We start from the raw sequence: 284,097 nt of genomic DNA, 5'->3' as shown, positions 1-284,097 counted from the left end.
CACAGGGCATGGGTAGGAGTTAATAAATACTGGATTAATGACTTTATGAAGTTATACTAATCATATGAAAGTGAGTTTATTGCAAAGATGAATTTTCAGTCCAATGGCTTTATCACTTTCTCTCTCAGAACTACTCTTAAGGTCTTACTCCTTGAGGACTTCTACCCAGGTTGTCCACTCCACAACAACCACAATCCTCTCTTTGGCAATATGTTAACTGAAGTGCACAAAGTTAAATGGAAAGGAGGAAAAATTAAATAAAGAACACATGAACATTTCTTAAATTATCTTCCTCACATGTGCTTCTCTTCCAGTCTTAGTCTGTGTCACTTGAAATGGCATTACAGTGGGGAAATGGGGCAGGAATAGAATGCATTTTCATTGAGCACTAACCATGGATCCATCACTTTACATCAAAGACAGGATAAGGGTTAAGAGCATGGTCACTAGAATCAGTCTTGGGCTCCAGTCCCAAATCTACTGCTAATTAGCAGAGTGACATTGGGCAAGTTATCTTTTTTTTTTTTTAAATATACACCTATTATGTACCCAAAGAGCAGCTTATCTAGGCTTTGTGTGCCTACATCCTCTTCTAGAAACCAGTGATAATAATAGTATTTATTTCAAAGGATTGTCCTGATGGTTAATTGAAATAGTACATGTGAAGTGGCTGAACACTGTGCCTGGTGTTCCTGGAAGACATTGCAGGGTCTGGTCTGCCAAACAGTGAACTGTCTCCCACAGACCTGTGTGGAGTTGAGATTGGGAGCTGAGTGGGAGTGTCCACTGGTGCTGCTGGTCATGTGATGAGTGTGTGGGGCAGTGATTGTGCACCATGAGTCTTATTTCTCTGACCCCCAGCTATCACTCCAGGGACTCATTATAAGGCCGTGCCCCAGCCTGTCACCCTGAGGACAGCCCTCTTCACGTCCTTGTTCCGGAGGCTGTAGATGATGGGGTTGAGGAAGGCAGAGATGACATTGTAGAACAGAGCCAGCTTCTTGTCCTCTTCTGGGGAGGACTTAGAGCCAGGCTTCATGTACATGACCATGGCTGGCACAGAGAACATGGTGACCACAGTGATATGGGAGGCACAGGTGGAGAACGCCTTTAGCTGCCCCTGTGCTGAACGTATCTTTAAGATGGCAATGAAAATGTTGAAATAAATTACAAGAATGAGGGAAAGTGGGATCAGGATGACACTGAAACCAAGAATGAAATCTACTCGGTCATTGACTGAGGTATCTGCACAAGCTAGCTTTAAGACTGCAGGGACTTCACAGAAGAAGTGGTTGATTCTGTTGGGGCCACAGTATGGCAGGTGCATGGCAAAGACTGTGTAGACAAGGGCAGAGGTGACACCCCAGAGTCCACAAAAAATGACCATTACCCCACAGAGCCAAGGGCTCATGATGACTTTGTACCTGAGTGGGTGGCAAATGGCCACATACCTGTCTATAGACATGATGGCAAAGAGCCAGGACTCAGTGATGCCTAGCACCAGGAAAATGTACATTTGGGCCACACAGCTCGTGAAAGGGATTGTCTTCTTCTCACTGGCCAGATGTGCCAACATCTGGGGCACAGTTGTAGTAGTGTAGCCCAGGTCCAACATGGACAGGATGCCAATAAAGAAGTACATGGGAGTATGAAGGTGTGAATCCAGGCAAATGAGGATGGCAATCAAGCCATTGCCCAGAATAATCAACAGGAAGATCATCAGAAAGATCAGAAGATCAGCCGAGAAGAGCAGAGGAGTGGTCCTGGGGCTGAGGGAGAAGCCCAGAAGGATGAATTCAGTCACAAAGGACTGGTTGGGCTCCTGCATTATGTTCCACCTCTCAGTGAAAAAGAAAGGCACCAATTCAGACAGGGAACTAGCTAAGGTTTTTACTCAAGCTGGGGTCACTGGTGGGGTTGGGTAATGGTCAATGCCCAGTTCAGCTGAAACATGATAATCCCCAACAATACCGCCAATTTTACCTGCTCTTGTCCACTGTCACCACTCCCAGGAGATTTATGAAGAGGAGTCACATCTAGCACTGGCTGTACCTCCAAACCACCAACACTTACCCGTCTCAGCCTCAGTTTCTCCAGCTGTGAAATGAAAGCATTGAACTAGCCGGTCTCTAATTCCCCTTAGCATCCTCCTCTCCTTAGTGAGGCACTTGGATTTTCTTCATGCCACCAGGCGTTTTGAGATAAATATTGGTGTATTGACTCTATGCAAGTTGGAAAATTTCAGAGGCCTGTAACAATGAGAATACCCACATTATCCTTTGAAGATATCTATTTTTTTATCACTTTAATTTTACCCTCAGTCTGTCTACAAGCCAAGACAGCTCTCTGACTACCCACCCACCTGATCTCAGACCACAGTGTAGTAGAAAGAACACTGACTTCTAAATCCGGCCGGTATAATTTGCTGAGAGAATGACCTTGAACAAGCCATTTACCCTTCCCCCAACCTCTTTGAGGTTGCTTCCAGAAGTGCAAAATGAGAATAATTGTCTCTCTATTCCAGGTTTGCTGTGAAGATTGAATAATATTTTGGCATGGAAATTATCACACAAGAAGGCCTAACACGTGATATGTGTTCAATAAATCTTTTTTTTTTTTTTTACTGTCAATAATTATTTATTATTATTATACTTTAAGTTGTAGGGTACATGTGCATAACGTGCAGGTTTGTTACATATGTATACTTGTGCCATGTTGGTGTGCTGCACCCATCAACTCATCATTTACATCAGGTATAACTCCCAATGCAATCCCTCCCCGCTCCCCCCTCCCGTGTTCAATAAATCTTAACTGCATTTCTGCATGGCTCTACAGACTGGTATATACAAGACTGGTATTCAGGTCCAAGCTGTGCAAGCAGATGTCTTGAAAAGTCACTCCATCATCCTTGATGCCCAGCATAAATTTTCACTGCCCCAGGTGTCTACCCGCCATTCCTTCTCCCCACAAAAGTCAACATTCTGTTAACACTTTTGTCTTCTTGCTGACCCCTAGCTCTGTCTCTCTGAGCCTCAGTTTCTCCATGGGAACAGGGAAAGGGCACCCTCTCTGAAGAGATGTCATATGCATCATCAGCCCTTAGGAAATGGAGCTATCTTGATGTCCTCAGTGTTTCTCCTTCTCCTGGCACTGATTTGTCTGATCTCAACCTACGTGTTCCCCAGTTTGCTTGCTCTCCTTCGGAGCACCATGAACGAGTCTTCACAGGAACCTGTGCCTACACTCAACCCATTAGATGGTTTATTAATTTTGGTCAAAAGGACTGCACAGTTTGACTCTCCTCTGTGCTAGGCATCTTTCCAGGACCTTCATTGATGTTAATCTGATAGACGTCACGTAGCTGGCAGACAACCATTTTTATTAAAATCTACCTTTCACCAAAGAGCTTTTGCAGGTCACGTTGTCTCCCTAGGTTGGCTTCAGTTTCTTCCTCTGAACAAAAGATAATGGTGCTGGGGCCAGACGGTCCTGAAGGGAGAAAAACCACATGACAGGGTGGAATGGGCATGGGGTTTAGAGACAGCTGGTTCTGCTTGGATTCTGGCTCTGACTTGACTTGCTGTGTGACCTGGGCTCTTAGTTCACTTTTCTAGGCCTCTATTTCCTCAGCTATAAAATAGTATTCAAAATACCTACTTTGAAAGCCACATTCTTCTTGTGGAGAAGCAGCCCAAAGAGGTTGGACTATTCCACCTTGGGCGTTGTGTGGGGAAATGTGCTGCCATTTCTCACTATTTATTATTTACATGAAGCCAATGAATGGGATTTTTTTTTTTAGGCTCTGGTGTTAAAGAGTGTTTAACCTGGTCAAACTGTGAAGGCAAGCTGTGTTCAGTTGGGACAAGCTGTCTATAAACCAGTGAAGTATGCCTGCAGATGCCATTCTACAACCAGGACCTTGGTTTCCTGAACCCCAGAGCTCCCATCACTTCTCCCTAACTCTCCTGAGGGTGTACAATAGTCTCTACAAAGCATTTGGGAAAAAACTGCCTGACTCTCAGACACTGTAAGCAGAAAGCACATGTGAGGGAGACCCAGGAGCGACATCATCCACCATGATGAGCCCAGCCTCTGTGCCTCCATTTGGGCCAAAAATATAGAATTCAGCTTTTGAGCTGTGCCTTGCAAAATGCTTTGACATTCATTCTCACTTTGAGCCTCCTGATGACTCTGTGAGAAGTATAGGGGAGGGATTATTATCATCATCTCACAGGTGGAGAAACTGAGGCTCAGAGAGGGAATATATTGAAGAAACTGAATCTCATTCATTCTTCAGCAGCTGTAGGGTTTCCCATGTGCAGCAAAACCAGAGCTAGCCAGAGCTCAACTAATCTGAGTCATCAACTTACTGAAACTTTTTGTCCTTGATTCTTAGGATAAAAAAGCCAAATCTTAGGGGAAAAGAGTCTTGTGTTGGCTTTGGTTTGATTATATTTATATATGTGTATATATATATACACACACACACACGTATATATATATACATACACACACGTGTATATAACCATGCACGCACACACCGTGTGCATATGCACACCCACACATGCACATACACATGCACACACAGTAATCAATGTCATTTGTCAGATCAGTCCAGTCAGACAGGTCAGAAACTTGGCAAATCCTTCAGCTCCTGTCTCTACATCCTATCTGTCCCCTGGTTCCATTGCTGCCACCTTCAAAATGCCTCTCCCACCCATCTTGTCTCTCTCCAATCCCGCTGGAATGATCAGCTCAGACACTCAGCATCTGTCTCTCACCTGGTCTCATCTCAGTCCTCCCACTGGACCCTTTCTCAACCCATTCTCTGCCCTCCTTCAGAGTGTTCTTCCTAAAACAAAAATCCAATTGGGCCACTTCTTCCTGGCTTCCTTGTCTGCAGGGAAAAGTCTAACAAATTTAGGCCAATTCCCCGGCTTCACTCCTTAAAGCCAGACTTAGTTTTGGTCCTCAGACTCCAAGGAAGGTTGAGGGGCTTGACACTTTACAGAGATCATCTGCTGCTCTAGAGCTGACATAGAAAGCATCCCAGCAGCCCTGGAGGTCATCTCCAGAGAGGAGATGTGGAGATGGATTTACTGTAGGAAGGAGCTGTTTTCTAGGTCGCAATGGGAATTTGTGTCAGAGTTGAGACTCGGATCCAGAACTCATGACTCCCAGCTGGTCAGCTCCTCAGGCTCAGTCTTAGCTCAAGGCAAGCCTAAGCTAACTGGGAAATTTTGCAGGTCATAGCTGGGCATGGTGGCTCACCCCTGTAATCCCAACACTTTGGGAGGCCAAGGTGGGAGGATCACTTGAGCCCAGGATGTCAAGACCAGCCTGGGCAATATAGTAAAACCTCATCTCCATAGAAAATAAAAACATAATAGCCGGGCAAGGTGGCGCATGCCTGTAGTCCTAGCTACTTGGGAGGGCAAGGCAAGAGGATCGTTTGAGCCCTGGAGGTCAAGGTTGCAATGAGGTATCATTGTGTCACTGCACTCCAGCCTGGGCAACAAAGTGAAACCCTGTTGAAAGAAAGAGAAGAGGAGAGGAGGGAAGAGGAGGGGAGGGGAAGGAGGGGGAGGGGAGGGAAGAAGGGGGAGGGGAGGGGGAGGAAAGAAAGCAAGAAAGAAAGAGGGAAAGAAAAGGAAGAAAGAAAGAAAGAAGGAAGGAAGGAAGGTAGGAAGGAAGGAGAGAGAGAAAGAAAGCAAGAAAGAAAGAAAGAAAGAAAGCAAGAAAGCAAGAAAGAAAGAAAGAAAGAAAGAAGAAAGGAAGGAAGGAAGGAAGAGAGAGAGAGAAATAAAGGAAGAAAGAAAAGAGAAAGAAAAGAAAGGGAGAAAGAAAAGTCTGCAGGTCAGACACATCCTCACCAAGCAGCACAGCTCCACTTTATGCATGGCTTTATTGCTGCCCTCTGTAACCTTCTTACTTAGTACATAGCCTGGTGCATCATAAGACCCAATAAATGTTTGCTGAGTGATCTGCATACTGGGAGACCCTGGGAAGCCAGAACAAAGGAGAAAGGAATTATTACCTTCTCTCTCTCCCTACACTTTTCTCTCCTTTCCCTGGAGGTCAGGAAAGAATCACCTGTGTCTGAGAAGCCCCTCAGGAGAAACCAGGACCCAAGTCAATGGTGGATGGGGCGTTGGGAGAACTGGTGCTGAGTGCTGTGAATTTTTCTACTCTGTCCCTGTCCCAGCTAACATTAATAACTCTAGTGATAGCAGTTTATTATGTGCCAGGCACAGTAACATGTGCTTTACATTGATTATTTTATTTTATCCCCATAACTGGGTGATAGCTGAAAGATTTACTAATGAATACATGCACCATCCAATCAGAGCAGACACCAGCTACAGGAAGCAGGGAAAGCTGTAGCAGCCTGCCTGTGAGCTGAACAGGACACCCATGCATGCCACCCTGTACAGTGAGTAGCATTACTATACCCATTTTACAGATAAGGAAAGAGGTGACACCCCTTGCCGAGGGCCGCAGCTGCGCAGAGCCTGTACTCATGATCACAGGCACCATCACCTCCCTGAGCATCTATAGCAAGAATGGCTGGGCTGACATGCTAGAAAACAGGTCCTCATCCCCCCACAGCGCTACTCGTTCACTTGCCTGCTCATTCCCTGCCTCCTCCCAGGTAGGAGCTGAATGGAAGGAGTCAGAAGGAACAGAAAGCATAACCCAAAAGCAGGATGAGTGAAGCCAGGGCAGACAGTTGATCAAGCCAAGTAGATGCAGGGAGGAGACAATACCAGGCTTGTTGCTGGTGCTGCTTCTGCACACAGGGGAATGGCCATATGCTGGTTCTATCCGAATCTGTGTGTCCACCTCTGGCCCCCAGCCCTTCATACCATGATCTTCTTCATAATGGGCTGCATGTGGTAGCAATGGGCATCCCGACGAAAGGTCGGAGGCCAGGAGGGCAATGCTAGAGCTAGCCCTTCCCGCATGTCCTCCTCCTGCCATGTCCAGGCAGCCCCAGGAATCCTCAGAGCTGTCTGGGAAGAGGATAGAGGGCTGGTTCGGGGGCATAAGGGTAAATGGGGAGTACCCTTCTCCAAGGGACTGGGGTCTGCTGTACCAGGTGATAGGGGTGAGTTATAGCAGCCCAGCACTATCCTAGGAGACCAAAGATAGAGCAATGTGGAGAGGGCTAAGGTGGCAGCTCCCCACCCAAGGGCAGCAAGAATGGACCAGGGTACAAGCCAGAGGCACAGGCTGGGCAGAACGGAGACATGGAGGCAGAGTTGGAAAGAATCGACGTACACTATGGGCAGACAGGAGACACAGAGGCAGGAAAGAGACTCAGTAGACTGGAAAGAGTTGAAAACAGAGAGAATCAGAAGGTCAGAGAGGAGCCTGGAGCCTGGCCCCAGGGAGCAAGTGTTGGCCCCAGGGTCCCCTGTCGACTGGGCTGGAGCAGCTGCCACATTCTCATGCCCCTCCTGCAGGAGCATACCTTGCAAAGCTGCCTGAAACCTGTAGCCTCCCTGAACATCACAAGCGAACGCTGCCTTCAGAGTAAGATGCTGTCCCAGCCCATGGACCCCCAGCCCTGGTCTTCCCCTCCCAGATGAGGAGGGCAGCCACAGTCCTCCATAGAGCCTCGGTGTTTGGGAAGGCTCTTCATTCAGGGTGACCAGACCTGGCAGGGGTCCTGAGCCAGCAGGTTCTGAATCTTGCTGACATCTGCTCTGGGTTGCAAGTCCCTCGCTGACACCTCAGCAACACCCACAAATCTGCTCTGGATAACCTCAGGAATTCAGCAAACCTTGGGGCTGGAGGCAGTCTTGAAAAATCCAGCCCATACTCAAGCCCATAACTTCTCCGCAGCCTCCCTGGCAAGCGTGCTGCAGCTGCTGTTCACATCCTTCCAGGGACAGGAGGTTCCCTCTCTCAAGGCTCAAGGCCGCTTAGGTGGCCGTGACTCTGCCTTTCATAAAATCCTTTATTGTACTGAACTAAAAGTAAGTACTGGTCCCTTCTGACTTCAATGATAAGTTCTCTAAGGCACCCCACGCCCCCATACTCTGCTCCACCCTCTCACCTCTAACAACACTCTCCCTTCTACCCCAGAATGCCCGGTCTGTGTTACAATGCAGTGACGTCTACATACTCCTGCCTTTCCTTAGGAGGGATGTGGGGTTCCTGGGTCACCTCTGTCCTCTTAATAAGCCCTTCTTGTTCTGATCCCACCCATAATTCCCAAGCTGGATCCTTGCCTCCACGTAATGTCTCTAGTGTCAGGCAGCAGCCCCAGCAGACACTTCCCACTGACAGCCACAGGGATCCTCACACCCTCTGCTCAGCAGCTAAGGGCTCTGAAAATCAACCTCTGGGGAAGTGATTGGTGTGGCATAAGACCAGGGGATTTGTAGTCAGACTTGGCCACTGTGACCTGGACAAGTCATGTAGCTTCCCAGAGCCCCTGTTTCCTCTATAAAATGGACCCATGTTCCCTATGTCACAATCATACCTGCGATTCATTTTTGTTTTTGTTTTTAAAGTTGTCATTACAGACCAGACATTGAATATGTACTACATCCTTGTGGCACTGTTTTAATTTTACAGATACAGAGCTGGAAACTTGGAGCATCAAGTAGCCTGTGTGGAGCTGGGATTATGCACACAGTTTTGTCTGACCACACAGGCTGTGCCCCTAATCAATACTTAATCCAGTGTCATGATCCACTACAAGCCAGGCCAGAGACAGGAGCCACCAGGGCTCCTGGATGGGAAGGACAGAGTCACATGTGGAAATGTCCAGGAGTAGGAGGTGGTTGACTAAACAAACTCTAGACCTAAGAGCAGAAATCTGTGAGGGCAGGAGTTTCTTCTAGGGCTTTTGCTAAATACATACCCTCCTGGGAATCTGGAAGGAAAAGATAAATGGGACCAATATTTATTGAACACTTTTAGTGTGCCAGGCACTTCACAAGCACCATTTTATTCAGTTCTCCAACAACTCTGTGCTCTGTGAGAGAAACACATTATTTCCACTTAATAAGTGAGGACATTGAAGATCAGAGAGGTGAAATGGCTTACTCCAAGTCAAAGCTGTTACTCCAGCTGTTCAAGGTAGCTGAGATCTCGTCTAGGTCTGACCGATTTTGTAAAGTACCTTGACTGCACTCTGCTTGCGAGGTGGGGAGAATAACAAACTGGGACCACCTGAGTCTCTAGCCTAGAGACAGGGCCTGCCCTCAGCTCTTCTGATGACTGGGTCACCTGCAGAATGACTCCCCAAAGTTGAACCCCAGCCTCTCCAGGAACCCTGAGTTGTTCCTGAGGTCCCTACCTGAGCTTCAAGGTGATGGAGACTGAGAAGGAAAGAGAAAATCTCGATTCTCAGTCCAGGGGATGTCCACTGTACATTCATTTACACCCGTACTAGATTCTTGTCTGCTACTGAGTTACAAAAGTAATCCATATTCATCAAGAAAATTAGCAAACACTGAAAAGTAGAAAGAAGAAAAAAAATCATGCTTTAGTTCCATACGGTAAAGAACATTTTCATTTTGACTTCTTGATGTTTCTCTCTAATTTTTTTCTATGCCAAAATGATAGTGTTTGTTTTTCTCTTGCCTGGTTGGTATCACACTTTAGATTCAACTTTACTGTGACAGATTCTAGTTGATTGGTCCCCTTCTTTGCAAATAGAACCGTATTCTTGCTGACATTTGTTTGGGACAGTCAATCCACCATAAAAAATCTAAGCTGAAGGGCGATATTGAACCTGATCCCATCCAGTGAGACCTAAGAGCTCCTTTAAGGAGTTTTTGTGAATATAATTTGTTTTCCTGACATAAGAGATAGGGTGACTGTGATACAGTCCCATTCCTCAGACCGTCTTTCTCCCACTGTGAATACAGATGTAATGTCTGGAGTTAGACAACTCTCTTGACATCATGAGAAAAAGGCTGAGACTCACAGTGGTCTCCCACTAACATTATTCAACTGTGAACAAATGCAACTAGTCATTTATCTCAAGACTTCTTGTTACGTGAAAAAAAAAAATTCCTGTATATATGAACCAGTATTAGTTGGGTTTTGTGTTCTTCTTTGCAGGCCAATTCTAAAGGATTAATTATTCTGCCTTTTTAAAGACTTAATATTACATAATAAGCAATTTACCATCCACTGACATATCCTTTATAACTATTATTTTCAAGGAATTGTTAGCCTATTGTTGGACATGTAGTTTTGATCCCATTTTTTTTTCTATTAAATATGGTACCTAATTGGATAGCACTACAATGTAGCAAGCTTTCCTGGTATTAAAAATATTGAGTTGAGTTAGAGTTATAAAATATAGAAGTAGCAGTTTCAGACTTTGTTACCAACCAGGATGAAGTAACAGGCATCAGAATTAACCACCCCCCCACATACACATCTGTAATAACTACAGATCTTTAAAACTATGTGAAACAATATTATTTGAGACACTGGACATCAAGCAGCAAGAGACAGCGATCTATGAGACTTGAGAAACCAGTGAGTTCAACACTACCATTTCCCCAAGTTACTGCTTAGAAAGAATGACCAGGCTATGCCATGGGTACTGAGGACATGAAGGAGGCCAGTGGTCTCCATGGGTTGAGGAGATAGAGTTGAGAGTTCAGGGAGACCAAAGTGGCTCTCTGAAGAGTTCACAGAGCAGGGCACTGGGGAAATGAGAGCTGTCTATTAATTTACATAATAAAACTTAAAAGCAAAACTCAAAAGGGTAAAATGTTTACAAGTAACTTAATTGCATTCCAGAAAAATGCTCAAGAGTATTTATTAGGAATCAAAAATAAAATATCCAACACAGTTGGATCAACAAAGTAAGATTCAAATGTCTGACACCCAACAAAAATGACCAGGAATGCCATAAAACAAAATGATACAACCTATAATGAGGAGAAAAATAATTTGGTTAAAACTGACTCAGAAATACACAGATCAATAAGAATAAGTAGATAAGGACATTAAACGGTTATTATATCTATATTCCACATGTTTAAGAAGCTACAGGAAAGATCAAGCACAATAACAAGAAACATGAAAAATATAAGTCTAAGACTGAAATATAATAAAAATAAAACTATATAGAGATGAAAACTATGTGTTAGATGAAAAATGCACTGGGTAAGATTAACAGTATATTAGACATTGCTGAAGAAAATATTAACAAACATAACAAAACCAACCAAAGCAGAACACACAGAAAAAAGGCTTTTGAAAAGTGAATAGAGCATCAGTGAGATGTGAGACAACTTCAAATGGCCTAAAATGTTTAATAAACGTTATCAAAATAAAAAACCAGAAAGATATTTGAAAAAATAATGGCTAAAAATTGTCCAAATATAATTAAAACTATAAGCCCATACATCCAAGAAAATCTCAATGAAAACTAAACATGAAAAAAATTCTAACAAGACCTGTCATAAGAAAATTGCTTTTAAGTGCTAGTCTTAAAAGAAGCCAGAAAAAGATATTACATATAGAGAATCAAAGATCAGAATAACAGCCAACTTCTCGTGAATGGCGAGGGAAGCAAAATAACCCTGGAACAATGTCTTTAAGGTTCTGAAAGAAAGAAAACAAAACTGTCAAACAAGAAGATTTTACCCAGAAAAAATATCTTTCAAATATCAAGGTGAAAGAAAGAATTTTTCAGACATTGAAAACTGAAAAACAATGACAGAAATATATCTAGCAAATCTCCAAATATTGGAAACTAAAGCACACGTCTAAAAACTTGTGAGGCAAAGGAAAGCAGTACTTAGAAATTTATAGCACTAAATGTTTATATTAAAAAAAGAAGCACTTTGGGAGGCTGAGGCAGGTGAATCACGAGGTCAGGAGATCAAGACTATCCTGGCTAATACAGTGAAACCCTGTCTCTACTAAAAATACAAAAAATTAGCCGGGTGTGGTGGCGGGTGCCTGTAGTACCAGCTACTCAGGAGGCTGAGGCAGGAGAATGGCGTGAACCCAGGAGGTGGAGCTTGTGGTGAGCCGAGATCACGCCACTGTACTCCAGCCTGGGCAAAAGTGTGAGACTCTGCCAAAAAAAAAAAAAGAAAAAAGATCTCATAGCAATTACCTCTGCTTCCACCTTAAGACTAGATAAAGAAAGCCCAATTAAACTCAAAGTAAGAAGAAAAAAGAAATAGCAGATATTACAAAATCAATGAAGTGGAACATAGAAAAACAATATAGAAAACCAACGAAACGAAAGGCTAATATTTTTGGAATTTTTTTAGATGGTAAATAATATTGACAATGCTATAGCCCAACTGATCAGGGACTGGGAAGTGGTGAAGTCAGCATTCAACTCCCAATCTGTCTGACTTTTTTTCTCTGTGTCTCATAATAAAGAATGGCTCTGTGTCTTCTGGAGTTTAAGAAGCTAAGTCTAGGGAAGGGCATGATGTATGGAGCAGATAAATAGTTAAGAGAGAAAACATTAAAGCACAAACTACATTGTGCAATGTCTACTGTGTGTGCCCATGGATAGGCCCATCCATGTCAGGTAGCTGCCAGCTCATGGAGACCGTATAATAAAGAGCATGTAGGAGACCATATAATGTCCAAATTCAGACACATTTTGAGAGTGAAGGGGAATGTTTAAAATAATCACAGGTGTTAATTGACCTATAGCAGGACTGGATCATAAAAACTAAAATAAGAGATGACCCTACCCAAATCCCATTCTTGACTTCATATTCTAGAGACACAGGACCTGCTGTCTTTCCACAGCTGGGACCAGGCACAAAAATCTGTGTTGCCTGGATATAAGTGTTACATCTCTGGGGACCTAAGTACTAAGCAGTCGCTGAGATAGCATCCAGTCCCGCTAGGCTATGGGCCTGTCCAACTTTGTGCTCGTATTATATTCACAGGTCTGCCTTGGCCTTTGCCTTGCAGACGTCCTTCAAGATGATTTGCTCTTGCCAGGACCCATACCAGTTACCAGGACCCATCCAATTCTGCCCCTCAGTTTCCCTCCAGTGGCCCAGGTCCCACTCCTGCAGACAGACCCCTTTGACACAGATTCCTCACCACTAGACCAAGATAAAAGTACTTCTCATTGGCTTTAAGGCCCCAGTACCCAAATTGGATTTCACCTTGCCCTGAACTTCACTTTCATCACCACATTCTTCAGAATTTAAATCCTATGGTTATTATCAAAAAGAAGAAAGATAAGAGGTATTGGCAAGGATGTGGAGAAGGGAACCCTGGTGCATGGTTGCTGAGAATGTAAATTAGTACAGCCATTATGGAAAACTGCATGAAAGTTCCTCAGAAACTAAAAATAGAGCTACAGTATAATCCAGCCATCCCACTACTGGGAATACATCCAGAGAAAATAACATCAGTCTGTTGAAGAGATATCTGCATTCCTATCTTCATTGCAGCATTATTCACATTAGTTAAGACATGGAATCAACCTTAGCGACCTTCACTGAATGAATGGATAAAGAAAGTGTGGATTTTGTATATACACACCATGGAGTACTAGTTAGCCTTAAAAAGGAAGTAGATCCTGTTATTTGCAACAACACAGATGAACCTGGAGGATGTTATGTTAAGTAAGCCATACACAGAAAAACAAATTCCACATGATCTCACTTATATGTGAAATCCAAAAAGGTTGAACTCATAGAAGTAGAGAGCAGAATAGTGATTGCCAGGGCTGGTTGGGTAAGGGATGAGGAGGGCAGAATGGGGGAGATGCTGGTCAAAGGATACAAAGTTTTAGTTAGACGGGAAGAGTAAGTTTACGAGATCAATTGCATGCTATGGTGAGGATATGTTAATAACAATGTATTGTATATTTGAAAATTGCTAAGAGAGTACTTTTTAGTGTTCTCACCACAAAAAAAGTGAGTTAATACATATGTTAATCAGTTCAATTTAACCATTCAACAATGTATACATACTTCAAAACATCATGTTGTACACTCTAAAACAAATAATTTTTATTTGTGAATTAAAAATTAATTAATTTTTAAAAATAAATTTTAAAAATAATAATTTGAATTTTACCTTGCTGCGGGAGGCCGCCTGTCACAGTTGATCAATGCCTCCCATCCATGAGGCAGGTTCTTTTCCAGTAAGCCCTGTCTTGCAGCAGTTAATGAGATCAAGCCAGTCTCTTGCCTTTCTCTCTTGGAATTCTAGAAAGACTCAAGAGAGCACTCAGTTGGGGAGAGTGTCCTCCAAGTGGATCAAGGAAGGCTGCACAGCTGCCCTGGCCTTTTGACCATCTGGCTCCTACACTCAGTCATATAATTCTACAGCCTGACTACATGCACCCTCTGAACCAGTATTGCACCTCAGTCATAGAAATGCTGCAGTAAAGGCTGGGTGGGGTGGCTCACGCCTGTAATCCCAGTGCTTTGGGAGGCCAAGAAGGGGAGATCACGAGGTCAAGAGATCGAGACCATCCTGGCCAACATGGTGAAACCCCATCTCCACTAAAAATACAAAAATTAGCTGGGCATGGTGGCACATGCCTGTAGTCCCAGCTACTTGGGAGGCTGAGGCAAAATAATCACTTGAACCTGGGAGGCAGAGGTTGCAATGAGCCAAGATTATGCCACTGCACTCCAGTCTGGTGACAGAACAGGACTGTCTCAAAAAAAGAAAAGAAAAGAAAAGAAAGAAAGAAGTGCTGCAGTAGAATGATATGGAATCTAACAGATCTAAGTTCAAATTTTGGATATACAATTTATCTGCTGCGTGGTGTGAGCAACATCAATTAAGTGTGAACCACTTAATTCTCTTAACCTTTCTGAGTCTTCTGTTCTATCAAATGACATATTGACTGTGTTGTGAGAATAACATTGTGTGCAGTACCCAGTGGGTCATCTGATAAGAGAGGCTGTTCAATAATAAGTAGCCATTGTTATAGTAATAGATTTGGTAGCATTTATACCACAGTGAGCTGTGTGGACTTGAGTAGACATCTAAGGAAAACAGTCTTCAATAAATGGTAGTTACAGAACACTAGTAAACATGAGTAGCATTTCTATAACAATAGTTCCCCCTTATCAGTGGTTTTAGTAACCTGCAGTCAACCATGGCCCAAAAATATTAATTGGAAAATTCCAGAAATAAACAATTCATAAGTTTTAAATTGCATGCCATTCTGACATTTCATTTCAGCAGGAAATCTCATGCTGTCCTATTCCATCCCACCCAGGACACAAATCATCCTTTGCCCAACGTATCTGCACTGTCTACACTACCTGGCTGTTAGTCACTCAGTAGGCATCTTGGCTACAGATTGACTGTGGTGGTATTGCTGTGCTCATATTCAAGGTCAGTAGCAGCCTAAAGCTATGCTCTAATGTCTACATCACCCACCTCATTTCCTCTCATCATGTAGGCATTTTGTCATCTCACATGGTCACAAGAAGATGAGTACAGTGTAGTAAGATATTTAGGAGGAGACCACGTTCACTACAGTATATTGTTATAATTATTCTATTTTATTATCATTAGTTGCTGTTAATCTCTTACTGTGCCTAATTTAGAAATTAAACTTCATCATAGGTATGTGTGTATAGGAAAATCGTGGTGTAGAGTTTTTTACTGTCTGTGGTTTCAGGCATCCACTGGGGGTCTCGGAACGGATCCCCCATGCATAAGGGGGCCCTACTGTATCTGTATCCAAGCCTTAGTTTTCTCTCTATTGGGTGTGTGGACTTGGATAAGATGCCTGAGGATGTAAAAGGCACAAAAAACTGTTTGGGAGGAAACAAAGCACGTTTTATTATGATAGTGTTATCACCGTGTCACACAGGGATGTGGCCACTCAACCACAGGACCTGTCCCTCCTCTAAGTCTCAGTGGGAAAAAATTTCAGTCCCCAGTGGGAACTTCAGAAAGATACCCAGCTCACCAGCTCCAAGCCCGAAATGCCCTGGGAGCATTAAACTTTCTGGCTGTTTATTGCATCCAGCTAAGGTGTTCTGTGCTGCATTTACCACACGGACAGGGAATCCCCAGGGCTTTTCAGGGGCTAGAAATCTACTCTTCAACCCCATTCTGATGCAAATAGGACCCCTGGATCTGCCAGCTGCTGCAAACTAATACTAGGGAGAGGTATGAAAGAGGCACGGCCTCTGCCTTCAGCCAGGCGGGGAAGACAATATGCACATAAAATAAACAAGGCTGGACCGGTCAGGTAAGGAGGAAGCCAAGCTGAACCTGGAAGGGTGGGAGCTGAGGCAGCAGAAAGGATTAGAGAAGACATTCCCAACAGAAGAACAGCTAGAGCAGAAGGTGGTGGCATGCATGGCAAGCACTGAGGAAGCCAGCTAGCATGGAGGATCTGTGGCTCCAAGATGGGGGATCTCAGCTGCCCAGCTAGCATGGAGGATTTGTGGATCAGAGATGGGGGATCCCAGCTGCCCAGACCAGGATCCCTTTGGTGGTCTTGTGTTAGGATCATGGCTCAGAAGTCTTACGGAGATAAATGGAGAGTTGCACCGACTTGAAAAGTGGTTAGAACCAGATTGGGAAAGGCCTGGAGTTCCAGTCTAAGGAGATGTGAGACGAGGAATGATAGCTGAGACAGTATCTGCTGGTGGAGGTGATGAAGGGAGGCCCACAGAAGGCCTCTGCATGAGTCCAGGTCTGGGGTGTGGATTGGGGGAAAGGACGATGTGGGCGCCTCCTAATTCTCAGCCCTCATCATCCTGGTGCCAGGGTTTGCAATCCTCACTGCTGACCAGTCCTTATCTCTTGAAAAGTTATCCCTCCCAATGTCCAAGACCCTGAGCTGCCCTTGGTCTCCTCTAACCTTCACAAACATTCCTTATCTGGGACATTTTTATCTTTCATCCAATTATTGGTGTTCCTTAAAGCACAGAACACGCATCTGACACTGTCTTCTTTTGCCCAGTCAGCCTCAGTCAATTTTTCCAGCTTCCTCACCTTCACTGTCAGTCATGGCTGTCAGCCCTAAGGATAATGTTTGCAGCCCTGTTGTTTGGAAGCTCAGACGCTTGAGAATGCACCTGTACCTACTCTTTCCTCTCTCCACTCCTCCTTCCACCTAAGCTTCCTAGGATCTAAATTGCTTCCACTTATTAAACACTTTCTATAAACCAGGTATATTTCATGGAATCTTCACTATGGAGGAGATACTACTCCCATTTTACACATGAAGGACCTAGGAGGCTAAATGACTTGGGAGTAGGTGAAGAGGCTTAAGTGAGAGGCTGTGTGACTTGGGAATAGGAGAAGAGACCACTAGACTCCAGAGTGCTGATGCCTGAGACTATGCTCTAGGTATTCTCCAACGCTCTGGACATATCTCTAGCTCCCATGGGAAGTCTCCTGCCAACACAACCCTGTTGAGCTCAGCCCACCTCTTGGTGCTCAGGCACTGATGCGATCATGGGTCTCTAGCCTGGTGTTCCTGGTATCAAAGAACATCAGAGCTGGAAGGACCCTCTGGAATCCAACAGCTTCATTTTTTTTAAATGGGACTCCAAAGCTCAGAGAAGGATATGGAGTTACCCAAGATCCCACAGAAAATCAGAGGCAGAGGCAAGATTAGTCCTGAGTTCTTCTGATTTCCAGACTCATCCCACTTATACTAAGCCCTTTTGTTTGCCAAGTGATTTATATTTTGCAAAATGTCTTGACATACAGTGTCTCATAGGTTCCTTGCCATAATCCTGTGCCTAGATGTTCCATCTCTATTTAACAGATGGGGAGACTGAGGCCAATGGAGGTGAAGGGACTTGCCGAAGGTCAAGCAGCTGGGTGAGTGACAACCATGGACACTCAGGAACAGTTGAGTTAAAAATGTGGTCACGAAGTGGCAGTTGTAAGGATTCAACATAAAATTTCACTTAGATCCAAGTACAAGAAATGAAGCCCAGACAGGCCTCAGGGAAAGTGGGAATAGCAAGCCAGGAACCAGGGCCCGTGTCTCAGGTTCTCAGGGTGGTGAGATCTCTCCCCTCTGCTGCTCAGCATGTCTTTTATCATCTCTGGAAGACCTACATTTTCTTCTCCTCCATCACCTCAGTCGCCCTGTGACCTTGGGTTGCCACCACATTACCTCTGGTTGACAGTACCCTAAGCCCCCACAGGTCATAATTAGATTTTCAGCAGAGGCATCTACTCACTCCTGGCTTCCTTGTCCTTTTCATCCAACTCAACAAAGGTTTGATTTAATCTGTGCGAGTTACTGTGCACCGTGTGTAGCTCAGTTTCTGTCAATCCCAGCCTTCCTTTCCCAAGGAAGGGACAGAACAGGGAAGTCCTTGTCTCTCCTTAATAGGCAGATCACCATGCAGAGCCTTGGCAAGAAAAACCACAGCTCTGTGTCTGAGTTCATCCTCCTTGGCTTCCCCAGTGAGGCACAGGTCAGAATGGCCCTGTTTGCCTTCTTCCTCCTCCTCTACCTCATCACCCTTCTGGGCAACGGACTCATCGTCATGCTGATCTACCTGGACTCACACCTCCATATGCCCATGTACTTTTTTCTCAGTGTCCTTTCTTTGGTGGACATGAGCTATGTCACTACCACTGTGCCCCAGATTTTGGTTAATATGGTGTGTCCAAGGAGGACCATCTCCTGGGGAGCTTGTGCAGCCCAGATGTTCATCTTCTTGGTCCTGGGCATTGCTGAGTGTGTCCTCTATGCCATTATGGCCTATGACAGGTATGTTGCCATTTGCTTCCCCCTTCACTATACCCTACTCATGAGCCATTCCATTTGTATCAAGATGGTCATTGTCTGTTGGTCCATTGGCATCACTGGGGGGCTGATCTACACTGTCTTCACCATGCATCTGCCTTATTGTGGCCCCTACAAGATAAACCACTTCTTCTGTGAGGTCCCTGCTGTCCTGAAGTTGGCCTGTGCAGACACATCTTTTAATGACAGGCTGGACTTCATCTTGGGTTTCATCCTGCTTTTGGTCCCACTCTCCCTCATCCTGGCCTCTTATGTCCGCATCTTCACCTCCATCTTCAAAATCCGCTCAGCACAGGGGAGGCTCAAGTCCTTCTCCACATGTGCTTCCCACGTCACCGTGGTCATCATGTTCTATGGGCCAGCCATCATCATGTACATGAGACTGAGTTCCTGGTATGACCCGGAGCGGGACAAGAAACTAGCGCTGTTCTACAATGTTGTCTCTGCCTTCCTCAATCCCATCATCTACAGCCTCAGGAACAAGGATGTAAAGGAGGCCTTTCTGAAAATACTTAGAGTCAGAAGGACAGCTTAATGACTCAGGATGTTTCAGAGTTGTCCATAGTCATGGGCAGACTGGATGGGCTCATTTGATATCATACAGGTACCTCAGTTCTGACCAACCTGAGTCTTCCTGCGGCTGTAAGCAGCCAGAAGAAGGTGTGGCCACCCTAACTGGGAAGTCCTCTATCATTGGCTGAAAAATTTTCAGCTCCCACCACCCAAAGACTCAGTTGAGTATTGAAGGCAAAGTATTTCTTTACAGAGACTATGTCCTTGCGGTTCATGGCCATTGCTTTTCCTGGGTTCTCTCCTTACCTCTGGAAGTTTATGTCAGTTCAGCATAATGGCACTCACATGTTTAACATGCACATGTGCTCTTTCCCAGTGTGAAAACCACATAAAGAGTCATTTGGGGTGAAAAATTACATAAAAAGCAGGCAGATTATGCAGGGACATAGTCTTGCATTACTGTCCGACAAACACAAGTAATATTTAGCATTGCTTTTTGTACTAGGTGCCTATAAAATAAGAGCTAGAGTTGTTTTAGACATATATGTATAACAATATGGCTAATAACTAGTCTAGTCTGCTCTGGGCTCAGTTTGTAGTACTGACTTTTACATGATCAGTTTAAAATTTACACTTTAAATCTCATTTTTGGGGGCAAAACATTTGAATAGACATTTCTCGAAAGGAGGCATACAGATGACAAACAGGCATATGAAAAGGTGCTCAACATCACTGATCATCAGAGAAATGCAAGTCAAAACTACAGTGAGATATCATCTCACCCCAGTTAAAATGGCTTTATCCAAAAGTCAGGGACTAACAAATGCTGGTGAGGATGTGGAGAAAAGGAAATCCTCAAACACTGTTGGTGGGAATGTAAATTACTACAACCACTATGGAGAACAGTTTGGAGGTTTCTCAAAAAATTAAAAATAGAGCTACCATATGGTGCAGCAAGCAACCCCACTGCTGGGTCTACACCCCAAAGACAGGAAATCAGTATATTGAAGAGATACCTGCACTTCCATGTTTGTTGCAGCACTGTTCACAATGGCCAAGATTTGGAAGCAACCTAAATGTCCACCAGCAGATGACTGGATAAAGAAAATGTGGTACGTATACACAATGAAGTAATATTCAGCCGTAAAAAATAATGAGGTTCTGTCACTTGCAACAATGTGGATGGAACTGGAGCTTATTATGTTAAGGGAAATAAGGCAGGCACAGAAAGACAAACTTTACATGTTCTCACTTATTTATGGGATCTAAAAAAATCTAAACAATTGAACTCATGGAAGTAGAGAATAGAAGGATGGGTCTAGCAGAGGAGGTGGGGATGGTTAGTGATTACAAAAAAATAGAAAGAATAAATAAGACACAGTGTTTGACAGCACAAAAGGGAGACTATTATTAGTAATAATTTAATTATACATTTAAATATAACTAAAAGAGTGGAATTGGATTGTTTGCAAAACAAAGGATAAATGCTTGAGAGGATAGATACCCCATTTTCCATGATGTGATTATTATGGATTGCTTGCCTGTACCAAAATCTCTCATGTACCCCATAAATATATCCCCCTACTATGTACCCATAAAAACTAAAAATTAAAAAATCTAAAAAGTAAGTAAATAAATGTCATTTTTATTTGAGAAAACAGATATAGGTTGATTATCCTTTATCAGATATACTTGGAACCAGAAGCATTTCAGATTTGGACTTTTTTTAGATTTTGGAATATTTGTATTACACTTACTGGTTCAGCATCCCTAATCCGAAAATCCGAAATCTGAATACTCCAAAGAGCATTCCTTAGAGCATCAAGTCAGCACTCAAAAGATTTCAGATTTTGGAGGATTTCAGAGTTTGGATGCTTGAATTAGGGATACTCAACCTGTATATACATTTCATAAAAGAAAAATATATGTGTGCATTATGCACATCTATATGCATATATCACTAGATAGATACAGAGATAAATAACAGATACAGAAATAGAGATGACAGAAAATTATATGACAAAGATTTCATTTTCCCCTACCTAAAAGAAATATTTGTTAATATTTTGCCATGTTTAGTCTGTCTTTTTTTCTTTATTTTTAAAAAATAATTAAATAATAATAGGTAAAGTTGAAGTGCCCTTTGAACATCTCGAACTCCCCCAATCAACCACAATTGCATCCATGAGCAATGCATAGGCTTGTTCCCGTGTGTGTTTACATTTTTTAAGTGGTAGCATGATGTCAGTATATTTCAGAATTTTTTTTTCTTTCTTTCCTTTTTTTTTTTTTTTTTTTTGAGACGGAGGCTTGCTCTGTCTCCCACGCTGGAGTGCAGTGGTGAGATCTCAACTCACTGCAAGCTCCGCCTCCTGGGTTCATGCCATTCTCCTGCCTCAGCCTCCCGAGTAGCTGGGACTACAGGCACCAGCCACCACGCCCAGCTAATTTTTTGTATTTTTGGTAGAGACGGGGTTTCACCGTGTTGGTCTGGATCTCCTGACGTCGTGATCCGCCCATCTCGGCCTCCCAAAGTGCTGGGATTATAGGTGTGAGCCACTGCGCCCTGCCTCAGAAAAAAATTTTAACTCGCTCTGACATCTACTCATTTGATAATTATAGGGGTAGCTCATTCTCTTTAATAAGCATTTGAGCTTATTTCATTTATCCAATTTACCATTGTTGAATATTTGTTTATTTCCAATTTTTCACTATTTAAATAATTCTACAACAAGTGTCTTTGGGCATTTCTCCATATGTACATATATTTTTAAATCATAGAAGTAGACTTTGCAGATTGCAGAATCAAAGAAATTTCCAGTTTATTAGATACTCCCAAATGATGTTTCCATGTAGTTATACCAACGACAACTCTCATCCTCACCAATGCTCGACATTGTTTATCTATCTCAAACATTCTAATGTGTCTACCCATCTCATAGATGAAACTTGGCACCATTATTTATTGTTTCATTTGCAATTCTCTGGTTGCTAGAGAGTTTAACATCTTTTCATGAATTTGTTGTTAGTATTGTGTAGTGCAGCAGGCTCTGGAGTCAGACTGCAGGGTTTCAATTAGAGTACCATTCTTTATCAACTTAGTGACGATGGGCAAGTAGCCTAACTTCTCTGAGTCTCAGCTTCCTCATCTGTAAATGGAAAGAAAATAGCATATACATGAGATGGTTGTTAGAAGGAGTAAATGATATAATACATGTAAAGCGCTTTCTATATTGAATAACAAATACTAAGTGCTCAATGAATGAGATATTGTCTTTTCTTAATTTGTAGTTTGTTATACATTTTGGACATTAATTTTTTGTCTATTACATTCATTGAAAATACCTTCTATAAGTTTATTACCGCTTTTCTTTATGCAAAAGTAATACATGTTTTAAAACACGTTTATGTTTTAAAATTTTGTAAAACAGAAATGAACAAAAAGAAGAAAATAAAAATCATCCATTATCTTAGACCTAGTGATAACTACTAACATTCCAGTGTTGGCCAGGTGCGGTGGCTCACACCGTAATCCCAACACTTTGGGAGACTGAGGCTGGCAGGTTGCTTGAGCCCAGGAGTTTGAAACCAGCCTGGGCCACATGATGAAATCCCATCTCTACAAAAAATGAAAAATTAGCTGGACATAGTGACATGCTCCCAACTACTAGGAGGGCTGAGGTGGGAGGATCATCTGAACCTGGGGAGGTTGAGGCTACAGTGAGCTGTGATCACGCCACTGCATTCCAGCCTCGGGATCAGAGTGAAACCCTGTCTCCAAAAAACCAAAAAAAATCCCACATATTTCAGTGTCTGTTCTAGGGTTTCAGTTTTTAAATTGCTTTTATTGATGTTTTTGAAGAAATGTACATAACGTTCTTAAACAATTTATTTGTTTTCATGAATTTTGAACTGAATTATACAGTATGTATTATTTTGTAACTTGCCATAGTCGCCCAACAATGTTATTTTAAAACATTTTTTTATGTTTATTTATTTTCACTGCTGAAGGGTATTCTTTACACTTACTTATGGTGAACAGAATATAATAGGATAGACTAGACAAGAATAGAATAGAATAGAATAGAATAGAATAGAATGGAATAGAATGGAATAGAATAATGACTTTTGATGAGTAGAATTCTTAATTTAACACAGATGAACTTGTGAATCTTTTCCTTTATCATTATTAAGTGAACAAATCCAAAGATTTTACTGAGCTCATTAACTCAGGAAGGAGCCAACAAGGTGTTAGGACTGGTTTCAAGCAAGAATCTGAAGTATAGAGATTTATATTCTCTGTTGAACAAACTTCATTTGCATTGTGATCAGTAGGAATAATTTGCATTGCTACTGGCATATTCCATTGCATTGCATATGCTATTATAGAGCTCCATAGCTATTCTATAACTTAACAGCTATACTTACAGAGTTGTAAAATGCCTTAGTCCTTAGGCAGTCAATCAAAGGCACTCACTTTCGCTGCCTATAAGATAATCCTCAGAGAATCTGCTAGACAACACCCAGCACTACACTGAGAGGGCACTAAGTAATTAATCTCTTTTGTTCTTTTGCAAGTCTTAGATGCTCTTTTTCTGACAATATTCCCTCTTGTGATCTTAATCTTCAAAGATTATTTTTGATCACAGAAAGACTGGTCTCATTATGTTTGGCCTTATTGTTTATATAGGTGTAACAAGAATGTCAACCATATAGGCTTTTATGAGTTTGCTTTGCAAATATAGAGATATGCAGTACTGAGCAACTTCTAAAGCCAAAGAATTAACCTCTGGTCTGAAAGTTTTCATGAAGAATCTCAAATTGGACTCTGAAAATCCACTGTTATTTGCTATATCCCCAAATCCACTAAAGTTCTCACTGGCCAAGAAATGATTCTCTTTTTTCTTTTCTTTTCCTTTCTTTCTTTCTTTTCTTTTCTTTTTTTTCTTTTTTCTTTTTTTTTTTTTTTTTGACGCGGAGTCTTGCTCTGTGCCCCAGGCTGGAGTGCAGTGGCGCGATCTCGGCTCACTGCAAGCTTCGCTCCCCCGGGTTCACGCCATTCTCCTGCCTCAGCCTCCCGAGTAGCTGGGACTACAGGCGCCCGCCACCTCGCCCGGCTAATTTTTCTTGTATTTTTAGTAGAGACGGGGTTTCACCGTGTTAGCCAGGATGGTCTCGATCTCCTGACCTCATGATCCGCCCGTCTCGGCCTCCCAAAGTGCTGGGATTACAGGCTTGAGCCACCGCGCCCGGCCTCTTTTCTTTTTTTTCTTTTCTTTTTTTTTTTTTTTTTTACCTTGAAGCTCTAGCTCAAAGGAAGGAAGTGGTTTTCTTTCCATCTCTAAGGTCAGGCTCTTGCAAGCCAAATAAAAGGCCAGTTTTCCTGGGAAGGCTTTGTAGAGATTGGCCTGCAAGTACACTTAACCCTGATTGAAATATGTTAATTCTCAAATAATTCTCAAAAAAATTCTTGGCCATATAATTCATTTGACCAATATATCTGGGGTAAAAAGAAAGTTTCTATTGAACATGTGCTAATAACTATGTTGCTATAAAAAGTATGGAGACTAACAAGCTTCTGAATGCTGATGGGTTCATAAGAATCAGATATAAGTTTAAAATGTTTCATTTTAGTTTATAAAAATAGGATCTACTTAATTAGTGTTAGAGCTAGCTTGAGAGAAGAAAGGGGTTTTTCGTATATCCACAAAAAATAGAACATTAAAAATAATAGCAACGACAATCTAAACAAAAAACTTCATTGTTTTGTTCAACTCCACATCATTTACTCTGGTTCTGCTAAGTCTGGGTCAGCAGTCAGTATCATGGAATCTGCATGATATTAGGCCAAAAAAGAGTCACGGGAATCCTGACTCAGCCCACTCGGCACATCTGGAAATTTGCCTAAGAGATACCAGCTTGGGATGTTCAGAGTACTTTGTAAGTCCTTTCTATGAGGCTCTGAGACTATCGTTCTTTGTTGAAGACACAAATTCTGGCTTATACCCAAGCCTCTAGGTCAGCATCAGAGAGAACAGATGGTATCTGTAAATGACAAAAACTGAATGGATGTCGTTAATTTATTACAGCAGCCAATTATATCAGAATGGAGGGGAGTGAAGTTCTCTTTTGAGGTACAGTGCATAATTATTTCATAAAGGTTTGATCAATGTTTCCTTCATGGCTAAAAACAGTATTATGGGCAGTGAGGGTACAGACAAATCCCAGGGGCCTCTCATGCAGCATACAATTTCTGGAATATTTACATTAATTACGCTTTATTTGTACAAACTTACTGTAGGGAAAGCTGGAAGTTTCTTCTGATTGGACGATCATTATAGTTCTTATAATAGTGTTGAACTAAATAAGAAATATGGAACACATCAATCAGACCTAATTATTTCTGCCATCCCTATTTTTATAATGTGAAAGAATAAATCTTTATGATTTTCCAGGGACACTCTGGTAGTTTTTGGTAAAAGGATACCCTGAGATTATTTCATTTTTCTAAGTTTAAGATCTGATCTTGGGAAGGTAAAAATCAACATTTTATCATGTGCATATGATAGGCTCAAAGGTACCTGAGAATTAGTACTTGGTGACCTATTCTAATCAAAGTGTCAATAAAATGTTTCAAAATGGGCATAGAAGAAAGCAACATGATTATAAATTACCTTAGCTCTTTAACAGTGAATCTTTGTTCCATGTTGGTTTGTTTTTAATGTTCAAAGACATGAGCAAGACAACATACCACACAGAAAATTATTCTGGTAAGATACAGAAGCACTGCTCTCTGGGCAGCTTAGATGGAAAGTAACTGTAACCTTTGCTATCCTTGTTAGAATGGCAATCATTAGAAAGTCAGGAAACAACAGACGCCTGAAAATGTGGCATATATATACCATGGAGTACTACACAGCCATAAAAAAGGATGAGTTCATGTCCTTTGCAGGGACATAGATGAAGCTGGAAACCATAATTCTCAGCAAACTAACACAGGAACAGAAAACCAAATACCTCATGTTCTCACTCATAAGTGGAAGTTGAACGATGAGAACACATGGACACAGGGAAGGGAACATCACACACCGGGGCCTGTCAGGGGGTGGGGGCTAAGGGAGGGATAGCATTAGGAGAAACACCTCATGTAGATGACGGGTTGATGGGTGCAGCAAACCTCCATGGTGCATGTATACCTATGTAAAAAACCTGCACGTTCTGCACATGTATCCCAGAACTTAACATATAATTTTTTAAAAGTCATAACGAAAGCAAAAAAAAAAAACACAAAAAACAAAAATTAGCTGGGTGTGCTGGCGCACATCTGTAATCCCAGCTCCTTGGGAGGCTGAGGCAAGAGAATTTCACGTACCCAGGAGGGGGAGGTTGCAGTGAGCCAAGATCACGTCATTGCACTCCAGCCTGGCCAACAGAGCAAGACTCCATCTCAAAAAAAAAAAAAAAAAAAAAAAAAAAAAAAAAGGTACATGAAGGAGAAATGTGGATGTTTATCTTCAAGGCTCAATTTAATATTGAAATTGCCTTAAAACTCTATTTTACATATCAATCTCACCATTAATTAAATAATGTTAATTGTTAATGCAAAAAAAATTAAAACAAACAACAAAAAACCCACCTTTCCTGGATTTTCCAGGGCAGCACTGATTTGGGTAATTGTATTCTTTTACATAAAAGTAAGGTATTTTGTTACATGTACGTTAGAGTGAATTTAATTTTTATGCTTTCGTAAACTCATATTTTTATTTGTTCTTTCATGCTCTGCCTTCTTCCAGAAATGAGTCGAAGCAGCTGTTTTTCCATATGAATGAATTTGCTGATCAGAAAAAAGTCCTCCATCAAATCATTTATGTGGTCTATAGCTAGGGAGTTATGTTTGCCACCTTTATGGGATTTGGAAGAGTGTGATCCTTAGGGAGCAAATTGCAAGGCTGGGAATGGGCTGTGGACATGAGCCAGTAGCCAGTCTACCATGGGGCCACCACACAGCTGGAGGGAGCTTTCAGGGACTGGAGATTTCAGCTGAGAGTCCCTGACCTAGCCAAGCCTAGAATTCCCTACCTGTTCTTGAATCCTATCCTCTCTGGGATGCTATGCCCCAGGTATAACTTCTCTCAAGCTCTGTTCACATTGGACTTGCTTCACATCCTTCAAATGCACCATTTGTTCATTTATTCCCTCAATATTGATTGATGCTTTCCCTGTGCTGCACACTATAAACATGACATAAATGACACTATCACTGTCCTCATACAGCATGAAGGGGGAAATTCAGGGCCATCTTCTTTCCTTCCTCTGCTTCTTTGCATACCCTGTTCCCTGTACAAGGATTGCCTTTCTCTGTCTTCATCTATCAAACTTCTATTCATCTTTCAAAACCCAGCTCAAATAATCCCTCTTCCCAGAACTCTCAGCGAAGAAGCATCAGTGGGACTGTTCTCTGTGTCACTGCAGAATCTTGTGTATGCCCCTATCCAGTCCTGTAGGACACTTGCACCCGTCTTCATTCCCCCAATCAGTCCTCAAGCTCATCATGGGCAGAGCCAGGGACCAAGTCTTATTCAACTTTTGTCTCCAGTGACCAGAAATGTCTGATACACCACTGGCAGCTATGAGTGTTTACAGAGCAATTTATCGGTTGGTGAAACCATGGCACAAACAGAGGGGAACGGGACGAGCAATTGTAGGGGGTTGTCATGAAGGAAAAGCTGGTAGGTCAGCATGGAGTGCCAGGGAGGAGTTGTGCAGGGCATGAGAGCAGCTGACTGCAGAGGACGGCATAACCAGGTTATCGAGGGAAGGCTTCACAGATTAGGGAACATTGAGGTGCTGCGATCAGGATTAGGTGAGGGTTCTGAGGCACACATAAATGTTTTCCAGGCTGCATGCTGTGCAGGGCGTCCTGGGCTGAGGAAGCAGCATGAGGCAGAGCATCTAAAAGTGGTTCTGGCTTCATGGAGTCAAAGAACTGTAGGAAGGGAGGCTGGAGAGCGGGGCACAAGTCAGCTCAGGGAGGGCGTGGGTGTGCCCTTCCCCAGTCCTGTAGGTCACTTGCATCAGTCTTCAACCCCCCAACCAGGCCTCAAGCTCATCCACACCGAATATAATTAACATATCACAAACTACTTAACCAGGAGAGTTTGAGCTGTAGTTGACTAATAAAATATTATAGTTAATAGTCATTTAAACATTTACTAATTTTTATTTTGCAGAGGTCCTATTTTTGAGCCTATCATCTTTTTCAGGTCTCCAACATGTCTGTAGACTATGGAAGCTCAAGGACTCTGGACACTTTGTCTTCAGTGCCTAATGGATCGAACAGCCCCGGGGATGCCACCTGGCGGGGGTAGAGGACAATTTCTTGAGGTTCATCACTCAAGACCTGCCAGGAAGTCTCATTTTTTTCCCCTGGGAAAGGAGGAGCGGCTGAGGAAAGATCTGCCCTGGGGCCCTCTCTGAGCCTCTGCCCCAGCTGAGCCTCACGCTCCCCAACCTGACCTGGGCTCTGGGGGAGGGCATGGCCTGAGTGTCCCTGGGGAGTGAGCCGAGGCTGCTGCAGGAACAGTCCTGGCAAGGGCCCTGGGGCCAACTGCCACTTGGGAGTGCCCTCTGAGTCTGAGGGCACTCAGACCCACCCCCTTCCCTGAAAGGTTATAAGCTCAGGACAGCAGTGTCCCTTGGCATTCTGGGAAGTAAGTAAGCCTACTGGTGCCCCCACGCCCCCAACATTGCCAGTGGGAGCTCTGAGAAGCAGCCCAGCCTGGTCTGCTGTTCCCACTCACCAGCAGCCGCCTGCCTCTCTGCCTCCATCTCTTTCCCACAGCCATGTGAGTGTGTGCCTGGCTGCCTGTGTCTACTTCTCTTCCCTTCTCTGTGTCCTCCTATTTCTTTATCTTTCTCTGGGCCTATTATTATTTGTCTGTCTCTCTTTCCTTTGCTTTCCATCTCTCCATCTGTCTCTTTCTGCCTCTGTTTCTATCAGCTGTCTCTGTGTGTCTCTGTCTCCAAAGTCTTGTCCCATCTCTCCCTCCTCTTCCTGTGTGTCCGGCTCTGAGGTTCTTCCGCTAGGTCTTCAGCTCATTCCTTTTGCCTTTCTTTCTTCCTCGACCTCTCTGTATTTTGCTGTCTCTCAATCTCTGGATTTGCCATCAGCGCTGTCTCTCTCTAGCCATCCCTGATCTCTCCTCTTCCCCTTATCCTCTCTTGTCCACAAGGCTTTTCCCCTTGTAGCGTTGCTCTGGGTCTCCTGCTGGAGCCTCCCCCACTGTCATGTCTTGGTTTCCCCCTCTCTGCCCAGCTCCCACCAGTCCAGCCTGCCATCTGCCTGCTCTGCCTGCTCTTGGGCTCCTCTTCCAGCTCTCCCTCCTTGGGAGACTGGACTGGCCCTGCCTCTCCCCACTGCCCCACGTCTGATCACTCCGGCCTCTCTCCGCTGGGCTCTTTGCTGGTCCACCAGCCTTTTTTTTTTTTTTTTTTTTGAGACAGAGTCTCATTCTGTCACCAGGCTGCAGTGAAGTGGCATGATCTTGGATCATTGCAACCCCCACCTCCCGGGTTCAAGCGATTCTCCTGCCTTAGCCTCCCAAGTAGCTGGGACTACAGGCACACACCACCACGCCCAGCTAATTTTTTTGTATTTTAGTAGAGACGGAGTTTCACCATGTTGGCCAGGATAGTCTCTATCTCTTGACTTTGTGATCCACCCACCTCGGCCTCCCAAAGTGCTGAGATTACAGGTGTGAACCACCACGCCCAGCCCTGCCTGCCCTTTTTGCAGCTCCGCCTTGCTCCTGTGTCCCTCTCATAGGCCTCACACCTGCATCTCAGCATCACAGACATGCTTCCCTGCCTCCTGGCTCCTGGCTCCTGGCCTCCTCTCCTCTTGCTTCCTTGTCTGGTTTGGTTCCCCTGACAGCCTCCCAGGAGGTCTCAGTGTCTCTATGCCTGCTTCCTTGGTCTTTTCCCCTCTTCTAGGATTCTTAAAATGAACATTCTCCCACCGCCTGCCCATCCTGGGCTCCCAGGTACTTCTCTTCCTGTTCCTCAGTTGTGTTTTCAGCATCTCCTTCTCTCTCTCCTGTCTGCGCCCTCGGGGTCTGGTTCTCTGTGCCTCTCTCTGACTCATGTGTCTCTTCCTGCAGAGAACTCTCCGTCTTTTTTTCATCAATCATATCAGTCATTCTCTGCCTTTTGTTTTTTCTTTCTGGTTTTACTTGTTTGTTCTCTGGCCACTCTTGACCTTGCAGGTCGCTGCTGATACTGGGGGCATGGTGTGTGTGTGTGTTGTGGAGGGTGGAGGGGGTGGGGGAAAAGGGCTGTCAAACGGGGAAGGGAAGAGAAAACATATATCTTCAGAACCTGACAGAATCAGATATTATTGCAAACAGTCTCCTCTTTTTGCAGATAAGGAATGACTAACTTGCTCAGAGTCATGGCCAGTAAATAGCAAAAATGAGAATTCAAAAGCAGCTGCCTTTAGTCTTTTATCTCCTAGTCAGTGCTGCTGGAGAAGAGATATGACAGGGGGAGAGAAATATAAGGATCCAAAGTAAGAAAAAAAAAGCCATTTTTCTCTGATTTCCATTACACCCTAGTAATGGACCAAGGCTGGCAACCCCAACCCATGCCAGCCCTGGCCAACCAGGAGCTAGAGGCTTACCCACTACCAGGACCTTGCATACACAATCTGTTTCTGTTTTCTCATCGCCACATGTCATCATCAAACCTAGCTGAGACAGAGTCAGAACCGGAAGCTCAGAGAGACCAAGCAACTGGCCCTAAGACACACAGCAAGGAAAGTGAGAGTAGAAACCCGTTTCTAGGCTTTGCTCTGGAGGACGGTGCAAACCCACCAAAGGGCAAGGAGTCCTGGGGGCCAGAGACCTGTCACCCACATCTTCTCTGCTTCCTCTGCCCTCAGTCTGCAGGCACAAGCTGGAGGTAAGAACTGGGTGGCCTCTCATTATCCTTGCTTAAGGACCTCACAACTCAGGAGCTGATGTGATTTGCAGCATCGGACTCCTCTGTCCCTAGCTCCATGTCCAGGCTCTTGGCTCCTCTGGGAGCAGCACTTGGCACTGCAGACCCTGGGCTGGAGGTCAGTCTCCCTGCTCAGACACTCTCAGGCTGGGTAACCTTAAGCCAATTGCTTCCCCTCTCTGGGCTCTGGTAAAAAGAAAGGATTGCATTAATGGTTATCAAATTAAGTCTCTAACTCATAAGAGGAGTTCCAGGGAACCATGTTTTTCTGGGTGAGGGTGAGTGGGTGGGTTTTTCTGCTCCTGCAGAAGTTTGCCTTTGACAAAAAAGTTCCAGGGCTTTAAAAAGGTTGAAAATATGTGACTCTGAAATTGTTAAGACCCCAGGCCCTGCTCCCCAATGCCCACCCGTCCCACTGTGCATTTTCAGGTCTGTTCTCAGGGAGTGGCGAGTCTAGAGGACCGGGTCCCCTCAGCCAGGCACGCCTCCTGGCTGTTCTTTATTCTTTATTACAAGTAACTCATGCTTATTGTGGAAAAATTTAGAAAGTCTTGTGAATTTTAACAAACAAATATCATCTATAAACCTAATCCTCCAGAAATGACCATTGTTAAAATTTTGATATATTCCTTTCCAATTTTTTTTCTATGCATGTAAATCTTTATAGTATTAGGATTGGGTTATATATGATTTCCTATCCTGCTTTTTAAACTTAATAATCTATTAGAGCATTTCCTCACAGCAGGGATTTTTAGAGCAAAGTGACCAGAAGGAACCCTTAGAAATATCGCAGAAAACACTGGACTTCTTAGAGCAGATCAGTCGAGGGCCTATATTACTTCAAATTTGCATATTATAGAGACAAGAGTTATCACCATGAGACTGAAAGGCTAGGAAATCTTTGGTTATGCTTGAGAGGTCTGTGAATCACCGTAAAATAAACATTCACCTACAGTTTCTCCTCTGTTGTTTGATAGGTATTTTTTTTTAACTCTTTAACATATTTAGAATTTGTCTTGATACACTATGTGAAATCATAACCCAAATCATTAATTAATTGTCTGAGCAACATTTGTTGAATAACTCTTCCTTGCCCCTCTGACTTACAATAGCATCTTCATCCTAGGGTAAGGTCTACTTCTGAGTTCTCTATTCTGTCCCGTTGATCTACCTGTCTAGTTCTTGCTTCATACTACATTTTTATTTTGTGGTTTTATTTATATGTTTAAACCTTTGGAAGGCTGTCTGCATTTAGAGTTATCAGATAAAATGCAGATGCCCAGTTAAATTTTAATTCATTTCCTTGGCTATCGTCACCCCATTATTCTCTCATAAGCTTTCGAATTGCATTATCAAGTTCTCACAAGTTGAGAGGAAACTGTGAAGCCAGAGTCCAAAGAGGATGCATGTCAGAAATGCGTAAGGAGGTAGCTAAGATATTCCACCCCAGTGGAGTGCATGTGCTTAGTCATGCATTGCCAACTCTTCCCAATCAATTGCCCTTTCACAGAACTCTAGACTTTGGGGATTTACTTTTGCATAGTTTCCCATCATGCCTAGAATTTTGAATATATTAGGAGCAAAACATAAATTTTTCTGAGCCATAAAACCAGAAAAACAATGAATATTGAAAGGTAAACCCAGACATGGGGAAAATTTTAAATTCTCAATACGTTCATTGTCTCCAACAAAGCAAAACCAGTTTATTGGCACCACATAAACAGTGTGAAGGAGAGAGTCTTTGAAGTATTTCTAATTAAGAATGCATGACAAGTGAACATTAATTGCACAATTTATGCATTTTTAATTTAAGATTTTGTCCTCCTTGTATGGTATACTGGGATTATTATTTTTATTTTGGTAATTCTGAACATTGTTTACAGGACTATCCTCAATGTATCCAAGATCTTTCTTTAACTACAAAATATCCTGCCCCCTATATTTTAGAAAAACAACCTTCTCATTTGAGGACATAATGTTATAATGATCATTTTAGTTAAAATTCTTGAATGAATGGCATAATTAACGAACAACATTTAAGTTCACTCACCAAAAAAGCTAAATCTTAAATATCAACTGTAATATTTTGCCTGCATAGCATTGACTGTAATGCCCAAGATTATCCTTAGCCCTAATGCTAACACTGATAGCAAATGATGAATATAGTAGCCCCAACTCTTATTCTAATCTTAATTCACAGAAGGCTTAGGAACCTCTGAAGTCCCAAAAGAACAGAATATGGGGTGAGTACAGTACAGAGAGAACAAGGCTGTGTCAGGAAAGAAAAAACAGATGCCTACAGGCCATAATAGAACACTGCCTCTATGCTGCCCTGACCTGGCTCTCACCCCTTTAATCAGTATGACCCTCCACCAAATCCTGAACCAAATCCCAACATCACTCAAACTCCAATTGGAACAGAGCTCTTGGCACCTCCACCTGCCAATCCAAAGCTTCCTGATACTGTTAAGAAATGTAAATGAAACAATGAATATGAAAATTCCTTACACACCCGTGGCACAGACACTCAATCAAAGATATAGCCTAAAAACTCTTTAAACAGGCAGATCACGATGCAGGAGCTCAACCAGTCCACCGTGACAGAATTCATTCTAGTGGGCTTCACCTCCAATCCCAGGACCAGTCCTCTGCTCTTCACCTTCTTCTTTGTCTTTTACCTGCTGATTCTCATGAGCAACAGCCTCCTTATCACCCTCATTTACCAGGACTTACACCTGCACACACCCATGTACTTTTTCATCAGTGTCCTCTCCCTGCTGGACGTGTGCTATACCACCACCACCGTGCCCCAGATGCTGGTGCACATTCTCAGCAAGAAGAGGGCCATCTCTTTTGCTAGATGTGTGGCCCAGATGTACATCTTCCTCCTCTTTGGGGTCATTGAGTCATGGCTTTTCTCCATCATGTCCGTGGACAGGTACTTGGCCATCTGCCACCCTCTCAGGTACAAGGTCATCATGAGCCGCTGGGTGTGTCTCCTCATGGTGGGTATCTGTGCAGCCTATGGTGTGCTGGGTAGCATGTGCTATACTTTCTTTGCTATGTGCCTGCCCTATTGTGGGCCTAATGAGATTGACCACTACTTTTGCGAGGTTCCTGCAGTTCTGAAGCTGGCCTGTGCAGACACATCCCTCAATGACCTGGTGGACTTCATTATAGGCTTCAATGTCATTGTGGTCCCGCTCTCCCTGGTTGTCATAGTCTATGCCAACATCTTTGCCACCATCATGAAGATCCGCTCAGCCCAGGGGCGAATCAAAGCCTTTTCCACCTGTGCTTCCCACATCACTGTGGTCACTATGTTTGCCATTCCATGTATCATCATGTATATGGGCCCTGGCTCTGGCTCCTTATCAAACAGCGGAAAGAAAATGGCCCTTTTCTATAACATTGCTACATCCTTCCTCAATCCTGTCATCTACAGTCTAAGGAACAAAGATGTGAAAAAAGCTTTTTTCAAATGGATGGGATGGAGCAGGGCCCCAGAGTAAGACTTTAAAGCTAAAGATCTTAGAAGCTAAACAAAGCAGGACTTGCAGTCACCAATTCCCCAGGGACTCTCCCATGAGACCTAGTAGAGCTGGACTCTTCACCCTTGCCCAAGCGAGAGATGAGCAAGGTGTTTGGACGTTTGCAATAACTATGATGATGTTCGAGACAGAGATATCTGTGAAAATAAAGTGTAGTGGTTAAGAGCCTGGACTTTTGTGCCAGACAGACTAGGATGACAGACTCAGTTTCACCAATTAATAGGTAACATGAATTTCCGCAAATCATTTAACTATTCTGAGGTCTGTAATTCATTTCTATAGGGAAGTTGTAATGAATTCATGAAATAATATGTAAAATGTGCTTACTACAGAGCCTGGCATGTAGTAACCTTTCAACAAATGTTAGTTTTAATTTTTAAAATTTACTACTTAGGAATGAATAATCAACCAGTCATCAACCATGATCCTCCGGGGTTGTGGAAGTGAGTGGAGCCCTAGACAGTAAAGGAAAAAGAGGGAAAAATGGGAGAAAGAGAAACTCAAAAACTGAAAAGCAGATAATCTTAGGGTGAGAAGGAGACTTGAGAAGGAGGAAAGGAACCTTTATCTACCCACTTACAAACTATGCCTGTTACAGCATCTGAGGTTGACTGAAATCACCTTGGGCTAAGGGATGTTTGTAACAGTGTTTTACTTCTGTGCTTTTGGAAAACAATTCATCCCTCTTGATTTTCCTTTTTCTCTTATTTTTAATAAAGTATCTTCTGGAAAACTAGAGCCTTTTTTGGGTGATATCAAGGAAAAGGAATCCTGTCCATGTAAGGATGAGGAAAATTAGAGGCAGGAGAGTGGGCATAGTGTTACCACCAGATGCAAAGTCTGGAGAGAGGTAAAAACTCAATAGGAAGTTTTAGCTCCATTCTCCCTAGCTTGGAAGGCCCTTCCCTCCAAACTCTGCTTATTCCTCATAGAATCTTTACAAACCCCATGAGAAGCCAGGGTCCATGCCAAGGGTGCAGGTTTCTAGTGTTCTTAAAAGTATTACCCTGGCTGGGCGCGGTGGTTCATGCCTGTAATCTCAGCACTTTGGGGAGGCTGAGGCGGGCGGATCACGAGGTCAGGAGATCGAGACCATCCTGCCTAACATGGTGAAACGCCATCTCCACTAAAAATACAAAAAAAATTAGCCAGCCATGGTGGTGGGCACCTGTAGTCCCAGCTACTTGAGAGGCTGAGGCAGGAGAATGGCTTGAACCTGGGAGACAGAGCTTGCAGTGAGCCGAGATTGTACCACTGCACTCCAGCCTGGGCAACAGAGCAAGACTCTGTCTCAAAAAAAAGAAGTATTACCCTACCTGCATGCCTAGGAGCCTCAGTGTTGCCTATATAATAAAGCAAAACTAAAATGCAGGTGACAAAACAGGGCATAAAATTGCAACATACTTAACGGTCATATGGTTAACATCATCAACATAAAAAGGGCTCTTCCAAGTTGGTAAGAAAAATACAAGCACCTCAGAAAATCGACAATAGATGTGAACAGTTTGTTTTAAAAAATCCAAATCATTAATAGGCATATGGGGAAATCCCACCAAAGCAGTCATCAGGAAATGCAAATTAAAATATCAACATCATCTTTTTACCTTTGAAACTGTCAGAGTTTTTAAACAGAGGTGTCCAGAATACAATGAAATATGAACTTTATAGATTGTTGGTGGGAGTATAAATCATCTTTTTGTAAGACAATTTGTCTTTATATATTAAGAACCTTAAATATTTTAATGCCCTTCAACCCAATAATTCCACTTTTAGGATATTTTTGGAAATAGATATCAGAAGCTCAGGAAAAGTAACACATTATTATTATTGCTATTATTTATTTATTTATTTATTTTGAGACAGAGTGTTACTCTTGTTGCCCAGGTTGGAGTGCAATGGCAAATCTTGGCTCACCACAACCTCCGCCTCCCGGGTTCAGGCAATTCTCCTGCCTCACCTTCCCAAGTAGCTGGGATTGCAGGCATGCACCACCACGCCTGGCTAATTTTGTATTTTTGGTAGAGATGGGGTTTCTCCATGTTGCTCAGGCTGGTCTCAAACTCCTGACCTCAGGTGATCCACTCCCCTCAGCCTCCCAGAGTGCTGGGATTACAGGCATGAGCCACCACGCCCGGCCCAATACAATGATTTTTATTGTTATTTTTGATAAGGAAAACTTGGAACCAATTGAAAACACTTCTATAATAGTGACTCATTTAAATATGTTATGGTATGATCACATAATAGTATACTATGTAGCCATTAAAAATATATTTTATAAACATCTTTAATAATGTAAATGCTCACAACATGTTGCTGAGTGAATAAAAGCGGAAACAGCCAGTGAACAGCAGATTGTGATCACACTATTAACAGTTGCAAATGCCTTTTCACCCTTGGAATCAGACATCGAAATTTTTAACTGGGAGAGAGGACCACTAAGTCAACACATCTCTGCCCGCACCACGCGCACACACACACACACACACACACACACACACACACACACACACTCTACTCAAACTATGAAACTTAGTTAATAATAATGTATTAATATTTTTTTATCAATTATAACAAACTTACCACACTAAAGCAATATATTAACAATAGGGGAAACTATGTGTGAGATGGTGGGGCCTGAGGAGGAGGAATATTTGGGAAGTCTGTACTTTACATGCAATTTTTCTGTAAACCTAACACTACGGTAAAAAAAATAATTAATTAATTTAAAAGAGTTCAGACAAAAATACTATAAATAAAATCCATGGTATTAGAAGTGAAAAATATCCAGAATTTACAAGGAACCTAAATAAATTTACAAGAAAAAAAGTGTCTGAGAACAGACACTTCTCAGAAGAAGACATTTACCTGGCCAGCAAACATGAAAAAATGCTAACATCACTGATCATTAGAGAAATGCAAATCAAAACCACAATGAGATACCATCTCATGCCAGTCAGAGTGGTGATTATTAAGAAGTCAAGAAACAACAGATGCTGGTGAGGCTGTGGAGAAATAGGAACGCTTTTACATTGTTGGTGGGAATGTAAATTAATTCAACCATTGTGGAAGACATTATGGTGATTCCTCAAGGATCTAGAACCAGAAATACCATTCGACCCAACAATCCTATTACTGGGTATATACCCAAAGGAATATAAATCATTCTACTATAAAGACACATGCACACATATGTTTATTGCAACACTATTTACAATAGCAACATCATGTAACCAACCCAAATGCCCATCAATGATGGACTGGATTTAAAAAGTGTGGTATATATACACCATGGAATACTATACAGCCATAAAAAGGAATGAGGTCATGTCCTTTGCAGGGACATGAGTGAAGCTAGAAGCCACCATCAGGGGGCGTGCCCAAGATGGCCAAATAGGAACAGCTCCAGGCTCCAGCTCCCAGAGTGAGCAACATAGAAGATGGGTGATTTCTGCATTTTCAACTGAGGTACCGGCTTCATCTCACTGGGGTGTATCGGACAGTTGGCACTAGTCTGTGGGTGCAGCCCGACTAGCAAGAGCTGAAGCAGGGCGAGGCATCACCTCACTGGGAAGCACAAGGGGGAAGGGAATTCCTTTTCCTAGCCAAAGGAAATTGAGACACACAACACCTGGAAAATCAGGTAACTCCCACCCTAATACTGTGCTTTACCGAGGGTCTTAGCAAACGGCACAGCAGGAGATTATATCCCACACCTGGCCCGGGGGTCCCATGACCATGGAGCCTCCCTCATTGCTAGCTAGCACAGCAGTCTGAGATCTAATTGCAAGGCAGCAGCAAGGCTAGGGGAGGGGCGCCTGCCATTTGCTGAGGCTTAAGTATGTAAACAAAGCCACCTGGGTAGCTCAAAGGAGGCTGGCCTGCCTCTGTAGACACCTCCTCTGGGGACAGGGCATAGCTAAACAAAAAGCAGCAGAAACTTCGGCAGAAGTAAATGCCCCTGTCTGACAGCTTTGAAGAGAGCAGTGGATCTCCCAGCACGGAGGTTGAGATCTGAGAACAGACAGACTGCCTGCTCAAGTGGGTCCCTGACCCCTGAGTAGCCTAACTGGGAGATATCCCCCACTAGGTGCAGACCGACCCCTCACACCTCACACAGCAGGGTACACCCCTGAGACGAAGCTTCCAGAGCAAGAATCAGACAGCAACACTCACTGTTCAGCAATATTCTATCTTCTGCAGCCTCCGCTGCTGATACCCAGGCAAACAGGGTCTGGAGTGGACCTCAAGCAAACTCCAACAGACCTAAAGCTGAGGGTCCTGACTGTTAGAAGGAAAACTAACAAACAGAAAGGACACCCACACCAAAACCCCATCAGTACATCACCATCATCAAAGACCAAAGGCAGATAAAACCACAAAGATGGGCAAAAAGCAGTGCAGAAAAGCTGGAAATTCAAAAAATCAGAGTGCATCTCCCCATCCAAAGGAATGCAGCTCATTACCAGCAAAGGAACAAAGCTGGACGGAGAATGACTTTGATGAGTTGAGAGAAGAAGGCTTCAGTCAATCAAACTTCTCAGAGCTAAAGGAGGAACTACGTAACCAGCACAAAGAAATTAAAAACCTTCAAAAAAGGAACGGATGAATGGATAACTAGAATAATCAATGCAGAGAAGACCTCAAAAGAACTGATAGAGATGAAAACCATAACACGAGAACTACGTGACAAATGCACAAGCTTCAGTAACCGACTCGATCAACTGGAAGAAAGAGTATCAGCGATTGAAGATCAAATGAATGAAATGAAGTGAGAAGAGAAGTATAGAGAAAAAAGAGTAAGAAGAAACTAACAAAGCCTCCAAGAAATATGGGATTATGTGAAAAGACCAAATCTATGTCTGATTGGTGTGCCTGAAAGTGACGGGGAAAATGGAACCAAGTTGGAAAACACTCTGCAGGATATCATCCAGGAGAACTTCCCTAACCTAGTAAGGCAGACCAACATTCAAATTCGGGAAATACAGAGAATGCCACAAAGATACTCCTCGAGAAGAGCAACTCCAAGACACGTAATTGTCAGATTCACCATAGTTGAAATGAAGGAAAAAATGTTAAGGGCAGCCAGACAGAAAGGTTGGGTTACACACAAAGGGAAGCCCATCAGACTAACAGCAGATCTCTCTGTAGAAACTCTCCAAGCCAGAAGAGAGTGGGGGCCAATATTCAACATTCTTAAAGAAAAGAATTTTCAACCCAGAATTTCATATCCAGCCAAACTAATTTTCATAAGTGAAGGAGAAATAAAATCCTTTAGAGACAAGTAAATACTTAGAGATTTTGTCACCACCAGGTCTGCCCTACAAGAGATCCTGAAGGAAGCGCTAAACATGGAAAGGAACAACAGGTACCAGCCATTGCAAAAACATGTCAAAATGTAAAGTCCATCAATGCTAGGAAGAAACTGCATCAACTAGTGAGCAAAATAACCAGCTAATATCATAACGACAGGATCAAGTTCACACATAACAATATTAGCCTTAAATGTAAATGGACTAAATGGTCCAATTAAAAGACATAGACTGGCAAATTGGAATAAAGAGTCAAGACCCATCAGTTCGCTATATTCAGGAGACCCATCTCACATGCAGAGACACATATAGGCTCGAAAAAAAGGTATGGAGGAAGATCTATGAAGAAAATGGAAAACAAAACAAAACAAAAAAGCAGGGGTTGCAATCCTAGTCTCTGATAAAACAGACTTTAAACCATCAAAGATCAAAAGAGACAAAGAAGGCCATTTCATAATGGTAAAGGGATCAACTCATCAGGAAGAGCTAACTATCCTAAATATATATGCACTCAATACAGGAGCACCCAGATTCATAAAGCAAGTCCTTAGAGACTTACAAAGAGTCTTAGACTCTCATACAATAATAATGGGAGACTTTAATACCCCACTGTCAACATTAGACAGATCAACGAGACAGAAAGTTAACAAGGATATCCAGGGATTGAACTCAACCCTGCACCAAGCGGACCTAATAGACATCTACAGAACTCTCCACCCCAAATCAACAGAATATACATTCTTCTCAGCACCACATAGCACTTATTCCAAAATTGACCACGTAGTTGGAAGTAAAGCACTCCTCAGCAAATGTAAAAGAACAGAAATTATAACAAACTGTCTCTCAGACCACAGTGCGATCAAACTAGAACTCAGGACTAAGAAACTCAATCAAAACCACTCAACTACATGGAAACTGAACAACCTGCTCCTGAATGACTACTGGTTACATAACGGAGTTAAGACAGAAATAAACCAATGAGAACAAAGATACAGCATACCAGAAGCTCTGGGACACATTTAAAGCAGTGTGTAGAGGGAAATTTATAGCACTAAATGCCCACAAGAGAAAGCAGGAAAGATCTAAAATTGACACCCTAACATCACAGTTAAAAGAACTACAGAATCAAGAGCAAACACATTCAACAGCTAGCAGAAGGCAAGAAATAACTAAGATCAGAGCAGAACTGAAGGAGATAGAGACACAAAAAACCCTCCAAAAAATCAATGAATCCAGGAGCTGGTTTTTTGAAAAGATCAACAAAATTGGTAGACCACTAGCAAGATTAATAAAGAAGAAAAGAGAGAAGAATCAAATAGATGCAATAAAAAATGATAAAGGGAATATCACCACTGACCCCACAGAAATACAAACTACCATCAGAGAATACTATAAACACCTCTATGCAAATAAACTAGAAAACCTAGAAGAAATGGATAATTTCCTGGACACTTACACTCTCCCAAGACTAAACCAGGAAGAAGCTGAATCCCTGAATAGACCAATAGCAGGCTCTGAAATTGAGGCAATAATTAATAGCCTACCAACCAAAAAAAGTCCAGGACCAGACAGATTCACAGCCGAATTCTACCAGAGGTACAAGGAGGAGTTGGTACCATTCCTTCTGAAACTATTCCAGTCAATAGAAAAAGAGGGAATCCTCCCTCCTCCCTAACTCATTTTACGAGGCCAGCATCATCCTGATATCGAAGCCTGACAGAGATACAACAAAAAAAGAGAATTTTAGACCAATATCCTTGATGAACATCGATGCAAAAATCCTCAATAAAATACTGGCAAACCGAATCCAGCAGCACATCGAAAAGCTTATCCACCATGATCAAGTGGGCTTCATCCCTGGGATGCAAGGCTGGTTCAACATACGCAAATCAATAAATGTAATCCAGCATATAAACAGAAGCAAAGACAAAAACCACATGATTATCTCAATAGATGCAGAAAAGGCCTTTGACAAAATTCAACAGCCCTTTGTGCTAAAAACTCTCAATAAATTCAGTATTGATGGAAAGTATCTCAAAATAATAAGAGCTATTTATGACAAACCCACAGCCAATATCATACTGAATGGGCAAAAACTGGAAGCATTCCCTTTGAAAACTGGCACAAGACAGGGATGCCCTCTCTCACCACTCCTATTAAACATAGTGTTGGAAGTTCTGGCTATGGCAATCAGGCAAGAGAAAGTAATAAAGGGTATTCAGTTAGGAAAAGAAGAGGTCAAATTGTCCCTGTTTGCAGATGACATGATTGTATATTTAGAAAACCCCATGGTCTTGGCCCAAAATCTCCTTAAGCTGATAAGCAACTTCAGCAAAGCCTCAGAATACAAAATCAATGTGCAAAACTCACAAGCATTCTTATACACCAGTAACAGACAGAGAGCCAAATCATGAATGAACTCTCATTCACAATAGCTTCAAAGAGAATAAAATACCTAGGAATCCAACTTACAAGGGATGTAAAGGACCTCTTCAAGGAGAACTACAAACCACTGCTCAGTGAAATAAAAGAGGACATAAACAAATGGAAGAACATACCATGCTCACGGATAGGAAGAATCAATATCGTGAAAATGGCCATACTGCCCAAGGTAATTTATAGATTCGATGCCATCCCCATTAAGCTACCAATGACTTTCTTCACAGAATTGGAAAAAACTGCTTTAAAGTTTATATGGAACCAAAAAAGACCCCACATTGCCAAGACAATCCTAAGCCAAAAGAACAAAGCTGGAGGCATCACGCTACCTGACTTCAAGCTATACTACAAGGCTACAGTAACCAAAACAGCATGGTACTGGAACCAAAACAGAGATATAGACCAATGGAACAGAACAGAGCACTCAGAAATAATACCACACATCTACAGCCATCTGATCTCTGACAAACCTGACAAAAACAAGCAATGGGGAAAGGATTCCCTATTTAATAAATGGTGCTGGAAAAATTGGCTAGCCATAAGTAGAAAACTGAAACTGGATCCTTTCCTTACTCCTTATACGAAAATTAATTCAATATGGATTTGAGACTTAAATGTTAGACCTAAAACCATAAAAACCCTAGAAGAAAACCTAGGTAATACCATTCAGGACATAGGCATGGGCAAGGACTTCATGTCTAAAACACCAAAAGCAATGGCAACAAAAGCCAAAATTGACAAATGGGATCTAATTAAACTAAAGAGCTTCTGCACAGCAAAAGAAACTACCATCAGAGTGAACAGGCAACCTACAGAATGGGAGAAAATTTTTGCAATCTACTCATCTGACAAAGGGCTAATATCCAGAACCTATAAAGAACTCAATCAAATTTACAAGAAAAAAAAACCCCATCAAAAAGTGGGCAAAGGATATGAACAGACACTTCTCAAAAGAAGACATTCATGTGGCCAACGAACATATGAAAAAAGCTTATCATCACTGGTCATTACAGAAACGCAAATCAAAACCACAATGAGATACCATCTCACACCAGTTAGAATGACGATCATTAAAAAGTCAGGAAACAACAGGTGCTGGAGAGGCTGTGGAGAAATAGGAACACTTTTACACTGCTGGTGGGACTGTAAACTAGTTCAACCATTGTGGAAGACAGTGTGGCGATTCCTCAAGGATCTAGAACTAGAAATACCATTTGACCCAGCCATCCCATTACTGGGGACATACCCAAAGGATTATAAATCATTCTATTGTTAAGACACATGCACACATATGTTTATTGCAGCACTATTCACAATAGCAAAGACTTGGAATCAACCCAAATGTCCATCAGTGACAGACTGGATTAAGAAAATGTGGCACATATACACCATGGAATATTATGCAGCCATAAAAAGGATGAGCTCATGTCCTTTGCAGGGACACGGATGAAACTGGAAACCATTATTCTCAGCAAACTAACATAGGAACAGAAAACCAAACACCGCATGTTCTCATTCATTCATAAGTGGGAGTTGAACAATGAGACCACATGGACACAGGAAGAGGAGCATCACACACCAGGGCCTGTCGGGGGATTGGGGGCTAGGGGAGGGATAGCATTAGGAGAAATACCTAATGCAGAGTACGGGTTGATGGGTGCAGCAAACCACCATGGCATGTGTATACCTATGAAACAAACCTGCACGTTCTGCACGTGTGTCCCAGAACTTAAAGTATAATAATAATAAAAAAGTTAAACATAGGTTTCTGTGTGCCCCAACAATTCCACTGCTAGGTATGTAGTAGTAATATATAATAACTACAAATACTAACAAGTAAAAAGTCTTATACCTGAAAGACAGATTATCCGTATATAAGAGTGTGGATTGAGATAAATTCCTTTCAGCACATTGATGATATTACTTTATTCTCTTCTGGATTCTACCATTGGTGCTGTGAAGATAGCAGTTAGTTCTATTTGCCATTCCTTTATAGGTAAAATACCCTTTTTCTCTGGCTGCTTACAAGATCTTCTGTTTTTCTTTGTTGATCTGAAATTACATTATATCTAGGTATGGATTTTATTTTCATCTTGCTTAGTATTTATTGAAATATCTGGGAGTTTATCACAATCCCAAAATACACAATCCCAAACACCATTATCCTGAATGCTGAAACCCACAAAGATCAAAATCCTCAAGCCTAAAACCCTGAGAATCACAATCCTGAAAGATCAAAATCTTGAAAATATAATACTGGGAAAGTAATTTTAAAAGTTCTTTAAAAGATGCAATAACATTTTTTAAAGGGGATTTATTTGCAAAACATAAAAACACGACAACACTTCATAGACCACTTTACACAATAAAATAGGCAACAATATAACCTACATATTTTTGTAAGCATAAACACTCAGGTATACCAACGATGGTCACACAGTATAAAAGTTATGAGCAAAGAACCGTATTTATAAAGAAATAGGTCAAAAGGAAAAATGTATAAATGCGTATCACTATATTTGGTAATTGTGTGTGCCCAGCTTTACAACTGCAGTCCTCTGAAACACCTTGATGAACAACCTAAGCTGTTTTGTTTAGAGATGGAGTCTTACTTGGTTGCCCCAGGCTGGAGTGCAGTGGCATAATAGCTCACTGTAGCCTCGAACTCCTGGGCTCAAGTGATTCTCTCACCTCAGCCTCCTGAGTAACTGGGACTATGGCACACACCACCATCCCCAACTATTTTTCCCCATATTTTTAGAAATGAATCTAGCTACAACAGCGTAAGTTTATTTTTATGAGATCAATCAAAACCACCACCATGGGTCACCATCACATATTCTGTTGTCCAAAGAGCCAAGATCTTGAGAAATTTTATCTTTCAAAAATGCAGATGCCCAAAAAGGACATATCTTCATTTATTAAGTTTCAATGTTTTTACACTTGTGCACAATGCTTAGACACAGTCAACCTTGTGATGATGCACTTTTGTGGAATCAAATTTACAAAGAAGCCAGGTGTGATGGCTCACATCTGCAATCCCAGCATTTTGGGAAGCCAAGGCAGGTGGATTGCTTGAGCTCAGGAGTTCAAGACCAGCCTGGGCAACATGATGAAACTTAGTCTTTACAAAAAATATGAAAATTAGCAGGGCGTGGTGGTGCGCACCTATAGTCCCAGCTACTCAGAAGGCTGAGGTGGGAGGATCATATGAGGCTGCGACATCAAGGCTGCAGTGAGCCAAGATTGCACCACTGAGGCAACAGAGTGAGACCCTGCATTGAAAAAAAAAAAAAAGTAAAAAGAGAAAAAAATTTGCAAAGAATGCATAAAACAAATTAGCTCTCTCTGTCTCTATACAATTTATGCCTTCAGTATTGGAAATAATGCAAAGAAAATTCTACAAATGAAAAAAGCGTATTATGGGAATAGATTGTGCAACTGTACAGAGATAGTTCACTGGAGCTGGCTACTTTTCACAATCATTAACTATATTTCAAAGTCTTGCATCATGATGAATAGATGGGTTTTTAAAATTCTTTTAGAACATGGCTTGCCTCAGACAGTAAGTTCACATTTTCTACATGGTGCTATTTTTTGAAATTCTTGTATGATTTGATATATACTGACATGAGCATTTCCTATAAAATTTTCCAATCTTCTGTTTAGGAATTTTGCTCTTCTAAGATTTCAGCATTTCAACCTTTGTGATTGTGTCTTTCAGGATTATGATCCAAATCTGAAATGCTATTCCTAAATAATAATATCATCAATATGACCAGACTATTCTGAGCCATATATCTTCAAATATTGCCCCTTTTCCATTCCATTTATTCTTATCTTCTGGATCTCCAATTAGCTATGTGTTAGATCTTCTCAAATCTTTTCTATTTTCTACCTCTTTGTTCTTCTACATAATTTGAAATTCATTAAATATATCTTCAAGTTTATCAGTCTTTATTCAACCTCATCTAATTGTTGCTTAATCTATCTATTTAGTTTATTTTGATTATTTTCTACCTGGTTCTTTAAAAAATCTTCTTGATCACTTATTATAGGGTCTCATTCCTTATGTATATTTTAAAGCTTCTATTTCCTATTCTGTATTAAATATTTTCGGTATCTAAAATCTGTAATATGTTTCAACTATCTCATGTTTCTGGTTTTTCTTCACATATGGTGTGTTGTTTCTTACATGTTTCTTTTTTTTTCTTTTTCTTTTTTTTTTTTTTACTCTGAGCTGCTCATTTTTACTTGACCTTGAACTATGAAAATTCTTTGAGGTCAGAATTGAAAGCTGAATTTCTCCAGAGAGAGTTTGCATTTGTTTCAACCAGTTGCCTGGAAAGGGAGGTACTACCAATCTGTTACCACTTTATTTTATTGAGACTGTTTTAATTCATGCAGGTGGTAAAATTTTGGACTTCAAACTCTCTTAAGGCTGAGCTTTTTGTAACAAACATCTCAGGGAGATATGTTTGTCTTCCTAGTGGGGTTCCAAATGGGCAAAGTTTTCTGTTGTCTCCTATATAGAAGAGTTTGTTACTTGTTCACTCTTAAAATGTAAGTGTAGTTCTTCAGGGTTGAAGTTCTGCATACAGATCTTCGGTTGCATTCCCCGTCTTTAACAAGCCCTGATTTTGTCTCCTGTCCTCCACACTCCATGCAGTTACAGAAGCAGCATTTTAAGGTCTCCTGGGTTTTGCAGGCACCCTGTGATGAAAGCCAGCTTTGGCATTTTGTTGTCTCCCAGGGATCCTTCTTACATACTATGTACAGTTCCTCTCTAGGTACTTGGATATGAAAATAAATGACATTGTTTCTGCACTGGCGAGCTCACAGTCTAAAGGGAGAGGTGGCCGTATAAGCAAAAAATTAAACTAATTGATTAGTGGAGGCTGGCACAGGGTACTGTAGAAAGGCAGAGGGAGGAATTGTACCTGAGAAAGGTCAGGAAGGGTTTCCTGGAAGAAGAGACATTCAGTTGGGCCTTGAAGGATAAATAGGAGTTGTCTACATGAAGAAAGGAAGAGAGAATATCTCATTAGCAGGAGCAGCATCTGCAGAACTGAGGTAGCCTATCTTGATCACAAACCACTTGCCCACCTGCCCAGTGTTGTGTGGTGTTTATGACTATTGTCCAGTCCCCTCCTAACTTGTTCCCCACCTACCTTGCCCAAATCCCATCCTCATCCAACCTCCGGGTCTTGCCTGTGTGGTTTCTATCTGTGTTTAGCTCTCCTCTGAACTCCATGTGTGTGCTCTGGACCTCTCTGGTGCTGGAACGGTGGTCTTTCCCTATGACGTACAATTTGGTTTGGTCCTCAGGTGCCTGGCAACTGGGTTGCCGAGGGAAAGAAAGTCTACACTAGATGCTTTAGCAATCCCTCAACCAAGCCAACCCTGATCATACTAAGACATGAAAGAAAACAGAATGTTCTGAGGAGAATTATTACCCCAGGATATTCTAAAAGTCGCATGCAAGGTGGGTAAGAGGCATGTCTGAAGAAGGCTTCCAATCACATTCAGGGCCTTGCTAACTAACCAAGGAGATAGACCATGCAGTATAGAGTTAAGCGACCTGTGATTAGACTTAGGAAAGCTGAGTGAAGTCTTGGCTCCAACACTGGGCTTTCATCACTCACAGGATAAGGTCCGAACTCCTTAGCCTGATATTGCAGCTTTTTGTCATTTGATAATAATATATCTATCCTATTTTTTTCTTCTGATACTTCAACCCACACACTTTTGCTCCAGTTGCTTTGGACAACTTGACCATGTGCAGATATATTTTCTTCTCTCACATTTCTGAGTCTTGGAAACTTTCTCTGCATGTGTCCCCAGGATTTCCTCCTCCTAGCCTTTTAAGTCCAATTTTAATGCCCACTAAAAGATCACCTTGCTAGTGAAGACTTTTTGAATTCCTCTGCTTTTTTCCCCTCAACAAGGTGAGCTGCCCCCTGTTAACCATTTCCATGGTAATTTATATATCTTTTGTCTTACCCATGAAGCTGTGAATTCTTCAAAAATGGGAGACATAGGTTTTTCATTTTAATATTCAGCTCCTAGTGCTATGCTTATACATAGAGGACTCTCAATAAATGTTCATTGAATACTGTGCAAGCTGTCCTATATGTGCATATAATATAAAAACATTTTCAGATGTTGTGGGGACACAGATAATTCACTTCCCATATAAATCCTCTGGGTAAAAAAATACTAGAAGGAAAAATATAGTCGACCAAAACTGAATGCAAGAGGAGACCATTCACCAAAAATTGACCATGCATTAAGCCATAATAAAATCATTTTTAATTTTTCTCCCAAAAAGACACAAGTAGGCTGCATTCATTGAATACAATGCAATAAAATTAGACATTAACAACTAAGATGTGATCAAAGTATATGCTTGGAAATTTAAAAGCAATATTCAAAATTACTTGGGTTAAATAGACAATCAAAATGGAAATTACAACCTGTGTATCAATGAATAACAAAAAATGACCATTTCATATAAAGACAGGTAGATTGAAGCTAAAGACACACTCAGGGAAAATTTTTTTTTTTTTTTTTTTTTTTTGAGACGGAGTCTCGCTCTGTCGCCCAGGCTGGAGTGCAGTGGCCGGATCTCAGCTCACTGCAAGCTCCGCCTCCCGGGTTTACGCCATTCTCCTGCCTCAGCCTCCCAAGTAGCTGGGACTACAGGCGCCCGCCACCTCGCCCGGCTAGTTTTTTGTATTTTTTTTAGTAGAGACGAGGTTTCACCGTGTTAACCAGGATGGTCTCGATCTTCTGACCTCGTGATCCGCCCGTCTCGGCCTCCCAAAGTGCTGGGATTACAGGCTTGAGCCACCGCGCCCGGCCTCAGGGAAAATTTTATAGACTTCAATGCACCTACCAGAAAAAAATACTTTTTTAAAAAATTAAAAATAAATGCAGTATGCTTAAATGTAATAACAACTATTTAAAAACAATTAAATACTGACAAAATAAAATAGAATAAAAGTAAATGCATACATTAATGAAATGGAAAGAAGAGGCCAGGTGCAGTGGCTCATGCCTGCAATCGCAGCACTTTGGGAGTCCAAGGTGGGCGGATTATTTGAGGTCGGAAGTTTAACACTAGCCTGGCCAACATGGTGAAACCCCATCTCTACTAACAATACAAAAATTCGCCAGGAGTGGTAGCAGCACCTGTAATCCTAGCTACTCGGGAGGCCGAGGCACGAGAATCGCTTGAACCTGGGAGGCAGAGGTTGCAGTGAGCCCAGACTGTGCCACTGCACTCCAGTCTAGACAACAGAGCAAGACTCTGTCTCAAAAAATAAAAAATTAACAAAGACCTGGAGTCAATAGAAAGGAAGGTCTGGGTTACGATGATAAGGAGCTGTGGAGACAAAAATTATTTTTTGTCATGCAGATGAAGCTTCCAGGTAACAGACTTCAGACAGAATAGATTGTAAATATTTCTCATCAACTTAAAGAGCCTGTTCTATTAGTAATTCCAAAGGGAGGAGTATATAATAAGGCATGGCTGACACCCGTCCTCCCTCACAGCCTGAACCAGTCTCTCAGGTTAGCCTTGGAATGCCCTTGCCGACCGGAGGGGTCCATTCAGATGGTCAGGTGAAGAGCTTAGATTTTTATTTTTGGTTTACAATACATGATACACAAAGGAGATTTATATACACTCATGTACACTTTATGTATTGTATATATGTTAATATATACAATATACATACATGCATATATACAATATACACATATATGTGTAAATATATACTATATATACCGTATAAAGGATATTTTCAGAACATATAAATAATTTAAAAAAACAAAACTGATAGAAAAAGTGGACAAGTGATGTGAATAGGTAATTCACAAAAAATAGAAAATTATAATGACCAATATACATTTGAAAAAATGCCCAACTTCATTAGTAATCAGTGAAATTCAAATTAAAGATGTTAATTCACCCATTAGATTGACCAAAAAATTTTTAAACGATTGCAGTGATATGAGAAAATGAATATTTTCATAGTTTTTTAAGTTCTCGGGTACATGTGCACAACGTGCAGGTTTGTTACATAGGTACACATGTGACATGTTGGTTTGCTGCACCCATCAACTCGTCATTTACATTAAGTATTTCTCCTAATGCTAACCCACCCCCCAATAGACCCCAGTGTGTGATGTTCCCTGCCCTTTGTCCATATGTTCTCATTGTTCACCTCCCACTTATGAATGACAACATGAAGCATTTGGTTTTCTCTTCTTGTGTTACTTTGCTGAGAATGATGGTTTCTAGTTTCATCCATGTCCCTGCAAAGGACATGAACTCATCCTTTTTTATGGCTACATAGTATTCCATGGTGTATATGTGCCACATTTTCTTTATCCAGTCTGTCGCTAATGGACATTTGTGTTGTTTCCAAGTCTTTGCTATTGTAAATAGTGTTGCAGTAAACATACGTGTGCATGTGTCTTTATAGCAGCATGATTTATAATCCTTTGGGTATATACCCAGCAATGGGATTGCTGGGTCAAATGATATTTCTAGTTCTAGATCCTTGAGGAATTGCCACACTGTCTTCTACAATGGTTGAACTAATTTACACTCCCACCAACAGTGTAAAGGCGTTCCTATTTCTCCACATCCTCTCCAGCATCTGTCGTTTCCTGACTTTTTAATGATTGCCATTCTAACGGGCATGAGATGGTATCTCACTGTGGTTTTGATTTGCATTTCTGTAATGACCAAATAACCATTGTTTCTTTCTTTCTTTTTTTTTTTTTTTTTTTTTTGAGACGGAGTGTCGCTCTGTTGCCCAGGCTGGAGTGCAGTGGCTCAATCTTGGCTCACTGCAAGCTCCACCTCCCGGGTTCTCGTCATTCTCCTGCCTCAGCCTCCAGAGTAGCTGGGACTACAGGTGCCCTCCACAATGCCCGGCTAATTTTTTGTGTTTTTAGTAGAGATGGGGTTTCGCTGTTTTAGCCAGGCTGGTCTCACTCTCCTGACTTTGTGATCCTCCTGCCTCAGTCTCCCAAAGTGCTGGGATTACAGGCGTGAACCACCGCCCAGCCTCTAATGACCATTCTTGATGAGACTTTAAATTGAATATTGCCCTTTTGGAAGCATCCATTAAAAGTTAGTGTGTGAGTAAATATATATATGTTTGACCTAGCAATAAAAATAGTTGATAATTTGTATTATTGTTATGTTATGTTATGATGTCATTATATCCTTTACCTTAGAAAAAAGAAACAGAAAAAATCATATTTCTTTATATTCACACACGTAATATTAAAGCATATTTTTTTAAAGTGTGGAAGCAGACTTAACCTCTGGTGTGAGGGCTAGTGTTGAAGAGAGGATCAAAGAGAACCTTTACTTGTTTGTATCTGAATGTTTATAATGAGCACATTAATGGCTACTCGTGTAATTAGAAAAAAAATAGAAGAAACTACAAACAACAGCAATGAAACTTGAGAGGCTTCTGATGTAGCCAGGTTGTACTAGCCCTTGCACTGTCACTTAAAAACTGGCAGAGTCAACCTTGAAGGCTTCTAATAGCACTGATCTTCAGTGACTGGTTTGCATGTCAAGGATAGCTGAAGGTGGATAAAAACTTCTCAGGCAGACACATAATTACCTGAATTCAGGGACCTGCGTTAGAATTATGTATGTCACTTTGCAAGCATAATCACAGGCCCCAGGCTTTGAGCTGCTGAGAATCTCCCACAAGCTCTGCATTAGGCTGACACTCCCCAGGAGGATATAAGAACTGCCAATTATACAGAGAGCTACGTTCTGTAGTATCTTGACAGTCTCCACTCTTTCTCTTTCCTCCTCCTGCTATGAGGCTCCAGGTTTATTCCCCAGTAATTGGGGGCCACTCCTGGGTCCCTCTGCCTCAGGAGTCTTCTCTCCTGGCTGTGGCCCAATTAAGCCACAGTTGAGCTGCTCAGAAGTGAGAATTCCTGGGAGGCTTGTTAAGTTCAGTGCTTCCGAAAATGGAAGGAACATCATTAAGAACTTCAGCTTAATAGGCAGCTGGGCCAACACCAGCTGCAAAGCAGAAAAAGTGTAAGTGACTCAGTATCCCTCAGAGGCATCCGAAAAAACTTGTCTTAACTTTTACCTAATTCTATCCCAAGTGTGTACACTAGCTACGAAGCACATACCCAAGACACCTCCATTTTCACCACCACTATCACTCTGTTATTTTCATCATACATCATTACAACCTCATCACCCATCAGTATTCTCATCATCGCTTTGCTTCACCGTCATCCCAGAACTATTGTCCTTTTCCTATTACATTATCATTCTCAGTATTATCACCAACTCATCATTTAACCATTATTATCACCATCATCAATATTATCATCACCCCATTATCATTGCAAACACCATCATTCAGCTGCACCATTTTACCACTCCCATGGCCACAACCATAATATACATCTGTAGTTCATGAGAACAGAAAAATGTCCTGAAGATTCTAAGAAAAAGCTCTTATTTGAAAGGCAGACAATAAAAGTATTTTTAAATAGGTTTTCTCTTATTTCAATCAGGTGCAAGAGTAAGAAGGTAATAGACTGAGATAAGAAATTAAATGAAGAAATACAATGAAATAAAATTTGACACAATGGTCAAAATATAACCTAAACTGGAGAGAATAAACAGAAAAATGGACCTTGCATAAACATTAAAATCTTCTCAGAATGGAAGGGAAAAGAAGGAAAATTCTGATAATTACAGAATGGAGGATGAGTTACATATATCCAACCTGTAAGCATTAAAGAACGTCTAAAGAAGAAAACAGTAAATGGATCACAGAGTCAGAATAAGTATATCCAAAGGTATAATAGATAGGAAAACACTTTCTGAATTTCCAAAGAAATACTCTGAAGATTGAAACGTCCCGCTATATTCCAGGCAAAATTAGTAAAAAGATCTACACCTGCATGCATTCTCTTCTGATAATCTCTTCTCCACACTTCAGCTAGAATGATCCATTCAAATCACAAGTCTTAGAACATCATCCCCAGGTTCAAATGCTTTAATCCCTTTCCAGAGCTGTTCAGATAAAGGACTAAATTCCTATGTGGCCCACAAGGCCCATGGTTGGCCTTGCACTTCTGCACCTGCTCTCCCTTGCTTTCTGCCCGACTGGACCTTCTTTCTGTTCCTTGCACAGGCAAGCTCCTTCTAGTAACAGGAACTTGGCATATGTTGTTGCCTTCCCCCCAGGAATGCTCTCATCCTCCCCCACAAATTTCCTCTGGCCAACTCTTATTTTAGGATCTCATACAACACTTCCACAAGGAAACCCTCCCAGACCTTCCTAATGAGGCTAAGCGTACCTACTATATGCTCATGTAGCACCATGCACCTATTTAATACTTCCAACAAGTAGGTTTATGTTTTTTATAGGACTCTTTGACTACTATCTGCCTCCCACTCAGAGTATAACCTCCACAAGCGTAGGGACCAAGGAGCCAAGTTAAGTTTCCAAGCAGGATGCACACTGCCAAATCCCATATTGAACACACACATCCTTGCAACACCAAATCAGGAAGTCCCACTGTTGGCTGTCCCTCAGTTGTCCTTTCTCCTCTTTCTTCTTTCATGAGCCTCTCCAGTCAGCCTTTGCCTTTAGAATTCTCCAGGTGTGCAGGAGACATCAGACTCATTTATCTCCAAAATTCCAAGGGACACACCAAAACGTCCCAAGTCCTCCTGGTGCACCTGTCCAATGTCATCATGGGGCAAAAGTGGGGAGGAGACCTACAGGACAGCCCATGAGGGAAAAAGCCACATTACTCTCCCCTACAATAAAGACTACATTTTCCTGTTTAATGAACTTCTCTTTCACATTTCATCTTTTCTTGTAGTCTATAGGTATGTGATAATGGAGTGATGGTCACAGGATTGGTTTGTGTCTAGCAACTTGCTGAGACTTTTTTAAAAAGTAAAGATGTAAAGATCTCAAGATCTTTTGAGATAACAGGAAAAGTCCCAGTCAACATCCTGTTGTGATAATATTCTTGAAAGACTGGAAGATAGGGAATATGAAAAGGGGATCAACCATGATTCCACTTCCCCAAAACCAACGGCTTTTTCTTTTCAATGTATTTTCTTCCACTATTTTATACATATTTTTTGTATATATAAACTTGCACTTGTTGTATACTAGTCATTTGGTAGACTGCTTTTCTCCACTTCATATTATATCACATGCATTGCTCCAAGTTACTGCACATTGAATACATCTATCTTAAATGGATGCATAATATGATGCATGGTTTCACAAAACTTTATTTTGTAATCAATACTGAAATGAACTTCTTTGTAGATGTAGGATTCTCCATTTTTGTACTAATTCCTAAGGGATGATTTCTAAAATTGATGTTATAGACTATGTTGGGCAACTGATTTTGCTAGCCAACATCCATTCTCACTGCTTCTAGTAACAGGACTCTGAAGATTTCCTCCGCTGAAGCTTAGAAAAGCCCAGAAATTTCAACACATTATTTTGTGTGGTTAAAATAAAAGGATGATCAAAGTATGAAGCACATAGTTTATTGCCATACAAAAAGTTTCCTTTGATCATAATGCTTAAAGACGGGGAGAATAATTAGAGCAAATTTCACAGGGAATACACTTGACAGATGAAGTACATTAACCACATAGTGAATGAGTTCCAATTTTGTTACAGGCTAATTATTAAAGTCTAGTTGGTCAATTAGGATGACAATGGGCTTCTATGGAAAGAAAAGTCTAATTGAAGTTTAGGGAGTACCTTTATATGGCTTGAACAACACAGTAGAAATCTGTGACAACATTTATATTCCCTAGACATGAGAGGGCAGTGCCAGTGTTGACTGGTGAGGCTTCAGAGATTAACTCAAAGGCTAACATGGTTCAGCCCTGTTGCAGCCTGAGCTGTAGGTCTTTGGAGAAGCAGCCGACAGAGTGTAGCCCTGCCAAGGCCTAAATTCTCAAAGTGTCTGTCAAACTCTTAGGTTTATATGTACTTTAAAATACAGTAGTTGAAGTCTGTAACTCACCTATGAGGTCTCATAGGTGTGATGTGTGATGTAACATTCTCAGGGGGAAGGGAAGTACACTTCAAGTTCTTACCACAGTAAAACATGTATCACTCATGTAGCAAACTACGTAAGTGTTTGAAATCATTTCAAAGCTATGTAACACACATTGAATAGTTGTGTCAAATGTCCACATAGACAATCGTGTCATCAAATAATAGACTCCTTTTTTCCCCAACAGTTGCCTCTTCTTTCTTTTTCTTGCCTTATTACACTGGCTAGATTCTCCAGCACAACATTTAATAAAAATGGTGAATGCAGATGTTCTTGTCTTGTTCTTGATCTTAGGACACAATCATTCATGCCTTTCACCATTAAATGTAATTTTAGCTGTAGAGTTTTCATAGATACTCTTCATCAGATTCAATAGAAGTTCCTTCTATTCCCTATTAGCTGAGAGATTTATCAGGAATGGTTGCTGGATTTTGTCAATGCTCCTCCTTCATCTATTGAGATGGATTGCATGGTTTTTAGTTTGTTAATATGGTCAAATACAGTAACTGATTTGGGGATGTCAAATGAACTTTGTGTTCCTGCAATAAACCCTACTTGGTCATGATGTTTTATTTTAAAAACATATTGTTAGATTTGATTTGCTAATTTTTAAAGAATTTGTGCATATATGTTCATAAGGGACATTGATCTATAATTTTCTCTTCTTGTAATATCTGATTGGTTTTGCTATCAGGGTAATTCTAGCCTCATAGAATGAGTAGAGAAGTATTCTCTCCAATATTCTGGAACAGTCTGTGTAGAACTGAAGTTGTTTTCTCATTAAATGTTTGGTAGAATTCACCAGTGAAGCTATCTGGGCTGGGGTTTTCTTTGTGAGAAGGTCTCTTCAAAAATTTAATTTATTTAATAAATAAAGAACTATTCAAGTTGACTCTTCTTGAGTGAATGTTGGTTCTTTGAGAACTATTCATTGATTTTTCTTCCTTGTTTACTGTTTACTGCTTTATTGATTTGCACTCTAATTTTTATTATTTCATTTCTTCTGCTTATTTTTAGTTTCATCTGCTCTTCTTTTTCCAGTTTCTTAAAGTGGTTAAGAACGTTGCTTAAGTACTGCTTGAACAACATTCCACAAATTTTGATATGTTATGTTTTCAATTTTCATTCAGCTCAAAATACTTTCTAATTTTCTACTTTTTAGAAGTCTGTTATTTAATTTCCAAATATTTGGAGATTTCTGTTAGTCTTTGTTACTATTCCCAATTTAATTTGCAGTCACAGAACATACTCTTCTGAAAGGAATATAAAATCTTGGCACCTCAAATTAACTATGCCAAAAGGGAAAAATTAACCTTGGAAGCTAAGTCATGAAATAAAGCAAAACGCTTGCTTTTTCTTTTGTTCCTAAACTGATAGCTACAGCTAGAAGGCCACATGTGGGGGCCTCCCTCACCCTGACAATACAAATTAACAGCTTATGTTCACAGGTAAGGGACAAAAAGAAATCATCTCCCACCCATCCCAGGAATGCATGTTTGACTGCTTCCTCTACTCTATGTTTATTTTATGTGAAGTGCAGATTTACTGAACAGAAGACAAATACGTAATTGACTGTTCCCTCTACCCTTCCTTTTGTTGTGCAACATTTGGATTCAGTGAGCCTAATCAAAGCCTTGGAAGAATGTGACCATACCCTCCCTCTTTTTTTTCTTTTTCCCCTTTCCCCTCCTGCCCACTTTTCCCCATTTAAACATTGAATCCTTCAAAATCCTATTTGGAAAAAAGTACAGGTCACAGATCCTACAGTCTTACTGTGGCTTGTGTCTCTTTTTCCCAGGCACATCCTCAGCCTTGGAAAAATAAACCTTTAAATTGATTGAGACTTGCCTCAGTGATTTGCTTTGGTGTACACTCTGTATCACTTGAATACTTTTCATTTGAAGACATGCTTTATAATCCAGAGTATGGACTATTTTGGCCCAATGTTTTCTATGTACTGGAAAGAAATGTTTATTCTGCTGTTGCTGAATGGCATGTTCTATAAATCTCAATTCCATCAAGTTGGTTGATAGTGTTGACATCTTCTATATCTCTGTGGATTTTCCATTTGTTCTAGTGATTATTGAGAGGTATTGATGTATCTGCCTATAATTCTGGATTTATCTGTTTCTCTTTGGAGATTTCTCCGTTTTTGCTTTATGTATTTTGAAACCCCTACTCACCAGCATGGCCTTCCTGAGCCCCTCCAAGAGTGATCTCACCACCAGCCCATCCACCCCTACCCCAAGGTCAATAACAGTGTCAGTAGTTGGCCTACGGGTGACCCCATTGTGTGCATGTGATTGGGGAAACTCCGGGACCACCTGTCTAACTCCTTGCACATTTCCAACCACCCTTACTCCGTGTCTCCCAGGCAACGAGACTGGGGCAAGTGTTGGGAAGATGGAGATACAGGTATGATCAGGGTGGGAAAGAGACTCCTCCCCCTACTCTAACAGGCACTGCTTCCAGCCCAGACTGGTGAGTGTGGTTGTACGGCAGGAGGGGATGTAGGGCCAGACCTGAATCCATCTATGAGGAAAAGTGAGCCTGTAGGCTCAGGTCTCCACTCCACCCTGAAGTTTGGCAGGGTAAGACAGATGGAACTCCTCTAGCTCCTCCAAATACTGGGAGCTGCCTCATTTCTGAAAGAGAGGTAGGACTTGTGAGTCAGTGCTTCAGGTGTCCCCATGTCACTACCAGACTGCTCATGGCCACCAGATTCTTCCAGCAGCCTTGGGCTGGGACAGGAGGCAGTCAAGGTGACTGTTGAAGGCATTAAGTGTTGGAGGGCTGTGCAGCTCCCTGCCCCTCTACCCACTCTCTTCTCTTTGGCTTTCCAAAAGAAAACTTCATTGTATCTCACCTTTTCTTACCTTCTGGTGAGGTAAGGTGAGGGAGAGTGGCCTCACGTTTCTTCTCACTGCCTCTCACAAGTTATCCAAGCCCAGAAGTGTTACCAGAAAGGGGACTGGATCCAGACCACAAGAGAGGGTTCTTGGATCTCATGCAAAAACAGAATTCAGGGCGAGTCCATAGAGTAAAGTGAAAGCAAGTCTATTATGAAAGTGAAGGCTGGATATTATCCAGGCCTGCCCGCAGTCATCAGGAGGTCTAAACCCCTCCCTGTGGCGCTGTGCTTCAGTGGTCACGCTCCTTGTCCACTTTCATGTTCCTCTCATATTCCTGCTTCCTCTTTGAATTTCTTAGGAGATAGCGGTAGAAGAAATAGTGAAAGTCTTAAAGTCTTTGATCTTTCTTATAAGTGCACAGAAGAAAACGCTGACATATACTGCCTTCCCTCCCTGCTTCAGCGACCTAAAAGCGAAGGGCCCCCTGTCCCATGACACGTGACCTTATCAATCACCTGGATGACTCACCCTCCTTACCCTGCCCCCTCGTCTTGTATGCAATAAATATCAGTGCGCCCAGCTATTCGGGGCCACTACCGGTCACCACGTCTTGGTGGTAGTGGTCCCCTGGGTCCAGCTGTTTTCTCTTTATCTGTTTGCCTTGTGTCTTTATTTCTTACAATCTCTTATCTCCGCACATGGGGAGAACACTGCAAAGCCCCATAGGGCCGGACCCTACACCATAGATTAGTTTTGCTTAGCTTTAAATGTTTTATAAATGGAATTACACAGGATGCATTATTGTGTCTGCATTCCTTTAACACTATGTATGCCAGATTTACCCATATTATTGTATATAGCTCTATTGTTCATACATTTGTATTCCTGTATAATATTCCAGTGTATGAATATGCCATAATTTATTTATCCATTACATTGTCATTGAGTTGTTTTGAGTTTGGATTTATTACAACTAATGCTGCCATGAACCTCTTTCATATCTTTAATTATACCTGTGTAACCATTTCTTTAATACATATAGATAGGCATGAAGTTACTGGATTATACAATACATGCATACTCTTCTTTAGTACATAATGTCAAACATTTTCCAAAGTGGTTCTACCAATTTAAATACCCAGCATCAGGGTATAAGAGCTCCAGTTGGTCCATAATCTTGCTAGTATTTGGTATTGACCATCTTTTTTATTTTAGCCATTCTGATGGGTCTGTAGTGTTAACTCATTGTGGTTTTAATGTGTATTTTCCTGAACATCTATGAGGCTGAGCTCCTTTTTGAATATTATTGGTCATTTTGCTCTCCTCTTTTGTGAAGTACCTTTTCAAGTCTCTTACTATTTTTCTACTGGAGTGTGTATTTTTTTATTTATTTATAGGAGTTCTTTTATATATTACTGAAAAGATCCCTTTTTTATATTTGTGGATTTTCTTTTTACATTGTATGGTGTAGCTCTACCATAATTTACCTATTTTTATTTATAATTATTTAGATTGCTTTCAATTTTTTTATTCCAACAACTTCTACTAATTGAGTATTGTGGGTATTGTTTAGGATAGAGTACTTCAATCTCTTAGGTTTTATGAAATATTTTCTCAACAGCATTCAGCACCACAGGAAAGGCAAATGGCTGGGATCAGCCAGGTTGAGTTTTTCTCTCCAGAAAAGTGAGATAAAAAATAATAATACTGCAAGATAATTGATAATATTGATTTTTAAAAAGTCATTGAAATTATAAAATCATAGACTCTGAAGTATATAAGGAGGGAAGTAAAGACAGCATGGGAATTAGAGTTACTAGATATAGAAAAAGAAAGGATGGTGGGCTGGAGGCCAAGTGAACTGGGAGGAATAGAGTGATTACACTGTAAGGACAGGAAGTCATAGTCAGAGAACAGGATATCTGAATATGTGGTTTCAGAAGTGCGACAATTCTTCAGTAACGAGAAGGGCCAGATATGTCCATAAGTGGCTGAAGTAGAAGGCAAGTGGTGAATTTTGGTGAAGATTTGCAAACCATGCATCTGACAGGGGATTATATCCAAAATATACAAGGAAATCAAACAACTCAATAGCAACAAAACAAAACAAACACCAAATAATTTATTTTAAAAGTGGGCAAAAGACCAAAATAGACATTTCTCAAAAGAACATATATATATGGCCAACAGGTATATGAAAAAAATGCTCAACATCACTAATCATCAGGGAAATGCGAATCAAAACTACAGTGTGATATCACATCACCCTAAATAGAATGAGTACTATCCAAAAGGCAAAAATGACAAATGCTCGTGTGGATATGGAGAAAACAGAACCCTTACACACTGTTCTGGTGGGAGTGTAAACTATTACAACCATTATGAAAGACAGTATAGAGTTTCCACAAATAAATTAAAAGTAGAAGTATCATGTGATTCAGAAATCTCACTACTGGGTATTGATCCAAAGAAAATGAATATCTCAAAGGGAAATCTGCACTCCCATGTTTCCTGGAGCATTATTCACAATAAGCAAGCTATGAAATTATCCTAAATGTCCATCAATGCATGACTGAATAAAGAAAAGGTAGTACATATGCACAATAGAATAAAATTTAGTCATAAAAAAGCATGACACCTTGTTATTTGCAGCAATGTGGATGAACCTATAGGACATTATGTTAAGTGAACCTAGAGGACATTATATTAAGTGAAAAAGCCAGGCACAGAAAGACAAATACCACATGATCTCACTCATTTGTGGGCTCTAAAAAAAGTCAATCTCATAAAAGTACAGAACAGAATAGTGTTTGCTAGAGGAGAAATGGGGAGAGATTGGTGAAACAGAACAAAATTACAGATAGGAGAAATAAGTTCTGGTGTTCTATTTCATGTTAGAGGGACTACTGTTATTTCAACACATATAAAAGAGTCTTTTCGATATTTGCGCCAAGAAGAAATAAGTGAGGTGATGTATTTGTTACATACACTGATTTGATAATTACATAATGTACACAAGTATCAAAACATCACACCACAAATATGTGCAATTCTTATGTGTCAAAAATCAAACTTTTACAAAATACAGAATGTGTTATAAGTAAAACACACACACACACAGACACACACACACACACACACACACACAGAGAATTGAATCAGGCCATCTAAATGGATACTGAAGTCACTCAGTGTGATGAACTCAAGAATAAGACTTTGAGACAACTGTAACAATGTTAATAGGAAAAGAGAGAAAGAGAGTGTCCAGGAGATGTTAGGGGATGATGCAGGGAAATGGTGATGTATAGCACAAACTTTAAGAAGCAAGAAGTTTTCTTTTTTTTTTTTTAAACATCCCTCCACTGGGAGTCCAGACCCACTGCCCATCTCCCCAGCACCTGCTGCTCTGTGTTCCCCCACAGGCCCCTCAGGTCACTCAGCATCCTCAGCGTTGGGCAGGTCACTGCTTGGCTCAGCAGGGACACGGGGAAGGGTCCTGAGCTTTATGACCCTTGGGCACTGTAGTGGGGAAGCGGCCATGGGATGGGGCACTATTACTGGTTTTCAGTGTTCATGCTGAATTTATCAAAGTTTAACAACATACTTTATACCAGCAATTCAAGTCTATTTATATGTAAATATGCATATTATATTTATTAATCATATATAGTTGCATAGTTTATACAAATATCAATACAACTGACATCTAAAATATTATATATTTAATATATAAAGTCTATATTACGAATACATGTAACATATACACATAATATTGTGTGTATTTCTTTTTTTAACTTTTAGGCTCTGGAGTGCATGTGCAGGTTTATATAGGTAAACTGCATGTCACGGGAGTTTAGTGTACTGATTATTTGCCACCCAGCTAATAAGTATAGTACACCATAGGTAGCTTTTCAGTCCTCTGTCTCCTCTCACGACCCTCAAGTACACACGTAGGAGCAAGAGCTTTATAGTAGGAAGAGAGGAATAATGGTTTGAAAGTAATCAAAAGGAGCAAAGAGAACCTATACGCCACATTCCCACCCTGAAGTACTTAGAGTTTCAGAGAATAAGTAGTCTCTACCTGAAATACACAGGACGCAATGTCCTCAAGGGAAATCCAAGCTACATTTAAAGCTGGGAGAAGCAAGGAACTGTCCATACAGAAGCAGTCTAAGGAAATAGGGAAGTTTGCTAATCGTGCAGCTGAACCCATAGAGTACCACTGAAAGTAAGGGAGGAAAAGGGTGTTGGGTCAAGAAAAAACAATCAGAATATTATGGTGATAAAAATACCAGAGAGAATAGGTGAGCAAATGGACTTATGATTTGGATGGTGATCAAAGAAAGGTGGAATGGTTAGCAGAAGGGATTGCTTCATCAGACTAAAGAAAGGGGGAGGGTGTACTCTCCTTAATTATCTGACATGGAGACAGGCATCTCAGGTAGTGAGCAATGAAGTCCAGATCTAGTCGTCAGGCACTCAGGAGTGGGAAGTCATCCTACCGGTTTCAGCCCTATGTTTATGGTTCCAGTAAAGAGTAAGTTATCAAACCAAGGGAACACAGGAACCAAGATGGTACGCTCCAAAAAGTTCAGTTCTGCTCTGAAGCGCCCCCTACAGGATCCTGTTCAGAGACGCAGGAGGAGGCAAAGCTGCTGGTCTGCGCTTTGCACCATTCTGTGCTCCCTCATTCCTGCCCCCTTCTTTTGGCCCAAGTTCTAGTCCCATCTACTTTGTCACCCCTTTGCCACCTATGGGACTTCCTTCTCTGGTCTTCACCATCCTCATGGTAAAATGGACACGACATCTCTAATCACACATATCCATCCAGTGATGTAAATGCAGTGAAAAGGGCTTTGAACAGTGTTGTCAGGGAAGGATACTGAGGCACTGATGTCTTCCCATTTTCCCGATTCCTGCTTCAGCACTGCTCTCCTAGGCTCCAGCCCTCTAAATCTATCCTAGCCCTTTGGTCAGTCTTTGCCTACTGAGGGCAAAACTACATAGTATCCCAAGAACAAGGATTATTACTACAGCCCCATTTCTTCTCTTTGCCATTTCCCGTGACAACTCTTAAACCTAGAAACTAGTACCATTTCCCTGATTGGTGGGACCTGCTCACTAGACCAAAAGAGATGTGTATGTACATTTCATAATGGGCATTCAGTTATGGGATGATGTGAGGGCTGTGTGTGAGATAAATCCTGGAGTAGGTCTGGCCACATCCCAATGACTCATTTGGATTCATTTGGACAAGTAACGAGAGCTCCCATTTGAAAGAATGACAAGCAAGCTACCTCAAATTTCTCTTTCTCAACCCACGATTTCACCTTTTCTGTTCGTTAATGCTCTCATTATCCAGCCCTCCTTTCTGCCATTTTTCCTCAGTGTTCAAGCCTGCACCCTAGTCTCCTGTGCCATCCCACATTTTCAGAGTTCTGCCCTATCTGAATAACGGGGTTCTGCCCTATCTGAATATCTGAATAACCCCTCTCTGAATAACGTCAGCCCTGCCCACTACCCTACTGTAAGGATCTGCCCAACTCTTCCTCTGTTGGTTTTAAACCATGCATCTGCTGCTGCCACGTTCATCAGGGTCCCAATTTCCATTACTCCCCTGCCTTTCCCTCTGCTCCTCCTCCTAGCCCTTGTTTCTAATCCCCTGTACTCTAGCTCCCACTCCCTATCGAGCCACCTCCAACCAGCCATGACAATTCACAGCTCTCATCCTGGAGAGATGGTTTCCCTCCTGCTGGAGCAGTTCTGAGGCGGTTCAGAATGGCCAGGACTGTGGATTCCCAGCAGCTTGGCCTGGTGGACACACAGAATGCAAGGCAACAGCAAACCCACCTTCAGCCTTGGTAAGTGACAGGACCCCTTTTCCATGACCAGATCATGGTTACTTTGCTACTATCTCTATTTTGTCTACATTCCCATCTGGGCAGTCCTCTTCAGATGCCAGAGATTTCCTTTTTTTCAACAGTTCCCTCCTTTCCTCTCATGCCTGGTCAGCCAGCCTGCATGAGGCTCTCTGCGTTTGAGACTGGCTTCTCCATGGAACTTGGTCTGTGGCCACAGAGCAAATTGCGGGGCCAGTGACAGAGAATGAAGAGGAGAGTGAGGAGTGGAACACATCTAATGTGTTCTCTGGAGGGTAAGTCCTGTCGATCTGCCCTGCATTCAAGTGAGTGCAACCCCTGAGAATCACACAGGGCACAAGGTCCCGGCTATAGATAGATGGATACTCAGGTTTGTTTCTGTTTCCTTTGGTCTGGTTCCTCCCAGACTCCATTTTCTTCATCCTAGGATTCCAGGACCATTCCAAGGACTTTCTGCCCTTGAGAAATGTCTCCTGCAAAAAGGGGAGGGTCCCTCCATTGTGCTCTCATCAAAGCTCTGAGGGTTGAGCCTCTTGCTCAGTCAGCGCTGCTACTTCAGAATGGGAAAGGTAGCAGTCTAGAAGGCAAGAATGTGTCCAGATCCTGAGCAGATGATAGCATCAGATGAACACATGACATTAAGAAGTGCTCTCCTCAGGCTGGGCGCGGTGGCTCAAGCCTGTAATCCCAGCACTTTGGGAGGCCGAGACAGGCGGATCACGAGGTCAGGAGATCGAGACCATCCTGACTAACACGGTGAAACCCCGTCTCTACTAAAAAATACAAAAACTAGCCGGGCGAGGTGGCGGGTGCCTGTAGTCCCAGCTACTCGGGAGGCTGAGGCAGGAGAATGGCGTAAACCCGGGAGGCAGAGCTTGCAGTGAGCTGAGATCTGGCCACTGCACTCCATCCAGCCTGGGCGACAGAGCGAGACTCCATCTCAAAAAAAAAAAAAATAGTGCTCTCCTCAAACTGAGGTCTGGATTCAATATAATCTCAATAAAAATTCCAAAGGATATTTTTAGGGAACTTGACAAGCTCGTTATAATTTATATGGACATACAAAGGGCCAAGAAGAGGCAAGACTCTCTTGAGAAGACATCCTTCCCTACCAGATGTTAGAATTTGTTACACAAATTATGATAATTAAGATAGTGCAGTGCGATTGCTTAGACAAATAGACCAATGGCACAGAATAGAGTCCAGAAATGGACTTGCACATATGGGGACACTTTCTTTATGGCCGCAGTAGCACAGCAGACCAGTGAGGAAGGACTGTCTCTTCAATAAGTTGGTGGTGGGTCAACTGGATACTTGTTTGGAAAGAAAAAATGAAGCTGGATTCCTACCTCACACTGCACTCGAAAACCAGTTTCAGGTGGAATACAGATCTCACTGAGAAAGGGTAAAACAACAAATCCTCTTAAATATTAATAGCTCTGCCCACAAATGGCCACGGAGCTCTTGAGATGTACTATGAAGTATAAAATCTGCACTGGATTTTAAGCATTAGTAGGACAAAACAATGTAAAATATCTCAATAATTTTTATTTTCAAACATTGAATCATTGACAAATTGGATATACTGAGTTAAATATCACATTATTAAAATTAGTTTTATCTAATTCTTGCCCTCTTAATGCAGATACTAGAATGTTTTAAATTACATGAGTGGCTCAGCTCATACTTTCATTGAACAGCACTGCTCTGAAAAGTAAAATAAAAATAACCTCAGGTCATCAAATTAGAAAAAGATGTCTTAAATGAAAATCAAGAAGCAATAATCATAAAGGAAAAGACTAATATATTTGACTACGTCTAACTTTTGGTGTCCAAAAGACACCATTAAGAGACTAAAATGGCAAGCCACACAGAGGGAAAGTAAATTTGCAGCATGTACAGCCCTGAAAATAATACATTAAGAACTCCAACAAATTGATAAAGATAAATGATCCAATTAAAAATTGTGTTCGACACTGTGTCCCAGACTAAACCCATTCGGCAAATCACATTGTGTTCTGAGTGAATGAATGAATGGATGAATGAATGAAGTACTGAGTGGGGAAGAGCACAGTCTTCAGTCAGTATTTAGGTGCTTACTAAAACTAGGGGTGGCTTCTTTCTTTTTGCTAGACCTACTTTTGATTCTTTTTTAAAAAAATCTTTTTAGACGGAGTCTCTGTCACCCAGGCTGGAATGCAATGGCGTGGTCTCAACTCACTGCAACCTCCACCTCCCAGGTTCAAGCGATTCTCCTGCCTCAGCCTCTCGAGTAGCTGGGATTACAGGCATGTGCCATCACGCCTGGCTAATTTTGTATTTTTAGTCGAGATAGGGTTTCACCATGTTGGTCAGGCTGGTCTCGAACTCCTGACCTCAGGTGCTCCACCTGCCTCGGCCTCCCAAAGTGCTGGGATTACAGGCGTGAGCCACTGTGCCCAGCGATTCTTTTAAAATAAACTACATTATTTAAGGTAGCTGGCAGACTCAAATTCATAGAAACAAAAAGTGAAATGACAGGGGCTGGAGAGAAGGGAAAACGGAAACGTTGTTTAATGGGTGTGAAAAAGTTCTGGAGATTGGTTTCACATAGTTTGAATATACTTAATACTACTGTACTGTAATACTTAAAAATGGCTAAGATGGTAAAATTATAGTATGTGCATTTTAAACACAAACATTAAAAATAAACTATAAAGTCAGCAAGTTCCTTAATTAGGAAAGGTTTACTCTGTCAATATTATCACGTTGGTAATCTTGGCCACACTGGCCAGAACGTTTTCTCAGAGAAGAAACCTCCGATTTTTTTGTGAGGTTTTGATTCTGGGCATCTGCTTTAACGTGGAAGAGATTTCTGACTCCTTCCAAAAGCTTTTTTAGGAAATGATTGGCCAACGTGAGGTCCAATCATCTGTCCCTTACCTCCTGGGTCTGCCCCATTGCCGGGAAGCCCTTTCCTGGCGGTATCCAGGGGACCTTATAGTAACCAGCCGGGGCCTGAGAAGCTGGGGCAGGTGAGTGCGGCGCCAGAAAAGGGCGGGGCGCGAAATAAGATCCCGACAGGCGGGCGCGGGGCGGAGCGATGCAGGCAGGGGAATGGGTTGGCCGAGTGAGACCCGCCCCGACCGGGCAGCACTACCAGAGCGCTGTTGCCTGGAGACCGCGGGACGCCGTTGCCTGGAGACAGCGGGGACGCGCTGCCTGGAAACTGTGGAAGGCCCAGGCAAGAGGGCACGGGGCAGCCCAAGGCCATGGCGGGACACCCAAGAGAGAAGGTGATTCCAGATGAGGTCCATCAGAACCAGATCTTGCGGGAACTGTACCACAAGGAGCTACGAACCCAGAAACTCTACACGCAGTATCACGTGAATCCCCTCCGCAAGAGTGAGAGGCACTGTGGGGCGGGGGAGAGGCGACAGCGGGAAGGCGTCGGGGAAGGAGCCCTCCTGGCTGCGGGATGGGAACGCGGTCCCAGCAAAAACGCTTTCCCCAGCATCCACCCCCTTTCCTAGATTTCAGGAACCATGACTTTGGAGAGGCCACATCATATCAGATGTATTCGCTGTATTAAAGTTCATGCGCAACACGATTAAACCTTTTCGTTGTAGAAGAAAAAAAAGGTTGTATAGCTTTTTATGATTTTATTTTTGAAATAATTATATTTTGCGGGCTGTTTGTGTTTAGTTTTTGTTTGTATTTTCGGTTTTTAACAAGTGAAAGGTTTTCCTTCAGGCTTCTTATATTGTCCTTCGGAAAGTTCCGGGGTGCCCCCTGATAAAACAGCCCTACCCTCCACTCTTGTCTCTGTGCACCCTCCTTGGGCAGTTTGATCTGTCCTGTCACACCAGTTTCCCCTGAATGCCACTGGGTCTCAAATGGAGCTTCAGATGCACACGCCCAACCACCTCCCAGCTCCCCTCCCTGGACCACCCACAGGCACCTCACACCCAGCAGGAGGAAAGCCAGGCTCATCCCCACCTTTCCCACTCTCTGCTGCTCCAGAATACCCTGTCACTGCAAAAGGATCCCCGGATGATTCACTCTCATGATCAGGATCATTCACTCTCATCATCTAATGATCTCGTGATCATTAGAAGCCTCGGAGTCCTCCTCAAGGTCTCTCTCCCTCCCTCCACACACTTAAAAAAGGCACAAGTCCTGTTTGTTAACATTCCTCTCCCCTCACCTACCTGTTCCTGCTTCAGTGAAAGACACTATCATGCATATGGATTCCTCTCTGCCTCTGCTCAGGTACTTTCATGCTCTAAGTAGCACCTCAAACGGCCTCTGCCTGCATCCTCATTCCTGAAGCCTCTGCAGGGCCCTAGTCCTTACCGCCTGGATTGGTCTGATGGGCTCCCAATTCCTTATTCTCTTTCCCTCCAAGCTGGCCCCTCCGACCAAACGCCTACACCCTTGATAGCTTAGTGCTATGCTAGGAGGACAATTAGATCACATCAATCCCACCTAAAATCCTTCTCATAGCTTCTGAGGTAAAGCTTAAATCAATCCGGACATAAGGCGCATTGGAACTGGCTCTGGTTCCTGCCAGCTTCATCCCATACTCCTCTCCCCGACTTTGCCCTGCTCCTTTAAGAAATGCTTTGGTGGCTACTCTGCACCAGCCATTGCTGATGAATCCCACACACACTCCTTTCCCCCTGCTGTTTCTAAATAAATGGATTTCCCAAATGCATCATGTCATTTCCCACTTTACCTGCATAAACATTGTTGCTTCTTCCTGAATGCCTTTCCCAACTCTGTGCCTAATAAGTAAAGTACACTTTGTTGCCCAGCTCTATAGAGAAAATGTACTGTCTTCACTTTCCTTCTAACTAACTTGGTTTTCTTCTGGAGCCCCCAACCACTAGTTTCAGGAAAGCAAATTAGCGTAGAAAGCCGTTCAAACTGGGTCCATTCCAACAATGGAAATAACCTCTTCAGGCAACCTTCATGCTTTCTAGGGAAAACGCTGTCTCCCAGCTCATGTCCCTCGAGCATGTGAGCCATTGGAATAAAGTGAGAAAATATTACAACTTGTATTGATTACTTTTATTTATAAAGATAGAAATTTTCATCGCTAATATACTGATAATAGTACATAAAAACTATATAATTATACATATTTTAAGGGCGCATGCTCTAAAGTCCTTTTACTGATAGGAGTTTGAGACAAGCAGCTTGGAGACCACTGGTTTCTACTGGTGTCTGCTCATTTCCCACTACTCTCCATCTGGCTCACTCCACTGGAGCCACTCTGGCTTTCTTGACGTTTCTCAAACTCCCCAGGCTCACGCTTACACGCTTCCCACATACACAGCACATTCCCTCATTTCATTCAAAGCTCTGCTAATATGTATCTCCCTAGAGATACATCACCAACACCCCAGCCCCAATGCCAACTCTCCATCCACATAACCTGCTTTACTGTTCTCCATCACACTTACATTTGCCCACTTACATATAGATAGATAGATAGATAGATAGATAGATAGATAGATAGATAGATAGATAGATAGATGTTTATTGCCTGTCACCACAAATAGAGTAAAAGCTCAGAGGGCACAAGAGCCAGCTCTGTCTTGTTTACAGCCTGTTCTTCAGTGCACAGTAATTATGAGCTGAGTGGATGAATGTGGGTGCTGCTCCTCTGTTACCATGCGCCCTCCTGGGCATAGATCACTGCCTGGCAAACCTTTTTGGCCTTCCCCATAGGCCAGCACTGTTCAAGAGAATTCATCAGTGATGAAAATGTTCTCCGTCTTGGCTGTAGTCAAAACTGTAGCCATTAACCACATGTGGCTATTGAGCACTTGAAGTGTGACTAACGTGACTAAGGAACTGAACATCGTATTTAATTTTAGTTATTCAAATTCAAGGAGCCACACGTGGCTGATGACCACCATTCTGGGCAGTGCCACTCTAGACTGTCAGGTTCTTGAGGGCCTTATCCAATCGCGTATTATCCTAGCACCCAGGATAATGCCTGGCATGTACCAGTGCCAGATGGGTGCCCTGTTTAAGGTGGGTCTTAGAGAGGGCAGGGAATTCATGTTTTAATCTGAACCTGTGATGCCATTTCTTTTTTCTTTTTTTCTAGTTCACACAATCACCAGGAAGCCCATGTCTTGGCATGATAACCTGGAGGAACCTGCAGATGGTAAGTCCTGGGGTTTGAAATGCCGTTGAGATACAGCCCAGAGAGGCAGACCGGCTGGAGAGACCTCTCAGGGTACTGATACCCTGGAGCACGCATCAGAGTCCTCTGCTTTGATCCTGAAAATGGGACTCATGCTAACCAAGCTCAGAAAAGATGGCTACTCAGACAGTCTGTGGCAGATAGAATAAAAAATAATTTTTTAAAAAAATTTAGTATAATTTTTAAAAGATGGACATATGCAACTATAACTGTCAAGTCAACTAGTGTTCCTACTGGCTTAACATTGCCTTCATTCATTCATCAGATATGTAAATGTTACAAGCACAAGTTCTGAAGCTGTACTCACTCAGTTCAAATCCTGGTTCTGCTACTCATTAACTGTAATATTGGGCAGGTTTTTCACCTCTCTTAGCCTATTTCTCAGGATTGATGTGAGGATTAGACAAAAGAATGCCAGTGCATAGAATAGTAGCTGGTACATGGTCCTCAGGAAATATTAGTCCCATTGTTATTTTCATTATTAGGTAATCTCTATGCTGGGTCTGGGTTGGGGAGATCTCATAGCATAATGAAGAAGAAGAGAAATAAGTAGACAAGTAAAGAGGGACTATGGCTGGTGTGAGAACAGCATAGGAAACAGGTGCCTCCGTCAGGCAGTGGAGTTCTGGGAAGACCTCTTGGAGGAGGTGACCACAGGGTGAGGTGGAGAAGATTGTGGAAGGACATTCCAAGTTCTATGGAAAATTACAGAAAGAGAAACATGACTACAAGTAGTTTGGCATGGCCACAACATACAGGTGGAGAAAGGGCCCTATTTGGGAGTGAGGAAGGAGAGATATTTGGTGGAAAACCGCATCCCTCTTGGAAAGCTTTCCTTCTTCCCCTCTACCTTCTATGAGCAAACTTTGGTGAAGGACAGATGACCGTGGCTGGGATGGGAAGTAGGGGAGCAGAGGATCTCAGAGCATTATGAAGGAGGCAGACAAGTCAATAGACTAATAGAGAGGGCATCATCACAGGCAGTAAGGTGTTATCCATAGTGTTCTCCCCTGACTAGGGCAAAGGTTGCAATCTGAGAACCTGTAGCAGTAAGGAATACAACAGGAAATGAGGGTCCTGAAAGTCAGGCAGGAGTTAGCTGCCCTCTCCCTTACATTAAGGATGTGCCAGCCCAGTGTCAGTCCCTTGAATCACCTTCCTTCATTTCATTCCCAGCCATCTTGCTGAGATAGACATTTTCCTCCCATTTAACAGATGAGTGAAGTGTTGCCCAGAGAAGTGATGCCACCCAACAAGCCGGTACTAGCACTGACTCCAAAGCCCAGGTTCATTCCATTGTCCGCCTGCCTCTCTCTGGCGGAGACTTGATAGGGCAGAAGAACTATGGAGCTGCAAATCCATCTGGTGTCGGCAGCCATACTTATTTCAATACACAAAGATTTGACCTCACTTCTTACAAGCTGGCTCCTCACTCTCTGCTGTGCTACACTGGCCAAACTTGCTCATGCCTCGGGGCCTTTGCTCTTGCTGCCTGCGGTGTGCTCTTCCTCTGCCTCTTCCAGGGCTGGCTCCTGCTTGTCAACCAGAGAGGCCTTCTCTCGCTGCCCCCTCTACAGCAGCTGCCCTTGCCTGCACATGACCCTTCACCTATTCCTTTCTTCACAGCGCATATCCCCGTCTGCCACCATCACGTCATTTTGTAAACCTGCATACTGTGTCCTCTGCCCCGTCTAGACCATGAGCTCTAGGAAAGCAGGGACCACGCTGTCACTCAGCACTCTATGCCCAGCGCCCAGAACCATGCCTGGCATAGAGTTTGAGCTCACTACCATCTTTGTTGAAAAATGAGTGGAGAGACCAGACACCCTGGTCTCAAGGCTGAGGCAAACCTCCGAGGCCCAGATGCTCTGCCTGAAAGGAACAACGTGGACACAGGAAAGGGCACAGGACCAACCTCTGGTCCCAAAGCCTGACTCCTTCATAACTCATACCTCATCTCCCAGCCAGGTTTCTGAATCTCATTCACCATACTGCCCAGGGACCAAAGAAGAAGTACCCAGAGACACAGACTGAAAACCAGGAAGTTGGATGGGACTTAGAGCCCTTGGTAAGCGTGGCTCCTTCCTCAGGAAACACGAGGAAACACAGCGGCAATGTAGGTGGTGACTGTAGAATAGAGCAGGGGGCCAGACATGCCTGGGCTTGAACCTGGCTACCTCTTACCAGCTGGGTAAGTTACTAAGCTCTCTTATGATTCAGTTTAATTGTTGTAAAATGGAGCTAATACAGCTAATACCTATCTCAAAAGCTTGTTATGAGGATGAAACTAGGTGATATTTGTGCAGTTCCTGGAACAGGGCCTGGCACATGGTAAACACTGTGTGTTTAAATAAACGTACTGATGACAGATACCTAAGTCAGCTCCATCAGCTATCAGCAAGGTGGTCTTGGGTGTGCCACTCAATATCTCTGAGTTCTGCTTCCTTATCCATAAAAAATGGACATGTGACTGGGCGTAGTGACTCACGCCTGTAATCTCAGCACTTTGGGAAGCCAAGGCAGGCGGATCACCTGAGGTCAGGAGTTCGAGACCAGCCTGGCCAACATGGCGAAACCCCATCTCTACTAAAAATACAAAAATTGGCTGGGCGTGTTGTCGCATGCTTGTAGTCTCATCTACTGGGGAGGCTGAAGCAGGCGAATCACTTGAACCCAGGAGGTGGAGGCTGCAGTGAGCCAAGATCATGCCACTGTACTCCAGCCTGGGTGACAGAGTGAGACTCTTTCTAAAAATATATATATATATATATAAATTTTAAAAATATATAAATAAATAACATTTTTAAAAATTAAAAAATCTCAAAAATTAAAACAAAAATACATAGAAAATGGAACTGTGAGTAAGGATCCTCTCCTTGTTTGATAGGAAAGGCACAATTAGCCACTTTGGCACACAATCACCCTAAGGAATACAGTGCTTCTGTTTTTAAGGGAGAAATGTGCAATATGGAATAGACAAGTCAAAGAAATTTCTGCCACACAAGTCTTTAAATCTGCTTATATCTTTGATCATGCAGAAGGTTTTCATTTTTAAGTCATCAAATACACAACCAATTTTCATTATGGTTTCTGGGTTTTGTGCCTTGCTTAGGAAAACCTTCAACACCTACATTATCAAGCAACTATTCTGTATTTTTCCCTAACTTTTTTTTATTCTTCTTCTCTCTGTTTTTTTTTTTTGTGTGTGTGTGTATATATATATACACACACACACAAAATATGTACATATATATGTACATATACACACATATGTATACATATATACACACCTACAAGGAGGGACTTGGTACAAAAGGATAGATATGGTTAGAGAGCTGGAGAAGATAAACACTCCAAGAGAAAGAGGAGGTGGGGAGGTCTAACATCATGAATAAGAGAAAAGTGTTAAAATATGTATTCAGTGACAGTTATTGAATATAAATATGAATAATAGGCCAATATTCAATGACTGTTAAAAACCAGAAGGAATGGTACTGGAAGTGCTAGTGGAAAAAAATAAATTTTAAATTTAAAAACCAGAAAGAAGACTTTTCAAGTGGGGAAACTACTGTGAAAGGCGTAGGCACCTCTATGGGGTTTTGCGGTGAGGGAGGGAGAGAGACTGGCCTCAACTCTGATTATAGCATGGGCAAGTGCGACTGTGTAGCCAAGGAACAAGGCGGGGGTCAGTGATGGAAAAATACTAGGAGGAAACATCAGGGGTAGGGGTAGATTCTGGCTAACTTCCACCTAACAGGGAGCTTGCTGAAGGCAGGCTAGCAGGATCAGACATCCCCTGGAGAGTGGTGGAGGATGAGGAACCCAATCGGATATCAAGGGTGATCAGATATGAAAGGTGGGGGGGTTCTGGTTAAATCACCTTAGCAGGATTTTTGCTAGAATTGGACAATGCAGAGGAAATGGAAATCCCAACCTCAGACCTGGTTGAAAAGTAGTTCAGGGAGCCTGAATAGTTTGCTCAAGGAAAAAATCTTTGCTAGGGAGAAGAAAGGTTGTGAAGGAAGGAGTGTTGGCATGAAGATAGAAATCAGCCAAGATAGATCACAAAGCAACTTAGAAAAATAGTACAACGCACAAGTAAATTAATTCACCACTCTTCACTTTGTTAAAGAGTAAAGACAGGCCAGGCGCAGTGGCTCACACCTGTAATCCCAGCACTTTGGGAGGTCGAGACAGGCAGATCACAAGGTCAGGAGATCAAGACCATCCTGGCTAATACGGTGAAACCCCGTCTCTACTAAAAATACAAAAAATTAGCCAGGTGCAGTGGTGGGCGCCTGTAGTCCCAGCTACTGAGGAGGCTGAGGCAGGCGAATGACGTGAACCCGGGAGGTGGAGCTTGCAGTGAGCTGAGATAATGCCACTGCAGTCCTGCCTGGGATAAAGAGCAAGACTCTGTCTAAAAAAAAAAAAAAAAAAAAAAGAGTAAAGACCTGGCTCACACAAGTACAAAGTATGCATGTGGAGATGTTGCATCTTTGACCCTCCAGGACATCTCATGCAGGCTTACGATGACAGGAAGGACAAGTGTGGCCTGCCCTGCTCAGACCTTCGTAGGCTCTGCAGATCACAGATGGCATGTGTCTCCAGATCAGTGAGCACTCTGGAGTTGCAAAGGGTCTGCAAATATTCCATGCTGTTCATCATCATAAACCTGAGGACAATGCCATCAGAGGCCACTGTTAGCATAGTAAGAAAGTGTACCTTAAAAACCATTAGATGCAGGTGCTGTGCAACCAGAAGAGGTAACTAAGTTGGAGCTTCAGAGTGAAGTAGTTGGGGCTTGATCAGCAGCAACTGGAAGCTCCCTGCCCCCTGGCAGGGCCTCACCTTGGATAGACAAGATACCTCCACCCTCAGTATTGGGACACTGGCAAAGCCAGACTCAAGGACCATCACTCGGCCTCTCATCTCCTGGTAATATTTTCTGGAAATACATTTTTAAAATTATTTGCACGGTGTAACTTCTATAAGATCGATGTGTCGGAGTGCTGACTATTACTCAGGTTCTATGTGACTCTTTCAACAAATTCATTCTTTCAGCAAATATGCATTGAATACCTAGTGTGCACTGGGTCTTGCTCTAGGTGCTGAGGATACTGTGGCATCCAAGTCAGGCAGTGGGACAGGGAAGACCACAACCATGCATAGGTTATTCTCCTCCGATCTCACAACCTTTTTGATGTGCATGTGGTCATCTCCATTCCACAATGCAGCCACAGGTCAGGAGGGTGAAGCCTGATATAAGCCAAGTCCATTGACTCCAAACCCAGGTCCTCCTGCATCCTCACAGACTTCTTCCTGATTCTGCATCCTCCTTTCTAGGTCAACCCAGAACGCCATGACCGCAGGCTGAATCACTTCAGGGTCTGCAGTGACATCACTCTGTACAAGGCTAAAACATGGGGCTTAGGAGATGATCGCCACAAGTAGCATCCCAGCAGAGAAGCCCATCTGTGGATCTAATGCCCTAAGTGTGCACAGCCCAGAGAAATAAAATATAACTTTAAAGTCAAGTCTCACTTTTCTCATTTCTGGCTGAGTCCACTGGTTGAAATCCTTGTGTGGTAAAGTAAAGTGAGAAATCAGATAAAGATGGTGGGCTAATTGCACACAATCATCTGCTCTGCCTTCCTAATACTAATAAAGGATCACAAAGGGATACAAAACCCACCACTGAGAGAATGGAAGGAAAAGGTTACCAACAGAAAAAAACTGGAAGTGTGTTCAGGAGATAGAAAACTGATGGAGGAGGATGGCAGGAACCACAAAATGCAAGCTGATGGAACGCCTCTGAGCACAGGCCTTCCAGAACTCTAGACAGAGGTTCAGGACTCTGAGACAGAGTGGGATGTGAAGCAGAGAACTGAAATTGGATGTGGGTAGGGGTAATCCCACCCCCACACACACCAGGAATCAGGTTTATAACATCTCCCCCGCGCTGGAGGCTGGGGGGTTATTCTTGGGGGAAGAGGAGAAGCCCAGGGCTCAGGGATACTAAAACACAAGGCATGAGTCAGGCATGGAGCTGAAAACAATCTGTGAAAATCTACAAAAAGAAGGCTGAACCCTAGCCCAGGTGCCCACCCACACATATACTACATTTTTACCCTAGGTTTGAAGATGGAGTGTTCCCCTCTGGAAAAATAATGAAACTTCTCTAGAGACCCCCACAAAGTACCATTTGAGAGACCTTTAAGGAAAGAAGCAGGGAAGTCAGTTTCCTTTTCCCCTTCCTGCTACGAACCGTTCCTCCTGGACCTCATCCTGTTGAGCTACCACATGCATCAGAGTTGCAGCCACCTCAGCTTCTGCTCAGCCTCTGCAGCCAGTGTGCCACCTCTGCAGGGCCATGTGGGCCACAGATCTTTCCAGAGTGACCAAATGACTGGGTGGGGCTGTGTTAGCAGAAATCTGGTCTCCTGCATCCCCAACTGCTGCACGTCCCTGAGGAAAGTGTGGAGGGCCCAAGGGATCCAATACCATCTCTTCCTCAAGGAGGCTTAGCTTCTTAAAGAGGATGCCAAGGAGAGGAGGGGGCAGAAGGAAGTCCAAGGAATCTTTACAGAAGGGCCAGCAGGTAAGGAAAGTAATCTAGGAACTGATCATAAAGATGTCATTGAGCCAGGCACTGAGGTTCAAAAAAAAAAAAAAGAGCTGGGGTGGAAATGAAATCAAAGAGGCAACTCACGAGATAATGGAGCAGGCCAATGAAAAGAAGTGTGCTGCCACTGAAGCCTCAACTGATGAGTTCCAGAAAGTTAGACTTGTTCCCAGCTGCCATCAGGCTAGATCCTTTGTTGGCCATTACGCCAAGGGAGTTGTCTTTGTAAAACCGCAGAAGCCAATGTTGCCATCCTAAGTTGCTATTTAAACCATAGAAAACCGGAACATGAACATTTTGGCATTTTTTTTAAAACTAGGAAGTATAAAAACTTAGAGAAAATAAAATTAATATCTAAATTTTAATATATAGTGATCACTTTGGCTTTTTCTTTGGCCTAAGCGGATAAAGAAGAAACCGTTAAAGATCTCTTATTCCTGAGTGAGGGGGAATGCATCTAATGACAAGAAATCATTGCTCATTATTTAAAAAGAGTTAGGTATGTTTTGTCTTAGGATCTCGATTTTTATTTTAATTCTTTGTTTTGAGAAGAAGGCCATGGACCCTGCAATATGTAATAGGGTTTGGTTAAGGAAGGAAACCCTGAGGGCAAGTCTCAGCAGATTTGCCCCATTTTATATCACAGAAGCCCATATTAAATTCAGAGTACATTGATGGGGAGCAGTGGAATCCTGCACTGTGATTCAAGGTAAGATACTTGTAAATGCTGCACATAATCTTGGTTCTGTTTTTTAAAATGCAAATGAAATACTGTGCATTGTTTTTATATCAGAATAGAATAGGTTCATTTTCCTTTACATGTCTGTTTGAAATTGCTTTTCCATGAGCACATGCATAATTCTTATGTATCCACTCTGCTTGTTTTCAATGTTCTTTTAAAATTTTTGTTGGGCTAAAAAGAGCCTTTTCTTTGGTATCATCATAGCTACCATCATCTATAGCAAAACTGCATATCTAGTACTGGAAGTAGTCCAACCAGCAATGTAGTAGGTAATATACAGGATAATGATCAGATATAATTTCTGATTGCCCAGAAGAGTTAGTTTACATGTATGCAGTTGAGGTCCAATGACTTCCAATTAAAGATCATAGGCCTGGCGTGGTGCGGTGGCTTACACCTGTAATCCCAGAATTTTGGGAGGCCGAGGCGGGCAGATCACCTGAGGTCAGGAGTTCAAGACCAGCCTGGCCACCATGGTGAAACCCCATCTCTACTAAAACTACAAAAATTAGCTGGGCTTGGTGGTGGGTGCCTGTAATCCCAGCTACTTGGGAGGCTGAGACAGGAGAATCACTTGAACCCAGAAGGCAGAGGTCGCAGTGAGCCAAGATCATGCCATTACACTCCAGCCTGGGTGACAGAGCGAAACTCTGTCTCAAAAAATAAAAAACAAACAAACAACAACAAAAAAATCTTGTACCAAAAGGTTCTGGAACATTATTTGACATCTAGTCTTCAATGTGAAAAAGGTACCTCTTATAATTACACTTGAATTCATCTTCATGAATATTTAAATTTTCAGAACAGCATAAAAAGTGGATTCGTTGATATGCAGAAAGGTGAGTCTAGTTTTATGATCCAGTGTAAATTATAAAATAGATTAAATGCCTGAATGTTTTCATCACAAGGCTGTGCTCTGAAAGCAATCAATATGCTTCTGTAGCTCTGTTCCTGCAAAGAGAGCAACCACATTTTCTGCTTTCATCTCCTTCCCAACTCTGCCCAAAAAACAGAAAGCTGTTACTTTGTATACTCATCTAAAAAAGCATATATAGTCAGTCTTCACTTTGCACAATAGTGCAGGACTACAAAAATGTCCTGCTTGCTGAAACTATGCAAAGCGATCTTAATCATCATTGGGGGAAAATTACAATTGTTCTGTGACCTTTAAAGAAAAATTGTCCAAAAGTCCTTTTAAAAAGTATGAATCTGGCCGGGTGCAGTGGCTCATGCCTGCAATCCTAGCACTTTGAGAGACCAAGGCGGGCAGATCACAAGGTCAGGAGATCGAGACCATCTTGGCTAACACGGTGAAACCCTGTCTCTACTAAAAATACAAAAAATTAGCCAGGCGTGGTGGCAGGAGCCTGTAGTCCCAGCTACTCAGGAGGCTGAGGCAGGAGAATGGCGAGAACCCAGGAGGCGGAGCTTGCAGTGAGCCGAGATCGCACCACTGCATTCCAGCCTGGGCGACAGAGCGAGACTCTGTCTCAAAAAAAAAAAAAAAAAAGAAAAAGAAAAAGAAAAAGAAAAGAAAAAGTATGAATCTTTAAGCCTTAGAAACGAAAACTAAACAATGAAAAAAAATTGTGTGAAAGTATTAAAAACTCTGTTCAATGCGTAACAAAATTAAAATAGTAATATTTAGTAGACTAAAACAATAGAAACATTGAGAATCAAGTGTTTTATTTCTGTATGAAAAACCATGCTTGTCTACTTTTTTCCCTTCTATAACTTACAATATAGAACAAGCATCTTTTCCATGCCTTGGCAAATTGTCTTTACTCCTTTCTAAGTTTGGATTTAGTTCCAACATTTTATCACTTGATCTTCCAGTGTCATTACATATCTCCAAGAGTCACTTTAATGTGAAGTTTTTCACTAGTGTCACTCCCTGGAGACATCTTCATCCTTTTCATCTCTTTCCTCATTTGTTAAGTTTGCCTTCACAAGGTTTCTCTGGCTGTATATCTAGTCTCTAGAACGGCAACAGCATTCACAGACCAGTATCAGCTATTTCATCTACAATTCCATTTGCGTTGCACTCAAATTTTACTTCCAGTCTCACCATTAAAAAAAAAAAAAAAAATTTTTTTTTTTTTTTAGTTTTTTGAGACAGGTTCTCACTCTATCACCCAAACTGGAGTGCAGTGGCACAAACATGGCTCACTGCAGCCTCAAACTCCCAAGCACAAGATATTCTCCCACTTCAGCCTCCTCAGTAGCTGGGACAAGTGCACACCACCAATGCCTGGCCAATTAAAAAAAAAATGTTTTTTTTTTTTGAGATGGAGTCTCACTCTGTCGCCCAGGCTGGAGTGCAGTGATGCCATCTCAGCTCACTGCAAGCTCCGCCTCCTGGGTTCACGCCATTCTCCTGCCTCAGCCTCCTGAATAGCTGGGACTACAGGTACCCGCCACCACGCCGAGCTAATTTTTTGTATTTTTAGTAGAGACGGGGTTTCACTGTGTTAGCCTGAATGGTCTCGATCTCCTGACCTCGTGATCTGCCCGCCTCGGCCTCCCAAAGTGCTGGGATTACAGGCATGAGCCACCGCGCCCGGCCAAAAATTTTTTGTAGAGAGGTCTCACTGTGTTGCCCAGGCTGGTCTCAAACTCCTGGGCTCAGATGGCCTCCCAAAGTGCTGGGATTACAGGCATGAGTCACTGTGCCCTATCATTTTTTGTTTCTTTGGTGTACATTAATCCTTGGTGGTCAATTCCCTTTCAACTCTATAAAATGCATGAGTTTATTGCTAAAGACAGAGGCAACACAACTACACACTTTGCTGTGTGTGTGTGTGAAATGAATAACAGATGCAGTGGCTGATTTTGGACAGACTTTGAAAGAAGTGATGGTCATTAGTTTTCATGCATCTGTCATGTATGCAGTGATTTGTGGACTAAAGAGCTAGCGGCGACTATTTCTACTTTATGCAATTACTCAGTTATTACTTCGGTAACTGAAATGTGAACATTGTTGGTGAGAAACTTATTTAATTACATCCTGATAACTGAATTCATGCATATTAGAATCTGTACTGGGGACTCCTAAGTTCCTACTTATTTTTCAATGAATGGGATTGTATTTATTTTAAAGCAATATGAAGGAGGCTGAGTGCAGTGGCTCATACCTGTATTCCCAGCACTTTGTGACGCCGAGGCAGGATTGCCTAAGCCCAGGAGTTTGAGACCAGCCTAGGCAGTAGAGCAAGACCCTGTCCCTACAAAAAATTAAAAAGAAAAAAAAAAAACCTAGCCAGGCATAGTGGCATGCACCTGTAGACCCAGCTAGTTGGGAGGCTGAGGCAGGAGGATTGATTGAACCCACGAGTTTGAGGCTACAGTGAGCTATGATCATATCACTGTAATCCAGCATGGGCAACAGAGTGAGACCTTGTTTTTACAAAAGAAAAAGAAGACATAATGCTACCTGCACCTTGAACATCCTTTATTTTGAAGGTCAGAATGGTAGAAGTGATGTAAATAAGTTCTACAAAGGATATTTCTAAAATTAAGGAAAGTGATTCCATATGTAAATCTTTGCTCTATAATAAAAAAGAAAAACACCAAGGAAGTAAAAGGGGGGGGGCATAGTTTTCAAAGCCTGTAAAAGTATGTTGCATTAGTAACTCACTTTTGGCTTTGGCTTTATCAATGTGAAATGTTGTTAACCTGTGTTCTCCTTTTGTGAAACTCTGTGTTACTTGCATAATTCAGTCTCTAACTGCTTCTGGGCCTGTTATACATTATCCCCATGCAATAATATGGCATGAATTATGAAAGAGGACAGAGTAAATATTTTTGTCTTCTTGACATGTGACCTGTGTGACCAGTTTTGTTAGTTGAAATTAGTTTATAAAAACTAAATTATCTTTGTTCTACATTACAATCTTAGTATTATATGAATCCAGAAATATCCTTTTCATGTGCCAATAATGCTACAAGAAAATGTGAAAATAAGTTATTCTTTCTGCCAAAGATACTATATAGCTCTCAGGCATTTCTAACTTCCTTAAAAATAAAATATGGTTTCTAAACTGGAATGGAGAGAGAAGGGGCAGGTAAAATGGCTTACCACTCTATCAACACAGAGTAAAGCCCAACAATTAATGTGGCCTGCCTACTCAACGTACCACCTACACAGAGCTTCCGCCTATGCTAGTACTTCTCAAATATGAACAACCAAGGCTTGCCAGATATTAAGGAAAGAAACCCCAGCAAAATAATCCTAATCAAAGGGGATTATCAGATTATCGTGTTATATTAGGATAATGTTTTAATTATATGGCAGGCAATGTTCTAAGTGTTTTACGTTGATTAACCCAATGCTGACGGGAACCCAATGAGGTAGATACATCTATATTATGCCAGAGATGACACAGGAAATACAAATTAAATTCGCTATGGTCAAACAGCAACTAAGCAACAGAGCCAGGCCCCAGAGTCCACGCTTCTTAGCTTCTACAATACTCTACTGCTCAAACATGGGAAAGGGGAGATCAAAATGCACGGACTGCAGAAACAGAATGAAGGGAACAGAAGGAAACTTTATCAAAAAATTAGAATTATAATCATATCCTGAGAGATATAAGATACTGCATCTAGAGAATAAAATGATATGAAAAATGACCAATTTGAGAATAAGGAACTCTTGGGGGATAAATGAAATGAAAGCTAAAATACATATTCAATAAAATGATTTTAGATCGGGCACAGTGGCTCACACCTGTAATCCCAGCACTTTGGGAGGCAGAGGCAGGTGGTTCACCTGAGGTCAGGAGTTCAAGACCAGCCTGACCAACATGGTGAAACCCTGTCTCTACTAAAAATACAAAAATTAGCTGGGTGTGGTGGCGCATGCCCGTAATCCAAGCTACTTAGGAAGCTGAGGCAGAATCGCTGGAACCCGGGAAGTGGAGGTTGCAGTGAGCCGAGATTGTGTCACTGCACTCCAGCCTGAGCGATGGAGCGAGACTGTGTTTCAAAAAAAAAATAAAAATAAAAATAAATTTAAAAATCAAAGAAATCTCTCTCCCAAAAGTAGAACTGAAATACAACTTAGAAACAGTGCCTGTGAAATTCTAAAATTCTAAGGAGGAAATTCCTATCAGCCCAAATTAAAGGCAATTTCAGAAATGTAAGGAGATAAAAAGTTTACCTCTTATTTTCCCTTTCTTAGTAAGGTACCAAAAAATGGTATACAGCAAAAGAAGGCATATGCTAAGATGGGAAAATATGGGATTCTGGAAATAATGGCACCAACTTAGAAGGTCTAGAAAAAAAGAGACAGTTGTGTGGCGTAACTAGGTTGTAGGAGAAAAAGTATAAAGTGGGTAAGATGATAAAGCATCTGGAAAGAACTAAGAATACAGAAGGAAAATTAGGCAAGCAGAAGAATGTAAGGTGAAAGTTAACTGGAGGAAAAACCAAAAGCTGTACCACAAAGAAAATCACGGTGGCTCACGCCTGTAAAATATGGGCATTGAGCTTTACGGGGATTGATTGTAATATAACTACTTAGAAGGATGAGGCATAAGAAATGAGGGAGGTGTCAGTTAAACCATTTATCACAAAATGAAGGCAATTTGAACTCAATGTCTAAATTATCAATAGATAGCAATGCAAAGTAACTTCTCAATCTTTTAGTCTGGACTATTTAACCAAAGGTATGTGTTCTTTAATAATTTTTATTTAGTTTATTAAAAGAAATGTTTACAACATGACACCAACAGAAGGGATCAAAGTGTGTTGTGAAATTGTGAGTCTTCATTCCTTTTTCTTGGTTCTTTGTATTCAAAGATGCTGTTTAGTGCGTTCTGTTCTTCATCTTCTCTCTCGTTCGTTTTCCAGGTCTCTTCTACAGAAAAAGATATACCACATCTGGTCACATAGCAGCTTGCCTTCTGCCCCAGGTGAGGACGAACATAACTGAAGGGAGAGGGCAGGGTTGGGAGTGGGAGGGGAGGCTGAGCCTGCTCCTCACCCGGACACCTGGGCTCACTTACATTTGATCCTTTCTTGCCAGGCCTCTTGAGGCCTCTGCCATGAGCTGTCTTGGCTCGGAAGCTAGATACATCATCATAGCTCTCCCGAGTGTTCCACTTTGAGCCTTTCTTCTTTCCACCAAAACCAAACTTCTGGTTTTTATACCGTCGTTTAGCACTGGGCCTGGAAAAGAATGGTCCTAGACATCACCCACAGCACTGTAAACTCTCATGAATTTGATGGCCCAGCAATGCTCTCAGTTTCCTTTCTATAAGCAAAGCCCCTTAGGCACGTCTGTAACCCAGAATCTCATCCTTGGCCCCACAATCCTATGCTACAGCCTCTCTAGACAAACTCATCTAGCTCATCTATTTACAGTTCTGACCACCAGGGCAGGAAAATAAAGCAACAAGCAGGGAAGGCTCTACATGTATCATGTGGCTTCCTGCTGTCTTTAGAAACCTTTTTATTTTAGGCCAGGTGCGGTGGCTCACGCCTGTAATCCCAGCACTTTGGGAGGCTGAGACGGGTGGATCATGAGGTCAGGAGATCAAGACTATCCTGGCTAACACGGTGAAACCCCGTCTCTACTAAAAAAATACAAAAAATTAGCCGGGCGTGGTGGCGGGTGCCTGTAGTCCCAGCTACTCAGGAGGCTGAGGCAGGAGAATGGCGTGAACCCGGGAGGCGGAGCTTACAGTGAGCAAGATCACGCCACTGCACTCCAGCCTGGGTGGCGGAGCAAGACTCTGTCTCAAAAAAAAAAAAAAAAAAAAAAAAGCAAGCTTTCTATTTTAACCAAATCTTGTTAAATCACCCTCAGTTGTGTCTATTCCTCTCAAGGGTAAATACATGCAGTTCACATCCAAATCTAATGTTACATTTGTAACATTCAAATGTAATGAAATGAACACATTCAAATGTAAACATTCAAATGTAATTATAGGCATTCGAATAACATTCAAATGGAATAACATTCAAATGTAAAACTGGTCATCCAATAGGAATCTTGAATTCAGCATCTCCAAATTCATGTCATCTCCTGGACTGGCTCTACTTGCTGTACATATGCCCTCACTTGAGGCTGGCACTGCTCCCACCAACCCAGACACACAGGTCAAACATGTGAGAGTCAGCCTTGGTTCTTCTCTCACTCTTTATACCCAAGTCAATTACTAAGTCCTGCTCATTTCACCTCTTCAATGTTTCTTCAATCCATCTTCTCTTCTCCCTCAGTTGCCACTTTCAGATTATTATCATTTTCATCTGGACTTTTGCAATAGTCTCCTTGTCATTTTCTCAGCTTGCCTCAAGTCTGTCACCTATACAAAATCCACTGTAATCTTTTTAAAAACATGAATATAACCTGCTCATTATTATTAGTACAACCTACAACTTAGCCTCTCTACTGCCTTCTAGACAAAGCCCAAGCTCCTCAACAAGGCAAACCCACAGCCCAGGTCCCCCCAGCCACATCGCACCCCTCCTTGCTTTGCACTGTATTCCCAGTGACACCAAGGGCTTACTGTTCCTCACAAACCCCTAAGATTTCACATCTCGATGGCTTTGCTCTTTCAGGCTTTCACTTCTTCCCAAACCCAGCTTCTCTTCTATTCTCGTGGTTAATTCCTACTCATGCTTCAAGCAATGCTCAAGTCGAACCCTCCTCCAGAAACCCATCCCCAGACCCTGTCAGGTATTTATAAAAGCTGCCTCAGTACTAATCCCCAAATGCCTCTATCATAGCACTTACTATCTTACATGGAAATTATCATTTCCCCTAGGCCTGGTATCCAGGTATGCAAAAAAGTGGACTAGAAAGAACAATGAGAGCCCACATTCTCTCTTTTAATCTTCATACTATGAGGCAGACACTATTTCCTCAACTTAGCAGATGAGGCAATTAGCATTTAGAAAGGTATGGTAACTTGTTCAAAACTGCCCTCCTACTGAGTGGTAGAGTCGGGATCTGAACCCTAAGTCTGAACTCTCGACCATCACACTGTGTGATGAGGAATCAACTTTTACTCGGCATTCACTTAAAGGGTGCCACATACTTAAAAGTACCTTCTTGGGATGGGTGCAGTGGTTCACACCTATAATCCCAGCACTTTGGGAGGCTGAAGTGGGTGAATCACTTGAGGCCAGGAGTTCAAGACCAGCCTGGCCAACATGGCGAAACCCCACCTCTACTACATATACAAAAATTAGCTGGATGTGGTGGCGGACACCTGTAGTTCCAGTTACTCAGGAGGCTGAGGCACAAGAATCACTTGAACCCAGGTGGTGGAGGTTGCAGTGAGCCAAGACTGTACCACTGCACTGTAGCCTGGGTGACAGACTGAGACTCTGTCCAAAAACCACAAGTTTAAAAAGTGCCTTCTTTTACTCTTCAAAGACTGGCATGGCTAAAAGGGCCCATCACACAGTGCTAGGGGTCTCGGCCACAGGCAGCAGCTGCACTGTCTGGACTCTATGGCTGTGCTGGTGGAGGTGCTATGTCTGCCATCCTTGTGACCTGTGGCCCCATCACACCTCACGGGATCCAAAGACACCATGCCAAAACACTTCTCACCCCTTCTTCATCTGCTGGCCTTTGGCTCCTGCCTTCGTGCGCTGTGCCAGAGGCTTCTGATCTCCCTCAAGGAAATCCAGTTTATCGGAGAAGCCTGTAAGTGAAGAAGTAATTGTGATCAGCACCACTGTATTTTAAGAAGAAAAGTTTAAACCACCATATGAGGCTATTATTTGCTACACTGATTTTAACAGTCACATCCTGCTCTCCAACACCATTCCCAAAACCTAGGTCCACATCAACCAAGAAGGCTCCAAAGCACTAAGTGTCCAAATCAACTCTAAAGTACCTGCTACCCTTCTTCCCCTAGCAGAGAGATGTACCAACCTTTCTGATACTTCTTAATAGCATTCATCATATGTGCCTTCTCCTGCTGCCTCTTCTGAAGAACCTCCGTTTGCACCTGTGATATGAACACAAGGACTGTTAACAGCTATTCCATACCATTACTCCAGTATCTACATTGTCTTAAGAGCAACACCATGATTAATGCTGCTACCCTTTGACATTTACTATGTGCCAAAAACTGTGTTAGGGACTCTAAGTATATTCTCAGATCTAGGTATATTCTTCATAGATGAAGATATATCTGTCTCATAACAATGTAGTGAAGTTGAAATTTGTGTTATCCCCTAAACTGAAGCACAGAGAAGTTAACTTGCCCAAGTTGCATAGTGAAAAAGTGCACAGCTGAGATGACCCAGGCTGTTTGATTCCAAAGCCAGCACTCATCCTATTATACAATCCTGCCTACAAAACTGAAGCAAATCATGTTTAAGACTACATCAATTTTCACATCACATTTGGACAGATTATTTAACCCACTGTAACTAGGTATGAAAGTAACCAAAAGGAAGAGAAAAAAACAATGTCCCCAGGAAAAGAAAAGAAAAAAGTTTGAAGGATAAAAGGAGATACTTTATAATACTCTAACAGGGGTTTTCTCAATCTTGATACTGCTACAGTGTGGAGAGAATAATTCTTTGCTGGGGCGTAGGGGCCTGTCCTGCACTGTAGGATATTTAGCAGCACCCCTGCCCTCTACCTACTAGATGCCAGTAGTACCCTCCCTCCCAAATTTGACAACTAAAAATATCACCAGGCAGTCACAGAAAACTCCTAGGGAGCAAATTCACCCCAGTTGACAACCTCTTCCCCAATGTTTCCTTAAATTAGGAACAGTGAACTAAAAGGCCCAAGTGAGTTTGTCTTTGCTTTTGGTAATTTTCGTTATGTTAAATTACTTATTGGTGTCTTTGAGAGAATCTCAACCATCCACCTCCAGATCAAAGAAATAATAAATCCGCAGCAGGCCTTTTGTAGAGGACAGGATCCCAGCCTATTCTTACTCTGCTGAGAATGTATCAGTGAAACGACCCCAAATGTGGACAAGAGTCCTGCAACCCAGATCACAACTGCTTCTGTCCAAATGTTGACAAAGTCTTAACACCCACGCCAATCTTCCTCACATTCATGTCTTCCCACAATCCTAACTTTAAAACCCGTCATCTTCGTTCTTAGATGACCATGAAATAAAAAAGGAAAACCAAGAAAAGTTTCAGGGTATGCCTGATCTGGTGTTACATTAGAACTCAGACATTCACAGTTCAAACACACAGGCAATCTTTCAGATTGGACGACAATCATTAGGATAATTTCTTCAGGGACATGATTATCACATAGGCCAGTGAATCCCAAACCAGGATGCATTTCAGAATCACCTGGAAAGCTTTTGGAGAAGGGGGAAAACAGACACAGATTCCCGGGGATTCTGAAGTCTAGAATTCTGTTTTGAAAAACTTCCCCTGGTGATTTTGCTGAGGTCTGGTTTGGAAACCACTCATCTGGACCCAGTGTATAGATAATGAAAACTGAAGACCAGAGAGGTGACTGGCTCACCTGCAGTCACCATACTACTCCTGGGGAAGCATTCATGTCCAGGCAAGACTGTGCTCATGAATACCAGCACATACACTGAGAGATGGTAAACACACGATCAACACACAGCTCCATTCAGTTCAGGGGACCACGTCAGACCACGGCAATCTCATCTAACACACACACTCCGCCTCTTCCTGTTCCCTGCACACTTTCCTTCTCACCTTCTTCCCGTATTTCCTAAGTGCTCGCAGTTGTTTAGCCTTTTCAGACCTCTCCATGGCAGCCTGTTTAGTCTGCAGCTTCTGTCGAATCTACAACACAAAACGCTGTCAGTTTATGTTATTTGAATCTGGAATGACCACTACTTAGGATGCACTAGAGCAGGGAACAGATATTCCCTGTTCTTTAAACTATGCAACTTGTAAATCATCAATTCCAACCCCTGAGGACAATGGGGCCCACAGGCTGAGCACTTTACCAAAAGTGTCAGAGTGAAGCCAGAGATTGAAAGTCACCTTCCCAATTCCAGTGTGCTGTCTGTTTCATTTTACAAACTGCCTGTCTGAAGCCCAGGAAAGAAGACAAACTTCTCCCCATTGCTACTGTCAGTAGACTGAGGCTGGAAACCAGTATGCGGCCTCAGTGTCCTTTTCTAGTATACCACATACACAATAAAAATCCACGCAGATATCAGGTGCCTAGCCTTTTCAGTCAAACATACACATTTTAGTTAAAGGACGAGAAGTTGTCAGTGAGAACTTGTACAGAGTTCACAGTGAGAAGGTGAACTACTACCATGACAAAAGCTCCCTAAAATCCAGTTTGAGACCCCAGGGTACTATTTAAATATACTCATCCCTCAGTATCCATAGAGGATAAGTTCTAGGACCCACTACAGACATCAAAATCCACAGATGCTCAAGTCCCTTATATAAAAATGGTGTAGCGTTTGCATATAACCTACACTCGCCTCCAGTATAAAGTCAGGGGACCTCAACTCCTGGGCCACAGACTGCCATGAACCTGCTATGAATCTGTGGCCTGTTAGGAACCAGGCCGCACAGCAGGAAGTGAGTGGCAGGCAAGCGAGCGTTACCACCTGAGCTCCACCTCCTGTCAGATCAGCGGCTGCATTAAATTCTCATAGGAGCCCGAACTCTACTGTGAAAGCATGCAAAGGATTTAGGTTGTGTGCTCCTTATGAGAATCTAATGCCTGATGATCTGAGGTGGAACAGTTTCATCCCGGAACTATCCCCTCCCCCAGTTCATGAAAAAATTGTCATCCACGAAACCGGTCCCTGTTGCCAGACCACTGCTTTAAATAGTCTCTAGATTACTTATAATACTGAATTCAATGCTACGCATCATGTCATTCTCACAGATTCAATGTTCTCAGCACATGGCAAATTCAAGTTTTCTTTTTCCAACATTTTCAAATTTTTTTCTCAAATATTTTTGATCTGAGGTTGGCTGAATCCACAGATGCTGAACCCATGGCTATGGAGGGCTGAGTATATCTTGGTTACATGCTGGCAATCCCCTCCTTCAAAGTTAAATGAGGTCCAAGTTCTACCCAACTCTAAATTGTACTGTATCTGAACCATCTAAGAATCTCTCATTTTATAGAGGAGAAAACTGAGGCCCAGAGAAAAGTAATTGTCTACAAGTTCTAGCACTACCAGTGGCAAGGGCACAAGAATGCTGTCTTCTCTGCACACCATGCCATGACCAAGCCAGCTAGGAAATGCAATGGGCCATCTTCACCTCAAGGACTACACTTCTCACAGCACTGTTCCTCTCCTTAATTGCTGATTTTAGAAAAAATGTCATATGCATCTAATTGGTGGTAACTGGCATGACTCTGAAGTAGTCAATCTATGGAAGAGGTAATAATTGTCCTCTGACAACTGGCTCCCCATTATTGGGCTCACAGCTATCTTTCTAAGCCAGCTGAATATGCTTAAGTACAAAATTTTGGCTTTCCAGAGGAATATTTCTATTTCTTACCTTCTGCATCTGCAGATCAGACTTGGCCATTTCTGCAAAATAATCAGCGGGTCGCTTGGTAGGGACTTTGAGCTGATGGAGGCGGGGTAAGACTGCAAGCACTGCGGCCTGGGCTTGGCGGTAGCTGAGAATTGTGGGACAAAATGTGTAATGAGGTGAAGGAGAGAGGCCTTACGTTCCTTTTCACTGCCTCTCATGAGTTATCCAAGCTCAGAAGGACTCTCAAAATCTGACCTCCATTAGCAAGAACAAACAAAAACTGTCACCAAACCTCACTGATTTAGTATCTAAAAGAAATGTAGACATATACCAGTTTTTAAAAAGGGGAGGGGTATTGCTAAAAATAGTTTTAAGAGAATGACTACTCTAAAGGTACCCATTAACACAAACTAATTTCGATTATGGATTCTTACGTAATTACTAAAGCAATTCCACACAAGAACATCCCATAAGCAAGGTTTTTTTTGTTGTTTTTTTTTTTAACTGAAGCATGCACAAAAAGCTTTAACATGAATATTTCAAATTAGTCCCTAAACTGGACTTTGAATCGTGACTGTGGACCAAGGAGCTCTCCTCTCAAACAGCGAGAATCTCCTAGCTATTCTTAGTCAAAAGAAGCTGCTCTCCCTACCCCTAAGCTTATTCTGAGTGCAGGCTTACTAATTTCCCCTTTCCCACTCTCCTGCACAAGGATCCTCAACTTCTCCAACATTTGAAAACATACAAACTCATCTCTCGCTGGAAGTCGTCTTCTGGATCAACAGCTTTCTGGTCCTTGTTCTGAGGTGTTGGCGCCTCAGATCCACCGATTTCCGGCACCGGACCCAGTGTCACATCGAGTCTTTCAACCCATTCCAGATCCCGCTTGAATTCTGCCAAACATTGCTTCAGGCCATTCTAGGAAATCCAGACACTGAGCTCATAAGAAGGGGACTCTGAGTTTGCTCTTCCCAAGCACAGGCTGTTAGGCAAAGGGACAAAGCGCTAATCCCCAATACGCAGACAGGTAATAGACCCTCTTGGCAAGGCTCAGGGTGCATCTTTCCTGGGACAAGAATCGGTCTCCCAAGCCCAACAGCGGCTGGTGCGCATCCCAAGTCCGAGTACCCCCGACCCTGTGCCCGCGCTCACCGCGTCGTTCACGGCCTTCTTCGGCCCCTCTAGCACGACATTGAGGCCTGGCTTCAGAAGCCCTCGGGAAAACGCATCCTGCAACTGCAGGACACAATCACGGTCACTCCCAGGGGTGTAAGACCCCCTCTCCCATGCCCAGCCCCGCGAGCTCTGCTGAGACTTACCTCTCTGTCTGTGACAAGAGATTCATCGGATTCCGACTCCGAATCCGAGAGCGGAGGAGTGTCCATCTCGCCGCACGCACGTCCCACACCTACAAGAAGAAGCGGGGTATCCCGAGACCCAAGCGGCTAGCAGAGGGCGGCCCTGGCCGCCGCTGCCTGCCTTCAGCCCCCTAGTCCCGGGCCGTGGCTCCACGTGCCACAGAGTCGCACCAGGGCCAGCAACTCACAGCTACTGCTAAACTTTTGATTGGGCTTCCGCTTCCGGCGGCAAACCATACTTCCGGTTTATCGTTGCTATAGGAACCGCTACGGCGTTTGAAAGTGCCCGGGTTGCTTAGGATCCGCACAGGTAGTGCCTGTGGATACATGCGTGGTCTGCTGACCCAGAGAGAAGTGAAAGGTGGGAGCGGGTACCTGGGGGTCGCCAGAAGGAGCTGGTAGCAGTGAGGGTACAAAGGAAAAGGCAGAAAAAGGAGACGCGGGGATGCGGTGGCGCGCAGGAGGACCCCGGGGGAGGGGAAAGGGGAGGGGCAAGGAGCGGGGAGGGCGTGTCCTAGATGCTGGGCGGGGCGTGTCTGGGCCGGGGGCGGGGTCGGGGCGGAGCAGGGCAACGCTCTCCACTCTGAAACGCCGCCTTGGTGGTTCAGCAGAACTCTTTGGCGGGAGATCATGTCGGCCGTGGTAGCTCAGACGCTGCATGTTTTTGGTCTTCGATCCCACGTGGCCAACAATATCTTCTACTTCGATGAACAGATCATTATATTTCCTTCAGGAAATCACTGTGTGAAGTACAATGTGGATCAGAAATGGCAAAAATTCATTCCAGGTAAAAACCCTTTCCATCCTGACATACAGGAATGGTATGTGCCACATATAACCCCATAATCCCAGCATGATGATTGGAAAGAAAGATTTTGGCCAATTTGAATATATATGCAGTATTATAAAGGTAGAGGAAATAAATGGCGACTTGTATTATGAAACTAGATTAATCAGTCATGCATACGTAGTTAAAATCACATATAAAATGTTAATTTAAAAGTGCTTTTTTCACTGTAATTTCAGGAAAATATGTTAAGAATCCCTCTTTTGGTATCTTCAATATCATTGCCTTTGTCATTACCAGAGCCCCTTTTTGAGTTGTCTGACACAGTTTTCCTGAGCACGCCACCTTCATTACATCACCTTTTGAATCCATGTATGATGAAGACACTGTAAACTTTATCCCAAGTTGCAAATAACCATTTGTATAACATTACAGCCCTTATTTTTGTTCACAGTGGTCCTGTTGATGATATTCATGATTTCAACAACCGAATCCATTTTCCCATTTTTTGTTGCATTGACACCTTTTATTGTGACATAGACACACGAAAGAATGTACCCTACATATATGTAATATTTAAAGAATTACAATAGAATGTAGATCTGTGAACCCAGCCACCAGCATAGGAAATAGAATATTACCAATTCTAGGGCTTCTCCCTGTATTCCGTGTCCTGCTGCATCAGTTCAACATCATGCTTTTGAGATTCATGCATCTTGATACATATAACCAAGTTCATTGTATTGCTATGTAGTGTTCCATCATATGAATATAATGTCTCAAATATATGTATTCACTCTAGTGTTGAGGGACATTTGGGAAATAACAATCATATGCTATTACAGACTATACTACTATAAACATTCTTGCATGCGTATACATTCGTCTATTTGTGCAGATTCTCTAGGACACACGGCCAGGACTAAACTTACTGAGTAATATGATAGTACCAATTTACACTCCCACCAGGAGTGCATAAGAGTTCTCATTCCTCAACAACCCTGCCAACCCTTGGTATTGTCCAACTTCCTAATTTTTTGCTAATCTAGTAGTTGAGAAAAGGAATTGTGGTTTTCGTTTGCATTTTGCTATCGTTAATGATGATGAGTATCTGTTTACATGTTTATGGGCTGTTCCTATTTAGTCGTATGTTAAATGCCTTGTTCAAGTCTTTTACTTGTTTTTTATAGTTTGTTGTGCAGGAAATTTTTCGCAATTTTATTGTTTTACATGCACAATTTATTCTGTATACCAATAATTTATCAGATATATATATGTCTTGCAAATAATTTCTTCCAGTTTGGGGCATTTTTCTCCCACCTTACAGTATCTTTTGATGAACAAAAATTATTAGTTTTAATAAAGTCAGATTTATCAACCACATAATATTCTGTTGGAATAAACTATTAAATACAGTTGACTTTTATTTATTAATGTTTATTTCCAGCATATTTGCTAAATTATTAATTCTAATGATTTGTCTATAGATTATGCAGGGATTTCTATATAGACTATCATATTATCTACAAATAACGATGGTTTTCTTCCTTTTTCTTGTGCTACCTGTGCTGGTAAGCACCTCCAGACAGTGTTGAATACGGGTGATAAAAATGGACATCTGGCCGGGCGCGGTTGCTCACGCCTGTAATTCCAGCATTTTGGGAGGCCAAGGTGGGCAGATCACGAGGTCAAGAGATCAAGACCATCCTGGCCAATATAGTGAAACCCCATCTCTACTAAAAATACAAAAATCAGCTGGGCGTGGTGGCACGTGCCTATAGTCCCAGCTACTCGAGAGGCTGAAGCAGGAGAATTGCTTGAACCTGGGAGGCGGAGGTTGCAGGGAGCCGAGATCACGCCACTGTACTCCAGAGTAGGCAACCAAGCAAGACCTTGTCTCAAAACCAGAAATAAAAAAGATCATATGACTTTCCAATATTAATTAAATTATGGTTTTATACAGACAACATTAATTTATATTTGCTGTCATACTTACCAAACTCTTTGCCCACCGTCACTCTTTACAAATCAGATATTCCAGATGGGATCATTTTCCTTCTGCATTTACTGATAATGTGTTAATAAACTCTCCCAGTTTTTGTCTGAAAATGACTTTATTTTATCCTCACTTCTGAAAGATAGTTTCAACAGGTATGCAATTTTTATCAACACATTATAGATCGTATTCCATTGTGTTTTTTTGGCTTCTGTTTTGTTGCTGTGGTTAAGAAATTAGCTATCAGCATCGTCTTTCTGTAGATGATCTTTTTTTCTGGATGTTTAATGTCTGTCTGTGGTGTGTGTGTGTGTATATATATATCTATACACATACAGTATATACATATATATGTATAAAATACGCACCATGTATACACACACCATATACATATATGTACATGTATATACATCATATATACACGTATATATACGTATGTGTATGTGTATATATATACACACACACATAGATACACACGCACAGACATACAGTATAGTTTATATTTTCATTTTTTATCCTCTTAGGGATTCTTTGAGATTCCTGGATCTAAGGGCAGGTATCTTTTTTGTTCTGTTATCTCCTTCTGGAACTCCAAACCATCTTAACTCCATCCTCCACAGTTTTTTTCTTTTCTTTTCTTTTCTTTTCTTTTCCTTTTTTTAAGAAACCAGGTCTCACTCTGTTGCCCAGGCTAGAGTGCACTGGCACAATCATAGCTCACAGCAGTCTCAAACTCCTGGGTTCAGGCCATCCTCCCCACTTTAACCTCCTGAATAACTGGGAATACAGGCATGCACCACCTTGACCAGCTAATTTTTTTTATGTGGATGGGGTCTGGCTATGTTGCCCAGGCTGGTCTTGAACTCCTGGACTCAACCCATCCTCCCACCTCAGCCTTCCAAGTAGCTGGGATTACAGGTACAAGCCACCATACCATGTATATATGTATGTGTGTGTGTGTGTGTGTGTGTGTATATATATATATTTTTTTTTTTGAGACAGAGTTTCGCTTTTGTTGCCCAAGCTGGAGTGCAATAGCTCAATTTCGGCTCACCACAACCTCCACCTCCCAGGTTCAAGTGATTCTGCCTCAGCCTCCCGAGTAGCTGGGATTACAGGCATGGGCCACCATGCCCAGCTAATTTTGTATTTTTAGTAGAGACAGGGTTTCTCTATGTTGGTTAGGCTGGTTTCGAGCTCCCAACTTCAGGTGATACGCCCACCTCGGCCTCCCAGAATGCTGGGATTACAGGCGTATAAGCCACCATGCCTGGCCTGTAAATATATTTTTAAACATTTTTTAATGAAGGAGGGGGCCATGAAATCAAAAGTACCTAGAGCCCTCAAAAACCATAATGTGACCCTGATTGCATTTCCCAAATAAAGTATTTACACTTTAATCTTTGCCTGAGGCTCTGTTTTCTAGAGGATCACAGCCTTCATTTTCATTCTTATTACCTCATGGTTGTGAGATGAGAGCTCTATCTCCAGATATCACCTCTAGATTTCAGGAAAAAGGGGATAGAATGCATCTGTCTGGTTTTTAAGGAAGCACCAGCTTTATCATAAAGCCACTCTAGAAGACTTCTGCCTCCACCTCATGTCCAGAATGTCACACACGTCAGCTAACTGCAAGGGAGGCTAAGGAATCCAGTAGTTGGCATCCCAGCCTCTGGAGGAGAGGAGGAGTGATGAGCCAGCCACTCAGGGAATAAAGGCCTCTATGGTCTGACCCGATTCCACCCCTTTAGGCCCATCTTTGGTCACCCCATCTCACATGCAGTGCCCCAGCAAACCCACTGCTTGCAGTTCTCGCACTATGCCGTACACTTTGTCACATCCACCCCTTGTCTCAAGCTCTTACTGCCACCTGCCACCCAGCCCCCATCTCACCTCGCCCCTGCCCTCCTTCAGGAAACTTTCCCTGACTTCTCCTCCCACCTCATCCTCAGAGGTGCCTGCCCTAGTCAGTTTCTTTTGGGGACAGAGTCTCCCTGTCTCCCAGGCTGGAGTGCAGTGGCACCATCTCAGCTCACTGCAGTCTCCGCCTCCCAGGTTCAAGCAATTCTCCTGCCTCAGCCTCCTGAGTAGCTGGGATTACAGGTACCTGCCACCACACCCAGCTAATTTTTTTATTTTTAGTAGAGATGGGGTTTCACCATGTTGGGTGGGCTGGTCTCGAACTCTCCATCTCAAGTCATCTGCCTGCCTCGGCCCCCTGAAGTGCCAGGATTACAGGTGTGAGCCACCACGCCTGGCCCCTAGTCATTTTCATAATGCCCAAACACAGCTATGCCAAGGCCGCCTTTATTCTTTCTGTCCAGTGCCCACTACTGTGCCTGGTTCCTGTTGAATCCTGGTGAAAGTGTGATCTACCCTGATTATTTCCTTTTTCCTCTGTTTGCAGGCTCAGACAAGAGTCAGGGCATGTTGGCCTTGTCCATCAGTCCCAATCGGCGATATCTCGCTATCTCTGAGACTGTGCAAGAAAAACCTGCCATCACCATTTATGAATTGTCATCCATCCCTTGCCGGAAGCGCAAAGTTCTTAATAATTTTGACTTCCAAGTTCAGAAATTTATTAGCATGGCTTTTTCTCCAGACTCCAAATACCTGTTGGCTCAGACATCACCTCCAGAGTCAAATCTTGTCTACTGGCTGTGGGAAAAACAGAAAGTAATGGCCATTGTTAGAATCGACACTCAGAACAACCCTGTCTACCAGGTACCTAGTAGTGTGACAAGTATCGTGAAAATTATAAAAAATAGAACTACTTTTTATTGAGTGCTGTGTGCCACAGTTCTGATTTCCTCCATGCATTTTTATATTTAGTCTTACAACAACCATATAAGGTATGCACAATCATTATCCCCATTTTACAGATGAGAGAACTGAGGCTCCAAGAGGTTAGGTAATTCACCCAAGATCACAGAGGTAGTGAGTAGCAGAGCTAGGAGTTCCCCAGCTCCAGCTCCTATCTTCTTTACTTTGGCCCAGAACTGCTTTCTGGTCACAGGTTTAGCCCAGAAGTGGATTAATAAAACTTGCTTTCTCTCCCTGGTCCTAGCCTCTTTTTCCAGCAGCGTTGCCAGGCAGTAGGAAGATTTCCGAAATGTGATGTAAAGTGGTAGGTCTTTAGGAAGCTGTCGCTGAAGTTGCAGTTATGTAAGGAGCAGAACCTTCTATTGTGTCTTGAGGGCAAAAGGAAGAAGACCCCTCAGGAACCTGATTGATGGCTTAGGCAAGGGGTCCCAAGGAGGTTTGATATTGGTTCACTCACCCTAGTCTGGGATCTAGCACTCAATTCCACAAGTTCCATGACTCAGTTCTGTTCATGTTCAGGGATTCTAGCTAATCAGTGTCTCCGGCATAGACTCACTTATTCAACCCACAAGATGTTGATGTGTAAACCAGCATATTACAACCAGAACGCTCACATTATTTATCCAGTGTATTCTCTTCCTAGTAGTAGAGAAGTTGCGAGGTGAAATTATAATAGTAATCAGAAAGCTGCTGAGTGATTTTTCCAGAATCAGACCAAAGGCAGGTAGAACCAGAAGAGGATTTCAACCAGGCCACAGTGAGGCCTGATGAATCACCTCCTGCTCTGACTAAGTAGATTCAGCAACCATTTATTGGATGCCCATGATGAATCCAGCACTGGGAAAACAGATGAAAAAGTCACAGCCCTTCAAGTTGCTCACTATCTAGCCAGGACAGCAGGTTGACTGCCTATTACTACCTATTACAGGTAGTCCCCAACTTACTATGGTTAAACTTAAAATTTTCATCTTTACAATGGTACAAGAGTGATATGCACTCTGGAGAAAGAGGCCAAGTGATATACTTTCATGATGCTGGGCAGCAGCTGCAGCCACAGCCCCCAGTCAGCCACTCAATCACGAAGGTAACAACCAAGGTACTCTACAGTGTGGTGCTGTGTGGCCACATGGCTTTGCCCATTTTCAGCTTATGATGGGTTTATCAGGACATGATCCCATTGTAACTAGAGGAGCAGGTGTATATTGGGATAAGAGCTGTGGCTGAAGGATGTTCAGTTGGTAGGAGACCACATAGCATCCCCTGACATGTGATTTCTTTCCTCCTGGACAGGGCTATGTAAACCTATCAGACCCTCTTTTTCTGTGTTTCCAGCTGAGCTTTATTCCATTTTGTCGGCACTGGGTGTGGCTCTTGTCAAAAGCTGCACTTTCTGCTCTTTGGCCTTTGTAGATTTCCTAGTTTGACTCCTAGTTTGACTCATATCCCTATAAATATAATGGATAAATATAATGGATTATAGATGTGTCCCCTTATCAAATGCAGCATAAAATTACATGATTTTGTGATGTTTAGGAGATATTCTGAGCAGCCTGAAATAAATATTAACTTGTAAAATGGGAAATAATTCCATCAAGATTAGTTTCATAAATTTTTTTCTTCAATTCTCTCACATTTTACAGGTGAGCTTCAGTCCACAGGATAACACTCAGGTGTGTGTCACTGGAAATGGGATGTTTAAGCTTCTCCGTTTCACTGAGGGAACCCTGAAGCAAACCAATTTTCAGAGGGGAGAACCCCAAAACTATCTAGCCCACACCTGGGTGGCTGATGACAAGATTGTTGTTGGCACTGACACAGGCAAACTCTTCCTCTTTGAATCTGGAGATCAGCGTTGGGAGACCAGCATAATGGTCAAAGAACCCACCCGTGACTCAAAGAACCTGGATGTCATCCAGGAATCAGAGAGGTAATGGTGCTTCCTGGGCTGGCACTCCCACATTCATTGTACTAACAGCGTTATACAGAAGACAGCACTCTTTAGAAACCACTCATAACCCCTCTGCCATAAAAGTCAACTATGCCCATTTTCCCTCTTCTTCTCGAAGAGTTTTCATCTATATTTAAGCAGAAATTTAACAGTTATAACCATAGGCTAGCTACAGTTCTTTTTATTTTTTATACCTAACCTCATTTTATAAGCATTATAATATGGCTGGTCTTCAAAACTATAGTTTTAGAAACATATTTTACAGTGACTAATTTAATGAGTTGATTCATGTCCACCAAGCCCTTGCAGTATACAAAAGGCATCTCTTGCTAGATGCTGGGGATACAAGTCCTCACGGAACTTATAATTCAGCAGGAGGCGACAGACCAACAAATGCAAGGAAATGTTTTAGGTAAATCTGACAGAGGATGGGGTAAAGTGCAGTCTCAGGAAGGAGTGGTTATTGACCATGGTAAGAGAGATGCCACATTACCGCTGTGACAACCAGTAAAAATCATATCTCCTGTGGATTGGAATGTACCATTGCATGCACCAAACATTGCTTTAAACACTTCATAAATATTCCCATTTGATTCTTACCCTATATAGTTCATACTATTATCATGCCCATTTTGTAGACAAGGAAACTGAGGATCAAAGAGGTAATTGGCCTATCCAAGATTATTGCTCTGAGAAGTGGCAGGCTCAGGATTCAAACCCAGATCTCTCGGATGCCAGAACCTGGACCCTCAACCCCAATGACATCCTGTAGATTCTTCTTCCTCAATAACCTTCAATCCACCCATTTTTACTACCATCCCCCCATGCCAATGGCATATCCTCCTTTTTTTTTTTTTTTTCTTTTTTTTTTTTTGTAATTAGGAGCTTCCTAAAAAGTCCCCATAACCTTCTCCAGGAGCTGCGTTCACAGTCCTTAAGCTCTGGGGTCCAGGCCTCCCAGAAAAAAGCCCAGACTCGTTGGCTTGGCCCAAGCATACCTGCGGCTCTCTTCCTCTACAACCCTTGCCTCTGTCTACTCCATACGCCCCGAGTACTCGCTTGCTTCTGGGCTTGGCCATGTGCAGTTTGTGTACAGTTCCCAAGCCAAAGGGCAGTATTTGGCTATGGAAAAGGGGATCATTGGGTGGTTTCTGTCACACCCAATGACAGCCTTCTTTCTCCTCCCCAGCAGAATTCCATCTCCTCAAGATTGTCTCTGTAAATTGTATATGCTGTTTTTTTGTTTCCAGCCTGATCGAATTTCCACCAATCAGTTCTCCACTCCCTTCCTATGAACAGATGGTGGCGGCCAGTAGCCACAGTCAGCTGTCCATGCCCCAGGTGTTTGCCATTGCAGCCTATTCAAAGGGATTTGCCTGTTCTGCTGGGCCAGGGAGAGTTCTGCTGTTTGAGAAAATGGAAGAAAAGGATTTTTACCGTGAGAGCAGAGAAATCAGGGTAAGGAGGAAAAAAGAAAGAAGCAAAACGGGTCCTATTGGCATTTGTTCCCCAGCAGCAGTTTTCTGAGAAGGCATCTGATGGGGAGGGATAGGGCAGGATTGCTGAGCAGAAATGGTGAAATGGTGACTTGAGATATCTGTCCTGAGAGAGGTTTTAGGATGAGGTGAACAGAGTTAGTTTAAAAATAGGAAAATCGACCAGCATATTGGCTTATGTCTATAATCCCAGCACTTTGGGAGGCCAAGGCGGGTGGGTCTCTTGAACTCAGGAGTTCTAGAACAGCCTGGGCAACATGGTGAAACCCCACCTCTACAAAAAAAAAAAAAAAAATTATGAGGTCGGGAGTTTGAGACCAGCCTGGACGACATGGTGAAACCCTATCTGTGCTAAAAATACAAAAATTAGCCAGGCGTGGCAGTGTGTGCCTATTGTCCCAGCTACTTGGGAGGCTGAGGCAGGAGAATAGCTTGAATCTGGGAGGCAGAGGTTGCAGTGAGCCAGGATCATGCCACTGCACTCTAGCCTGGGTGACAGATTGAAACTCTCTCTCAAAAAAAAAAAAAAAAAGGTAAACAGGCATGGTGGCATGTGTCTGTAATTCCAGCTAGAATTGCTTGAATCCAGGCAGCAGAGGTTGCAGAGAGCCAAGATTATACCACTGCACTCCAGCCTGGGCGACAGAGCAAGACTCTGTCTCAAAAAAAAAGAAAAAAAAAAAAATTGCCAGGTGTGGTGGTGTGCACCTGTAGTCCCAGTTACTTGGGAGGCTGAGGTGAGAGGATGGTTTGAGCCTGGCAGGTGGAAGTTGCATTGAGCCAAGATCAAGCCACTGTATTCCAGTCTGGGTGACAGAGCCAGACCCTCTCTCAAAAAAAACAAACAAAGAATAGGGGGATCCCAGGAAGCAGCCTGGTCTGGGAGTCTGTAAGCTAAAGTCATCCAAGAAAACTCTGAAAGCCTAAGGCCCACTGACAAGCTGGGGACATTACTGATAGCTGTTTTGCATCTTGAGCAGATTCCTGTGGACCCGCAGAGCAATGATCCAAGTCAGTCTGACAAACAGGACGTTCTCTGCCTATGCTTCAGCCCCTCAGAGGAAACTCTGGTTGCCAGCACCAGTAAGAACCAACTCTACAGCATCACCATGTCCCTGACAGAAATCAGCAAGGTGAGTCTTCCCAGCAATGGTCCTTCCAGACCAGGACCCGTGTGCCTGGCTGGGGGACTGGTCACCATGTGGGCAAATTTTAATCCAAATAAGTTAGCATAAACTCATGCATCCCCTTCACACAGAGCAAAACAAAATTCTAATTTTAAGATGTTCACATAGAAGCATGCTGATAGACTCAGTGGGACTGTGATTGCTCCAGTAACTTTGGAAGACACATTGGCATTGTCTCAGATTTAAATCCCACATATCCTTTTACCCAGAAATTGCATTTTAAGGCATTTAATCTATTGCTATATTTGCTCATGTACACAAATGTGTATATATAAAAATGTTTCTTTTTCCTTTTTACTGTTTTGGAATAACAAAGAAAGCTGGTATAAATACACTGCAGACATTACAATAAGAAAAGCACTATTAAAGACAGAGATCATATTGTACTTAAAATGGCTCAGTACCAATAAGATACTACAATTTTAAGTCTGTATGTACCTAATACCATAGATTCAAAATATATAAAGCGAAACTGGACAGAACAACAAGGAAAATAAACCATCTACAATCACAGTAGAAGATTTAACATATCTTTCTCAGTAATGGTGCTTTTTTTTTTATAACAGCTTAATTGAGTTATGATTCACATACAAATTGCCTATTCAAAGTATACAATTCAGTTGTTTTTAGTATATTCAAAGAGTTATGCAACCATTTATCATAGACAGCCTTCAGACATTTTTATCACCTCAAAAAACTAAAAAGCCATACCCTTTAGCTATTATTATTCCTCCATCCTCCCAATTATCACCCGTCCCCACCCCAGCCCTAGGCCACCGCTTACCTACTTTATGTCTCTATATATAGAATTGCCGGGACATTATTCTGGACATTTCATACAAATGGAATCATAAAACGTGGACTTTTATGACTGGCTTCTTTGACTTAGCATAATGGGTTTTGTTGTTGTTTTGACACAGGGTCTCGCTCTGTTGCCCAGGTGGGAGTACAGTAGTGCAATCATGGCTCACTGCAGCCTTGACCTCCTGGGCTCAAGCAATCTTCCCACCTCAGCCTCCCAAGTAGTTAGGACTACAGGTACACACCACCACATCCAGCTAGCTTTTGTGTTTTTAGTAGAGACAGGGTTTTGCCACGTTGCCCAGGCTGGTCTTGAGCTCCTGAGCTTAAGCAGTCCACCCACCTTGTCCTCCCAAAGTGTTGGGATTACAGGAGTGAGCGTCCACACATGGCCAGTTTTCAGTGTTCATCCACGTTGTAGCATGTATCAGTACTTAATTCCTTTTTTATGGCCAAATAATATTTAATTATGTGGATATACTACATTTTATTCACCAAATTTGTATATTTGGATTGTTTCTACCTTTTGGCTTTTATGAATAATGCAACTAGTTTTTATATGGATGGGTTTTCATTTCTCTTCCTAGAAGTGGATTTGCTGAGTCATATGGTAACTTTATGTTCAATTATTTGAGGAACTGTCATACTGTTTTCCAAAGTGACTGGACCATTTTATATTCCCATAAGCAGTATATGAGCATTCTGATTTCTCTATATCCTTGCCAAAACTTGTTATTATCTTTTTTATTATAGCCATCTTAGTGGGTAAGAAGTGGTATCTCATTGTGGTTTTGATTTGCATTTACCTGATGATTAATGATGAACATCTTTTCATGAACATCTTTTCAAAAATTTGTAATTCTTCTTTGAAGAAATGTCTATTCAGATTTTTTGCCCATTTAAAAATTTGAGTCATATGTCTTTTTATTATTGAGTTGTAACAGTTATATATATATTCTAGATATAAGTCCTTTATCAGATATGTGATTTGCAAATACTATGTCCCATTCTGTGGGTTGTCTTTTCACTTTTTTGATGTTGTCCTTTGATGAACAGTTTTCAATTTTGATGAAATCGAAATCGAATTTATCTATTTTTCTTTTGTTGGTTGTGCTTTTCATGTTATATTTAAGAAGCCAATGCGTGAGGTCATGAAGATTTACCCCTATATTTCTTCTAAGAGTTTCATAGTGCTAGCTCTTGCATCCAGGTCTTTAATCCATTTTGAATTCATTTGTGTATATGGGATGGTATAGGGGTCCAACTTCATTCTTTGGCATGTAGACATCCAGTTGTCACAGCGTCATTTGTTGAAAAGGTTAGTCTTTCTCCATTGAGTAGTCTTGGCATCTTGTTGGAAATCAGTTGACACATGGGTTTGTTTCAGGACTCCCAATTCTGTTCCGTTGATCTAGCTGTCTGTCTTTATGCCAGTACCACACTGTCTTGATTACTGCTGCTTTGTAGCAAGTTTTAAAATTGGGAATTGTGAATCTTGCAACTTTAGTCTTCTTTATCAAGATTGTTTTGGGTAGTCTGTGTCCCTTGCAATTCTATATGGATTTTACAGTCAGCTTTTCAATTTCTACAAGAAGCCATCTGGGATCCTCATAGGGACTGCACTGAATTTATAGATCAATGTGAGTACTGTTGCCATCTTAACAGTATTAAGCCTTCCAATTCTTGAGCATGAGATATTTTCCATTTATTTAGGTTGTCTTTAATTTGTTTCAAAAATGTTTTATAGTTTTCAGAATATAACTTTTGCACTTCTTTTGTTAAATATTTCTGAAAAAATTTCTTCTTTTTGATGCTATTGTAAATTGAATTATTTTCTTAACTTCATTTTTGGATTGTTCATTCCAAGTGTATAGAAATACAATTAATTTTTGCATACTGATCTTGTCTCCTGCAACCTTGCCAAACTCACTTATTAGTTCCAATAGTTTTTGTATTGGGTTACTCTGGCATTGCTATAAACGAATACCTGAGACTGAGTAATTTATAAAGAAAGAAAGTTTAATTGGCTCATGGTTCTGCAGGGTGTACAGGAAGCGTGATGCTGGCATCTGCTTCTGGTAAGGGTTCAAAAAGCTTACAATCGTGGTGGAAGATGAAGGGGTAGTAGGCGCATCACATGGTGAGAGCAGGAGCAAGAGAGGGAGGTGAGAGATGCCACACACTGTTAAACAACCAGATCTCTCATGAACTCACTCATCACCAAGGGGATGTCACTAAACCATTCATGAGGGATATGCCCCAATGATCCAAGCACCTCCCGCCAGGTCCCACCTTCAACACTGGGGATTACATTTCAACATGAGATTTGGAGGAGACAAATATCCAAATTTTATCAGTGTTTTTAGTGAATTCCTTAGGATTTTCTATATATAAGATCATGACATCTGCAATAGAGGTAGTTTTAGCCTTCCTTTCCAAACTGTGAATGCCTGTAACTTATTTTCCTTGCCTAATTGCCATGGCTAGAACCTCTAGTCTCATGTCAAACATAAGGGATGGGAGCAGATCCTTGTCTTATTCCTAATCCTAGGGAGAAAGCATCCAGTCTTTTTTTTTTTTTTTTTTTTTTTGTGAAGGAGTCTCACTCTGTCATCCAGGCTTGAGTGCAGTGGTGTGATCTCAGCTCACTGCAAGCTCTGCCAGGTTCACGCCATTCTCTTGCCTCAGCCTCCCAAGTAGCTGGCATTACAGGCACCCACCACCATGCCCAGCTAATTTTTTGTATTTTTAGTAGAGAAGGGGTTTCACTGTGTTAGCCAGGATAGTCTCAATCTCCTGACCTCGTAATCCACCCACCTCAGCCTCCCAAAGTGCTGGGATTACAGGCGTGAGCCACCACGCCCGGCTGCATCCAGTCTTTAACGATTAAGTTTGATACTGTCTGTAGGTTTTTTTGAAGATACTGTTTATCACGCTGAAAAAGTTCCCTTCTATTCCTAGTTTGTTGAATGTTTTTATCATGAATGGTTGTTGGATTTTGTCAGATTTTTTTCTCTGTATCTATTGAGATGATTGTGTGAGTTTTTGTTTTTACTCTATTAATATAGTATATTATACTAAGTGATTTTCAGATGTTAAACCGCCCTTGCATTCCTGGGATAAAATCCACTTGGCCATAGTATATAGTCATTTTCACGTTAGAATATTCAATTTACTAGTATTTTGTTGAGGATTTTTGTATCTATAAGAAATAGTGATCTATAGTTTTCTTGCAATGTCTTTGACTGCTATTGTATCAGGGCCTCATAGAATGAGTTGGGAAGTGTTCCAGCCTCTTCTGATTTTTTGAAGTGTTTGTGAAGAATTGGTATTAATTCTTCTTTAAGTGTTTGGTAGAATTCACCAGTGAAGTCATCTGGGCCTGGGCTTTTCTTTGTGGGAAGTTTCTTTTTCTAATGAATCTCATTACCTATTTTCATCTATTTAGATTGTCTATTTCTTCTTGAGCCAGTTTCATTTTTTGTATCATTCTAGGGATTTGTATATTTAAGTTGTCTAATTTAGTCACATATAATTGTTCCTAGTATTCCTTTATGATCCTTTTTATTTCTGTAAGCTTAATAGTAATATTCCCTCTTTCATTTCTGATTACATTAATATGATTTTCCTTCCCTCTGTCCCCTCCCCTCCTTTTTTTTTTTTTTTCTGGTCTCTTTAAAGAATCAGCTTTCTGTTTCGTTGATTTTTCTCTATTGCTTTGCTATTCTCTATTTCATTAATGTTCACTCTAATCTTTACTGTTTCCTTCCTTTGGCTTGCTTTAGGTTTAGGTTGCTCTTTTTTTTTTTTTTTCCCAGCGCCTTAAGGTGGAAGATTAGGTTATTTATTTGAGATCTTTCTTTTTTGAAAGTGTAGGTATTTGCAGCCAGAAAAAATTCCTCTTAATATTGCTTACCATAAATTTTGGTATGTTATGTCTTTATTTTCGTTCATCTTGAATATTTTGGAATTTCTCTTTTGATTTCTTTTTGATCCATTGGTTTTAGGAATGTGTTGTTAAATTTCTGCTTATTTGTGAGTTTCTCAGTTAATTTCTGTTTCTGTTATTAATTATTAATTTAATTCCACTGTGCTTAGAGAATATATTTTGTATTATTTCTGTTCTTTTACATTTATTAAGGTTTGTTTGGCCGGGCACGGTGGCTCAAGCCTGTAATCCCAGCACTTTGGGAGGCCGAGACGGGCGGATCACGAGGTCAGGAGATCAAGACCATCCTGGCTAACACGGTGAAACCCCATCTCTACTAAAAAATACAAAAAACTAGCCGGGCGAGGTGGCGGGTGCCTGTAGTCCCAGCTACTCAGGAGGCTGAGGGAGGAGAATGGCGTAAACCCGGGAGGCGGAGCTTGCAGTGAGCTGAGATCCGGCCACTGCACTCCAGCCTGGGCGACAGAGCGAGACTCCATCTCAAAAAAAAAAAAAAGAAAAAAAAGGTTTGTTTTTGGTCTGGCGTATAATCTATTTTGGAGACTGCTCTTTATGCACTTGAGAAGAATGTACATTCTGTTATTATTGAGTTGGGTGTTCTATATACGTTTGTTAGGTCCGATTGGTTTTTAGTGTTGTTCGAGTCTTCTGTTTCTTGTTATCTTCTGCCTGTTTGTCTTGATTGTTTTTGAAAGTGGTGTATTGCATGGGCAGCTGTGATGGCTCATGCCTGTAATCCCAGCACTTTGGGAGGCCGAGGTCGGCGGAACACCTGAGGTCAGGAGTTCACAGCCAGCCTGACCAACATGGAGAAATCCCGTCTCTACTAAAAAAAATACAAAATTAGCCAGGCTTGGTGGTACATGTCTGTAATTGGGAGGCTGAGGCAGGAGAATCACTTGAACCTGGGAGGCAGAGGTTGCAGTGAACCGAGATCATGCCATTGCACTCCATCCTGGGCAATGAGAGTGAAACTCCATCTCAAAAAAAAAAAAAAAAAAAAGGCCAGGTGTGGTGGCTCACACCTGTAATCCCAGCACTTTGGGAGGCTGAGGCAGGCGGATCATCTAAGGTCGGGAGGTCGAGAACAGCCTGACCAACATGGTGAAACCCTGTCTCTACTAAAAATACAAAAAAATTAGCTGGGAGTGGTGGCACATGCCTGTAATCCCAGCTACTCGGGAGGCTAGGGCAGGAGAATTGCTGGAACACGGGAGGCAGAGGTTGTGGTGAGCCGAGATCGTGCCATTGCACTCCAGCCTGAGCAGCAAGAGCAAAACTCCATCTCAAAAAAAAAAAAAAAAAAAAAAACAAAGTGGTATATTGCAATCTTCAACTCTTATTGTTGAGCTATTTTCCTCTTCATTCTTGACAATTTTTACTTTATGCATTTGGGTGCTCTATTTTTATATACACATATCTTTACAATTAATATATTTTCCTGATGGGTTGACGATTTTTGCATTATAAAATATGTCTCTATTTCTAGTAACATTTTCTATTTTGAAGCCTATTTTGCCTGATCTTACTATAGCCACTCCAGCACTTTTGTTGTTGCTGTTTGTATGGTATATCTTTTTTCATCCTTTTACTCTCAATATATTTGTATCTTCGATTTCAAACTGTGTCTTATAAACATCATATAATTTAATCTTTTTTTATTCAGTCTGACAATCTCTGACTTTTGATTGGATTGTTTAATCAATTCACATTTAATGTTATTACTGGCATAGTTGAATTTATGTCTACCATTTTACCTTTTTTTGTGTGTGTATCATGGGATTTTTGTTCTTCTATTCTTCTCTATGCCTTCTTTCACATTAAGTAAAATTTTAATGTAGTATTTTAGTATCTTTATTTTTCCCTATATACTTTTAATTATTTCTTAGGGCTTACCATACACATTTTAACTCATTATAGTCAAATTCAATTTGATTCAATTTCATACTAACTTAATGCTAGTAACATATAGAAATGTTACTGCCGGCCGGGCGCGGTGGCTCAAGCCTGTAATCCCAGCACTTTGGGAGGCCGAGATGGGCGGATCACGAGGTCAGGAGATCGAGACCATCCTGGCTAACACGGTGAAACCCCGTCTCTACTAAAATATACAAAAAACTAGCCGGGCGCGGTGGCGGGCGCCTGTAGTCCCAGCTACTCCGGAGGCTGAGGCAGGAGAATGGCGTGAACCCGGGAGGCGGAGCTTGCAGTGAGCTGAGATCCGGCCACTGCACTCCAGCCTGGGCGGCAGAGCGAGACTCCGTCTCAAAAAAAAAAAAAAAAAAGAAAGAAATGTTACTGCCATATAGCTACATTCCCTTTCCCCTTTTTAATAGTATTATTGTTATACATACTACATCTATGAGTGTTACAAACCCCAATAATATATTCTTATAATTATTACCTTATATAATTGTATATCTTTTAAAGAAGCTGAGGTCAGAATGGGGAGCAATTATATATTTATAGTCTTTTTATGTTAACCTTTACTATCATTTCTGGTTCTCTTCATTTGTTCCTTGAGCTTGAGTTACCATTGAAGTCATTTCTTTAATCCAATACACATTTGTTCCCACTCATCATTTGTGTGCCACTACTGGGAAATATATTACATTTCTATATGTTATAGGCACAACAGTATATTATATGCATATTGTTTCATATAATTGCTTTTTAAATCAGCTAAAAGATGATGAAATATATATTTATATTGTCTTTTATAATTACCTTTACCAGTGCTCTTTGTTTTGTGTGGATTTGAATTACTATCTGGAGTAACTTGCTGTCAACCTGAAGGATTTCCTTTAGTATTTCATGTAAGTCAAATCTGCTAGCAACATATTTTTTCAGTTTTTGTTGGCAATGTTTTTATTTCACCTTCAGTTCTAAAAGATAGCTTTGCTGAGTTTTTGTTTGACAGCTTTTTCTTTAAGCACTTTGAACATGTTATCCCATTCTCTTCTGGCTTCCATTGTCGTTGCTGAGATATCTGCTATTAATCTTATTGGGACCCTTTTGTAAGTGATCAGTCATTTTTCTATCGATGCTTTCAAAATTTTCTTTTTGTCTTCAGCTTTCATTATTTTTACCAAAATGTGTCTGTTTGTGGATCTCTTTGTGTTTTTCCTACTTGGAGTTCATTGAGCTTCCTATATGTGTACATTGATGTTTCCCAATAAATTTGTAATATTTTCAGCAATTATTTATGAAAATGTTTTTTTCTGTTCCTTTCTCTTTCTCCTCTCCTTCTAGCATTCACCTTATGCATTAGTTGGTGTGCTTAATGGTGTCCCACATTTTTCTGAGGCTCTGTAAATTTGTAATTCTTTTTCCTCTCTGTTCTTCAAATTGCTTAATTTTTATTGATTTATAAAGTTCACTGATTCTTCTGCCAGTTCAGATCTATTATTGAGCACCTCTAGTGGATTTTTCACTTCAGTTATTGTACTTTTTAACTCTAGAATTTCTATTTTCTTACAGTCTATCCCTATATTGATGGGATCCTTTTATTCTTCTCTATTTGATGCATATCATTTCTATCTTTACTTCTTTAGTCATGGTTTCCTTTAGTTTTTTGGACACACTTGGAATGGCTAATTTCAAGCCTTTGGGTGCTGCCATAAGGAATTTTGTTGCCTGTGAACAGAAAAATGCAAATTAATACAACTCTGAGATGCTTCTTTATAAGAAGTTTCATTATTATATTGTCAAAAATTAAAAATCCAGTTATTACCAGAGATTTCTGAGGACAGGGGAGAATGATAATCCTAATATGGCAATGATGGGAGTGTAAACTGATACAGCCATTCTAGCAAGGAATCTGATAGTTCTTGGTCAAATAGAGAATGGATGTACCTTGTTATCCAGTAGTCTGCACTGGATACATACCAGGAATCTGATCCTACAGAGCCATTAAAGAACATGCACAGGCCGGGCGTGGTGGCTCATGCCTGCAATCCCAGCACTTTGGGAGTCTGAGGCGGGTGGATCACGAGGTCAAGAGATCGAGACCATTCTGGCCAACATGGTAAAACCCCGTCTCTACTAAAAATACAAAAATTAACTGGGCATGGTGGTGCGTGCCTGTAGTCCCAGCTACTCGAGAGGCTGAGACAGGAGAATCACTTGAATCTGAGAGGCAGAGGTTGCAGTGAGCCGAGATCACGCCACTGCACTCCAGCCTGGCGGTCAGAGCGAGACTCCATCTCAAAAGAAAAAAAAAAAAAAAAGAACATGGACAAAGATATTCACCATAGTGTTTGTAGCAATGGAGAGTTGAAGACAATCCACATGTTCATCCCTAGTGGTAATGGAGAAGTAAAGTAGCTAGATGTATATTGTAGAATATCAAACATCAGTTAGAAGCAAATTATACATACTGCAACATAGATGATTCCTCAAAAATATCATGTTGAGAAAAAAGTAAAAGTACAGCGTGAGATCTGAAGCACAATGTCATTTATAGAAATATTAAACACATCTATATATAATCAATGACATACATAAAAACCATTTGTTGGTGCCTACTTATCATAGGGAGGAACAGAAGTAGAAATTGAGGAAGAAAGGAGTGAAATAAAATTTGTCTTACATGAATTTATGATGAATCTCTGCAAGTCTGCTTCTGAGATGCAAAACGAAAACAAAGATACAGAAATCCAGGAAATACAAGATAATGTCATCAGACGAGATTTAGAATTGGAAGAAAAAGGTTGGAATGTTTGAAAAGAGAGAATAAATAGTATGAAATACTTATCTTGGTTATTTAGAAAGTGAATGTATGGAAAAATATGGTAGAGTTACCAAGCAGGGTTAAATGCCCACTGAAGGTTTGTGATCATGCATTCACAGTGAAACCAGTAAGCCCACTAGTGTGATTCCCCATCATTACATGACTCCTCAGGCAGAGGAGGAAGCAAGAGCATTGCTTTTGTTTTTAAGACAAGAGAGATTTGAGTGTGTAAAAGCTAATAGGAATGTGCTCATAGAGACAGGCAGGTCGAAGATATTGGAGAAAGAAAGGGTAACAGATGGAGAAGAATAACAATAACCTGTGCCTGCCCACCCAGCATAGCATCTCTTTCTCTGAGATAGTAGGGTCTACAGCCATAACACCCTGAATGTACCTGATCTTGTCTGATCTCAGAAGCTAAGCAGGGTCGGGCCTGGTTAGTACTTGGATGGGACATACTAGGGTAGGATAGAGTGGATGCAGATAAATTTATAAGTGGCAGAGGGGCAGAATTTGCAAAAAAAAAAAATCCATTTCAGCCTTTGTCTTAGCTTGTGAACAGACCTAAATATGTACATCTCATTAAATTTCCCAACGATCACTCCTCATTCAGGTGTTCCAGAAACAATGCCTCTGATGACAGACATCTGTAACCTACATAACCAGTGCAGTACGATGCATTTCAATTTAAAATCATCCATCCAACTCTCATTTGCTACTGGTGATAATTAGTACAGTCTCTCCAGAGAGAAAATTACTTATCCAGATCCTTAAAAATCATTCATACAATTTTTCCCAGTATTCCACTTCTAGAAATGTATGCTAAGGAAATAATCAGAGAGATACACAAAGACTTGTACAAAGATATTTAGTCTAGTGTTATTCCTATAATAAATAACAAAAATTGGAAGCCACTTAAATGTTCCTACAGCAGAGGAAGGGTTAAATTAAATTCAAAGATATCCATTGAAGAAAATATTTTATTGCCATTAAAATAATGTTTAAAAATAATATTGGCTCGGCCGAGCGTGGTGGCTCATGCCTGTAAACCCAGCACTTTGGGAGGCCAAGGCAGGCAGATCACGAGGTCAGGCGATCGAGACCATCCTGGCTAACACAGTGAAGCCCTGTCTCTACTAAAAATACAAGAAATAAAAATAAAAATAAAGAAAATTAGCCGGGCATGGTGTCAGGTGCCTGTAGTCCCAGCTGCTCGGAAGGCTGAGGCAGGAGAATGGCGTGAACCCAGGAGGCGGAGTTTGCAGTGAGCTGAGATTGCACCACTGTACTCCAGCCTGGGGGACAGAGCAAGACTCTGTCTCAAAAATAAAATAAAATAAAATAATAATATTGGCTCAGGAAAATATGCATAATATTCAAACAGTTTAGCCGCAGCCTAATTTCTGTGCACCCAGGCTAATTAATGTTCTTGGGAACTAATTAGAGCTGACATGTACAGCCAGCCTTTTGCTTACTCTGCAGGATCTTGTTCTGTATGATTTCTCTAGGGGGAGCCTGCTCACTTTGAGTATTTGATGTATCCATTGCACTCAGCACCCATCACTGGTCTAGCTACCTGCATCCGCAAACCCCTCATAGCCACCTGTTCTCTGGATCGATCCATCCGCATTTGGAATTATGAAACAAAGTAAGGAATGAAAGACTTGCCTACTTTAATATGCAAGACTCCAGTTTTTAATTTGTTTATGTGTATTATTTTAATTACAGTGTTTCAAACTTTAATTACTTAGAAGCTTTCAGTTGGAAAAGATTTTTTAAAAATCAAGTCAGTCAGCCTACCTGTTTCTCACTCTTGCATGGGCTAGAAAACTACTTTGTGGTTTACTTAATGCTTACCACATGCCAGACACTGGGGACATGAAGATATGAAGGTGACACCCCAGTCTCTCACCTTCTTACATAAACTCCTGTGTCCCTCCAGCTCTCCTATCCCCTTGTTTCCCACAGGAACTGCTCTCTGCTTCAGGGAGCTCTCCAGACCCTTTCTTCCTCCTCTTTCTCCCAGGACATCACTATCCCAACCCAGATTTTACCTTCTGGCACAGCTTCCCTGGGAAGCTCCGACCCTAGTTGGACTCCCACCCCCCACTGTTTTCTTTGTTCTTGTGTACAACTTCTGGGGCTTCTAGGGAAAAAATACTTGGACAATACTCATGAATTTTGGAATCTAAACAGCTATGTCTTCAGCATTGCTAGACCACACTTTGACCAATCTCCTTATCTACCATGCTCCATGCTGGACATTATACCCTCATAACCAAAATCTAGAAAAGAGAGGAACCAACAATTGCAAATAGTAGTATATCTCAAATACTATCATAACAACATATATCAGATACAGTGGATGACTGGAGGGATTTAGTGAGCTAGGCTTACAATTCAGTGATTGATCTTTTTCACAGCACTCTGGAACTATTCAAGGAATACCAAGAAGAGGCATATTCCATCAGCCTTCATCCATCTGGACACTTCATTGTAGTAGGGTTTGCTGACAAACTACGCCTCATGAATCTACTCATTGATGATATACGTTCTTTCAAAGAATACTCTGTTAGAGGATGCAGAGAGGTAAAAAACTGCTGAAGACAAAAGTCCAGTTTCTTAGAAAGCCACGGCTGAAATATCAGGAACTAACATGGTCTGGGGAGGTGGGACCAAAATCTGTCTTGGAGAACTATAGTGGCTTAAAAAAAGTGGGGAGGGGGAAATCCAGTTCTTTTCCCAGCAACCTTATTGAGTATATGCTTCCATCCCCATTTTCTTATGTCCACCAGACTATTTCATTGAACCTAAAACCTTGTGAGATCCCCGCTATGATAAGTCCTGTCTGTAATGGTGGAGTATTAGCAAATATTTTAAAAGAAAAGTAATCTCAGAATCAGAGTCACAGCTAGGAAGGTGAGGTTGGAGACAGGAGCCACGGAAAAATAAGCATCGAAGGTGAGAGGCAGGAAAGAGCTCATCAGCTTTCCCCAAGGTGACTTGTACAAACAAGGCAATGATTTCAGGAATTACTTCCCCCGCTCTAAAACGTGATTCTACAGGCAGAATGACTGCTTGTGGTCCCAACGGCTTCATGATTTGTGGGCCTGGCAGTGTCAGCATCTGGCCACTATGAGTCACAGGAATAGTGAAAGTGTCTGAAAATGTCAGCGACTCCTCAATCTCGTCTGCACCTTACCCCCACTCCCACCCTCACATGTAGTTTCAGTCCGAACTCTTGGGAAAATCACCTCTTGACTGTAACCTCTAATTAGACTGCTCGCTTCCTGCTTGCTTGCTCTCTTGCTGTCTTTCCCTGTAGTGTTCCTTTAGCAACGGAGGTCACCTGTTTGCTGCAGTCAATGGAAATGTGATTCACGTTTACACCACCACGAACCTAGAGAACATCTCAAGCCTGAAAGGACACACAGGGAAGGTGAGTGAGTGAACAGTCTCCAGGGAAACAAGGGGCACAGAGCCAAGCATGCCGCCAGCCAGTGGGATGCAGGTGAACAAAAGAGAGGTGGTTCCTTTCCTCATGGGTTCACTGTCTACTTGGGGAAAGACACAATAAAACAAATGCACAGACAAATGTAATTACTAATTGCAGTTCCACTGAAAGAAAAACATGGTGTTGTTATGAGAGAAATAATGAAGGGGGCGGCATAATTTAGGTGGCTGTATTTGCAAAGGCTTGGTCCTATAAAAGTGAGTAGGAATTAATCAGACAGAACTGGTGGGGATAATCATTGCGGATAGGGATCCAAAGGCCAGAGATGGGAGATTCATGGGGTGTCAGAGGACATGAAAGTCTGTGGACCTGGAATGTGGTGCCAGGATAAACCATGGGGTAAAGATGGGCTGAGATTGGAGAGGTCACAAGGGCCCAAATGCATGGAAACTTGTAGGCTTTGTAAGGATTTATCCTTCTTATTCCTTGAAATCATTGAAGACTTTCAGGGCAGAGAATGATATGACTAGATTTGCATTTTGAAGGATTACTTTGGCTGCAGAGTGAAGACTGTTGAAGGGGGCGAGGGTAGAAATGGTAAGGAGGCTACTGTGGATATCTACACCATAGATAATAGTGGTGGTGGTACAGTTAGGGAGAAGTGGATGGATTCAGATGATTTTAGAAAGTAAAGTCATGGGCTCATGCCTATAGTCTAAGCACTTTGGGAAACTGATGCAGGAGGATCGCTTGCACTCAGGAGTTCGAGACCAACCTGGGCAGCATAGGGAGACCCTGTGTCTACAAAAAGTAAAAAATATTTGCCAGGTGTGATGGCACACACCTGTGGTCCCAGTTACTTGGGAGGCTGAGGCGGGAGGATCACTTGGGCCCAGGAAGTCAAGGCTGCAGTGAGCCATGATCACACCACTGCACTCCAGCCTGGCTGACAGAGTAAGACCCTGTCTGAAAAAAAAAAAAAAAGAAAGAAGGGAAGGAAGGAAGGAAGGAAGGAAGGAAGGAAGGAAGGAAGGAAGGAAGGAAGGAAGGAGAAAAAGAAAAAAGAAAGTAAAATCACTAGGTACTAGAGTAGTAGATTAGATGTGAGACATGATTAAGAGGAAGAGGCATGGAGAGGGTAAGAAGAAGTCAGCAGATGAATTTGGAGAGAAGAGGCCATTGGAAAAGAGAGGCATTCTAGGCAGAAGGACTGTTGGAGATGATGAAATGGAGGTATGAAATGGAGGTGCTCGTTGGTTCATATGGCTGGAACACTGGACACATTTGAGCGATGATAAAGAGGTAGTAGGAAAGGTTGGCTGCATCGTAGAAGGTAGTGTATGCCATGCCAAGGAATTGGACTTTAGTCTTTCAGTGACAAGAAACAAGGGAAAGGATTTAAGCAAGAAAGTAATGGGATCAGAAAGGTAACTCTCTAAACAGTGTTGAGGAAGGATTAGAGTGGAAGGAAATTGGAGTGATGGAGAGCAGCTAGGATGTGAAGGTGAAAGTTGGGTTAGGAACTAAACCATGACTTTAGTAGCGGAGGCAAAGAGAAGAAAGAGATGAAGTTCCATTTCGGCCATGTTATATTTCATGTGCCCAGAAGTGTGATGTATGTGTGTGGAGGTCAGGAAAGAAGTCAGGGCTGAATATGAAGATTCGGGGAATTAGAAAGTAGAGGAAGTCAGAGGCATAGATTAGATCACCAAGGGCCTATGTGGAATCTGAGAAGAATATTGGACAGGATAGGGGAGACCAACGTTTAAGAGACTGGTGAAAGAAGAGGAGCCAATGAAAGACTGAAAATAAAGATACGAAGAGAACTCGGAATCAATAATTGTCTCAAAGAAGCCAAGGAACCAAACAATTTCTGAAAGGTTGAAGTGGTCAGTGGTACTAGATGTCAGAGGGAGGTCATGTAAAGTCCAAAACTGACTATTGACTTTAGCAAATAACAGGTCATTGGAAGGAAAAGTAAAAATTTGTGGAAAGTGAAAGTGCTATGTAAACACAAGCATTTTTGTTTGTTTTTGAGACAGAGACTCACTCTGTCACCTAGGCTGGAATGCAGTGGCGCAATCTCGACTTACTGCAACCTCCACCTCCTGAGTTCAAGCGAGTCTCCTGCCTTAGCCTCCTAAGTAACACAAGCTCTTTTTTTGAGACAGAGTTTCACTCTTGTTGCCCAGGCTGGAATGCAATGGCGCAATCTCAGTTCACTGCAACCTCCGCCTCCCGGGTTCAAGCGATTCTCCTGCCTCAGCCTCCTGAGTAGCTGAGATTACAGGCATGCACCACCACGCCCGGCTAATTTTGTATTTTTGGTAGAGACAGGGTTTCTCCATGTTGAACTACCAACCTCAGGTGGTCTGCCCACCTCGGCATGAAGGACTTTCTTTACTATTTCCTGGAAGGCAGATCTTCTAGTAAAAAAAAAAAAAAAAAAAATGTTTTTATTTATCTGAGAATATCTTTATGTTCATGTTTATCTTCATGTTTATCTTTATGTTCATGTTTATCTCACTTCCGTGAGTGACACTTGAGGTGTATGTGCGCACGTGCGTACGTGTGTGTATGTGCAGGTGTATAAGCCCCTGATCTTTTTGGCTTGCCCTTCATGGCTTGGATCTTTCATTCTATGAGCAAACTGGGTCAGGAATCATTGGGGCGCAGTTATTCTCAGTATGCTGAGCTTGGAGTGGAGCTTCTTCCAACAAGTGAGAATGGGCTGGGGGGAAGAGAGTCTGAACCCTCTCGGCCACACCTGCTTGGAATAGAGTTTCTGCAACATGGGGCTGGGGTAAGAATAAGAAATCCCAGCAGTTTCCCTTTCTAGACTTAAATCATAGCCCAAGTACTGAAAGAAAAAAAACCTTACATCCAGCAAAACTGTATTTTTATATTTTAAACATGAAGATAAACTCCTACTGCTTCTGGCCTCCTTTGTTTCTGAGATAAGTTAGATATTATGTGATTAATCATTTTTCTCTTATGGCTTTCTATATACATATATATACATATATTAGATGGAGTCTTGCTCTGTCATCAGGCTGGAGTGTGCAGTGGCACCATCTCAGCTCACTGCAACCTCCGCCTCCCAGGTTCAAACGATTTTCCTGCCTCAGCCTCCCGAGTAGCTGAGACTACAGTTGTGCACCACCATGCCCAGCTAATTTTTGTATTTTTAGTAGAGACGGGGTTTCACCATATTGGCCAGGATGGTCTCGATCTCTTGACCTCATGATCCACCTGCCTTGGCCTCCCAAAGTGCTGGAATTACAGGTGTGAGCCACTGCACCCGACCAGCTTTCAAGATTTTCTTATCTTTGGCTTTCAACATTTTGTTTTTGATGTGTCTGGATCTAGATTTCTTTCCATTTGTCCTACTTGGAGTTTATTGTACTTCTTGGATGTGTAGGTTAATGTTTTTCAACAAATTTGAGATTTTTCAGCATTATTTATTTGAATATTTGTTGTTTTTCTCTCTTCTCCTAGTGCTCTCATTACAGTACACATATGTGGGTGCATTTAGTGGCTGCCCACATTTCTCTGAAACTCTGCTAATGTTAATTTTTCTTAATTAGTATTTCTCTCTGTTCTTCCAATTGCACAATCTCTATTGAGCTATTTCAATTTTGCCAGCTTAAATCTACTGTTGAGCCCTTCTAGTGAATTTTTTGTTTTGGTTATTGTACTTTTTAACTCCAGAATTTCCATTTGATTTTTAAAATAATTTCTGTCTTCTTATTATATTCTCTATTTGATGAGGCTTGTCATCCTACCTTCCTTTAATTATTTAAGCATAGTTTCCTTTAGTTAATTGAACTTATTTGTATTAGCTGCTTTGAAGTCTTTGGCTGCAAAATCTACCATCTGGGCCCCTTCAAAGGCAATTTCTATTGCCTGAATGCTTGCTTGCTTGCTTTTTCTTATTGGTCACACTCTTTTTGTTTGTTTGTTTATGTTTCAATTTTTTGTTGGCTGAAGATTTTAGACAATATATTGTAGCAGTTCTGGATATGTGTCCCCCCAGGAGGTTGTTGTTGGTTGGCTGATTATCTGTTTCATGACTTGGCTGAGCTAATTCTGTAAAGTCTGTTTCCCCTGTAGTGTGCAGTGTCTCATATCACTACTCAGATATTTTTCATCTTTTCTTTTAGCCTGGCTACCTAGGGTTGCCCATGAGTTGCCTGAGCTGCTAATTAGTTATGTATTGTGCATAAACCCCCTTAGCCAGTTAGGTGTTTACCTTTTACTACCAGATTTATGTGTGGCTTGGAAAATGCTATCACAGTTCAGAGAGTCAATGGCTTTTGCATCATGTTCAGCCAGAGACTGGTAGTTTGGATGTCCTCTCTCTGATTGTACATAAGAGGGTACAGCCTTGGGCATGCACAGAGTCTTCCAGGCTGTGAGGGATGAATATGATTTTTTTTTTTTTTTTTTTGAGATGGAGTCTCGCTCTGTCACCCAGACTGGAGTGCAGTGGCTCTACAAAATACAAAAAATTAGCTGGGCGTGGTGGCGGGCGCTTGATTTCATTTTTAAGCCTGGCTTCCTAGGAGATGCCCCTGGGTTGGGAGAGCTTAATGTTCAGCGTTTGGTGGACTGTTGTGTTTGGTAGGCCCATTGTGCCAGTGAGACTCTGCCCTATGTTAATGGGTCTTTGTGTAGCTTAGGAGATGCTTTCAAGTTTTCCCCATATCCCACTCTGACTGCACCTGAATCAGTACAGCCTAGCACATACATAAGACCTTCCAGCCCCTAGAGTTGTCTGTTATCCCTGAAGGGCTCTTCTTCCCTGTCCCTTTCCCTTGTTCTATCAAAATTCCACTCCTCTGTATCATTTTGCTTACATCCTGGAGTTATCAGCCTCCTTTGAATCACTTTCCACCAAGATCTCCATTGTTTTAGACAATGCCCACAGGCATGGACGTTTCCATGTTCTATTCCAAATAAAGTCAGTCCCCTCAAGCAGAGCTGAGAGCTCCCTGTCTTAGCACCTGACTTTCCCATGGTCAGAACCTTTGCTCCACTGCACCAGAGCTGGGGCGGGGACCTGCTTTTCCAGGAGTAACATCTCACTTCCGTGAGTGACACTTGAGGTGTCTGTGCGTGCGTGCGTGTGTGTATGTGCACATCTGTAAGCCCCTGGTCTTTTTGGCTTGCCCTTCATGGCTTGGATCTTTCACTCTACGAGCAAACTGGGCCAGGAATCATTGGGGCACAGTTATTCTCAGTATGCTGAGCTTGGAGTGGAGCTTCTTCCAACAAGTGAGAATGGGCTGGGGGAAAGAGAGTCTGAGCCCTCTCGGCCACACCTGCTTGGAATAGAGCTTCTGCAACATGGGGCTGGGGTAAGAATAAGAAATCCCAGCACTTTCCCTTTCTAGACTGAAACCATAGCCCAAGACCGGGAGCTATGGGGAGAGGGAGTCGCTTGTCTTGGCCACACCTGCCCAGTGTGCACAGCAGTGAAGTTTCTTGAGCGAGTCATGGCTCAAATGCTGCAGACCCTGTTCTTACTGGGATTGAGCACATTTTCTTGAATAAATGTTTTTCCATTTGCTGTATTCCCTGAGGACAATTTCCAGAGACATTTTATTTATTTTATTTTAGACAGGGTCTCACTCTGTCACTGAGGCCGGAGTACAGTGGTACACTCATAGCTTACTGCAGCCTCAACCTCCCCAGTCCAAGCCATCTTCCTGCCTCAGGCACATGCCACCATGCCCAGCTTACTATTTTTATGAAGACAGGGTTTCACTATGTTACCCAGGCTATTCTCAAACTGCTGGGCTGAAGTGATCCTCCCACCTCAGCCTCCCAAAGAGTTGGGCCTAGAGATGTGATCCACTGCACCCAGCCTTCTAGAGACTTTAAATGATTATTTTTATCATATTTACCAGTTAACCTACATTGTCAGAGAGAAGGTCAAGTTGAGGTCCTTACCCTGCCATTCCAGAAGTCCAATCTCTCTGTCCTATTTTTGCAAGTTTCTGTGAATATATAATTATGTCAAAATGTTTTGAAAAAACAGCAATAATTGGTTGGTTCTAGCCTTAAGAAACCTGTATGATTCAGTCTTTACGTTCATAACGTGAAAAAGAAATGGGAGTGTCTTTTTTTGCAAGTGTCATAGAAGTAATTTGCAAGTGTCATAGAAAACAGAATGTGTACGTTCACAAGAAGCTACGTTTTGTGCTGACAGAAGGGCCTACAGCAGGAAAGGATGTTCTGCTCAGTCTAGTGGAGCACCTGAGGAGTTTGCACCCTTTTCTGTGTTAGGATGTATGTGTGTATATGCTCTTCACTGGATATGTCTTCCTCTCCTGCAGATTCGCTCAATTGTGTGGAATGCAGATGATAGCAAACTGATTTCTGGTGGCACAGATGGTGCTGTGTATGAGTGGAATCTGTCCACAGGAAAAAGAGAGACAGAATGCGTGCTCAAGTCTTGCAGCTACAACTGTGTTACTGTCTCCCCCGATGCCAAAATTATCTTTGCTGTTGGATCAGACCACACCCTCAAGGAGATTGCGGATTCCTCGGTGAGTCTGCCCCTGCCCCGCCTCTGGGCTGCTGCACAGATCTGCAGGGACAGCCTCCTGTGCTTACAGCAGAAAGTATGCACGGAATGAGGGCCTCTGTGTACAGGGCCCCTTCTTCCCAAGATAACATCAGGCTCCTCATTCCTTTTGGATTAGCTCAGTTATCGTCACTTCCTGAATTTCCTGCTCAGTTTCCTTCCTGACTGGGTGAAATTGTAAATTGCGGCCTCTTTTTCATTTCTGTTTTACTTGCTGTCTGTAACTTCTCTCCCACCTTCCAGGCATGGAGGTCATGTCATCTCTAAACTGCGCTCTTACCCTTGGTCTGCACTTAACTTTCCTGGGGTAAAAACCTAACTACAGTATGCACTGAGTAACACCAATGATGCACCACATAGACTATAAGATTGTAATGCCATAAGATTATAATGCCAAATTTTCACTGTACTTTTTCTGTTTAGATATACAGATATTTTCCATTGTGTCACAGTTGCCTACAGTATTCAGCATAGTCACGTGCTGTTCAGGTTTGTAACCTAGGAGCAGTAGGCTGTACCACATAGCCTAGGTGTATAGTAGGCTGTCACAGCTAGGTTTGGGTAAATACACTCCATGATGTTTGTGTGACAAAATAGCCTAACCATGTATCCCATATCAAGCAATGCATGACTGTGCAGTTAGCTGCTATCACCTAGGCTTGCCACTGTATTCTTTTGAAATCCCCAAACTCTGAAACTGTACAGTTACACTAGGCTCCAAATAGTGAAGGGAAAAGAGAGGAGCTAAGCAAGGATGTGTCCTACAAACATGGCCTGTGCGCTCCTCCAGCTGGCTCCTCCCACTTTTCCTGTGACTGGTGCCTGGGAAAGTGTGTACATACCACGGCAGCAACCTAGCCCAAGGCAGGTCTCCCTGGGGCTAGAACACAGTTGACAGTATGGTGACCCTCCTGTGTACTCCCGAGTAGCCCGGTCCTAATTCAATGGCAGCTATCAGTGCTGTGCCAGAATAAAGCCCCTTTAGGGCAAGGCCATGTTTTGCTCCTCTTGGCAGCCCTGCTAGCTGGCACACTGTGTGGTGCACAGTGTTCAATAAATGTGTGTGTAGGTGGGTCGGTAGATGAGTGCGGGAATGAGTGAGGGAATGGAGGGGCGCTCTGATAGTATGGTAGTCCCGCCTTATCCACAGTTTCAGTTACCTGTGGTCAACCAAAGTCCAAAAACAGGTGAGTACCATACTGTGAGTAAGATATTTTGAGAGAGAGAAACCACATTCGCACAGCTTTTATACGGTATTCATATAACTGTTCTATTTTATTATTAGGTATTATTCATCTCTTACTGGGCCTAATTTATAAATTAAACCATATCATAGTTATGTATGTATAGGAAAAAAACATAGTATATATAGGGTTCAGTACTATCTGTGGTTTCAGGCATCCACTGGGGATCTTGGAACATATCCCTCGAGGATAAGGGGAGACTAATGTATAGTTTTGTTTATGTAATGAGCATTAATAAATGTTGCTGAATACATTTATGACCAATAGCCCATTCTCATTTTGAAATGCACCCAAGCATAGCAGTCAAAGCAGAGACTGGAGCCCACCTAGGTACATGAGTTGAAGCAAGTCCCTTGTCACACAGATGGTCCATCATCTGTAGACTAGGGATAACAGTAACTGCCTCAGAGGGTTTCATGAGGATTGAATGAGTTGCAACATGGAGAAGGCACAGAACAGTGCTTGGCACATAGTAGGTGCTATGTGAATATCTCTCTTTACTGGTATTATTCCTAACTCATGAAACTGGTTATTTACCAGCAACACAACAAGGAATATCCAGTTTGCACCTTTTTTTTTTTTTTTTTTTTTTTTGTGCTAGGCACTATTCTGGATGCCAAAAGGGATAGAAAAAGCATTTTTTAAAGACAGGCCCCTAGGGATCTGTTAGAGGCGAGGGCGAGAGACAATGGCACCAGGACATGGAGGCCACAGCTCGACCCCTCACATTGAGCAGAGCTGCCTGTGTCCCAGATCCTTCGAGAGATATCGGCGTTTGACGTCACCTACACCACCATTGTCATCTCGCATTCCGGACGCATGATGTTTGTGGGCACCTCAGTGGGAACCATTCGTGCCATGAAGTACCCTCTGCCTCTGCAGAAGGAATTCAATGAGTACCAGGCCCATGCCGGTCCTATCACCAAGGTGAGTAGGGCCCTCTCCCCAGGAACCCAGTCCCACACCTGCCTGCCACATGCCTTGTTCGTCCCTTCAACCTCCCAATGTCTTTTCTCTCTCCTTAGTCTCTCTTATTTATTCATCCATCATTCATTGAATCACTGTCTATTGACTATGAATATACTCTTTGTTTAAAACTACTTCCAGGAATTGAGCCTAGGAAATCATCAAAGATACACCTAAAAATGTATGTATGATGTTTTCACCATAATATTATGCATAATAAGGGGCCATTTGGTGGATGCCGTAGCTACTGTGAGTGTGGCCTGCGCTTGACCGCGGCTGCCTCCTTCTCCAGAGAATGGCCCGCACTGAAAGGAGCCATAGCCCTGAAGATTAGCCCCTGAGGGTACGAAAGGCCACCCCAGGGGCAATACCATGAGTACACATTTGTAAATTGTCCTTCCATTCACCCTTCTCATAAAGTAGTGTCTGTGTTCAACAGTCAAAATGTGGAAGCAACCAAGTGTCCACCGACAGACGAACGCATAAGCAAAAGATGGTATATCTGTACAATGGAACAGTATCCCGCCTAAAAAGGAAGGGAATTCTGCAAAGTGCTACCACATGGATGAACCTTGAGGATGTTATGCTAAATTAAATAAGGCCAACCACAAAAAGATAAATACAGTGTGATTCCACTTTTAGGAGATACTTAAGCAGTCAGAATCACAAAGACAGAGTGGTGGTTGGCAGGGGCTGCGGGACGGGGAATGGGGAGTGATGGTTTCATAGGTATAGAGTTTTGGTTTTACAAGACAAAAGGGTTATGGGGGTGGTTGGTGGCAATGGTTGCACAACATTACAAATGTATTTAATAACACGAACTGTACACTTGAAAATGGTTAAGATAGCAAATTTTACAGAATATGTATTTTACCACAATTTTAAAAATGAAATTAAAAAATTATCTTGCATGCGAAATGGTTGCCAAGAAATCATAGTCAATAGTAAATTCAAGGTTATTCATAGTGCAAAAAAAAAAAAAGCAATGTCTGTACCTACACCGACCCCCTGAAAAACAGGCACTGGGAAGGTGTGCGTCTCCTCTTCCTTACTCTCGCTTTCTGCAGATTGAATGACATAGACCTGAGGTTTTGAATTATGTCTCAAACTCCATAGTGGCTTACCTGCAACACTAGCTGTATTAAGAAAAGGTTTCTCATTATGAAACAGAACATTTCTGTACCAAGCCTGGGCCTTGGGTCTAAAGTAAATTACTACAACATATTCCCCATCTTCCCTTCAGATCTGCTAAGTTTTGTGGATAAGGAATTTATTTTTCTGATTATAGAAGCAATGCATGTTTATTTTTAAAATAAAAATCCTTGCCAGGCGCAGTGGCTCACGCCTGTAATCCTAGCACTTTGGAAGCCCAAGGCGGGCAGATGATGAGGTCAGGAGATCGAGACCATCCTGGCTGACACGGTGAAACCCCGTCTCTACTAAAAATACAAAAAATTAGCCGGGCATGGTGGCGGGCACCTGTAGTCCCAGCTACTCAGGAGACTGAGGCAGGATAATCACTTGAACCTGGGAGACGGAGGTTGCAGTGAGCTGAGATGGCGCCACTGCACTCCAGCCTGGGCAACAGAGTGAGACTCTGTCTCAAAAAAACAATTTAAAAAATCCTCATAATAGCATCATCATTTCTTTCATGCATTTCCTTCTACATTTCCATGTGTGTGTGTTTTAAATAAAATTAAGATCATACTGTGAGGCCACTCTCGTGACCCCGCTTGTTTTTAACTTCACACTACTGTAAGCGTTTGTCCATACAATTAAATATTTCACAGAAGCATGACTTTAGTAGCTACACAAATATCCTATCCTATGATGGACTGTAACTCACTAACTCTTCTCTTGCAATTAGGCATTTAAATTATCTTATGATCTATAGTGAATAGCGCAGTTTACAAATTTATATTTGCATCTCTGATTCTCTCCTAAGACTAAATTCCTGGAGAGAGAATTCCTGAATTCAAGAGTGTTGCCATTCTCAAGATTCTTGACACATACTGCTGATTGTGAGAAGACATTTTTCATAGTTAACTCTTTTGTTTTAACTGTTTATATTGAAATACTTATAGGTTTAGAGGAAATTTTAAAGATGGCACAGAGTTCCCATGTACCCCTCACTCAGTTTCCCCCAGTCATTACATCTCCTAGAACGGTAGCAAAATATCAAACCAGAAAATTGACACTGGTCCACACTGTATATGTATTTCTGAATTATTTCTCACATGCAGTTTGTGTAACCACCACTACAATCACAATATAGAACCGTTCCATCCCCACAGAGATCTCCATCTACCCTTTAGAGTCATACCACTCCTCTCAACTATCATCCCTAATCCCTGGCAACCACTAATTTGTTCTTATTTCCATAACTTTTGTCATTTTGAGAATTGCATATGCTATTATACTGTATGTGGCCTTCTCAAAATGGCTTTTTTATTGATACATAATATCTGTACATATTTATGAAGTACATGTGATATTTTGTTACAGGCATAGAGCGTGTAATGATCAGGTCAGGATATTTAGGGTTTCCATCCACCTCACGTATTTATGATTTCTGTGTGTTGAGGGCATTTCAAGTCCTCTCTTCTAGCAATTTAAAAATATACAATACATTGTTGTTAACTATAGTCACCTTACTCTGCTATCAAACATTAGAACTTATTTCTTCTTCAACCTGGCATGTGCGTCATGCCTGTAATCCCAACACTTTGGAAAGCCAAGGCAGCCAGATCACTTGAAGTCAGGAATTTGAGACCAGTCTGGCCAACATGGTGAAACCCCCATCTCTACTAAAAATACAAAAAATTAGCCAGGCATGGTGGTGCATGCCTGTAATCCCAGCTACACAAGAGGCTGAGGCAGGAGAATTGCTTGAACCTGAGAAGCAGAGGTTGCAGTGATCCGGGAGATCGTGCCACAGCACTCTTAGCCTGGGCAACACAGCAAGACTCTGTCTCAAAAAAAGAAAGAAAGAAAAAACTGATTTCTTCTATCTAATGTTTGTATCTGTTAACCAATCTTTATCACCCCACCCACCCATACACTCTTCCCTAGTATCCATCATGCCACTCTCTACCTCCATGAGGTCAACTTTTTTTTTTTTTTGAGACAGAGTCTCACTCTGTCGCCGAGGCTGGAGTGCGATGGCACGATCTCAGCTCACTGCAACCACTGCCTCCTGGGTTCAAGCGATTTTTCCACCTCAGCCTCCCAAGTAGCTGGGATTACAGGCACATGCCATCACGCCCAGCTAGGGTCAACATTTTTTAGCTCTCACATATGAATAAGAACATACAATATTTTTCTGTACCTGACATATTTCACTTAACTTCATGACCTCCAGTTCCATCCATGTTGCTGCAAAAACATGATTTCATTCATTTTTATGGCCAAATAGTATTTCAGTGGGTATATATACCACATTTTCTTTATTCATTTATCCACTGATGGACACTTAGGTTGATTCCATATCTTTACTATTGTAAATAGTGGTACAATAAATATTGGGGGTGGGGTGCAGGTATGCTTTCAATATAATGATTTCCTTTCCTTTAGGTAAATACCCAGTAATGAGATTGCAGGATTGTATGGTAGTTCTGTTTTTGGTTTTTTTGAGAAGTCTACATACTGTTTTCCATAGTGGTTGTACTAATTTACCTTCCCACCAACAGTGTATAAGAGTTCTCTTCTCTCCACATTCTTGCCAGAATCTGTTATTTGTTGTATTTGTTGTCTTTTAATAATACCTACTCTAACTGGGGTAAGATGGTATCTCATTGTGGTTTTGAGTTGCATTTCCCTGATGATTAGTGATGTTGAGCATTTTTTCATATGCTTGCTGGCCATTTGTATGTCTTCTTTTGAGAAATGTCTGTTCATGTCCTTAGCCCACTTTTTTTTTCTTTTCTTTTTTTTTTTTTTTTTTTGGACAGAGTCTCGCTCTTGTCGCCCAGGCGGGAATGCAATGGTGCGCTCTCAGCTCACTGCAACCTCCCACTCCTAGGTTCAAGAGATTCTCCTGCCTCAGCCTCCCGAGTAGCTGGGATTACAGGTGCCTGTCACCACGCCCAACTAATTTTTATATTTTTAGTAGGGATGAGGTTGCACCATGTTGGCCAGGCTGGTCTCAAACTCCTGACCTCAGGTGATCCACCCACCTAGGCCTCCCACCGTGCCGCGATAACAGGTGTGAACCACCGCGCCTGCCCCTTAGCTGACTTTTTAATGAGATTTTTAGATTTTTTTGTTTGTTTAACGTTGAGTTTTTTGAGTTCTTTGTGTATTCTGGATATTGGTCTTTTGTCAGAGTAATAGTTTGCAAATATTTTCTCCCATTTGACAGGTTGTCTCTTCACTCTGTTGATTATTTCCTTTGCTGTGCAGAAGCTTTCTAGCTTAATGTCCTGATTATGGCTTTTTCCACTCAGCTTAATCCCCTTCAAATCCATCCAAGTTGTGTTGTGTATCAGGCATAGTTTATTCCTTTTATTGCTGAGTAGTGTTCCACGAAAAGCAAATCATAGTTTGTGTAGCCATTCACCTATTGCAGGATATTTTTAATTTTTTCCAGTTTTCAGCTATTATAAATAAAGCTGCTGTGACCAGTCATATACAGGCTTTTGTGTGGAAATAAGTTTTCATTTCTCTGGGATAAATGCCCAGGAGTATAATTGCTGAATCATATGGTACGTGTATATTCAGGTTTGTTTTTTTTTTAAACTGCCAAGGTATTTTCCAGATTGGCTGTACCATTTTCCATTTCCACCAAGAATGTATGAGACCCAGTTTCTCTGCATCATTGCCAGCACTTGGTGTTGTGACTGTTTTTTTATTTTAGCTGTTCTAATGGGTGTGTAGTGATATCTCATCATGGTCCTAATTTTGCATTTTCCTAAATGGCTAATAATGTGGAACATCTCTTCATGTGCTTACTTGCCATCTGTATATTTTCCCTGGTGAAATGTCTCTATATCTTTTGTCTGCTTTCTGATTGAATTGTTTGACTTTTTTACTGTTGAGTTTTTGAGAGTTCCTTATATATTCTAGATAATAGCTGACTCTTCAGATTCCAAATCCACAGGAAATGTAGACATAACCTTGCTTCTTCTATTCATTAACTGATGCCTGTGAGGGCTCCTGTCTCATTCTTACCTGGGATCTAGTTTACCCCACTGTGAGGCTGTGCCCAGGATTGCATGGGGGGAAGCCTTGCACAACAGCTGGCGCAGCCCTGGTCATCTGTGGCCTTGAAAGCTTCCTGGCCATGACCTTTTTCTCTTCAGATGTTGCTAACCTTTGATGATCAATTCCTGCTGACTGCTGCTGAGGATGGCTGCCTGTTCACCTGGAAGGTCTTTGATAAGGATGGCCGGGGAATCAAGCGAGAGAGGGAGGTGGGCTTTGCCGAAGAGGTGCTTGTGACTAAAACAGACATGGAAGAAAAGGTAAGAACTGGATCTAATGAAGAGGGACATGGAATTCCTTACCAGACTGCATTCAAATGCGGGTCCAGCACCAGGGCCCTCTACAGCCTGGCTACAACCTGTGTCCAGTGCAGGCCCCCACGGCTCCCTGCACATGCGCCGTTCACACAACCAAGCTCTCCTCCTCACTGCCACTGTCCACCCTACTCTGCCTGTCTTTCTGCCATGTGATCATCTTGACTTACACTGTGCTTTGCTTTTATTCTGTGATCTGATTTTCCTCTTCCTACTCTTTGAAACCAAGAACAATGAAACATACAGTTCTCTTATGACCAACAGCTTCTAGCACATGCTGGGCACATGGAAGATAATCAATAAATATTTACAAAAGTAAAGTATATTCTCATTTAAATGTCACAACATTTCTATGAAGAAGATACTGTCATTCTCCCCATGTTTCAAAAAACAAATTAGGAGAGCTTGAGGGATGTGTCCAAAGTCAGTGTGCTAATAACTAATAGGACCAGAGTTCTAATCCAGATTTGATCTAGAGCCCCCTCCTTTAATCACTACACCAAAGGAACATCCCTTCCTTCCTGTTGATGCAGTAAACATTTCACAAAGGTGCATTTTGCAGAGATGTGAGTGCATAGCTCTGTGCTATGCTCCCTAAGGGAGAAGCTGAATGGATGATAAACACACAAGGCTCATGGAGGATCACAGAGCTACACAGTCATTGCTGTTTGTCCAGAATCTTAACTGTGTTTATTGAATACCTACCATTTGCTAGGCACTGGGGATGCATGTGTGAAAAAGACAGGTATGGGCCCTGTGACATGACCAGGAAGTTCAGTCAGGTAAGGGATAGAAACAAGTAAAGCCATCAGAGCAGCAATGCAACACTGCCACAAAGCAGAGTGACAAGCCTCTGGCATGTGCTGGAGATCCCTTCTAGAGCTCCCTAGAATTTTCCGCAGGAAAAGCAAAGAGGGAGAAGAGGATGAGGGAGGGCCCCGTGAGAGTGGGGGCCTGACCTGCTGCAGAAGGAACCCCTCCTTTTCTCTGTTATATTTTCTGTTCTTCCCAGAGGGTAGGGGAAGAGGCCAAATAGGAGACAGCAGGCTAAACCAAAGGCCTGAAGGTGCCCATGCTGACTTTTGACTACAGCCCCTAGATGGACCTGACAGTACCACTGCCAGGCTGGAAATGACTCGTGCATGTACCGCTCCTTCTTGAAACTCCCTTCTGTCTTACCATCCATGTGACCACACTCTGTTCCCTGTAAACCTTTGTGACTCCTCCTCCCCACTCCTGTCCTGGCTTTTCCTCCGCCTGTCCCTTTAAAAGCATGTTCCTGGAATTCTCAGCTCTCTTTATATTCTATTATAGTCTACGTAACTCTCAGACCATGATTTACCTTCTCTGCCTAGGATTTACAGAGGGGTCTGCTGTGTACCTGACACTATACTAAGGTCTGGGAATGTAGAGATAAAACACACAGAGCATCCTTTAGCTGATAGCCTGGGAAGAGGGCAGAGTATCATAAAGAAGGGAATTAAACGTGCAGCGGAATGAAGTGTCATGAAAGAACGACGCTGTGGGAGCACAGGGGAAGGAACTTGGCTCAGGCCAGATGGTGCCAGAGGACATGAGCCTTGCTCAGAGCCTTCCAGAACAAATGGACAAGGGCCACTGAGCAATGAGCAGTGAGTGTGTGCAGAGGGATGAGGGAGCGGTGATCTGCAAAGCTGCTCCTAGTTAGGGTGTGCCAGAGAGAAGGGCTGAAGATGAAGCTGGAGAGAAACAGGTCAGGGGGGCCTTTTACACCATGCATTAGGCTGCACATCGTTCATAAGGACCGTTCATAAATTTAAGCTAGGGAATGACAATATGATTCGCATCTCAGAGAGATTACTCTGCAGCAACGTGGAGAAGAGATGAAGAAAGGACGCTGAACAAGGACCTCAAACACAACACGTCAAAGGCCGGATCATTCCCATGGATAAATATATCCCACTAGCCAGGGCAGACCCCTGGGGTCATTGATAAGTATTCATTCAGTGCTGACCGTGTTGCTAGTTTTATGCTAGGTTCTGGGGATAAAGCAGTGAAGCAAGACAGGCCAAGCCCCACCCTCAGGTACCAGCCCTTCTACCTAGGAGACAGCCTTCATCCATGATCCTTACCTCTCCACCCCACACCCAATCAGGCACTACCCTCTCTAAACTCACTCTCTCCAACCTCTCCATTCCTCTCCAGTCCCCTCCCCTACCTCAGTCCAAACCCTGTCCGTCTCTCACCTAGTCTATGCAGTTGCGCCCCACCCATAGCAACTCATCATCCTGCTTTTGGTCCTTCCTTAATCTAGTCCGTGCTGCATACCGCCATGGGAGAAATCTTTATACCACCAAAGTCAGACTGATCAGCTTTGATGAGGACCTTTGGAAGCCCTCTAGGATAAAATCCAAACTTCCTAGCATGGCCTACCAGACCCCTGATGGTCTGACGCAGTCTTGGCTGCCCTTTCCTGTGCATCCCACCTGTGCCATGTCACATGCAGTGAGTGCCCTGGCCAGGCATTCCTGCTCCCTCTTCTCTGACTTTGCACGTGCAATTTGTGCTTATCCTTCATCTCAGTACTTCCTGTGCACCAGATCCTCACTAGTCTGCTGGCCAGAAATGCAGAAATGTGTGTAATTCAGTTCCTTGATATCAAGTCTTTCACAGGTGGTAGAGGAGACAGACCAGAAATGGTGAGATAGGGATGCATGGGGTCTCCCCGTAGGTAAGCAAGAAGAAAACACTGCATTCTGACCCACTCTTGTCATCGACATTATCTTTTTAAGGAAATGAAGGGTGTGTGTATTATAGTATTTTTAGAAAACTTTGGCATCAGTGAGTATGATGGGAGAAGACACTAGGCCGGGTGCAGTGGCTCAGGCCTGTAATCCCAGCACTTTGGGAGGCTGAGGCAGAAGGATTGCTTGAGCCCAGGAGTTTGAGACCAGCCCGGGCAACATAGTGAGACCCCCATCTCTACGCAAAATATAAAAATTAACCAGGTGTGGTGGGGCATCCTGCTACTTGGCAGGCTGAGGTGGGAGGATCACTTGAGCCCAGGAGGTCAAGGCTACAGTGAGCCGTGATCACACTGCTGCACTCCAGCCTGGGTGACAGAGTGAAACCAAGTCTTAAAAGAAAAAAAAAAAGAAAAAAGGAAGTATAAGAAGATACTAGGCATAAAAACCAGCAAGACAGAAGAGTTAGGATTTAAAGTAATAAAAGTGAGTCTAAGAAGACATCAAGAGGGACCCAGCTTTGGGCACTTACCACGATTTGTCATAATGTGTTTATCTGACTGCCTCAGTAGACTCTAAGTTCTATGGGGACAGGAGTCATGCTTTAGTAAATATCTTCTGAGATCCTACTCTGTGTTAGACACTGTTCCAGTACTTGGGATATATCAGCAAACAAACCCTACAAAGATTCTGGTCTATGTAGAGCAAGTTCTAATGGGGAAAGAAGAATAAAAATAATAAAATAATAAGTAAATTATAGAAAGTGCAAGATCTAAGGAAATAAGAAGAAGTAGAGCAGAGTAAGAAAGGTGATGGGTCCTGGGAATGGGAAGGGGTTGCAGAATTAAACAGTGTGGTCCAAGTCAGCCTCATCAAGCAGGAGACGTTTAGGCCGACTTGAAAGAGATGAGAGCATTACTAGCACAATGTAGTAAGGACTTTTTGAGGATAGAGGAGGAAGCTCATGTGTCTCCTCGTTTTTAGCCGGTGTGTCTTCTGGGGAAAAGATGACAGGTTCCAGTTGAGACACATTGAGTTTGAAGCTAGGCAGAGCTGCAGGTCTCAGGTCAAGGCCACAGGTTTAAATATTCTGATTCACCCTCACTGTCAGTGTTCTTGATTCTCTGTCCTTCTCCCAAAGGCTCAGGTTATGTTGGAGCTAAAGACTCGTGTGGAGGAATTAAAAATGGAGAATGAGTATCAACTCCGACTAAAGGACATGAACTATTCTGAGAAGATTAAGGAGCTAACAGACAAGTTCATCCAGGAAATGGAGTCCTTGAAAACAAAAAACCAGGTCTGTTTAAAAGACTGACCAACAAGCGCAAATAACAAGAAATTTCCACTTTCAAGACAGGACTGGCATATACTGCCCAAGCTATGCTCAAACAGTAAGATATGTGAAAATGTCCAATTTTAAAGCATAGTTGTTGATATCAGAAATGCCGGGCACAGTGGCTGACGCCTGCAATCCCAGCACTTTGGGAGGCCAAGGCGGGCGAATCACTTGAGGTCGGGAGTTCGAGACCTGCCTGGCCAACGTGGTCCAGCCTGGGCAACAGAGACTCTATCTAAAAACATAAATAAATAAATATGCTTACAATCAATTGCTAAGTGAAAAAAAAAAGCAGAATATAAACCACTTTATGGTGAATGGTATTAATCGGTATTAGTGGTATTAACAGATTAATTAATCTATAGTAGTAAAATACATACAGAAAATAGATAACAGTATAATTATCTCTGGAAGTTGAGATTACAGATAATTTAAATTTTGTTTTTTATCCTTTATGTAATTTCTAAATTCTCTACAATGAGAATTATGATTAGGAGAAACTTATTTAAAAACAAAATGAAAAGAAAAGAAAAACAAAGCAAAAAGATAAGAAAATCAAAGCATAGATGGAGAATAACTAGCAGAATTCCTGGGTTGTCAGGAAGTTAAATAAAATTAGTCTACATGGCCTTTACATAGTTAGATTTGGTCCGGGACTCTCCCAGATTCTTTTCTTTGTTCTACACAAATCTGGACTCCTATCTAAAATCCCCACTGGGCAAGGTGGCTTACCCCTATAATCCTGACACTTTGGAAGGCCTAGGCAGGAGGATTGCTTGCATCTGAGAGCTTGAGACCAGCATGGTTAACATAGTGAGACCCTGTCTCCAACATAAAATAAAAAATGAGTCTGCCATGCTGGCATGTGCCTGTAGTTCTAGCTACTTGGGAGGCTGAGATGGGAGGATTGCTTGAGCCTGAGAGGTGGAGGCTGCAGTGAGTCATGATCTCACCACTGCACTCCAGCCTGGATGACAGAGTGAGGCCCTGTCCCTCACCCCCTAAAAAAATTCCCAATTATGTGCTTGAGGGATATTTGTTTCTTTAATGTCTATGGGTCATAAAGTTTTGCTAAAAAAAAGAAAGAAAAACCTTGGCTATTAATTGTGTTAATTAATTCATTTTATAATTTTATTCTTTTAGCCAACAGTTATTTGGTCCTGTATATAAGCCAGGCGCAAAGTTAGGTCCTGAAGATGGCACACCACCTCCAACTCGCCCCCCAAGCCTGAAAGCTTTCCTGCTGAGTTAAAGAAAACACTTGCTCAGAAGCTTTACCCATGAACACACCCAAGGATTTCATTGACAGCAATGTGCCGGCAACAGAGGATTCAAATGAATCCCTACTTTTTCATCCAGAAGTCCTTTTGACACGTGTCCAAAACTGAACTCATCATTGACAAACCCATTTAGTAGCAAGAATAGAAATAGGAACAGTATAGAGCTTTTCCAGCAGAATATAACATAAATAAAAGGTGACAATGTGGTTGTTGCTTCATAGAACAGCGCTTGGTGCAAAATAAGGGCTTGAGAAATGTTTGTGAGTGAAGAAGGGTGTAACTTGTAAAGTCAGTTCTTGCCCTCATAGTGCTTTCAGCAGATGTGTGTAAATGAGGAAATGTGACTCTGTTTTAGGTCTTAAGAACAGAAAAAGAAAAGCAGGATGTTTATCACCGTGAGCACATAGAAAACCTCCTAGACAAGCAAAGCCGGGAACTGCAAGACCTGGGTGAGCCCACAAGTAGAGGCCTCGCTGGTTAGGGTGGGAAGAGCTAGGTTATGGGGAAACACTTGAGAGTCCCCCAGACACGGTAGAAGTCTCAGGGAATATAGCTCTGTCTAAAAACAGGCTACATGTATCCCCTGGAACTCACGGTGGTTTTTACTCATTCACTCAGCACATTAAACACCTATTGCATGAAAGTAGGAGACATGGAAAAGTTCAAGTTTGGAACCTGACAGTCTTGCCTTGGGTCCCAGGCTCGCCACGTACTTGCCAGGTGCTCTAGGGAGTCACCTCACCTTACTGAGCCTCACTTTACTCTTCTATAAAGTGGGGGTCCTAACACCTAGTTTTCACACTCAGGATATTCTTCTTGGCCCTGAGTCCCCAGATACCACTCTGTGCTTTCCTGGAAACTTTTCTTCCCAGAGCAGGCAGGCAGGGAGTTTGGCTACCGGATGAGATGACGGGATGAGGGGGTGGCGGTGAGGAAGCCAGGCAGGCATTTGAATCTTGGCTCTGGAGGCAGCTGCTCCAGCTGGTGCTGGAAGGAATGGGAAAGTGCCCAAGGCTCCTGGGTGTCCCTGAGGCGGGTGCTGCTCTGCCACCTTAAATACCTTCCTTGCTTCTCTCCAGAATGTTGCAACAACCAAAAGTTGCTTCTAGAATATGAGAAGTACCAGGAGCTGCAGCTCAAGTCCCAGAGGATGCAGGAAGAGTATGAAAAACAGCTCCGGGATAATGATGAGACCAAGAGCCAGGCCCTGGAGGAGCTGACTGAGTTTTACGAGGCCAAACTGCAGGAGAAAACCACCCTTCTGGAAGAGGTACTCACAGGAAGCCATGCTGTGCCTCCCTTTCCCAGAGAAAAGCCACCATTCACTCAGATCTCCACGGCATAGCCACTGTATGCCAGGATGTGTTGTACATGGGGACAGACACGGTTTCTACCGCCAAGGAACTTGTATCTAATGGGAGAGAGAGCCAAATAACATCGCAAATAAATACAACATTACGATTGTCACAAGTTCTGTGAGAGAAAAATATGGGAAGCCTGGGTTTCCAGTGAACAAGACCAAAGGAGAACAGGGATGGGTGTTGGAAAGGTTGGGGTTGAAGTGATGGAGCATGAGGCCTGATTTGGTAGGAAAAGAGGGGAGGCAGGAAGAGAGGACAGACGGGAAGAAGGTGGACAGGTCAAGGGCCCTGTGGCCATGGTCTCCGTTTCTGGAATGGCGCTCACCTCCCACTCCTTGGGACAGGTCCCCATGCTCATCTCACCTCAAGCCCTGTGGGCACAAAAGTGCGGGAGTCCCTTCTCCCCTGACCACATGCCCACTCTCTCCGAGCCAGGCACAGGAAGATGTCAGGCAGCAGCTGCGGGAATTTGAAGAGACCAAGAAGCAGATTGAAGAAGATGAAGACCGAGAAATCCAAGATATCAAAACCAAGTATGAGAAAAAGCTTCGGGATGAAAAGGAATCAAACCTGCGGCTCAAGGGAGAAACAGGCATCATGAGGAAGAAGGTAGCAGGCTGTTCTCCCAGAGACCTGGGGTGGGCGAGGGTGTTGCAGAGAAAGCTGGGGTGGGTGGACTGACCAGCCTGGGGGGCCTGGCCAGGGTCCTGCCTGTCCCCATCTTCAGCAAGCAGGCCGGGAGAAGAGCACGAGCCAGCGCACACTCACGCAGACAGACCCTCCCCACCACGCCCTCGGAAAGGCAGCCACACGGGCTTCCCTGCTCTCCTTTTCACAGGATATTGGGGTTCCCTGTGTGCAGATAGAGGCTTTCTAGTTTTCACTTATTGGCAAGTAGGATTCAGTCAGTGTTTTCCGAGCTAGCCCTCCGATGGAAATGGAAATGGAAATAAGGTCTTCTGGGGATGACGTAGATGAAGTCTTGGCCTGGGGGCATCCTCAGGCTCTTGGTCCAGGGAGTCGTGGGCAGCTCCCGTTCAGCACTACGGGTGGAAGAGGGAACGGGGGTGTAGGATGCTTAGTTTACAAAGTGAGGAAGATGTTTTTAGTTCACTCACCATCGAGGGTGAGGGAGGATTCAACTCAGTTTCCCCAAAACATTTAGCCCTGGAGAAGCTAAGTTCAAAGCAAGCTCGAGTTTCTTCCTGTTAGAAAGCACACTAGTAAATCCAGGGGACAATCAGTCTTCCCTTCTTGGTCATGGCTAAGATGGCTCATCAGTTAGAGCCCACTTTCTGTGACCTTGATGCAGGGTGGATCCCAGCCTTTCAAGATGAGTGTGGTCACAGAAGTCTCTGGTCCACTTGGCGCACCGGTCTCCGGAACCTCTTGTGAAGACAGTCCTCTCACAGGGGAATGGGCCTGGATGTTATGGGACAAATACTACATCATCCATTTGGCCTGGGAAATTCCTGAACTGTCCCAAATTCTCCAAATATTCATTCCTAAAATCCCAGAAATGTTGAGTGCTAAGTGTTTTCAGGCCACAGAAGGTGGGGTGATTCAGATCACAGTTGGCCGGTGGTGGGGAACCCCTTACATTGAGGCAGTGGGAGGAATGGAGATGAATTCTGACTTTAGTGGTCTTTGTTGTTGCCGTTCGCTTTTCTAGTTCAGCAGCCTGCAGAAGGAGATTGAAGAACGAACCAATGACATCGAGACCCTAAAAGGAGAGCAGGTGAAGCTGCAAGGAGTCATTAAGTCTCTGGAGAAGGACATCCAAGGCCTCAAGCGAGAGATCCAGGAAAGAGACGAGACTATTCAGGACAAGGTGACAGCTCTCCTTCTGTCCTCCCTCAGCTATGGCCAGATGGGCCAAGGCAAGGAAGGCAAAGCTCAGGGGAGAGAGGGTCTCTAGCTTCTCAGGACGCATTTCTTTAACTCGATGGGGGAACCAGCGGTCAATGAAGTGCCTCTTGTGTGTTTGGCGCTGGGCTAATCGCTATCAACACATCGCATTCAGTTCTGCCAACAACCCAGGGGGCCTGAGAACCCAGTGTTATGGTTTGGGAAGCTGAACTCCAAGAGGCTGGGTATCTCGCCCAGGGGTCACACACTTCAATAGGTGATGGGCTGCGAGAAGAACCTGAGTCAGCTGACTCCACTGCTCCAGGCATCCTCGGAGGCGCTCCCCCATGGACTGGGGGCAGCTCACTTGCCACACTGCCCACGTGGTCCCCGTGTCGCAGTGGGACTCTCCTGGGGTTGACCCTGTCCAGGAGGCTGCTCCTACTTTGGGGATGCCTTTCTTCCAAAACACTCAGATGACAGAGACATCACATTCTGTGGGGCAGACCATGTAGTATCATCCTCCTGAGCACATCCAGATTCCGTGCCCTCCTTTCCATCGCCTCTGCCACTATGGCCCAAGGCAGGAGGAATTCTCCAAGGGCTGAGAACATGGGCTTCAGTGTTAGGGAACTAGGTCTGGCACAGGTTCCATTTACTGGCCATTGCACCTCGAGCAACTTCTCTCAGCCTTCATTTTCTCACCTATAAAATGGGGATGATCACCACCTCAAGGGGTCTTGTAAGGATGACATGGGATCATGCCTAGATGTCATTTCTGCATGTGAGTATCAGTGTATGAATCTGGGCTTTTTATTTTTATTTTATTTTATTTTATTTTTTAGGGAGGATCCAAAGTTCTGTTCAGATTCTCAAAGGGGGCTTTGACAAGAAAGAGATGAAGGCCTCCTCACCTAGAAAATGGCAACAGCCTCCTAAGCAGTCTAATGGCCTCATTTCCCACCTTCCATCACCATGGACTGGCAGGGTGCAGGTGCAATGCCGCCACTCTCCTGCTCAAAGCCCTTACAGCTCCCCATTGCTACAGCAGGGGTCAGCATCCTCTTTCTGTAAAGGCCTAGGTAGTAAATATTTTTGGCTTTGGAGGCAATGTGGTCTGTCTCAACGAATCAACATGAATCAACACCGCTGCTGTAGAGTGAAACCACCCATAAAAAAACATTAATGAATGAACTTGGCTGTGTTCCAATAAAGCTTTACAGAACTAGACGGCAGGCCAAATGTGGCCCATAGGCTGTAGTTTGCCAGCCCATTGCCTAGGAGATAAATTCTGAATTCTTTCCCCCAACACGAAGACCCTCACCTCCCTCCTCTATTTCCCCAGCCTCACCTCTCACTTCCCCCATGAACCACCACTTGGCTCTCAAGCCAGTCATTCTCAGCACCCTCAATATATACTTTGCCTTCTGTGCTTTCCTCTTTTACAACATTTGTCACATTTTAGGCTTAGATTTGCTTCTGTATCTTCTTTCCCAGCTAGTGTTTTCTTTTAAGGGCAAGGGACTGTGCTGTATTTATATTTGGAAACCCAATACTTGGCAAAAGATCTTCATTCAGTAAATGTTTGAGAGATGGATATATTTATGTTCTGATTACTATCACCATGCAACGAATTAACCTTAAAACTTAGTGATTGAGGCCAGGCGTGGTGGCTCACGCCTGTAATCCCAACACTTTGGGAGGCAGAGGCAGGTGGATCATTGAGGTCAGGAGTTCAAGATCAGCCTGGCCAACATGGTGAAACGCTGTCTCTACTAAAAGTACAAAAATTAGCCGGGAGTGGTGGCACATGCCTGTAATCCCAGCTACTCAGGAGGCTGAGGCAAGAGAATCGCATGAACTTGGAAGACAGAGTTTGCAGTGAGCCGAGATCTTGCCACTGCACTCCAGCCTGGGTGACAGAGTCAGACCCTGTCTCAAAAGGAAAAACTTAGTGATTGAAAGCAACTATTTTATTCTGCTCACAGGTTCCACAGGTCTGGAATCTGGACAGGGTACCACAGAGTGGCTTATCTCTGTCCCCGATGTCTGGGGCCTCAGCTGGGACTACTGGGGGTGACTCAAAACAGCTGGAGGCTGGAAGATCAACATCCAATGTGGCTTCTTCAATCACATGTCTGGCACCTTGGCAGGGATGTCTGGGAGGCTAGGCTCAGCTGGGTCTTTTGACCAGAGTCCCTAATGTGCCCACCAGCCTGGATGTCTCAGTGTAGTTGGACTTCTTACATAGCAGATGGCCTCCCCCAGAGCAGGTGTCCCAAGAGAGCCAGGTAAAAACTGCTTGGCCTTTTTTGGCCTAGCCTTGGAAGCCACACAGTCTCCCTTCTGTTGCATTATTTGGGTTATGAACAAGTCACTAGTCCAGGCAAATGCAAGGGAAGGGGATTTACTTCCACCTCCTGATGGAGAAGCAGCAAGGTCACGCTGGAGAACAGCTGGAGTGTGGGGTGGAAGACGCTGTGGGGGCCATCGTTGGAAAATACCGTTGTTCACAACCTAATATGAATGAGTGAGTGAATGCATGAGAGACCTGGTACAGAAGCTGAGGGGTCTGTGCTGTAGCCCCGTGGGGAGAGTGCCGGCCTCTGTACTGACGGAGAGAGGAGAGGAGTCTCCTGGTTGACCTCTTCAACCGGGAGAGTCACAGGCTTCGTGCTCTTTGCCCTAAAGGGCTGCAGTATACCAGAGCCTTACAATATCTCTCACTTCTGTCTCTTCTCACCCCCAGGAGAAGCGAATTTATGATCTGAAAAAGAAAAATCAAGAACTGGGGAAATTCAAGTTTGTGCTTGACTACAAAATAAAGGAGCTGAAGAAGCAAATAGAACCTCGAGAAAATGAGATCAGGGTGATGAAGGAACAGATTCAGGAGGTGAGAAGCCATTTGCAACACTCTGGCCTCTCAGACCCTCTGTCTCTTCTTCCACGATTGGCTAGCTGGCCTCAGGGACTGAGAGGAAGCTCTCCTCACAGTCCTCTCTGCTCCCAAGGTGTATGCAGCCTCCAGTCCACAGCGGTGCAACTGGGAAGGCCGTGGCCCTACTGCAGGCTCAGCTGTCCAAAAGCAAATCGCTTGGGAGTTAACTTGCTGCAGGACCTGGAGATGGGCTTTGGCCCTACCCGTGCCTCCGTGTGCAGTGTTCTGTGCCCTCCTAAGGGAGACGCAGCTATTGGGCATTTGGCCACCAGAGGGCAGTGTGTACTCAGCCAACAGGCTAGCCTTCTGGTTCAACGTTTGTTCTCAAACTGGAAATGTTGGTTGAGACCCTAGGCGAGGCCATGGTGTTTGGACTTCATCTGATAAGGAGTGAGAAGTCATCAGAGGCTCTTGAGCAGAAGAGTGACATAATTAAGAATGTGTTCTGGGAAGCAAACAGGATGAAGGTAGAGAGGCGAGATTAGAAGCAAGATCAACTGGACAAGGGTTTCTGAGAATCCTGTAAGGTCTCCCGTCCCCCTGCACATACCACCTTTCCCTGCAACATATGTTTCCCCATCAGCCTCCCCTGCTGGGCTGACAGTGGAGTCCATGTTGATCTAAAACTGAATTCTTGATTTTTCTCTCCCGCTTCCTCCAGTTTTCCCTCTCAGTTAGTGGTCCATGATCCACCCAGTTACTTAATGCAGAAATGCATAAGTCTTCCTCGATTCTTCACTTCTCGTAACTCCTGTATCCAAATCATCAGCAACATCTATCTGATCAATTTCCAAAACACATCTCACATCAAACCCTCCTTTCCCGCTGCTGCTATCACCCCGCTCCAAGCAGCCACCATCTCTTATATGGACTGGACTCCAGCCTCCAGTCTGGTCTCCACATAGAGGCCTGAGTGAACTCCCCAATGGGGTCCCATCTCACCTATAGTAAAATCCAGAGTCCCAGTCAGGCCCATAAGGTCCTATGTGATCCAGCCTCTCCCTGCCTCTCCAGCCTCCTCTCGAAGCTCCCTTTCCCTGCTCCAGCCCACTGGCTTTCTGACAGTTCCTAAAGTCACGCTTTTCCATCTCAGAACCTCTGCTGCGCTGCTGCCTCTGCCTGGAAGGCTCTTCCCCCAGATCGCCACATGGCTGGTTTCTTTGCATCTTTCCGGTCTCAATCTATATGCCTTCCCTGACCACCCTAGACAAAATAGGCTTCTGCTCCCCCTCCATCTCCTCTAATTGTTTATGCTGAGCCAGGATAACAGATACAAGGGTATCAGAGAGCACTGATGACCCAACTAGAAGTGCAAGAGCCGTGGTGGTGCCGGTTCTGCCCCATGGCGCCTTTGCTCTGGTAGGCCCAGTAAAGAAGCCCGGTGGAGATCAGTCCAGAGTCAGGGCGCCCAGAGAGGGTATGTCCTTGTGACACTGACTTTTTCCCTGGCTTCTGGGATGAGAAAGGATGTCCCCAGCTGACCACAGACCTGCCTCCACGGGGCCTCCTGCCATTCTTAATTTCCAGGCCCCAAAATGGCAGCTGTCAGTCCATTCGGGGTGCTATAACAAAATACCTTAGAAGGGGTAATTTATAGCCAACAGAATGTATTGCTGAAAGTACTGGAGGCTGGGAAGTCTAAGACCAAGACTCCAGCAGATCTGGTGTCCAGGCCTGTTCCTCACAGATGACACCTGCTATGTGTCCTCTTGTGATGGAAGGGTAAAAGGGGGCAGATAAGCTCCCTCCAGCCTCATAAAAGGGCACAAATCCCATTTGTGAGGGCTCTGCCCTTGTGACCCAATCACCTCCCAAAGAGCTGACCTCACTTTGGGGGTCAGGTTCCACCATAGGAATTTGGGGTGGACGGCACCAAGGTTCAGACCATAGCATCCTGAGAAGATGAGAGGAAGAACAGAGGCCCCACCCACCTGGAGGCCAGCACAGCACTGCCCCCTTTCTCCCTCCTCATTTGACACATTTGTCAGCTGTATTTCAGGTCAGGTCCATTGTTTGCTAATGGTTAGCTTACTTCCCCCATCAACACACCTGGGGGGACCATTCACCTTCTCTGGCAGTTACGGGGGCCAACCATGGCCTTAATGCTCAGCAGGGAATACACTCGCACTTTGGGAGTGATTCCAGCAGGATGCCTCCTACTTCCTTTTGCTGGTGCCAGTCGCTATCAGGGCTGATATCTGGGCCTGGGTGCTTCCAGGAGCCTCTGACCTTGGGGCTTCCCTCTGGGGGTCATAGACGTCTTTGGTTCATGCACTGTGGATCTCTTGTAAAGGTCCTTTTCTCCCAGGAAGGAAGCCTCAAGCCCTCGGCTCATTTGTAGAGCTGCAACCTCTTATAACACTTCCTGATTCAGGTACCTCCCCTCACATACTCTTTTTCCAACTTGGCTCTGATGATTCAAGGGTCCCTTTGCCCTGCCTAGGGGAGAGGTTTCCTGAGGCTTGTTGTTTTAGTTTACACTCATTTATTTACTCATCTAGGGCAGGGTTTTTCAAGCTCAGCACTATTACTATTTTGAGGTAGGTAATTCTCTGTCTTGGAGGGTCTGTCCTGTATATTATAGAATGTTTAGCAGCATCTCTGGTCTCTACCTGCTAGATCCCAAAAGCACCCCCTATCCAGGGTGTTAAAACTAAAAAATGCCTTCAGACCTTGCCAGAGGTCCCCTGGGGGGCAAAATGCTTTCTATCTCCTGCCTGAGCCCCATTGAGAATCTCTGAGTGCGATGAAAAACACATGGAAAAGTAGATGGAATTTCCACACTGGGAAAGATGCTTGTTTCCACATAACGGGCTAGGCTTCTGGCTGTCCAGCCAGCTACTCAAATTTGACATATTTCCCAATTTTTCTATAAACAGATTATTTTTATTCTCAGAGTAGTATGAGTCTTTGCCTGGGGGAAAAAATGAACAGAAGTAAATAATATACTCCTGTACACCCTCCATGCTAACCTCATCTGTCACTGTTGGCCTGAGATTTAGAGAATGAGGCACTCAGACATGATCTTCGGGAGCCCCTCAGATAGAAGCCCCCTTTCTCTCTTCCAGCTGCCATTGCCTTGGCCTAGGACGCTCTCATCTGTCTCCTCAGCCACACTGGCAGCTCCCGACTGGTCTGCCTGGCCCCCATCTTGCTCTATTCAGTAGAACCTCTGCATCAGGCCCTCCAAGATGCAAATTACATCATTCCATCCTGGTCTAAGCCTTCAGCGGCTCTCTGAGCTTTCAGGGTAAAGGCAAACTTCTCACCATTTGAGCCTCTGCCCTTGGGTCCTGCATGACCTAGCTCAGCCAGCCTCTCCTGTCCCTCCCCTCTCCCCCTTCTTCAAATCCCCCCTCCTGCAGCCACCCTGAGCCACTTGTAGCCTGCAGAGATGCGCCAGGCTGCCCATGTCTCTGGTCCTCTCTGTGCAGGCTGTTCTCTCTGCCTAGAATTCTTTCCCCCTTTGTCCTCTAATACTTTTTCTTCCTCCCAAATCCAGGGGACACATCCCATCTTTTTGGGCGCTGCCTGCTCACCTCCTCTGTGTATACACAGTGCTTTCTGCCTTGACTGCAGTGTTTATCCTACTCCACCTGAATTTCTGACTTACTACTTATCCCTGCAGACCTGAGGCCTCTTGAAGGCAGAAACTACCTCTTAATCAGCTTTAGATCCCTAAGTCTACAACAAGCTGGGCGGCCCTTTCTAATGGGCACATTCTTTAGCTGTGCAAATACCCACACTCAATGGGTGTCCCCTACAAGGTGGTTCTACATAACTCTGCCAATTCTGCCTTCTTATCTTATCATTCCTCTTCCAGAAGCAGGTTGTTTCAGGCTCTTCTCGTGCCCCTCACTATTGCTCTCCTTTGCCCACCACACTTGCCATTATTCGTTCATTCGTCAAATATTTGCATGCCACCTTTATGCCAGGCTTTGGGTCACAGGGCTATTCTGTCTATACAAAATGCTTCTAATAATGAGGAAAACGTTCTTCTAAAAGCTGCCCCTTTGTGTCTAGAACATGGATGTGGTTCATTAGGGCCTCCTGGTACCCCCCAGAAGGTTGCCAAGAGCCTTGAAATTTGATCAAAGGCCTGGGATAGACTAGAGAGGGAGGGACTACTCTACCCAGCCGTGAAAAAACCCAGTGAACTATCCCATTCTCCCAAAACAGTCAGCAAACCTCTCTTTTAACAGAAATACTAGTGTCCACCAGATTTAGTCCATAAGTCATTAGGAATTAGGTCAATGAAAGCTCACGCACGGCTAGTCTCATCCTAATTGGACACTCCAGTTGTCATTCCCATGACTTTTGTTAATATAAATGCAACAGTGAATTTTAAAAAAATCTTTCAGCCCAGGCACAGTGGCTCATGCCTGTAATCCCAGCACTTTGAGAAGCCGAGGTGGGCAGATCACTTGAGGTCAGGAGTTCAAGACCAGCCTGGGCAACATGGTAAAACCCTGTCTCTCCTAAAAATACAAAAAAAAAAAAAAAAAAAGCTGGTCATGGTGGCAGTTACCTGTAATCCCAGCTACTTGGGAGGCTGAGGCTAGAGAATTGCTTGAACCCGGAAGCGGAGGTTGCAGTGAGCCAAGATAGAGATCACACGACTGCACTCCAGCCTGGGCAACAGAGCAAGACTCCATCTAAAAAATATGTATTTCAGAAGCTCACTGGTGGTTTCTTATTTTTCCTGTGAAGACAGGACACTTCTCAGTTGTACTTTTTAAGACCTTTCAACAGAATGATGAGGCTGAGGCTCCTTCTCAGCTTCTCCTTTCCTGTTTTATGCCTTAGATGGGTGGTGCCCACGTGTTGGTCCCTGCAAACTTTCTGCTTTAAATGACCCGTGGCCCCAGAGGGTCGAGATTCGCTCATACAACTTCACAAAGCAGGCGAGGAAGGCGCCTCTCTGGGGAGCCCTGCCTCAGGTTAGAGTTGAGGTTCTAGTATTTGGGTGGCACCACTGTATAAAGAATTCAAGAAAATAAAACAATCAGCATGGTTGAAGGAAAGGGAAAGTGACTCAGAGGGAAAACGTCCCAGCCTGGCCGTGGAAACACGTGATGCTGGTTTAGCATATCAGTCCAGGGGCGGGGAGCTGTTAGGAAAGCAAGTAGAGAAAGGTTTTGATCCAGAGGACACAGAAGGGGATGAGAAAAGAAATGCCCGGGTATCAGGGGCGGCGTCCCCACTGAAAGACTACGATTCTCAAATACAGTTTTCATTATCTCACTTTCTTCTTCTTGACTCGTTTCCCTTGTTCTCTACAGATGGAAGCCGAACTGGAGAATTTCCATAAGCAGAACACTCAACTGGAGCTGAACATCACAGAATTGTGGCAGAAACTGAGAGCCACCGATCAGGAGATGCGCAGAGAGAGACAGAAGGTGTGAGGGTTTCAGAGTCTGGCAGTTCTTGGATTCAGGATCTGGCACCTATCTGCAATGGGCAGCTGGCTTCCAAGAGACAGAGCCAGCCCACTGCGAGGACATGTTTCCCATTTTAACTCACATTCTTTACTTGCTCCCAGCCCTGCCTGCTTTCAGGCCCATGTAGATTTACATCACTGAACTCATCTGAGACTATAAAATCACTTTGGGTAAGTGATCAAGGAGGTGGCAAGTCAGCGTGGCAGGAATATTTGTAGCATTTGGCTTCTTTGGCGGAGGAAAGTACATGCTCAGAGAGGCAATTTTGTTGCCACTGGTTTAAGGCTTTGACAACCAAAAAATTGCAGAGGCCAGGGGAACTTCAAAGATCATCGATTCCCATTTCTCTGTGTTACAAATAAGAAAAATTAGGCCCCCAAAATTGGGAGATTAAGAAACTTCACCCAGCACCCACAGCTAGGTAGTACACACAGAGCTAGTAATGGAATCCAGGTTTTCTGGACATGGGCCTGGACACGGTTGTGCCCTCTTCCCTAGCACAGGCCACTCCTTAACATTTGTTGAATAAGATTGGAACTTTCCGTCCGGGCACAGTGGTTCATGCCTATAATCCTAGCACTTTGGGAGGCCGAGGTAGGCGGATCACAAGATCAAGAGTTCAAGACCAGCCTGGCCAACATAGTGAAACCCCGTCTCTACTAAAAATACAAAAATTAGCCAGGCATGGTGGCACGTGCCTGTAGTCCTAGCTAACTGGGAGACTGAGGCGGGAGAATTGCTTGAACCTGGGAGGCAGAGGTTGCAGTGAGCCAAGATTGCACTACTACACTCCAGCCTGGGTGACAGAGCGAGACTCCGTCTAAAAAAAAAAAAAAAAAGATTGGAACTTTCCATTCTCTGCAGTAAGCATTAATTAACTCTGCACTAGGTAACACTAGCAGCTGCAGAGCCATAAATGTGAACTGATACAGATCCTGCTCTTTCCAAGCTGAAGACGATGATCAGGAATTTGTGGCATGTGCATAATAGTTACATTGAGAGGTGGAAAACGGTGGAACATGTAGAAAGGGCCATGGATGGCAGCAAGAGAAAGGAGAGACTCTCTCCAGGTCAGGGCTGGGGAAGACAGGGAAAAGCACGATGAAGAGGGGACGCTAGCCCAAGTGTGTAGATAAACCAACCTGACCCCTTACATCGGCGCTCCTGACTATCGGGAAGGGTAAGCACTGGATGAGCTAATACGGGGGACGTGGAAGCCCCGGCCAGGAATCTGCAGGAGAGAAATGATGCCATCTGTGTTGGCTCTAAAGGGATATGGGTAACCACATGAGCTTCCTTTCATCTTTTAAGGCCTGTGGTCCTGAAGGAAATCAGAGCCAATAAAGAAGCCCATCTGTGTGGCCTCTTAAGGATGAAGCCCCATATAGGCTGCTCAGGCCAGGTGCCCAGCCGAGGGCAGGTGCACAAGACTTTTTGTGCCTCCACCTGTTGGCTCTGTGCCCATCTAAGTCTCTGTGCCCAGTGTGGCCCCTGGTGGTCAGCTGTGAGTCCCAGATGAGGCGTCTCTTTTCCCTTGCTGTGCCATTAACCTCTGCCTGCAGCCCCCGCCCCTCCACCTGGAGAGCACCCTACAGTGCCAGAAGGAAATGTCTCTGATTGCAGGAGCGAGACTTGGAAGCGCTCGTCAAAAGGTTCAAAACAGACCTCCACAACTGCGTAGCCTATATTCAGGAGCCGCGGCTGCTGAAGGAGAAGATTCGAGGTCTCTTTGAGAAGTACGTGCAGCGAGCAGACATGGTAAGTTCAGCCTCCCCTCCTGCCAGCCCTGCCCTCCAGGGTCTCGTCTCCCTCACTGAGAACCTCCTGGGCCCCGTCAGGTGGAGATCGCAGGGCTGAACACAGACCTGCAGCAGGAGTACGCCCGGCAGCGGGAGCATCTGGAGAGGAACCTGGCCACTCTCAAGAAGAAGGTGGTCAAGGAGGGCGAGCTGCACCGCACAGACTACGTCCGCATCATGCAGGTACCTGCACACTCCCCTCGGCCCCTGGGGAGGCCAAGCCATCAAGGGTCCCTCTGAGACCACCTGTCTTCAGAGCAACCCAGGTGTCTGGGGGCCCAGTAGCTCCCCCTAAAGTCTTATTTGGGCTCCTCTCCTCTGAGCTCATCTTGGCTGTGACTGTGGCTGAGAGCTCACCTAGGAGGTTTTCTAGGCACTTCCATGCTGCACCCTGCCCCCCACCCCACCAGTGCCCACCTCCCTTCCCCAGGCACCCTGTTCTTCTTTTCTACCCCATCTTTATCCAGAGCACACCTATGTCCTGCCCCACTCCTCTCATCAGCCCCTGGGCCCTCTAGACCTTCATCCACATCATCTTAGCTCTCCTGAGCCTCTCCCTTCTCTCTTCTGTTCCCAACTCCCATTTCACCTGACTTTGTCTTGCTCCTTTTTATTCTGCTACCCATATCTCGTGGCCACGCCTCATCTGATTTTTCTGGTGCCTCAGGTCCCTACCCTTATCTCTTGTGTCCTGAGTTATCCACACCCTCCCAGAGCTGGCCTCACTCTGGTTTAATAAGCGCCTCACACCCACCTCCCCGGATCCTTCATAGGCTGTTCAGAGAGCCTGACCCCATTACTGCCGCCTCCACACAGGCACGTTATCAGGAATGCCAGTCGGGATTCTTCTGCCAGATTTCTGTTTGGGTATCAGTATCGTCTGAGGCAATTAATGTGAATTAGTATCAAAAGGGAACATCAGAATCACATTTATAAAGCACGTACCTTTTTATGTTCACATTTCTTTAATGCCATAATTAAAATACTGGAATGAGAACAGGTTGCAATTAGATTGAAACAAACCAGTTCCCAGCTTGGCCAGTTCATACACAGCTGGGCAGAGCACACTGTGATTCAGGCCAGATCCAGGCATGGCTGGTCTCATGCCATCTTACGACCAGTCCCCACTGAAAAGCAGCCCAGTCCATCTACCCATTGCCCTACTCCGTGGCCATGAAAGCTGTCAGAGGCCCAGAGATAGAAGTGCCTCCAGTTGGTGGAGCCCTCAGACACCAGCAGCCGTACACTGAACCACTACCTGGGGCTCTGGAGTGCAGCAAGCAGGGAAGGGGAACCAGGGTGACAGCAGGAGGCATTGTCAGCTGCTGACATCACCCAGCACCCTCTGTGCCCTATCACCAGAGCACAGGCCTGAGGAACTGGGTCCCTCTCTCCATGCCAAGCAGCCAAAGCAAACATCGGTGTAGGAGAAGGAAGACCACAGGCTAGCCAGAGGGTGTGAGCATCAGCATGAGGCTGCTGGGGCCGGCATCCTGTCCTCTTCTGCTTCCCCATGCCCTGGAGGGTGCTGGGCCAGGGTGGGGTGGAAAGCAGAGGAGACCCAAGCGGGGCCTCCCTGATGGCTAGCAGAGTGAAGTCCCTGGAAGAACATTTTCTCCAGGAGCATTGTAACCTGCATGTTGGGGAGTCCCATGGATCCAAATAAGTAACTCCAGCAACTGCAGGAAGTAAGAAGGGGCCCGGGGCAGGGGTGTGTGGCAGGGGGTGCAGGTCTCCGGGTCCGCACCCCTTCAACCAGAAAGAGACTGCTTGTTGATAACAGTGGGGCTCTTTTTGTTGGCAAAAAGCTTGGAAGATTAAAAAAAAAAAAAAGTTTTCAAAACCACTGTGCCGACCCTGGTTTACCCTGCTCCGCCACTCTTCTGCCAGGAGACCTTGGGTAAATTCCTTAACTCAAGGAGCCACCCTCCCTATCTGTAAAACAAGGAAGAAAACAGCAACCTGAGGGCTGGGGGAGTTCCTGCAAGATCGAATGGGATAACCATATGAGGCACCAGGCACTGGCCTGGTACAGAATAAGTGCTCAAAAAAAAGCAATTTCCAGCTGGGTACAGTGGCTCACGCCTGTAATCCTAGCACTCTGGGAGGCCGAGGCAGGCAGATCACGAAGTCAGAAGATCGAGACCATCCTGGCTAACACGGTGAAACCCTGTCTCTACTAAAAATACAAAAAATTAGCCGGGTGTGGTGGCGGGCATCCGTAGTCCCAGCTACTCGGGAGGCTGAGGCAGGAGAATGGCGTGAACCCGGGAGGCGGAGCTTGCAGTGAGCCAAGATCATGCCACTGTGCTCCAGCCTGGGTAACAGAGCAAGACTCCGTCTCAAAAAAAAAAAAAAAAAAGAAAGAAAAAAACAGCAATTTCCATCCTCGTCATCCAAGCAGAGGACCTATCCAAGAACCAAGGTAGAAATCCAGTGGGAAAGCCTAGAAGTCCATCACAGGATGGGCCACTGGTGCCTGTGGACTGCAGGTGGCAGGGGATGGAGGGTGGATGGCACAACTGATTCCAGACCCTCAGTTGGTGGCCTTGGTGTATGCTGGTCAGGAGCTAGCTGAACCTCATCTTCAGGTTGCCATGGCCCTGGCACTTCAATCCAAAAAGGCTGAGGAAGGCCGCGGCAAACATGGCATCTAAGAGTAACTCATTAGAAAATAACAGAAAATGAGGTCACTGTCTCATTTGCATATTCAGACAGGAGCTCAGCCTCCCCACTCCATTCCTTAGCACACTGGCAGATATGAAAATAAGAGTTGCTATGAGATACAAACATCTAGGACACGCATTTTATTCATTCAGTACACATTTTTTGAGGGCTTCCTGTACAGCAAGCTCTGTGTCAGTCACAGAGGATTCCAAGATGAATGTGATAGTGTTCCTACTCTCAAGGAGTTCATCACTGGGAACCTGGACCAGATAAAAATAATTACTGCTCAACTCATTGTATGCAGTGCTGTGGGCTCATCCTGGAAAAGGGGTTCAGTGATGCCTTCAGGACTTGTGGAAGGTTTCTGGGGCAAGGGGCATTTGAGCTGGGCCTTGAAGGGTGAGTAGAGGTTGATCATGGACAAGTCAGGGAAGAGCCTTCCAGGCTGTGGGAACAACCTGAGAAAAAGCAGAGAAGAATGAGGCCTGTGAGGTGCTTGGAGACCCAGGAGTCCAAAAGAAGAGCGTCCAAGTGGAGAAGAACCCACTGAAATGGTTGGTGGCTGAGGGTCATGTTGAAAAGGGCCTCCATGCCATGCCAAAAAGTACAGTTTGTCCTGTAAACAGGCTCCACCCAAGGTTTCTTAGGTAGGGGTGTCTTTGTTTTGAAAAGACAAAACACTCCATTGGCAAGGTGGGAAGACTGGTGGGGAAAGAGGCAGGTGGCAGAAAAACCCGTTAGCAAGTGACTGTCATGTTAAGGGTAGATGAGAAGGACTTGGAAAGGGGAAAGTTGTGGTGTCAAAAGGCATTTCGGAGTAGAAATGACAAATAGAAATGTCAGGTTAGACATGGGAGGAAGGCTGAAAGAACGGAGGATTCCAGGATGGCTCATTTGTGCAGTTAGGCAGATGGTGAGCCCACTAACTGTGGGTTCCAGAAAGATGTCACTGATGCAAGGATTCCAAGTCCATGGAATAAATCTGTTGCCTGCTTTTTCCGGGCTGTGAGGTATTGCCATATTCTAAAGGCATCGACTCAGGCCATGCCATTAGGGGGCGCTGTAGGCATTCCCTTCTCTTCTCTGCTCAAATCGGAGGTCTGGAAAGACCTGCCGGGGTCATCAGTCAGTTCCAAAGGCCAAAGGCAGTCCTGGACAGCTTGGCAGAGCCCCTTTGCTTAGAAAGCTTTTTACATAAACAGTTTCACATCCCCCAAGACTTGGCACCTTGGTGGACCCCAGGTCAGGTTTCCTCTGCAGCTATGTAGACCTGGGTGGGGGTCTGGAGGATTGGAGGGGATTTGGAGGTCAAACTGACCAGGGAGCGATCAGGAAGAGAAGGCTCAGCAAACCCATTGCATTCACATTTTTAATTCACAAAGCCATCCAAAGCATAAACAGTTGACCTCAATGTGACCTCAGGACCCCTCAGAACACAGGCCATCCCAGAAAACATTTTGCAGGTAGCCCAACTTATATATATTGGGAGTGTCCTTGGCCATGATACTATGTGAGGTATTGGAATGGAGGTGACAGAAATGTGAGGGGGGACAGCAGAGCCTGGAAAGCAGTAGTCATGGAGGAACAGGGCACTCTGGATGGAGGCATGACAGGGTTCAGACCCCAGCTCTACCACTGAGGTACGGCCTCAGTTTCCTCACAAGGTTGGTGTAAGGAGGAACTGAGGGACTGTATGCACGCTGTTTGATACATTGCAGTGATCCAATCAACCCTTGCAATCGTGGTTACTCTTATTATTGTTATCATCAAGCTCTTCCTGCCTTAGGTTCTCCTTTCCAACCTCCTGGCTCTGGGCCTGGAACACTCTTCTCCTCTGTCTCCCCGGGAGCCCTCCTCACACTGGGTTGGGCCCCTGCTTCAGCCTCTCATGGCAGCTCTGCACTGGAGCCAAGCGGGACCTCCCACATCTGGCACAGTGACCAGTGTAAGCTTTCAGGAACTGGTTCTTACTTATTTAAATGAATAAGTGAATGAATGAATGAATGAATGAATGAATGAATGAATGAATGAACAAAACAAGAGAGTCAGGCTGCACTGAGTGGTGGGCCTCAATCATACTCCAACAAGGATCAAGCCCTGGAGACCCATTTAGGTGAGGGAGCATCATGAAGATGTCAGAGGTTGGCAGGGGGGTCAGAAACTGGCATTCACACCAACAGGTACCAGGAGCCAGAAATCCCAATCACAGTGACAGGGCTGTAGAGGGTGGAGGGGGTGGGGAGAAACCAGGACAGGGCTCCACTTGCGGGGCGGGGCGCTTTACAGCAGAACAGGGGAGAGCGCTAAGAGCTGGTGACAAACCAGCAGGAAGGGTGAACATCAGAATCAGATCAGACACAAAAGCAATAGGACTCAGTGACAGAATGGAAGGAGATGACCAAAAAGAGGAAGCAACTAAAGATGCAAACTGTGAGAGAACTCGAATTGCGCTTTCAGTTTCTAGTGCTTATTCTGATGATTATTAATGAGTTATTTAATGAGGATCAGGAGAAGTGAAGCTTAGCAAAGCCTACTGAAAGGAGAAATGGAGAGAGACCTGGAGCGAGCAAGCTTGCCCCTGTGGCTCTAAGACCCTCCCTTCTGTTCTGATCTCTCACCTCTCCCTTATCCCTTGGTTTGTAACTTCCTTATTAGTAAGAATCTCATCTTACTCAGTTTGGTATCCACTGCATTAGTTATTCATTTTCTCATCCATTTCACACATATTTATTGAGCACCTCTAACATGCAAGGCAGGGTCCAAGGTCCATAACCCAATAAATATGTATTGAATTGATCATGTCATGATAGCAAGTCTATCAAGGAGAAAGTCCATGGGAGGATCTAGCAGAGTTTTACCAGCAGCATCTGGAAAGGAAATGTGGGAAACCTATCACTGTTATGAGAAAATCTGGAACTGTAATGTTCCCCACCCTCCCTCCCAAACTGGGGAGACCAAAGAATGACAAGTCCAGCTTGGCGAGTGGATGAGTTTATTTAGGTGTTCCATGCGGGGCACTCCTGGGCAGCCGCAGGACCGCTCTAGAGACCTGCATTGCCTCCCATCTCGAAGCTGCTTTTAAGCTAATTTTCTGGCTCTTCACCTCAGTGTATGTGCCATGGGACTGTTTTCCTTGGTAGGTTTTCAGGTATCTTCTAGGATGTTTGGATTCTCAGGGACACCTGCGCCTCAGCTGGACACCATGGCCTTGACTAACTGCCTGGCCTTGAGGGTTCAGACAGTGAGCATACACCCTTAAGTAACCTGGTGGGGGACCCATCACACCACAGTCACCAAGGCCTGGGTTGGTTAAAAGGGTAAAGCATTCAATGGAGAAAACATCTGACTCAGAAACACAAGTACAGATCCTAGCATCAAGAATGAAGGGTTGACAATGAGGACTAGGCATTTCATCTGAGAGAGAGAATTTCATGACTATAAAGGAATACCTGAGGCTGGGTAATTTATAAAGAAAAGAGATTTATTTGGCTCACAGTTCTGAGGGCTGTACAGGAAGCATGGCGCCAGCATTGCCTCTGGTCAAGACCTCAGGAAGCTTTTACTCATGATGGAAGGCAGAGGAGGAGCAAGCATGTCACATGGCAAAAGAGGGAGCAGGAGAGGAGAAGGGGCCAGGTTTTATTTTTGTTTTTTGTTTTTTTTTTGTGATGGAGTCTCACTCTGTCACCCAGGCTGGAGCACAGTGGCACCATCTTGGCTCACTGCAAGCTCCGCCTCCTGGGTTCATGCCATTCTCCTGCCTCAGCCTCCCGAGTAGCTGGAACTACAGGCACCCGCCACCATGCCCAGCTAATTGTTTGTATTTTTAGCAGAGACGGGATTTCACTGTGTTAGCCAAGATGGTCTCGATCTCCTGACCTCGTGATCTGCCTGTCTGAGCCTCCCAAAGTGCTGGGATTACAGGTGTAAGCCACCACACCCAGCTGGGACCAGGTTCTTTTAAAACAACTAGTTCTTGCAGGAACGAATAGAACAAGCACTCACTCATTACCACGAGGATGGCACCAAGCCCTTCATGAGGAATCTGCTCCCATGACCCAAAGACCTCCCTCTAGGCCCCACCTCCAACACTGGAGATCAATTTTCAACAGGAGATTTCGAGGAGACAAACATCCAAACTATATTGTAAGGAATACTGAAATTAAGTAATATACTGGAAGTCTAAAGGTGTAGGTCTGTGCTTTAGATGAAGCATTTCTGGAGGAAAAGAATCTGTTGCGGTGTCTCTAGCCCGACCCCCGCTCCCTCCTGGGCTCCACAGGTACCTCCCCACAGCAGAGGACTGTTTGTCACAGCTCAGGGAGAACAGTGCTCAAGACCGTCCTGTTCACTGGGCTCTGACTCCGTAGCCCCCACTCGTGAGATAATGTCCCAAGTAGAAGCACAGTTTGTTCCTGGCACAGGTCCATTTTACGTAGATTTGGCCTGCAACTGCCTTTTCTGGTGTGCGGACCCTCAGGTGCTTTGCAACTGAAAGTGTGGTCTGGCCTGCAGACCAGCAGCAGCATCTCTTGGAAGTCCAATGCAGGATTTCAGGGCCCATCCCAGACCTATGAGTCAGAGTGGCAGCTAACAAGGTGGTCAGGTGATGTATTTGTATGGTCATACATGAGGCACTGCTGTAGACAAGCCACTGTGGCTGTGGGATCTAAGAGCAAAGTGGCCAGTCTCTTTGGGCCCTTGGGGATGGGGCTCCTCCTTGGGGTACTTGTGCTGGGTGTGAAATGGAAGGCAGAGATTTGAGGTGTGGGAAAAGAGGAGAGAAGAGACTGTTTGGTCCCAGGGTGCAGAGGCTGCACCACCTTGCCCCCAGCAAGCTTCGTTCTCACTCCTGTCGACTCCCCTCCTTTCACTCTGCATTGCAGTGATGCAGGACTGCTGCAGGTCTCCCCCACCCCCATCAGCTGTGTCATATTCTGTGCCTTTGCTCCTGCTGTTCTAGTTGTCTGGGACACCTTTACCGTCTCCTTGGTGACTCCTTCAAGCCTCAGCCTGGGAGTCAATTCCTAGGAATCCACCCTAGTCATTCAGGCAGAAGTAAGCATCTTTCCTCTAGGCCCACTCCTCCATCACAGCAAGGTGGCCACCATGCTAAACTGTACCCACGCCCCCCACTAAACTGTAAACTCCTCAAGAGCAGAAGCTAAGATTTACTCTCTATACTCTAGGATTAGCATAGTATCTCTATAATATTGCATGATTAAATTATGGGTACTCTATAAACATTTATTAGGTAGATAGTTGCATGGATGAATGGATGGATGGATGGATATTTGTCAAACACAAATCAGAGAAGTGAGCTTCCAATGGATGCAGCAAACGTTAATTATCCATGTACTTTTCTGTTTTACTCACTAAATAGCATGCTGCTGAGGGCAGACCATGTCCTATTTCTGTTTGCATTTTATGCACTTCCCAGATAGCCTATAAATATGGGTTCAGCAAATGAATGAAAAATGAATGAAGTACAGCACAGTGCTTACGAACTCTGGAGCCAGACTGTTGGGGTTAGAATCCTGACTCTACCGATTGCTAGCTATGTAATTGAGCAAGTCATATACCTCTCTGTGCCTCAGTTTTCTCTTCTGTAAAATTGTGATTGTAATAACAACCCAGCCATAGGGTTGTTACGATGCATTTAAACTCCTATAAAAAGTGCGTGGAAAAGCGTTGTTGTTGCTGTTGACGTTGCAACAACAAGTGGATGGGGGAATGGTGCTGAGTCCACCTGAAGGTAAGTTAGCTGGTTCCTTAAGAGGCTGAGCAATAGGCTGGAATAAAGGCTCAGGCCCCAGTAGAGGATCCAGAGTTCTGGATCCAGAGTTCTGGATCCAGGCCTAACCCTGCCCATTCCCCATACACTCAGCCCAGGAGGGCGTGCCATGTGCCCACTGACCATGCATCTGTCCACACTCCCTCAATCTTCCCCCTTTTTCTGCAGGAAAATGTCTCTCTGATCAAGGAAATTAATGAGCTCCGCAGGGAGCTGAAGTTCACTCGGTCCCAAGTTTATGACCTCGAAGCAGCTCTGAAACTGACCAAGAAAGTCCGACCACAAGAAGTTTCAGAGACAGGTAATGTCACCAGTGGCCAGGGGAGATGGGCATTGGGACGAAGGGATTCATGCAGCCGCAGGCAGGTCTCCCTTTGGCTTCCTTCTGTATCAGGTCACATCTCCACATAGCCGTCTGGGATCCTGTCCGGGGCACATGCCTGCTCTCCGAGGAATCCGTGAGGGCCTTCCCACACTCAGACACACACAGGTCCACAGTCCCCTGGCTGACATCCGTGAGGTTAGCTACAGTTCAGAATACAGACTCTTTCAGATTTTGGAAAGTGAATACTTTATGTAACATTCCCAGAGGGGTCTGGGGCAATGCCCTGAAATCAAACACTTTAGTATTTCTGTAGTGACATATGAATATTCACACTAAGCTTCCTGAATTTAAAAAGGCACTCCGTTTTTAGATCTTCTTGCATTTTAGAATAGTGAATAAGGGATTGTGAACCTGTACAATTAAAATGAAGACAAAAAGCAAGATGAGAAGCTATTTAAAGGAAGAGGGGAAATAATTACATAAATATTAAATGAGTCAGTTACTGCAATTATATCCTAAAGTTCCTCTGAATTTCTGACGGCCAAGGCAAAAAGAGAAACAAAGAAATATGATCGTTTATATTATTCTTATTGTATGGCAAAAGGGAGCTTTTTTCTGGAGAAACAAACGTTTCCCTGGCAATAAATTCTCTGAGAAACTTAGCACATGGATCCTTAGGAAAAGAATGAGTAACAATGAACAGCCTTTAATTACACATGCCGCTTTCAGGCCCCAAAGAAGCATTTTTTAAGTATCCATTCCTTATCTGGACAATCAATAAAACCAAGAGATTAAGGCATCTCTATGGCAAACTAAGCCAACACGGTTCAAGTTTTTGTTTTCCGGTGGTTTGCATTCAGGAATAAAGATTAGAGGCTTGAACTGAAACATCCCCTAGCTATGGATTGGGTCTCTGAAGTGTCAGTTGTTTCTTGTACCATGATCACATAGGATTATGATGTGGAAAGGTGGCTGAAAGGCACACAGGAACCTTGTACTACTTTTGCAACTTCTTTTCGGTCTTCAACTATATAACTATATATATTTAATAACAAAATTAAATACATATATGTAAAATCTTATATATGTATTTAATTTTGTCGTTTTGTGCACTTTTGGCTAGGGTTGAAGTTGAGACAAGTGTAAACCCTGAGTAGTACCTGAAGTGGCAATACCAGGCCTACGGAGTTGATGTGAGAGCACAGCATGTGTCATAAAGACTGAAATACTTGCGGCCGGGTGCGGTGGCTCACATCTGTAATCCCAGCACTTTGGGAGGCTGAGGCAGGCGGATCACAAGGTCAAGAGATCGAGACCATCCTGGCCAGCATGGTGAAACCCCGTCTCTACTAAAAATACAAAAATTAGCTGGGCATGGTGGCGCAGGCCTGTAGTCCCAGCTACTCGGGAGGCTGAGGCAGGAGAATTGCTTGAACCTGGGAAGCGGAGGTTGCAGTGAGCCGAGATTGTGCCATTGCACTCCAGCCTGGGTGACAGAGTGAGACTCCGTCTCAAAATAAAAAACAAGAAACAAAAAAACAAAAGAAAACTGACATACTTGACTTCTCAGAGGTGAAACCATCTTCTCTTCTCTTGAAAATAAAGCACAGATGTGAACAATTGCAAAACTTCTCTTAAAAAATGTTTCAGGGCCGGGCGCGGTGGCTTAAGCCTGTAATCCCAGCACTTTGGGAGGCCGAGACGGGCGGATCACGAGGTCAGGAGATCGAGACCATCCTGGCTAACACGGTGAAACCCCGTCTCTACTAAAAATACAAAAAAAAAAAAAACTAGCCGGGCGAGGTGGCGGGCGCCTGTAGTCCCAGCTACTCGGGAGGCTGAGGCAGGAGAATGGCGTGAACCCGGGAGGCGGAGCTTGCAGTGAGCCGAGATCGCGCCACTGCACTCCAGCCTGGGGCACAGAGCAAGACTCCGTCTCAAAAAAAAAAAAAAATGTTTCAGGCCAGGTGCCGTGGCTCACACCTGTAATCCCAGCACTTTGGGAGGCCAAGGTGAGCAGAACGCTTGTGCCCAGAAGTTCAAGACTAGCCTGGGCAACATGGTGAAACTACATCTCTACAAAAAATACAAAAATTAGCCAGGCATGATGGCACATGCCTGCAGTTCCAGCTACTTGGGAGGCTGAGGTGTGAGGATTTTAGAGTAAAATTGATCACCTGAGCCTCAGAGGTTCAAGGCTGCTGTGAGCCATGATCACACCACTGCATTCCAGTCCCGGTGACAGAGCAAGACCCTGTCTCAAAAAAAAAAAAAAAAAAAAGTTTTAAATATGTCCAAGTATCCTAACAAAATATTCAGTTGAGACCTCCTCGGGATGCCATGTGATATAGCCAGATTCTTCATATTACTATCATGGAGATTTCCAGACATATACAAAAATTGAGAGAGAAGTCTAATGAATTCCTGTGACCCCAGTCCCCAACTTCAACAAATATCAACTCCTGTCACTTGTGTTTCATCAATATACCCCCACCCAGAAGCCAGAGTGGTGAACCTAGAAGAAATCTAATGTATGCCACAAAACCCTCAAAAGGCTCAGCAATGATCAGGAGCAGATATCTCTGGAGGTGGAAGTGAAGGTAGGGCTGAAAACAGAAAAAAATCTGTTTAAGAAGCTGTTAGATCCACCTACTATCCAACACAGTGGCTAAAAACAGACCCACATCAAGTCCATCATCTTGAAATTTCAGAACACCAGAGTATAAGGAAAAAAATCCTCCAGACTTCCAAAGGAGTTAAGGAAAATTTTTATACAAAGGATCAAAAATCACAATTATAGGATACAAAATCAAGGCACACAAAAAAGTTGCAATTTTTATATACTAACAGTGTACTATCCAAAAAGGAAATTAAGAAAACAATTGCATTACAATTGCATCAAAAAGAATAAAATACTTGGGAATCAATTTAACTGAAGAGGCAAAAGACTGAAAATTACAAAACATTGCTGAAAGAAATTAAATACCAGTAAGTGGTGGATTGGAAGACTTGTTGTTAAGATGTCAGTACTACCCAAAGTGATCTGAAGATTCATTGCAGTCCCCATAAAAACCTCAATGACATTTTTGCAGAAACAGAAAAATCCATTCTAAAATTCATATGGAATCTCAACGTACCCTGAATAGCCAAAACAATCTTGAAAAAGAAGAACAAGGTTGGAGGTCTCATACTTTCTGATTTCACAACCTACAACAAAGCTATAGCAATCAAAACAGTGTGATACTGGCATAAAAACAGACATACAGACCAATGGAATAGAATGTAGAGGCCAGATATAAACCCTCAAATATATGGTCAAGTGATTGTCAACAAGGGTACCAAGATCATTTAGTGGGGAAAGGACAGTCTTCTCAAGAAGTAGTGTTGGAAAAACTGGATATACACATACAAAAGAATTAAGGTAGATCCTTACCTTACACCATATACAACAGTTAAGTCAAAATGAATCAAAGATCTAAACAGAAGAGCTAAAACTATAAAACTCTTAGAAGAAAGCATAGAGGAAAAGCTTTGTAACATTGGATTTGGCAATATTTATTTGGTGAATGACACAAAAAGCACGGGCAACAAAATAAAAAATAGATAAGTTGTTTGTGAGATTTGCAGCAATGTAAGCAATGCAGGCATGTGTGTGAGATTTGACTCCATACTAAGTCTGGCATCATGCTTAATTGTATTAGAAACCTGAACATGTTTTGTTTTTGAGTACACACATGAAGGCCCATCAGTGATAAACAGCTTGAGATTAAAAATTACTAGAAAGTCTCACCTTTTTTTTATTACTACTTAATCCAAGTGAATGTCACTTTAAATTAGTTTGAGATAAATTCTAATCAATATAATTTCCTTAAGGACAAGGCCAATATTTCCTGAACATTAAAACTTTGTACCCATATCACAGTTCTTCTTCATTAAAGGAAAAGATCTAAAACCAACACAAACTATTGATTCAAGTGACTCACACTAGAAACAAACACCACTCAAAAACAGTTCCACTTTCATCCACCTCTCCAAACAACAATATATAATGTACTATTTCTGTTCAAAACTTATAAAAGCCTTCCACTAGAAACTAAAGAACATGGATGATTTTATATATATGCATACACAAGCAAAACACAAAGGAGAACAAACAGCAAACAAATAAAAATTAGAAGCAAAACAAACAGGAAACCAATGCCACCATTTTCCCCACTCAGTCTACCCTGGAGACTACCATTTACCCAGAGCCCAAAAAACCACATGATGAATATTTTATTCCTCATACACAATTCAATATCCTTAAGTCCACCAATATCACCATACATCCTGTGCAATCAAGAAATTCACTCTAGGCACATGACCTACTAGTAAGTACTCCAGTGCCAGCATTATTCATGCAAAACAGCAAACACAGTGTGAAGCGATACAAGCATGTATGTGAGATTTGGCTTCACACTAAAGCTGGCTTCATGCTTCACTGTATTAAAAAAGAATTGCCAGCCAGGCACAGTGGCTCATGCCTGTAATCCCAGCACTTTGGGAGGCCGAGGCAGGTGGATCACGAGGTCAGGAGATCAAGACCATCCTGGCTAACATGGTGAAACCCTGTCTCTATTTAAAAAAAAAAAAAATACAAAAAAATTAGCTGGGTGTGGCAGCAGGCACCTGTAGTCCCAGCTACTTGGGAAGCTGAGGCAGGAGAATGGTGTGAGCCCGGGAGGCGGAGCTTGCAGTGAGCAGAGATCACGACACTGCACTCCAGCCTGGGTGCCAGAGCTAGACTCCATCTCAAAAAAAAAAAAGAATTGCCAAACTGCCAATGCATGTCTTTAAAATATTTCTTATTTTACCTTCATCAAGACTAAGAATTTTAATTATAAAAATGTTAATTATCCAAATTTCTCCAATTCTCTATAAGGTTTTAAATAATATTTTATTATCTAAACTTTTTAATTTCTCTGTATGTGCAAAGAAACAAAAAAAACTACATGTGACTTACACAGACCATGCGTGACATGCCTGAGCTTTCCATCCAGTCCCAGATTTTCTTCTTCTTCATTTTTCTTTAAAGAACCAGTCATTTGGCTGGGCGCAGTAGCTCATGCCTGTAATTCCAGCACTTTGGGAGGCCAAGGTGGGCGGATATGAGGTCAGGAGATCGAGAACATCCTCGCTAATATGGTGAAACCCTGTCTCTACTAAAAGTACAAAAAATTAGCCAGGTGTGGTGGCAGGCACCTGTAGTCCCAGCTACTTGGGAGGCTGAGGCAGGAGAATGGCATGAACCCGGGAGGCAGAGCTTGCAGTGAGCCGAGATTGCCCCGCTGCACTCCAGCCTGGGTGACAGAGCGAGACTCCGTCTCAAAAAAAAAAAAAAAAAAACAGTCGTTTTGCTCCAGGACAAAAAATTCATCATACAAAATTCTTTCTCATACAAATATATTATCTTCTCTTTATAACCTTCCTTACCAAAAAATATATCTTCATATCCATAACTTTCTTCACATCTCTCTCCCCTACCTTGTTTCACAAAAAAGTTTTCTTTTTTTTTTTTTTTTTTGAGATGGAATCTCACTCTATCGCCCAGACTGGAGTGCAGTGGCGGGATCTTGGCTCACTGCAAGCTCCACCTCCTGGGTTCACACCATTCTCCTGGCTCAGCCTCCCAGATAGCTGGGACTACAGGCGCCTGCCACCATGCCTGGCTTATTTTGTTTTTTTCTTGTATTTTTAGTAGAGATGAGGTTTCAACATGTTAGCCAGGATGGCCTCCATCTCCTGACCTCGTGATCCGCCTGCCTCAGCCTCCCAAAGTGCTGGGATTACAGTCTGAGCCACCACACCCAGCCCATAACCCTTTCTTAATTGGAAATGACCCAGATAGCCAATGAGCATCAAAAATAATTTTAAGATTTTAAATTACACAAAAAGTTTACCTAAAACATTTATCCCATTGACATGTATTCGGTTTCTTCGTTTTTTTTGTTTGTTTGTTTGTTTTGTTTTTTGAGACAGTCTCGCTCTGTCACCCAGACTGGAGTGCAGTGGCTGGATCTCAGCTCACTGCAAGCTCTGCCTCCCGGGTTCATGCCATTCTCCTGCCTCAGCCTCCCGAGTAGCTAGGACTACAGACGCCCACCACCTCGCCCAGCTAGTTTTTTGTATTTTTTAGTAGAGACAGGGTTTCACCGTGTTAGCCAGGATGGTCTCGATCTCCTGACCTCGTGATCCGCCCGTCTTGGCCTCCCAAAGTGCTAGGATTACAGGCTTGAGCCACTGCGCCTGGCCCGGTTTCTTCATTTTTAACAGTTTATGTAGATTACTTCTGAAAACAGGTATTAGACACAATCATACAAAGTTAGTTATTTCTTTGTTAACCATGTCCTTTTTTTTTTTTTTTGAGACAGAGTCTTGCTTTGTTTCCCAGGCTGGAGTGCAGTGACACAATCTTGGCTCACTATAACCTCTGCCTCCCAGGTACAAGCAATTCTCCTGCCTCAGCCTCCTGAGTAGCTGGGACTACAGGCACAAGCCACCACACCCAGCTAATTTTTTTTTTTTTTTTGTATTTTAGTAGAAACAGAGTTTCACCGTGTTGCCCAGGCTGGTCTCAAACTCCTGAGCTCAGCCAATCCACCTGCCTCGGCCTCCCAAAGTGCTGGGATTACAGGCATGAGCTACTGCACCCAGTCCAACCATTTTCTTAATAGCCAGTGAACATTAGGTGCTCAAAATAGCCTCAAAGTTAAATACATAGGTATTTTTGCCAATAACTCAGAATATTCACGTAACAACATTAAATTAGTCTTATCTGTCAAAGAAGGCATATAAACCAAGATCACTTTGTTTTGGTGAGATTAATAGCTTTATAACCTTCTATGCCAAACACTGAAACCTCAGAATATCTAGCAGAGACGTATAAAAAACCCAAACAAAAATGTATGCTGACAATTCTGAAGACATTTCTATTTTCATTTTACAAATAATTTTAAAGCCAGTTTGTTTAGTAAAGATTTACGTAAGTCACGTGAACTTGAAAATTGCTTGGACATTTTTACTTAATGTATGAGTGCTCTTTTACCTATAAGCCAACTTGGTAGACACAACATGTAACAATAAGTATACATACAAATAAACACATACAAATGGACATGTAGACACACACACAAACGAAAATCCAGTAACTTTTACCTTGGAACTCTAGCCATGAAATGCCAATACAAGCTCACTGGTTTTACATAGTTATACGTTGTTTGCCCCAATAGTTAATCCAGTGAAGAATGTGAACTGAAATTTTGGGTAAAGCAGTTTCCATGGCAGTTTGATTTTTAAAGGTCAAACTTCCCTAGACTCCAAAGAACACTGGGGCTAACTAAACAGCACCGAAGGAAAACATTACACATTAACCAGGCCCGACTCTGCTTACAACAGCAGCACAAAAGCCTGGATACATGCAACTCCATCCCACTTTTCCATTCAATAGCAAACTCCAGATTCCAAACAAGACTGGGGCCAAACAGTATTGCAAAAGAATATCAAGTTGGCTACATTCTGATTTCCCATGACTATATCAAACACACACAATCACCAAAACATTATCCAACTGCTGCAGCAACAAACAAGCCCCTAGTGTCCAAACTGAAACAGTCAGGGTGCTTCCTTTCTCTACTGGTTGGGCTTGATCGACCTGCAAATGGAAATCCCATAAGGAATTTCCCAAATTGAGAGGAGTTGATCCCACTGTCTGGTACCCAAGAGAGACACTCACTTGCTGGGACGCAACACACAATTACAAACAAGTCCCCAAGAGTGTCCGTATTGAAACAGTCAGGGTGCTTCCCTCTCAGTCCGTTGGGCTTGTTCCACCTACAAATGGAAATTCCTTTAAAAATTTCCCAAATTGACAGAAGCAGATCCTGCTATCTGGACCCACAAAGGACACTCACCTGTCTGGGTACAGATGTCAAATTTCAAAGGCAGTTCTTCCAAGGCAATCAGGGGCTAGCTATGGCAGGGCCAGAGAGAGATGGAAACTCACCTCCAGCCAAAATTAGATGGGCAGCTGCTTAGGAGGGCTTCTGAGACTCCCAGCCCACAGCAGCCAAGCTGCCACAAGCAAGACGTTCCTGATCAAGGAAACAAAATATATTACTGAAACACCAGGGGTTTGGTCAAGGTCCTGCTGCTCACAGCATAGAAAGCCAATCACTGGGAGGACAAGTATTGCCAAGGAAGAAGGCTTTAATCAGGTGCTGCAGCCAAGGAGATGGGAGCTGAGTCTCAGATCCATATCTCTTACTGACTAAAACTGGGGGTTTATATAGCAGGGAAGAAATGTAACATGGGTAAGAAAACAAGAACTAGGGAGGAGCCAAGGGCCACCCAGTGCAGCGATCTGGTGAGTTTCAGTTCTTTGACATTCCCTTTTTAAGGAGCCTGAAGGTCCTTTCCTGAAGAGGGAACTCAGATAAAACAAATACAGGTTTCAGGTTTTAATAGCAGAAGGGTCAATTTCTATGTTTATTCAAAAACAACTGTCTATGGGACTATTGAGACAGTTTCATTAGCAATATGGACATATAAAATTTTGCAAATGAAGCCGGCTGTAATCCCAGCACTTTGGGAGGCCGAAGTGGGTGGATCACAAGGTCAGGAGATCGAGACCATCCTGGCTAACATGATGAAACCCTGTCTCTACCAAAAATACAAAAAATTAGCCAGGCATGGTGGCAAGCGCCTGTAGTCCCAGCTACTCGGAAGGCTGAGGCAGGAGAATGGTGTGAACCTGGGAGGTGGAGGTTGCAGTGAGCCGAGATGGTGCCACTGCACTCCAGCCTGGGCAACAGAGCAAGACTCCATCTCAAAAATAAATTTAAATAAATAAATAAATAAATAAAATTTTAAAAAATAAAAATAAAATTTTGCAAATGAAAACACAAAGCAATTATTAACTTTAGGGAACAGAAATTATTGTATGGAAAAGAGAAATGAATCATTGTACACTACATGGCTCAACTGTGACCAGCAGTTATATTAATCATAATTAAATTCTAACTATTGATCTACTCAAAATTGGGAGGATGAAGGGATGGGAAGTATGCAGGGGCAGGGGAGGGTGCTGAAGGAAAGCTAAATCCTCGTCTTTCAAGAGAGAAGTCAATAGATAATGCCTAAAAATGATAAATCAAAGAAGCAATGTAAGCACATTAATCAAAGAGTGTGGAAGTAGATATCAAAAGAATTAGCTAAAATAATTGAAATTGTTGCCTCTGAGGATTGAGAAATTGAGTGGAATGTAGAACAAAAGATACTGTTATTTGTAATAAGCCTTATAGGGTTATTTGACTACAAGCATATATAACTTTCATAAATAAATTAATAAAATATTAGGAAAACCATGCTTTCCTTCCAGTTTACTGTTGCAGGCACGTTTTTATTTTTCTCCCCTTATGCATATGGGAAAACTGACAAGGATCTCTGTTTTAAAAAGAAGGAAAAAAAAAGAAAGAGTCAAAGCAAAATAGAATGAATTAGGAAACTAAAGATTGACTAGAGGAGAAAACTTACCTTGCATAAGAAGATGGGTGAGAAAGTGTTTGTGTCAATCTTGGCTCTGGATGAAGGAAAGAAAAAACTTGAGACAAGGTCTCTGCATGACAACTTCTACCCAAAAGTCCCTACTCAGACAAGTTTTAGTCTAGAATTTGCATTCAATTTGTGTCTCAAGGCCATCTTAGCTGAAAATTTACCTTAAAAGGACCCCACAGTAGTAGTGTCCTTAGGCCCCAAGCAGAAGCAAATGCAAATTTTCTCTGGAGGAGTACATTTTAAATACAGGCTTCAAAGAATTCCCATAAATAATATTCTGAGGAACATGAGCTCACAATCAAAAGTCACTAAATACTTGAAAAAATAAACCACCAGGAGTGAAAATCAACAAAAAAATCAAACTACAGAATAAAACCAACAAAGACCCACAGCTCGTATGATTATTAAAATAAGAAAATTTCATGTCTGAAAAAATAAAAAAGGAATTTGAAAATAAGACAAAAAAGCAAAAGTCTTCCAAAATTGCATAGGCAGATTTGAAAAGGAACCAAATAATACTTCTAGAAATGAAAACTATTATAATTAGAAGCTCAATGGACAGATTGAACAGTAGATTAGACACATCTGAAGGGGGAATTTGTGAGCTAAAAGAATAAATTGCCCAGATTGCAGCCCAGAGAGATAAAGATATAGTAAAAGACAAAGAGGAGAGAGTGGGATAAAGCAATGTATGTCTAATTGAAGTTTGAGAAAGGAAGAATGAGGAGAGGCAACATTACAATAAGGCACAGCCGAGAGTTTTTCCAGAATTGATGAAAGATGCCTATCATCAAATCCAGGAAGCCCAGTGGATCCCAAGCAGGGCGCATAGGACAGGAGGACAAGGCAACTAGAACACTGAGGGCGCTGTTGGGAAGATGGAGGAAGAAACTCACTGGGGTCTAGCTGGCCAGAAAAGGGAGTAAATCTAAAAAGAGCCCATTTGGTAGGCAAGAAATTGAGTTGTCCAGGAAGAGGGGGGTCTCAGTTTAGTCCAGGATCAGTGACATGCATAGAGCAGTTATAGCAGTTGTGGTCAGAAAACAGAGAACAGTGCTAGAGTGAAAGACCTAAAGCATGGCATCCAGGTGACAAGGGAGGGGAAGCCACAGGAGTGGGTGCTGGCATGGCGTGGAGGCCAAGGTCACTAACGCTGCAAGTTCAGCCTTGTGGGGCAGCGGTGAGCCGTGGACCCTGGTGGACACTGCCATTGCCCAGGATGATGCCAGAACCTCAGACAGGGAGGCTGACTCGGGGAGAAAGTCTTCAAGGAACAGGATACGAGTGGACACACCTGGAGAGGCAGGAAGGGGTCTGTCTCCAGGAGCAGGGGTTTTGCACAAGGAGAAAGACTGGCAGTTCAGAAGCCAACATAGGTCAGCAGAAGAGTGCCATCTTGCCTAGGATGTGGAGAATGGGAGAAGGGGTGGCCTCCGTGGGTGGGGGCCTCTGTGCAGGCGGATCTGGGGGCTTAGGAGAGGGGTTGGGCTGGGGTGGTTCTCAGTATTCACCTCATCACTCTAAAGTATGCTGCTTCACTTCTCCATCTCTCTGCGAGACGGCAAAATGGCTTGTCTCTGTACCTCTGGCATCTGGGATTGAGTGTCGGCTCCACAGTAGGTGCCCAATAAATGTTTGAGGAAGCAGGGAGGGAGGAGGGGAGGATCGGCTCTGCAGCAGTGCAATGGACAGGTCCACATGAGTCCTGCTGTCCCTCACAGAACCCAGCAGGGACATGCTCAGCACGGCTCCCACCGCAAGGTTGAACGAGCAAGAAGAAACTGGGAGGATCATCGAAATGCAGCGCCTAGAAATCCAGCGCCTCAGAGACCAGATCCAAGAGCAAGAGCAGATCACAGGGTTCCACACCCTTGCTGGAGTTCGGCTTCCTTCCCTCTCCAACTCTGAGGTAGACTTAGAGGTGAAGACCAACTGACCCCCTCTGGTGAGCCATCTCCAGCCACAACCAGAAGAAACACAGCGTGTCTGTCCCCAGGCCAGATTTGTGGTTGGAGTCTGTATGGTCCCTGCAGCACTGACCCCAGCAACCTCTTTCTCTTGCCCTGGGGAATCTGGGACACAGAATAAAGATGTTTGCCCACACCTTGTCTAACTTCTGCTTAGCTGGGAGGCCAAGGCCAGGAGAGGGAAAGAAGGGAGGCTGAGGACTGGGCGCTCCAGCTCATCTGAAGCCACCTATGCTTGTCCCTGTCTGGGCACAGGACTGCCTGGCACTGAGAGATCACACTGGACTTGGGGCTGGCTTTCCTGCCACCCTTTCTTCCGGGCCTTGCGGATGGGGCTGCCTGCTGCTCCTCGCCTGGCCTCTCCTCTGCCAGCTCAGTAAGGACCAAAGCCTGCTCATTCCTGTCTCCTTCATGAAATGCAGCGAGGCTTTCTAAGGACTGTTTTTTTTGAGACAGAGTCTCACTCTGTCACCCAGGCTGGAGTGCGGTGGCGCAATCTCGGCTCACTGCAAGCTCCGCCTTCCAGGTTCATGCCATTCTCCTGCCTTAGCCTCCTGAGTAGCTGGGACTACAGTTGCCCACCACCACACTCGGCTAATTTTTTGTATTTTTATTGGAGACAGTGTTTCACCGTGTTAGCCAGGATGATCTCCATCTCCTGACCTCGTGATCCACTGGGGATTACAGGTGTGAGCCACCGTGACTGGCCGGATTTTTTTTTTTTTTTTTTTTTTTTTGAGATGGAATCTCGCTGTGTCGCCCAGGCTGGAGTGCAGTGGCACGATCTTGGCTCACTGCAACCTCTGCCTCCCGAGTTCAAGTGATTCCCCTGCCTCAGCCTCCTGAGTAGCTGGGACTACAGGCGTGTGCCATCACACTCAGCTAATTTTTGTATTTTTAGTAGAGACAGGGTTTCACCATGTTGGTTAGATTAGTCTCGAACTCCTGACCTCAAGTGATCCACCTGCCTTGGCCTCCCAAAGTGCTGGCATTACAGGCGTAAGCCACTGTGCCTGGCCTCTGAGGGTTTTGTTTTTTTTTTTAATCTGTGTAAAGAAGAAGGAAAAGATGACGGTAAAATAGCAGACATGGAAGTGTTGCAAGAATTCCCCAAAGTCTTACATTATCTGCTGACCCTGTTCTTGGAACTCTTAAGTAGAGCCCTGCCCTCATTTCCTGTGCCTCCATGTCATTCTAGACTTGCTGTCTTTGTTCTGCAGGGTCCTGCGCTGCTCCTCCATTTCTGGGGTGGGAGGGATGCACTTCCCCTTTGGTTATTCCTCTCAGGCCCCATCCTGGGAGACCCAGCCACACACAGGTACCAGGAGAGATAGTTCTTTATGCATTAAAGAGCAAAAGAATATAATCCAATGTCCCTCTCTTCTCCCACCTGCAGAGACCAGACGCCCCTCTAATACCCAAATAAGAAATGTTTAAGCCCACAGTCCCTGCTGGTCCCTGCTGGTCACCTCTGGCTGTCTTAAACCTGGCATTGTCCCATCTTTCCGTAATCACTTTACTGAAACTCTCAGCACTGCTCATGGATTGACTTTCACGGAGAGCTGAGGCTTGGCAGTCACATTTGGCAAGGTCTCCCAAAGGCTGGGGTAGCAGAAGGAGCATGCAGGCAAAGGCCATGAGCAAAGGGCTCCACAGGGTCTGTAGGAGACTCTCTTTGCTGAGGAACAACCCCCACCCAGCCTGCACCCTGTCACAGCAGCCAGCTCATTCCCCCATGCTGTCATGTTCTTCACATGTCCTCGCCCTACGGGGAAGCCAGATCCAGAGAGCAGGGAAGGATCCAGGCACCCCCAGAGAAGTTCAGCTGCAAAGATGACAGCCCATTGCATTATTATGATGGATAGGTGGGATCTTCCAGGACCCAAACTCCTCCACTTCAAACTGGCATGTTGGCTTCACCTTGGCAGAAGAAACGGACTTGAAATGAGACTGGGGATGAGGGGCCGGCAGGGGCAGATTGTGCAGGACCTTAAAGGCACACAGAAGCTATGGGCCACCCAGAAGCCAATGCTAAGCCGCTGGGAGTCAGTGCCGCTGCTCACCAAGCTCTTGCCACATTGGCGTCCTTTCAGTTCCTACAAGAGGCCAAGGTTTTTCCTGCCTTCAGCTCTTTCCACACAGTTTCTTCTGCCTGAAACGCTCTTGCCCCACACCTCACTTTGTGAACTTCTATTTATCCTTTAGATCTCAACTTAAATGTCACTTCCTCAGAAAGGCAGTCCTTGACTCTCTCCCACCTAAACTGCACGCACCGCATCGTTTTTCTTCATAATCCTCACTGTAACGTGTGTTTAGTTGCTTAATATCTGTCTGTCCCGCTAGGAGAGTTCTACAGGGTAAGGGATGCAGTAGTGGATGCAGGGGATGTCGTGGTTGCCCAGGTGAAACAGGACAGTAGCTTGGACCAGGATGATGGCAGTGGGGAGGAAGAGATGTGAACTCTTGAGTTAGCCAAACCAAGGGGCAAGGAGCACGGGCCTGGGAAAAAGAAAAATGCACTAGAAACTGGAGCTTTTCTGAAGACCAGAAGGAAATTCTTAATGGCTGACATATCAATATTCAAGCGATAGATTTTTCAGCTGCAAAATGTCTTCGAATCGAGATGTCACATTTCAAGTACAAGATGGACCTCGGTCCGCAGACAAGGAAATCAAAACCAAAGAGGAGTAAAGTGACTGGCACTTAGTCACACAGGCAGGGGTGGGGTTGCATCCCAGTCAGCCCAGTGACTCCAGAGGTACTCTTCTTATGCACTGCACTGGAGAGATGCCCAAACAAAACACTGTAGACCAAGTGAAGGTTATAGGAACTTGAAACCCTGAGAGTCTAAATCAGAAGTTAAAGGAGTGGAAACTCCCAGGCTAAGCTAATCTAAGCCTAACCTAAACCTGGATGCTGTCCAGCTGGTGAGGAAGAAGTATGGGCCGAGGGAGGGCCCCACCCTAGCAGAACCTGGCACCTTGGCCAGCAGGTCAACAAGGTGTTTTCTTGGCTGCATAGAGGTGCACACAGCTTCTTGTTAGTAAATGTAGGGCCAGAGGTTCCATCTTGCTTATGTCTCCATGTTCTGTCTTCAGTGCTTGCTCCTAATCCACCCATCTGGAGGCATTGGTTCTCTAGCGTCCAAGACCTCCCTCTACTTTGTCTATCCAGACTCCATGGAGAAACCGAAGGCACTCACCCCATTGGTGCCCCTTTTCCTTCACGAGTTTCTTCATCCAGTTGACTGCTTCAGCCCCCTCAGGGCTGGAGCAGACCTAGCAGTCACCTCCTCCTGTAAGCAGCCTTAGGGCCCCTGCTGGGCACTCAAGTGACTAGGCCTTGGCACACAGACTCCACTCTTGCTCTCCCGGTTGCAGTCCGTCATTGAGCTCTAGATAGTCACTCAATTCTGGTGTGATGGCTGGTGCCTTTGGGGAGTGCTGTGCCACTTTTGTGTAGTAACCTCCAGAATTCCTCACTGGACCCCTCACTTTCTTCTAGAGTTTTGGCATCAGCTGTGGCCAGGCAGTGTGAGCTACCTAGCTGAGACTCCCCCGGTATCCTGTTATCTCAACACTGAAAAGCCTGACCTACAGGAGATTCTAGCATCACTGTCCTGCTTCTTATACAAAATATGGCCAGCCATTGCTGTTCCCAGGAAGTACCTGAAGGCCTGGGAACATCTGTGTGCCCAGGTAGGATCCCCTTATAATCACTCCTCTGGATTCGGAGTGAGAAGTGCCAGGAATGGGAGTTCACTCTTTCTGAACTCCACTGGGGTGAGCTCTCCTAGACCACTGGAGGTTCAAGGGCCTACTTAGGCTTCAAGCATGTCTAAGATGTGCCCAGACTGCCCTAAGCTGAGGTAGGCTGGGGAGCAGATTTCCAAAGAAATAAGCCTGCTCTGTGCACCTGGAAGCAGGAGGGACTAGCATTACTAATCACCTACTATGACCAGTAGCATACAAGAATTTATATATATTGCTCATCTACTATGTAGATTTATATTTATTGCTCATCTATGGGATTTGGCAGGGGCTACAAATAGGAATTAGTGCCAAACACCTACTGCATGTATTAACATATTAAATGTATTATAAGTGGAACTATGAGAATGTTAGGGAAACACCCGAGGTTTGGTCCAGGTCCTGCTGCTCACCACACAGAAAGCCAATCACTGAGAGGACAAGTATTGCCAATGAAGAAAGCTTTAATCAGGTGCTGCAGCCAAGGAGATGAGAGCTCAGCCTCAAATCCATCTCCCTGACTAAAACTAGGGGTTTATATACCAGGGAAGAAATGTAACAATGTGTAAGAAAACAAGGACTATGGAGGGGCAAGGAGGCATCTGGTGCAGTGATCTCGTGAGTTTCAGTTCTCTGATACTTTTTTTGAAGGTCCTTTCCTGAGGAAGGAATTCAGATAAAACTAATACAAGTTTCAAGCTTTAACAGCAGAAGGATCAATTTCTATGTTCCTCCAAAAGAACAGTCTTTGGGAGTCTTGGGCCAGTTTCAGTGCTCCCTTTCTATTTATCAGTTACTCAATCATGAGGAATCTGGCTGTCAATGTTTCTGGCTGCTTCATGCTGAGGAGGGGTGTCGTAGGCAGCTCCATACCATGAGTGACCACGTGGCCGCTGAGGAATCAAAGGTTAATCTAATACAGAGCTTTCTTCTGAAACAGTCTTTCTTTCTCCAGTCTGCCACTTCCACCAAAGATGAATCACAGCAGGACCAATCTACCTGCAAAATAGGCTTCAGTCCCATATACTTGACCTGATTGCCTACACAAAGTGCAGCAAGAATCATTGACAACATAAGCTCTCCTAAATTGGCTTTGCTGGAACCTATCACAAGGCCATTTCAAAGCACTGGGAAAGTAACCAGTTCCTCCAAGTGTGCCCCATTACAAAAGAAAACAGGTTCTTATTTAATGTATGAAAGCAAACACATTGCCATGAATTAAGAATATTCGGCCAGGCATGGTGGCTCATGCCTGTAATCCCAGCACTTTGGGAGGCTGAGGCAGGCGGATCACAAGGTCAGGAGATCGAGACCATCCTGGCTAACATGGTGAAACCCCGTCTCTACTAAAAATACACAAAATTAGCTGGGCATGGTGGCAGGTAGTCCACCTGTAGTCCCAGCTACTCAGGAGGCTGAGGCAGGAGAATGGCAGGAACTCAGGAGGCAGAGCTTGCAGTGAGCAGAGATCGCGCCACTGCAGTCCAGCCTGAGTGACAGAGCGAGACTCTATCTCAGGGGAAAAAAATATATATATATTCACAAATAGTTTCCAAATTCTGGAGAAATTAGGCAGAGAGAGAAACATGTTTCAAATTGTGTTTATAGGAGTATACTCTACTCAATACACTTAAAGTATATTTCAAGGATATAAATAGCTCAAAAGAAAAAAATTCTCCAGACTCTGAAAAACAAAAAGAATCAGCAATATTTCAAACAACAAAAGCCATTAAAAAATTCAGTCCCTTATTAGTTCAGTCCATGCAATCAACTCCTGCTCTGCTTTGTATTGGGATATGAGCACATCAGCCTTTCAATAAGTGCCCTGAAAGTTTTCTCTCTAATCCAATGGCACAATCTCCAAAGTTATCAGAAACCTGCATTCAAGAGTGCAGTGGGGTACCATCTTGGCTCACTGTAACCTCCACCTCCTGGGTTCAAGAGATTCTCGTGTCTCAGCCTCCCAAGTAGCTGGGAGGCATATGACACCACGCCCAGCTAATTTTTGTATTTTTAGTAGAGACAGGGTTTCGCCATGTTGGCCAGTGTGGTCCTGAACTCCTAGCCTCAAGTGATCCTCCACTTCGGTCTCCCAAAGTGCTGAGATTATAGGCATGAGCCACCATGCCTGGTCCCAATTTTCTATTAAAGAGCAGATCAATACTCCAAGAAAACCCTGTTATTCCAACACATGGGCCCAGAACTGGCCTTGCATCACTGTCCTGAGGATTTGACTGGTATCAATGCTCAAAATTTATCAGGTTGGTGCCTTCTTGAGGCTCAAGAATCAAAGCCCTGTAACTTAACAACACAAGCATTAGTTACTAGGATATTTATACTAAAGAAAGTCCTATCGTTTTCTCTAACATGTTACAAATAAAAACACTGTGATTTAGTGTTTAGGAATAACTGCCTGCAGTATTTCAAACCAGTGTATTAAAATAGGTTACTCATTGCATATGTCTAATTGCTAGTATTCTAGTGACAGAACTGTGACCCAAAGCATCAAAACTGTGATAAGCCCTATGCCAAACTTACCAAACTAAGACAACTTTTTCCTCCATCATCGAAATATGGTAAATGCAAGTATCAGTTTTGTAAATTCAATATGAAAAATAATCTTTCACTTAAATACTGAGAGGTGAAGCTGGCTGGGCTTCTGGATAGGGTGGGGATTTGGAGAACCTTTCTGTCTAGCTAAAGGATTGTAAACACACCAGTGAGTGCTCTGTGTCTAGCTAAAGGTTTGTAAACGCACCAACCAGCCCTCTGTAAAAACACACCAATGAGTGCTCTGTGTCTAGCTAAAGGTTTGTAAACGCACCAATCAGCACTCTGTAAAAATGGCCCAATCAGTGCTCTGTAAAATGGACCAATCATCAGGACATGGGTGGGGCCAAATAAAGGAATAAACGCCGGCCATCCGCACAGCCAGTGGCAATCTGCTTGGGTCCCATTCCAGGCTGTGGGAGCTTTGTTCTTTCACTCTTCGCAATAAATCTTGCTGCTGCTCACTCTTTGGGTCCGCACTGCCTTTAAGAGCTGTAGCACTCACTGCGAAGCTCTGTGGCTTCACTTCTGAAGTCAGCGAGACCATGAACCCACCGGGAGGAACGAACAACTCCATACACGCCACCTTTAAGAGCTGTAACACTCACTGCAAAGGTCTGCAGCTTCACTCCTGAAGTCAGGCGAGACCACGAACCCACCAGAAGGAAGAAACTCTGGACACATCTGAACATCGGAAGGAACAAACTCTGGACACACCATCTTTAAGAACTGTAACACTCACTGCGAGGGTCCGCGGCTTCATTGTTGAAGTCAGCGAGACCAAGAACCCACCGGAAGGAACCAATTCCGGACACAATACTATACAACAAAACAAGGACAAAGTAAGAACAAGTACAAAACAATTTCTTTTCAGCTATTTTAAAAGCACATCATCACACTTCCAAGACTGGTTTCTAGACACAGTACTGACAACTGATTAGGTAACTTTTACTGCCAAAATCTTCAAACCAGTGCAACACTTGCACATATTTTGTTTTCAAGTTATACACATGAAGGTCAATCAGTGATAAACTACTTCAGATTTTTAAAAATCACTAGAAAATATCACCTTTTTTATTACTACTTAATCCAAGTGAATGTCACTTTAAATTCATTTGAGAGAAATTCTAATCAATATAATTTCCTTAAGGACAAGGCTAATCTTTCCTGAACATTAAAACTTTGTATCCATATCACAGTTTTTCTTCATTAAAGGAACCGATCTGAAACCAACCCAAACTATTGATTCAGTTGACTCACCCTGGAAACAAACACCACTTAAAACAGTTCCACTCTCATCCACTTCTCCAAACAACAAAATATATAATGTACTATTTCTGTTCAGAACTTAAAAAAATAAGTCTTTTTACAACATGACTGGGTTTTCCATCCAGGCCCAGATTTTTTTCTTCTTGTTTTTTCTTTAAATAACCAGACATTTTACTCCAAGATAAAAAATTTCACCACACAAGATCCTTTCTCATACAAAATTATTATCTTTTCTTTACAATCTTCTTTGCCAAAATTACATCTTCACATCCATGACTTTCTTCACACCTCTCTCCCTTACTTACTGGTTCCTTACTACTTTGTTTCATAATCATTTTCAAGTCCATAATTTGAATTAATTTTACTTTTAAATAACTTCTGAATTAGATATAATTATTCTTTTTCTCACTAATAGCACATTTGTGGCACATTTTATAGGCATAATTATATATTAACTCTAATTCTTATCCTTGGTAACCTTAAGTTTTAGTGAAACCCTAGGAAGCAATAAATCCTGAACTATCAGATGTGAGCATTTTATAGCTGAGAACAGTTTCACAGTTTCTAGAAACATATTTCCCCGTATCATAACCCTTTCTTAACTGGAAATGATGCAGATGTTAATGAGCATCAAAATAATTTTAAGATTTAAAATTACACAAAAAGTTTACCTAAAACATGCCATTTACATGTACTCAATTCTTTCATTTTTAACAGTTTATCTAGATTATTTCTGAAAACAGTTATTAGACACCATCATTTAAAGTTGGTTATTTCCTTGTTAACCAGTTTTTTTCTTTTTTCTTTTTCTTTTTTTTTTTTTTTTTTTGTTTGTTTGTTTGTTTGTTTGAGACAGTGTCTCACCTTATCACCCAGGCTGGAGTGCAGTGGTGCAGTCTCAACTCACTGCAACCTCTGCCTCCTGGGTTTAAGCAATTCTCCTGCCTCAGCTTCCCAAGTAGCTGGGATTACAGGTGTGCACCAGCACACCCAGCTAATTTGTATTTTTAGTAGAGATGGGGTTTCACCACGTTGACCAGGCTGGTCTCAAACTCCTAACCTCAAGTGATCTGCCTGCTTGGGCCTCCCAAAGTGCTGGGATTACAGGCATAAGCCACCACACCCGGCCTAACCAGTTTTTTCATAGCCAGTGAACTTCAGGTGCTCTCTTTAGAGCCTCCAAGTTAAGGGCCAAGCACGGTGACAAATATAAAATCCAGACAGAAATGTATGCTGACAATTCTGAAGACATTTATATTTTCATTCTACCAATAATTTTAAAACCAGTTTGTTTAGTAAAGATTTACTTAAGTCATGTGAACTTGAAAACTGCTTCAACCGGGTGCGGTGGCTCATGCCTGTAATCCCAGCACTTTGGGAGGCCGAGACAGGAGGATCACAAAGTCAGGAGATCCAGACCATCCTGGCTAACATGGTGAAACCCCGTCTGTACTAAAAATACAAAAAATTAGCCAGGCGTGGTGGCGGGCGCCTGTAGTCCCAGCTACTCAGGAGGCTGAGGCAGGAGAATGGCGTGAACCCAGGAGGTGGAGCTTGCAGTGAGCCGAGATCACGTCACTGCACTCCAGCCTGGGCAACACAGCGAGACTCCATCTCAAAAAGAAAAGAAAAGAAAAGAAAATTGCTTAGACTTATTTACTTAATTTATGAGCGCTCTTATAAGCCAACACAACATACAACAGCAAGTGTACATACAAATAAACACATCTAGGTATGTAGACACATATACAAGTGAAAATCCAATAGCTTTTACCTTGAAACTTCACCCATGCCATAGCAATACAAACTCACCAGCTTTACATGGTTACACTTTGTTTGCCCTGACAGGTAATCCAACAAAGACTATGAGCCAAAATTTTGGGTAAAGCAGTTTTCATGGCAGTTTGATTTTTAAGGGCCAAACCTCCCCAGACTCCGAAGAACACTGGGGCTAAACAGCACCAAAGGAAAACATCACATATTAACCAGGCCCGACTGAGCTTACAACAGCACCGCAAAAGCCTGGATACATGCAACTCCATACCACTTTCCCATTCAACAGCCAATTCCAGATTCCAAACAAGATTGGGGCCAAACAGTATTGCAAAAGAATATCAAATTGAATTCTAATTCCTCATGACTGTATCAAACACACACAGTCACCAGAACACTATCCAACTACTGCAGCAACACACAAGCCCCTAGAGCGTCCAAACTGAAACAGTCAGGGTGCTTCCTCTCTCTTCTGTGTTTGGGCTTGATCAACCAGCAAATGGGAATTCCTTAAGGAATTTCCCAAATTGAGAGGAGCTGACCCAGCCATCTGGTACCCAGAAAAGATGCTCACTTGCTGGGACATAACACACAAGTACAAACAAGTCCCCAAGAGTGTCCGTACTGAAACAGTCGCAGCGCTTCCCTCTCAGTCAGTTGGGCTTGTTCCACCTACAAATGGAAATTCCTTTTAAAATTTCCCAAATTGGGAGGAGCAGATCCTGCTGTCTGGACCCACAAAGGACACTCACCTATCTGGGTGCCTAGCTAGAGTCTGAGGCTCTATCTAATCAACTGTAGCTGCAGTGGTGGGTCACAAAACATAATCTGGTCGTTGGGATTCTTCCTTGCAGTGAGGATGGTCATGGTGAATGGGACCAATACTCCAAAAGATGTCTATCTCGGGGAACTATCACTCACTAAGAAGGGAGTGGGCGCCTGGAGACACTGGAAGCCTGTAGGTGCTATGCCTTACACCCATTGTCCCCTGAGACCGCCCTCAGGATGGCAAGAACAGTGCCTCTCCACTCACCACAGTATCTCCAGCACCTGCACAACACCTGGGCCACAGGAAGGATATGATCAATGGATGCTGAATGGATTCATTCTTTTTTTTCTTTTTTTGAGAAGGAGTCTTGCTCTGTTGCCCAGGCTGGAATACAGTGGTGCAATCTCGGCTCACTGCAACCTCTATCTCCTGGGTTCAAGCAATTACCTGCCTCCGCCTCCCAAGTAGCTGGGACTACAGGCGCCCGCCACCACACCTAGCAAATTTTTTGCGTTTTTAGTAGAGACCGGGTTTCACCATGTTGCCCAGGCTGGTCTTGAACTCCTGACCTCAAGTTATCTGCCCACCTCAGCCTCCCAAAGTGCTGGGTTATAGGTGCCAGCCACCGTGCCCAGACGAATTATATTATTTAATCCCCCTACAACTATATAAAGTAAGTTATGTCATCTCCGTCTTACAAATGAATGAGACGCATGGAGATTAAGCAGTTTTTCTCCAGTTACACAGCTAGAGCTGGGGCTTGAACCTTCAAGATCAATCTAGCTCCAAACCCAGTGTTCTTTCCACTATTCATTCATTCATTCAACAAATGTTTATTGAGCACCTACTCTATGCCAGTCCTGTTCCAGGAGGTAGGGATAGGACAGTAAACAGACACAAATCCTTTCCTTCAGGAAGCTTACTATCTAGGAGACAAAACTCCCATTTAATAAGAAAGATATATAGCATGTCAGAGTGATCATGCTAAGGAGAAACATAAGGAAATAAAAGACATAAGGACAGGGGATAGGAAGTACTGGGGAGGTTGCAATTTGAGACAAGGTGACCAAGAGGTCTCCCTGAGAAGATGCCATTTGAGAACATTCCTGAAGGAGGGAGGGAGGGAGTCATGTGGATCGGAAGCATTCCAGGCAGATGGAGCTGCTGTTGCAGAGGCTCTGAGGCAATAGGAATGAAGCCAGAGAGGGCCTTAAGGCGGCGGGAGGACTCTGCTCCTCTGAGGGAGGTGGGCCGCTGGAAGGACTCTGCACCTCCTAACTGGATCACTGGGGCCACTGAGTTAAGAACAGCCTGTGGTGGGAACATGGCAGAAGCTGGGAGACAGCCCCGCAGCCTCTGCGTTCTCCCCCAAGTACTCCCATTCGCCACCTTCTTGTGAATCTGCGGGTGGTTCGTCCGCACCTTCCGCTCTGTGCCCACGGCTGCCTCCTCCTGCTGACCTTCACCGTCACCAGTCTGAATTACCCCAACAACCTCTGTTTTGGGGACAGAGTTCAACAGCCCTGTGAGAAGCCTGCCTTTCCACTTGACTCCAAGTTACTTGATAAGACCCAGAACTAGAATAGAGCCTTGCCCAATCAATGTTTAAACCAACAAAGCTTTTAGGCTTTGTTTCTCCCATCCAAAAAGTTCCCTTCAAACCCCCAAGGGAAAGGGAAAAAGAAGGAAAATTTCATGGGTCCCCTGCTGCAGCTCTGCCTGGAACAGCTGGCCCATGGGTCTGGCTGGGACTGGACCCTCCTGGGGACCAGGGTGGGTAAATAAATGTCAGATGTGTACAAGAGGAATCTGCAGCCAGCAAGCCCTGTTGGGCCTCTGGCTCCCCTGCTCCTCTGAGTCAAGCCCCTTTATTATAAAGGGGATACCTTTATAATCCTTTGCAAAGTGACAGGATGAACACCTGCAATGCCACACCACTGTTTCCCCACCCATTCTGCCCAACCATCCTCCTGATCCAGCCTGCCCTGACCTTTCTCTGAGGGGAAGGACATCTAGAGCCATGCCATCCAGTAAGGACACAGCCACATGACAGATGTGGTGCCTGGGCATTTGCAATGTGGCTGGGATAAATGAGATGCACTGTAAGTGTAAAATAATACCCACCAGATTTTCAAGACTTTTTTCACGCCTGTAATCTCAGCACTTTGGGAAGCCGAGGCAGGAGGATCGCTTGAACCCAGGAGTTTGAGAACAGCCTGGACAACACAGCGAGACCCCCATCTCTATTTTTAAAAATAAAAATAAAATACCTTGTACAAAATAAAACTGTAAAATAGCTCATCAATAACATATATTAAAATGTGTTTTGCAATTAAAATATATTAATTTCAATGTATTAATCGTATGGGTTTCTTTTTCATTTTTGAATGCAGCTATTAGAAATGTTTAAATTATATCTGTGGCTCACACTATATTTCTTTTTTCTCCGCCCACCCCACCGAGATGGAGTCTTGCTCTGTCACCCAGGTTGGAGTGCAGTGTCGCAATCTCACCCCACTGCAACCTCTGCCTCCTGGGTTCAAGCGATTCTCCTGCCTCAGCCTCCTGAGTAGCTGGGACTACAGGCACCCACCACCATGCCTGGCTAATTTTTGTGTTTTTAGCAGAGACAGGGTTTCACCATGTTGGCCAGGCTGGTCTTGAACTCCTGACCTCGTGATCCACCCACCTCAGCCTACCAAAGTGCTGGGATTACAGGAGTGAGCCACCGTGCCCGGCAGCTCAGGCTATATTTCTAGTGGACAGGGCTGTTCTAGAATTATGACTGGCCTCCAGTCACCTCCACGGAACAAAGCAAAGAGATGGCAAAAGCAGGCTAAGTACAATTATTTTGTGAACTGATAATGACAAGACAAGTGTGATCTTGTTTTTCTTTTCTAGTTCACACACATGAGGAGGAGACAGCAAGAGACATCACAGGGGCTGGTCCAGGAGATGAGGGACAGCCTATACCAGCTCCAGCCAGCCTGCCTTTCACCAGTCCGGAGGGTGGTGTGTGTGTGTGTGGTGCCAGATTTGCCTATTAGAAGCTCCGACCGTGTCCCTGTTAAACTTCAGAACCCTTCATGGGCCCCTTACACGGTCCAAGTGCCTCACTATGGGCCTTCAAGACCCTGAACCACCTGAGCCAAACTTGTCTTTCCAGCTTCATCTCACATGCTTCCTGCTCAAAACCCCCACAGCTGTCAGTTCACGCTATCGTTTAGTCTGCTAATCAATTATTCAACAAATATGTGTTGATTATTTCCTACATACTAGCTACTGAGGTCATGGTGATTAGTAAAAGACACACTGTCCCTGTACTTGCTGGGGACCACACATCTAGCAGAGGATGACAGGTAAATGCATAATAGGCAGTTAAGCACATTGCAGTAAGAGTAGTAGTTGGGGAAGAACAGGGACCATGGGTGCACGCAAGAGGCACCTAAACCAGCCTGCAAATCAGGGAGGGCTTCCTGGAGGAGGTGGCATCTCAGTTGAAGAATGCAAGTCGCTCAGACTGAGGCTGGGGAGTGGCGAATATCCCAGGCAAGAGAGAACTCTTGAGTTCAAAAACTGGAAGGGCAGAGAGGAGGGCAGGGTGCCAGTGGCAAATGACTGACCTGGTGCATGTGGCAGAGGCTTTATGAGCCTTGTGAAGGAGTGTGGCGTTTATTCTGAAGTGTTTATTCTGGGAGCTCCTGTCTCCCGCCTGAAAGGCCTTCACCCCTCCTCCCTGTTCACTCAAATCCTGCTTCCCCAGTAGGATCCAGTCTGTGGGGCAAGCCAGGCGTTGGAGGGAGAATGAGCGAAGGGCTTTTGGAGGCTCCAGCCTAGGGCCAAGGAATGGAGGTACTGGGGCTGTGTTTGCGGTCTGCTGGTGTTGGAATTTGGGGGCTAAAGCTGGGTTTGAGGTTGGCGTTGGGTTTGGGGGCTGGATTCAGGAACAGGAGTCGAGGTTCGGGCTGAGCATGAGGTTGGGATCTAGGACCTTAGTCCAGAATTTGAGTTGGAGTTAGGAGTTGGGAGCTGAGATTTCTAGCCAGACTTGAGGTTGGATTTGGAGTTGGAACTGGAATTGAATTTGGAAATGGGGCTGGGAGTTGGGGCTGAGATGTGCGGCAGGAGCTGGGGCAGGGGTGGAAGCTGGGGGTTCTAGCTAGGGTTTGCAGCTGCAGCTGGAGTTAGGGGGTGGTTTTGAAGCTGGAGCTAAAGTTAAATCGGGTCGGAGCTGGGGAATGGGTTGGCGCCCAGACTCTGGGGCCGATAGACAACATTCCTCCTGCTGCCCAGGTCGGCGAATTGTGTTCCCAGCCCTAACAGCAGCAGACAGAAGCCCCTCCCTTCCCAGGAATGCCTCTGCCCAGCAGAAGGAGCAGTGCCACGTCAGCCAATCGGCTCAGGCCCTGCCCTGGAAACGACACCTGTTCATCCTCCTCCCCACAGGCTCACCTGAGTGCAGGTTAGGCAGGTGAAGTGTCTCCCCGGAAACCGAGCTAGAGTGCCCCACCTGCTCAGCCCTGCCTTCTCGGATGGGATCCAGCACGTCCAGGCTTCTCGTGAGTTACCCATTGTCCCCCCACACCCCACCACCCCTACGTTCTCCCACTTGCTTTTCCCCTGAGAACCTCCACCCTGCCCCCAGCCTGGCCCCCGCTATCTCAGCACACCTCTGCAAGCACTTTCAGACCAGTGAAGTCACAGCCCAGGGGAATGCTGGGACAGACTCCATGGCCACGCCCACCTCCCCCACTTCCTTGGAGGCATTGGCACCAGCCTCTGCCCACCTGGGGGGTAGGGGTCAGCCTCTGCAGAGGAGTCTCCGGGAGGACAGATACCTTGTCAGGATGTAACCTGTGTACGGCCACATAGTAATATTCCCAGAATGACCCAGGACCTACATCTTCTGCCCTGTCCTGCTTTGGAGGGGTAACATCATTTTCATGTATTCAAAAAGCACGCTTTGAGCATCTATGCAGGCTCTAGGCCCCGTTGGAATTCCGAAACGAAGATGTCAGGTGGCTCATCCCCACCCCCCAAGATAAATGTTATTGTCCTCACTTTTCAGATAAGGAGACTGAGGCTGTAAGAGATGAACCACTCAGGCTTCCTGGCGCCTCCCCTAGACCCCTCTCCTGGGCTCTGCAGGGCTCTGGACTGACGAACCCCCACCCACACGTAGCACAGGCATCAGCCTGCTTGCTTCTGTCTCTGTCTCCTGCTGCAGACTGGGGCTCCATGAGGGCAGGGACCTCATGTGCTTTATTTTTGCCCAGTGTGAGACATGCTGTCCTCTGGAAGACACGTTAAATCAGCAACCACTGTTAGGTGCCTGGCCATGCTCCTACCGGTGGGAAGGACTGGAGCTGGGGTTCAAATCCAGAGCCCTCTTTTTTCCTTTGCTCCACTTTAGAGAAATCGTGGAGGAGGATGGCATGAGGGAATGGCGAGTGTGGAGAAGAGCAAGGGGAGCAGAAAGACCAGTGAGGAGGTGGAGGCGGGAGCTGTGAATACAAGAGCCGGGAACTGGCTAAAGAAGTGTTTAGAGGTGGAGCCCTGGGGACAGGATGTGGATTAGATACTGCAGAGGGAGGAGGAGCTGGCCGAGAGGGCGGTGATGGCATGCCTGAAGTGAGGAACGCAGGAGGAGCAGGTTGGAGTAAGATAACAAGCTTGGGTTGGGACCTGTTGCATCACAGGGACATCAAAGTGACAAGTGACTCAGGAGGGAGATGTAGGTTGGAGAGAGGAATTTGGGAACCGGCAGCTTATAACACCAAACTCATGGCTGTGGGATTGGATGGGATGTTAGGGGAGGGAGGGTGTTAAGGGTCTGGTCCTAACCCACAGAGGAGGAGGAGACACAGCCCTAAAAGAGAAGTATCGGGGCCGGGCGCGGTGGCTCAAGCCTGTAATCCCAGCACTTTGGGAGGCCGAGGCGGGCGGATCACGAGGTCAGGAGATCGAGACCATCCTAGCTAACATGGTGAAACCCTGTCTCTACTAAAAAAAATACAAAAAAAAACTAGCCAGGCGCGGTGGCGGGCGCCTGTAGTCCCAGCTACTCAGGAGGCTGAGGCAGGAGAATGGCGTAAACCCGGGAGGCAGAGCTTGCAGTGAGCTGAGATCCGGCCACTGCACTCCAGCCTGGGCGATAGAGCAAGACTCCATCTCAAAAAAAAAAAAAAAAAAAAAAAAGAGGGAGAAGTATCAAGGTCAGTCAGGCTTCTGGTTTCAGAAGGGTTAAGTCATAAGCACCCCCTCCATCCCCACAGCTCCCCCCCAGGAACCAGTGGTGACAGCTGAGGCCATGTGAGTAGGATCCTGAATGAGGCTTTATGTCTGGCTGTTCGTCCCATCGTCCACCGTGGCACCAGCTCCCTCAGCCAGCCGGGATGGGACCAGCGACTGAGACAGCCAGAGGCAGAGAGGTCAGGGCCTGGGTGAGGGGATTCCCTGGAGGGTTTTGGGGGGTACTGTATGGGCAGGATACTCTTCTGGCTTCATTGGAGAGCCATTTCCAAGGGACAGTGCTGCAGAGGGGGCTTTCCCAGGGGAGATTCGGGGGGACACCGGGGTGGATTCTCAGGGGTCATCCCCAAGGCTCCCCAGGTGGGACCATGGGGGATAGGTGGGCTGGGAGGATAAGACTGTGATTCTTCCCCTACAGGTGAGGGTGACTATATCCTGGACTGTGAGAGGAATGGGACTCTGGGCCTGTAGCTGCCAAGCAGGTGGCGGGTGCTCCAGGCTGTGATCTGTACCCTCTGACCCCTGACGTTGACCTACCCTGACCCCTGCCTGACCAAGCCATGTCTGAACAGGAGGCTCAAGCCCCAAGGGGCCGGGGGCTGCCCCCAGACATGCTGGCAGAGCAGGTGGAGCTGTGGTGGTCCCAGCAGCCACGGCGCTCGGCGCTCTGCTTTGTCGTGGCAGTGGGCCTCGTGGCAGGCTGTGGCGCGGGCGGCGTGGCACTGCTGTCAACCACCAGCAGCCGCTCAGGTGAATGGCGGCTAGCAACAGGCACTGTGCTCTGTCTGCTGGCTCTGCTGGTTCTGGTGAAACAGCTGATGAGCTCGGCCGTGCAGGACATGAACTGCATCCGCCAGGCCCACCATGTGGCCCTCCTGCGCAGTGGTGGAGGGGCCGATGCCCTCGTGGTGCTGCTCAGTGGCCTCGTGCTGCTGGTGACCGGCCTGACCCTGGCCGGGCTGGCCGCCGCCCCTGCCCCTGCTAGGCCGCTGGCCGCCATGCTGTCTGTGGGCATTGCTCTGGCTGCCTTGGGCTCACTTTTGCTGCTGGGCCTGCTGCTGTATCAAGTGGGCGTGAGCGGACACTGCCCTTCCATCTGTATGCTCACCTCCTCCACCCACAGTGGCCATGGCGGCCATGGCAGCATCTTCAGCATCTCAGGACAGTTGTCTGCTGGCCGGCGTCATGAGACCACATCCAGCATCGCCAGCCTCATCTGATGGAGCCAGAGCCCTTCTTCCCACACCGGCCTCAGTGTCCCCAGAGCTGAGCCAGGGTGTGAGTGCATGTGGACGCTGAGTATACGTGAGTGCGTGTATGCCCCCAGGGGTATACATGAGTGCGTATACGTGAGTGCGTGTATGCCCCCATGGGTCAGCTCTTCTGTGGATTGCAGAAGAGTGGTGCAATGTGATGAACAGCCCATGTGTTCCCACACATCCACACCATGGGAAGGTTAATGCGTGCCTCCTTGGAACTGGGTGTTTGTGTCCATGGAACTTCCTGTCTGTATCTCAGGTCAGTAGACGCAGAAGCACCTCATGATGAAGACTCTTGAGCCCCATTTCCAAAACCCCTCAAATCCAATCCTGTCCTGTAACATCCATCAAAGATTTCCATAGGGGTGACTGGTGTCCACCCAAGACTGCACCAGTGCCTGCTCATTGAGGAGAGTAACTGCTGCCAGGCAGAAAGAATATGGGCTCTGCAATGAGACAGACCTGGCAGGGATTTCCCCGTTGAGCACTAGCAGCTGGAGGAGTTGGGAGTTCGTGGCTATCATGGTTGTGTTCATCGATTGTGGGGATGAAATGTCATTGTGCATGGAAGGCGCGGCTCATGGCTGATGTGCAATAAAATGGCGGCTGCCGTTGTCATTGTCTCCATCTCAGGATCTCACCTCAGAGACCCTTCCTCCCCTACCCCAAGCCCCGCCCCATCCAAAACGAACTCCTCACTCCTATCTCAGCCTCATAAACGGTACCTTGAGGGTCTTCTCAGTCAGGCCTGTGGTTTCTCCTGTTAGGTAGGGAGAGGACGGACTGGATGCCAGCCTTGGGAAGGTGGTTGGTTTCCAGTCCCAGGGAGAGGTGAGGGACCTGAGTCCTTCGCATTTGCTCACATGCTGGGTCAGGATGAGGCCTTACGTGTTTGGTGTTATTAGCTGGTTTCTCTGGCAACTGCACCTGCCATCGGCTGTGCCTCAGCAGATTCCCTGAGGGCGACTGGGAGGCTACAGCTCCCTACCCCACCTCTGAAACCAGAACATCCCGCGTCTGGGCAGTGGCTGCGCCAGCTGGCCTGCTCTAGGTTCCTGGGCATGGGAGAGGTGTTTCAAACCCCCTAGGGTGGTGAGAGTCACTTCCTGCTTGGAGTCAGCCCTGGGAGGATCCCCCCTCTGTAGCATGCAGTGCCATTTCCTGGGTGATGGAGATCCACGGGAAGCAGCACTCAGGTGTTTCATCACTTCCTGCTTCTCGAGGTGCCGACTGCATGAAGCCCGTGGAAGATGCCCAGAGAGGCAGGGAAATGAGACCTGTCTTCAAAGAGATGTTACAGTACAGAGGCTCTGACAACAAAAAGTTGACTTTCAGCAGGCAACGTCAAGGATGTCTCCTGGAGAAAACACCGGGCTGACAGATGAGGGGAAGAGTGTTGCCAATGGAGGGAGGGAACAGGGTGAACAGACCCGGGAGAGAAAGACAAGGCGTGTCCCAGAACGCCAAGGACAACAGAAACGGCTCCCCTGGGTGCTCCAGGGGTGCCTCATATCTACCATATTCCAAACTGACCCTGCTCCTCTCATCTTGAACGAGCTCCTCTCTCTCACCCAGAAGTGCCATGCTCAGGGGGCATCTAGGTTAGAGACTCGGTGCAGTGCTAGATGGCACCGTCACTGTCTCCTCACCCAAGTCCAGTGACAAATCACCAACTCCTCTGCTTTCCCTCACACAGATTTGTCTGGCAAGCCATATCTTCATGTTCACTGCCCAGAAGGGACCCTCTTCATCCCTGCCTGAGTGGCACATCAGCCTCCTTCTCTCTCCCTGCTTCTGCTCTTTTCTCCTCTTCATTCCCCTTCCCCCGGCCACGCACACGCACATCCCTTGAGCCAGAGTGATCATCCTAAAGCTAAAACGAAAATGTGCCTCAGAGACTGTCTGTGGCTGCCCACCCCTTCCAGGCTCCCTAACCTGGTTTGGTCCCACTCAGAAAACCCCATGAGCAGCCCTGCTGAGCTATTTCCACCAACTCCCCAGGCCCTCTCATTTGTGCCAGCCTTTACATGTTCTGTGCTCTTTGCCTTCTCGTCCTTCAAGATCCAGTTCTCCAGGGATCTTCCTTGGCCCTTAGACCAGTGAGTTTCCCTCTTTCTATGCCCACAGCACCCTCCATTGTAGACCCATCTGCAATTATTTCTTTTTGTGCCTGTCTCCTTGATCAGGTGAGCTCGTCCTAACCAGACTGGCATTGTGCTCATCTGCTCATATGCTCATCCCTTGCTCCCAGCATAGGCTTGACACAGAGTAGGTCCTTTTTTTTTTTTTTTTTTTTGAGACAGAGTCTCCCTCTGTTGCCCAGGCTGGGGTGCAGCGGCAAGATCTTGGCTCACTGCAACCTCTGCCTCCCGGGTTCAAGTGATTCTCCTGCCTCAGCCTCCTGAGTAGCTGGGATTACAGGCGTGTGCCAGCACACCTGGCTAATTATTGTATTTTTAGTAGAGACGAGGTTTCACCATGTTGGTCAGGCTGGTCTTGAACTCCTGACCTCATGATCCGCCCACCTCGGCCTCCCCAAATGCTGGGATTATAGGCGTGAGTCACCGCGCCCAGCTGACACAGAGTAGGTTCTTTATTGGGTGGATGAAGGACTCCGGCATGGCAGATGGCAATGTGCATGCAAGGAGCAAGGAGAGACCCACCTATAACTGGGAGGGGATAGGGAAAGTAGGCCACTGCCCCTGTTGTCCCTGAATCTGTCCCTCCCAAAGCCCCATGCTCTCTACCGCAGTTCTCACTCTTCCTGAGTGCCCAAGAGCAATCGATCGCTATGACCCACTCCTGGCCTGATATGGGAGTACAAAATGTCCTGCTTTCCTGTAATATGGGGAGAAATACCCTTTCCTTTCATCTGAGACAGAGTTAGACTCTTGCAATTCTCACATTATTTCTTTTTTTTTTTTTTCTTTGAGATCGAGTCTCCATGAGTCACCCAGGCTGGACTGCAGTGACGTGATCTCTGCTCACTGCAACCTCTGCCTTGCAGGTTCTTGTGCCTCACCCTCCGGGGTAGCTGGGATTACAGACGCATGCCACCTTGCCCGGTTATTTACAATATTTCTTTTAAGAAACTAAAGAAAAAGCAGAAGCATAGAGGCTCAGAAAATGGGGAAAGAGGGGGTTACCTGGCATAAGCATCTGACTGAGCAGCTGCTGTGGGCGAGTCCAGCACCAGGCTCTCCCGGGAAGGACGGGAGATGGAGACTAGGGCTCATGGCCCCAGAGGACTGATCCCATAGGGTAATGGACAGCCAGCTATAACAGAAGACAGGTGATGGTACGGGCTACGTGAGGCACGGGCAGGGCAGAAATGTGTCTACCTCCTCAATCACTAACGTAGGCTTCCCACAACCTCTTGCCTTCAGCCTGCTCAAGTCATTTCGCTAAATACTTTCTCTGCCTCCATTGCAACCGGAAGCTCACTGGCATCTCCGTTCTCCCTTTGTAAAGCTGCTTCCTCCTGACTTCACTGCCTTCTCCTGTCCACCCCCTTACCACCTGGTTAAGGTTCTGTCGCCATCATTTCACCTGCTCTTTGACAGACTTGTCAAGTCCTTAGCCCCCTGCCTTTGGGTGCCACCCTCCCAGCCAAACCCCCTCCATGGACAAATCCACCCATCTGCCTTGGATGCACCTGCCCCACTGTGAGTGGCCATTAGAGAAATCTGCACAGCCAGACAGCCTGCTGTCACTGTGAACTCCTCTATCAACTTCTCAGCTGAGGCCAGGCACAGTGGCTCACGCCTGTAATCCCCGCACTTTGGGAAGCTGAGATGGGTGGATTGCTTGAGCCCAGGAGCTCAAAATCAACCTGGGTAACACTGCAAAAACCCTGTCTCTACTGAAGATACAAAAAAAAAAAAAAAGTTCTCATCTGAATCTGCACTGCGGTTCCTCAGTGACACTGCCTTTTCCTGGTTGGCTCCTGCTCAAACAGTGACTCTGAAGTTCTCTCCACCCTCTTCACCACCCCCAACCCCAACATCCCCTCCCTCTGCACTCACCTTCCACCCCCAGCACCACTGTCTGCAGAAGACTTAGCCTCCTCCCTTTGTGACAAGGCGAGAGCCCGTGACAGGAGCCCTTCACCACGGCTACCACCAAATCTATCCTCCCTTACTCCTGCTTGGCCAGTGGCCTTGGCATCCCAGCAGAGGAATTTGGACTTTGTCCTCAGGACACTGGAAAACATGGAAAGACTTTCACCAGGGGAGTAGGATACTGTGGCCAGAATAGGATTTGGGACTTGCTGGCTGCCGCGTGGAGCCAGGGATTGGCCTTAGAAGAAAAAGAATGAGAAGAAATGGCCAAACAGCCCGTCTCGGCTGGCCACCGAGGGACAAGAAGCAGCTGGCCCAGCTAGAGAGTTTGGGAAGAGTATCCCAGAAAGAAGGAATAGCACAAAGAAGGGTCCAGACCTGGAAATCTAAACTGGCATTAGATGAAGGAAAAGGCCAAAACGGGGGCTGATGGAGAGATAGCGTAGCCTGGTCTGGACCTAGAGGCTCCCCTCGGATGGTGTGAGGTGGAGAGAGGGACTTGACACATGTTCCTCCTGAGTTTAACAGTCAAACTCTAGATTCTAAGCCATGTCTCTTCATATCTGAGACTGGAAGAATGTGCTCTAGAAACTGCCAAATCTAGGCTGGGCGCGGTGGCTCACACCTGTAATCCCAGCACTTTGGGAGGCTGAGGCGGGCAGATCACAAGGTCAGGAGTTCAAGACCAGCCTGGCCAACATGGTGAAATCCCATCTCTACTAAAAATACAAAAATTAGCCGGGCATGGTAGTGGGCACCTGTAGTCCCAGCTACTTGGGAGGCTGAGGCAGGAGAATCGCTTGAACCCAGGAGGTGGAGGTTTCAGTGAGGCGAGACCATGCCACTGCACTCCAGCCTGGCAACAGAGCGAGACTCTGTCTCAAAAAAAAAAAAAAAAAAAAAAAACTGCCAAATCTGGTCCAGTCCAGGTGGTCCTCACATCACATCCAGTCACATCTCACAGGAGACCTCGGGCCTCTGGACACTCAGGTCTCCTTGAAGGAGCTTCCTCCAGGCCCCAAGGGACCTGCACATGCCCCGTCACACTCAGCTCATGCAGGAGCACAAGGACAGGGGCTGCCTTTCTGCCTTCTGCAGGGGTCCTGTGAGACTCCCCTGGGCATAGCCCTGGCAGCCACCCCAGATACCTGGAGGGCAACAGAAGCTGAGGGCCAAGCTCAGCCAGGGACGGGACACACCAGCTCTACCCTCACGACCTGCTCTTCAAAAACTGGACCTTGTACCCTGAGACTTCTCAGCCCCTATTCACTGTAGAGGGTGAAGGTGGGAGGACCCAGCCCAGGCAAGATGAGAGTCCAACAGCCAAGAGGGTCCTTCTCTGAGTCTATTTCATTGTTACTTCAAGGTGAGATAACGGTGTTATTGTGGAGTGAGGTGAGCAAATTGCAGTGAACTTGTTTGAGCCTCATCTTCTCAATCTATAACATAGATTAAGCAGGGCTGTTGTAAGAAAATGTTAGAACAGCTGGGCGCGGTGGCCCACGCCTGTAATCCCAGCACTTTGGGAGGTCAAGGCAGGTGGATCACTTGAGGTCAGAAGTTCAAGACCAGACTGGCCACCATGGTGAAACCCCGTCTCTACTAAAAATACAAAAAACTTAGCTGGGCGTGATGGTGCATGCCTGTAATCCCAGCTACTCAGGAGGCTGAGGCAGGAAAATCACTTGAACCTAGGAGGGTGGAGGTTACAGTGAGCTGAGATCGCACCATTGCACTCCAGCCTGGGTGACAGAGCAAGACTTCCGTCTCAAAAAAAAAAAAAAAAAAAAAGTGCTAGAACAACATCAGTACTATTATTCTACAGCATCAGAGATTCTAATTCAAATCCTTTGCTGTCCTGACCAGATCTTCCAACCTAAGTCCTGAGAAAGAGACAATCAAATCCCCAGCGGGAAGGGAATGAGGAGGAAGGAGATGAGCAACCCCCTCCGTCAGGACGAACACTGGTTACCTCTTATGAGGAGCTGTTGCCCTCAGGGTGCCCACAGGGATATCACTAACACTGCAGAGCACTTGCTCCGCTCGGTTCCACTTGACATAGACTCATTTCATCCTGCTAACAACCTTATGAGGTAAGCACTGTTTTAATCCCCATTTCACTGAGAAGTTGGGGCGCTGAGAGGCTAAGTAACTTGCCCAAGGCCTCCCAGCATATACATGGCCGAGCCAGGATTTAAATTCAGGTAACATGTGCCCTCAACTCACTTTGCCAGTCTGCTAGGAAATTGCTGGAGTTTCCTTTTTTTTTTTTTTTCTGAGACGGAGTCTCTCTCTGTCACCTAGGCTGGAGTGCAGTGGCGCCATCTCAGCTCACTGCAAGCTCCACCTCCCAGGTTCACATCATTCTCCTGCCTCAGCCTCCTGAGTAGCTGGGACTACAGGCACTCGCCACCACACCCAGCTGATGTTTTGTATTTTCAGTAGAGACGGGTTTCACCGTGTTAGCCAGGATGGTCTTAATCTCCTGACCTCGTGATCTGCCCGCCTCAGCCTCCCGAAGTGCTGGGATTACAGGCGTGAGCCACCGCGCCCGGCCAACTGCTAGAGTTTCTTAATCGTCATGTTGGTGGCTTTGTGGGACTCCATCTTTGGCCTCCACACAGTGCAAGGGATGTTGCCTTGCCTTTGAGGCAGCAGGATGAGACAGTGGGTGGCTGGGTTGGGATTCCCAAGGCAGAGTAGGTAGTGGCAGCTGCCAAGGAGTGGAGGACAAGGTGAAGGACCAGGGGCAGAGGTAGGTGGGGCCAGGACCCGAAGCCAGAAGAGGCCAAACCAAAGAGGGCCTGGCCGCATCCCAAGCTCCCAGCAGCTCCAACACTCCCAGCCCTTTGCGCCTGTGGGCCCAGGTCATGCTCCCTCCTTGCACTTGAGGCCAGGCACGCAAACCACAGTGGGAAGAAATTCCTCCAAGGAATCAAGGCCTTGAAGAATAGGGTCCAAGGTTGTTTTGACTACAGGGCCCTGCTCAGGCAGGCTGGCCACCCACAGCAGGTTCTGAGGGGAAGCCCCGGCTCGGGCACCCTGCAGGGCATAGGCTCAGCAAAATCAACTGCGGGTCTGGGATCAGGCCATTACCTTCTTCTCCTGGGTCCCTCAGAGGTTCTGACTGATGCCCGAAAGAGTACAGGAGAACAGGGCCAGCCGAGCACAGAACTACACACAGGGCAGCTCCTCCGTGGTGGCAGTCGAAGGAGCCCAGGGGCAGGGGGCAGGCCCAGCTGCCTGGGCAGCAGGATTTCCTTGAAGGCCAGGACATGCCCCTTAGGTCAGTCTCTGGGGTCTTCCTCCAGGGTCTCAGGCTGGGGCAGCCTCTGCTCTCCCCAGGCCTGTGAGGGGCAGACCATCTCTGGACTCAGGAACCATGGCCAGGTTGGGGGTCATGTGAGCTGGGCTTCCCTCCTCTCTGCTTCCTCCAACTCCCTTGCCAGGCCTTGGTCCGCTGACAATCTTGAGATGTGTTTCCCACTCCGCTCCTCCCTGGTGATCTCATCCACTCCCGCTCTCAGTGACCCTGGTGCTAAGTGTTCCCAAGCCTGTGTCTGCAGACTAGACTTCTCCCTGTGAACCCAGCGGCCCCGAGGCATCTCCCCTGAAATCCTGCATCCAACACTGAATCCCCATTGCCCCGACCTGCTCTTTGTCCATGCACCCAGCAACCAAGCCAGAAGCCAGGGCGGTTTTTTCTGATACCTACCTACTCCCCATATCCAAAGTCAACAGGTCCTATCAGCAATTCCTCCCTCCTGTCTCGGAGTCTGTTCCTATGTCACACCTTAGTCAGGTCTTATCACCTTCTCTCAGTGTCTCCCCCTAATCCATCTCTGCACAGCAGCCAGAATGACTTTTCTATCATGATTATGTCATGCCCTTGCACAAAAAAAGTCCACAGATGAGCCTCCATTGTTCTCGGGTTGAAGTGTGAGCTTGGCATCCAAGACCCTAACAGATCCAGTCCACTCTTGGGCTTCCTCACTACCATGGGCACCTCTCAGACACTACACTCAAGTCCTCCTCAATCTCCCGCAAGCACCTCACTACATTTGCCAATGCCTCACTTCCCTTCTGTACCAGCTCATTCCTCAAAGGCTGACACTGTACTTGGGGAACACATGGGGGCGGCTGCCTGGCTCATGAGAACTGCCTCTTGTCTGAGAATGATCTGGAACAAACAGATAGGTTCCCAAAACCATGTCCCTTGGACTCACAGCAGATTATGCTTTAAGCCCCTGTATACTTGACCAAAGCTAGGCCAAACTGATTCTCTTGTCTGAGCACTTGAAACTTGGAATTGAGAGTTTGGAAGTCCTGGTTATAGAGAGTCCCATCAGTGCCCCTAAATAACAGGATGCTAGATGTGAAATGCCTGACCTCTGGCTGCTGGGACTGCCTGCTTCCTGCTGTCCCTTTGATTCTATGCAACAGCCAGGATTCTCCCCCAAACTCCTTTCTATTGCTTGCAATTAAAAATAGCTTAGCTCAAGTCTTTTCCATCTTAAAACTAGCTCCCTTGTGCAAGAATCTGAGGATACAGAATAAGACACAGCCTGGGGCCTCAGGGAGCTCCCAGTTTAGCTATGGGGGCAGGCATAGTAAGGGGCAAGTACAAACTGTCATAGAGATTAAAATAAGCCTGTAAATCCCAGCACTTTGGGAGGCAGAGGCAGGAGGATTACTAAAGTCTAGGAGTTCAAGACAAGCCTGGGTGATACAGTGAGACGCCATCTCTACAGAAAATAGCCATGCACAGTGGCACATGCATGTATTCCCAGCTACTTGGGAGGCTGAGATGGGAGGATCACTTAAGCACAGGAGGTGGAGGCTACAGTGAGCTGTGATAGCCCCACCATACTGCAGCTCGGGTGATAGAGAAAGACCCTGTGGCAAAAAAAAAAAAAAAGATGGCCAGGTGTGGTGGCTCACACCTGTAATCCTACCACTTTGGGAGGCCGAGTCACCTTTTGGAGGGCAGATCACCTGAGGTCAGCAGTTTGAGACCAACCTGGCCAGTATGGAAAAACCCCATCTCTACTAAAAATACAAAAATTAGCTGGGTGTGGTGGTGGGTGCCTGTAATCCCAGCTACTTGGGAGGCTGAGGTGGGAGAATCGCTTGAACATGGGAGGTGGAGGTTGCAGTGAGCCAAGATTGCGCCACTGCACTCCAGCCTGGGCAACAAGACCAAGACTCCGTCTCAAAACAAACAAACAAAAAGATGAAAACAAAATGTGGACAGGACAATACTAGAGAAGGGCTCATGGAAGGTGTTGTGGAGGGGGGAACATCTGAGCAGTGTCTTCTAGCTCTGAGAGATAAAGCCCAGCTCCAGAAAAATAAAAATGAGTGACAATTTTTTATTTTTATTCAAAATGAAAATAGATTCATTAATTCCTGTGAAAAACATATTATAACCAGATTACCCACTTTATTTATAGGAAAACAATTCATTAAGAAGCTGGCTGGGCACAGTGGCTCACGCCTGTAATCCCAGCACTTTGGGAAGCCAAGGCGGGCAGATTACCTGACATCAAGAGTTTGAGACCATCCTGGCCAACATGGCGAAACCCCATCTCTACTAAAAATATAAAAATTAGTGGCCGGGTGCAGTGGCTTTTGCCTGTAATCCCAGCACTTTGGGAGGCCGAGGCAGGTGGATCATGAAATCAGGAGATCGAGACCATCCTGGCTAACACAGTGAAACCCTGACTCTACTAAAAATACAAAAAATTAGCCGGGCGTGGTAGCAGACACCTGCAATCCCAGCTACTTGGGAGGCTGAGGCAGGAGAATCACTTGAACCTGGGAGGCGGAGGTTGCAGTGAGCCAAGACGTGCCATTGCGCTCCAGCCTGGGCAACAGAGTGAGACTCCGTCTCAGGAGAAAAAAAAGAAAAATGAAAAAAGAAAAAATGAAGCTTGGCACTGGTTTTCACCTGCACAAATGTTACCATCTGGGCATATTTGAAATGCTGGCAGGTAGGCAGGCCATCACAGTCATAGAGGATTTAGGAGAAGAGTAGCATAGGCAGGGGGACCAATGTGAGCAAAGGTGCCTGGGGAAACTGCATGGCAAGTGGTGGGAGGGAGAATAACATTTAGTTCGAGAGTAAAGTAGGGGAAGGCAAGAAAAGAAACCAAGAGGCCCGGAGGCATGATCACAGAGGGCCTTATAGCCACACTCAAGCCTTTGTTTGGCTTTATCCTGAGAACAGCAGGGAACCATTGAGAGTTATTGAGCAAGGGAGGGTCATTGTCACTTTGCTGGCTAGTGTCAGGAAAGTGAGGTTTACTCCATCCCTGACCAACCTTTAAGCCCCAGCCACCTCTGTCCCTGAGGTTCGAGGAACCCCCGTGTCATAACCACTGTCCTTAAGCTGTCAGGCATGGAGAGAATGGGGAGAGTCCAAAGATGGGAGCTCAGAGGGAGAAGTTGTCCCTGCTACCCTCTGTCCCCAGCTCGCCAGTCCCAGGCTGAATGTAATTGTCCTCGATGAAGCCATCATCATCCTCATCTTCAGCCACCTGTGGGCGGCCCCCCCTTCCTGTCCCAGGCAGTGGGCGGTGCCGGTAGCTGGCATGGTATCGGCGGCAGAGGTGGCATTTGGCAGCCAGTGCGATGAGGAGCGAGAGGACCACAGCCCCCAGCACAAATCCTACCAGCACAGGCCACGCCCGAGCCCCAGTGCCTGGGCCAGGGGCCACAGCAGATGCTGTGGGGAGCTCCGAGGGCCCCACAAGTGCTGCAGAGAAAGGGATAGCATTATAGGTGGGCCCCAGAGGGGGCTCCCTGGAGAAACCAACAGGAGTGCGGGTAGGGTCCTTCCCCCAACCCCAGCCTCTAAGGGGAAGCCCCTCACCCCCATCATCCTCCCACTGTCACTCACTTTTGTTTGTCTCATTCATGGAGGGGCCTGATGACACCAGTGAGTCTCAGCCTCAACCAGAAAGAGCCCTGGCTCTGAGGACGCCCCCAGATGCCAGGCAGCCCCAGGGCACAAGTCCTAGAAAATAACATAGGTATGGGTGTCAGGGACGGTCACAGGGTGCACTTTCCAGGTCACACTCACAGCCATGGTAGTGCTGCACAAACTCTGGGGACTGGACAACTGACCACACCAGTTGTCCACAGAAGAGAAACAAGCTGAGCCTACAGAAACTGGCTATTTGTAAGGGACCATCACAGGGTTTTGCTCTGGAAGATGCTAAAAAAAAAATAACTAAATTGTAGAACTTACTGAGCATTCCTTGTAATTCAAGCACCAGGCATCATGCTCACAAAACCCAGTAAGGTAGGTATAAACATTATCCCCACTTTATAGATGAGGGCTCTGAGGCTGAAAAAGGTGAACTGACTCAACCAAAGTCCCCAGATTCGAACCCAGAGCCCAGTCTGTTGCACTGCTTGGTAAGCTAAGGATGGGAGACAGGGGCAGAGGTGGGTCCTGGCTCCCAAAGGTCAGAAAACAGCAATTGCTTGGCGCTACCCAGCCAAAGCGGAGACTACATATGGGGAGAGTGATGCAAGTCCCAGCTGAGGACAGGGGCCCTGGACACAGCCAGAGCAGCCCTGGCCCTTCTGCCTCTAAGTTGAAAGCAGCTGCTGCCCACCTCTACTCTCAGCCCTTCAAGCAAATCCCTGTCCATTCACCTCTACTTACAGGAGGCCCACACTCTGCCCCTAGAGGGAGGCTCAAGCCAGGGAGTATTCAAATGAGGATCACCTGAATCAGGAAATTACCACCCAGGGCTGGGGACACCTACAGGAGAAACACTTCAATTAGGGGAGTAGCTGGAGGAAGATCATCCAGGCTTGGAAACACCTGGAGTGTCTGGAGGAGGCACACCTGAATCGGGGGAGTATCTAGAGGAGGAGCATGAAAGTTAGAAGTACCTGGCAGACGAAGAGCTAGGGCAGGAGCGTATCTGCAGGTGGAGCACCTGAACCAAGGGAGTCCTTGGGGGCAGAGTAGCCTGGCTAGGAAAGTACTTAGGAGAGAAGCTGAGGGGAGTACCCCAGTATATTCTTTGATACAAGTGCCTTCAAAATTCCCCCCCACCTCCTCACGTCCAACCTGGCATCAAGCCCCATCATCTCTTCCACTAAACATCTCTGGAATGACAATACCCTTCTCTCCACCCCTCTGCCACAGCTGAGTCCAAGCCACCTTCCTCTTGTACTCTAGCCATAATCTCCTAACTGGTCTCCCCACCTCTGGTCTCTTCCCCGGAGTGATTGGCCTAGAACCCAACTCTGACCCCATCACTAGCCTGGTTAAAATTCCTTTAAACGCTCCCCATTCCCCACAGTGCCTTGCAATCCAGCACATGGCCCTCAAGCCAAACTCTTCTTCCTCTTCTCCACAGTTCCCTCCCCAGCACTCCAGACAGACACACACGCCACCCTCCCACTCACCCACCCTCCTGCTCCCTGGCCACACCCTCCTCAGTTTTTGGGGCCCCAGTCTGTCAAGGCCAAATCAGACCATACCTGCCTGTGAGGTTGTCCCTGGACCTACCCTGGGTGACCTGTCACCATCCTGCCCAGTCAACCATCAGTCAGAACCAGTCATTGCTAGGCGGGCAGCTCCCCGTGGTCAAGTGCTGGCTGATGGATCTGTACCCTCGTGCTGCAGGGAGCTGGGCACTCAGCCGCTCAGTGTGGTGCTTGTGACATTAACGAGGGGAGCAGGAGAGACGTCCTAGGAAGGAGAGGTCACCTGCTCATTCATTTCTCAGCCTGCTGTGGGCCTCAGCCTAGCACTAGGTCCGCAAAACATGAGAATGTGTAACACTGGAATGAACTGAATTCAATCTGACGTTTCTAAGGTTGTACTCCTATTCCTTTCCTCCCTGCCCTGTGAATTCTTCCCAAGAAGACACACACACACTAACCTTCCAAGGGCACATATACCTCCCCAACAAGCCTCTGAACTCACAGCCCACACTGACCTGCCCATCCCCCATACACACATACGCATAGTCGCCCCTCCCCCCAGGTCACACTTTCCTCCACCAACAAACACACCCTCTGACATGCACAGACACCTACCCCCACTCTGATGTGTAGCTTCTTTCCCGCTGCCAGGAGCCCCTGAGGATCTGTGCAGAGCCTGGGTACCCCCTCCCCGACCCCCCCGAGCCTTCTGTTCCCACCTCAAGAACTGTGCACGGTCCGCGGAGTAAGCTTCCGGCTGGGGCCGGCAGAACCTGGACAGGTGGGCGGGTCAAGGCCAAGCTTGACTCACCTGCGGAGGCAGTGGGCGGGGCCGAAGTTGCAGGTCGGGCAGAGGGGCGGGCTGCGGCAGCGCCTCCAGTGGGGAGGGATCATTCTACGTCTCCCCCAGGCTTTTGCCAAGAACTTTATGGGTGTAGACCTCACCCTCACCCCCCAATGCTGGGGGTTTGTACAGCTGGGATCCAGAGAAGGGTCCAGCGGCCCCTAGAGAGGCAGACACCTCAGCGGGCAGATGCTCAGGCTGATAAACAACTGAATGTCCGGTGACTGGTACAAAGTCCAGAGTTGAAGCAGGAGCTTTGCAGGCCTGTAAGGGTGGTGGGCTGGAACCAGAGCGGGTGGGGAGGGCATTCTTTCCAGGCAAAGCCAGAAGGACCAAGAACTGTCCCAAATTGCCTGCAAATGGGTGTGTAACTGGGTAGGGGGTGAGTGGTGGATCTGGATGGGGGCTCAACCTTCATCTGGATCTCAGGATTCTGTGACCCCACAAGCCAGCCTCTGAAGCTCTCCCGGGTGCTCTCTGATTCCCTTTAGCTTTACTCCTCGTCTCTGGGCCTGGTGCCCCCTGTTCTTCAAGTTCCAGTTCAGGAATCACCTTCCCTGAGCCCTCCCTCTACCCTGCAAGCCCCTACTCTTCCACGCCCAGAGCACCCACAGCATTCCTCATTATCCTGTGATTATTCGCTTTCCCAGGGCGGGGCCAGGCTTTGACAGCCTGTTGCTCCCAGCACAGTACTGAATCAGGCCAGGCTCCCCGTAACTACCTAAGGGAAGAAGGACAGCACGTGCCAAGGCCTGGAGGCCCCGAATTCACAAGGAGAGACAAGGCACAGTGGGAACAAGGGCTGCAGAGAGGCCAGGCATGGTGGCTCACGCCTGTAATCCCAGCACTTTGGGAGGCCGAAGCGGGTTGATTGCTTGAGCCCGTGAGTTGGAGATCAGCCTGGGCAACATAGGGAGACCCCATCTCTACTACAAACACAAAAATTAGTTGGGTGTGATAATGCTCACCTGTAGTCCTAGCTACTGGGGAAGCTGAGGCGGGAGGACTGCCAGAGCCCAGAAGTTTTAGACTACAGTGAGCCATGATTGCGCCATTACACTCCAGCCTGGGCTACAGAGCAAGACCCTGTCTCAAAAAAATAAAAGGGGGGGGTACAGAGAGGAGATGCAAACAAGGCATGGTAGAACTGTGGCTGGAAGGTGGAGGCCAGTTCACACTTGGCCTTGAAAATCTTAGATTGAAATCTGAACCTTCAGGGCATCCCTTCCCACCTATCCTGCCTCCTCTGCTGCAGCTATACCAAACTATTTTCTTTTTTCTATTTTCTTTTTTTTTTGAGTCTCTGTCACCCAGGTTAGAGTACAGTGGTGCTATCTCAGTTCACTGCAACCTGTGGCCCTGGGGTTCAAGCGATTCTCCTGCCTCAGCCTCCGGAGTGGCTAGATTACAGGCATGCACCACCACACCCAGCTAATTTTTGTATTCCTAGGAGAGACAGGTTTTTGCCATGTTGGCCAGGCTGGTCTCGAACTCCTGACCTCAAGTGATCTGCCCGCCTCAGCCTTCCAAGTGCTGGGATTACAGGCATGAGCCACTGCGCCTGACCACCAAACTCTCTTCTATTCCCTGAACCCACCATGCCCTCTCATCTCCCTGGCTCTGCTCCCTTCTCCTGGGACTCCTGCCTTCCCCACTCTCCACTGCACCCCTGCAGATGGTGGCCCTTCTCCCCTATATCCTGAACCATGTCGGGTGTGATTTTCTCTTTAGTTTCCCCCAACCTGTAAACCCTGGGAGTGGGCTCTGCATTGGTCTTGTTTCCATCATATCCCCCATATCTAAAATGGCAACAGTATACTCTTCTGAAACAAATTTGAGGAAAGAGAGGATTATCCTGGATGGGGCAATGAGGCACCAAGGAGGGCTTAGGGTTTTACTTTGTTTTTGAAGCAAGGAAATCATGAGATTCAACTGATATTCATTGAGCACCTACCACGTCCTAGACACTGTGCCAGGTTTTGTTAAATTGAGGTGTTCATATACCATAACCTAATTCATATAACATAAAATTCCCCATGTTAGCCATTTCCTGGTACACGGTTCAGTAGTGTGTAGTACATTCATAATGTCATGCAACCATCACTCTAGTTCTAAAACATTTTCATCACCCCAAAGGGATACCCCTGACCAATTAAGCAGTATTTCCCACGTCCCTTTCCCCCCAGTCTTTCACGACCATTAATTTGCTTTCAGTCTCTATGGATTTGCCTGTTCTGGATATTTCTTATAAATGGAATCACATTTATGCCAGCTTTTTAATGAACTGTTTCACTTAATCCTTGTAACCATGCTATGAGGTAGATGTTAACTGTCCCCTTAATGGAAAAGGAAAATGAGGCTGTGAGAAGGTAATTGGCATGAAGTCCTGCAGAGGAAAACAAGCAGAGGGTCTGCACATCCATCATTCAGTAATTTATTCAATGAATATTTTTTGAATGGCCACCAGAGTCACAGCCAGCCCATATGTCACACATTGCTGAAAAGCAGATGGCTAGCTGCTGGACGGCCCCACATCGTGGAGAACAGAGGGCAAACTGGGTATCAGCACCCACGGCTCCTCAGCCAAGAGCTCTGATGTAGTGAACAACCTTTACAACCTTCTGTGGCAGCCCCGGCAACCATGTGGTAGGCTCTGTGCTAGCTTGTGGGACAATTTCTGCCGCCATAAAGCTTCCATTCTGGTGGATAAGACGAACAATACACAAAGAAATAAATAAGATTATTTCAGATAACAGTAAGTGTTGGGAAGAAAACAGCTTGGTGATAGCTCCATGTGAACATGAGGCAGCTGCTACTTTAGATAGTCGGAAGAGGGGACTCACTGAAGAGGGCACATTGGAGCTGAGATCTGCCTAAGAGTGAGACAGCGATTGTGCCAATATCTGGGGGCAGAGCATTCCAGCTAAAGGGAACCGCCAGCACAAATGCTGAGATGCAGGAGCACGGCTGGCTTGTTCAACTACAGCAAGGCAGCCGCTGGATGGAGTGCAGAAAGATGGGGGCAGATCTGAGGGGCTACACCAGGTGATGTCAGGAGCTATTCCTGAGGGGCCTCATCGGGTCTCTCCGGGAGACAGGAAGTCACTGGGCATGTGAGCAGAGGACTGCTCTTTGCATTGTAAAGGAACCGGTCTGTCTTCTGCATGAAGTATGGACCAGGGGAGGCCAGGGTAGAAGCAGGAGGCCAGTTAGAAGGCTGCTGCAATCATCGAGGGGAAAGGACATGTGGCAGCCGGGAAGTCTGGTGAAGGTGGGGACAAGTGCTCAGACTCCAGATATATCTGAAGGTAAAGTTGACATGATTGGCTGATTAAATGTGGGGCTTGAGAAAAAGAAAGGATTCAAGAATAACTCCAAAGTTTTGGCCTGAGCAACTGGAAGACTGGAGCTGTCGTTTAATGAAGTGGGAGGAGTCTGGGAGGGAAACTAGGACCTCAGTTTTGGACACATTGGATGCCTGTGAGCCATCCGGTAGCATCCTGAGTAGAGCGTAGCGTCAAGTGGCCTGGATGCAACGGGCGGTGGGGACTAGAAATATACACTTAGGAACCAACAAAACATAGATGATTGTCAAAGCCAGGCATCTGGATGAGATCCTCAAGGATAAGTGTAGAGAGAGAGGAGCCCTGGAATGTGCCAGGAGTAGAGGTGAGGGTGGGGAGGAAAAGCAGGAAAGGAGACCAGGGAGGGGCCCACAAAGTAGGAGGCAAATGTGGGAGAGTCCTGGCCAGGGAAGAAAGCGTTTCAAGGGCAAGGGCTCAGCTAGCTTGGTTAGTCAAATGTTGCAGGAAGGTTTTTGAAGATAAGGAGTGAGAATTGACCTTTGAAATTGGCAAAGTGGAGATCACCAGTGACCTTGACAAGAGCAGGGGTTTTTCGTTTTTTGGTTTGGTTTGGTTTGGTCTTTTTTTTTTTTTTTTTTTTTTTTGGAGATGAAGTCTTGCTCTGTAGCCCAGGCTGGAGTGCAGTGGCATGATCTCAGTTCTCTGCAACCTCTGCCTCCCAGGTTCAAGCGATTCTCCTGCCTCAGCCTCCCAAGTAGCTGGGAATACAGGCGCACGCCGCCACACCTGGCTAATTTCTGTAGTAGAGATGGGGTTTCACCATGTTGGCCAGGCTGGTCTTGAACCCCTGACCTCAAGCAATCCGCCTGCCTCGGCCTCCCAAAGTGCTGGTATTATAGGCGCGAGCCACTGTGCCCAGCAATGAGAGCAGTTTTAAGAGACAAGAGAGTGTTCTGGGGACAACCGCCTGATTGGAGTGAAGCATAAGTATGGGACCAGAGGAAGTGGAGGCCACGCCTCCAAGGAACTTTGCTATAAAAGGAGCAGAGACATGGGACTGACCCTGGAGATGGGTGTGGGACTAAGGGAGGATTTTGCTTTAAGGGGAGGAGCTGTTAAACCATGTGTGTAATGCTGGCTAGAATAAGCCAGGAGAGACCGGAAACTGATGATGCAGAAGGAAGAGAAGGGACAAGGCAAGTGTGGAGTCCCTGAGGAATCGAGAGGGTGGGGTCAAGGGCACGGGGAGGGTTGGCAGCAGAGTCCCTCTGAGTCACAGGAGGAAGGTGGCTTAGACAGGTGACATGCACTGGGTCTGCAATGGGAACCTTAGGAAGCTTTCCCCTGATGGCTTCCATTTTTCCAGAGAAATAAGAAGCAGTGTCCTCAGCTGAGTGAAGAGCAGGAAGAGGGTGCTGAGGCTGAAGAGAAGAAAACGTGTGAATTCACCACCCCAGAGCATGGCAGAGATAATGGGCCCAGCCGTGTAATGGGTTTACCAGACAGCCTCAGGCCCCCTGTAAGGTAGATGGGCATGGTCAGTTAGGGTGTCTGAGTTTTTCCTTTTCTAGTCCCTCCAAGTGCAGGTGGGGAGAAGATGGAGAGAGGGGTTTTGCCAAGATTAGGGATTTGCTGGGCAAATATGAAAAAGCAAGAAGGGGGCGGGCAAGGGAGCTGAGCTGCGGGCAAGGGAGTGGTTGTAATGATGGCCCACAGTGTCTGGTCAGGGTAAAGGAGGAAGTGGGGACAGAGGAGTGCAGAGAACCCAAAAAGGTGGTAGGATCAATGGATTTCAGGATGGATTGCTGGTGTACTAGAGACAGTGAGTAGAAAAAATAGATAAACAGGAGGTGGTGGGCAGATGGTGGCAGAAGGAAATTGAAGTTACACTAGGGGATACAGTTTGTTTTTTTGTTTTTTTTCTTTTTTTTTAGACAGAGTCTCACTCTGTCACGAGGCTGGAGTGCAGTGGCGCGATCTCCGCTCACTGCAATCTCCGACTCCCTGGTTCAAGCAATTCTCCTGCCTCAAGCTCCCGAGTAGCTGGAATTACAGGCACGCACCACCACGCCCAGCTAATTTCTGTATTTTTAATAGAGTTGGGGTTTCACCATGTTGGCCAGGATAGTCTCGATCTCATGACCTCATGATCCTCCCGCCTCGGCCTCCAAAGTGCTGGGATTATAGGTGTGAGCCAGTGTGCCTGGCCTGCAGGGTTTTTATTTTGTTTTGTTTTGTTTTTTTAAGAGACAGGGTCTCAGCCAGGCGCAGATATGCTCACAGGCCAGATGCTAATAAGATGTTCCATAAAAACTTACTGGATGAATGAATGGTTAGAATTCCAGGCAGCTCACTTGCTCACTCCAGATTAAGAACTGGTGTTATGGGCTGGGCGCGGTGACACATGCCTGTAATCCCAGCACTTTGAGAAGTTGAGGCAGGCTGATCGCTTGAGCTCAGGAGCTGGAGATCAGCCTGGACAACATGGTGAAACCCCGTATCTACAAAAATAAAAAATTTTAAAAAAAATTAGCCAGACATGGTGGTATGCACCTGTAGTCCTAGCTACTAAGGGGGCTGAGGTAGGAGGATCGCTTGAGCCCTGGATGTCAAGGCTGCAGTGAGCTGTGACTGCACCACACTGTACTCCAGCCTAGAAATAAGACTGTATCTCAAAAAAAAAAAAAAAGGAACTGGTGTTAACACTTTCCACTCTATTCTGTTGTAAGCAGATGCCCCTTTTGAATCGGTAGAGGACACTTTCCTTCTCTTTATAACCCTTTGGAGGAAGGCTGCCCATTTCCCAGGCTTCTGGCTTCTTCCAGCCCCAGCCTCCCAGAGAGGAATCAGCCCCTTCTTGGGACTTAGGACTGTCCTTAGGGACACCACACTCTTCCTCCTTCATTCAAGCTCCACCTTCCCAGAAGGCTGCCTTTCCCTATTCCTAGTCTGCCCTCCCTGACCTCCTAGACATGCCCTGGCATTGGAAGCATCCCTGCAGTCCCACTGAGGGCTGTGCTTGAAGGTTGGTGAAAACGAGCCCTCTGACCCAGTGACCCCTAAGAAGTCACAGTTCCCTGAGTCAGCTCAAAGGATCTATCCTCAGTGGAGCATCCCAGGAGACTGAGACTAGGGAATGTTTCGAGACACAACTTCTAGGGTTTCCTCACTTCTTCAGGAGGAGACCAGCCTATCCAGGCCCATGTATGCCATGAAATCCTGAGGGGGAGAGCTCACCAAGCCTCATGGATCACCAACCACACCACCCTGAAACTCCAGTGTGACTACCTCATGGAGTTGCCACATCAGATCTGACCTCGGGTTCATGGGACAATTTCTCCCAAAGCCACCAGCTCCACCTCACCACATCTGACCTAGGAAGATCATTAGATATCACATATGCACAGTGTAACAATGGCAGTCTATGAATCCCCTTGGTTATTATCTCTGGGGTAGCCAGGTCTCACAAGAACAGAGCTCAGCAGGCCTGCCAGGGACTCCCACACCCTCTCCTGAGGATGTCGTGTCCATGCAGCTGGCCAGAGGCCATAGACTCACTGGACAGAGCTGCCCCTCCCAGCCATGCCTCCCTGGGCCCCTGCAATACCAACAGTCATCTCTGAACAGTCATCTCTGCCACATTCTTGCTTTCTCATGGGGGCCCTGTTAGAAAGGGGAAAGGAGGAAAGCTGGTGCCCACCTGAGACCCCAGCTCTGAGACTCCAGGGCTGTTGGAGCAGTTCCCATAGAGAAATCCTCTGGGGGCAGGCACCACTTAAGCCTGTAGGAGAGGTCTCTCCCCAAGAGAGCAGGAAGCCCACACCTGTGTGCTGGTGCAGTAGTTCACTCCGACTCCCCAGTGGGAACAAGTGTCCCTTCCTTAGGGTGCCGGCAAGGGTGGAGCCGGCAAAGCACCAATATGCCTTCAGGGAGAAAGGGCTAGGGAAAGAGGAGTTGGGACACTGCCTTCAAGCCTTTCCTTGTCATCCCTGCGTCACCACGAAATAAATCATGCATCATGAGCACTAATGGACTTGTGTTGTCACTACCTCTTATCCTCAAAGTAAGACGGAAGCCAGGGGTGGTAGCACACACCTATAGTCCCAGCTACTCAGGAAGCTGAGGTGGGAGGATTGCTTGAGCCCAGGAGTTTGAGGCTGCAGCAAGCTATGATTGCACCACTGCACTCCAGCCTGGGCAATAGAGCGAGACTCTGTCTCTAAAGTAGTAATAATAATAATAATAATAATAATAATAAACAAAGTAAGACTGAATAACCAGAAAGCAACCCCCATGTGCAGCTCCTGCAAAGAATGCACGGCTGTGGCTGGGCCAGCTTTCCCTCATAGAATGTGTTTTGTATGCTAAGTAGGCTGCTGTTGTTTGAGGCAGAAAGACAATGAGTCACTTGTGTCTCGTGCTATTGGGTGAGCTATTCTTCTAGGATCTCCGAGTGACCTGGGGTGAAGCAAGGACCTGGTGGAACTTAAAGGCAAGACATCCTTAAAATTCATGCCTGCCCATCTTTCCTGGTCGGCCCTTGTCTTTTAAAGGGCACCACTCCATCATCACACAGCACAGAGTTGACCTCATTGTTTTCCAGAATAAAATCTCAGATGCATGCTGGACACAAAAGCACTGGTTTTCTTAAATCATGTTTAAGAGTTTGAGGGATGACATGCAGATGATAGCAGCCTCCCTGGGTGTGCTGGCAGAGACTGTTAGCCTTCTTCCTGTCTAGGTAGTATAGTCTAACAGGCCTTGGGTATAGTTAAGCTCTCTGGCTGTGGATCAAACTGTCTGGGGTCAGAATTGAACACCACCACTTAACTAACCTGAGGATGCATAGGTTTCCTCATCTGCAAAATGGGGATAATAATAATGACACCCGGCCCGACGCGGTGGCTCACGCCTCTAATCCCAGCACTTAGGGAGGCCAAGGAGGGCAGATCACCTGAGGTCGGGAGTTCAAGACAAGCCTGAGCCCAACCAACACGGAGAAACCCAGCATCTACTAAAAAAAATACAAAATTAGCCTGTAATCCCAGCTACTCAGGAGGCTGACACAGGAGAATGGCTTGGACCCGGGAGGTGGTGGTTGCAGTGAGCCGAGATTGTGCCATTGCACTCCAGCCTGGGTGACAGAACAAGACTCCATCTCAAAATAATAATAGTGACACCCATCTCAAAAGGTTAAGAGTCCATGGGGTGTAGCCAACACCTTTTGCCAGCACCTGTAAATGTGTAGCAACTGTTAGTCATTATAATTGAGGTTTGTTGGTGTTCTAGCATAAGATTCTGCATTGCTGTGTAAATTCCATTCTGACCAAAGTGGGTAAAAGTCTGTTATGCTTTACTAAATACGCTCTGAGCTTCTAACTGCCTGAACCCTATGTGGGGGTTGATTTCAGTTTCTGACCTCACAGGACTCCTCTGGGCCAAATGGCCTTTGTCAAGCAGTTTCTATAAAAGGGACTTCTTTCAAAGCCTTGTTGAATTAACTGGGGCTTCCTTTAAATAAAGGCTTGTTTTTAGAAGCTTTCTTTTTCCAACAAGGAAAAGAACACAATGGATTCCAAGTAATCTCCAGTCCTCATCACAGCTTGTCACAAACACCTGGCATGTCTTTTCTGACCAGCGTGAAAATACACACGCATGTGCGCGTGCGCGCGCGCGCGCACACACACACACACACACACACACGCTTCAGGGACACAGACTCAGCCTGATGCTCCAAAAGCATTTACTGCAAACTTCCTCTCACTACAGAGTTATTTCCTGGAAGAACAACAAAAATTGTTTTGGAATTGACAGTATGGCTTTGGTTGCTGCTGAAGTTAAGTGAAAGTACCATTGTTACTATTAACCTAAACAAAATCTTAAAAGAATTACTTTCTTTTCCTTTTCTTTTCTTTTCTTTTTTTTTTTCTGTTTTTTGGACAACAACAACAAAAAAGAAATTTTCCTTTCTTTGCTGATCAATATGAAGAATGATTTATCAGTAAAGTCAATTTCAGGCAAAGGTAGAACTTAGGAATCGGGTTAAAGTGTTGCTTATTTCAACCAAAAGAAAACGTTCTAGTTTGTTTGGGCAGCATGTACGTGGTTCTTGGAAAAGCAATTGTGACAAACAGTACAGAGAGTTAAGGCACTTATGGCATATACAAAGATGCCAGCATTTGGAGCTGCACATAACAAAGAAATATCTTAAATGCTTTTCAAAATATTCTAGGAGCCAAGACACAAGGGCATGCTTTAGGAGAACATAGGAATGTAATTTGGGAGGAAAATTGGAACTACTCCTTCCCTTTAAAATCACTGAGCAAAACAAAGCAGCATTCTACTTCACATACTGACTTTACATAGCTTATATGTAATAGTTTGACTTTAAGAAGTAAAGATGGGACTCTTTTTGGTTTTTGTTTTTTTTTGAGACGGAGTCTCGCTCTGTCGCCCGGGCTGGAGTGCAGTGGCGCGATCTCAGCTCACTGCAAGCTCCGCCTCCGGGGTTTACGCCATTCTCCTGCCTCAGCCTCCCAAGTAACTGGGATTACAGGCGCCTGCCATCTCGCCCGGCTAGTTTTTTGTATTTTTTAGTAGAGACGGGGTTTCACCGTGTTAGCCAGGATGGTCTCGATCTCCTGACCTCGTGATCCACCCGTCTCGGCCTCCCAAAGTGCTGGGATTACAGGCTTGAGCCACCGCGCCCGGCCAAAGATGGGACTCTTACTGTTTATGTTTTATTTATTGCTTTTTATGTTTTGAGATAAAGTCCCACTCTGTCACCCAGGCTGGAGTGCAGTGGCATGATCTCAGCTCACTGCAACCTCTGCCTCCTGGGTTCAAGCAATTCTTGTGCCTCAGCCTCCCAAGTAGCTGGGACTACAGGTGTGTGCCACCACATCCGGCTAATCTTTTTGTATTTTTAGTAGACATGGGGTTTCACTATGTTGGCCAGGGTGGTCTTGAACTCCTGGCCTCAGGCAATCTGCCTGCCTCGACCTCCCAAAGTGCTGGGATTACAGGCATGAGTCACTGTGCCGGGTCTCTCACTGTTTATTTTGAAAACTAACTGCATGGTCACCCATGTAACCCACCCCAGTCTGGCAAGTTCAATTGGAAGAGGTCTCTGTTACTTAGAATAGTACCAACTTGACTGTTTAATCCAGATAGCCCTGACTTCATTTTTGGGGAGCAACTTGGAGAGGTTCATTCTTTCCCCCCGACTCATCCTCTGTTGATCCAGTCACAAATTTCACCAGCTTTTTTGTGCATAATTTGCACAACAATTTCACCCAAATGGATCTCAACTGAGCCATCATTTCTGCAAGAAGACTATGGAGTTTGTCTACAGAGAAAATTAAATCAAATTCATAGACATTTTTAAGAGTCTGTCAGCCGGGCGCGGTGGCTCACGCCTGTAATCCCAGCACTTTGGGAGGCCGAGACGGGCGGATCACGAGGTCGGGAGATCGAGACCATCCTGGCTAACACGGTGAAACCCCGTCTCTACTAAAAAATACAAAAAACTAGCCGGGCGAGGTGGCGGGCGCCTGTAGTCCTAGCTACTCGGGAGGCTGAGGCAGGAGAATGGCGTAAACCCGGGAGGCGGAGCTTGCAGTGAGCTGAGATCCAGCCACTGCACTCCAGCCTGGGCGACAGAGCCAGACTCCATCTCAAAAAAAAAAAAAAAAGAGTCTGTCAAATGTTTCCACATGTATTTACATGTGGTCTAAAACCCTAAGGACATTGTAAGAAGCCACACAAAAGACCCAAATGAATGTTCTAAGGGGCATAAATCAGTTGTCTGAGCCACCTGTTAAGGGAAATGAGTGGAACTTGGAGAGTCAGGCTTTCCTGTCCCTCTTGATCATGACAGTCACTTGGAGAACAGTGAGTCCAACTCGCTGGAGTGGCCACAGGGGATGGACCTTTACTTTCCTAACATAAAAGAAAAAATAAATCTTTGGTTTCCAAATGAGCACTGCCACCAAAGTGGAACTTAATACCACAACAGATATTCGCCCTGTGCAAACACAAGTTGAGCACCCCTAATCCGAAAATGTGAAATCCGAAATGCTCCCAAATTTGAAACCTTTTGAGCACTTTGTGATGCCACAAGTGGAAAATCCACATCTGACCTCATGTGATGGGTCATATATATCATATGAAATATTGTTTAAAATTACCTCCAGGCGGCCGGGCACGGTGGCTCAAGCCTGTAATCCCAGCACTTTGGGAGGCCGAGACGGGCGGATCACGAGGTCGGGAGATCGAGACCATCCTGGCTAACACGGTGAAACCCCGTCTCTACTAAAAATACAAAAAAACTAGCCGGGCGAGGTGGCGGGCGCCTGTAGTCCCAGCTACTCGGGAGGCTGAGGCAGGAGAATGGCATAAACCTGGGAGACGGAGCTTGCAGTGAGCTGAGATCCGGCCACTGTACTCCAGCCTGGGTGACAGAGCGAGACTCCGTCTCAAAAAAAAAAAAAAAAAAAAATTACCTCCAGGCTATGTGTATAAGGTATGCATGAAACATAAATGGATTTCATATTTAGACTTGGGTCTTATCCCTAAAATATTTCATTATGTATATGCAAATATCCCAAAATTCAGAAAAGTCTGAAATCTGAACACTCCTTGTCCCTAGCATTTTGGATAAGGGATACTCAACGTGTACAAGCAGTATGAATATATATTCCTATTTTTTCTTTTTTAGGCAAACGCTAACATACAACATACACTTTTGTACCTTCTTTTTATCACTTACTAATTAGTATGTCTTGGAGAGCTTTTAAAAACCAGTATATAGACTTGGAGAGTTTCCTCAACAAATTTCACAGCTGTTATATTTTACTGTATAGCTACATCAAAATTTATTTAACCATTTCTCCATTGATTGACACATGAATTGTTCCTAATCTCCTGCCATTACATATAATGCTACAATGAATAGCCATGACATTTGTTGTGCTATGGGAGTATATCTGCAGGATAAAGTCCCAAGAATGCAATTGTGAGTCAAGGATACATGTGCTCATGAATTTTTTTTTTTTTTTTTTTTTTTTTTGTAGTCCTGGCTGGAGGGCAGTGGCGCGATCTCAGCTCACTGTAAGCTCCGCCTCCCGGGTTCACGCCATTCTCCTGCCTCAGCCTCATAAGTAGCTGGGACTACAGGCGCACGCCACCATGCCCGGCTAATTCTTTGTGTTTTTAGTAGAGACAGGGTTTCACCGTGTTAGCCAGGATGGTCTCGATTTCCTGACCTCGTGATCCGCCTGCCTTGGCCTCCCAAAGTGCTGGGATTACAGGCGTGAGCCACCGCCCCTGGCCTTGTTCATGAATTTGACAGATATTCCCAAGTTGCCCTCCATGAGAGTTACATCAACATGCCTATATAGCACATGCCTATTTCCCCACGACCTTGTCAAGAATGTGTGTTATAAAACTCCCAGACTTCTGCCAAACTGATAGGTTAGAACGGTAGTGAGGAAGAGTTTTGTTTTTATTTTTATTTTTGAGATGGAGTCTAGCTCTGTTACCCAGGCTGGAGTGCAGTGGCGCGATCTCAGTTCCACTGCAACCTCCACCTCCCGGGTCCAGGCGATTCTCCTACCTCAGCTTCCTGAGTAGCTGGGATTACAGGTATGTTCCACCACGCCCGGCTAATTTTTGTACTTTTGGTAGAGACGGGGTTTCACCATGTTGGCCAGGCTGGTCTCGAACTCCTGGCCTCAAGTGATCTGCCTGCCTTGGCCTCCCAAAGTGCTGGGATTACAGGTGTTAGCCACTGCGCCCGGCTGTTAAAAAATAAATTACCTTGAGTTGGCCGGGGGCCTTGAGTTTAACTCTATCATTATCAGTTGAGTTTGTTTTGGGTTTGGAGGTTAACCCTCCAATGTGTAGAACTTCATATTTGCATTATTTTTAGCCTATAATTTTCCAGTGACTGAGACTTCAAGATGTGCATTATGGCTTAAGTCTTCTTATACATCTGCAACAGCAGATGTATACACAACCCACTCAAAATTTGTCTGTGCAGTAATATTTCATTTGGGACATATTGTTTGTAAATTGATGCTATTTAAATTACTTGCAGCATAATCTCAACACATGTAAAAATACTTTTACACTTGTAGGGTATTGTTTTATAATACAAATTCTTGTGTACAAACTCCATTAACATTTTATTTATGTACAGATCATTATTACCAGTTTTTGTTTCCCAGTTGAGAGTGGGGAGGGCAGATGGGCTCGGAGTCTTTACATGTGCCAGGATCGTGCAGTCTCAAACTTTTCCATTCGAAGCAAATACCTGTGCCAATATCTGTGTCACTTCCAAGAAGAATGAATGCTGCCTAAGTGCTCTCCATACGTTTGCAAAATGACATCAGGCCCCCCAGGTCTTCCAAGAACCAGAGGAAAAGTTCCTTTTGTTTCACAAAAGTGAATCCTGTCACACAAACAGTCCCAGCACTTTCCAGCTCCTTTTTCTTTCCAGATTCAAAGGTCTGGCACCAGGATGAGCTGAAGTCTAAGGCATCCACCACTCTCCCCCTGCTCCTACTCGCATCCCACCCAAAGCCTTGTCCAGAGAACGCTCTTCCCAGCCTGAGGCCCAGGAATGGGAGTCTCCGTGGGCCACACATTGGTGGGGAGGTCTTTCCTGATCCTTTTCTATGCTACTCCAGGAGTCAAAACCTCTCCTGAGACTTTTCAGGGAGCTTCAGAAGAACCCTGGGCCTAAACCAGCTCAACAAAGCTGCAGGGACCCAGCCTCCTGAGGAAAGTGAATGTGAGTCTGGTGCACCCAGAGGAGAATGAAGCCTTCACCGAAAAGATTCTGGGAAGATGTTCCAGGCCCAGGGGGAGGGTTTGTACTTCCAGACCTAAGTCACCTAAGCTGACACCAGGTCTCATCCATCCCAGTCATTCCATTCCGGGTCAGAGGGGTCATCGATTCAACCAGCGAGGCTGCCCATCCGACGGTTGCTCCCTCTGCTCCCTGGAAGGGCCTCTTCGTGGGCATGCTGTACCTACAGGTCTTGTTCTGTTCTGGGAACTGCCAGTGGTGGCAAGAGGTGGAGCAACGGGTGCCAGGGCAGGGAGAGGTGAGTCTGGGAGGGAAGCAGAGGCAAGATCCACAGGCCTTTAGAGACTTTGCCAAGGCAGGGGGACTGCCCCCAGGTTGTTGTCAGCCGTCAAGAGTGAGTGCACCTCCCGGGGCAGACTTCTGCTGCCCCAGTGCCCAGGGATAGACATGGGTTTGCTGCAAAATGAATGACACCTGGCAGACAATAAGCTGAAGCTTTCATTAGCAGCTTAAGCTGAGGACTATCTAGGCAACTGACACTCCCTGTGTGTTCCCCTGGGTCTGCTTAATGTGTGCCCTTGTGGAGCGACTGGCACCAAGAAAGCAAGGACTAAGTCAGAAGTTCAAGTCCCAGCCCTGCCACAGCCTCAGGGTGCCCTCGAGCACAGCGAGCCTCAGTTTTCCCATTTGTAAAATGGGAGAGGTACACAAGGTAGACTCCAAGGCTCTGTGTTGCCTGAGCCCTGTGTTCTTTTGAGTGTACGTGTTCTCAGGCCCACAAAGGTCCTTTGTGTTTCCTGTATGAACTGCTCTCTAGGAAACCCAGGTAACCACCTGTGTCCCGGGGCACATACATGAGGACTCATGTGGGCCGTATTGTGTGTTTGCGCTGGGGGGAGGGGAGACCCCAGAACACTGTCCCCTACCCCACCCCCTTCCTCAATAGGCGGAAGCCACTGGCTTCCTCCCTTTCCTGCCTCCTGCCTCCTTTGTGCCAGCAAGACAGGATTGGAGGGAGGCAGGGGTTGGGAAAAATCAGTCCAACTGTCCCCAGGTCTGCCCTTACCATAACCTTCCCCCCACCTCAAGTGACTCCTTCCAGGCCACACCCATCCCCAGCCTTGTGGGGGCCAGACTGGGGGCCTAGAGGCTCAAAGGCAGAATAAGTCCTCCACCCCCTCCCCTGCCACCCCTCCCACCCAAGCCATCTCATTTCCTCTTCCTCCCCAGCACCGACCCACACCGACCAGCACAGGCCGAGCAGTAAGGCCCACAGCATCTGACCCCAGGCCCAGCTCATCCTGGCTGGCCTGGGTCGGCCTCTGGAGTATGGTCTGGCGGGTGCCTCCTTTCTTGCTCTCCATCCTCTTCTTGGCTTCTTATGTGGGTAAGTCTCCCCTGAGTCCCTCACCCCATTTCTAGGCCCCGAGGCCCTGATTTCCACCCGAGAAACCCTATTTTATTGTAGAGACAGAAAGTAGGATGGTGGTTGCCATGGGCGGCAGGGAGGAAGAAATGGGGAGTTTTGTCTAAAGGGTACAGAGTTTTTTACAAGATTTTTACTCGGTTTTACAAGATTAAAAGAGTTATAAAGATGGGGCCGGCCGGGCGCGGTGGCTCAAGCCTGTAATCCCAGCACTTTGGGAGGCCGAGACGGGCGGATCACGAGGTCAGGAGATCGAGACCATCCTGGCTAACACGGTGAAACCCCGTCTCTACTAAAAAATACAAAAAAACTAGCCGGGCGAAGTGGCGGGCGCCTGTGGTCCCAGCTACTCGGGAGGCTGAGGCAGGAGAATGGCGTAAACCCGGGAGGTGGAGCTTGCAGTGAGCTGAGATCCGGCCACTGCACTCCAGCCTGGGCGACAGAGCCAGACTCAGTCTCAAAAAAAAAAAAAAAAAAAAAAAAAAAAAAAAAAAAAGATGGGGCCGGGTACGGTGGCTCATACCTGTAATCCCAGCACTTCAGGTGGCCGAGATGGGAGGATCACTTGAGGCCAGGAGTTCAAGACCAGACTGGTCAACATAGTGAAACCCCATCTCCATTTTGTTTAAACTTTTTTTCTTTTTCAAAAAAAAAAAAAAAGGATGGATGGTGGTGATGGTGGGACAACATTAGGAATGTATTTAATCACATTGGGTTATATGCTGCTTACAGATGGTTAAGATGGTAAAATTTGCCAGGAGTGGTGGCTCATGCCTGTAATCCCAGCACTTTGGGAGGCCGAACGGGCGGATCACAGGGTCAGGAGATTGAGACCAGCCTGGCAAACATGGTGAAACCCCATCTCTACTAAAAATACAAAAATTAACTGGGCATGGTGGCAGGCACCTGTAATCCCAGCTACTCAGGAGGCTGAGGGAGGAGAATCGCTTGAATCTGGGAGGCAGAGGTTGCAGTGAGCCGAGATGGCGCCACTGCACTCCAGCCTGGGCGACAGAGTGAGACTCATCCAAAAAAACAAAGATAGTAAAATGTATGTTATATGTATTTCACCACAATAAAAAAACTTTGGAAAACAAACCCTATCATCACTGCCATCATTTTGATCCACTAGAAGGTGAGATCAAGGCCAGGAAAACCCAGGCAAGTGCCAGAAATCACTGCAACCTGGGATCAGGGGAGGAGTGAGGAGTAGCTGCTGACTGTGTTGGATCTGAGGATCTGTGGGGGGCCATTTTCAGGGGGTGTTCCTAGGATCATTGTGTTGGATTCATTCAATTATTCACTGGACAAACATTTATTGTGCACCAACAATATTCCAGGAGTTGTGTTAAGTGCTGGGCCATTAGTTGAGAGGCTGGCAACCCCCAAGTCTGTACAATGAGATTAAATGATGCCAGCGTCCTATGGTTGTTATGGGGTTTAAATGAGAAAATGATGCAGAGCAGTTGGCATAGTGCCCTGCGCTTGCTAAGGATTTCTGAATAAGTGGCAACTGATTCCTTCAGTCTGCTGGTCAGAGGATTAGCACACAGAGGCTGCCTTTGAGTGGTTCATGGTCTAGTGCAGAACACAGGACAGGGGGAGAGGGCTAACCAGGGACAGACACAGGAGCTCTAGAGGAGCACTGAGGAGGAGTCAGCTTACACTGCCTCGGGTAGGAGACAAAAAGGGAGTCAGGGAAGATTTCACTAAGAGGGGTGGTCTTCATTCCAGGCAGCCAGAACATAAAAAATGCAAGTCTCATAGGCATGGAGGTGCATAGGAGAGAAGGCGCCTGTTAGGAACACAACAGGAGGGACAGTGTGGGAGCAGCATGGGGGGCTCAGGAGCATGGACATTATCCTAAGGGCAACGGGGAGCCGTGGGAGGTCATAGGCAAGAAAGTCACAAGGTCAGATTTGGTGTTAGATCACTGTGGAGGATGAGTTGCAGAAGGAGGGGCTGTGGCTGTTGGGATGGTCCAGGTGAGTAAGGAGGGCTGAACAAAGGCAGGCTGGGGGTGTGGGATGAAGAAGAAGCGTTCAGAAAACAATGTGCAGACTTCTGTGACTGATGGGGCAGCCAGCACAGTGCTCAGAGGTGTGGACTTTAGAATCAGACAACCTGGCCCTGCCGCTTACTAATTGTATGACCTTGGGCAAGTTACTTAACTTCTCTGAGCCTCCCTTTCCTGGCTATAAAACAGGAATAATAACATCCACCTCCCAGGATAGCTGGGATGGTAAAATGAGACAACATCAGTAAAGTGCCTGGTGCATAACTGGCAGCCAATAAACATTCATTCTCATGACAATGGGAGTAGAGATGACTCCATAGTTTGTGTCTCAGGTGGCAGGTGCTGACCAGTGAGTCAGGGAGCACTGGAGAGGAGCAGGTTTGGGAAAAGCTGATGGAAATGCAGGTCCAAGCTGAAAGACGGTTCCCGAGTTATTGACTCAGAGGTGATGGTTAAAACCAGGGGAGTGGGCGAGCTTGCTCAAAGAAGACAGTAGAATAATTACCATGATCCTCCTTTATAAATGAAAGAATATCCACTTCACTGGTTGTGAGGATCCAGTGGAAAATGGGGGTTTGGTATGTGCTGGGCAGTCAGTAAATGCCAGTTTCATTTGCTCATGGTAGCCTTTCAAACACTGATAAGCTAGGTGGTATTTAAACTAATTAACTGCTTGACAGTCAGCTAGCAGAGACAGAGAAGGAAGGGCTGGTGGAGGGGTGCTGGGTCCTGGAGCTGAGGCAGGCTCGCAGGCTCTCCACCATCCAACCTGGACTCTGACTCCACCTGGTCTCTCCTGCCTCAGCCTCACATATTGTACTCCAGTCACACAAACCTGGAGTCTTCACCTGCCATAATATTGCCACTGCAGGCCTTTGCCCAGGCTGTTCCCTCTGTCTAGGATGCCCTCTCCTGCCCCTGACTTCTCTCCCTCCCCATTGTCCTCACACCAATGTGTCCTGCTCCAATTTTACCTCCCAGGAAACATCTCTTCATCTCCCTGTGCTCCCCCAGGCTGGATCAGGGGCCCCTTCTCTGCTCAAAAGCACAGCACCCTACATTTGGCAGCTATGTCCATGCCTGTTCCTCCAAGTAGGGTGTAAGCTCTTTGGAAGGCAAAGACCAAGACCCACCTCGTGTCTGAGTCTGCTGGGCTCCAGGCCTGCCCTGGGGCTGCCCTCCCTGGCTCTGGGCCCTGCCCCAAGCTTAGCTCCATTTCTTTTTGTTTTTCTTTTTCTGGAGAATGGGGTCTTGCTATGTTGCCCAGGCTGATCTCAAACTCCTGTGCTCAACGGATCCTCCCGCCTCTGCCTCCTTGAGTGCTGGGATTCCAGGCGTGAGCCACCGCACCCAGCCCTAGCTCCATTTCTGCGCCACAACCTTCTGGCTGCAAGACTCAGCCTCTCCCATCTCAAATCCCAGCCCAGCAGACATTTCTAGATCTCCATAGTGACAGAGAGGGGGACCCATGGGACACGTCTGTTCTGGCTGGCTCTCCTGGCCTGCACTCTCGTGGTGGGGACAGGGAGAAGTGGCTCACAGAGACCTTTGCAGGGCTGTTTTAGAGACGAGTGGGGAAACAGGACTGATAGAAAATAAAGTGAGGAAACGGAGACAGGGAGCATAGATCATTCTTTCCGAAAGCTGGGGCAAAAGGGAAGCCATCTGGCAGGAGAAGGGAGGGGACGCGGCCAGAGGATTCGTGGTTTTTCGTTCTTTTAAAATGAAGAGACTTGCCGGGCGCGGTGGCTCAAGCCTGTAATCCCAGCACTTTGGGAGGCCGAGACGGGCGGATCACAAGGTCAGAAGATCGAGACCATCCTGGCTAACACGGTGAAACCCCGTCTCTACTAAAAAATACAAAAAACTAGCCGGGCGAGGTGGCGGGCGCCTGTAGTCCCAGCTACTCGGGAGGCTGAGGCAGGAGAATGGCGTGAACCCGGGAGGCGGAGCTTGCAGTGAGCTGAGATCCGGCCACTGCACTCCAGCCTGGGCGACAGACGGAGACTCCGTCTCAAAAAAAAAAAAAAAAAAATGAAGAGACTTGAGGGAAGAAGACAGTGCGCATGGAAGGGGAAAGCAGAGGGGGATGGGCATGCCTGATAAACTGAGGTGCCTGTGGAGTCCGAAGAACCGGGCAGGAGAAGGAAGAGGGGTGAAGGTTGGAGACCCTCTTCTAAGTGGACGGTGGTTCAGTAAGACTAGAGGACTGGGGCTGGGGCTTCTAGGGCACTAGGGTTGGCTGGGACTACAATAGGGTCACTGGTGTCCTGGCCCCAGGCGCGGCGGTGGACCTGACGCTACTGGCCAACCTGCGGTTCACGGACCCCCAGCGCTTCTTCCTGACCTGCGTGTCTGGGGAGGCCGGGGCGGGGAGGGGCTCCGACGCCTGGGGCCCGCCCCTGCTGCTGGAGAAGGACGACCGCATCGTGCGCACTCCGCCCGGGCAGACCCTGCGCCTGGCGCGCAACGGTTCGCACCAGGTCACGCTTCACGGCTTCTCAAAGCCCTCGGACCTCGTGGGCGTCTTCTCCTGCGTGGGCGGCTCCGGGACACGGCGCACGCGCGTCATCTACGTGCACAACAGTCCTGGAGGTGAGTCTGGCAGGCAAGGGGATGGCAAGGGGGAAACCAGGCCGCTGACCTACCTTCCATCCCACAGCCCACCTGCTTCCAGACAAGGTCACACACACTGTGAACAAAGGCGACACCGCTGTACTTTCTGCACGTGTGCACAAGGAGAAGCAGACAGATGTGATCTGGAAGAGCAACGGTGAGGGGGCATTTGAACTGGTGGGGTAGGTAGACCCATCGTTCTGAGGCCCCAACACTTTCATCGCCCATGGAACCCTCAGCTTTGGTCCCTAACACACCCGACCTCCAGGGCCCCTCCTCTGTGGTGGACCAGGTCCCATGGGATGCACCTGCACCTATCTTATCTGCAGTTCTGAGCTGCCCTCCTACTGTACACAGAGGGCCAGGAGCCTGTGGTCAGCTGCCCCTTCCCTTTTAGCCCCAAATGAGCATGATGTTAAACCCTCATCTTTGACTCTCCCCTGGGAGTTAGCAGGTGCTGTCACATAGTCCACCTGGTGGACAGCAGCAGTCCCCCTGAGGAAGAAGAGAACTGGTAACATCATGCCCAACACAGGCAGGGCAGAGGCTAGCCTCTCCCAAAGATCTGTCCAGCCCAGATCCTTGATATCCAAGACAGCCTGATGCTGAGGCCTGGGTAGATCCCTGGGATCTCAGTCCCAGGCCTGACCCTTTGGCCACCCCATAGCAGGAAGCTGTTTTCCTATGTGGCCCCAAGATTCCTGCCTCAGTCCTCAGGTTCACAACCCCTTGGCTGACTCTTGAATCCCTGGGCTCCTGAGGGAGGAAGACCCTTTCCTTTGGCCATGGGGGCTGCCTCCTGAGCTCTGGACTCCCTGAATTGACAGGAGATGTGAAGAGGCACAGGCAGACCTGGGTCTCTAGGCTCTCTGTTCAGCCCTGAGCAAAGAGGCAAGAAACGGGTGGGGCAGGGACTGGGGCACTCTTCTAAAAGGGAGAGGCTCACGGGAGAGACCCCAGAGTAAGTGGCACTTGAATTGTGCTCAGAGGAAAAATGGGAAGACAAAGAAGGCAGAAAGGGAAGGAAGGGCATTCCAGGAGGAGGGACTGAGAAGAGCAGGGGGATCTGAAACACAAGGGTGTTTCTGGAAGATAAACAATCCATTCAGGAATTCAGAAATGTTAGGAGTCAAGAAGTGTGTGAAGAGGAATGGGGCTGGATGGCTTGGCCATGGCCAAATTGGTGAAAATGATGTCTAAGGAGCTGAATTTTTGTCCTGAGGTCACTGTAGAACCAGGAGAGTTTCAGCAGAGGAGTTAAAGAGAAGTCTGTTGTAAAAAATCACGCTGGCTGCTGGGTGGAGGAGGGACAAGAAAGGGTGACACTGGAGGCAGAGGAGCCTGCTTGCGAGGCCCTGGAGGCCAGGACCAGGGCGGTGGCAGTGGGTGTGGGGAGAAGTGAACTGGGTTAGGGGATGAGGAGGAGGTGGACTGAGCAGGACTTGGTGATTTACTGGGTGGTTGATGGAGCATGAAGAAGAGGGCGCTTCTGAGCTTTGTGGCATGGGCGTCGGCTCTCGTGGTGCCAGCCCCAGGTCTCATCATTGTGCATGGGGCCCACTGGTGTGACCTGAGCAGAGGCGGACAGAGAGAGGTAACACAACCCTCATGGAGTGCTGAGGCCCCTGACCCATTCATGCTCCCCCAGGATCCTACTTCTACACTCTGGACTGGCATGAAGCCCAGGATGGGCAGTTCCTGCTGCAGCTCCCAGATGTGCAGCCACCATCAAGCGGCATCTACAGTGCCACTTACTTGGAAGCCAGCCCCCTGGGCAGCGCCTTCTTTCGGCTCATCGTGCGGGGTCAGAGGCAGAGGGCAGAGGTTGTGGGTAGGGTGGGAGGCTGAGAGCCCTGTGGGTACTTCCTGTGGGTCCCCTGAAGCCCCTGGATCTCCAGTCCTCAGCAGCAGTGGTCAGGTGGGCGAGGGGCGGCTGCTGAAGACACGTTCCTCCAGGTTGTGGGGCTGGGCGCTGGGGGCCAGGCTGTACCAAAGAGTGCCCAGGCTGCCTACATGGAGGTGTCTGCCATGACCATGACGGTGAATGTGTATGCCCCCCTGGCTTCACTGGCACCCGCTGTGAACAGGGTAAGGAGGAGGGGAGCTAGGACCCAGGCAGGAGAGGATCCCTTACTAGGAGGAGACCCTAGAACCATGTGGGTGGAGCTTGGGGGGTGAGGGCAACAGGCAGGTCCTGGGCCCAGGGACCCATAAAGGCCCATACACCCCACACACTCTTTTTCTAGCCTGTAGAGAGGGCCGTTTCGGGCAGAGCTGCCAGGAGCAGTGCCCAGGCATATCAGGCTGCCGGGGCCTCACCTTCTGCCTCCCAGACCCCTATGGCTGCTCTTGTGGATCTGGCTGGAGAGGAAGCCAGTGCCAGGAAGGTATGCTTAACCCACCCTCATGGTCCCTGACCAAGACAGCTGGCCACAAGCTTGACCCGGACCCTTCACTCTGCCTCTGACTTACACAGCAAGCCCCCCTGCTCACTTGACCAGTCCTTCTACCCCCAGCCTGTTGTATAACCTGTGCCCCATCTGTGCCCTAATTGCCCCCTGTCCCATGCCCCTCTAATCATACCTCCTCTATTCCCAGCCTGTACCCCTGGTCATTTTGGGGCTGATTGCCGACTCCAGTGCCAATGTCAGAATGGTGGCACTTGTGACCGGTTCAGTGGCTGTGTCTGCCCCTCTGGGTGGCATGGAGTGCACTGTGAGAAGTCAGGTATAAGCACTATTACCTTTGAGACTCCCCCAAGATAAGTCGGCCTTTACCAAACACTTCTCCCTGGTGGAAGAGACTGGTCCCTCCTTTCCCTGCAAGGGTCCAAGTCCTGCCCTCAGGGAGCTTAGAGTCTAGTGGGCAGGGAGCTCTGGCAGGGAGTCAGTCTGGTAGGGAGTCAGTCCAGCAGGGAGCTCACTGCCAACCAGCCATACTGGAAAGGGCAGCAACCCAGAGAATGTGGGAGCCCAGAGGATGCCCCTGGGCAGACAGCAGGTCAGGGAAGGGTCTGGAAGCAGGTGTGATCTGAGATTGGATATGAAAGACAAGAGAGAGATAGCTGAGGAAAGAACAAGAGCAAAGACCCAGGGATTGGGGACTCAGGTTTGGGTGCCAGGACAGTGGAGTAGGGGACGCAGGGATGGGGGACTCAGGCTTGGGTGCCGGGACAGTGGAGTAGGGGACCCAGGGATGGGGGACTCAGGCTTGGGTGCCGGGACAGTGGAGTAGGGGACCCAGGGATTGGGGACTCAGGCTTGGGTTCCGGGACAGTGGAATGGGGGACCCAGGGATTGGGGACTCAGGCTTGGGTTCCGGGACAGTGGAATAGGGGACCCAGGGATTGGGGACTCAGGCTTGGGTTCCGGGACAGTGGAATGGGGGACCCAGGGATTGGGGACTCAGGCTTGGGTTCCAGGACAGTGGAGTGGGGGATTGGGGAAATGGTCAAAAGAGGTCAAATCGTGGGGCCTTTGAATGAAGGCCAAATCGTGGGGCCTTTGAATGAAGGCCAAAGAGTGTACTTCATATGATGGGGCAAGAGGGAATTGTTAAAGAGGAACAAAGGGGTCAGATCTGTGTTGGAGAAAGGACCTGTAGCTGTTGGCCGGGGAGCGGGAGTAGGAGACCCTGGAGGAGTCTGTACCTGGGGACCAGAAATGATGAGGCCTGAGCTAGTGTGCTGGCTGGGAGGATGGTGAGGGGCCTGCTGGCGGGTATTAGAGGGTATCAGGAAGTGGGGAGGTAGTTAGGAAGTAGACTTTGCAGCTGATGGGATGTGGGGCTGGGACGCTGGAGGAGTCATGCGGGCCTTTGCTGGAGGGACTGGGTAGATGGCAGTGCTTCCACTGAGAAACAGAACATGGATGAGGGGCGCTTTGGTGGTCATGTGTCTGCCCCTGTGGAAGCTCCAGGATGAGTGTCCTCTCTCCCCAGACCGGATCCCCCAAATCCTCAACATGGCCTCAGAACTGGAGTTCAACTTAGAGACGATGCCCCGGATCAACTGTGCAGCTGCAGGGAACCCCTTCCCAGTGCGGGGCAGCATAGAGCTACGCAAGCCAGATGGCACTGTGCTCCTGGTCAGCCCCAGTCACCCAACCCACCAGTACCACAAGCCGCCTGCTTCACAGCTGATCCCTAGACCCCTAGTCCCTCAGAACTTTCTATAGGGCCCACCCATTGGCCTGACCATTGCTCAGATGAGGTCAGGCTGATTGGTGAGGGGCTGCCACTGGGCCTCTGTCCTGCCATCAGTCCAGATGGACACCTGCGTGCCTGCCACAGGGGTGCTCATTCCCTGTGACCTGTCCCCCTCCCCTATCTCTTTTAGTCCACCAAGGCCATTGTGGAGCCAGATAAGACCACAGCTGAGTTCGAGGTGCCACGCTTGGTTCTTGCGGACAGTGGGTTCTGGGAGTGCCGTGTGTCCACATCTGGCGGCCAAGACAGCCGGCGCTTCAAGGTCAATGTGAAAGGTCAGTGATGTCCTAGGTCCACAGGGGATGGACGGTGACCACAGTAGGCTCTAGCTGATGCTGCTCAGGCTGGAGGTCCTAGCAGGAAGGACAAGGACATCTAAGGTCATAGCCTAGCGCCAGGCAAAAAGAGGGGTTGTGGTCAACCAGAGGTCCGGACTGGGCAGTGTCAAGGCTGGAGTACAGCTTAGACCCATCTGGAAAGGACATCCTGTGCCCCAGAAACTGGGGACACTCTCCAGCCCTGCCCTTCCTCCTGCCCAGCCATGCTGTCCCCCACCAACCACCACACACACACAAGTGTACCTTTAACTCTGCTCAGGGATGCTGCCTCCCATCTCTGAGTCACCCCACAGACACTCAGTGCTAGCCCAGGGGGAGCACATGGGGCTGTGGAGCTCAGAGGGTGACCAGCTTGGCTTCCTAGAAGTGGTGCATGCCTAGGAATCTGCCAGGTAAATAAGGAGGGACCTCCCAGTGCCCAAGATTACTCAGACCAGAGCACCCCCCACTCCCAGTCCCTTCACCTTCTCCAGCTTCTCCAGCACCCTAAGCCTTAACCGTTTGCACCCCGGCCACCCTGTGACCCTGCTGTCCCTCTCCTCCTGCTTCCTGTTACCCCATGTAAGCCCCCTCTCTCACCTTCTGCTTTCTCATTGCCACACTCTGCCTCCCAGGTCCTCGCCATCTCCCCATCCTGTGACTGTGCATCCCTCTCTGCCATCATGCCCCACCTTCCGCCTTTCTCTTCTCACTCTGCCCAGGCTTAGGAGCCAGACAACCTGGGCTTGAACCCTCTCTCCACAAATTCCTTGCCCCATCACCTTAAGCAAAGTACTTAACCTCTCTTACTTTGTTTCTCTCTCTGTGAAATGGGGATAGTTAGCACTTGATGGGGTTGTTAGGAAGATTAAATTAGATGATGCATTTAAGCATTTAGCACAGTGCCCAATACAGGGTGCATGCTCAATATATGTTGATAATTATTGTTCTTATTATTTAAAATGTCACCTAGTCCCTAGATTTTTATTGTTTTCTAGCAGCTCTCACATATGATCTGCAGCTGGGACCCCTCTTCTGACTCCAGATCATTTGGTGGGGCCTCCATGAAGTGGGGCATCTTCTCTGGAAGTCTGGTTTTGAAGTTAGTGTGGAAAGTGGCTGCTGTATGATTCAGAGGCCCATTTTATATCCAGCCACTCCCTGGACATCTAATCCCCTGCATGAGACAAAGGCACCAAGGGCTTCTCCGCACCCAAAATGGACCTTCTTCTCCCCCCAAATCAGCACCGCCTCCTGACATGCTTATTGCTGCCTGACACTCCCTCAGCTTACAGCGCTGCATCCTTTTCCTCCCTTGCTCCCTCCCTCTTTCCTTCCTTCCTTTCCTCTCAAAAAGCCAGTCTCATAAACATTTGTAAGAGTCAAGGGAACCTGTTAAAAGCACTAATGCAATCATCTGGAGAGAAAAAGTTGAGTCCAGAATAGCAACAGCGATCATGGGGTGAGGAAGTGGGACAGGGACACGAAGGCTGTTTTGGAGTAGAATGGATAGATCCAGGCGGCCTGTGCAGACAGACCTAGTTCAACACATGGCTGTATCTCCTCCTAGTTGTGTGTCCTTAGGCAAGTTATTCGGTGTCTCTGAGTCTCAGTGTTTTCATAATGCAGGCTAATGAGCCCTGACGGAAAGGTGGCTGTGAGAATTAGAGGTCATACTATGAAGCATGTGGTGGGGAGCAGGTGCTTCAGTGCCGGTGCCATTTTTTTAAATTAAGAGAGTGGTGAATGAGAGCAGGGGCAGAGAGCAGGATGATGCCCAGGTTGTCTCCCTGCCCTGGGTTTCAGCCCCTTCTGTCTACCCCCACACTGCATGGGAAGAGTGCACCCCCAAACCATGTCTGGCCATGTCACTTCCTCATCTACTATCTTTTGGGACACCCTCATGCTTTTATTGCTGAATCCTTGTGCCCCAAGCTACCCAGGGGCCTGAACTCTGTCCTTCCTGGGCCCTGGCCACTATGGTCATCTGTTGAACTTGGTGTCCCTCAAGCCCAGAGGGTCCCCAGCTTGAAATAAGACACAGAAGTGGACTGGATAGGCTGTGTGCCCATGCCTTACCCTGAGTCTCCTGGCAGTGCCCCCCGTGCCCCTGGCTGCACCTCGGCTCCTGACCAAGCAGAGCCGCCAGCTTGTGGTCTCCCCGCTGGTCTCGTTCTCTGGTGATGGACCCATCTCCTCCGTCCGCCTGCACTACCGGCCCCAGGACAGTACCATGGACTGGTCGACCATTGTGGGTGAGTAGGGAGAGAGCTGGGGCAGGACAGGGGTGTTGGGTAATAGTGAAGGGATACGGTGAGCAGGAGAGGGAGGGCAAATGGTTTGAGGGGGCTGAAGGGAGCATGGCAGCTTCTAGAAGAGGTGGGGGCTGAATGATGTGTGCTGTACACCCCACCCCCAGTGGACCCCAGTGAGAACGTGACATTAATGAACCTAAGGCCAAAGACAGGATACAGTGTTCGTGTGCAGCTGAGCCGGCCAGGGGAAGGAGGAGAGGGGGCCTGGGGGCCTCCCACCCTCATGACCACAGACTGTCCTGGTGAGAGGCCAAGAGTCATCTCTTCCTGTCCCCCCAGCAGTTACTGTCCTGTCCACCCCAGGGACCCCTGCCTTTTCCATTGGAGGTTGTTCTTCCTTGTTCACTGGGGATCACTGTCCTGTCCAGCCCCAAGTACCTACTGGACAGTTCTGACCCCTGACCTCTGGCCCCAGAGCCTTTGTTGCAGCCGTGGCTGGAGGGCTGGCATGTGGAAGGCCCTGACCGGCTGCGAGTGAGCTGGTCCTTGCCCTTGGTGCCCGGGCCACTGGTGGGCGACGGTTTCCTGCTGCGCCTGTGGGACGGGACACGGGGGCAGGAGCGGCGGGAGAACGTCTCATCCCCCCAGGCCCGCACTGCCCTCCTGACGGGACTTACGCCTGGCACTCACTACCAGTTGGATGTGCAGCTCTACCACTGCACCCTCCTGGGCCCAGCCTCGCCCCCTGCACACGTGCTTCTGCCCCCCAGTGGTATGCCCAGGGCGCAGGGATAGCTGGGGGTTGGGGGAGGACGTGGGACGCAGGGACACATGAGACCTAGGAGACACAGGAGGCTATAGATTAATGGACATGGAGAGGACATGGGACATGCTAGGGTATTAGGCAGACGTGACCCCAGCGGGGACATGGGACTTGGGGAAGATCCAGGATACCAGGAGGACACAGATCACCAGGAGCATGTGGGGAGAGCATGGGGAGGTCAGGGTTCATGGCGAGAACCAGGGTCATGGGAGGGCAAGAGACTTGGGGAGCAGGGGGCATGGGAGGATGTGGAGAGGACTTGGGATACAAGTAGTACAAGGAGAAGCAGAAGCTTGGGGGTGAAGGTGGCCTGGGGGAATGGAGAGGAATTCAGGCTGGTGGGGAGGAGGAAGTTGGCAGGGTGGCTCCTGTGCGTGGACCCACAGAGCAGGGGGCACAGCTAGAGCAGATGTGTCCAGCGCCACAGCTACATAGCCCAGTCCCGTCTGAGCCTTGCCTTCCCGCCCCCATCTCCTCAGGGCCTCCAGCCCCCCGACACCTCCACGCCCAGGCTCTCTCAGACTCCGAGATCCAGCTGACATGGCAGCACCCGGAGGCTCTGCCTGGGCCGATATCCAAGTACGTTGTGGAGGTGCAGGTGGCTGGGGGTGCAGGAGAGCCACTGTGGATAGACGTGGACAGGCCTGAGGAGACAAGCACCATCATCCGTGGCCTCAACGCCAGCACGCGCTACCTCTTCCGCGTGCGGGCCGGCATTCAGGGGCTCGGGGACTGGAGCAACACAGTAGAAGAGTCCACCCTGGGCAACGGTGAGAGGGGAAGGCCCACAGGACCCCCGGGCTCTGAGTGGGGAGAGCTCAGCGTACTCTCCCTCCACATCACCCCCTGCTGTGGAACTAGGGCATCCCAGGCCCCTCCCAACAAAGACTCAGCCCCAGTCCGGGGGACTCAGCCTTCCCTTCTCATGATCCACTGTCCTAGGGCTGGGAAAATCATGTCACCCCTCTGACACCCCTCATCCCTTCCTTCATGTGGCCCAAGTGATTTCCTGACAGTCCTGGCACTGGGATCTGTCACCTCTCCCTCTGTGTAACCCCATGGTGGCCTCTGGGTTCCCTGACCCCGGTGTCCCCACAATCTGCCCCTCTCACTGTATCCAGGGCTGCAGGCTGAGGGCCCAGTCCAAGAGAGCCGGGCAGCAGAAGAGGGCCTGGATCAGCAGCTGATCCTGGCGGTGGTGGGCTCCGTGTCTGCCACCTGCCTCACCATCCTGGCAGCCCTTTTAACCCTGGTGTGCATCCGCAGAAGCTGCCTGCATCGGAGACGCACCTTCACCTACCAGTCAGGCTCGGTCAGTGACCCGCCCCGCCCCCGGGTGCATGCTCACAGCCCGTGTATGTGTTTCTACCTGAGTACACACAAGACCTTGTACACCTTGTGTGTGTGTGCGTGTGTTTGTGTAGCAGGTAAAAGATTACACTCAACAATGTTAAAGGGTACAAAATATAATTTTCTTTATTTCTCTAAAACTGAACTCAGCTCACGAGCCCATTTATATTAGTGGTGAAATATTTAATATTCCCAATTCAAAAGAATTCCGTGATGACCATATTTCATGAGGGACACTCCAGGTTTGGGCTCCGTCAATTGGAGATTTTCCTCTCCCCTCTTTTCCTTCTCCCTAGCGGTTATCTAGGCCTAAATAGCAAGGTGATCAAATGCAAGGACACTTGGGGTTCATGCTGGCCTCTGTCCTTGCAGGCCTTCCTGGACTTGAGAGCCAGCCTCTGTCTGCACACATCTTTGGCTGATGTCCTTAGCTCTACTGTGGTCACCTGCCGGTAGGCCAGTCATGCTGTGACCTCCTCATCCTAACCTCCATTCTTGCAAATCCCAGGGCCTCCTTTCGGAGACTTAAGAAAGGGGCCGGGCGCAGCAGCTCGCGCCTGTAATCCCAGCATTTTGGGAGGCTGAGGCGGGCAGATCGCCTGAAGTCAGGAGTTCGATACCAGCCTGACCAACATGGTGAAAACCCGTCTCTACTAAAAATACAAAAATTAGCCAGGCATGGTGGCACACGCCTGTAATCCCAGCTACTCAGGAGGCTGAGGCAGGAGAATTTCTTGAACCCAGGAGGTGGAGGTTGCAGTGAGCTGAGATGTTGCCACTGCACTCCAGACTGGGCAATAGAGCAAGACCCTGTCTCAAAAAAATAAAAAAAGAAAAAGAGAAAGAACTAAAGAACTGTAGGGGCTTCCTTATACCTTATGGAGGGAGGCATATTCTATGGCCCTCAGACCCACTGTCCCACTTAGACAACTGTTTCTACCATTGTAGAATTGTGCTGGCCTGCAACCTCACCCATTGCTCCTTGAAAGAGAAAGCACAAACCTCCACTCCTCCTGGCTTCCCTGTAATCCTGCCTGAGTTTTCTGTCCTCCTGTGGCCCACACCCTTCCATCCCTCAGGCCCCTGCTTAGAGGTGGGGCGTGGGAGCAGACCCACTATCCCTTCATCCTGTCACATTCTTCCTTCTAGCCACCCATCCGCAGGTCCTGTCTCCTCTGAGGGCTTCCTCATAGTTGTCACTTAGGATCCGAACTCTGTCCTTGGCCTTTCAGGCCTGGACTCTTAATATTGAGAGCTAAGCTTTGGCATTTCAAATAAAAAATAAAAAAAGAAAGAAAACCCTCTCTCTCTCAAGGGCTGACCCTTGTGATAGAAAAGCTAGTGTCCCTGCTATGCCTTTAAAAAATCCATTCAGAGACCGGGAGGTGGTGGCTCATGCCTGTAATCCCAGCACTTTGGGAGGCTGAGGCGGGTGGATCACGAGGTCAGGAGTTCAAGACCAGCCTGCCCAATTGGTGAAACCCCATCTCTACTAAAACAACAAAAATTAGCCAGGCACAGTGGCAGGTGCCTGTAATCCCAGCTACTAGGGAGGCTGAGGCAGGAGAATCGCTTGAACCCGGATGGCAGAAGTTGCAGTGAGCCAAGATCATGCCACTGCTCTCCAGCCTGGGCGACAGAGTGAGTGAGACTCCATTTCCAAAACAAAAAAATCCATTCAGAGATTCAATTGGCTTCTTTGTTCCAAGCTGTGTTGGCCCTTCCTCTGAGGTCAGTGCACAGAAAGCCCTCACTGCTGTGGTGGGGGAGGGTAGTGGGTACAGATGTTGACGGCAGGAGGTGGGAAAGCAGTCTTTAACAGACATGGTGTCATAGTATATATCAAGATATATCCCCCTAGCCTGGGCAACATGGCAAAACCCCATCTCTACAATAAAAGAAAATATGAAAATTAGATGGGCGTGGAGGTGTGCACCTGTGGGCCCACCTACTCGGGAGGCTGAGGTGGGAGGATTGCTTGCACTTAAAAGCTTGAGGCTGCAATGAGCTGACATCATGCCACTGCACTTTCGCCTAGGCAACAGACCGAGACCCTGTCTCAAAACAAACAAAAGGATATATCCCTGGTACATGTGCCTGCATATGGATAGGAAATGTGTGTGCACAAATGCATGCGCCCCATGTATGAGTGCACACGTGCATCCCCTGTGAGTGCCCCATGTGTAAATGCATGTGTCCCAGATGCACGTGTCCCTATGCCTGTGCACCTTCAGGCCTGCGTGTGTATATGGACCTCTACATGCATGCACCAAGAACATCACGTGCATTTGGTATGTGCCGTCAGCACCAGTGCTTCATGCAAATCCCTGTGCCCCAGGTCCTCAGCCCTTGCCCATCAAGCTGGGCTTCAGTGCACTTAGGAAGCCCCACCAGAAGGTCTATCTTAACCCTTCTTCCAGTTCTCATATTGGCAGCTTCTTTGGTCCTGTTCACTTATTTCCTTTTCCTGCCATCAGCCCTGCCCAGATGGCCTCCTCCTACTCAATTAGGGAATTGGACATTCCTCTTTGTTATGGTTTTGCTATTTGCAGGTCCTGGCCTGGTTTTAGAGCAATGGAGAGAAGCCAATGTGTGGACAGGGTAATCTCTGCCTCTGCTACTGTGGAGAAGAAAACCCCTCCACTGGCTCCCAGCAACTCAGGGCCGAGCATGTAGTAGGTGCTCCGGGAATATACCCTGGCCTACTCCCTAAGGCTGGAATCTTCTCCAGAGCTTCCCTGGTGACCCCACCAAAAAAAAAAAAAACCTGGTTGTGGGATTAGCGCAGTCATAGGAAGCTCATTCCAATCCTTTTCTGTTTTAAATGTTAGAAATATCCTCCTTCCATTGACCCACATTGTGGCTTCTAGCAACTTTACCCACAAGCCCTGGTTCTGCCTTCCGGAGTCCTGCACACCTGATCCCCCCGCTGCAGCCTCTGCATTTCTCTCCTTGGACATCTGCCCACCCAGCAGCCTACCTGTGGCTCTGTTACCTAAGATTCTGTCTCAGTTATGTCCTCTGTCTGCCTGTCCGTCCCTGGCTGACCACCAGGGTGCCCTCTGTCTGGGTCTCTGCCCACTTGTCTGACACTGAAACCTCCTCGTGTGCCTATCTGTGCCTCCTTCTGCCCCCTTTAACTCTCGCGTGGACTGTCTACCCTCTTGTCTCATCCTGTGAAGGGCGAGGAGACCATCCTGCAGTTCAGCTCAGGGACTTTGACGCTGACCCGGCGGCCAAAACCGCAGCCTGAGCCCCTGAGCTACCCAGTGCTGGAGTGGGAGGACATCACCTTTGAGGACCTCATCGGGGAGGGGAACTTCGGCCAGGTCATCCGGGCCATGATCAAGAAGGATGGGCTGAAGATGAATGCAGCCATCAAGATGCTGAAAGGTCCACTGGGGCGACCCCTGGCCCAGCCCCAATGCTCTCCTTTGTCCCACAAATCCCAGGCCCCACCTGGCTTCCTCCAGCAATTGACCCCAGCCCTTGCCAGCCCTTTCTCCAGAGTTATTTCTGGCAAAAGTAATACAGGATTCTTTACAGAGTATGCCTCCGAAAATGACCATCGTGACTTTGCGGGAGAACTGGAAGTTCTGTGCAAATTGGGGCATCACCCCAACATCATTAACCTCCTGGGGGCCTGTAAGAACCGAGGTGAGCCCCCTGCTCATCACCTACCCCTTCTTCCAAACCCCCATCCTCAGCCATCACCTCCACCACATGAGTAGCTTGCCAGGGGCTGCTGGCGACCTGTGCATCGCCCTTGATCCTCCCTCATCCCTGTCTGTTGCCATCGGGTGCCTGCTCCCACCCTAGGTTCCCTGTGTCTAAATCACCACGGTCTGTCTCTTTGCCTCTCAGGTTACTTGTATATCGCTATTGAATATGCCCCCTACGGGAACCTGCTAGATTTTCTGCGGAAAAGCCGGGTCCTAGAAACTGACCCAGCTTTTGCTCGAGAGCATGGGACAGCCTCTACCCTCAGCTCCCGGCAGCTGCTGCGTTTCGCCAGTGATGCAGCCAATGGCATGCAGTACCTGAGTGAGAAGCAGGTGTGTGTGAGTGGGGGCGGGTGGAGGCCAGAGGGGGAAGCCACTGGGCCGATGTCAGGGGAAGAAGTCAGCTGGCCCTGATTGGATGTGGGGATTGAGGTTCCTGGCCCAAGTGGGTGTGTGGGTGCAAGCAGAGCGAGGAGGCAGGGCCAAGGGGCAGGTCTGGAGGAGGTGGGGACTTCCAGTATGGAGGGTGCAGGTGTTGAGTGAGCAGGTCTAGATGCTAGCCTGGAACTCAGGAGAGAGGCCCAGGCTGGAGACAGCATCTGCGTGTGAGCTGTCACCCCACAGATGGTGCCTAATGGCAATGGACCTGGTACGATCTGCCGGAGAGAGGGAAGAGCAGAGATCCGAGCCCAAGTCAGCTCAGGCCTGAATGAAAGGACAGGGGGATGACTGTCCAGGGGAATGTAAGACTGAGGGAAAGCATTTTATTCTTTTTTTTTTTCTTTTTTTTTTTTGAGACTGAGTCTCATTTTTTTGCCCAGGCTGGAGTGCAGTGGCAAGATTTTGGCTCACTACAACCTCTGCCTCCCAGGTTCGAGCAATTCTCCTGCCTCAGTCTCCTGAGTAGCTGGGATTATAGGCATGCACCACCACGGCCAGCTAATTTTCGTATTTTTAGTAGAGACGGGGTTTCACCATGCTGGCCAGGCTGGTCTTGAACTCGCGACCTCAAGTGATCCACCCGCCTCAGCCTCCCAAAGTGCTGGGATTACAGGCATGAGCCACGGCACCTGGCCAGCATTTTAAAGATAGTAAAGTTTTGAGTATGTTTGAAAGCAGAGGGGCAGGGGATAGGGCCAGTGCAGAGGGAGGGGCTGGTGGAGAGAGGTCTCTGGGGAAGCTGGGGAGAAGAAAGTTTCTCTAAGGGAGAGAAACTGGAACCCAGGGGATGGGAAGAGGGAGGGGGAGAAGCATGGAAAGAGGAGAAGGTGCAGTATGGCCACCACTGTCTCAGGAAAAGGGATCCAGCCTGAACTTGGCCATGGCCCAGGAAGGAGCGGGTGAGAACCAACACTGATCTTTCTCAGACATGAGTCAGCTGATGAGATTTCAGCCAGGCGGGGAGGAGAAAGAGTATGGGGTACTGAAGGCAACCAGGGTACCCACAAAGACTGACTCCTTACTGGCCTGACTGGCCTGGGCTCCCTCATCCCCAGTCTCTCCTGACTTCTGACCCTGCCTACAGTTCATCCACAGGGACCTGGCTGCCCGAAATGTGCTGGTCGGAGAGAACCTGGCCTCCAAGATTGCAGACTTCGGCCTTTCTCGAGGAGAGGAGGTTTATGTGAAGAAGACGATGGTGAGTCTCATTCAACCCTCACCCTTAGGGCTTGTGCCTGGCCCTGCCCCACAGGGGCCTCAAACAGGCCCTTCCTCCACACTCAGCCCCTTAAACCCATTCTCTCCTAGGGGCGTCTCCCCGTGCGCTGGATGGCCATTGAGTCCCTGAACTACAGTGTCTATACCACCAAGAGTGATGTGTGAGTGTAGGATGGGAGGGCACAGGAGGGCTTGGCCCCAAGAATCACACAGGCCTGACCTAGACACATCTCAGAAATGTCGTGGGTGGTCTAAGGCATGACCTGGGCTGTGTTCCAGGTGTGACACGGGTGTGTCTTTGGTATAAAGTACCCACCCAAGGTGGGGCTAGCTGGAAGGAGTCTCAGAAGGTGTTTCAGGGATAGGACTGGGGTAAAGGTAGTTTCAGATTATGTTTGTGTAAGTGACAGGGGGATGCCTTGGAGAGGTTTGGGAATGCTGGTGGATGCTTCCTGAGGTAGATGGAGAGGCCACTCAGGAATTGCTCTCATCTTCCTCCCTGAAGGGCAATGTCATGCCCACCTGAGGATCTTACCAGAGCATGACCCCCAAGACTCCCTCTCTGTGCCCCTCCCCTGCAGACAGCCCTCTTGGCACACTCCTCCTGTCTCTCCAGGGATGTCCATCTTGGTCTGAACCTACCCCTTGCCCCAAGCCCTTTGGCCTTGCCTGCACGGCTCGCTGCTTACCACACTGATCACCCCTCTGAGCACTACATGCCTACTTCCTGCTTCTGCCCCAACACTCCCTAGATTCCCTCCACCTCCTTGAACTCTCTCCCCTGGTCTCAGGCCTGATGCACACTACACAGAGGCTGTTACAAAGTGAGATGCAGTCAAGAGCAAGAGCTTTGGAGCCAGACTGCCTGGGTTTGAACATTTGCTCTGCCACTAACTAGCTGTATGGCCTTGGGCAATCTAGCTAACCTCTCAGTGCCTCAGTGTCTTCATCTGTAAAATGGCAAGAATAATAGAACCTGTATCATAGGGTTGGTGTGAGGGTTAAATGAATTAACATATCTGTTAAATGACCAGTGCCTGGACTACAGTAAGTGCTCAATGAAAATGTTAGCTTGGCTGGCTGTGGTGGCCCACGTGTGTAATCCCAGCACTATGGGAGGCCAGGCAGGCAAATCACTGGAGACCCAGAGTTTGAGACCAGCCTGGGCAAGATGGCAAGACCCTGTCTTTACTAAAAATACAAAACATGGCCGGGTGTGGTGGCTCACATCTGTAATCCCAGCACTTTGGGAGGCCAAGGCGGGCGGATCACGAAGTCAGGAGATTGAGACCATCCTGGTTAACACAGTGAAACCCCGTCTCTACTAAAAATACAAAAAGAAATTAGCCAGGCGTGGTGGCGGGCGCCTGTAGTCCCAGCTACTGGGGAGGCTGAGGCAGGAGAATGGTGTGAACCCGGGAGGCAGAGCTTGCAGTGAGCTGAGATCTCGCCACTGCATTCCAGCCTGGGCGACAGAGCAAGACTCTGTCTCATAAATAAATAAATAAATAAATAAATAAATAAATAAACAAAACATTAGCTGAGCATGGTGGCACATGCCAGCTATAAGGGAGACTGAGGCGGGAGGACCACTTGTTCCTGGGAGGTTGAGGCTGCAGTAAGCCACTGCACTCCAGCCTGGATGACAGGGTCTGTTTCAAGAAAAAAAAAAATTAGCTCTAATGGTGTTGAGCCCAGGGATGGGGGCAGTATGAAGGAGCTTCACTGGAGCAGAGACAACAGCTGGCCAAGGCCAGATACTTACAGAGTAGACACATACAGGGGGGCTGGGAGGTACTGCACATCTTGGGTAGGTAGAAACTAAACTGCTAGGGGCCAGGGCCTAGAAGGTAACTAAGTGCATCCTTCTTATTTCAGCTGGTCCTTTGGGGTCCTTCTCTGGGAGATAGTGAGCCTTGGTGAGTTCCTAACCCCCATTGCCCAGAGTGCCCCACCTTACCCCACGTGGAGCCCTGGACCAAGAGCACTTTGTCCCCTCCTGCAGGAGGTACACCCTACTGTGGGATGACCTGTGCCGAGCTCTACGAAAAGCTGCCCCAGGGCTACCGCATGGAGCAGCCTCGAAACTGTGACGATGAAGTGTGAGTCACCCCATCCTTGAGCTCCATGACCCTATCTCTGTGATGAGTGACCTCAACTTTGATCCCTGTGACCCCATCACCCCAGCTGGACTGACTCCTCATCTCAGCAATGCCCCCTCGCAGGTACGAGCTGATGCGTCAGTGCTGGCGGGACCGTCCCTATGAGCGACCCCCCTTTGCCCAGATTGCGCTGCAGCTAGGCCGCATGCTGGAAGCCAGGAAGGTGAGGAGACTGGGGCTGAGGTGGCGGGTTGGGCTCACAGAGTGCTCCAGAGTGCCCTCTCAGAGGTGCCGTGACCCTGTCCCAACCACACTACCTGCCCAAACTCCCTCACTGGGGGCTGTCACCACAGCTAGGCTGGGCCCCAAGATGCAGCCTGCCTTTCCAGCCCTCACTGGGTTAGACACCAGGCCCTTCCAAAACTCTTTCAAGGCCACTGCTTAGCCCCAGCAGCAAATCCCTCCCTTGAGTCCCAAGTCCCAGACTGCTTGCCTGTCCTCTGCTGAGGCCATCAGCCCATTCTCATCTGGGACACCTCTCCCTACCTGCCAGAGCCAGAGCAGAGTGCATGAATGGTCACTAACCAAATGGATGGATGGGTAAATGAGTGATACAGTAACTGTATGAATGAATGAATGAATGAATGGAATTAGTGGATAGATGATACAATAATCATATAAACATGTAATTCAATAACTGAATCTACTAACCATGTGAATAAGTGAATTATCAAATAAATATAATGAAAAATATATCAAAATTAGTAAATATGAAGAGTTCTTCAAGTAAATTAATGATTAACTATCTTAAGAATGAGGGAATGATCAAATAACCATATAAATGGGTGAGTCATCTAAAATGGCTTTTGAACAGATAAGTTACTTAATGAATGAATGCATAAGCCAAGAATTCACTGAAAGAGTGCATGTAAAAACCGTCCTCTAACAGTGGCATTGAGGGCCTCTCACCTGAGGCCCCAGCTGTGGCCTGATGCCTTCACTGCCCTGGGCTGGTAAAGGCCACTCTTGGCCATGGGGCCATCTTGAGTCTCCAGAACAAATCAGTGTCAGTTCAAATGCCCCAACCACATGGAAGTCAAAGAGCTTGCGGCCAGATTCATCCCTATTCCTGGCCCCCACTAAAGCTTGCTCTGCCCCTAGGCCTATGTGAACATGTCGCTGTTTGAGAACTTCACTTATGCGGGCATTGATGCCACAGCTGAGGAGGCCTGAGCTGCCATCCAGCCAGAACCTGGCTCTGCTGGCCAGAGCAAACTCTGCTGTCTAACCTGTGACCAGTCTGACCCTTACAGCCTCTGACTTAAGCTGCCTCAATGAATTTTTTTAACTTAAGGGAGAAAAAAAGGGATCTGGGGATGGGGTGGGCTTAGGGGAACTGGGTCCTCATGCTTTGTAGGTGTCTCATAGCTATCCTGGGCATCCTTCCTTCTAGTTCAGCTGCCCCACAGGTGTGCTTCCCATCCCACTCCTTCCCCAACACAAACCCCCACTCCAGCTCCTCTGCTTAAGCCAGCACTCATACCACTAACATGCCCTGTTCAGCTACTCCCACTCCCGGCCTGTCATTCAGAAAAAAATAAATGTTCTAATAAGCTCCATTCAATGTCTGCCTTTTACTGCTGGTCAATCTTGGGGTGAGGGGTGTAGTTAAACCCAAGAGACAGAAATTGGCCGGGCACGGTGGCTCATGCCTGTAATCCCAGCACTTTGGGAGGCCGAGGCGGGCAGATCACGAGGTCAGAAGATGGAGACCATCCTGGCTAATATGGTGAAACCCCATCTCTACTAAAAATGCAAAAAATTAGTTGGGCGAGGTGGCGGGCACCTGTAGTCCCAGCTACTCGGGAGGCTGAGGCAGGAGAATGGCGTGAACCCAGGAGGTGGAGCTTGCATTGAGCCGAGATAGCGCTACTGCACTCCAGCCTGGGCCACAGAACGAGACTGTCTCAAAAAAAAAAAAAAAGAAAAAAAGAAAAAAGAAACAATATATAGACATGGCCTCTACCTCGCTGGATCTTCAGACTTATACGGGAAACAAACATTAAAGTATACAAATTATTGTTTTTGGCAAACTTTTTTTTTTTTTTTGAGACAGTCTCGTTCTGTGGCCCAGGCTGGAGTGCAGTGGCGTGATCTCGGCTCACTGCAAGCTTCGCCTCCCGGGTTCACTCTATTCTCTTGCCTCAGCCTCCCCAGTAGCTGGGACTACAGGTGCCCGCCACCATGCCTGGCTAATTTTTGTATCTTTTTTTAGATACAAACATATGAGATCAATGGAACAGAATTGAGAGTGCAGAACTAAACCCATGTGTCTGTGGTCAACTGATTTTCAACAGAGGTGCCAAGGCCATTTAACGGGGAAAGAATAGTCTTCAACAAATGGTGCGGGGACAACTGGATAGCTACATGCAAAAGAATGAATTTGGACTCCTACCCAAACACCACATACAAAAATTAACTCAAAGTGGGTCAAAGACCTAAATATTAGAACCAAAATTATAAAGCCCTTAAAGAAAGCATAGAAGTAAATCATAATTACCTCAGATTTGGCAGTGGATTTTTAGATGTAACAGCAAAGGTACAGGTAACAAAATCAAAAATACATAAGTTAGAATTCATCAAAATTGAAAACTTTTGTGCATCAAAGGACACTATCAGGAAAGTGAAAACCACAGAATAGAAGAAAACATTTGCAAGTCACATATCCTGTAAGAGACTTGTATCTAGAATATATTAATATAAAGAAGTCTTATAACTCAATAGTAAAGTGGCAGATAACCCAGTATCTTTTAATGGACAAAGGATCTGAATAGACCTTTCTCCAAAAAAGAAAAACAAATGGCCAATAAGCACATGAAAAAGATGTTCAACATGAGGAGTCATCAGGAAATGCAAATCAAAACCAATGTGAGATACTACTTCATACACACTAAGGTGGCTATAATGAAAAACATAACAAGTGTTGGCAAGGAAGAAAATGGAACCATCATACACTGTTGGTGGGAATGTAAAATTGTGCAGCCTCTTTGGAAACCAGTCTGGCAGTTCCTTAAACATGTGGAAACTCTACACATAGAGTTCTCAGAAGACCCAGAAATTCCACTCCTAGGCATATATGCCCAAGAGAAATGAGAATGTATGTACACACAAAAATATGTACACGGATGTTTATAGCAATATTATTCATAATAGCCAAAAAGTAGAAACAACTCAAATGTTCATCATCTGATGAATGGATAAATGGTATATGGTATATCCATACAGTGGAATATTATTCGGCCATTAAAAGGGAATGAAGGCTGGGCATGATGGCTTGTACCTGTAACCCCAGCACTTTAGGAGGCTGAGGCAGGCAGATTGCTTAAGCCCAGGAGGTCAAGACCAGCCTGAGCAACATGGCAAAACCCTGTCTCTACAAAAAATACAAAAATTTGCCAGGAGTGATGGTGCATGCCTGTAGTCCCAGCTACTCAGGAAGCTCAGGTGAGTGGATCACCTGAGCCTGGGAGGTCAAGGCTGCAGTGAGCTGTGATCGTGCCACTGTACTCCAGCCTAGGCGATGGAGTGAGATCCAGTCTCAGAAAAAAAGAGTGGAGGGCGGTGAATGGAATACTAATGCATGCTATATTGTAAATGAACATTGAAAATACCACGCTAAGTGAAAGAAGCCAGTCACAAAAGACAACATATGGTAGTCGTATTCCATTTATATGAAATTTCCATACTAGGCAAATCTATAGAGGTAGAAAGTAGATTAGTGGTTGCTTAGGACTAGAAGGAAGTTGGGGAGATAAAAGGATGAGTGTAAAAGGTACAGGATTTCTTTTTGAGGTGATAAAAATGATCTAAACTTGACTGTGGTTGCACATATCTGTGAATATACTAAAAACCACTGATCTGTACACTTTAAATGGGTGAGTTGTACGGTGTGTGAATTATATATCCCAATAAAGCTGGGTTGTTTTTTGTTTGTTCATTCATTTGTTTTTTTGAGATGGAGTCTCGCTCTTTCGCCCAGGCTGGAGTGCAGTGGTGTGATCTTGGCTCACTGCAAGCTCCACCTCCCGGGTTCCCACCATTCTCCTGCCTCAGTCTCCCAAGTAGCTGGGGCTACAGACACCCACCACCACGCCTGGCTAATTTTTTTTTTTTTTTTTTTTTTTAGTAGAGACAGGATTTTGCTGTGTCAGCTAGGATGGTCTCAATCTCCTGACCTTGTGATCTGCCTGCCTTGGCCTCCCAAAGTGCTGGGATTACAGGCAAGAGCCACCGCGCCTGGCCAAGCTGGGTTTATTTTTTAAGTGAAGGCAAGGAGATCAGTGAAAGACCACTATATATAGTAGTGTGAGTGAAACAATGGTGTGGTGGTAGCAAACTGGAAGAAATAACAAGAAGAAAGAATGGACAGGGGTTGAATATGGGACTGAAAGGAGAAGAGTATAGAATTGCTGCCAAGCTTCTGTTTATATGATGGGTGGGTGGTGATACCAGTCACTAAAAGAATAAAAACAGCTAATAGTTACATAGTACTTAATTGCTGGGCACCATTCCAAGCATTTTGCATGTATTAATTCATTCAGTCTTCAACAACCCTATTAGTAGGTACCATTATTATTCTCATTTTACAGAGAACAGGACCAGAGAGGCTAGTAACTTGGCTAAAATCTGATAGCTAGTAAGGGGCAGAGCGATTTTTTGTGGATGTTTTTGTTGTTCTTGTTTTAAGACAGGATCTCGCTTAGTCTCCCAGGCTGGAGTGCAGTGATTCAATCATAGCTCACTGCAGCCTCAACCTCCTGGGCTCAAGCAATCCTCTTGTCTCAGCCTCCCAAGTAGATGGGACTACAGGCATGCACCACCATGCTCAGCTATTTTTTTTTTTTAATTTTTTTGTAGAGAGGGGTGTCTCCCTTTGTTACCCAGGCTGGTCTCAAACTCCTGGGCTCAAGTGATCCTCCTGCCTCAAGCCTCTCAAAGTGCTGGGATTACAGGTGTGAGCCACTGCACCTGGCCAAGAGCTGATATTTAAACCTGGATATTCTTGCTCCCTCTCTTAGCCACAGTACTATGCTGCTTCTCTGGCACAGTGAAAGGGCCAGATTTGGGTATAGTACACTTCCAAATTCACCACAAATATATCAATCACACACCAGGTTGTGGGCCCCAAAGATACCCTCCCCCAACAGAAGGTCTCCCCATTCCCACTGTAGCACTGAAGACCCAGAACCCCAATACACGCAAGTCAGCAAACTGCAGGTCCAGAGCACAGTCCTAAATGCTCAGCCTCGCCTGCCCGCACCTGTTATAGCCTCAGTTCTCACTGCTTCACTCAACAGCCATATTCTCACAGGAGATGGCCTGGGTTGGGTGGGGCTTGGAGCAAAAGACCAGACCAGTAGCACAAACTTGTTTCCAGGTATAGAATGGAAAAGGTCAGAGGAAAAGCCTCATTAGGAGGCAGCTGGGAAAGGCGAAGCCAGTGAGTACTTCATCCCAGGAACCTCCCTACAGCCCATCCTGACCACAAAAACAGAACTCCCACCAGTTGGCCCTGAGTCATTCATTCCCCTCCCGCCCCCAGGGAAGGGGTGATTTCCTGCAGGCAGCTCAGGCTCCTCCCAGGGGCTGTGCGTCGCACACTGCACTCCTGCCTGGGCGACAGAGTTAAGACTGTCAAAACAAAAACAAACAAACAAAAAAGTTGACAAAGATGTGGGGGAAATACAGCACCCTAACACGCTGCTAAGTGTATAAATGGAATCATCATTATTTGTTTGTTTATTTATTTATTTATGTGTTTATTTTGAGATGGAGTTTCACTCTTGTTGCCCAGGCTGGAGTGCAATGGCACAAACTCAGCTCACCGCAACCTCCACCTCTCGGGTTCAAGCGATTCTCCTGCCTCAGCCTCCTGAGTAGCTGGGATTACAGGCATGTGCCACCATGCCCGGCTAATTTTGTATTTTTAGTAGAGATGGGGTTCCTCCATGTTGGTCAGACTGGTCTTGAACTCCTGACCTCAGGTGATCCGCCCGCCTCGGCCTCCCAAAGTGCTGGGATTACAGGCGTGAGTCACCGTGCCCGGCCAGAACCATCGTTCTAGAGAGACAACTAGCAATGTTGAGAAAGAGATGAGGCGATAGAGAATCCTAGTGCCTAAAGCTACCTGTCCCTAATTTTCTAACTGGAAAAAAACCAGCAGGTGTTGGGAAATCTGAAAACATGGGGAGATAAAGGGCAAGTGCACAGGCACAGGCTCACGAGAGCCAAGAGCCAGTTATCTTCCCAGCTCACTGCTCAGTGACATCATGTTAGTAGCTTGAAACAGGCCATGACAGAAGTATTTACACCACGAAAAGCAGCAAATGTTACCAAACAGAACACCCTACCCCACCCCAGCCAGTTTGTCAGCACACTATAGCCTGAGCCAATCCTCATCCAGCAACCCCTTGAGTTCTCTGAACGATAGCTACCCAGAGATCAAGTACCAGTTTTATAAGCCAGGTCTTTGGCCTTATATCCCAAAAGGAAAGCCTAGGCCTGCTGAGCAGCATTGGACTTTCAAGAGCCTGCAGAACTCCTTCACCAAAGCAGGCAGACCTATATGGCCTCCTTTCTCCTAGATATCCCAGTTCCTGCTTGATATTCTAAAGAAATCAAGGCCTGGGCCAGGCGTGGTGGCTCACGCCTGTAATCCCAGCACTTTGGGAGGCCAAGGCAGGTGGATCACGAGGTCAACAGTTCGAGACCAGCCTGGCCAGCATGGTGACACCCCATCTCTACTAAAAATACAAAAATTAGCCAGGCATGGTGGCAGGCGCCTGTAATCCCAGCTACTCAGGAGGCTGAGACAGGAGAATTGCTTGAACCTGGGAGGTGGAGGTTGCAGTGAGCCGAGACCGTGCTATTGCCCTCCAGCCTGGGTGAGAGAGCGAGACTCCATCAAAAAAAGAAAAGGAGGGGAGAAGGAAGGAAGGAAGGAAGGGAGGGAGGGAGGGAGGAAGGAAGGGAGGGAGGGAAGGAAGGAATCAAGGCCTGGAGAAGACTACTTTTTTCAGCTGTGTGGAAGCAAAAGAAAATGGGAAAATGACAGGGATAGAGAGTGGACCTCCTCCCATGCAGAAGCAGAGAGCCCCTTTCTCAACTCTCAGAAAGCCCCTTTCTGACAGTCATACACAAGCCCCTTGCAGTCTCTGCACCTTTAACTGCTATTATACCGCCTCCCTGTAGAAGACACAGGACTTAGATGTAGGTGTAGAGGGAGAAGGAAGGTTTGAGGATAACTCTCAGGTTCCAGGCTTAGGAGCCTAGGTAGCCCATGAGAGATGCAGAACAGAGCTTGAAGAGAGGACCCAAAGGGTGTATGGGAGTTAGTTATATTTGGAGCTTGGGGAGTTTGAAGTGCCTATGGGACAACAAATAGAGATGTCCAATTGAGAATCTGAAGTTCGAGAGACTGATGAGATCTTGCAAGTTACCAGTGTGTAGACAGAGTTGAAGCCATGCGATCACTCTGGCAATAGAAAGGGCTGAGCAGGGACACCTGGAGGCAGCAAGATTTAAGAGAAAGAGCAACCACAGAAGGAAACTGAGTGGGGATGTGATAGGAGGTAGCAGGAAACCAGGAGAATGTGACATTGGAAGGATGAAGATTATCAAGTGTTGCAGAAAGGTTGAATACGAAGAGGATTAAGATGAGAGACACAGTGAGATGATTGTGGCTGGCTGAGAGGGAAGAAAGAAAGTAGGAGATAAGATTCAAGTACGCAGCGGCCAGGTCAGGCAGGGCCAGGCATGCCATCAGAAGGCATTTGAGTGGTATTCTAAGTGGGAAATCTTTGGAGGATTTTAAGAGGGGAGTGAAGAAATCCGATGTGCATTTTAAACATATCACAGTGTTGTGTGGAGGACAGCCTCGGGGGTGAGGGTGGGAATGGAGGTGGGACACCAGTTAGGAAGCTATTATAGTAACCCAGACTTGGACTAGGACAGTAAGGGTGGAGGTGGTTAAATGTGTTCAGATTCAGTATACATTTTGAAGGAAGGTCTGACAGGACTTGCTAATTAATTGGATGTAGAATGCAGAGTAAAAGACAGGGATCAACGAGTATGGAGGGTGTTGGTTCAAGCAACTAAGTAGGTGGTAATGCTATTTACAGGGGTAGGCAAGGCTAGAGGAAAACCAAATAAACAGGGTTAGAGGTGGGAATGAGAATCCAGAGTTTTATTTTGACCACCTTAAGTATAAGATGCTTGCCGGGCGTGGTGGCTCCCACCTGTAATCCCAGCACTTTGGGAGGCTAAGGCAGGTGGATCACCTGAGGTCAGGAGTTCGAGACCAGCCTGGTCAACATGGCGAAACCCTGTCTCTACTAAAAATACAAAAATTAGCCAGGCGTGGTAGTGGGCGCCTGTAATCTCAGCTACTTGGGAGGCTGAGGCAAAAGAATTGCTTGAACCCGGGAGGCAGAGATTGCAGTGAGCTGAGATTGCACCATTGCACTCCAGCCTGGGCAACAAGAGCAAAACTCCGTCTACAAAAAATTTTTAAAAGTATAAGATGCTTTTAGATATGCAAGTGGGGAAGTCAAGTAGGCAGCTGGCGATCCAAATCTGGAGCCCAGGGAAGAAGTCACAGCTAGAGATATCATTTTGAAGTCATCAGCATATACAGAGCATCAAAGCCATGGGACTGCATGAACACTCAAGTTGTGTTTCCCCTCTCACTTGATCTCACAGAAGTTTGGGTAGCCCTTGCCTGGGGACTGGGGAAGGCATCCAATGTCATTACCATCAGTCCCCATAATGTGAGAGCCAGGTACAGCTAAAGACAAATCTGAGTCAGGGACTACTTGCAGAGAAATGGTGCCAGAGAAACTAAGACTTCACAGGAGGGCTGAAGGAGTTCCATCTCCTCCAGCACCTCCCACAATTCTGTTAGTAAAATTAATTAAGAAGGAAGAAGACAGGAAGGTGATATTGAGGATACTTAGTCTGTAAAGCCAGCAATGGGAGCCCCAGCTAAGGCCTGAGGGGCGAAAAATGGGAGTTAATGTGGCTATGCGCCCTCCCCCGCAACTCATCTCCTGTCCCCACCCCCACCCACACAAGAGTCAAGGCTCCTAGAATTGGCATAAAATCCATATACAGAGCAGTCCCAGGAGAAGGCTTGGGGTTCAGTGACAGGAGATGAGCACAGGCTGAAGAGCTGAGACCAGCCATCCACTGAATTTTTCTTTCTTTTTTTTTTTTTTTTTTTTGAGACAGTCTTGCCCTGTCACCCAGGCTGGAGTGCAGTGGTGCAATCTTGGGTCACTGCAACCTCTGCCCCCTGAGTTTAAGAGATTCTCATGCCTCAGTCTTCTGAGTAGCTGGGACTACAGGCAAGCGCTACCACGCCTGGCTAATTTTTTTGTATTTTTAGTAGAGATGGGGTTTCACCATACTGGCCAGGCTGGTCTCAAACTCCTGACCTCAGAGGATCCACCCAGCTTGACCTTCCAAAGTGCTGGTATTACAAGTGTGAGCCACTGCACCCAGCCCGACCCACTGGTTCTGAGCAAACAGGATAAAAGTATTGAAGACTATTGCTTCTCCAACTTTAAGTTACATTCAAACCATCTGGGGATTTTGGTAAAATGCAGGTTCTATTTTAACAGGCCTGGGGCGGGACCTAATATTCTGCATTTCTAATAAGTGTCCACCTAATGCTGTTGCTCCTTTGAGTAGACCACACTTTGAGTAGCAAGGGATTAGAGGCAGCCGTGGAGGCCGCCCATAACGGAGAGGGCATGTCCAGTTCCAGAGAGAATGTGTTTATTCATGCACAAAGTCACAGAACTATTAAAGTGGAAATACCCACCATTTGGCATGTTGTGGGGCAGACAGTCATTTCTCAGCACATTAGCCTCCTAAGAGCATAGCACAGCATGGTTGTTACTCACATGGGTTCTGAAGGTTGACCTCTTGAGCTTCATGTCTTAGTACATATGTAATCTTGGGCAAATCCTTAACTTCTCTACATCTCCGTTTCCTCATCTCTATAATGGAAATAACAAGACTATTGTGAGGACTGTCTAAGTGAATGGATATAAAGTGCTTAACACATGGCAGCATAGTTAGTACTCAGTAAAGGCTGCTATTCTGATGCTGTTATACCATTCTATAATCATTAACATAGATACAGAGGCTGACTTGCCTTTTGGTACACGGTCAAATATACAACCCCCATCTCCCTCCCACCAAAAGGCCTGTGTCCTCTCTTTCAAATTCCTCCTTCCCTCCTGCCCACTCTCCCTCCCCTGGCCCCTGGCCCCAGTGTGGTCTGGATGGGCCCCAGAGGGGCAGGGAAAGGGACAGGACGTGGGGCTGTATCTGACAGGAACCTGAGGGGCTGGCCTGGGAGGGGATTGGGGCCCGGCTTCCTGAAGGGAGGATGGGCTAAGGCAGGCACACAGTGGCGGAGAAGATGCCCTCCTGGGCCCTCTTCATGGTCACCTCCTGCCTCCTCCTGGCCCCTCAAAACCTGGCCCAAGTCAGCAGCCAAGGTGAGGTGCACGGAGGGTGGAGATCACCTATGCCCAGGAAGAGGGAGCCCTGGGAGGTGATGCAGGGCCCTGGGAGGGGATGCAAGGCCCTGGGAGGGGAGGTAGAGTAAGAGGCTCTCCTGCTGGTCCCCTCCTCTTCCACGTAAACATGCCTGGGAGGACCCAGGGCCAACTCACCAGCTGTTCCTTAGATGTCTCCTTGCTGGCCTCGGACTCAGAGCCCCTGAAGTGTTTCTCCCGAACATTTGAGGACCTCACTTGCTTCTGGGATGAGGAAGAGGCAGCACCCAGTGGGACATACCAGCTGCTGTATGCCTACCCGGGGTAGGTGCTGGACTGTGCCCCACTCCCCATATATCTATCTGTCCCTGCATTTAGCTGAGTCCCACTCCAGCAGCTTTCCTGCCCGTCCGAGGATCACTCTGAATACAAGCCCTAAGTACCCAGTTTTTGAACAGATGTGCTTTGGATGTATGTGGGCCCCAACTCCAGCCCTACATAACCCCTAATCCCACCTATCCCAGGCATTAAGAAGAAAAATGGCAGTACTAGAGACAAAAGTTGGGCATGAGCCCAGGTCTGGGTCCTCAGGGCTCTGCCTGGTGGCTGTGTAGGAGGGATCTCTGCTATGCCAACAGGGAGAAGCCCCGTGCCTGCCCCCTGAGTTCTCAGAGCGTGCCCCGCTTTGGAACCCGATACGTGTGCCAGTTTCCAGCCCAGGAAGAAGTGCGTCTCTTCTCTCCGCTGCACCTCTGGGTGAAGAATGTGTTCCTAAACCAGACTCAGATTCAGCGAGTCCTCTTTGTGGACAGTGTAGGTAAGAGCCATCCTCCTGTCACCCGGTCCCTCCACTTGCTGCCCCCAGTCCAGCTCCTGGAATCAGACTTATCTGTGCCCTTCCGGCTCAGCACGGATACCCCTATTAACAGACCCCCGAGGCACCCCAAGACTCCCTTGTCATTCCTCCCAGCCTTGGCATCTAGAGCTAGAACTGTCCCACATATCATTTCACACCAGGGACACCCTGGTCCTCCCATCATTAACAAATCATTTATTCATCCATTCAAGAGTTCCTGAATACCTACTGTGTGCCAGACACTGGGCTAGGTGATGGGATATGGAGAAAATGGGATCCCTGCTTCCAAGAAGCACTGAGTCTAGCTAGCCATCATACTGCAATGAAGTCACTGTTCTCATGAGGGAAGAACAGAATCAGGAGCCTCCCTAGCCTGCCCTCCAGGAGAATGACAGCCTACAATTTTTGAATCCAGAAGCTGCCCCAATTCAGCCCCCAGCACCCCTCTCTGCAGTCCAGAGGCTGAGCCATAGACTGTGGTACTCAGAGTTCTGATGTGCCCTGTCTTGCCCTCAGGCCTGCCGGCTCCCCCCAGTATCATCAAGGCCATGGGTGGGAGCCAGCCAGGGGAACTTCAGATCAGCTGGGAGGCCCCAGCTCCAGAAATCAGTGATTTCCTGAGGTACGAACTCCGCTATGGCCCCAAAGATCTCAAGAACTCCACTGGTCCCACGGTCATACAGTTGATCGCCACAGAAACCTGCTGCCCTGCTCTGCAGAGGCCACACTCAGCCTCTGCTCTGGACCAGTCTCCATGTGCTCAGCCCACAATGCCCTGGCAAGATGGACCAAAGCAGACCTCCCCAACTAGAGAAGTATGCTGACCTTCTTCTGCCTCACCTCCTATCTCCTACCTTCAATCTTGCCCCAGGAAAGGACAGACCATACTTTGGGGATTCCAGACCTGGGTTCATCCTTGGAGAGTTAGTATAGGCTCAGATATGAGCCATGTCTACTTAGGGGCTTCCTACTTTGGGTCATTCCCACTGATAAAAATGAAGTCTTTTAGGCCTCCAAATTAATGGAGATTTCCCAACAAAACCCTGAACACCACCTGAAACCCACCAACTTGGCCCCTGGACTGTGTGCATATCTATCCAGCAAGGAGCTGAGCTCCTCTCCACAGGGATGGTGTGCAAATATAAGGGTTGGAGGCTGTCTCAGCTGACAGGCAGACCTAGATTGTGAAGCTGGGATTTTCCTCCCAAGGCTTCAGCTCTGACAGCAGTGGGTGGAAGCTGCCTCATCTCAGGACTCCAGCCTGGCAACTCCTACTGGCTGCAGCTGCGCAGCGAACCTGATGGGATCTCCCTCGGTGGCTCCTGGGGATCCTGGTCCCTCCCTGTGACTGTGGACCTGCCTGGAGATGCAGGTGAGTCCACAAAGGAATAGGGAGATGGGGAGCAGATAAAAGAAGAGCTCTAGGGAAGCCTGGGCTGGATCTGAAGCTCTGGGAACCATGGTCCTCCCTGATGATCTCAAACTTGCCATTGGACAGGATGAACTATGTTCAGGGAAAGAAGAGAGAATAGGAGTCCATGTTCTAAGTTGTATGTGTAGAAATGATCTGAACACCCTATACAGTAGGGGCACACGGACCCTGATGGGACTTATTTCTTTGACTTTAGTGGCAATTGGACTGCAATGCTTTACCTTGGACCTGAAGAATGTTACGTGTCAATGGCAGCAAGAGGACCATGCTAGATCCCAAGGTTTCTTCTACCACAGCAGGGCACGGTGCTGCCCCAGAGACAGGTGAGAGCTGAACTGCTGATTGAGGTTGGTGTCATGGGAGTGAGCCACAGTCCTGCAGAAAAAAGGAAGAGAGTGTTCTTGGTCGTCTTCACTCTCCTCCCTTGTCCAAAATCCATACAGCTTTCAATGCTCTCTTATCTATTCTCTCATCCTCCAGTCGATATTTTATCTTCTCAACCCCTCTCTGTTCCCATTGGGAATGCTTTGGTTTAGTTCAGCCTTAGTCATGTCACTCGGACCACTGCAACAGCCTACAGTCTAATTCACCTTCAGTGTATTCCCCATGCTGCTAACAGAGTGATCTTTGTTAAGCTCAAACTGTGTATGACCTTTGTAAAGCTCTAACTTTGCATGGTCTCCCCCTACTCAAATATGTACTGCAATTTCTCATTATCAAAGCCATAAAAAATTTAGCCTGGCCTTCAAAGAGTTCCACCAAGCACCTCATTAATTCTTCATCCTCTCCATATCTAAATCTATAACCAAGTTGTATTGATTTTACCTATTAACTAACTCTAGAATCTGCCCACTTGTCTATCACTGCCATTATCCTACTACAACCCATCATCAATTCTCTCTTCAGCTACTGAAAAGATGTAGTAACTGACCACCCTGAGTCTTCCAAGTAATTCTTCACACAGGTGCTGAAGGGAACTTTTTGTTTTGTTTTGAGACAGAGTCTCACTCTGTTGCCCAGGCTGTAGTGCAATAGCACAATCTTGGCTCACTGCAACCTCCACCTCCTGGGATCAGGTGATTCTCCTGCCTCAGCCTCCCATGTAGCTGGGATTACAGGCATGTGCCACCACACCCCATTAATTTTTTTTGTATTTAGTAGAGAGGGGGCTTCACCATGTTGGTCAGGCTGGTCTCGAACTCCTGACCTCAGGTGATCCACCTGCCTCGGCCTCCCAAAGTGCTGGGATTACAGGTGTGAGCCACCTGAAGGGATCTTTTAAAAGTGCAAAAATGAACATAACACTCTCTGCTTAAAAATCTTCAATAGCTTTCAACTAGTCTTAGGATAAAAAAAAACCTCTATCATGGACTTGAAAAGTTCTGAGACTCAGACCCTACCTACCTCTTCAGCTTCATCTTGTGCTATGCTGCCCTTTGATCCCCATGTTCCGGCACGGGCCTTCTGTGGTCCACTCATATCTGGCATATTCCCTCCTGCTCTAGGTCTTTACACTGCTGTTTACCCAGCCCTCCTGTCTTTACTTAACCTCTACTTATCCTCCAAATCTCAACTCAAGCGTCACTCTCTTAGGGACCCTCCTCTGGCCTTCCTTATTAAGTCCAATAGCACTATTATACATTCTTGTTGTACCATGTACCGCTCCTTCTTTTTTTTTTTTTTTTTTTGAGACGGAGTCTCGCTCTGTCGCCGAGGCTGGAGTGCAGTGGCGGGCGGGATCTCGGCTCACTGCAAGCCCCGCCTCCTGAGTTCGTGCCATTCTGCTGCCTCAGCCTCCCAAGTAGCTGGGACTACAGGCGCCTGCTACCATGCTTGGCTAATTTTTTGTATTTTTAGGAGAGATGCGGTTTCACCGTGTTAACCAGAATGGTCTCAATCTGACCTCGTGATCCACCCGCCTTGGCCTCCCAAAGTGCTGGGATTACAGGTGTGAGCCACTGCGCCCGGCCATATCTCTCCTTCTTGAGTACTTATCATAGTCACACTTTTATATTTACACTTTATATGATTATTTGGTTGACAATAAAAATCTCGCTAGGCCCAGTGGCTCACACCTGTAATCCCAGCACTTTGGGAGGCTAAGGTGTGAAGATCACTTGAGGCCAGGAGTTTGAGACCAGCCTAGACAACATAGTGAGACTTCGTCTCTGCAAAATTTCTTTTTTTTAATTAGCCAGGCATGGTAGCATGTGCCTGTATTCCTAGCTACTTGGGAGGCTAAGGTGAGAGGACGGCATGAGCCTAGGAGTTTGAGGTTACCGTGAGCTATGATTATACCACTGCACTCCAGCCTGGGCAACAGATCAAGATTTTGTCTCCAAAAAAAAAAATCTCTTAGAACTCCAATTGAGAAAGTCTGACCTTGACCAAATATGATCCATGAGGGCAAGATCAATGTCTGTTTTTATTCACCAATATATTCTCACCTACCAATAGTAGGTGCCCAGTAAAAAATTGTTGAACTAATGAATAATGAAAAAAAAACACTATTAACTATTTAAATATATTCTTCCAGTTTTTTCTATGTATTTACATACATCTATATACAACATTTACATTTTATTATTTTTGAGATAGGGTCTTGCTCCATTGCCCAGGCTGGAGTGCAGTGGCGTGATTATGGCTCACTGCAGCCTTGACCTCCCAGGCTCAAGCGATTCTCCTACCTGAGCCTCCTGATTAGCTAGGACTACAGGCATTTTCTATCTTTTTTTTTAAAGTAGAGACAAGGTCTCCCTATGTTGCTGAGACTGGTCTCAAACTCCTGAGCTCAAGCAATCCTCCCATCTCAGCCCTGCTACCACGCCCAGCCTAATATTTATTTATTTATTTTTTTTCTTTTTTTGAGACGGAGTCTCGCTCTGTTGCCCAGGCTGGAGTGCAGTGGTGCAATCTCAGCTCACTGCAACCTCCGCCTCCTGGGTTCAAGCGATTCTCCTGCCTCAGCCTCCCAAGTAGCTGGGATTACAGACGTGCGCCACCACGCCCAGCTAATTTTTTGTATTTTTAGTGGAGATGGGGTTTCATCATGTTAGCCAGGCTGGTCTTGAACTCTTGACCTCAAGTGATCCACCCACCTCAGCCTCCCAAAGTGCTGGGATTACAGGCATTAGCCACCACACCCAGCCTAATATTTAATTTTTAAATATAAATTAGATTACATTATATATGTAGTTTGCCTTTTTGCTTAAAAACATGTCTCAGAGATCATTACAAAAAGATGTAACTCATTCTTTTTAATCACTGCATAGATATCCATAGGATAGAGATGCCTGAGTGGACTAAAGAGTAGCAAAACTGAAGTCATCATTTCCTCTATCAAAACTTGCTTTTCCTGCTGGGCACGGTGGCTCACACCTGTAATCCCAGCACTTTGGGAGGCCGAGGTGGGTGGATCATTTGAGGTCAGCAGTTGGAAATCAGCCTGGACAACATGGTGAAACCTCATCTCTACTAAAAATACAAAAATTAGCCGGGCGTGGTGGCACATGCCTGTAGTCCCAGCTTCTTGGGAGGCTGAGGCAGGAAAAATGCTTGAACCGGGGAAGCGGAGGTTGCAGTGAGCCAAGATCATGCCCCTGCACTCCAGCCTGGGCAACAGAGAAAAGACTCCTTCTCAAAAAATAACATTAAATTTAAAAAATTGCTTTTTCTTTATTGTCCCCAATCCTACCACGAACTCAGTTTTCCTGGACTGAAAAACAGAAATCATCCTGGACTTCTCTCATTCCTATACCCTCCAGGCCTAACCAGAAATAGTCTCGTCATTTTCACCTTTTCAATATTTCTTCAGTCATCTCTTCCCCTCTATCTCACTGCCGCTATTCTATTTTCACATCCTCATCACTTAGCACATGAAAAACTACAAGAGTGTCATAATGGATTTCTCTGCTTCTAGTCGGCCCTCACAAATCCTTTCTACAGACTGCAGTTAGAATGATCTTCCTAAAGTACAAAGCTAGTTTAAGCACTTCCCTGCTGAAAATCCTTAAATGTCTACATAACTACTACAAAGTTAGCAGTAATTCAAATTCAAGCTCCCCAGAAAGGCCATAAGGCCATCCATGACATGGTCTGCAGTCTTGCGTTTACCACTTACCTTTATGCGAAAACCATCTGCACCACTTAGAATCTCCCCCAAAGCACCACACTCTCTTATCTATGCACAACCATGTGCCTGGGATGCCTGTTTGTCCCTTTTGCCTATCCTATTTTTAGTCCAAAACTCAGTCTAAACATTGCCTTATCCAGGAAGCATTCCCTGACCCTCCTAGTCTGGGTTGGATGCTCCCCTTTGATGCTCTCAAGCCAGTCTATGCACATCACAGAAAAATAGCATGTTTGTTTTTCTGTCTTTCCCACTGAAATTAGAGCTCTTTGAAGCTTATTCCTCTATGCACTCTTAGGGCCTGGCACAGTACCAATTGGCACATAGTATAAATTATTTGTTGATTAAATGGGTAAACATACCCATTTTAGTGATGGTGAGCCACTTAGGAGTTATAATCAAGAGGGAGACATGATACAGTTGTTCAATAAAGAATTATTGAGGGTGACTTTGTACAAGGCACTGGGGATAAATAGTACAACAAATAAAATGGAAAAGGGGCCAGGCTCAGTGGCTCACACCTATAATCCCAGCACTTTGGGAGGCCAGGGTGGGCAGATCACTTGAGGTCAGGAGTTCGAGATGAGCCTGGCCAACATTGCGAAACCCCATCTCTACTAAAAATACAGAAATTAGCCAGGTGTGGTGGTAGGCACCTGTAATCCCATCTACTCAGGAGGCTGAGGCAGGAGAATTGCCTGGACCCAGGAGGCAGAGGCTGCAGTGAGCTGAGATCGCACCACTGCACTCCAGCCTGGGCAACAAAGCAAGACTGTCTCAAAACATTTTTAAAAATAAATAAAATGGAAAAGGTTCCAGCATTGTTGGGGCTTACATTAGTAGAGGGGAGGGGAAAAGGAGGGGGAGACAAGTAAGTAAAGAAATAAAGGAACAAAGTTATAATAGAGACTAAAGGGGGGCGTGCGGTGGGTGGGCTGGGTGGGTACTGCTAATTTAGACTGAGTGGCCAGGAAAAGCCTCACCAGGGAGGTGATAGATAAGCCGAGATCTAAATGGCAAGAAAGAATGAGTCACATGAAGACCTGCAGTCAGAGCAATCCAGGGCAAAGGCAAAGTGCAAAGATAGCACATTTGGCATATCTGCGGCACAGAAAGAAGGCCTGTGTGGATAAAGGGTGATAAACTGGCATGAGAATCATAAGAGATGAGAATGGTGAGGCAAGGAGAAACCAAATCACAGACTCCCATAGGCCTGGTAAAGAGTTTGGGTTTTATTCAAAGTGGGATGAAGAGCCGCTAAAGGATTTTAAGCAGTAAACGATGACAATTTGATTTACATTTTTAAAAGATATGTTTCTCTGTGAATAAATAAATAAGACTAGAAGCAGAATCACCAGTTAGAAATTTGCCTTAATCCAAGCAAGGAATAATAGTGGCTTCATCTAACATAGCGGTGGTAAAGATCAAAATCAATAGATTTGTGACATTATATTCTGGACATTATCACATCAACATTTGTGGAAACAAATTCTGGTAGCCATGTGGAGAACAACTTGAAGGTAGTGGCAAAAACAAAAGCAGAAAAGCCAGTTAGGAGACTATTGTAATAATCTAATAGCAAAATAACACATAGGGGAGAGTAGGAGGAATGACGTATGAGAACACGTTAAAAATATAGGATATTTTTCTTCAGAAAGATGAGGGTTCTTTAATCTTTGAAACAATCCTGTGAGGTTGGTATCATTAACCCATTTTACAAATAGAAGGAAACCGGAGCAGAAATAAACCAAGTAATTTGCCCAAAGTTATACAAAAGTAAGCCAAGACCTGAACTCTTGGTGAAAACCCATGCTGTTTTCACATATCATGCTAGGTCTTTCCTCAAAGGGAAGAGGCCAGACACCAAAGCTGACTTCAGAAAACATCATGGCAAAATAGCAAAAACAAACAAATGATCAAATGAACACAGGAAAAAAAAAAAAAAAGAAAACATCATGGCATAAAGACAGAGGCAAAGCTCTAGAGGCCCCTTGAAGGAAGGAGTTAGATGATAATCCCTGCAGGCCATCGTTCTTGTGGGATGGGAAGCCTTGGGATTAGTCTCTGGGGCAGGCCTGATTCAATGACTCTGTGGGGCTGGGTCTTAGGTACCCCATCTGGGAGGACTGTGAAGAGGAAGAGAAAACAAATCCAGGATTACAGACCCCACAGTTCTCTCGCTGCCACTTCAAGTCACGAAATGACAGCGTTATTCACATCCTTGTGGAGGTGACCACAGCCCTGGGTGCTGTTCACAGTTACCTGGGCTCCCCTTTCTGGATCCACCAGGCTGGTAAGAACTTTCTTCCCCATTCTTCCCACATAGTTCCCAGCCCCACTGAATCTGACCCTGTGCCCAGGATCCCCAACTCTGACCCTTCTGACCAATGGTTCTGGTGGCACGACGCCTCGTACACAGAAGGACTTAAGCTGCTCCCTGCTGACATCCCTGTAGTGCGCCTCCCCACCCCAAACTTGCACTGGAGGGAGATCTCCAGCGGGCATCTGGAATTGGAGTGGCAGCACCCATCATCCTGGGCAGCCCAAGAGACCTGCTATCAACTCCGATACACAGGAGAAGGCCATCAGGACTGGAAGGTATGGTCAAGCAACAAACGCCCACAGACCTCACTACGCAGGGGATCCCTGGGGTTGGCCATGCCTGTTAGCAGGAGTGAAAGTGTCTATGTATCCAGTCTCTGCTAGTATATCTATGTTTATCAGATTCAACTGGTATCTTAGTCTCTCTTGAGCATCCGATACTTCTGGCTACCCCTACTTAACATTTCTCTTCCCTTTGTCTTTGGGATATCAGTGTTCCCTGATTTTCCTCCTACCTCTCTGACTGAACTTTCTCACTCTCCTCTCCTGTCTCCTCCTTGCCAGCCTTCCACAAAATGCTGTGCTTCCTACAGTCTCATCCTAGGCTCTTTTCTCCTCTGATAAAAAAAAAAACTTCTCCCCAGGTGAGCGCTTCAACTCCATGGTTTCAATGGCCATACATTACAATCGCAATTTTACCATTCTAATTCCCATATGGAAAGGAATTTACAAACCACAAATTACCAAAACGTTTGAAGTCTGTTTCCTCATTGGTGAAGTGGGATGAAGCTATCTACCTTATGGAGTTATAGTAAAAATTAAATACTATATCTAAATACTGGCATAAGGAAAGTGCCCAATATATGTTACTTAAATATTAGTTTGTCAACTTTTATTCTCATTTGCCACACATATATACAACTATGTGCAACATTTATGGTTCCACCAAAACCTCCTCCCCCTGGACATTTCAGACTCAGTCTATCCAGAATGGAACTCCTCTTCCTCCTGAAGCTTTACTTTTTTATTGTGATAAAACTTACATACAACAAAGTGTACAAATAGTCTGTACATGTGTATACATCCATGTAACCATAACCAGGATCAAGACATAAATTATTTCCAGCACCTCAGAAGCTCCCAATGCCCCGCCACATCCCCCGCCACCAAAGGTAATCACCATCCTGACATTGCCATTGATTCATTTGGATTGTTGTGGAACTCTATAAAATGGAACCCTAAAGTATATCTTCCTCAAACTAACTTCTCTTCTGTTTCCTGTCTCTGACAATGGCACCACTACTTACCCAGTACCCAAGCCTGGAAGCACCCTTGACTCTTCTTGCTCTTCCCTTACCCCTTCCCCTTACTCATCAACAACTAAGTTGATGGCAATAACGTACTAACAGTCCTCAAATTCCTACCAGGATTGCCTTAGCCTCATCTGTGACCATCCAGCCTTGTCATCCAGGCTTTTAGCACACTAAACTACTCTGTGGCACAAAACCAAGCATTAAATGCTTCTCTGGACTTCCATGGTGCCTTGCACTAATTAATTGTTGTGATTATTTACCTGTTTGGGTCTCCCTCATTAGACATGTAAGAGACGGTGTTTTATTGCTTTCTCCCCAGTGCTTGCTTAACCCAATGTTTGGAGTATCACACAGTTCATAAATGTTTGCTGTCTTCCTGCTTGTACACGTGATGCTTGTACCCCAGTGCCTGACGCAAATCTGGCATCCTCCGCAGCATGAGTATTATTTGTGGCATGGTCTATGTGACTCTGAATATATCTGTTTCTGGGGGTGTCCATCGCCCGACCTGGAGTTGTGAGAGCACAGGGCAGGGTGCGTGTGTACCGGGATCCTTGCCGAGGGTGTACCTGGGTGTTGGTGTTAGGATACGTAGCTCTCTGAGGTGAGGTCTGGCGCCTTTCTCTCGGGCAGAGCGTGATCCTGTTGGGGAGAGGCTTTCGGTTAGGGCGCTCTATCCTGTTTCTGCCGGGAAGCGTGTTTTATGCCAGTGGGGCTCTTTGTGGGGATCTCCGACAGCCTGGGGATTCGGAGCTGTAGGATTTGGGTCAGACGCCCGGCTGTCGAAGCCCCGACGCCGGGCCACCGCACACTTCTTTGTGCAGGTGCTGGAGCCGCCTCTCGGGGCCCGAGGAGGGACCCTGGAGCTGCGCCCGCGATCTCGCTACCGTTTACAGCTGCGCGCCAGGCTCAATGGCCCCACCTACCAAGGTCCCTGGAGCTCGTGGTCGGACCCAGCTAGGGTGGAGACCGCCACCGAGACCGGTGAGGCAGGCCCCGGCCGCGCCAAAGCCGCACAGCGCCTGCGCCAGGGACGGGGCGCCGGGTGCGGGAGGCACCGGGAGTCGGAGGCGGGAGGGGCGGGGCTCGGAGAGGGGCGGGGCCCTGGCCGCGCGGGTCGACGGCTGCGCTGGTGCCCGCAGTGCCCAGGGCGGCGAGGGGCGGGGCCAGAGTAGGGTCTGGCGGGCTGAGGGCGGGGCTCAGGCCCTGTGGGCCGAGGTCTGACCCTTTTTGTCTCCTAGCCTGGATTTCCTTGGTGACCGCTCTGCTGCTAGTGCTGGGCCTCAGCGCCGTCCTGGGCCTGCTGCTGCTGAGGTGGCAGTTTCCTGCACACTACAGGTACCACCCCCGCCAGGCAGGAGACTGGTGGTGGACCGGGCGGAGCCGGAGGCCTCTAAACAGGCATTCTCGGTTCGCTCTGTGACCCTAGATCTCCGGTCACCGCCCGTGCGCACCTACGGCTTCGCCGCTTCCTGCACGTCTCCTCTGGGACTTGCCGCGACTCCTTACACTCTAACACGCCCACTATACCGCACACCTCGAACAGCCCCGCCTCCTGCTGCTCACCTTGGCGACTAGGCCACCGTCCACCCTTCAGCCAAACTGCCCAGTCCACCCCCATCCAATTGGCCATGAGGTCCCACCTCCTAAACCTAGTCCAAACAATGGCCCCCTTTCTCTAGCCCTGACTCACTGAAACAGAACCTCTTCCCGCTCCGATCTAGCCTCACACAGCCAACAGAATAATCTTTCTAAAATGCGCACATGAACCTATCAATTCCCTCCTTAAATCCCTTTAATAGCTCCCAGGATATAGTCCAGGCTCCCTATGATGACAAGCGAGGCTCTGCAAAATCGACCCCTGCCAGCAAGCACTTCAGCCTCTTCTACCCTGTGCCTTTCCAAACTGGTTTTCTCCACAAGTCAGGTTTTACTTCTCAGTGCCTTTGCACATAATGTCCCCTCTGCCTGAAATAGCCTCCCTGTCTGACTAAACCCATTCATCTGTAAATAACTTTCTTCACCAACTCATAAGAAACCTTTCCTGACCCTCCCCCGTTTGGCCGCTGCTTTGTGCTCCAATACAGTACCAGTAGTGTTTTACTGTGTTTATTTCTTTATATATCTTCCCTATTATACCTTACTTGGTCATCTTTAAATCCTTAGCACAGTGCCTGCCAAAAAGCAGGCCCTTAAATAAATGTTATTAATGAGTGACTCATTTATGTGGGAAGACGAAGGCTGAGGAGAAATGCCATTGGAGGCTATAAACATGAAGGGTAGAATGCATCCCACCTCCGTCCTTCATCTGCTGCTTCTTGAAGACTTAGCTCAGAAGTCAGCTCCTCCAGATGGTATCTTTTGATGGTCCTGGGTTGGTTCAGGTGCCACTCTTGTGGGCTACCATCTCCCTCTGAACATACCTCTCTTTGAACTTTTAATCTGCCCATATGTATGAGCAGACTGAAAGGTAGCCTCCATGAAGGTAGCCAGATCCAACAAAAAAGTTGGAGAAGTAGGAGGAGGTGGTCTGCTGAGAAGGCATACTCAGTTCCTTTTCCCCAATTTACCAGGTAAGTCACACCTTGTCCTCTGGAGAGATATGAGTGAGGTCACTGAAGCAGCCTGAAATGTTCTGCTGACGTCCCTCCACATGGAAATATGAGGCTAAAGAATTGAGGTTCTGGCCGGGCACAGTGGTTCACGCCTGTAATCCCAGCATTTTGGGAGGCCGAGGCAGGCGGATCACAAGGTCAGGAGATCGAGACCATCCTGGCTAACACGGTGAAACCCCGTCTCTACTAAAAATACAAAAAAACTAGACGGGCGTGGTCGTGGGTGCCTGTAGTCCCAGCTACTGGAGAGGCTGAGGCAAGAGAATGATGTGAACCTGAGAGGCGGAGCTTGCAGTAAGCTGAGACGGTGCCACTACACTGCAGCCTAGGTGACAGAGCAAGACTCCGTCTCAAAAAAAAAAGAATTGAGGTTCCTCCAACACACCTTAATCCATATTCTTCCCAGATAACTTACTAATAAGCTCTACTGGTTTTATTCATTCATTCATTCATTCATTCAGCTAATTTACTGAGCACATACTACGGGTCAGACACTATTCTACACCCTAGAAATATAGGAGTGAATAAATAGACAAACTCTCTGTTCTCAGGGACCATATGTTCTAGTGGGGTGAGATAGACAAAAAGAAATATATATAACAATACAATAAATGTACAAGTCACGTGCTATAAAGAAAAATGAAGTACAGCAGGAGATAGCCTGTCATGGGGAAAGGAAGTGGTACTACAGTGGTCCCCTCTTATCCACAGTTTCACTTTTTGTGGTTTCAGTTACACGCGGTCAATTAAGGTCCGAAAAAAATTAAATGGAAAATTCCAGAAATAAACAATTCACGTATTTTAAATTGTAAGTAACATGATGAAATCTCTTGCCATGCTGCTCTGTCTCACCCGGGATGTAAATCATCCCTTTGTCCAGCATCTCCACGCGTATATGCTCTCTGCCGCATAGTCACTTAGAAGCTGTCTTGCTTATCAAATTGACTCGTTGAGGTATTGCAGTGCTGTGTTCAAGTAACCCTTATTTTAGTTAATAATGGCCCCAAAGAACAAGAGTAGTGATATTGGCACATTATTATGCTTGTTCTATTTTATTATTAGTCATTGTTAATCTCTTACTGTGCCTAATTTATAAACTTTATCATAGGTATGTACGTACAGAAAAAACATCTGCTGGGAGTCTTGAAACATATCCCCTGCAGATAAAGGGGGACTACTGTGTTTCAGGCAGGGTAGTCAGGGATGACATTTGAACAGAGGCCCACAATGAGGTGAGGGAATGAATCCAGTGTTCCAGACAGAACAAACATTGGAATGTTTGAGGAAACTGCAGCACCCTTTGTTGAACCTGCCCACCACTGACTTCACTCCCCTACCTGAGGTTTTCTTCTTACTCTACTCCCCTGCCTGACTTTATTGCCTTGACCATGCTGTTATCTCTCCAAGTCTTACTCCCTGGCCTCACTGCTCCCCCACCCCAACTGCTCTCCTCCTCCACACCAATTCACTGCCATGGCTCAGTCTGCTTATCTTCTCCCCCAGGAGACTGAGGCATGCCCTGTGGCCCTCACTTCCAGATCTGCACCGAGTCCTAGGCCAGTACCTTAGGGACACTGCAGCCCTGAGTCCGGTGAGTGAGGTTCCCTCCCCTGTGCCCACCACCAACCCTGCCTGGTACTGGATCTTTGCCCCAACAACACAACTTGTTCAAGGTCCTTGCCCTACCAGCGTGCCATCCCCAGGCACTACCCCAGCACTACCCTAGCCCTTCTCCTTCCTGTACAGTCCAGCCCCTCCTCCCACAGGATCTGCTCTAATCCAATGCCTCTCCTCATCTCTCCCAGCCCAAGGCCACAGTCTCAGATACCTGTGAAGAAGTGGAACCCAGCCTCCTTGAAATCCTCCCCAAGTCCTCAGAGAGGACTCCTTTGCCCCTGTGTTCCTCCCAGTCCCAGATGGACTACCGAAGATTGCAGCCTTCTTGCCTGGGGACCATGCCCCTGTCTGTGTGCCCACCCATGGCTGAGTCAGGGTCCTGCTGTACCACCCACATTGCCAACCATTCCTACCTACCACTAAGCTATTGGCAGCAGCCTTGAGGACAGCCTTGAGGCTCCTCACTCCCAGTTCCCTGGACGGAGCTAAACCCTCAAGACTTCTCTGTGAACTTCCCTACCCTATCCCCACAACACAAGTACCCCAGACCTCACCTTCATCCCCCTCTGTCTGCCCTCACAATTAGGCTTCATAGCACTGATCTTACTCTACTGCTGCTGACATAAAACCAGGACCCTTTCTCCACAAGCAGGCTCATTTCACTAAGCTCTTCTTTTACTTTCTCCTCCTTAATGCCAAACACCTTGAAAACAAGCCTTCACTTCCCCACACTCCCCATTTACTCTTCAGACTACTTCAATTAGTTCCCCTACTACACTTTGCTAGTAAAACTGCCCAGGCAAAGTGCACCTCAAATCTTCGAATTCCAAGATCCAAAGGATCTCGTTAATCATCAGTTCCTTTGATCTTTCTGTGAGATTTGTCATGGCTGACTACTCACTTTTCCTTTAAATTCTTTCCTACCTTGGTCCTGCCTCTTTGAGTAAACTAGTAGTTTTTTTTATTTGTTTGTTTGAGACAGGGTCTCACTCTGTCACCCAGGCTGGAGTGCAATGGCGCAATCTCAGCTCACTGCAACCTCCACCTCCTGGGTTCAAGCGATTCTTGGGTCTCAGCCTCCCTAGTAGTTGGAATTACAAGTGCACATCACCATACACAGCTAATTTTTTTTTTTTTTTTTTGAGGCAGAGTCTCACTCTGTCACCAGACTGGAGTGCAGTGGCGCGATCTCGGCTCGCTGCAACCTCCGCCTCCCAGATTCAAGCAGTTCTGCCTCAGCCTCCCAAGTAGCCGGGATACAGGTGCCTGCCACCACACCTAATTTTTTTGTATTTTTAGTAGAGATGGGGTTTTGCCACGTTGGCCAGGATGCTCTCAATATCCTGACCTCATGATCCGCCTGCCTTGGCCTCCCAAAGTGCTGGGATTACAGGTGTGACCCACTGCACCCGGCCCCAGCTAATTTTCGTATTTTTAGTAGAGACAGGGTTTTGCCATGTTGCCCAGGCTGCTCTTGAACTCTAACCTCGGGTGATCCACCCACCTTGGCCTCCCAAAGTAATGGGATTACAGGCATGAGCCACTGCACCCAGCTGAGTGTACTAGTAGTTAAGAGAATAAAGTAGATCTAGAATCAGAGCTGGATTGAATTCCTGTCCTTCACATGTGCTAGCTGTGCAACCTTGGGCACATAACTTAATGTCTTTGAGCCTTAGTTTTTTCATCTATAAAACAGGGATAATAACAGCACCCCACAGAGTTGTGACGAGGATTGAGGTAATCTAAGTAAAGCACAGTACCTAGGACATAGTAAATGATTAATATATCTGAACTACTGTTGTAATTATTCCTTCTTACTCTCTTCTAGCATTTCTTCCAATTATTACAGTCCTTCAAGATTCCATTTCTTAAGAGTCTCCAATCCCATCTATTCTCTGCCTTTACTATATGTTGACCATTCTAAAGTTCTTATCTCTAGCTCAGACGTCTACTACAGCACTGTGATGCTTTATGCAACTAACTGTTTACATGTCTGTCCCCTGCTACTAGATTGTGAGCTCCTTGAAGGAAAGGACCATGATTTATTTGTCCTTTTCCCCCAGCACCTAGAGTAGTGCTTGGTGCATGATAGTAGGCCTTCAATAAATTTTCTCTAAATGAATGAAATCTTTCTGGGCAAGGTTACCTGAATCCCATGCCAGCTGTTCTCATCCTCTAAACCATTCACAGGCAGTAGTAAATGTGCTCAGACCGCTCTGGTTATGGACTCTCCTAACACATTCTAATTCTCAAACAAATGGTTTTGTTGTCATTGTTGTTTTTTGTTGGCTCCAAACATACCCACTGTATCAGTCAGGGTCTTGGCAGAAATAGATGACACACTCAAATTGGGTAATATGATGAGAGTGTAATAAAGGGCAAACAGTATTTACAAAGATGAGGGCAAGATTTGGGAAAACCATCAAGGAACAGTGCAAGTGCCTCTCAGGCTAACAATAACAAGGTGCTGGCACTAGCCCTAGGCATCAAGGGGTAAGGGAGGGAGTGGTTCCCAGATCACCAGAGAGTAGCTGTAAGACAGGGCTGCCTGGAAGGAGTCATGGCCTTTCTTTGGTGGAGGGATGCGGCCAGCCTATGGGCAGGTGGCAATGAGAGAGCCAGGGGGATAGACAGCTCAATTTCATGCTCCTCCCATTCCAGTCTTGGGTCCCTAGGAGTAAAGTCAGAGCCTTTCACATGGCTGGGGAGGAATTATGGAGATTGGGTATACTGGACGTCATCCATTTGTCCCACCCAGACCTATTCTCCATTGTTCTCCATCTTGTCCTATGCTTAGCAAGGCTGATTCATATGGCCTGCATCAAAATCAAAGCATTCTCTTGGGCTTTGGTTTCTGCTTGGGTTCCAACAATAGGAGGATATTATGGATTGAATGATATTCTTCTCCTCTCCCTCAAATTCACATGTTAAAGTCTTCTTCTTTTTTTTTTTTTGGCTGGGCGTGGTGGCACACACCTGTAATCCCAGCTACTTGGGAGGCTGAGGCACAAAATCACTTGAAACTGGGAGGCAGAGATTACAGTGAGCCAAGACCACACCACAAAAAAAGACATAAGTCTTTTATTTTATTATTTTTTTTTTTTTTGAGAAGGGTCTTCACTCTGTCTCTGCTGGAATGCACTGCTGGAATGCAGTGGCGTGGTCATGGCTCACTGCGGCCTCAAACTCCGGGTCTCAAGCAACCCTCCCACCTCAGCCTCCCAAGTAGCTGGGACTACTGGACTTACAGGTGTGCACCACCAACTTGGCTAATGTTTGCTTTTGTTGTTGTTGTTGTTGTTGTTTTTAGATGGAGTCTTGCTCTGTCACCCAGGCTGGAGTGCAGTGGCGTGATCTCAGCCTACTGCAAGCTCAGCCTCCTGGGTTCATGCCATTCTCCTGCCTCAGCCTCCCAAGTAGCTGGGACGACAGGCACCCGCCACCACGCCCGGCTAATTTTAAAAATATTTTTAGTAGGACGGGGTTTCACCGTGTTAGCTAGGATGGTCTCAATCTCCTGATCTGGTGATCTGCCCGCCTCAGCCTCCCAAAATGTTGGGATTACAGGCATGAGCCACCTCACAGGCCTGTTTTCTGTATTTTTTTAGAGACAGTTTGATACTATGTTGCCCAGACTGGTCCCTAACTCTTGGGCTCAAGCAGTCCTCCAGCCTTGGCCTTCCAAAGTGCTGGGATTACAAGTGTAAGCCACCACACCCAGCCAGATGTTGAAGTCTTAACTCCCAGTACGTCAAATATCACCTTATTAGGAAATAGGGTCATTGCAGATATAATTAGTTAAGATGAGGTCAGGGCCCTAATTCAATGTGATTGGTATTCTTATAAAAAGAGAAAATTAGACACATACACAAAGAAAGCCAAGTGAAGATGAAGGCAGAGAACAGGGTGATTCTTCTACAAGCCAAGGAATGACAAAGATTGCTGGCAAACCACCACCAGAAGCCAGGGGAGAGGCATGGAACAGATTCTTCCTCACAGTTCTCACACAACTCTCATGACACCTTGATCTGGAACTTCCAGCCTCCAGAATTGTGAGACAGCCAATTTCTGTCATTTAAGTCAGTTTGTGGTACATTTTAAGCCAGTTTGTGGTACTTTATTACAGTAACTTTAGCAAACGAATACAGAGGATATCAGGGGACGAGCTACACAAGTCACCTATGCTTGCCGGCTTCCTGTTCTCCCTATTTCATTCTTTCTGCAACTCCTCCAAAATGGATCTCAGGCCACCCACCTTCCTGATCCTGCTCTCTCCAAAGTCACCGGTGATTTGATTTTCAATGGACAAATCTGACCCCTTCTGTCATCATTTCACTTGAGTACTTTACATCATATTAGAGTATCTCCCACTTCAAGATCCATGTCTGGATAATTTCCATTGCCTTCATTCATTCCTTTATTATTATTATTTTGAGACAAAATCTCCCTCTGTCACCCAGGCTAGAGTGCAGTGGCGTGATCTCGCTCACTACAACCTCCGCCTCCCAGGTTCAAGCGATTCCCCTGCCTCTGCCTCCCGAGTAGCTGGGATTACAGGCATGCACCACCGCACCTGGCTAATTTTGTACTTTTAGTAGACACAGGGTTTCGCCACATTGGCCAGACTGGTCTTGAACTACTGACCTCAAGTGATCTGCCCGCCTCAGCCTCCCAAAGTGCTGGGATTACAGGAGTGAACCCCCACACCTGGCCCAAATCCTTTATTTTTAAATGTACAAATTCCCTGAGGTTATACCCTTTAGCCCTCTCTACAGCTACCATTAGTCCAGAAGTTGCAAATTATTGCCATATTCCCCCGCTCAGATATGTTTTATTTGGTCCTTTCCTACACAGAAACCCCACAGGTTCCACAATGCCTAGCAGATAAAGTCCAAAGTCCTTAGCTTGACATTTAAGACCCTGACCAACTTGACATGAGACAAACTTTTCTATGTTTTCTGGGAACTCCCCACCTCTAACCTAAGTATATCCAATTCCTCATTTTCCAAGGTAATTAGAAATAGAGAATGCAAAGTCTTCAAGTCAAAGATAATAACGTTATCTGTCAGCATCAGAGTGGACTTTAGGCTAATGATTGAAAACTTGATTTTTCCAGCCTCTTTCTGGGACAGTATAGCGTATTGTTAGGATTGCAGGGATTAGTCAGATAGTTTGAATCCTGGGCTCTCCTACTTATTATTGGCTGCAAGCCTTTGGGCAAGTTTCTAATCTTTCTGACCCAGTTTCTTTTTTCTGTAAAGGGAAGATAGGGTATCTATCTGCCTTATTGGGATTAAGGATTGAACTCGATTATGTATGTAAACTTTTTTTTTTTTTGGAGACAGAGTCTCCCTCTGTTGCCCAAGCTAGAGTGCAGTGGTGCTATCTCGGCTCACTGCAAGCTCCGCCTCCCGGGTTCACGCCATTCTCCTGCCTCAGCCTCCGGAGTAGCTGGGACTACAGGCGCCCGCCACCACGCCCGGCTAATTTTTTGTATTTTTAGTAGAGACGGGGCTTCACCGTGTTAGCCAGGATGGTCTCGATCTTCTGACCTCGTGTTCCGCCCGCCTCAGCCTCCCAAAGTGCTGGGATTACAGGCGTGAGCCACCGCGCCCGGCCTGTAAACTGTTTTAACACAGCAGTTAGATGGTCCATAAATGGTACCATTATTATTGTTATGATTGCTGCTCCACCCCTGAGCACATTCATACAATTCACTCAAGTCATTATTAGAGCACTGGACTGAATGGAGTCAGACCTGGATTCCCACAAACTTCTTTGTATGACCTCGGGCACATCCCTTCCCTGGGCCTCGGTTCTCCATCTGTAAAATATGGATTTGTTGTTGGGGTGGGGAGGGTGCACCACGCACAGATTAGACTAATGGATCTCTAAGGTTCTCACATCTCTTTAAAGCCCCAAGGGGGTAAGCCACAGTGCCTCCTGTAGGGCAGTCTAAGCTTATCTTCCAGATAGGCAGGTTTGAATACCGATCCTTTTTCCTGACCTTAAGGAATTCATTCACCCTTTTCAAACTCATTTTCCCTGTTTGTAACAACAACAGCAAACAAGACAAACACACGTTACTTCCTTTCTAGCAGGGTTCCTACCCGGCGCCAAGCAAAAGTGGAATGTACCCTAAGCAGCTCTGGCCTTCTTCCTGCTCCCTAGCTTCCCAATTCCGTCCCCTGTCCCGCTGCCGCCCGCGGCTCTCCTTTCCCTTCTAGGAACAGCTCAAGCGCCTTGGTCACCTCCATCGGGTTCTGCACCGAGTTCTGCATCATAAATATGACCTTCGTTTAGGATTTAAGTGTGAACTTCTGCAGGCTCTCGGACCCTGAAGCACGGGGGGCCAGACATTCCGAGCTCGCGGCGGTAGAGGGGACGCAGAGGAACAAATCGGGACAACTCGAGGACGCTGAGGCAGAGCAGGCCCACCCCGGGCCCGCCCCGCCCGCTTTTCAGCACCAGTTCTCTGGGGCCGGCTCCCAGCCCCTCTCTCACCCTTCAAATCGCGCTCCGCGGCTGGACTCTCGTGATAGCTGAGACTTGCCCCGGAAGGCCCGCCCCCTTCGCCGGAGAGGCCAATGGGCGAGGGCAACGGTTGCGACGGTTGGGTTTTGAAGGAGCCAATGGGCGCTCAGAGCGGAGAGTTTAAGAGGCGTAAGCGAGGCGTGTTAAAGCCGCTCGGAACTGCAACTTGCTCGGGAGGGCACGGTGAGAGGCGGCGGGGCTGAGCCTGGTTCGGGTCGTGGCCAGGGGGAGGGGGTGCTAGGCCAGAAGGGGCAGCAACCGAGGGTGGCCCTGATTGTGTGGCCGGCCAGGAGCGAAGGGGTCCTTTGCTGTCCCCTGAGCACCGTCGCCTCTTTTCCTCCAGGGCTCCGCAGGCACCAACTGCAAGGACCCCTCCCGCTGCGGGCGTTCCCATGGCACAATTCGCGTTCGAGAGTGACCTGCACTCGCTGCTTCAGCTGGATGCACCCATCCCCAATGCACCCCCTGCGCGCTGGCAGCGCAAAGCCAAGGAAGCCTCAGGCCCGGCCCCCTCACCCATGCGGGCCGCCAACCGATCCCACAGCGCCGGCAGAACTCCGGGCCGAACTCCTGGTCAGTGAGGTGCCAAAGGGACTGGGTGAGAGCAGCCTTCATACTTTCTCCCCCGGGAGCCTGGTCAGACTGTCTTCTCTTTCTCCGCCCCAGGCAAATCCAGTTCCAAGGTTCAGACCACTCCTAGCAAACCTGGCGGTGACCGCTATATCCCCCATCGCAGTGCTGCCCAGATGGAGGTGGCCAGCTTCCTCCTGAGCAAGGAGAACCAGCCTGAAAACAGCCAGACGCCCACCAAGAAGGTATGTGTCCCAGAGGGGCTTAAGGCACGGGACCCGACTGTTCTTTGGATAATACCATCTTGCTTCTCCACTACCCTTTATGCCAGGAACATCAGAAAGCCTGGGCTTTGAACCTGAACGGTTTTGATGTAGAGGAAGCCAAGATCCTTAGGCTCAGTGGAAAACCACAAAATGCTCCAGAGGGTAAGACCCGAAGTTCCTGGTTCCTGGAGGGAGGTGTCAGTTCATCTCCAGGGCTGAGCACAGATATCTGTCTGCTCTTCTTATCTAAGACTGAGGGCAAGGGAGGTGTTGATTTTCCCAGCGTCTGGACCCACTCTGTTGCCACAGGTTACCAGAACAGACTGAAAGTACTCTACAGCCAAAAGGCCACTCCTGGCTCCAGCCGGAAGACCTGCCGTTACATTCCTTCCCTGCCAGACCGCATCCTGGATGCCCCTGAAATTCGAAATGACTACTGTAAGTGCATCCTTACCTTTGCCTCATGGATGGAGAAAGAGGGCCTGGGACCACACAAACAAGGAAGCTCATGCTCTTCTCTCCGCCTCTGACAGACCTGAACCTTGTGGATTGGAGCTCTGGGAATGTACTGGCCGTGGCACTGGACAACAGTGTGTACCTGTGGAGCGCAAGCTCTGGTGACATCCTGCAGCTTTTGCAAATGGAGCAGCCTGGGGAATATGTATCCTCTGTGGCCTGGATCAAAGAGGGCAACTACTTGGCTGTGGGCACCAGCAGTGCTGAGGTGCAGGTGAGACATGTCCTGTGCTGCCATTCACACCAGTCCCAATAGGCTTGCACAGCTGGAGGATATTAATGCCAAGTCCCAATCTCTGATCCTAGTGGGCTTCTCTCTCTAGCTATGGGATGTGCAGCAGCAGAAACGGCTTCGAAATATGACCAGTCACTCTGCCCGAGTGGGCTCCCTAAGCTGGAACAGCTATATCCTCTCCAGGTCAGTGGTTTTTGTTGGTCTATGGTAGTCTGATATTTGCCCACCCTACCCTTGACTGTACACCCAAATTGAACCACCTCTGGCTTGCTTGCATTTGGTGCTGCCACAGAACCTGATTCCCTTCTTTCCTCCTCCAGTGGTTCACGTTCTGGCCACATCCACCACCATGATGTTCGGGTAGCAGAACACCATGTGGCTACACTGAGTGGCCATAGCCAGGAAGTGTGTGGGCTGCGCTGGGCCCCAGATGGACGACATTTGGCCAGTGGTGGCAATGATAACTTGGTCAACGTGTGGCCTAGCGCTCCTGGAGAGGGTGGCTGGGTTCCTTTGCAGACATTCACCCAGCATCAAGGGGCTGTCAAGGTGAGTAGGGTTGGGCTGAAGCCTCTGCAGACCCTCACCTATAACCTGGGGACTGTTAAGGGGAGAAGGGATGGTAGGATTGGACTGGGTTAATCTGTGACCCCCAGAGCTCCTTGTCTAGCTCTAGTACCTGCTGACCCCACCTTTATCCCATCTAGGCCGTAGCATGGTGTCCCTGGCAGTCCAATGTCCTGGCAACAGGAGGGGGCACCAGTGATCGACACATTCGCATCTGGAACGTGTGCTCTGGGGCCTGTCTGAGTGCTGTGGATGCCCATTCCCAGGTAATCTTTTGCCTGTTCCTGCCTCTCCCACATGCATTCTTACTGGGCATCCACATCGAGAGTGCATCCATTCCAATGTCTTCACCAACTCTGTGCCTTGGTGATTCCCAAACTTCTAACTCATGAGCTTCATTTCCAGCAGTCTGTGGCTATCTCCAATCCCATGTCCTATAAGCACCACTACCTTGATCTGTCCCAAATTAACCTTTTCACTTCCCCTTGCCTCCCTGAATGTTCCTTCCTCTGTCACATTGCTTTGGAATGGCAGAACCTGCTCAGAAATCTGAAAAACCTCCTAGAATTTTTCATCCTCCTCACCAGGATCTATCAGTTTTACCTTAAAATATCATTGACATCTGTCCCCTCCCCTCAGCCTCATCCTTCCCAGTGGAGGCCCACCACAATGCTTCCTCATTGGTGTCAAGCATTCTTTGTTATCTCCTGCAATGCATCCTCCATGCTGTGGTTTGTTACACTATACTGTCCTTAAACCTGTGATGGCTTCTCATCACCTATGGCATATAATTCAAATCCATTAGAAAGATGCTTGAGGCTCTCTCCTTCCACTCGCCTCACATTCAGCCTTCACTGTAGATATGGACTCTAGAGCCAGACTGCCCAAGTTAAAATTCTGGCTCCATCATCTGCTAAACTTGAATGTGACCTTTGGCAACCTATTGAACTTCCTTCTGATTGATTCCTCATCTGTACAATGGGTAATACAGACGCTCCCCGATTTAAGTCCCAGTAAACCCATTGTAAAGTTAAAAAATGGTTACGTCAGGGAGTGTCTATAATTTGCCTCTCAAGGAACTTTTGTATGGACTGTGATCATTCAACTCTGAGTCTGGAGCACATGGCAGGGTGCCTAACACTAGAATGGGCTCAGTTCTAACTTAAGTAGCCTTGGCTATATGTCATGCCCACACCGGCTCCTCTCCACAGGTGTGCTCCATCCTCTGGTCTCCCCACTACAAGGAGCTCATCTCAGGCCATGGCTTTGCACAGAACCAGCTGGTTATTTGGAAGTACCCAACCATGGCCAAGGTGGCTGAACTCAAAGGTAAGTGGCTAGGTAAAAAGCCAGACATAAAAGGCCACATAATGTATGACTGAAATGTCCAGGATAGGCAAATCCACAGAAAAACACATTAATGGTTGCCAGGGGCTGAGGAGAGAGGGTAATGGGAAGTGTTGAAAATGTCTTAGAATTAGTTTTAACAGTTGTACAATTTCGTGAATATACTAAAAACCACTAAACCGTACACTTTAAAAGGATGCATTTTATGGTATGTGAATTATATCTCAGTAACACCATTGAAAAAAGAGAGGAGGCCGGGCGTGGTGGCTCACACCTGTAATCCCAGCACTTTGGGAGGCCAAGGCGGGCAGATCATGAGGTGAGGAGATAGAGGCCATCTTGGCTAACACAGTGAAACCCCGTCTCTATTAAAAATACAAAAAAGTAGCCGGGCATGGTGGCGGGCGCCTGTAGTCCCAGCTACTTATGAGGCTGAGGCAGGAGTGGGAGGCGGAGCTTGCAGTGAGCCCAGATTGCGCCACTGCACTCCAGCCTGGGCAACAGAGCAAGGCTCCGTCTTTAAAAAAAAAAAAAAAAAAGAAAGAAAGAAAAAAAGGGAGGCATGTGCCTCCTTTATGGGAGGGCTATGGCTGCATCAACATTCGTATGTACTGTTCTCATTTGCTCCAGGTCACACATCCCGGGTCCTGAGTCTGACCATGAGCCCAGATGGGGCCACAGTGGCATCCGCAGCAGCAGATGAAACCCTGAGGTTATGGCGCTGCTTTGAGTTGGACCCTGCCCGGCGGCGGGAGCGGGAGAAGGCCAGTGCAGCCAAAAGCAGCCTAATCCACCAAGGCATCCGCTGAAGACTAACCCATCACCTCAGTTGTTTTTTATTTTTCTAATAAAGTCATGTCTCCCTTCATGTTTTTTTTTTTAAATCTGTTTCAGCTAATCCCTCTTCTTTCATGATCCCAGCAGCCTTCCTAGGGGCTCTACTCTACTGGGATCAGAGAGCTAGATATGTCCTCTGGGAGCCTGGACCATCATCCATTGCTCCTGTTTGTGGACAGGGCTAAGCATGTTGTGTTCCCCCACCTCCTCCATTTACACATGTATACACACAGCCTCTGTGGTTTCCTCTGTCACTTTTAATTTAAGACACAAGTGAGTAAGCAGCCTCTACAGGCTGTATTCCCAGGCCCCCGCCCACCCTGACCTTTGGCCCAGAAGCTACTGCTTCAGCGTGTGGGGTGGAGGAGGGAGACTGGGTCCACAGTGACATTATTGCTGACCTCTTCTGTGAGAAAAAAAGCCACGAGACCCTTGTGGGGCCAGCCCTGAGTGCTCCTCTCCCAAGTTTAAGGCAGGGAGTGGGAAGTAACTGTACAGCCCTTTTAGCCCCCAGCTCTGGAGTGGCAGACAGCAATGAGGCCACATCCCTGGAGCTGGCTGGGGGAAGTGGGTGAGGAACCAAAGCCGTGGTCCCTGTAGAGCAGCTGTGGGGAGGGGAGGGCCAGTCCCCTGCTCAGTCCTGGCCACATAAGCCTTGGTCACAGGTGTAGGTGGAGAGGGCACTGACGGACGCTGCCCAAGGTGCAGTCAGTCCTGAGGCACTTAGGTGGGCGCCTACTAGGCCATGCTTCTCAGTTGGCCTTGACCTTGGCAATACCTGGAGCTCCATTTTGCTGAAGTGCACGGGGCAGCCGCTTGCCCTTGGTATAAGAGTGATACCAGAAGTTGGAGAACAGCATGAAGAAGATGGTGCCATACATCCAGATGAGGTGAATAATGACTGGGTGCTGGTAGTTACAGCTGGACATAAAGTAGTACTGGGAGATGTGCAGTGAGACCAGGACAAATTGGATCTAGGATAGATAAAGGTCAGGGTCAGAGGGAATACTGAGAGAACTAGAGGGGAAGAGCATATAGAGAAAGAGAAATGTTGAGTAGGGAGAGATGGGGTCAAAGGTGAGACAGACTGGATAAAGGGAGGATCCAGGCTAGGAATGTGGGGGGATGGTTATAGGTAAGTCAGGCCAAGCCCCTCACCAGCTGAATGGCTGTCATGTGCTTTTTCCACCAAAGGTAGGGTTGAGCCACAGGGCCAATGGCAGACAATCCGTAGTACAGGTACATTATGACATGCACAGAAGAGTTTATCATGGCATGGAAAGAGCCCATTCCTCCTGTGAGTAGACAATAAGACAGGGTCAGCAGAGTCCAGCCTCTGGTGCCCACCCTTTCCCATAGTGGCCTTCACCACTCACCCGGGGCAATCTTTACCCCCCACCACCAGCTCCAGGGAAGCACAGAGTGATGGAAGACATGTAGGAAGGTCACCTGCCCATCTTTCTTTCGGAGAATAAAGATCACCTGAGAGAAGAGTGAGGGAAGGGGATTCAGAACCTGGGCCTCTCCACCTCATTCTCCCCACAAGTTCTCACATCTCATATAACTACTTACTGTGTCCATCAGCTCAATGAACTTGGAGAAGAGGAAGAGCCAGGCCACCCGAACCATCTGCAAGAAGTTGGGATAGCCTTAGGACCTCATACGCTGTTCTAAGAGCCTCCCTAAATTGGGCCTTGAGCACAGGCCCCAAACTGGTCATATCTACCAGGTTGCTTATGACCTAGCCCCAGCCTCTACTTACCCTAAGTGCCTCAGGGCTGTTGGAATAGTCCACAGGGTCACAGCGCCAGGTATAGGTGCTCAGCCAGCCTGACATCAGGAACTAGGAAGGGATGTGGATTAGACCACGAGAGTTCTCCCTTCCCAGCCATCCCTCCCCTTCACTAGCTAAGGACATGTATCTGAACCTCTCTGGAAAGGAGAAATGCCATGCTCTGGCTCTATGGCCTGCTCCTTATCCTGCTGACAGAAATTAAAGCCCAGCATCCCAGGGGCCCACCTCATAAACAATGTAGAGGGAGAATGCCACTAGTGAGAAGTTGTAGACAATCATGAAGCCACGGAGCTGGAAGGGCTTTCGATTAGCCATGATGCGAGGCCCAAGTGACAGAACGAAGTACACGTAGGTCAGGAGGATGGAGGTCATTAGCAAGGGGGACCCCATCAGAGGGTAGCCCTGGATCCGGGGATCTATGAATAAGGGTCAAAGAATCAGGAAGAGTCACAGGGTTTGAAGGGTCTTCATTAGGTCTACAGACATGAGGTCAGGTCGCAAAGGGTCAAGGGGTTCATAGGAACTCTCCATTAGAAGACAGCCCTAGATCCAGGGATCCTGGGAAAGAAGAGAGGAAACGGCTGGTGGACAGTGTCTTACCTGCGTGCTTCATCATCTCTTGGTACAAGTTCATAACAGCCTCCATCCTGGCTCAGGACTCTGGGGAGGTACAGAGGGTGGATGTCAGACAGAGCCCACTGCACACCCCCACCCCACAGAGATAAGACACAGAACCAGACAAGAAAACTCCCAATGCCTCATTGCAGAAAGGACAGAACAGTGAAAGGAAGGAATTACTGGTAACTAGTGGGAGGAGGCAGTTTGGTTGAGGCATCTGCTCCCCACACGTCCTCCCTGCCTGGGAAGGGCTGTTCTACCCTTCCTCTCCACACGTTACTCTCCTCTCCTCTCCTCTCCACAGTTTTACTTCCTGGCCTCCCTTCCCCTCTTCCTCCATAAAAGGACTCTCAATTCCAGGTCTCTTATTGGAGAGTCTTACCTTCTCACCAACAGGGAGCTCTTGAAATCCGTCTCCCTTCCTCACCCGAGTCCCTCACCCCCCCAGCTCTGGGTCTTTCTTCTCTCTCAGGATTCTCCCCTTCAATCTCTCCTCTCCTGCCCTCTCTACTTCCCGTCCCTCTGGACCCTTCCGGGAACTCTCTTCTTCTCCCCAGGGTCCCTCCTGCCCCTGCCAGGACTCTCACCTCCCTGGGCCCTTCTTTTCCCTCCAGAACCTTATCCTGGGATTCCTCCTTGCCTGTGCTGGGACATTCATCTCCCTACGTTTCTCCTCTGCCTTCCCGGGGCTCTCACCTCCAGCCTCTCCTCTCCAGCGCTCTCCTCTCTCCTCTCGCAGAGCCCTTCCTCTCCTGGAGCCTGGCTCTTTGAGACTCCTGCCCCGGCGGCTCCACCTGTCTGACTAGATCTGGCAGCAGCCCCGCCCTCTGCCCGCCCCCGCTGTACTGCGCATGGGGTGGAGGGTGGGTCCAGGCCACAGGTCAGTGCCTGGGGAAGCAGGACCCACCAGGATTGGGAAAGCCAAGTAAAGCCCCAGGCTCACCACCCACCAACCCGGGACCAGCCTGATGAACTAAGGTCCTAGGTTCTGAGCCAGAAACCTCCTCCGACCCTAGTCCCAGCCCCAGCCCCGGCCCAAAGCACTGCTGAAAATCCACACCCAGCATCCTCTCCTAAGCTGGCCAGAACTTCTCAGTTTGTCCTACTTCAGAATGGGTACAGTCACTCTTCCCTTCCTGGGAAGGCAGGGAAGCCAGTGGCATGTGAGGGGGTTGGGGAGTGGGGGAGGTCGCAGGAATCTTCCCCTCCCTCAGGGAGGGGCCCTAATGGGCTAGGCCCCCTCCCCCTCAGGGCCTAAAGGAATGTCGGGGGAAGGCTTCCAGGGACATAAAAGCCTCTGGCCAGACCCAGGAGAGCATGGTACTGACAATCCCTGAGGGACAAGGCATTCTTGGAACAGAGCAGGGCCCAGGGGAGCAGGTGCCCCAGACTCCTTGCTTCCAGAGAAGCACCTGTGCAGGTGCGAAGTGAAGAGGCGCACCTCTGTCACCTCCCCGCCCCGCACACCCCTCACCTCCAGGAGGCCGGGCTTCTTTAGGCCCACCGTGGTCAGGCCCCAAGCCTGCGGTCCACATCCACCCCTCACCCAGCTCTCCACCCCCAACGGCGAAGGCGCCACGCCAAGGGCTGGCACACATGTTTCCTGCCTGACACACCACCCAGCACCTCCGTGGGCTGACACGCATGGCTCCCGGCCCTCACGCAGCTCGGCCGCCGCCCAGGCACACGCACGGGCTCACTCGCGGGGCCACTCACACACGTGTGCGCGCTGCTTGGCCACGCTCGGATCCCCTCCTCACTTGCTCCCCCACCATCGGGCTTGCTGGCCGCCCATCCCCGGCAGGGCCCAGGCCGGGGCGAGGGCGCCAACACAGGTTCCTCCCTGACACATGGGAGCCAGCCAGCCTGTTATCTCTCAACCACCAGCCCCCAAGATCAACCCACACACCCGGCAGACCAGGAGGGACCAAGGCTCCTGGGAGGACCTCTCCCCAAGCTGCAGGAAAATCTGGGTGTGTCCCTCGTCGGGGAACTCAGCCCGTCCCTTCCTTCCTTTAAGATGGATCGAAGGGAAAAGGAGCCTGGCAAAGTTGGGGGAGCCGGGGGAGGGAAGGGAGAGGAGGAGGGAGAGGGGTAAAAGCACGGGTGGTGGAGGAAGGCCTGGGTGTAGGCAAATGGGGGCCAGAGACGGGGGTGTGGGGGAGGGAGGGTGCTGGCGAGGCCCGGCCCCAGGGAGCTGGGACCTCCCACCCACTGGCTCCGGGAACAGCCTCTCCCACAGCCTGGGCAGGGCAGGGCAGAGCTGGGCCGGGCTGGCAAGGCAGGGGGCGCCGGCACGTGGAGAGCCCGTGGAAGGTCCAGACTCACCCGTAGGGGCCGGGCGGGCAACGGCGGAGGGCTTGGAGGGAGCAGGGCCACAGAGAAGTCCCCGGGGCCAGCCTGCCTGCCTGCCACTTCCTCATCTGCTGGGCCGACTTTCTGTCACCAGAGGGGGAGGGGCGGGCCGCGCGGGGGGCGCCCGCTGATTGGGCGGCCAGCGGGGCCGGAGGCCGGCAGCGCAGGCTCGGCCGGGGCGGGGGCAGAGGCTGGGGCGGGCCGCCGGGTCCCGGCAGGAAGCGCCGCGGCCCGGGTTCCCCACCTCTTCCCTCGCCGCTCGGGCCCGCCCTGGCCGATTACAGCGGCCTGGCCACCTCGGGAGCACGCCGTCTCTTCCCGACGTGCAGCCTCGGACCCGGCCCTGTCCCCGGGTGACTGCTCCCCGGCAGGACCGCGCATCTGTGTGCGGCAGGCCCAGCTCAGGGCTCGGGGGAGGGTTTGGCCTTGCCCTCAAAGAGCTCCCTCTCCTGCAGGGTGAGCGCAGAGCGGCGGGCGGGAGCACACTGCGTGTGCTGAGGACGGACTGGTCTTTGCGGGAGGGAAGCCTCACGAGCCTGTACACTTGAGGAGCCCTAAGCGTTAGGATCTGCTGCGAGGGCTGCCAGGAATGGAGGTGGGAGGATACAAGTGGCCCGGGGCAAGCATAGTGAATCACTGGCTAAACTGGCCTTCGAGGTAGTGAAAGGAAAAAAGGGAAATGAAGCTGACTGCGGCTGAATGTAGTAGGTCGTGAAGGCCAAATGAGCGATCTGATTTTTATTCTAGAAGCAGAGGAGAAACAGTAAAGATTTTTGAGGAGACTATAATCAGGCTTGTATCATAAATTCATCAGACGTTTATGGACCACCCAACGTCCCTGCACTCATGGGGCTTGCAGTCTCTCTGGCTTAATCATTTTACTCTGGCAGCCAGTGTGAGGAGGGCACAGGAAGGAGACCAGGTGACAAAGCCAGCCTGACCAAAGAAGATGTGGCAACTGATGGGATTGGAAGAGGCGGACAATGTCGAGCTTTCCTCCAGACAGCTGGACTGGCTCTCTATATATTTATTTATCTATTCTACACCCCAGCCCCCACCTCCAGACTCACTAACTGGACTCAACTAGTGGGTGCAAAGGACGGAGTAGATTTTAGTGAAATGGAATTTCTACGTCCAGCGGCCCCTGGAACAGAAGCACACAACCATCTAATAATTGCTTGCAGGATTGGATTGTGTAAGTGTGGACAGAATTTGGGAATCTGGGCTACTCTGGGCACACTGCCTATGGGGCAGCCCTGCTCCGCAAGGAAAATAAACACAGTTTTTTAAAAAAGGTCGGGCACGGTGGCTCATCCCTGTAATCCCAGCACTTTGGGAGGCTGAGGCGGGCGGATCATGAAGTCAGAAGATTAAGACCATCCTGGTTAACACAGTGAAACCCCGTCTCTACTGAAAATACAAAAAGTTAGCCAGGCGTGGTGGCAGGCGCCTGTAGTCCCATCTACTCAGGAGGCTAAGGCAGGAGAATGGCTGACCTCGGGAGGTGGTGCTTGCAGTGAGCCCAGATCCAGCCACTGCACTCCAGCCTGGGCGACAGAGCGAGACTCCCTCTCAAAAAATAGAAAAAAGAATCGGCCCGGTGCGGTGGCTCAAGCCTGTAATCCCAGTACTTTGGGAGGCTGAGGCGGAAAGATCACCTGAGGTCAGGACCAGCCTGGCCAACATGGTGAAAACCCATCTCTACTGAAAATACAAAAATTAGCCGGGCATGGTGGCGCATGCCTGTAATCCCAGCTACTCGGGAGGTTGAGGCAGGAGAATTGCTTGAACCTGGGAGGCGGAGGTTGCAGTGAGCCGAGATCGAGCCACTATACTCCACCCTGGCGAAAGAGCAAGACTCCGTCTCCAAAAAAAAAAGAGGGAATTCGGAAGACGTGGTGGTTGGGAGAATAAGATATTCAGGCCAGGCACGGTGGCTCATGCCTGTAATACTAGCACTTTGGGAGGCCACGGCGGGAGGATTGCCTGAGCTCAGGAGTTCGAGACCAGCCTGGGCAACACAGTGAAACCCCATCTCTACTAAAACACACACACACACACACAAAAAAAATTTTCCGGGTATGGCGGCATACGCCTGTTGTCCCAGCTACTCGGGAGGTTGAGGCAAGAGAATTGTTTGAACCTGGGAGGTAGAGGTTGCAGTGAGCCGAGATTGTGCCACTGCACTCCAGCCTGGGTGACAAAAAAAAAGGTGTTCATAAATGGTAGGATAGGCTGGGGATGGTGGCTCACGCCTGTAATCCCAGCACTTTGTAAGGCCGCAGCAGGCAGATCACTTGAGCTCACAAGTTTGAGCCTGGGCAACATCGTGAGACCCTGGCTCTACAAAAAATACAAAAAATTAGCCAGGCATGGTGATGCATGCCTATTGTCCCAGCTACTCTGGAGGCTAAGGTGGGAGGATGACTTGAGCCCAGGAAGTGGAGGTTGCAGTGAGCCAAGATCACGTCACTGCACTCCAGTCTGAATGACAGAACCCTTGTCTCTAAATAAATGAATAAATGACTCCACAAATGGTGGGATATAGCTATGTGAAAGTTTAGTCCTAGAGCTTAGGTAAGAGGTCTGAGCCAAAGTACAGATATGACCCAGCCCATTAGTACCCACCCTTGAAAGGAAATGGCAGAAGAATTCACTATTTAAAAAGCTCCAACACTAAGATCCTAACTGATCTGGTCCCTGCCTTGTCCTCTCATTCTACCTGTGACACTCTCCTGGGCCCCACCCAGTGCTTTAACCATTCCCCGAGGATGTCAGCATCTTTCATACCCCCCTCAACCCTCACCCCCTGGCTCAGCACAAGGAACAGTCAGGTCTCCTAGGCAGTAAATCACTCCCTCCTCTTGCTCCCACAATTGTAATTATCTGCTTATCCGCATCGCAAAACTATAAGTTCCTCTCAGTATGGGCCATGTTTTGTCATCTCTGTATCTCCAGCATCTGGCCATTATCTGGTACTCAGTTGACCCTCTACGTTTGTTGAATGAATGTTAGTGTGAATGGGATGATGTGGGAAAGGAAGAGAGGCCAAGGGAACCAGAGTCAAGGGGAGAAGACAATAAGAATTTGAAAGCCTTTCCATTTCCCTTGGGAACAGTATCACTGAGTCCATAAATATTTATTGAAAGCCTGTGTTCCAGGTATACTCCAGTGATGTTGGGTGTGACCTTATGTAAGCTGCTGAACTTCTATAAAATTGGAGCAATAAGAGTACCTATCTCATAGGACTGCTGTGAAGACTGAAGGAGATAACACATGTAAAGTGCTTAGCACTGTTTCTGTCTCAACATTTAATGGAGAAGGTGGGAAAGTGCCCAAAATATCAGGAAGGTACATACTTATATGTAGATTCATGAGCATTCTTTTAATAATATTTCCTAAACAGTTACTCTGTGCAAACCACTGTTGTGAGAGCACTATTGAGAGATTTTGGATTAAATGTCCATCATAAGAGTGCACTAGAGACAAAGAAAGCAGACTATTGTAGATGATGAAACCATCCCAGAGGCCAAACGCAGTAGTGATAGGAAACTTCAACTGTGTATTTATTTACCTGGACCATATTGGTAAATGACCATGGCAGGCCCTCAATAAATGCTGACTGATTACATGAATGAACATGCTCAAAGACAGTTGTTCAGCTCTTGTCCCAGGTTGTATCACACCCCTCTCCCCTTTCCTGAGTTTCTTTTGTTCAGTTTGGCAAACTGAACAAAAATGGATCGAAGCAAGCATCTTTAAATATCTGATATAGACCACTTAGCCCCAAATCCTACCAAATGGCATCTTCGTGGCCCTGGGGTTCCTGCAAAACACTCAGTCTGATAGGAAAGACAGACATATAGATGAGCAATTATATATGTGGTGAGTGTTCCCATAGAGATAAACCCAGAGGGTTATGAAAGCACTGGTGTGCGGGGGCACCTTAACTCAGTGTGGAGGCTAATTCTTGAAGATGACGCAAAAATGACACTTAATTAAGCATTAAAGGTCACTTTCTAGGCCGGGTGAGGTGGCTCATGCCTGTAATCCCAGCACTTTAGGAGGCCGAGGTGGGTGGATACCAGAGGTCAGGAGTTTGAAACCAGACTGGCCAACATGGTGAAACCCCATCTCTACTAAAAAATACACAAAAATTAGCCAGGCCTGGTGGCAGGCACCTAAAATTCCAGCTACTCAGGAGGCTGAGGCAGGAGAACCACTTGAAGGCAGGAGGCGGAGGTTGCAGTGAGCCGAGGTTGCACCACTGCACTCTGACCTGGGCGCCAAGAGTGAGACTCCATCTCAAAAAAAAGAAAAAAAAAAGACACTTTCTAGAAAGCAGGGAAAGGCATTCTAAACAGAGTGAAGCATGTATGTGAAGGCATAGAAGCAAGAGATGTGGCGGATTTGGGAACGCTAAGTAGTTTGGTATGACTCCAGTTCAGAGGGCATATGGAAGGACAAGAAAGGCATGAGTCAGTTTATGAAGAGCCTTGCATGCCATAATAAGAAGACTGGATTTTATTCTGTTCATTTTTCAGCCCTAGCTGCAACTAGAATCAACTGGGGAGCTTTTAAAATATCAGTGCCTGGCTCTCACCTCCAGATTGATGCTAGATGGTTGTTCTCAATGGGAAGAGGCCGAAGCATGTTTATATGCTGTGTGGAGAGAGACAATGGGATCCAGCATACACATTAAGAGAGCAGCCTCTGGCTAAGGAGAACGGAAATAGAGTAAGTTCGTCAGTGGAATGGGAGGAAATTGAGGGAGTTTTGTCTAAAGGAGTCTATTTTTTCCTTCAGTCAGATGTCAGGTATTTGCTGAACGTGGGGGATGGGTAGGTGGTAGGATAAGGAATTGTAGGGAAGTGGTACAGTCTAGAGTAGCTGATGATGGAATGCTGGGAAAGCTTGGTGAACAGAGTGGAAGGCCACGCTGGGTGGGAGACCATAAGGAGTGTACCAGTTTAGAAGGCTGTGATGTTCTCCAGCAGAGCTAAGTGAGTGGGAGTCAGTAAAGCGGAAATAGGGATCTGTAGGGAAGCCAGATGGAAGGCCTTGCTTGGGAGAGGGTTCAGTGAAGGCTGAGTAGACTAAACTAAACCAAGGGTACACTGATAAACTGGAGAAACTGAAGAGGTCAAGGAACTCATAGGTTTGATAAGGATGAAGGCCAGGTACAGTGGGGAAAGGAAACCCAGTCCAACAACTAAAATTCCATCCCTTTCATGGAGCCTTCCTGACTAATGGGAAATGAGGTGGCGACTTCCCCCAGGTCCCACCCTGTCTGACTCACTCCTCACTCACTGCTCTTCAAAGGGCCCGTCTCCATCCTCTTTCTCAAGAAGATAAACCATGGATGTCGTTTCTCCAGAAGTTCAGCCTGAAAATCACTATCTGTATGAACTCGATTCCCATGATTTTCTGAGGCTTTATATGTTTCAGCACAAATATTAAATGGAGGTAGGATCAGAGAAACAGAAATGGCAATGAGGAAAAAAATGGAAAAAGGTACGCCTGCATGTTCATGAGTGAGTGAGTGAGTGGAAGAGTGGAGGGAAAACACAATAAGAGATGGGGTATCAGTTATGAACAGGAACTGAAGGTCCAGATTGAGGGGCAACAGAACTGGCAGGTGGAGATGGAAGCAGCCTCCTGGGGGCTGTGTCAAGCTTCTCCATTTTCCATCCTGTAAAGGACAAAGGACACTTCCTACACAGTACCCACGCAGAAGAGGTGATGGGAGGGTTAGCCTGTGAGGATGGGAGAGCGAAGATGAGGGCAAAGAGTTTGCCAGTTAATAATTCTGCATGTCCCTGGGCCCCAGCCAGCTAGTTGGTATCCTCTTCCAAAGCAGGCTGGGACCTTGGCTGAAGGAACCAGGGCTGGAAAGACATCGGGCTGGCAGAGGGGAGAGACGGCATGCAAACATTCTTTGGATCTTCTGGAATTTGAGGGTTGGCCTGGACCCCTGAAAGGTCAGGGCCAACGTCTGATCCATCAGTGGGTAACCAGTGCCTACATACTATGGGTATCATTCACTGTTCATTGAACTGAACAAAAGAAACTTAGAAAGGGGGAAAGGGATGTGACAGAACCTGCAGGAAAAGCTCTGCAGAGAAAAAAGGAGAGGCTTTTTGTTAGGGGGCAAACCAGGGGATGCTATCAAGATGGAGGAAAGGGAGTTGGTAAGATCCAGAAGACACGTGAGAAGGACCAAGAGGGGAATGAGAAACTTATTATTCTATTAGTACTTTTTCTGGCAAGGATGAAACCAGCTGTGTTCCATATGTTCAAATGTTTCCATCCTGTAAGGTAAGTTCTATGATCACCTCTTAACAGATAAACTGAAATCAGAGGTTGAAGGCAATTTTTCTAAGGATGGGGGCTTGTGGGGTGATGTGGGGGGCAAGGGGCAGGGGGATGGTTTCAGGAGGAAACTGTTCCACCTCAGATCATCAGGCATTCATTAGATTCTCATAAGGAGCGCACGACCTAGATCCCTTGCATGCACAGTTCACAATAAGGCTCCCGCGTCTATGAGAATCTAATGCTGCTGCTGATCTGACAGGAGGAGGAGTTCAGGCGTTAATGCTTGCTCACTTGCCCACCACTCACCTTCTGCTATGTGGCCTGGTTCCTAACAGGCCACAGACCGGTACTGGTCCATGGCCCAGGGGTTGGGGACCCTTGGGCTAAAGGATATGGCTAATGAAAGGCCTTCATATGATAGAAGGTTAATGAGTGGCCCCAGATCATGAAATGTTTTGAATTTTAAAAAATGAGTTTACTTTATATTGGGATGTCTCTGAAGATTTCTTCTTCTTTTTTTTTTTTTCTGAGATGGAGTCTCACTCTATCGCCCAGGCTGGAGTGTGGTGGCGCCCTCTCGGCTCATTGCAAGCTCCACCTCCCGGGTTCACGCCATTCTCCTGCCTCAACCTCCCGAGTAGCTGGAACTACAGGCGCCCGCCACCACACCCGGCTCATTTTTTGTATTTTCAATAGAGACGTGATTTCACTGTGTTAGCCAGGATGGTCTCGATCTCCTGACCTCGTGATGTGCCTGCCTCGGCCTCCCAAAGTGCTGGGATTACAGGTGTGAGCCACCGTGCCCAGCCCGTCTCTGAAGATTTTAAGTGGCAGGCTGATATGATCCCCACTGTGCTTTAAAAAGACAAATTTGGGGATGGGCACAGTGGTTCACACCTATAATCCTAACACTTTGGGAGGCCAAGGTGGGTGGATCACTTGAGGTCAGGAGTTCGAGACAGCCTGGACCAACATGGTGAAACCCCATCTCTACTAAAAATACAAAATTAGGTGGGCGTGGTGGCATGTGCCTGTAGTCCCAGCTACTTGGAAAGCTGAGGCAGGAGAATCGCTTGAACCTGGGAGGTGGCAGTTGCAGTGAGCCAAGATCGCACCACTGCACTCCAGCCTGGGTGACAGAGCAAGACTGTCTCAGAAAGAAAGAAAAAAAAGACAAACTTGGCAAGAGTAAGATATATTATCAAGAGGAAAGCAGAAGAAGGCAGGGATACCAGCTGGGAGCCAGCTCAGAGGTCTGGGTGTGACATAACAAAGGCCTGACCTAGAAGAATGGCAGTGAGAAGGAAGAAAAGGGGATACAGCAGAAAAAAGACCCAGAACTAACAGCAGATGTCCAGCTGGATAACTCAGGTGGGGCAGGATGGAGAAAATGAATGCAGTT

General features: G+C 46.2%; 13 protein-coding genes and 3 long non-coding RNA genes across 39 annotated transcripts; 8 read left to right on the top strand and 8 right to left on the bottom strand.

Annotated features, from left to right (window-relative positions):
* Positions 1-880: 880 nt before the first annotated feature.
* On the bottom strand, positions 881-1,828 carry LOC123572959 (olfactory receptor 2A7-like). The gene has a single exon (XM_045391053.2). It carries the CDS (start codon positions 1,826-1,828, stop codon positions 881-883), a length of 948 nt encoding a protein of 315 aa, XP_045246988.2.
* Positions 1,829-18,320: 16,492 nt separating this feature from the next.
* Positions 18,321-19,265, top strand: LOC102139151 (olfactory receptor 2G3-like). The gene has a single exon (XM_005558871.3). The coding sequence runs from the start codon at positions 18,321-18,323 to the stop codon at positions 19,263-19,265; it is 945 nt and encodes a 314-aa protein (XP_005558928.3).
* A 14,548-nt stretch (positions 19,266-33,813) lies between these two features.
* Positions 33,814-34,752, top strand: LOC102140404 (olfactory receptor 2D2-like). Its single transcript, XM_005557546.3, has one exon. The coding sequence runs from the start codon at positions 33,814-33,816 to the stop codon at positions 34,750-34,752; it is 939 nt and encodes a 312-aa protein (XP_005557603.2).
* A 32,689-nt stretch (positions 34,753-67,441) lies between these two features.
* On the top strand, positions 67,442-76,119 carry CFAP144 (cilia and flagella associated protein 144). Of its 6 annotated transcripts, XM_074027877.1 has the most exons (5): positions 67,587-67,767; positions 67,896-68,003; positions 70,484-70,543; positions 72,547-72,650; positions 75,929-76,119. In XM_074027877.1, the coding sequence occupies exons 3-5, from the start codon at positions 70,507-70,509 to the stop codon at positions 76,034-76,036; spliced, it is 249 nt and encodes an 82-aa protein (XP_073883978.1). In that variant the 5' UTR covers positions 67,587-67,767; positions 67,896-68,003; positions 70,484-70,506; the 3' UTR covers positions 76,037-76,119. The 6 variants fall into 6 exon arrangements, with proteins under 6 accessions (XP_045228908.2, XP_073883979.1, XP_073883983.1 ...); XM_045372973.3 differs by lacking the exon at positions 67,896-68,003 and having other exon boundaries at positions 67,442-67,658; XM_005543697.5 differs by lacking the exon at positions 67,896-68,003.
* Positions 76,120-83,621: 7,502 nt separating this feature from the next.
* EBNA1BP2 (EBNA1 binding protein 2) lies at positions 83,622-92,216 on the bottom strand. Its single transcript, XM_005543689.5, is given in 11 exon segments — positions 83,622-83,809; positions 83,958-84,120; positions 86,513-86,606; positions 86,840-86,915; positions 88,615-88,704; positions 90,403-90,526; positions 91,127-91,299; positions 91,534-91,617; positions 91,701-91,789; positions 91,928-91,954; positions 91,957-92,216. Coding segments are annotated over 11 exon segments (1,083 nt in total). The 5' UTR covers positions 92,069-92,216; the 3' UTR covers positions 83,622-83,758.
* A 96-nt stretch (positions 92,217-92,312) lies between these two features.
* CFAP57 (cilia and flagella associated protein 57) lies at positions 92,313-168,436 on the top strand. Of its 2 annotated transcripts, XM_015437254.4 has the most exons (22): positions 92,313-92,526; positions 96,930-97,246; positions 98,986-99,272; positions 100,544-100,751; positions 101,770-101,922; positions 112,967-113,106; positions 113,882-114,047; positions 114,784-114,897; positions 121,254-121,466; positions 123,502-123,675; positions 129,015-129,176; positions 133,095-133,250; positions 134,925-135,018; positions 135,649-135,839; positions 136,366-136,539; positions 137,603-137,761; positions 140,528-140,671; positions 145,999-146,115; positions 147,781-147,915; positions 147,996-148,139; positions 156,586-156,718; positions 168,055-168,436. In XM_015437254.4, exons 1-22 carry the CDS (start codon positions 92,370-92,372, stop codon positions 168,267-168,269), a joined length of 3,753 nt encoding a protein of 1,250 aa, XP_015292740.1. In that variant the 5' UTR covers positions 92,313-92,369; the 3' UTR covers positions 168,270-168,436. The 2 variants fall into 2 exon arrangements, with proteins under 2 accessions (XP_015292740.1, XP_073866102.1); XM_074010001.1 differs by lacking the exons at positions 156,586-156,718; positions 168,055-168,436 and adding an exon at positions 149,319-149,799.
* LOC141408220 (uncharacterized) lies at positions 96,912-183,104 on the bottom strand. Its single transcript, XR_012421447.1, has 5 exons — positions 182,863-183,104; positions 166,313-166,358; positions 164,692-164,871; positions 109,454-110,362; positions 96,912-97,180 (listed from the first exon to the last, which is right to left on the bottom strand). It is a non-coding gene; the product is annotated as an uncharacterized lncRNA (long non-coding RNA).
* Positions 183,105-184,777: 1,673 nt separating this feature from the next.
* On the top strand, positions 184,778-186,548 carry TMEM125 (transmembrane protein 125). The gene is made up of 2 exons (XM_015437300.3): positions 184,778-184,841; positions 185,081-186,548. The coding sequence occupies exon 2, from the start codon at positions 185,223-185,225 to the stop codon at positions 185,880-185,882; it is 660 nt and encodes a 219-aa protein (XP_015292786.2). The 5' UTR covers positions 184,778-184,841; positions 185,081-185,222; the 3' UTR covers positions 185,883-186,548.
* On the bottom strand, positions 185,079-191,017 carry LOC135964699 (uncharacterized). Its single transcript, XM_065519004.2, has 4 exons — positions 190,945-191,017; positions 189,947-190,220; positions 189,068-189,197; positions 185,079-187,202 (listed from the first exon to the last, which is right to left on the bottom strand). Exons 1-4 carry the CDS (start codon positions 191,015-191,017, stop codon positions 187,038-187,040), a joined length of 642 nt encoding a protein of 213 aa, XP_065375076.1. The 3' UTR covers positions 185,079-187,037.
* A 5,168-nt stretch (positions 191,018-196,185) lies between these two features.
* C1H1orf210 (chromosome 1 C1orf210 homolog) lies at positions 196,186-199,488 on the bottom strand. 5 transcript variants are annotated; one of them, XM_045372907.3, is made up of 4 exons: positions 199,049-199,175; positions 198,488-198,698; positions 196,884-197,000; positions 196,186-196,739 (listed from the first exon to the last, which is right to left on the bottom strand). In XM_045372907.3, exons 3-4 carry the CDS (start codon positions 196,900-196,902, stop codon positions 196,417-196,419), a joined length of 342 nt encoding a protein of 113 aa, XP_045228842.1. In that variant the 5' UTR covers positions 196,903-197,000; positions 198,488-198,698; positions 199,049-199,175; the 3' UTR covers positions 196,186-196,416. The 5 variants fall into 5 exon arrangements, with proteins under 5 accessions (XP_045228842.1, XP_005543741.1, XP_005543745.1 ...); XM_005543684.5 differs by having other exon boundaries at positions 198,516-198,698; XM_005543688.5 differs by lacking the exons at positions 198,488-198,698; positions 199,049-199,175 and adding an exon at positions 199,245-199,488.
* A 15,146-nt stretch (positions 199,489-214,634) lies between these two features.
* TIE1 (tyrosine kinase with immunoglobulin like and EGF like domains 1) lies at positions 214,635-237,507 on the top strand. 5 transcript variants are annotated; one of them, XM_005543681.4, is made up of 23 exons: positions 214,635-214,782; positions 219,119-219,433; positions 219,501-219,611; positions 221,103-221,258; positions 221,411-221,542; positions 221,701-221,841; positions 222,053-222,181; positions 223,394-223,539; positions 223,791-223,935; positions 226,074-226,232; positions 226,397-226,534; positions 226,708-227,004; positions 227,535-227,825; positions 228,177-228,367; positions 231,588-231,798; positions 231,952-232,062; positions 232,270-232,460; positions 233,653-233,766; positions 233,877-233,947; positions 235,665-235,705; positions 235,792-235,888; positions 236,012-236,111; positions 237,050-237,507. In XM_005543681.4, the coding sequence occupies exons 1-23, from the start codon at positions 214,725-214,727 to the stop codon at positions 237,119-237,121; spliced, it is 3,417 nt and encodes a 1,138-aa protein (XP_005543738.1). In that variant the 5' UTR covers positions 214,635-214,724; the 3' UTR covers positions 237,122-237,507. The 5 variants fall into 5 exon arrangements, 3 of the variants coding, with proteins under 3 accessions (XP_005543738.1, XP_065380069.1, XP_073865944.1); XR_010579350.2 differs by lacking the exon at positions 233,877-233,947; XM_065523997.1 differs by lacking the exon at positions 221,411-221,542.
* An 8,196-nt stretch (positions 237,508-245,703) lies between these two features.
* LOC141408219 (uncharacterized) lies at positions 245,704-252,930 on the bottom strand. Of its 3 annotated transcripts, none has more exons than XR_012421431.1 (3): positions 252,865-252,930; positions 248,987-249,119; positions 245,814-245,949 (listed from the first exon to the last, which is right to left on the bottom strand). It is a non-coding gene; the product is annotated as an uncharacterized lncRNA (long non-coding RNA). The 3 variants fall into 3 exon arrangements; XR_012421432.1 differs by lacking the exon at positions 252,865-252,930 and adding an exon at positions 246,634-246,720 and having other exon boundaries at positions 245,820-245,949; positions 248,966-249,105; XR_012421430.1 differs by lacking the exons at positions 248,987-249,119; positions 252,865-252,930 and adding an exon at positions 246,634-246,723 and having other exon boundaries at positions 245,704-245,949.
* On the top strand, positions 246,336-262,998 carry MPL (MPL proto-oncogene, thrombopoietin receptor). Of its 2 annotated transcripts, XM_065524004.2 has the most exons (12): positions 246,336-246,456; positions 246,648-246,780; positions 247,095-247,273; positions 247,829-248,127; positions 248,522-248,684; positions 248,941-249,067; positions 254,982-255,166; positions 255,329-255,471; positions 257,333-257,492; positions 257,750-257,846; positions 260,627-260,714; positions 260,929-262,998. In XM_065524004.2, exons 1-12 carry the CDS (start codon positions 246,378-246,380, stop codon positions 261,181-261,183), a joined length of 1,908 nt encoding a protein of 635 aa, XP_065380076.1. In that variant the 5' UTR covers positions 246,336-246,377; the 3' UTR covers positions 261,184-262,998. The 2 variants fall into 2 exon arrangements, with proteins under 2 accessions (XP_065380076.1, XP_065380081.1); XM_065524009.2 differs by lacking the exon at positions 246,336-246,456 and having other exon boundaries at positions 246,567-246,780; positions 255,293-255,471.
* Positions 256,205-257,532, bottom strand: LOC102136654 (uncharacterized). Its single transcript, XR_006692583.3, has 2 exons — positions 257,435-257,532; positions 256,205-257,150 (listed from the first exon to the last, which is right to left on the bottom strand). It is a non-coding gene; the product is annotated as an uncharacterized lncRNA (long non-coding RNA).
* Positions 262,999-267,427: 4,429 nt separating the features above from the next.
* On the top strand, positions 267,428-271,643 carry CDC20 (cell division cycle 20). The gene is made up of 11 exons (XM_045372831.2): positions 267,428-267,457; positions 267,618-267,847; positions 267,941-268,089; positions 268,176-268,272; positions 268,420-268,548; positions 268,644-268,840; positions 268,950-269,044; positions 269,182-269,410; positions 269,569-269,694; positions 270,640-270,757; positions 271,406-271,643. The coding sequence occupies exons 2-11, from the start codon at positions 267,667-267,669 to the stop codon at positions 271,582-271,584; spliced, it is 1,500 nt and encodes a 499-aa protein (XP_045228766.1). The 5' UTR covers positions 267,428-267,457; positions 267,618-267,666; the 3' UTR covers positions 271,585-271,643.
* A 206-nt stretch (positions 271,644-271,849) lies between these two features.
* Positions 271,850-276,450, bottom strand: ELOVL1 (ELOVL fatty acid elongase 1). Of its 7 annotated transcripts, none has more exons than XM_074009911.1 (9): positions 276,354-276,450; positions 274,722-276,067; positions 274,008-274,067; positions 273,633-273,823; positions 273,375-273,455; positions 273,185-273,241; positions 272,989-273,094; positions 272,771-272,907; positions 271,850-272,586 (listed from the first exon to the last, which is right to left on the bottom strand). In XM_074009911.1, the coding sequence occupies exons 3-9, from the start codon at positions 274,051-274,053 to the stop codon at positions 272,365-272,367; spliced, it is 840 nt and encodes a 279-aa protein (XP_073866012.1). In that variant the 5' UTR covers positions 274,054-274,067; positions 274,722-276,067; positions 276,354-276,450; the 3' UTR covers positions 271,850-272,364. The 7 variants fall into 7 exon arrangements, with proteins under 7 accessions (XP_073866012.1, XP_073866017.1, XP_065380119.1 ...); XM_074009916.1 differs by having other exon boundaries at positions 274,722-276,038; XM_065524047.1 differs by having other exon boundaries at positions 275,935-276,038.
* Between the last annotated feature and the right edge of the window lie 7,647 nt (positions 276,451-284,097).

Source organism: Macaca fascicularis, chromosome 1 (assembly GCF_037993035.2).
Source record: "Macaca fascicularis isolate 582-1 chromosome 1, T2T-MFA8v1.1".
NCBI lineage: Eukaryota > Metazoa > Chordata > Mammalia > Primates > Cercopithecidae > Macaca > Macaca fascicularis.
Note: the sequence above shows the minus strand (reverse complement) of the source record. Positions and strands in the feature narration are given on the sequence as shown.

Coding starts and splice junctions, on each gene's coding strand:
- CFAP144 (XM_045372973.3), top strand. CDS start 67,466: ATGCAGGCAGGGGAATGGGTTGGCCGAGTGAGACCCGCCCCGACCGGG. Junction 67,659..70,483: donor CGGGACACCCAAGAGAGAAG/GTGATTCCAGAT, acceptor CTTTTTTTCTAG/TTCACACAATCACCAGGAAG. Junction 72,651..75,928: donor GATGGGACTTAGAGCCCTTG/GTAAGCGTGGCT, acceptor CCTCCTTTCTAG/GTCAACCCAGAACGCCATGA.
- TMEM125 (XM_015437300.3), top strand. CDS start 185,223: ATGTCTGAACAGGAGGCTCAAGCCCCAAGGGGCCGGGGGCTGCCCCCA.
- MPL (XM_065524004.2), top strand. CDS start 246,378: ATGCCCTCCTGGGCCCTCTTCATGGTCACCTCCTGCCTCCTCCTGGCC. Junction 246,781..247,094: donor CTGCTGTATGCCTACCCGGG/GTAGGTGCTGGA, acceptor CTATGCCAACAG/GGAGAAGCCCCGTGCCTGCC. Junction 247,274..247,828: donor CCTCTTTGTGGACAGTGTAG/GTAAGAGCCATC, acceptor TCTTGCCCTCAG/GCCTGCCGGCTCCCCCCAGT.
- LOC135964699 (XM_065519004.2), bottom strand. CDS start 191,017: ATGTGCAGGTCCCTTGGGGCCTGGAGGAAGCTCCTTCAAGGAGACCTG. Junction 189,198..189,946: donor AGTGGTGCTGGGGGTGGAAG/GTGAGTGCAGAG, acceptor CTTCTGTTATAG/CTGGCTGTCCATTACCCTAT. Junction 187,203..189,067: donor CAGTCAGATGCTTATGCCAG/GTAACCCCCTCT, acceptor ATCTCTTTGAAG/ACAGGTCTCATTTCCCTGCC.
- LOC123572959 (XM_045391053.2), bottom strand. CDS start 1,828: ATGCAGGAGCCCAACCAGTCCTTTGTGACTGAATTCATCCTTCTGGGC.
- LOC102139151 (XM_005558871.3), top strand. CDS start 18,321: ATGCAGAGCCTTGGCAAGAAAAACCACAGCTCTGTGTCTGAGTTCATC.
- ELOVL1 (XM_074009905.1), bottom strand. CDS start 274,053: ATGGAGGCTGTTATGAACTTGTACCAAGAGATGATGAAGCACGCAG. Junction 273,824..274,007: donor AGAGATGATGAAGCACGCAG/GTAAGACACTGT, acceptor CCTTATTCATAG/ATCCCCGGATCCAGGGCTAC. Junction 273,456..273,632: donor CCCTCTACATTGTTTATGAG/GTGGGCCCCTGG, acceptor ATCCCTTCCTAG/TTCCTGATGTCAGGCTGGCT.
- LOC102140404 (XM_005557546.3), top strand. CDS start 33,814: ATGCAGGAGCTCAACCAGTCCACCGTGACAGAATTCATTCTAGTGGGC.
- CDC20 (XM_045372831.2), top strand. CDS start 267,667: ATGGCACAATTCGCGTTCGAGAGTGACCTGCACTCGCTGCTTCAGCTG. Junction 268,841..268,949: donor CCAGCAGTGCTGAGGTGCAG/GTGAGACATGTC, acceptor TTCTCTCTCTAG/CTATGGGATGTGCAGCAGCA. Junction 269,695..270,639: donor CTGTGGATGCCCATTCCCAG/GTAATCTTTTGC, acceptor TCCTCTCCACAG/GTGTGCTCCATCCTCTGGTC.
- CFAP57 (XM_015437254.4), top strand. CDS start 92,370: ATGTCGGCCGTGGTAGCTCAGACGCTGCATGTTTTTGGTCTTCGATCC. Junction 92,527..96,929: donor ATGGCAAAAATTCATTCCAG/GTAAAAACCCTT, acceptor CTCTGTTTGCAG/GCTCAGACAAGAGTCAGGGC. Junction 123,676..129,014: donor ATGCCGGTCCTATCACCAAG/GTGAGTAGGGCC, acceptor TTTTCTCTTCAG/ATGTTGCTAACCTTTGATGA.
- TIE1 (XM_005543681.4), top strand. CDS start 214,725: ATGGTCTGGCGGGTGCCTCCTTTCTTGCTCTCCATCCTCTTCTTGGCT. Junction 221,259..221,410: donor CTTTCGGCTCATCGTGCGGG/GTCAGAGGCAGA, acceptor ACGTTCCTCCAG/GTTGTGGGGCTGGGCGCTGG. Junction 221,842..222,052: donor AGGAAGCCAGTGCCAGGAAG/GTATGCTTAACC, acceptor CTCTATTCCCAG/CCTGTACCCCTGGTCATTTT.